Source organism: Pinus tabuliformis, chromosome 6, assembly GCF_031772625.1.
Source record: "Pinus tabuliformis cultivar Carrire ecotype Pingquan chromosome 6, CPIR1, whole genome shotgun sequence".
NCBI lineage: Eukaryota > Viridiplantae > Streptophyta > Pinopsida > Pinales > Pinaceae > Pinus > Pinus tabuliformis.
In genome coordinates, this window is record NC_142292.1 from 2,007,088,722 (window position 1) to 2,007,377,079 (window position 288,358).

General features: G+C 39.0%; 1 protein-coding gene across 1 annotated transcript; it reads left to right on the top strand.

The window, feature by feature from the left end:
• Positions 1-55,119: 55,119 nt before the first annotated feature.
• Positions 55,120-192,232, top strand: LOC149267303 (arginase 1, mitochondrial-like). Its single transcript, XM_089432097.1, has 7 exons — positions 55,120-55,405; positions 55,558-55,700; positions 58,417-58,576; positions 104,923-105,056; positions 181,430-181,639; positions 182,000-182,110; positions 191,731-192,232. Exons 2-7 carry the CDS (start codon positions 55,560-55,562, stop codon positions 191,998-192,000), a joined length of 1,026 nt encoding a protein of 341 aa, XP_089288223.1. The 5' UTR covers positions 55,120-55,405; positions 55,558-55,559; the 3' UTR covers positions 192,001-192,232.
• Positions 192,233-288,358: the final 96,126 nt, after the last annotated feature.

A 288,358-nucleotide genomic window follows, 5' to 3' on the forward strand; every position in this document is an offset into this window, starting at 1 on the left:
GACACGGAACGGAGTTAATGATTTTAGTGGAGGTGAAAACAATCTGTGAGATATGATTCAGGGTGGCGATCATGGGTGGATGAAGGATAATGTATGGCAGTGGATGGGACACGGTTGACTCTTTCTGAACACATCTCTTGAACATATAACGACACTGATGTGATGGATCGGTAGCATTACCCCAAATGTGGATGGTTTGGCGAAGACCATGGTGATGAGACCGGTGAATGAAACAACCCAACCCGATGTGATACGGAGGACAAAATGTCATGTTCAAGAGCGACTTGCTACCATTAAAGCTTTGAGGTTCTCCCAATTTTTCCCCAGTCATTTCTGACCAGTACCTCTTTATTTTTGTCAAGCTTGAGGAGGATAACATATGCTTGTTCTATAACCTGCCCTTCGGGCAAGCCCATCGCTATGTTTTAACGAGCCTAGCGATAGGGAAACTTGTTCTCGTCTAAAGACAAGTTTGTCGCTATTTAATCATTTTAACGAGTCTAACGACAAGGAAAACTCGGTCCTTTTCATTTTTAGAGAGTCTGAAAAGGTACAGAAAGTTAACTCCAAAATTCCTTTTTCGTCATCTAATCCCTTAAGTCCGAAAAAGTATAAAACAATATAGAAGGGATGAGTTTTCGATAACTTTAACGAGCCGAATAAAACAAGCGCTCGACCTTTTTGTGCAATAATCCCTCAGGTCCAAAAAGATTAAAATCTAGGGGAGGGATAGCTCTTCTGGTCATTTTAACGAGCTGGAAGGCCAAAACTCGGCAAACTTTTCATATTTTATGAGTCAGGTGAAAAGAGCTCAAAGAAAACTCGTCTTTTGAGGAACGAGTGATAAACAGGGATAGCAGCAGATTCCAGGTACAGGTTGGAATTTTCCAATCACGGCAGTGTCACAAGGATGGCTAAGTGAAATCACTCTTCGCAGCTGTTCCTCAAAAAGGGGTAAACAATCATATGGGGGTGAACGATCGGCCAAATGGAATGGAGGTGGCAGGTGCAAACACGACCAAGGCTTTTTATGGCTAATAAATTTATGATCACAATGGTTATTTACCGGAATAGGTTCATTTTTTATTTAAAAATGAGCTTGAACTCTGGGGGAAACATTGCTCACTGCTTTTATTTATTTTTTAACGAGCATGAAGACCGCGTTAAAACTGCTCGGATCTTGCGTTTATTTTTTAACGAGCATGAACTTTATGCTAAAACTGCTCGATAATACCAGTCATAAGATAAGAATGTCTCCTGTGAGATCTCTATTTTTTATAGAGCTTCATCTTCACTAAGCTTTGCTCCCTCTCATCCTTTCTTTATGCAAGTTCGGAAACGGCTAATCCCAAAAATAGATAAATAACCGCTCTTAGCTTGCACTCCAAAAGGTTTGCATGCCCCCAGGTATAAAGTACAATTTCAAGGCTGCCCCTACTTATCCGATAAAACATTTGTTTTAAAGGGTGAGGCTTGCCTCTTCCTGGTTACCCAAAGATTGTTTTGTTAACACCATCAAACGAAAACACTTCCTCGGCACTGTCTACCGAAGTAGACAATGGTGAATGACTTTTGTCAGACAAGTAACCTTATCAAAAGAATTCTATTCTAGAACAACCCCTCTTCCATTCACGGACAGGGTACGGACTAGTCACATTCTTTCGCGGAAATTCTACCTTATACCCAAGGTTTCCTCTGCCCAAAGCAGACCAGGATGCATGCCCCCTGGGTTCCAGTCCCATCTTTCCGAATCACTCGCACTCATCGGGAAGGAGGACTGGGGGTGGAGACATTTCTTGGGTGAATAGACCATTCAGGGTTGGTATTTGACTATTTGCGATGCGTGATCCTGGAAATGAAAGTTGGTCTACGAGCTTGACCATTCTTCCTTCGTGTGGAAAACACATTACTCTAAAGAGTGAGGAGACTATAGCTCCCATGCAATATATATAGTCTCGTCCAAGGAGTAGGTTATAACCCAAGGGTCCTTGAACGACCATCACGTTCATTTGAACGGTCTTCCCTTTCAATGTAATGGGCACATTGGGGAGGATCCCTAATGGTCGACTGGTTCCTTTATCAAAACCCGAGAGATTTCTTATCTCAGGTAAAAGCTCCGGGGAACCCAGTGCTTTCCAAGCAATAGAGGAAAGGATACTCACAGATGCCCCTTCATCAATGATAGTTCCAGCCATTACCATTCTGTAGATTTGGACTATGATTCTGAATGGTATACTGGCTGGTAACCGGGGTCTGCCTAGTTGGTTCCAATCAAAGGACACAACCAGGTTGCTTGGTGGTGGGACCGAATACACGGCCGGATATGACCTTGACGATGTTCCTTCCTGCGATAAAGGAATGGGCGCATTGCCCTGATGCTCATCAGAGTCGGTGTTGATGAAAAGAATCTGGATGGTGTCATCCTTATTCTCTTCAGTGAGGGTGCCATTTGAAGATGAATCTTCAGTGACGGTGTCATTTGAGATGAAACCTCTGAAGGAAGAACCGGGTCAACTGCCGTATCGACCTTTAGACTTTCGTCTGGTCTGGATTCAGTAGGTTCATTTTCAATGACTGACGCTTCAGCTGACCACTTGAGCGGGCCAGCTGTATTTTCAACCAACGAAGGACTTGGCACGAGTTTTTTGTATCCAGGAGGAAGTCTCAACGGTGAAACCGGGCAATCTTCCAAAACTCTCTTCGCTTCATCTAAGAAGGGACAACGGTGGATGGCGTGATCGCCTTTACACAGTTTGCAGGGGGATCTTGCTCCCCCTCTTTGTCTTGAACCTTCACTTTCGCTGGTTGACGGTAAGCATTCAACATGGCTATCAGAGGTTGACGCTCCCGAATTGTGCAACCGAGGGGACCAGTCCTTTAGTATCCGGGGAATACAGGGACAATCTCTATGGAAGTGGTCTCCTTTACATATGACACATGGCGATTTAGGCCCGGTCTGTGCTGTGTGTGGATTTTTGTTAGATGTCTTTTGCTTGCCCCCAGTCGCCTTAGACTCCTTCTTCTTCTTCTCTTTCTTCTTCTTCTCCTCCTTCTCCATGGGAGCTTGGCTTTTGCCGGCTCTACCTTGCGAAGATGAAGGATTGGAGGAAGAGTTATAGGAAGTTGAAGGCTGGTGGGCAGCTCTAGACTCATCTAACTGCTGATTCGACTGTTCAGGAAACATGGTGTTCTGAACTACATTGGTTGAGAATAGCCAAATAGGCAGGCCAATTGTCAGTCCTGGAAGCGACAATGTGGCCATGTGGGGCGCACCAACTTCTCCCCAAGAGGAGAAAGGACTAGGATTTCCATCTTGTGGAATTCCTTGGTTGGGGCGTTCCATGTTCTCAACCTAAAGATCAACGCAGGAATAGGAGGTGATTATGTTCCGTTTAAAATAAATTTTATAACGACGCTTTAGACACAACTTGCTTTTTCACTTTTTAAGAGTCGAGAAAAAGCTAAAGATGACTCTAGTCTCCTTCGATGTTTTAACGAGCCCGAAGTGACAAATGCTCGGATGGACTTTTTCAGTTATAGAGTTTGAAAAAAGCCAAAAGAAACTGCTCTGGAGTTGTAGGCAGAGGGTGTGCCAAACTTTTCGCAAAACCACAGAATACATTTTATGGTACGAGTGGTCAATCTTCGTGAATGTTGTGTTCACTGCATTGCGATCAGTAGGGCGGCCGACACGGTTTCCTATTGGATAAAGGCTTTGTTCCTATAGGGGTCTCCCAATATATACGCGACGGTACGTGGGAGCACAAGTCCGTATTGATACTTATCGCTTCACCGTGGAGGAATCACCCAACCACTCAACGCTAAGATATCACGTTTAACGACGCCGGAACACGTCTCTAGCTTAGACCTCTATGTGTTTGCGTTATGTTTCAATGTGTTGTTATGTAAATTCAATTTATTTTAAGGTTGATCTTGTTTAGCAGTTTGCCTTTATGGATCACCACGAGATGTATGATAACACTCCTAAATGCAGCCTAAGATGATAAGCAAGCTTTTCAATCTTTCAACTTTGAAAATCTTAACTACTGAGGGAAAAGAAAGACAACATCTTTTCACACAGATCATAGAGCACACACTAATGCACTTTTTCCTAAATCATCATGCAAGCTGTCATAATGCACATGCACAATGCAAGTATTTCTTTTCTCTTTCTTAATGTTTGTGCGACACAAAAAGAAAGCTGTTGTATAATTTTGAATTCAATTTCAAGTGAAAGCAAACAAGCTTGTCCAAAATCAAAAGACACCTTAAGATTTACTTGTTTCGACACTGGAAATATGTAAATTCAAACCATATGACGAAAGCAAAAACTCAATCAGCTATGAACAGCAAACAAACTAACTCTTAAGATCAAAACGACACTTTATCACAGGTCTAGATCTAAGAGGCCACAGCAAGACTAGTTCACTTTCGTTATGGGAAACTGTAAATGATACAAGAAATACACAAAGAACAAACACAGTTTCTTTATACAACCGAGGCGGAATAGTGGCAAGGAAAGTTGGTTTCAAATAGGCACATTGACTGGTAACAGGCAGCAAAAACAAGAGTGAAAACAGGGCAAGAAACAGCAGGAAACCCCAGTAGCACAAGGCAAGACTGGTCCAGCGCAGGTGGTACACAGGCAGTTTGACCTTCAGCGCAGGTAGCCCCTTCGGGAACTGCGCTGAAATGCAGACAGCCTTCACACAGCCTGCACTGAAGAACGAAACTTTCGTTTCTCTTGGTTTCCGGGTCACAGATTGCTCAAAAATTCACAGTTTTTGGCCAAATCAGAAGCTATCAGTCAAGGACACACTAAGGGATGACAAGGAGGATGAAAAGCTATCACTAAGAGCTTATTAGAGTCCTTGTGGATCAGCTCTTCAAATCATAAACTTGCCCAGAAACTGAGCTAGAGTAGCTACCCTCTACTTTGCATTTGAAAGATCCAAATGCAGTTCGATTCGGTACTCCCTTCGTTTATGAAATGAATAGCAAAAACACAAACAACCAACAAGATATGATCCCCAGCGGAGTCGCCAATTTGTTGTTGGGAAAAGTATCCAATACGGAATGACCCTATCCCACTCTAAGGGTGATAGTACCTCAGCAACAACCGAATGCAAAGCTATTCAAGATTACTTCTTTATGAGATGTAAGAGAGGGGAGAAAGAGATCCACTAACCATTGTCTTCCGCTAATGTTTGACCCAATCTTCTCTCCTTGCTGCTTGCTCCTAGCTCCTTGCTCTTTCACTGGCCCAGCTACACAAAGATCCTGCAAAAGCACAAGAAAGGGAAACTACAAGAAGCATACATCCATAATTGATTCAAGGATTAGAATAAATCAAATATATAAGCATCAATACGCCACAAAGACACATGCATATAGAAGAACCTCAAATGCTTTATTAATGGAAGAAGTAAAGTTCTGAGAGTGTTACAACCATAATAGGCCCAATCCAGCAACACCTCCCAGCAGAAAGAAATCTCCTCTTCACCTCCTTCAAAGCAATCACCCAATAGTTCTATACTCAAACCAACAGCACTTCCTTACATTCACAAGATTCCAGCCTCCTCAGACCTCATGAGAGAGCTCTATATATAGGAGTTTTGGAGAAAGGATGAGTCAGCTTGAGTTTGGCATGAAGCTGACTAGTGTCCTCTCCCACTTTAGTTATACTTCAGTTCTTGAGTCCACTTGGAGTTTCTTGCTTCCACTTGGAGATCTAGATCCTCTTACTCATCACAAGGCGAATTCCCTGATCCAAGTGTCATTTTGGAAGCTTCCTGGGCATTTGACACCTTGCAGAATGACTGTGCCACTTGGCCAATCTCGCCCAACGCAGGTAGCCTTCATTAGATTTGACATTCAGCGCAGGTAGCCTTCATTATATTTGACATTCAGCGCAGGTACAGAGTGGAGCAGTTGACATTCAGCGCAGATGCTCAGTGGAGCAGTTGACATGATCCAGAATTAGCTTGTTTTTGAGTGTTTTCAGGTGGAGAACTGATTTTCAATGCTGTGGTTTGCTGACCTTGTTCCTCTAGGGGTAGGAACAACATGTTTAGGGACTTTGGATCCCTTAGATTATCGACATTTCATGCTTCATGCTGTAAGGCACAAAAATGTCTATAACACTTTTATTAAAGTTGCCTCATTCTTCCTCTAAATCGATCACTAGGGGTTTTATTGGCTGTGTAGAGGTGGAATGGATTTCAGCCTGTTTGCTAGCTGAAGTTTGAATAACTGTCTTTTCTGTAGATTGGGTTGTATGTTTTTCCGACTCCCTACTTCTGCTTTTCCCATTTTCTGATGACTTCTCTGATTCCCTGGTAGATTTCTCTTAGGATTCTGCTCCAGAATCATTCTAAGAATTTCCTTTGGAATCTCCTTCTAGAGTTACACTAGGAGTAGGCTCCCATATTGGTTCAATCAATAATTGGTCCAATGGGACCTTTGTTAGCCTCCTTTCTCTGTACTCGTAAAAGGTTTCAAGATCTTCACGGTCAAAAAGTAATTGTTCCATATGCTTCACATCTATGAAGGTGTTTTTCTACAAAAAAAATGTCATCAAATGCATCTTCCTCATTACTAAATACTTTTATTTTCACAATGGTGGTAAAGTCTTTGACAGTGTCGAATGGGTCATATTGCCTTCTAGGGAATTTAGGTAATTACAGAGATAACATAATCTATGCTTCTTTAAATGCATGGCCCAGGTTGTGCAATGCAAATTCTCCACACTGTAAAGGGAATGTAAGCCAAACGGCCTTCTTTGCTTCCTTTAATGTTTTGCTCATCCCTCCCTCACTAGCTGTTTGATAGGCTATCTCTCTAGCCATCAATTTGTTCAGAACATAGTATGGGAGGAAATGGGGGGAGGTAATGCTGCCAAATAAATTGATATATGTAAATGTCTCCTCCCCAAACCATCTGGCCACTGAGAGGACATCTACCTCAGTTTCTTTGGAAAACCTAGGGGCATCTTGGTTATAAAGCCTTTTGTGGATAGGGAGCATAACTCCATGACAAATTTTGAAAAAATGTGGTTGAAAGTGAGATTCCCACATGTCTTTATGGTATATGTGAATGGGAAGTGGATTTTGGATAGTCCACTTCCATCCCATGACAGGAAATTTCGAACCAAAACAAATTGCATCCATTACATAAGCGCTCATAAAAAATGGAGGGTAAACCATCGAAGCAACACTTCTTTTCCTTCTATACTCCATTATTGTTTCTGTTAAATTATCAGACAAAATTTGTGCCCAATTCATTATAGTTGCGTTACGGCTACAACTATTAATGGTAGCCATTCTGGGGAGAATTTAGTACTATCAGGTTTTCAAAATAGTCTACATAGCATGGCCGCTGCAAAACTATGAGGGGGACAAATAGACGCAGTAGAGTACATATTGTTCTTGTCTTTCTTGATTTTGCCCTCATTATTTGACCTAGTCTGGGTGCAATCTGTTGGGTCCTTGTTTTCTTTGGCAAACTTCTCGACGAATTGCTTGTTGTAGATGACTTGTAACTCTGGTAGGTGGTACATGAGCCACAGGTTATCTGGCGTGAAATATCCCATAACCTCTTGGCTTCTTGTCTTGAATTCTCTATCCGAGATGTCGGCTTCATCAATAACCCATTTAACCATGTTTGTATAAGGGATTATCTTCGAATGCATTGCTATGCGATGCAAAATGAGCATGCTGTCTCAAACATGGAGGCGTCTGAGGAATGATGTCCGTCAACTGTAACCTTTGTTTCCAGAATCCTTGGTTGCTCCTCCTCCAGTATATTATACATGGCCTCCCACGTAGAGGTTCCCCCCTCTCTGTTGCATGTAGTATCCGTAAATAGAGGAGTCATTTTTGACTTCTCAAAGATGACTACCTTTCCTTTCTTCACCATTGCTCCCAATGATTTTCTCTGTGGATTTTCCCTGAAAGTGAAGAACAACAGCTATCGGATACACAAAGATGACAATGAACGTGAAATGAAATAATGCAGATAACTTGTAAAGGTGATAAAAGGAGTTTTATTCGAACACACGTAAGAAGATATCATATCACATTAAATGGATTTTCACACATAAATGCAGTTAACTCTTACTAAATGCCCACTAATGCTTCATTATCCCTTAGCTTTAATGCTCATAAATGTCTGCATCGTAAATTGGGAAGAAATCTTCTAGGGTGGCGAGCCTTTGAATTGTGATAATGGCAATTTTGCGATTTGCGAAGCAATATCGCAGATCGCAATATCACATTATACCTTTTCTCTTTTCTTACCCTCCCTTGCATTTCTGTGAGATGTGAGATGCGAGCCGCTCGTTTATTGTCTCAAAACATAGCTACTTGTCAGGTTTTTCTATGTAAAGACCATTTTTAATAAGCGGTGGACCTAAACATTTGTTCGTAATGTATTGAAGGAGTGGGTCCGGGTCTTGATCACATTTCGCAATATCAACCGATGATAGGTTTGCGGTGTTCTTTTGAATGCTCGAAATGCGATGCAATAAAGGTTATGATGCCATCGCAATTTCACATTTCGCTTGTTTTGAGATAACCTTTTAAGGTGGGCTCTTCATAAATAGCGATATGCGATGCGAGACTTGGTTTTGAAGAGAAAAGCTTTAGGACCTAGTTTATGTCAAAAATATGATAGTTTCGAGGTATAAAGCATAGAGTCCTCTTTTAATCGTTTTTTACTAGATTTGGTGGGTTAGCAAGGTTTTTTGATGATGCTTAATCATGCGATATGTGGGAAGGCAAGCATTTAGTAGTTCTTTTGAAAAGGGGGTTTGATTGATATCTTGCTTTATTCCAAAAATAAAAGAAATGCCTAAATGCTAAGTTTATTTTTGGAGGGATTTTTTAAAGGGTCCCCATTTATTAATGTAATATTAATTACTACTATTAATAAATGGGGGGTTGTTAAATAGCACAACAATTGGCAATTCACTTAGAAGAACTAGTTATCTCTGAGAGTTTTTTGTAATTTCTAAAACTTTCAAAATAAAGATAGTTTTGAAAATAAAAATAAAAATTACATGGAATATAAGGTAAGTAATACTAATTAATAATAAAACAACATCTACTTAACTATCATTCTTTTCTCATAAGAAAGTCACTTTGTCTATATCAGTCATTACTTGGTTTTAAAGATAAAAACAAGGAGACTCTCCTCAAATCAGTTTTTGGTATACTCAGTTGTCATAGGTAGAGCCTCTACTGCGAGCAGGATTTCATAGCCTCGACATGGTTTCCTTTTAACCAGTAATGATTCAGTATCCCACCTAGATCAGAATGCAATTTTAAAGATAAGCTCGATCGTATACTTATTGCTTTCTTTATTTTTTGAAGTAATTCATTCTTCCTTCAAATTTTCATCTTTTATCTCTTAAAGGACAATGTCTTGGTTTGGTGACCAAAATTGACAATGCCATTCACTTGATTTGTAACTTAACTGAACAAGTTGGCTCTTGATGAGACCCCTTGTCTTTTGATTAATATAATCTTAAGCCATTACCCTGTTTTGATATGCAGTATTGGTAATGTCAGTTAGTTATAATCTTATGATCATGGTAAGTCGGTTCTTAATGAGACCTCTTATCCTTTAAGTTTAAGTATATTTTAGAATTACACTCTAAAAATGAAAGTTGATTAGGTGGGGAGAATCATTGGCTCCTTAAGAGCTTCCGGATGATAATTGTAGAGTTTTAAAGATGCTTTTCTGAAGAGAGACTTTGCTTTATTATTGATACTTTTCTTGACTGATGTAAAGGAAAGATTTCTTTCTAAAGCTAAGTTTCATCAAAGATCAGATAATTTTGGCAGAAAACAGGCAATTTTGAAGCAATAGAACTTAACTATATATTTCATATTTGAAGATTACTTTCATAACAATCTTTACTTACAGAAGCGAAAAGTCAAAAATAAAAAGAAACTATCTTTTGTAAAGCCAAAAGTAAATGTTTTTCAACTCGTATTATTCTTTCTAAAAAAAAACCTAAAGGTGATAATATACACTGAACATAAGAGATCATCTTCTATGGAAAGTATTTCTTTAAAATCTGCCCATTAACAAGTAGAAATTCTCTTTTACCTGATAAATCTTGTAATATGAAAGTTGATGGGCCTATTTGTTCCACAATCTAAAATGGGCGAAGCCACATTTGTTTGAACTTGGTATGCTTACCTTTCTCTTCGTGGGCTTTATCCCATTTCAAAACTAGGTCTCCAAGTTGAAAAGATTTTAAACTTATAGAATTTGAATCAAAGGAGGTTTTGACTAACTGCTGATGATTTGCATGTGTGATCCTGGCGTTTTCTCTTTCCTCTTCAAGCTTAAGGATTTTTAACTGTCTAACTTGCATGGATGAGGAAGGAGTTTCTTCAATGAATTGAACTAAGGCTAAAGAGGGAATAGCTACATTTGTTGGTAAGACGGCTTCTTTCCCATAGACCAAATTAAAAGGAGAAGTGCCAATGGAGGCTTTCTGAGTTATTCGATATGTCCATAGAGCAAACATTAAAGACTTATGCCAGTTCTTCTGTCTTTGGTCAACAATTCATTTAATAATCCTTATGAGATTCTTGTTTGTGGATTCAGCTAACCCTTTTCCTTGCGGATAATAATTAGCAGAGTACTTAAGCTTAAAACCTCTTTTAAGAGCAAATTCTGTCATAGCATTGCCTGAAAAATAAGATGCATTATCAAACATCAAGGCAGATGGCAGGCCAAATCTGGTAATGATAAATTGATTTATGAATTCAATAATGTTTTCAGAATTGGCTACCTTGAGTGGAATTGCTTCCACCCATTTGATGAAATAATCAATGGCTGTAAGGATATAAATATGATTCTTAGAAGAATGAGGAAAGATCTCACCTATTATGTCCAATCGCCATTACTCAAATGGTTGGTCAATGTTGACTGGCTGTAATGGTAATTCGGGTTTCCTCCGTCTTCCAGCAGTTGTCTGATAAATTTTACATTTCCCTACATAATTGCATTCATATTTGAACAATGTTGGCCAGTAATAGTCAGCATGTAGGACTTTATGTGTTGTAGTGTCTCCTCCAAAGTGACCACCAACTGGTCCATCATGAAGTTCTTGCAACACCTTCTCTACCTCAAATTTTTCAAGACATCTAAGTAAAACAAAATCATAATTTATTCTAAACAGCACATCATTGACAATTTGATATTGTCTAGCTTTTAATCTCAATGCCCTTCTCTTTGTGTAATTTAATTGGGTTGGGGCATATCCATTTCTCAAGTAAAATATGATATCAGCATATCTTGACTCAGTGTCGTTAAGGCTTACCTCGTAGACTTGTACATCATCACCTGAATGTTGTAATGCTGATAGATTTGATGCTCCTGCCAACATCCTGCAAAAACCTTGACCTTTTACAATTTTTGTTGGTCTGATTTCGATGTCATATTCTTGCAGAGCTGTAACCCAATTTGCTCTCTTATCACCTACATCCCTTTGTATTAACATATTTCTTACTGTTGAGAATGGTACTATTACTGTGGTGTAGGTTTTGAGGAGAAAAGGTCTGAAGTGTTTTATTGATTTGAAAACAACAAAGGCTTGTGTTTCAACGTTTGAGTAATTCAGTTCAACGCCCTACAAATTGGAGCTAAAGAAAGAGATTGGGGTTTCAGCTTTTTCTTGATTTACTTATGTCAATATGGCTACATATTATTTCTCGGAAGCAAAAGTATATAGAATGAAATGATTTGAAAAATTCGGTGTTGCTAAAGATGGGACGTTTATGATTGCTTGTTTTATCAAGTTAAAAGCTTCATGTCCTGAGTGTCCCCATTTAAACAGAGAATTTTTCTTTATCATGGATTGAAGAGGTAAAATAATTCTTGAGAAGTAAGGGACAAATCTTTTAACAAAATTTATCTAACCTAGGAAAGATTGCATTGATTTTTTGCTATGCGGTAAAGGTATTTCAGAGATTTCTTTAATTCTGTCAGGGTCAATATGAATCCTTGCTTTGGACATAATGAATCCATGGAGCTTTCCTTCACTTAACACGAAAAAAGACTTCTTGGGATTAAGGGAAATCTCATACCTTTGGCAACGTTCAAAGGTTTGCTTTAAATCCCTTAGATGATTACTGCGCTTTCTGGAATATACAGTGATATCATCTAAGTAGATTACAATTGATTTGTTTACTAAAACTTTGAAGGCTATGTCCATGGCTCTCTAGAAAGTGGCATCGGCATTAATCAGTCCAAATGGCATCTTTTGATAAGCATAAGTGCCCCATTTTGTCGTCAATGTAGTTTTCAGCTGGTCATCTGGATGTACTAAGATCTGATTATAACCTGAGAATCCATCCAGGAAAGACATTGGTTCTGAGCCTGCAACTGATTGCAATATCTGTTTCATAGGGGGCAATGGGAAATTGTCCTTTTGGAAATCTTTATTGAGGTTGTGGAAGTCTATACATATCTGAATATCGTCGTTCTTTTTTCTAACTGGGACAAGATTGGAGACCCACCGGGAATGTTTGACAGGAAAAATAATCTTGGCTTTTAGCAGTTTATTCAATTTAGATTTAATCTGACTTTCTAAATTAGGATGGATCTTCCTTAATTTCTGCGGAATAGGTCTTTCATCAGATGTCATGGGAATAGTATGTTGAATAATGGAGGTGTCATATGTCTTAAGATCTTCATAGTTCCACGTGAAGACATTCTTGTACCTCTTCAACAAACCTATAAAGGTTGATTTTTCATCTGACATAAGTCCGAGACCTAGGTTAATATTTTGAGGCTTTAGGTCAGTCCCAAGATTAATCAATTCAAACCTCAGAATTGAAATCTAAAGTTTTGAATTGGTGGATCGTTTAAATCTGTCTTTGAGGTCATATAAATCTTCCAACTTAACTACAGATTTTGGTATAGCATTATTGATTGTTTCTTGTTTAAGTTGGTTATCATGCTGGTCTTCATCAACTATCTAGTCATCATAAGAGCCTTCTAAAGTCAGGAAGCTTATGATATCCAAATCGTTATTAAAGACTCTCCAGTTGGTGATATTATCAGGAATAGAAGGCCTAAAAATTAATTCAATGGAAAATCGATCAGGGCTATAATCCTTTGGTGGAATAAGCTTGGAAGCGACATTAGCTAGAAGATCGGCACTAGCATTTTGGAGTCTAGGAATAGGGGAAATATTAAACGTTGTAAAGTGAAAGGTCAGGTCTTGGACTAACGACTGATAGTGTTTCAAATGTCCTGACAAACAATGTATAGTATTTCTCACCTGTTTTATTACAATTTCTGAATCTCCAAATACTTGGAGGTGTTTGATATTAAGGCCAATTGCCTTATACAAACCTTGAACTAGTGCTTCATATTCAGCAGTGTTGTTTGTGCAATCAAATTCAAGTTTGCATGCTAACATAGTCTTTTCCCCCTCTGGGCTAACTAATATGCATCCTGCTCCTGCTCCATCATTGGATTTAGATCCATCAAAAAATAATTTCCAAAATAAAGATCTAACTACAGGTTTATCTACAAAGTTTACACATTTAGAAGTGTCTGTTTGGGAAAAAATTTTGAATTGAGATACAATAGATTTTTCTAAGAAAGGTGAAGTGTGAGCATTGAAATTCCCTAGAAATGATTCTACTGAGTAGTTTCCGATGATATTGTTACTATACGCGACTGGTTCATTTTCTCCTTCTAGCTCTGTTACTATGTACTTTTGATGTTTCTCGCGATCAACCCTTATTTGATTTGGCTTGCCATTATAGGGAAGCCACATGTGAGACCAATCAGTTGCAAAATAACCATGAAGTTTTTCTAACCAGTCTCTACTAAGGATTAAGCCATAGAACTCAGGAATATTAGCTACAAGTATGTCAATGACTTGACAAACTTTAGGATTTGATGAAAGTCTGATGGTTACTTGGTTAAGTTCCCCAACAACTTCGACTTGAGATTGATCTAATTGTACTATACATACAACATATTTCTGAGGCTGAACATTCAACTTTGCACAAACTGTTCTAGGTAAGATGTTAGATGAAGCTCCTAAATCAACTAAACAATTGTGTAAATTCTTATTAAAGACTTCAAAAGTAAGGAGAAATGGAGGAGTATGAGATTTAGATCTTCCTCCAATTAGAGCGATGTCGGTTGGATCAATCTTGTTTAAAGAGGTGCTAGGGGGTCTTCCCATTTCTTGGGCGGCTTGTGAGATCACGGCAGTGGGAAGCGGTGCAATAGGTACTGATTTGAGTTCTTTAAGGAGTAGCTTCTGCTAATGCTTCAATTTGCTAAGCTCATGAAAGGTGATGTTTGCCCTAGTTTTCTTCATATCATCAACAATATTATATTCCATTTCATTAGAAACTATCAGAGTTTTAGTTGAAGGTGAAGAATCTAATCGAGTAGGAGTAGTTTGAATGGATTTTGGTGAAGATTTCTTACCTGTTGTTTTGTCCCTGGGAGGTGGAATTAAAGCCTTATGCTTTGAATTTGTTTGTGACAAATCAACATGGTTTTTACTTCAGGTAGCGACAGGCAATGCTTCTTGAGTTTCTCATTGGAAAGGTTAAAATCCTACATTCCTTGTAACCGCCACTTCTTCATCGTCCATTTTTTCTTCGTTTGTTGAAACGTCATCCTCCTCTCCATCTGATTCGGCGTTTGATATAGCATTTGGAGGTTTAGGATCAGTAGGGGAATTCCTTTTAAATGATCTAAAATATTTCTTAGAGGAAGTCCCTGCTACCTGTTTTTTTATATCAACCATTTCGTTAGACATGGTCTTAAGGACTTTCTGTAATCGTTCAAGATCAAAAGGATCTTTTGGTGGTTTCTTCTTGGAGTCATCCCTAAAAGTCACTTTCTTAGATTTTCTTTCTTCTAGTGTGTTTTTCTTTTCTACAGCTAGAATGCGTTTTTCCACAGCTATTGTCTCTTTCATATTTCTGCTAAAATTGGTTTGGCAGCTCTATCAACGAAGATAGTTGTGTTTGAAGGTACAGCAGAAATATACCATTAATTTTGGACCTCATCGCTGGGCTTAGACACCATTGGTACCTTATTCAATAATTTATTGAAGTGAGAGTTGAAGTCCTTAATGGGTTGTTTCAGTTCTGCTTTCAAATTGGAGAGATCATTGATTAGGGTAGTTGTGGATCTATCATCCCCAAATTTAGTTAAAAATTACTCTTGGAAAGCATCCCAACTATTAATAGAACCTAGTGATTATGAAAAGTACCATGATCCTGCTACTCCCTGTAAAGTATATGGAAATAATCTTACAACTGTGTCTTCTTCCACTACTTCATTCAAGTTAATGGACAACATGAAATTGTTTATATGTTCCTCAGCTAGTAGGCCATTATCAAGAATGAATTTGGGTAACCATTTCTCTGGATGAGCTAGAAATTGATGTAAAGGCCCAGCGATCCTAACAGCTCCTGGGTTTGTCCATGGCCTTGGAGATTCTGTGTCATTGCTGGTATGTGAGTAGGAGAAGGTGTAGTAGTGGTTGAAGGTGATTGGGTAGAGGAAGATGTAGTTCCTGTACTTGTGTGAATCACAATCTGGAGTGGCGAGGCGGATGATTGACCTTGAGATGGTATATACGAAATGAATGAAGATGAAGATTGTGTCGATGAAAGAACCTCATTGTGAGATTTGGATGGTGTTTTCTTAGCTTTCTTATGGCTTGGAAGAGAGAATTTGAATAGAGGGATTCCAATCTTTTCACTTTGTGCTCTAGTTAACCGTTGAGACGCGGTAAACTGAGAGGTAACACTATCTTGGGATAACTCAGATTCTTCTTGAGATAACGAAATCCCCTGTAATTTATGAATGAAAGATTGGACTTCAGGGGCTTCGGTAGAAGAATAATGATCTGGCTTGTTTGGGATTTCAGCAGTGGGTTCTGTAATTTTCTTTGCAACTTCTCGATTAGGATTATGGGATTTGGAATGTTTTTGAGAAGTTGGAGGTGATGGTGAGGGAGTTTTACTCTTAGAATGGCCGATTAATTTGGATTTACTTGCCATTCACAGTCAGGCCCTCCTTCTAATGCCAAAATGTTGAAGCCTCAAAAATTGTTGCTTCAACATGGCGGAAAACCACTCGGTCCAGACCTTGGTTGGCAGCGCCTTTTCCGTTTGGAGTAGTGGCTTCGCCTAGAGATAATGGGACCAGATTCCTAATCTATTTTATGATTTTTTTGATGAGGTGATATGTGATATTTCGGATTAATGTTTAAGCTAAAAGTAATCTAATCTAAACTAATAATCACATGCATTTTATCCTAATTTAAACACTATCTAATTATGACTATACCCGGGAATAAATCAAAGTATGCAATCTACAATAATGTCTAAAAGCAATTGGTAGTAAATATCATTCAATTGCAATGAGAAATGAAATCATTTAATAATAATCATATCGTATAAAAAGTTAGCCGAAACAATTGTGAAAGATATATCGCATAAGAAATTATTCATGTATTCAGCATAAAATATAGGCCATCATCATACAAAAGTGAAAAATGCTAACCAAGATTCAAACTTTCATACATAAACAACTCGAAGAGAAATTATTGCTTGACACATAAGTATAAAGAATTACGAGATAAAAGTATCATTTATAATACGTCCTACTCATGTGATTCAACAATATTGATCTACTTTCAATCCATCCAACACCATCAAAGAGTACAAAAGTGAAATTTCAGTAGAAGATGCCAGATAAGGTAAAAATAAATCATGTTCCATTAAGTTCACCAGAACTTCCTCAAAGGGACAAAAGTGCATGTTTTGAAGATTGTTTCTGATAAAATTTCTAGACCCCTCTCTAAATGCATGAGATGGGTTTAAATACTAAACTATAAAACTAAAAATAGATTATTACAAAAATAGTTGAGGTTTAAAAGACCTTCCTCAAATTATGCAAAATAAAACCAAAATAGAAATTAGCATGGTGACTAACTATTCTGCATTTGATCCTTTAGATCGCAAAAGTCTGTCGCTTGAGCTGTGTCGGTTGGTCGATTTCAGCTTTCAACTACCCAGTGAACACAACGTCGGTCAGTGTTGGCACCATTTTCTCTGTAGAAGTGGTTAGGCATCGCAGGGTCATCCACTGGCTGTGAGGTTTCACTAAATGTCACCAATATGCTTCCCAGTTTAACCTGGTCGTTTGCCTAATTGCTTCTGCTTTTTCTTCTGTTGCCTATCTCCACTGTAGTTCAAGTTGTTTTACATTAGGAAGAAAACCTAGAATGGATTTTGCCACAAGGTTGGCGCTATGTAAATTTTCATTAATATTTTTGATAACATTGTTTTCTATTGTTTCTGTGTATGTTGTTGCTTTTCCTGCCTCTCTAAGCCGAGAATCCCAGTTTGCAACTAAGATTTCTTTGTGTGACTCCTCCACTTTAGGCAAGTCGGATTTTCTCCCATCTTCTGAATTCTGCCAGGTGATGAAATCGAAGACTTTTTTCAAGATTTCATCATATTCAAGTCTCATTTCCATGACTTGGCTTGTCAATTTGTCGCTTGTTTCGCAATAACAATTCCATTGCGAAATCTTCTGGCATAATAGTTCTTTTTGGTGCATCAGCTAGGAGTTAAGGCCGAGCACTTTAGTAATAAACTGATCAAATTTCGGATCATCTTTATGTAGATCAATTATTCCTTGTATTTTCACTTTCTTCTCCACTAAGCTAGTTTGATGTTTTATTTGCATCTACTCGAACTCTTTTTGAAGCTTAGCTAACTGTATCTCTACTTGCTGGTCAGATTTTGCTTGCTGTAATTTTTGTTCAAGCGGAAAAATTTTATCTTCTTTTTCTTTAAGCAACATTTGCACCTCTGTTGCTTTGTCGATGGTCATTGTAACATAGGCACCTACAAACTGTGACAGTCTAGTAAGGTTGGCGAATGGGTCGATGGGTGAGTCTTTCCAGACAACATCCATCGATTCATTTTAAGGGGTAGTAACAGCTGTAGAATCTAATTTCCTTTTCTTCCTTTGTCTTTTAACAACAACTTTGTGTTGTGGGCTATAAAGCACATCTAGAGGGGGGATTCCTCAATTCTCAAAACTATTTCAGAGGTGGGAGTAACAGGGATGTGCTCTACCTCTTGAGTATTTACAATCTCCTCTATTGTAATTTCTTGAGTTGTTTTCTGTTGTGGAGTTTGCAACTCTGTTGTTTGTTCCTCTGTATTGAACCTTTTATTAAATTTGTCCCATTCTTCCTCTAAATCGATCACCAAGGGTTTTATTGGTTGTGTGGAGGTGGAATGGATTTCAGCCTGTTTGCTAGCTGAAGTTTGCTCAGCTATCTTTTCTGTAGATTGGGCTGTATCTTTTTCTGACTCCCTACTTCTGCTTTTCCCATTTTGTGATGACTTCTCTGATTCCCTGGTAGATTTCTCTTGGGATTCTGCTCCAGAATCAGTTTTAGAATTTCCTTTGGAATCTCCTTCTAGACTTACACTAGGAGTAGGCTCCCTTATTGGTTCAATCAATAATTGGTTCAATGGGACCTTTGTTAGCCTCCTTTCTCTGTACTCGTAAAAGGTTTCAAGATCTTCACGGTCAAAAAGTAATTATGTCATATCCTACACCTCTGTGAAGGTGTTTTTCTGCAAAAAGATGTCATCAAATGCATCTTCCTCATTACTAAATACTTTTATTTTCACCATGGTGGTAAAGTCTTTAATAGTGCCGAATGGGTCATATTGTCTTCCAGGGAATTTAGGTAATTGCAGGGATAACATAATATATGCTTCTTTAAATGCATGGCCTACGTCATGCAATGCAAATGCTCCACATTGTAAATGGAATGTAGGCCAAATGACCTTCTTTGCTTCCTTTAATGTTTTTCTCATCTCTCCCTCACTAGTTGTTTGATAGGCTATCTCTCTAGCCATCAATTTGTTCAAAGCATAGTATGGGAGGACATGGGGGGAGGTAATGTTTCCAAATGCCCTGATATACTTAAATGTTTCCTCCCCAAACCATTTGGACACTGGGAGGATATCTACCTCGGCTTCTTTGGAAAACCTGGGGGCATCTTGGTTATAAAGCCTTTTGTGGATAGGGAGCTGTTGTGGTAAAAACACAACCCCCCCATTATTGATGTGTTCACTTCAAATAATGGGGACCCTTTCTATTAAAATTTTGGCTAAACACCTTTTTGGATTTTTATTTAGTTGATTGCCCTACGCTTTTGTTAATTTTTCGTTTTCTTTGGATTCTTGTTTTGATTGCTTTGTTAGAATCGATTTTTTATAAGCTTCCCATTGACGCTTGTTTCGTCTCATTTGGTCAACTGGTTTGAAAATGGCACTCCTTTGAAAGTCTGATTATTTATGTAGCCCGGGTTAAAAATGCTTAAAATGTACAATATTGCATTTTGTAAATAAATTAGTTCAATAACGCATTCATTTTAAATATTAACCCATAGCGAGTTGTTACTAACATTTTTCCATTTTTAGTTATGCGGCCAAATCATTAATTATCGGGATTTAAGAAATTTACTCCAATTTCCAAATCAATTATTAATTTCGAAAACCCAAAATTTTCAAAGTGGCTGTAGTTTATTTTTATATGTTTACTTTTATTAAGAGTGGCTATAGTTTATAAAATAATCCTCATTAAAAGAAATCAAAATAAAAAATGATATTAAATCTTAAACTAATTAAATTTAATTAATATATAATTAATTTAATTAAATTAAAATTTAATATATATAAAAAATATAATATATCAAATAAAACTTGATCGCTTCGGGGATCTATATCAGTGCATATTATTCCATACCCCCGATATATCCATATCCCCGATCGCTGAAAAGCTTAAGTCAAAAAGAAATAAACATATATTTCAATATATCGCATCGGAGACTTTTATATGACAAGTTAAAAAAAAAACACGATAACCATGATTCCCCTGATCCGATATCGGATCGGAGATTTTGCATTGTAATAAACCTCGATGACCACCCAGGGATTTTGCATTGTAATAAACCTCGATGACCACCCGATCCGATTCGCCGATACGAATGAGCTTAAAACCATTAACCAAAGTTCATGACCCATGTGTTTTTTTTTAAGTTTTAAAACTCATTCATACGAATGAGTTATAAGTAGAGTGGTATATATATATTTTTTTGTTTAAAATATATAATATATTAAAGTAGTTATATAATATTAATTAATATTTAATATTTAATTAATAAGTTTCAAATTAATCAAATTAATTAACCTTAATTAATTTGATTAAATTAAAATTTAAATATTATTTAGATTAATATTAATTAGTTTTTAATTAGATTAAATTTGTTTATAAATAGCTAATTATATATTAGTTAATTAGATTAATGTTAATTAATAATTCGTTTAGTTTATAATCATAATTAATTAAAGACTAATTTAGGATTAGTTTTTAATTCTAATTTTTAGCCCAGCAACAGAATTTCCAGATTCATGACAGATTTGATCCATCAACTTTGGAGGCTTACAGATTGAGTTATACTTGGCCAAATGAGGCCCAGGACGGCTCGTTGGAAAGATAAAATCAAGGAGAATATTTCTGAGGAGGTTTCACTAATAGATTTGGTCATTTATTGGATCAAAAATCAGGCAGAAAATCAAGCTCCGAATTTTGAAAACAAAATCAATTTTTTGAGTTTTATTTTTATTTGTCCAAGCCTCTTCTAAATTGCAGATTCACTCGTCAATGATATCCTTGGCCAATCAAAACATCACATGCATCAATAGAAAGCTTACATTTTATTTTCAATTATTTATTTAATTGAATTTGATTTAATTGCCCGAAATGATATTTTAATTGCATCTTAATTTATTTTGATTTCTTTTTGCAAGAAAACAGTGGAAGAAATATGGAGAAAAGGATTTCAATCAATGAGAATGCTCCAGCAATTGAAGGTCAGGATTTTTGAGCAAATAAAATTGGATTTGGCAGATTTCTCTTCACCAAACTTTCCTCTCAAGAATTCCTTCACAAATAGTATAAGTAATAAGATTGCAGAATGTAATAGGGGGCTGCTCTCCTCCGCAATTCTTGACTTCTAAAAGCACTACTGTAATAGGAATTTAGAGTTGTAGGAGAGAGGAGAGAAAATTTCAGATCTGGGGATTATTGAGGATTTTTTCTTTGTATCTTGAATTATGTATGAGGGGCAGAGTTTGGACTATTGTGGCTCTAGTTTTGAAGACAGAAATTCAAGCAATGTAAAGGACTGTTGGAGATCAAGATCAGAGAAATGGATGCAATAAATTGGTATTTCTAATACTATTGTTTCAAATATCAGTTTCATTTGATGGTAACATGAATGTCTCATTTTATTCATGTTTGTGCACTATTGTCAACATGGGTAATTTGTCTCAATATTGTTATTAGGTATCTCTGTTCTTATGAATTAAAATCTGATTTCTGAGTAACTATTTACTTAGAAATCTGTCTTATAAAACTGAGTTATTGAATGGTAATGTGTTGTGAACTATTTCCACATGTCATTATTCAATTATTGGATTTACTGATTTGCTAATTAATATCATTTTTGTGAACTACTTCTGGGGATGTTTTTGGTTTATTATTTCAGTTGATAGGTCTCAATAGGATGTGTTTTGGTAATCATAATATCAGTTAATTGAACTACTTCATTAACTTGATATTCATTATAAACGAGACATATTTAAATCTCAATACTTTAATTATCTTGCTCTTAGTTGGGTTAGATCTATATCTGCCTAATTAAGATAGGATTTAGATTAGTTTCTTTTGTTTGCATTATAGAATAAGCTTGCATTTAGAGTAATTTCTACATTCTTTTAAGTCCTCTCCTCAAAGAGGCAAAATTTTAGTTGTGGCTTGGCTGAACCCAAATCAGCTTAAGGGTCATTCTCTTGCCTGATCAGCAAGAAGAAGTGATCTGATATCCCTATCTATTGGTAGGTAAAGATATATCATAAACCAATAGCAATAGGGAGAAGGTAACTGGACCTAGTTAAACCAGTCGGAGCCACCACACCAAACGGAAAAGGAGCTGCTTTAAGGTCCGGACCGGGTGGTTATCCCCCATTGTTGTTACAGCGATTTTCGAGGCATCAACATTTTTGGCGCTAGAAAGAGGGCCTGAGAATTTTTTTTCTATTGGAGTCTTTTCCATTTAATATTTTATTTATTGTGATGACTCCTCTTAAGCTTCCAATTTGGAGTTGCATCCATGGACGTGCATCTTCCAACACTCCACCCGAAGTGGTAAGACTCTTGTCTCAGGTAAAATTCAATGGTAAGAGAAATTCTTCTGCTTTTAACCATGTCTTTCAATTTCTTCAAAATGTTTCAAATTACGATTTACAAGGAATTAATGAAGGCATTTTATGCAGAATTTTTACTCTTACATTTACGGCAAAAGCCAGAAGCTGGTGTAGAACTCTTCCAGTTGCTTCAATCCACAGCTGGGATCAATTTGTTACAATTTTCATTTGTAAATTTAACGGCTATAATTATGAACAGGTAAGTGAAGAAATTGAATATCTACGAAGGTTTGAAAATGAGTCTATTAATGATTTTAATATTCGATTTCATTTGAATTGCTTAAGATTTAAAGACGAAGATAAACCTACGGAAGAAGAATCATTAGATTGGTTTGAATATATTTGTTCTCTTCCAACCATTCCCAATCCATATGAAATTAATTCGAGCTTTGTTCCATCCCCTTCTAATATAAATGAGAATTCCAATATGGATGTGCAAATAAATGGTGATGAAGTGGTTTCACAAAGCTTGGAAAATATTTCCATTCAAATGCAAGAAGACAACAACAACAATTTTGGAGAAAAAGCCGCCTTGAAATCTGAAAGCTACTTTGAAGTAAATTCGGAAAATCAAATTGCAAATCAGCAAGTACAAGCAGCAATCAAAGTAAATGAAATGCAAACTGCTGTACAAATTTCTGAATTTCTCCATGATGAGCAAATGCCGAAATCACAACATCAAAGCAGCCTTCTTCAAGAAAGCATGAGTATGCAAATGAATGATCTGCAATCTGAAATTTACAATGAGCATAATGCACAAGAGCTCTCAAACAGAGACAGTGTTAAATGCATTGTTTCAGGTTCACATTTTTCCCTTTATCCTGATATTTTTAATGATAGTAATTTTTCCCCTCTTGGTATCAATGATATTTCAGAAATTAAAGAGGATGATTTAAATGAATTACCATTAAATTTTTATCAAAATAAAGAAACAATAATTGATCATTCTTTTGCCACTAATGAACATGAGATTTTTGTTCCTCCTTGTTTTGGTATATTGGATGAAATCGAAGGGAATTTCAGACAATCTTGTGAGGTCATTTATGATGATTACTCTGACATTGAGGATGTTGATTTCTATTTTTCTCAAGAGAATCCTCATGATAAAATTCAAATAACATCTGAGGATGAGGAACGTCTCAATTAGGAATTATCCCAACTAATCCTCATTTTAGAGCAGCAAATTATCTTCATGATTTCACCATTCAAGAAAACATTCCAATTTATGATTCATATGAGGATCAAACTCCCATTCCTATTCATAATCATAATTCATTTTCTATTTCACAAGTTGGAATTCGAAATTACTCAAATTTCATAATTCTAGCCAATCCTTGTGAAAGATAAATTATTTCAAAACAATCCCAATTGTGTTGTAACATTAGTTGTACAAATAGTGATTTCATTTTATTTTTTCTTTCACAGTTATTTTGTTTAAACTTAGATTTATTTTCTGATTTTATTTTGCAAAATTTTCACACTTTTCGCTAGCATATTAAAAGCCCTACTATCAAACACTCAATTGATGCATTGCCCGATTGGGAAATTGAAGTTTCATATTATAATCATGAGCATCAAAAGATATCAATATTTCAATTTCAATCAATGCTAATGTTTCATCAAGAGCTTCTATTTTTTAAAAGGCAATGTCAAAAAGAGAATGTATTTTTGCAATTTGGCTAGCAATTCAATTCAATTAATAATTTTCCATTTCATTTGAAAGATTTTCTTTCAAAGGAAATTGTTAATAGCTTAACATTTGTACATAACACTAACAATTTTTTCCAGGCCTTTGAATTTGAAAACTCATATCCACAATTCGGCCTGTCATCTCCTCTTTTGAACGTTTCCCAATCATTAATGGAAATCCATCCAGATTTTTGTGATCCAATTGGTATTGAATTATAAAGCAAATTTCAAGAGAATGAGATTTTAATCAATTTGCTAACACTAACTGTACATTCTGATTTCATATTTAATTTTCTTAGTATTAGATTTGTATTTTTATTACTAACATTTGAACTGTACATACATGCAGCAATTAAAATGAGAAAATGGCTACACTAGAAATATGACTATACCTAGTTTTTTTCATGTATATGGTTAGAATAGGAGTAGAATTAATTTAGTTAGTTTATTTTGTATAATTAATTTGTTTTTAACAGTTTTGTAGATTAAAAAAAATAAAACAAAGCAATCAGCCTTCTCATGCATGTTCACTAAAACATTTTCTCCTTATCAAAAAGTTTTAATTCTTGCTTGCCTTTTAAAATTTCTTGCAGCAATACCTCAACTCTACTTATTTTGAATAATGTATTGATTAAATTCAATTAAAGTTGCACTTGGCATCGATCGCCCCAAAGCCACTTTTCTTCATTTTAAGATTTCCTTGTAAAATTGTCTTTTGGAATTTATATGATAAAGGTTGAGGATATGAAAGCTTCATGATCTCATTATCCCATGAAATGATAAGCTTAATTCTAATTCCATCATTATTAGTCAGTATAACCTTTCATGGTAATCATATGAAGTTCATATTATCTTCCTCGGAATTTGCTAAAAGCTAACCTTAAGGATGTCCATTTTGCTAAGTGCACACATTCAAATCCGTTTTGATATTTTTCCACAATTAGTGGCTTAATCTCATTCTAATCTTTAGTTTATTATCTGATGCTGCAAAACGCATCATCTTTATTTACTAAAGACATTATTGAATAGTCGCTATAACAATACAGATTCTTCTCAAGTTATTCAGAATAAGCAGAGATAATAAATTGTTGTTTCAATTCAAAAGGGGAGCCTATTTTTATATTTATTTCTGGTAAATTTTATATTTCTTGAACATGAATAAACAGATTTTATTTAGGCTGATTGCACACTTAGATTTAGAATAAATGATGAGATGATTTTGAACAAAGTTGAAATTTTGATAAATCAAAGGAAAAATTTGAAGATTCATAAGGTAAAATTTGCAAACAATTTCCTTCCAGGTACGCATTTGCAAGCTCGTTCTCATCTCTTATTAGTTTCTCTTTTCCTTAGTTTATTTTATTTTATTTTTTATGTTTAGTTTTATTTACAGGTTTTCATTTTGTTTTCAAAACTTGAAGTAAGCAGTAAACCCATTTCAAATTTGCAACAGGTTCAGGGAAATTTTACTTTTGAATCATTAGAATTTAAGCATTTTTTTAACTTTGCTTTTATTCATTAGAAAACCCAAGTGAAATTTAAAACATTATCGCAAGATTCATGTCTGAAATGTTTCAACTTGATTTTCATATTGCTAATAAAAGATCCTCGATGCATTACCTCACTCATATGCCATATCGCATTTCGCATATCAGAGGTTTGCAAGTGAAGTATACTTCCATGATCATGAATCGCTGATCTCCGATAAATGACTTTACCGATATTGCGATGACCACATAATTCCGGACCCGATATGAAATTCAAATCAAATTCATGAAAATATCGTGTCTGTTCAATCGCAATAATGGTAGGAGCATAACTTTAAAAGGACCGATGTCTCGGATCCGATATGTTATCAAATTTTCATCATAAAATTATCGGGTCCACTCTTCATCGCATATCGGCATATTGAGAATTGTTACATCGTGCGCTTAAGATTGCCGATCGCAATCGCCGATTAGCCATGTCATTCATCGCATATCGACATCGCAAGAATCATATTGTGTTACATCGGGTTCTTAAGATTGTCGGTCGCCTATTAGTTATGTCATCCATCGCATCGCCGATATCACAATCGCTTCCTTGCATCTTTATTTATGGCCATAACACTATTCCAAATTTGCAATGCGCAATGTGCAATGTGCTAAATACAAATCGTGAGATGCGATGTGAGATATAAGAATTACAGCATGATTGTCCTCGATTTGCAATTATGACAGCTCTTCCATAGTATGATCACTATATCTCATCGCACATATTTTCTTCGCATGATCTCATATCTTCAATTTGATATTTCAGCCACCGATGAAATAGCTTCCAATGCATGTCTTTGAGCCATTAACATTTAATCAATATATGGCATAGCAACAAAGTGAAGTCTTGCAAATTAAAATTCAAGCATGGTGAAGAGACATGTGATGTGAATCATCCAATACAACGATGTGTTATTTTAAAAGCAACCTTGGGAAACCACTATGGGAAAAAAGCAATTGTTGACAAAATTGCAGCATATAAAAATCATTTCAATTTCTCATACATTTAGTTTTAAATATATAATTCCATAATTAAAAATGGAATTCAAGACCTGTCTATCTTCATATTTAAATTTATCTTGGATTTGGTCTTGATTCTGGACAATCTATAAAATCATGGAGTTTATATGAAACTTATAATATTTTGAGAAACATTCATTACTGCAAATTCTCATTCTCATTTCTGATGCATTTGTTTTAATTTCAACTCCCCTGAGCACCAAGCATTCCATTTTTACATTTTACTGCTTACTCTAGTGTAAGTAAAATAAATAATGATTTTGGGTTATATGATTTTGGTTAGTTTGACTTCTTCATGTTTTTAATGTTAATTAAAATAAGAAGTCAGCTAGTTTGGAGAAACTGATACCTTTCAGGTAAGATCAAAAGCAATTATCCAATGGTAAGATTCATGTACCCACTTTCATTAATTCGTTACTTTAGTTTCAGTTTTGTTTTTGCTGATATAAAAAATCTGTTTTGCAGTTCTCCATTTGAAGCTTTCAATCCTCCGCCAGATCATATTTTCAAAGTCCCATACTCTTCTCCTGGCTTTATTTCAAGAAGCAGCGATAATCCTCATTGAAACAGCCACACCAGGAAGTTTCTGAACCTTTAGTTTGTTTCTTTGAGTTTTCCTTTTTAGAAAATGATTAAGATGATGCTTGGAAACAAGAAGATTCATATCAGACAGAAAGTATTCATTGTGGCTGAATGTTACAATTAATGTTATCTAAAAGCCTAAAGCATTTACAAGTCTGCAAGGTATGTTTTTCTAAATCTCAACATAAGAAGGAATGATTACATGCTTATTTTCTTTTTCTTCATATTGTTGGAAACATTGATATAAACGTTCTTATTTGAGTTTATCTTGCGAAACTTGAATTTTCCTTTCCATTTTTAGAGATTTCTTTGTTTTTATTTTTGTTCGCTGATTTCTTTTCTCATTTTAGCATAAGAATACTTTTCCTTTGGATTTCAGTTTTGATTTTGGTGACTTTGCCATTATTTATATGGAAGGCCTATTTGTTACCTAACAATGGTCAGGATACGTGGAGAAAAATTGTTAATAGTCACCTATTAGCTTTTTCTTAAATCTCTTAGTAAAGTTTGATTTTCTTATTATAAAAGTAGACATACTTAAGGAAGAGATTACCAATTCAGAGAAGTTGACAAAGTATCATAAAATCTGAAAATTTCTTTCTCATCAAATTGTAATCATTTTGAGATTTTAAAATTTTATTAAGATCTTTCAAAGTTTTATTATCAGTCAAGAAAAGTTATTTATAACCAAGTAAAGACACTTTACAACAAAGCACCTTTAACTCTGAAATTGTCATTCTTAACTCTTAAGGAGTCAATGATTCTCCCTGTCCCAAAAAGTCTTATTTTTCTAGAGTATAATCCAGAAATATATTTAAACTTAAAAGATAAGAGGTCTCATCATGAGCCTGCTTACCATGATCATAGGGGAAAAATAGGTTGACATTACCAACACTACTAAACAAACCAGGGTAATGGCTTATGATTGCAAACAATTATAAGACAAGGGGTCTCATCACGAGCCAGCTTGTTCAGACCGATTATAACCAGTGAATGGCATTGTCAACTATCTGGCCACCAAACCAGGACAATGGCTTTTAAAGATTTATAACAAAAATAAAAAATAAAAAATAAACATATATATATGGATTTATTTCTAGATCAATAATTTTTAAAGAGATGGGATTCTGAATCATTGATGATTAAAAGGTAACCCTGTCAAGACTATAGATGTTTGCTGGCAGCAGTGGCTCTACCTGTGACAAATGAGTATATTTTAAAAGCTAAGCTGTAAAGTGACCCCTGCTTTATCTCTACAACTAATTAAGGACTGATATAGAATTTTGAAATATTTTAATTTATGGGAAATTTTGAGAAAATTACAGTTAGATGATTCTTGTTTTTATTAAGATTAATGAACCTAGTCAAGCATTCCAAAAAAATAATTCTCTCTTCTTTAATTATTTTTACTTTAATTTTAGGAAAATCTCATTCATATCAAAGAGAGATAACTGGTTCTTCTCCCGTGTGTCGCCATTGTTGTGGTAAAAACACAAACCCCCCATTATTGATGTGTTCACTTCAAATAATGGGGACCCTTTCTATTAAAATTTTGGCTAAACACCTTTTTGGATTTTTATTTAGTTGATTGCCCTACGCTTTTGTTAATTTTTCGTTTTCTTTGGATTCTTGTTTTGATTGCTTTGTTAGAATCGATTTTTTATAAGCTTCCCATTGACGCTTGTTTCGCCTCATTTGGTCAACTGGTTTGAAAATGGCACTCCTTTGAAAGTCTGGTTATTTATGTAGCCTGGGTTAAAAATGCTTAAAATGTACAATATTGCATTTTGTAAATAAATTAGTTCAATAACGCATTCATTTTAAATATTAACCCATAGCGAGTTTTTACTAACATTTTTCCATTTTTAGTTATGCGGCCAAATCATTAATTATTGGGATTTAAGAAATTTACTCCAATTTCCAAATCAATTATTAATCTCGAAAACCCAAAATTTTCAAAGTGGCTGTAGTTTATTTTTATATTTTTACTTTTATTAAGAGTGGTTGTAGTTTATAAAATAATCCTCATTAAAATAAATCAAAATAAAAAAATGATATTAAATCTTAAATTAATTAAATTTAATTAATATATAATTAAATTAATTAAATTAAAATTTAATATATATAAAATAAAACTTGATTGCATCGGGGATTTATATCGGCGCATGTCATTCCATACCCCTGATACATCCGTATCCCCGATCGCCGAAAAGCTTAAGTCAAAAAGGAATAAACATATATTTCAATACATCGCATCGGAGACTTTTATATGACAAGTTAAAAAAAAAAACCCCGATAACCATAATTCCCTCGATCCGATATCGGATCGGGGATTTTGCATTGTAATAAACCTCGATGACCACCCGATCCGATTCGCCGATACGAATGAGCTTAAAACCATTAACCAAAGTTCATGACCCATGTGTTTTTTTTTAGTTTTAAAACTCATTCATACGAATGAGTTATAAGTAGAGTGGTATATATATATTTTTTAGATTAATATTAATTAGTTTTAATTAGATTAAATTTGTTTATAAATAGCTAATTATATTAGTTAATTAGATTAATGTTAATTAATAATTAGTTTAGTTTATAATTATAATTAATTGGAGACTAATTTAGGATTAGTTTTTAATTCTAATTTTTAGCCCAGCAACAGAATTTCCAGATTCATGACAGATTTGATCCATCAACTTTGGAGGCTTATAGATTGAGTTATATTTGGCCAAATGAGGTCCAGGATGGCTCGTTGGAAAGATAAAATCAAGGAGAATATTTCCGAGGGGGTTTCACTAATAGATTTGGTCATTTATTGGATCAAAAATCAGGCAGAAAATCAAGCTCCGAATTTTGAAAACAAAATCAATTTTCTGAGTTTTATTTTTATTTGTCCAAGCCTCTTCTAAATTGCAGATTCACTCGTCAATGATATCCTTGGCCAATCAAAACATCACATGCATCAACAGAAAGCTTACATTTTATTTTCAATTATTTATTTAATTGAATTTGATTTAATTGCCCGAAATGATATTTTAATTGCATCTTAATTTATTTTGATTTCTTTTTGCAGGAAAACAGTGGAAGAAATATGGAGAAAAGGATTTCAATCAATGAGAATGCTCTAGCAATTGAAGATCGGGATTTTTGAGCAAATAAAATTGGATTTGGCAGATTTCTCTTCACCAAACTTTCCTCTCAAGAATTCATTCACAAATAGTATAAGTAACAAGATTGCAGAATGTAATAGGGGGCTGCTCTCCTCTGCAATTCTAGACTTCTAAAAGCACTACTGTAATAAGAATTTAGAGTTGTAGGAGAGAGGAGAGAAAATCTCAGATCTGGGGATTATTGAGGATTTTTTCTTTGTATCTTGAATTATGTATGAGGGGCAGAGTTTGCACTATTGTGGCTCTAGTTTTAAAGACAGAAATTCAAGCAATGTAAAGGATTGTTGGAGATCAAGATCAGAGAAATGGATGCAATAAATTGGTATTTCTAATACTATTGTTTCAAATATCAGTTTCATTTGATGGTAACATGAATGTCTCATTTTATTCATGTTTGTGCACTATTGTCAACATGGGTAATTTGTCTCAATATTGTTATTAGGTATCTCTGTTCTTATGAATTAAAATCTGATTTCTGAGTAACTATTTACTCAGAAATCTGTCTTATAAAACTGATTTATTGAATGGTAATGTGTTGTGAACTATTTCCACATGTCATTATTCAATTATTGGATTTACTGATTTGATAATTAATATCATTTTTGTGAACTACTTCCGGGAATGTTGTTGGTTTATTATTTCAGTTGATAGGTCTCAATAGGATGTGTTTTGGTAATCATAATATCAGTTAATTGAACTACTTCATTAACTTGATATTCATTATAAACGAGACATATTTAAATCTCAATACTTTAATTATCTTGCTCTTAGTTGGGTTAGATCTATATCTGCCTAATTAAGATAGGATTTAGATTAGTTTCTTTTGCTTGCATCATAGAATAAGTTTGCATTTAGAGTAATTTCTACATTCTTTTAAGTCCTCTCCTCAAAGAGGCAAAATTTTAGTTGTGGCTTGGTTGAACCAAATCAGCTTATGGGTCATTCTCTTGCCTGATCAGCAAGAAGAAGTGATCTGATATCCCTGTCTATTGGTAGGTAAAGATACATCATAAACCAATAGCAATAGGGAGAAGGTAACTGGACCTAGTTAAACTAGTCGGAGCCACCACACCAAATGGAAAAGGAGCTGTTTTAAGGTCCAGACCGAGTGGTTATCCCCCATTGTTGTTGCAGCGATTTTCAAGGCATCAACAGGAGCATAACTCCATGAATTTTTTTGAAAAAATGTGGTTGAAAGTGAGATTCCCGCATGTCTTTATGGTATATGTGAATGGGAAGTGGATTTTGGATAGTCCACTTCCATCCCATGATAGGAAATTTCGAACCAAAACAAATTGCATCCATTACATAGGCGCTCATAAAAAATGGAGGGTAACCCCTCAAAGCAACACTTATTTTCCTTCTATACTCCATTATTGTTTTTGCTAAATTATCATACAAAATTTGTGCCCAATTCATTATAGTTGTGTTTACGGCTGCATATATTAATGACAGTCATTCTGGGGAGAATTTAGTACTATCAAGTTTGCCAAATAGTCTACATAGCATGGCCGCTGCAAAACTATGAGGGGGACAAATAGACGCAGTAGATTACATACCATTCTTGTCTTTCTTGATTTTGCCCTCATTATTTGACCAGGTCCGGGTGCAGTCTGTTGGGTCCTCATTTTCTTTGGCAAACTTCTCGATGAACTACTTATTGTAGATGACTTGTGGCTCTGGTAGGTGGTACATGAACCGCAGGTTATCTGGCGTAAAAGATCCCATAACCTCTTGGCTTCTTGTCTTGAATTCTCTATCTGAGATGTTGGCTTCATCAATAACCCATTTAACCATGTATGTATAAGGGATTATCTTCATACGCGTAGTTATGCGATGCAAAAATGAGCATGATGTCTCAAACATTTAGGTGTATTAGAAATCATGTCTGACAAGTGTAACCTTTGTTTCCAGAATCCTTGGTTGTTCTTCCTCGAGTATATTATACATGGCCTCCCACGTAGAGGTTCCTCACTCTCTGTTGCATGTATTATCCATAAATAGAGGAGTCATTTCTGACTTCTCAAAGACGACTGCCTTGCCTTTCTTCACCATAACTCCCAATGATTTGCTATGTGGATTTTCCCTGAAAGTGAAGAACAACAGCTATCAGATACACAAAGATGACAATGAACGTGAAATGAAATAATGCGGATAACTTGTAAAGGTGATAAAAGGAGTTTTATTCGAACACACATAAGAAGATATCATATCACATTAAATGGATTTTCACACATAAATGTAGTTAACTCTAACTAAATGCCCACTAGTGCTTCGTTATCCCTTAGCTTTAATGCTCATAAATATATGCATCGTAAATTTGGAAGAAATCTTCTAGGGTGGCAAGCCTTTGAATTGCGATAATGGTGATTTGTGATTTGCGAAGAAATATCGCAAATCGCAATATCGCATTATACATTTTCGCTTTTCTTACCCTCCCTTGCGTTTCTGCGAGATGCGAGCCACTCGTTTATTGTCTCAAAACATGGCTACTTTTCAAGTTTTTCTATGTAAAGACCCTTTCTAATAAGCAGTGGACCTAAACATTTGTTTGTAATGTATTGAAGGAGTGGGGCCGGGTCTTGATCACATTTCGCAATATCAACCGATGATAGGGTTGTGGTGTTCTTTTGAACACTCGAAATGAGATGTGATAAAGGTTACGATGCCATCGCAATTTCACATTTTTCTTGTTTTGAGCTAACCTTTTAAGGTGGGCTCTTCATAAATAGCAATATGCGTTGTGAGACTTGGTTTTGAAGAGAAAAGCTTTAGGACCTAGTTTATGTCAAAAATATGATAGTTTTGAGGTATAAAGCAAAGAGTCCTCTTTTAATCGCTTTTTACTAGATTTGGTGGGTTAGCAAGGCTTTTTGATGATGCTAATCATGCGATATGTGGGAAGGCAAGCATTTAGTAGTTCTTTTGAAAATGCGATTTGATTGATATCTTGCTTTATTCCAAAAATAAAAGAAATGCCTAAATGCTAAGTTTATTTTTGGAGGGATTTTTTAAAGGGCCCCCATTTATTAATGTAATATTAACTACTACTATTAATAGATGGGGGGTCGTTGAATAGCACAACAAGTTCCTAATTTTCGTCTGCATGATGTACTATAGCTTCCAAAATTGCAAGGAAATATGTTGTTCCTTGTTCACATTTTCCAGCAAGGACACTCCATTCATACATTTGACGCTAGAATAGAAATAAGGAGAGCATTTGACAACACAATTTTAATGACTGGAGTATAGGAGAAAAAACTATTGAATATACAAGGAACATTTTCTCGTGCATAGAACTATGCATGGCTTTCTCAGTGTAATGAAGGTACATTTCCATCTAGTCTTCAATGACACACAATATTTGGACATCTTTATTATGATAGTCTTCGTTTGTTGAAAAATAATGGGTGTTTTTGGTTTTCCAACTATTCCAAGGGAACTAAAGCAATGTGATGCTTGTATCCCAAGAAAACATAGCAAAAAATCATTTCATGGTTCTACTTCTAGAGCACATAAAAAACTTGTACTGATTCAATCTGATTTCTGTGAACATATTCCATTTCTTTTTGTAAATGGAAAAATATATATGATGAATTTTATTGATGATTACATTAGGATGTGTTGAGTATACTTATTGAAAATTAAATCAAAAGTTTTTGAATCTTTCAAAAAATTTCATGCTTGGGTTTAAAACGATGCACAGTCACATATTGGATCCCTTCACATTGATAATGGAAACACATATGCTTCTAATGAATTTTAATACTATATATGTCAACATGGAATTCAACATTAAACCACTTCTCCATACAATCCTCAACAAAATGGTGTAGCTGAAAGAATGAACAAGTATATTTTGAATATGGTTCGCTCCATGAGGTTTAAAAGAAATGTAAAGTTATTGTTTTGGGCTTATGCAATTCTATGTGAAATATATGTCAAAAACAAATGCCCATTTCATGCTCTTAGAAATAAGAATCCTTATGAAATGTGATATGGCCACATTCCTTTGGTAAGGCATCTCAAGATATTTGGTTCTACCTGTGATGTGTTGATTCCTAGGGAACAAAGAAGCAAGATTGATCAAAGGAGTTGGAAATGCATCTTCTGGGGTTATTTAGATACCACCAAAGCATATCGTGTTTACAACGATGTAAACAAGAAGTTTGTATTGTCTAGAGATGTGATTTCTCTTCACTCTTCTAAGATTGACAACATTGTTGAGCGACAACTTGATCATTTGGATAGATTCAATCATGCAAAAATTATCATGAATTTGGTAATGAGATTCCACATCTTGAAGGGGGGGGTCTCTATCTTGGATCAATCTATGGAATCTCCTTCTGAAGCATTGCCTCCCCCTCATGAAGTTTCAACCACTCCTTCAAATTAGGAAGACCCTTTGAGTGATGTGATTGAGAGGATTGGAAGGCTAAATCTTGATGTTTTCACATATCAATCAATAGAAAAACTTGGACCATCTCAAAAAGGTCCCCCAAAATGGCTCACCAAAACACTTAAAAGTGCTTATCTGGATGAGGTCAAAAAGACATGAACTAGAAGTTCCACCAAACAAAATGGAGGTAATGTAGATGATTACGGTTTAGTTGATGATATGGATGTTTCATATGGTTGTGAATTGAATTTATCTACTATTTTTGAACCAAATTCCTTTAAAGAAATTACTTCTCATGATGTATGGAAAGAAGTAATGCAGAGGGAGTACGACGCTCTCATGAATGGACCATGAAAGTTGGTGGACCCTCCATATGGAATCAAACCAATTGGCTACAAGTGGGTCTACAAAAACAAGTATAAGTTAGATAGCTCAGTTTAAAAGCACAAAACAAGGCTACAAGCAAACAAATTTACACAAAAAGAGGGTGTTGGTTATGAAGTGACATTCCCGCCCACAGTAAAATGGACCATCATTCGGACTTTCATTTCCTTGGATGCTTAGAATGGATGGAAAGTTCACCAAATGGATGTGAAGACTACTTTCTTGAATGGAGGCTTAGAAGAAAATGCTTTCATGTCTCAACTATAAGATTTTGTTGCAAAGGGATAAGAACATAAAGTATGCAAACTCATCAAAGCCTTGTATGGCCTAAAATGATGCGGCAAAGCCGCATCCTTCCCCACAGTATGAAAATAAAATTACATGTCACATTGTGTCCTAAGATTAATCACCTGATCCATGGTGACTATAACCAATGTTTAATGTTCTTAATTAAACTCTATGCGGAAACGTTTAATTAACCATCCAAAGTCTTAAACTTTAATAGACCTCTGATTAATTCTTAATCCTTATAACTTAACCCTTCGGTAATTACCCGCGCATATTAACCATACCATGGTCTTTAGACTTTGGTTAAACTCAACTTAACCCATAATACATTATTCCACTCATTTCTATTATAACTCTCCTATAATAGAAATATTCCATAAACCAACTTAAACCTTACCTTTCTACCATTCCATGGACTTTTTCACGTATACCGATGCTCCCTTTATCGCGTTCAATCCACACCGTTGATTTGTCTCCTCAATCCGACGGTTATCGCGTCGTCCGCTCACTTCTTCAGGCTGACTCCTTAGTGCATTAAATCTCCACCGTTTATTCCTCCTACCTCAATCCAACGGTGATCACGTACTCTCATGCAAATTACATGCACGATTGATATTATACCGAGAGCACACGAGAAAAGTGGTTTTCTCTTTCCTTCGGGCGCTACATGTAAACCCATAAGGTTAATCATGTGAACTCGTAGAAATATCGTTTTCCACTTTGAGGGCATGCAAGAAACTACTTACCGCCTATGAAAATCGCTCCGTCCTCTTGCTAACACATGGCTTAATCTGATCCCTTCCCTTCTTCACTTTAGTTTGCATGATAAGATCTCCGTTGCTCACCTTCCATTCGTTCTGTTCATTGATCTGACTGATCCAACGGTTCCTATGCACGGTTACGTTCATTACTTGTTCCTTCTTTTACTTCGTCTTTATGCGACTTCTCGGTGTTCTGGTCTATTTACTCGACTCGCCTATATCATCCTTATTGCGTTTATCCCTTCTAAACCATTCAATCACTTTCGATTGTTGTACTCCTCCTCTGTGCACTGTCATCTCTCTGTTCTTCTATGTATTAGGTGTTCTCCAGGGTTTCTGGTCTTTGGTTGTTCTGCAACACAACTTCCTCCTTAACTTACTTCTGCGTACTCTTAAACACTGTCACTCTTGAGCTTCAACTTTGAGCCTTCAAACGGATTCAAATGATCAGATCACGATCCTTCATCCTCCACTTCTTCTCTATGTTCTGCTTAATTCCACCTGCATACATATACTATACAGAATTACTCTAATTAACACAATCCATAATTCCATCAACCAACACACATCACACACTCAGGAATTGAAGTCTCTATGTATATATAAACAAAAAATTACATAATGAGTCTCTCTCTCTCTGGCCCGATTTTCTAATCAGTGGCATTTTCCCTTTCCTGCCCGTAGGCTTACAGTCAAACTCTCTAACTAACTAACTAGTAACTCTCTAACTAGCTAACTCTCTCTATGCCTTTTAGGCTTACATTTATACAAAAGGTTTTGTAACCCATTTTGGTTTAGATCCTTAATATTTTGAACTAAATCCTGAATATCCTCTAAGTCCACTTTTGACTCAACTAATCCCTAAGGATCCTCTCTAGTTCCACAAATCATGAAACCAATTCCTAATCTAAGATTTACAATTGATTTTCAAATCTCTCAATCCCTATGGAATATTAACTAGTCTAAATCTCTCATGTTCTCCAACATTCGAGAACATTTAAAAATATGCCTCACAATACTTTAATTAATCCCTATTCTAAATATCTCTTGTTAAAATCACTCAAAAACCTTAATAATTACATTAATTTAATACTCAAGAAACCAACTTCCTTAAAACAAAAGACCCCCTATGTCTACTAAAATACAATGTATTTCTGAGCCGAATGCTCTTGCATCAGACTCCCAAGGTTGAAAACATTCATAATCTCCTGATCATGTGTTCCCATACGTTGATAGAAAACCTCCAGGGTCCCAAACTTTAATTTGTAACTATCCAAACACTCTACGCCTTTGTTGCTGTTGTATGTCTACTATCTTCTATTTCATCTTCCTCTCCTTATCAATCAGGTTCAAATTCTAACTAATCATTCTTCCTGTTGCTGTCAATCTCCTCCATTTGGACTGCTTCATCATTAACTGCGATATTTCTTTAATCTCTATCTCCAGCATATCCTTGAGTTAGTACATACTCTGCCATTTTTTGTTGTACTCTGTCCACCCATCTTCAATCTGTTGTTCATTATCTTCTCTTTGAAGTTGTCGGATTCTTACTACCGCCCTTTCATCCTTACCCTCTTTCATGATTATCTAGCATTCTTTCCAGCAACATAATATCATTGTTCCATGGATTAAATACTTCCACAAAATCTTCCTCTTCCATCTTTACTTGGCTGCTCATCTGTGTCAAATTCCCTCCAGCATCTGCAACAAAACCTGCACTTACAAAACAATTATTAAAATAAAAAACATAAGGCCTCAATGCCTCTTCTTCTTTTGGCAACATTTCAGTATGTTGCTCTGATTTTTCCTCCTCTATTAGCACATCAGTATGCTGATTCAACCTCTTTAAAGAATTCTCCAAAGGACTCTTGAAACTGTCAACAAGTCTTTCTTCCACACCATTTGTTTCAATGATGTCTTTCTGCTCTTGTCCACTGTAATGAACTCCTTTTGCAATCACACTGTCATACTCTGAGTTTTCCAACAAATACTCCAGTAATTCAAGTTCTCTGTGACACTTCATAAGTATTTCATCATCACTTATAATTCCTGCATTTATACACAAATTATCAGTTTGAGAATTACAAGGTTCAACAATCTCAACTGTTGCTTCACATATCAGCTCTTCAAACTGATTCTCATCTCCTTCTTTCACAAGAAATTGTTCTTGTGTTGTAACAACTTTAAACACCAATGTTTTACTGAATTATTTTTGCTGCCATAATTCACTGCTTTTCTCATTCAAGAGACATTATCCATCATTCTTTACTTCAGAGTATTCATCTTCTGAAAGATACTCTTCCATACTTTTGACAGCTTCAAAAGACTGCTCATCCTTTGCAAAACCTATAATCACATCAAAATTATCAGATTCAAATATACAAGGTTTCATATCCTCCTACTGATCTGAATCTGTCCAATAGTTCAGAAAATCATCAATAATTCCTTCTTCAGCAAAATAAAATTCTTATTGTCTTGAATTCTCAAGATCTTTCACAGATCTCTAGTCTTCATCTTCACCTAGAACTTCACCTTGTTTTGCTTCACAAATGGAAACTTCCATTTTCAACTTAGCTTCTCTAAGTTCTTCAGACTTCAATTGAACATTCATTATATGTTCAAGCTTCTTCAACTCTTCTGCTAACTGCATATTCACCTGTTGATTTCTCTTCTCTTGTAGCCTCTGCCACTTTACTTTCTTCCTCATGACATAACCATGCTTCTGGTCATCCTTATTCATCTGCAACATCTCCATCAATAACTCAATATGGACTGCAATCTCAGCCTTCTCCCTCTCATATTCTTCTTCACTTAATTGTCTCTATATGCCATTTGCCTTGGCATCCTCTTTCTTCACCTTTCTTCTGTTGTGGTCTTCCTCATAACCTTTACTATGACTATTAGTATTCATCTTCTTCTCTATCTTCATGAGTTCCTCACTCACTTATTATGAGTTGTACTAAAGCCTCTGCAACAACAAGTCCTCCCTGCTGCCACTTACCTCACCAAGCTCTCCTCTGTACTTGGTCTTTTGGCAAGCACTTGGTTCTCTATCTCTGGAACCTCTTTGAGCACTTCTCTCTACTCCTTCTAGGCTTCAACTCATCTGCACCTTTTAAGAACACAATTTTCCTCTTTATCCAACCTCTGTTAGAATTCTTCAAGGTTCTGCCACATTCTGCTTTCATTCAGAAACTCTTACCAGCTTCCTTCATCCCTTAGCAATTCTACCCACATCCTTTGTGGAATTTCCTTTATGATCTTTCTGTGAGCTGCAACAATACCTCTGCAATAACAAGTTTCCTTCTTGCTACACATGCCTCACTAAGCTTCTCTCCTCTGAGCTTAGTCTTTCAGCATCTCTTTGGTTCTCTCTTCTTTGGAACCAATTGAGCACTCCATGCTCTAGGTTGCTACAATCTTCTCACCTTCTTATGTTGCTACCTGTGCAATAATATAAAGACCACAAACTGTCCAATCTTCAAACCAAATTCAAACAAAAACATATCATCTCACCTTCAAGACCTCTGCATGATCTTGTTCTACCATTCACCTGCACTTTGAATGGATTGTCCTCTGTTTCTTTGCATCTGCAAATTCTGCTACACTTTATCTCTGTGTGCCTACTGTTTGTCATATTTAAAATCTGATCTCCTCTTGCCTGCATACACACCTTCACAACATAACTCTATTCTAAGTTTCTCAAAGAACTTTTACACACAAAATCTCCTTGTTCAGCTCCAATATCAAAAATGACGAAGCAAAGCCGCATCCTTCCCCACAATATGCAAATAAAATTACATGTCACACTGTGTCCCAAGATTAATCACATGATCCATGGTGAAAACCCTCCATAACCACGGTTTAATGTTCTTAATTAAACTCTATGCGGAAACGTTTAATTAACTATCCAAAGTCTTAAACTTTAATCGACCTCTGATTAATTCTTAATCCTTATAACTTAACCCTTCAATAATTACCCGTGCATATTAACCATACCACGGTCTTTAGACTTTGGTTAAACTCAACTTAACCCATAATACATTATTCCACTCATTTCTATTATAACTCTCCTATAATAGAAATATTTCATAAACCAACTTAAACCTTACCTTTCCGCCATTCCATGGACCTTTGCACATATACCAATGCTCCCTTTATCGCATTCAATCCACACCATTGATCTGTGTCCTCAATCCGATGGTTATCGCGTCGTCTGCTCACTTCTTCAGACTGACTCCTTAGCACATTAAATCTCCATTGTTTATTCCTCCTACCTCAATCCAACGGTGATCACGTAATTTTGCGCATATTACATGCACAATCAATATTAGACCGAGAGCACGCGAGAAAAGTGGTTTTCTCTTTCCTCCGGGTGCTACGTGTCAACCCATAAGGTTAATCGCGTGAACTCATAGAAACACCGTTTTCTGCTTTGAGGGCACGCGAGAAACTACTTACCACCTATGAAGACCACACCGTCCTTCTGCTAACACGTGGATTAATCTGATCCCTTCACTTCTTCACTTTAGTTTGCGCGATAAGATCTTCGCTGCTCACTTTCCATTTGTTTTGTCCGTTGATCTGACTGATCCAACGGTTCCTATGCACGGTTACGTTCATTAGTTGTTCCTTCCTTTACTTCATCTTTATGTGACTTCTCAGTGTTTTGGTCTATTTACTCGACTCGCCTATATCATCCTTTGTGCGTTTATCCCTTCTAAACCATTCAATCACTTCCAATTGTTGTACTCCTCCTCTGTGCACTGTCTTCTCTCTGTTCTTCTGTGTATTAGGTTTTCTCCAGGGTTTCTGGTCTTTGGTTGTTTTGCAACACAACTTCCTTCTGAACTTACCTCCACGTAATCTTAAACACTGTCACTCCTGTGCTTCAACTTTGATCATTCAAACAGATTCAAACGATCAGATCACGATCCTTCATACTCCACTTATTCTCTACGTTCTGCTTAATTCCACCTGCATACATATATTATGCAGAATTACTCTAATTCACACACAATCCATAATTCCATCAATCAACACACATCACACACTCAGGAATCGAAGTCTCTATGTATATATAAACAAATAATTACATAATGAGTCTCTCTCTCTTTCTGGCCCGATTTTCTAATCACTGGCCTTTTCCCTTTCCTGCCCATAGGCTTACAGTTAAACTCTTTAACTAACTAACTAGTAACTCTCTAACTAGCTAACTCTCTCTATGCCTTTTAGGCTTACATTTATACAAAAGGTTCTGTAAACCATTTCGGTTCAAATCCTTAATCTTTTGAACTAAATACTGAATATCCTCTAAGTCCACTTTTGACTCAACCAATCCCTAAGGATCCTCTCTAATTCCACAAATCATGAAACCAATTCCTAATCTAAGATTTACAATTAATTTTCAAATCTCTCAATCCCTCTGGAATCTTAACTAGTCTAAATCTCTCATGTTCTCCAGCATTCGAGAACATTTACAAATGTGCCTCACAATACTTTAATTAATCCCTATTCTAAATATCTCTTATTAAAATCACTCAAAAACCTTAATAATTACATTAATTTAATACTCAGGAAACCAACTTCCTTAAAACATAAGACCCCCTATGTCTACTAAAATACAATGATATTTTTTAGCCGAATGCTCCTGCATCATAAAACAAGCACTAAAACCTGGTATAGAAAAGTGATTGGGCATCTTCTGAAATTAAATTTCAAACACTAATCTTGATGATGCAACTTTGTTTGTTAAGAAAATTGGCAAAAAAATTGTCTATACTATGGTATATGTAGATGATCTATTGATAACAAGGAACAACGAAAACTATATTGCATCCATAAAGAAAGAGTTGAAGAAAGGATTTGAGACACTATCACTACTACTCACGAATTGAAGTGACCCAACATCCAAGGAATATATTATTTTCTCAAAAGTACATTAAAGAATTGTTGAACAAGTTTGGCTTGGTTGAATGCAACCCTTTATCTACTTAGATGGAACAAACTTTGAAGCTCACATTTAAAAAAGGGAATGAATTTGAGGATGCAACTAAGTATAGACAACTTGTGGGAAGTCTTATCTACCTCACCACTACCAGATCGAATATTTCATTTCTTGTTTGAACCCTTTCTAGGTTTACACACAAGTCTTGTGAAGGAAAATGGTCTATCACAAACAGAGTTCTAAAGTACTTGAAAGGAACTCAAGACTTTGGACTCAAATACTCATAGGTGGATGACTTTAATTTTATTGGATATTTTGGTTCAAATTTTGATGGAGATAAGGAAATTGGAGTGTCTACTTCAAGATATATTACGAGTCTTGGATTAGGAATTGTCTCTTGGAGGTCACGAAAATAGTTGATCCGGGTCCGGGTGTGACAAACGATCCTTCCAAGACCTTTTACTTTCATGATGTGTTAAATTTCATTTTTAAAAGAACATAAATGAATACATCTGCATGTTGTAAAGAAGAGGAACATGACATTCATCAACACATGAAAATATAAGTCGTTGATAATGGAGTTCATCCAGGAGGGTCTACGTCTTTGGGCCCGATGTCAAGATGGTGTAGGCCGCTGCATTAACTGTTGTCAATAGTGATGATGTGCATAAGAGGTGATGTCGCTATCATACAAGGAAAATGCCCTCACGCAGGAGTGGCTCAAAGAGATGTTCCACTGCAGGAACTCTCATTCGAAAAAGGAATCCTATCAGTATGACCTAAACTCATGCATGATGATAATGAGCATCCCGCCAACATGGCATAAAAGGGATCTCAATCCAAACATACATGGCGACACATGAGTATCCCATCAACATAACAACAAAGGGATCTCAAACAAAACATGACAAATCATGACAACGAGTACATCTCACAAATGTTTCAGCGTCATATCAAGCAGGAACCATGAAACAAGTAATAAAACAAGATCCCACATCAAACAGAGATCTGTGCAGCACAATGCATCTCATAGCAAAAGAAGTACATGAACACGTTGCATATACCTCACATCCAGGAGCCATTTGAAGAAAAGGATGTCAAACTGTTGAAGCTGGTCGCACCATCAATCTCGCGATGTCGAGTCTCATGGAAATGGCTGCTTGCACATGAATGCTGACACCTGCACTCCACTTAGAAAAGTGGCCAAAAAATAGAATGATAAAATGGGAAATCTAAATGAACCATTAGATTTGTGGAGTCGAATAGTGCAAAATCGAGTGTCAAATTTCTGAATTCTGAGAAAGTGAAAATCTGGGGCTCAAGGAATCTTTTAGATTCCCCCTAGATTCCTTAAAGATTCCCTCCTCCGGGTCCTCTGCAAATCTGATAATCAGATCAGGAAACCGAATGCACCATCAAGTTCATGTCACCGAGAGGTGTAGGATTGACATAAATTTTGTCCAATTTGAGCATTGCAAAAATTTCACCCTCCTGAGACTTTTGCTCAATCATGGTTCCACCTGCATTAAAAATTAATTTAAAAAATTCATCTCGATTTCCGTGCGCGCTCCTGCTCCTCCATGCCTGGGTGCACTGACAAATGACGGGTTTATATAAGTTTTACTTGCAGATTAAACAAGGAGTAGGTCTTTGGCCTAATGGTAAAAAATAGGAATAAAAAGCATGGGGTCGGGGGATCAAATCTCACCCATGCCAAACCTGGCGCATTAACCATAACTCTCATTTTTAAATAGAGACGTGGTTATGTTTTGTTACAAATGGTTTGAGTTTTGAAAGCGACAGAGTTTGAAACATACATTACAGTTTTGGGTTGGTGTATATTTTATGGTTTGTTGGGTTGCCTGTGGTGCAGGCCGACCACGTGGCCGAGCAGGTTTGATTCCCGTCGTCCCAGATATATATGACATGTTGTTTAATGGGTTTTTGAGGTGTGGGCCGGGTCCACCAAAGGTGGCCTGTCCACCCCATGTATAAATGTTTAATATGGAGAGGCGTGGGGTGGTGGCCCACCACCTCTTTTATATATATATATATATATATATATTTTTTTTTTAATAATAATAAGGCCTTTTCGAAAATTTCAAAATTTGACTGAAGGAGTCAAATTAAACAGGCCACAAATTTGCCCGGAATCTGGCCCAAGTTGGCCGGAATCCGATGGCCGGATTTTGTCCAAAATGATGCCTCCTTAAGCCTGCCCAATCAGCAAAAGTCAACCAAAACTTTGACTGGCTCGTTCTCCCACATACGAGCTCGGATTGACGAAATTTTTGCATCATTGCGATCAGGATGACGAGATCTATGCTCTAGTCCTGGTTCGAAAGTATTCTGATCACTTTGATTTTCGACCATTTCTGAGTCCTCTAGGACTTCCGCTTGTTTCTGGAGCCACCTAGATCAATCCTCCCCACTAAGGAGATTTTGGTCCTCCAAAAGCATAAAAAAATAACCTGCAACTTCTTTGTACCTTGTCTGCATCACAAGCGTCCTGAAAGGCCTTGCTTTCATGTCCTTCACCTTTGTTCTTCGGAGACTTAAGTGATAAGCCGACACCTGCAACCTGTAGTACATTTTTTTGCAAATTACATGCTTGACATTCATGAAAAAATAATGACCCAAGCATCCCATACTTGCCACGAGTTTATAACACATACTCAGTGGTCAACTTTACATCAAGATGGACACAATACCCCAATGACAACAAGGCCGAAATATCATTGTTACTTCAACAAGTGATGGAAAACACATCATCACTGCAACGCATGATTTACAACAATAAGGCCAACACTATTTTTTTTTGAAAAGTGATGGAAACACGACATCACTTTCACAAGTTATCATGCAACACAAAATAAGACCAGAGATCATTGTTGCTTAACAAGTGATGGGAAACACATCATCACTTTTACATTTTAAAATGCAACAAATGATTTACAAAAGCACGACCATGACAAGCTAACATATCTAGAAACCATTGTTCACTTATTGTTGTGAATGAGTCATCCCCCTATGGTGATTTTGCTTGTCGAACAATTGTTTCACCTGGTTCATGCACCGACACTTTGTCTTTAAGGCATTGCTCTCGATGGAGCCTACAACATGTGACTCTTTGATGGCCACTTCTGTCGCAATGACTGCAATACATCTTCTTCCTCCAGATATGCTTAACATGTTTCTTTACTTGATGTTGAGAGGGTCTTTCATACCTCCTCCTTATTCGTGCTGCTATTCTTTTCCAACACTTAGAAAATGTATGGTTATGTAATCCACAAAAGGTACATGTTTTTTGATGCCATGTTTTACGTTCATCTTTAACAACATGATTATAATCGAAATGAGTATTCGAATATTAAAACTGGTTATAACTTTCCTTTTTGTCTTTGGGATAAGTATGGTGATGAGAGCTTGCCTCAGCTCTTTCCCTGTGATGGCCACTGCCATGGGATGATGGGGATGCGTTCCCATCATTCTCTTTCCTCAACGATTTCGACGATGTCTTGGAGGAATCTGACACCTTCGAGCATTCTCCCTCGGTGTATCTCAAGCCTGCAAATTGAGGTCTCTGCACAACCTCCAATGGTTGAGTTATGTCTTGGTTATTAACACTAAGTTATTTTCCTCCTCGTGCCTCGTTCTGGTAAGGAGCCTCATGTTTGTCCCTGTAATTGGGATCTCCAAATCTCCAACAGAAATCATACTATGTGAAGACGAAACCAAAAGGAAATCAACATCTTTTACCTCCTCCGTCGATTTGGAAAGAACTGGTGAGGGCTTCTCAACATCTGTTGTTGATGGTTCTCTAGCTGTCTCGGTGCATCCCCCAATTTCCTTCTGACATACCCAAGTCCTGCCTGACGGGGTAATTCTTCTACTTTGATGGGGTTGACAATGCCTTGGCCATTAATGCCCAAGACTTTTCCTTCATAACCCATTCTCTTCAATAGTTTGGAGCCAATTCTTGTGGTATGATTTTTAAAAACAGCGAAATCATCATCAGGAAACATACATGAAGATGGAGAACTACTTTTTACCTCACATGGGTCACGCTGCAGCTTTTCCAAGGCCTCATCCTTTGCTTGCAACTGTCGTAGCAAACTATGTTTTTCCTCTTTCTCTTCATGTAGATGCACCTTCAATTCAACATTCTCAGTTTGAAGATTATTTTTGTTGTGCTTCAGTTCTTCTAGGGCCTCTTCTGTGGCTTGCAACTGAAGTTGCAATCGCTCCTTTTCTTTGTCTCTTTCTGTAGAGTTTCATACATTATTTCCACTCTTGGGAAATTTTGAGCATGGTTTCGTACATTGCTTTTTCATCCTCTATCGCTGCACGTTTCATTGTTCACGCTTGCAATTCACATCCACGCAAAGACCACTTTGATACCACTTGATCCGGGTCCGGGTGTGACAAAGGAGCTTTCCAAGACCTTTTACTTTCGTTATGTGTTAAATTGAATTTTTAAAAGAACATAAATGAATACATCTGCATGTTGTAAAGAAGAGGAACATGACATTCATCAACACATGAAAACATAAGTCATTGATAACAGAGTTCGTCCAGGAGGGACTACGTCTCCGACCTCGATGTCAAGATGGTGTAGGTCGCTGCATTAAGTGTTGTCAATAGTGATGATGTGCATAAGAGGTGATGTTGCTATATACAAGGAAAATGTCGTCACGCAGGAGTGGCTCCAAGAGATGTTCCGCTGCAGGAACTCTCATTCGAAAAAGGACTCCTATCAGTATGACCTAAACTCATGCATGATGATAATGAGCATCGCACCAACATGGCATAAAAGGGATCTCAATGCAAACGTACATGGTGACACATGAGTATCCCATCAACATAACAACAAAGGGATCTCTAACAAAACATGACGAATCATGACAATGAGTACATCTCATAGATGATTCCACGTCATATCAAGCAGGAATCATGAAACAAGTAATAAAACAAGATCCCACATCAAACATCAAACAGGGATCTATGCAGCACAATGCATCTCATAGCAAAATAAGTACATGAACACATTACATATACCTCACATTCAGGGGCCATCTGAAGAAAAGGATGTCAAACTGCTGAAGACGGTCGCACCATCAATCTTGCGGCATTGAGTCTCATGGAAATGGTTGCTCGCATATAAACGCTAACACCTACACTCCACTTAGAAAAGTGGCCGAAAAATAGAATGAGAAAATTGGAAATCTGAATGCACCATCAGATTTGTGGCGTCGAATAGTGCAAAATCGACTGTCAAATTTCTAAATTCTGAGAAAGTGAAAATCTGGGGCTCAAGGAATCTTTTAGATTCCCCCTAGATTCCTTTAAGATTCCCTCCTCCGGGTTCTCTGCATATCGGCTGCTCAAATTAGGAAACTGACTGCGCCATCGGGTTCGTGTCGCCGAGAGGTGTAGGATCGACATAAATTTTGTCCAAGTTGGGCACTGCAAAAATTTCACCCTCTTGAGAATTTTGCTCAATCATGGTTCCACCTACATTAAAAATTAATTAAAAAAATTCGTCTCGATTTTCGTGCGTGCTCCTGCTCCTCCATGCTTGGGCGCACTAACAAATGACAGGTTTATATAAGTTTTACTGGCAAATTAAACAAGGAATAGGTCATTGGCCTAATGGTAAAAAATAGGAATGAAAAGCATGGGGTCGGGGGATCAAATCCCGCCCATGCCAAACCTGAAGCGTTAACCATAACTCTCCTTTTTAAATAGGGGTGTGGTTATGTTTTGTTACAAACGATTTGAGTTTTGAAAGCGGCGGAGTTTGAAACATACATTACAGTTTTGGGTTGGTGTATATTTAATGGTTTGTTGGGCCGCTCGTGGTGCGGGTCGACCACGTGGCTGGGTGGGTTCGATTCCCGTTGGCCCATATATATACGACATGTTTTTTAATGGGTTTTGGGGGTGTGGGTCAGGTTCACCGGAGGTGGCCCGCCCACCTCATGCATAAATGTTTAATATGGAGAGGCGTGGGGTGGTGGCCCACCACCTCTTTTATATATATATATATATATATATATATATTAATTTTTAATAATAATAAGGCCTTTTCGAAAATTTCAAAATTTGACTGAAGGAGTCAAATTAAACAGGCCACAAATTCGCTCGGAATCTGGCCTAGGTTGGTTGGAATCCGGTGGCCGGATTTTGTCCAAAATGTTGCCTCCTTAAGCCTGCCTAGTCAATAAAAGTCAACCAAAACTTTGACTGTCTTGTTCTCCTTCATACGAGCTCGGATTGACAAACTATTCACACTGTTGCGATCAGGACGACGAGATCTATGCTCTGGTCCTAGTTCGAAAGCATTCTGATCACTTTGATTTTCGACCCTTTCTGAGTCCTCTGGGACTTCTGCTTGTGTCTGGAGCCACCTAGATCAATCCTCCCCACTGAGGAGTTTTTTGTCCTCCAAAAGCATAAAAAAAAATAACTTGCAACTTCTTTATACCTTGTCTACATCACAAGCATCTTGAAAGGCCTCGCTTTCATCCCCTTCACTTTTGTTCTTCGAAGCCTTAAGCGATGAGCCAACACCTACAACCTTTGCAACATGTAGTACATTTTTTTGCAAATTACATGCTTGACTTTCATGACCAACTGATGACCCAAGCATCCCATACTTGCCACGAGTTTATAACACATACTCGGTGGTCAAGTTTACATCAAGATGGATACAATACCCCAACGACAACAAGGTCGAAATATCATTGTTGCTTCAACAAGTGATGGAAAACACATAATCACCGCAATGCATGATTTACAACAATAAGGCCAACACTATTTTTGTTTTGACAAGTGATGGAAACACGACATCACTTTCACAGTTTATCATGCAACACAAAATAAGACTAGACGTCATTGTTGCTTAACAAGTGATGGAAAACACATCATCACTTTTACATTTTAAAATGCAACAAATGATTTACAAAAGCATGACCATGACAAGCTAACATATCTAGAAACCATTTTTCACTTATCGCTATGAATGGGTCATCCCCCTGTGGTGGTTTTGCTTGTTGAACAATTGTTTCACCTGGTTCATGCACCGACACTTTGTCTTTAAGGCACTCCTCTGGATGGAGCCTCCAACATGTGGCTCTTTGATGGCCAGCCTTGTCGCAATGACTGCAATACATCTTCTTCCTCCAGATCTGCTTAACATGTTTCTTTACCTGATGTTGAGAGGGTCTTTCATGCCTCCTCCTTGTTCGTGCTGCTATTCTTTTCCAACACTTAGAAAAAGTATGGTTATGTAATCCACAAAAGGTACATGTTTTTCGATGTCATGTTTTTCGTTCATCTTTAGCAACATGATTATAATTGAAATGAATATTCGAATATCGAAACTGGTTATACCTTTCCTTGTTGTCTTTGGGATAAGTATGGCAATGAGAGCTTGCCTCAACTCTTTCCCTGTGATGGCCACTGCCATGGGATGATGGGGATGTGTTCCCATCATTCTCTTTCCTCGACGATTTCGACGATGTCTTGGAGGAATCTGACACCTTCAATCATTCTCCCTCGGTGCATCTCAAGCCTGCAAATTGAGGTCTCTGCACAACCTCCAATGGAGAGTTATGTCTTGGTTATTAACACCAAGTTCTTTTTCCTCCTTGTGCCTCGTTCTGTTAAGGAGCCTCATGTTTGTCCTTGTAATTGGGATCTCCAAATCTCCAACAAAAATCATACTATGTGAAGACGAAACCGAAAGGAAATCAACATCTTTTACCTCCTCTATCGATTTGGAAAGAAGTGATGAGGACTTCTCATCATCTATTGTTGGTGGTTTGCTAGCTGTCTTGGCGCATCCCCCAACTTCCTTTCTGACATACCTAAGTCCTGTCTAATGGGGTAATTCTTCTACTTTGATGGGGTTGACAATGCCTTGGCCATTAACGCCCAAGCCTTTTCCTTCATACCCCATTCTCTTCAATAGTTTGGAGCCAATTCCTGTGGTATGATTTTTAAAAATAGCGAAATCATCATCAGGAACATAAATGAAGATGGAGAACTACTTTTTACCTCACATGGGTCACGTTGTAACTTTTCCAAGGCCTCGTCCTTTGCTTGCAGCTATCGTAGCAAACTATGTTTTTCCTCTTTCTCTTCATGTAGACGCTCCTTCAATTCAACATTCTCTATTTGAAGATTATGTTTGTTGTGCTTCAGTTCTTCTAGGGCCTCTTCCATGGCTTGCAACTGAAGCTGCAATCGCTCCTTTTCCTCTATCTCTTTATGTAGAGCTTCATACATTATTTCCACTCTTTGGGAAATTTTGAGCATGGTCTTGTACATCGCTTTTTCATCCTCTTTCGTTGCACGTTCCATTGTTCATGCTTGCAATTCACATCCATGCAAAGACCACTTTGATACCACTTGATCCGGGCCTAGGTGTGACAAAGGACCCTTCCAAGACCTTTTACTTTCATTATGTGTTAAATTGCATTTTTAAAAGAACATAAATGAATACATCTGCATGTTGTAAAAAAGAGGAACATGACATTCATCAACACATGAAAACATAAGTCGTTGATAATGGAGTTCGTCTAGAAGGGACTACGTCTTTGGGCCCCGATGTCAAGATGGTGTAGGCCGCTGCATTAAGTGTTGTCAATAGTGATGATGTACATAAGAGGTGAGGTTGCTATCATACAAGGAAAATGTCATCACGCAGGAGTGGCTCCAAGAGATGTTCCACTGCAAGAACTCTCATTCGAAAAAGGACTCCTATCAGTATGACCTAAACTCATGCATGATGATAATGAGCATCGCGCCAACATGGCATAAAAGGGATCTCAATGCAAACATACATGGAGACACATGAGTATCCCATCAACATAACAACAAAGGGATCTCAAACAAAACACGACGAATCATGACAACAAGTACATCTCACAGATGATTCCGCGTCATATCAAGCAGGAATCATGAAACAAGTAATAAAACAAGATCCCACATCAAACGTCAAACAAGGATCTATGTAGCACAATGCATCTCATAGCAAAAGAAGTACATGAACAAATTGCATATACCTCATATCCAGGGGCCATCTGAAGAAAAGGATGTCAAACTGTTGAAGCTGGTTGCACCATCAATCTCGTGGTGTTGAGTCCCATGGAAATGGTTGTTCGCACATGAACGCTGACACCTGCACTCGACTTAGAAAAGTGGCCGAAAAATAGAATGAGCAAATGGGAAATCTGGATGCACCATTAGATTTGTGGCATCGAATAGTGCAAAATCAACTGTCAAATTTCTGAATTCTGATAAAGTGAAAATATGGGGCTGAAGGAATCTTTTAGATTCCCCCTAGATTCCTTAAAGATTCCCTCCTCTGGGTCTTCTGCAAATTCACTGCTCAGATCAGGAAATTGAATTCGCCATCAGGTTCGTGTCGCCAAAAGGTGTAGGATCGACATAAATTTTGTCCATTTTGGGCACTGCAAAAATTTCACCCTCTTTAGAATTTTGCTTAATCATGGTTCCACCTGCATTAAAAATTAATTAAAAAAGTTGTCTCGATTTCCGTGCGCGCTCCTGATCCTCCATGCCTGTGTGCACTGAAAAATGACGGGTTTATATAAGTTTTACTGGCAGATTAAACAAGGAAGAGGTCATTGGCCTAATGATAAAAATAGGAATGAAAAGCATGGGGTCGGGGGATCAAATCTTGCCCATGCCAAACCTGGCACGTTAACCATAACTCTCCTTTTTAAATAGAGGCGTGGTTACGTTTTGTTACAAATGGTTTGAGTTTTGAAAGCGACAAAGTTTGGAACATACATTACCGTTTTGGGTTGGTGTATATTTAATGGTTTGTTGGGCCGCTCGTGGTGTGGGCTGTCCATGTGGCCGGGCGGGTTCGATTCCCGTCGGCCCAGATATATATGGCATGTTGTTTAATGGGTTTTGGGGGTGTGGGCTGGGTCCACCGGAGGTGGCCCGCCCAGCCCCATGTATAAATGTTTAATATAGAGAGGCGTGGGGTGGTGGGGATGGTGGCCCACCACCTCTTATATATATATTTTTAATTTTTAATAATAATAAGGTCTTTTCGAAAATTTCAAAATTTGATTGAAGGAGTCAAATTAAACAGGCCACAAATTTGTCTCAAATCTGGCCCGGGTTGTTTGGAATTCGGTGGCCAGATTTTTTCCAAAATGCTGCCTCCTTAAGCCTGCCCAGTGAACAAAAGTCAACCAAAACTTTGACTAGCTCGTTCTCCCTCATGCGAGCTCAAATTGACGAACCATTCACACCATTGCGATTAGGACGACGAGATCTATGCTCTGGTCTTGGTTCGAAAGCATTTTGATCACTTTGATTTTCGACCCTTTCTGAGTCCTCTGGGGCTTCTGCCTGTGTTTGGAGCCACCTAGATCAACAGTCAATTCCAACATATTTCACAACAAAAGTAGAGTATGTGGTAGTTGCAAAAGCAACAAAGGAGATTGTGTGGTTTAGGAAAATTCTTGAATACTTGAGGGAGAAACAAGTGAACTCTACTCCCCTGCTAATTGACAATACTTCTTGCAATTAAGTTGGCCAAGAATCCAAAATTCCATGATCAAACTAAATATATCAACACAAAATATCATTTGATTCGATATCATGTAGAGGCCAAGATTATTCATCTAAAACATTGTTCTAGAAATGAGAAAATTACGAACATCTTCACCAAAGCACTTGGAAGAAAAAATTTTGAAAAATTCAAAATGATGCTTGAGTAAGGGGGGGAATGTTAGATACCTAATCCTTTGAGATTGGGTGAATTACTTGTAAATATGTAAATAGAAGGATTATGAATAGTTATAATAGGAACTGACCTTGGGAGTTGCAAACCAATTGTTTCCCTTGTATGTTATATAACTCAATTCTCCTCAATGCCAAAAAACAGATTTGAGAGTCATTCCTCGGCCTAACAAAAGGAAACCCAAAGCATTGTTGAAGGCCTTTGAAAGAATGTCTTTCAAAAGCTCCATATAGACTATCAAAAACATTCAAAATATGTAACTTCGAAAGAACCTCGATAGTTCATCGAGGATATTTGAAAGAAGAACTTCGAAAAAAGTCTTGATAAATTGCTACAAATATTCAAAAGGTTATCTTTGAAAAGGGCTTATTAGTGCATTGAACATTTTTGAAAACCATTTAGAAACAAAAAGGAACCTGATTATAAGTTAAAATTAACTTTCTAGAGATACCAATTTTCAAACATATAAGTTTTTTAATAAGTATTGAGTAACCAAGATGTTTCGAATACAAAACTTGGAATTCTACATTAGTATTCATAAAAAAAAAAAAATTGAGCCTAAAAAGCAAAGATGGGCAATATCATCAAAAACCAATTCCAACAAAGGTCTCTTTCCTTAGGAAAAAACCCCAAAAGAAAGATGTATGGGTAAAACCCCAAAAGGAAGTTGTATGGGTCACTAAGATCTATACAAAGGAATAAGCAAGTACTCATAAGTACTAAAAACCTTGAAACCCATTATCATTCAAAAGTCATTAATGAAGCTTCATCAAAAAGTGTAAAGCAAGAAGAAAACATTGAAAAGAAAAAAAGAAGTGGGATCCTAAGCCTAAGGATTTGGCATTAGCTAAGGTGTATTACGATGTTGGGAAAGGTACCAACATCAATAATATTTTATTTGTCATGTAGCCAAGCATCCTACTCTTTAAATCGTAGGCAAGGGTAGATATTCTTCAAGGCTCACAATAGCTAACAAACAATTAGATTACAAAGAGAAAAATATATCACAAATAAGTTTTAAAATTTGAGTGAGCACGATAACATTTCTCCTCCCTAACTATCTAAAGTAGACCCAACTAACTTTCAACACATTAATATTTATTTTAATTTTCATGTTTATAAAAAATGTAAATGAGATACAATATTACTCATTAAAATTGGTTTATGTGGACTTTAGATCCCATCAAGTCTTAGATTCAAACTTCATTAAGAGGCTAAGGGTGAGAGTCATGCTTGAGGAGAATAAATTAGGCCAAAAGGTGTTTAAGCTTGAGCGAGTTTCACAAATTTCGATGACAATATTTAGGTGGTGAATAAATCATTTTTCTATTCAACATTGAAAATTTTTTTAGATAAGTGTTTTAGAGATCTATCATATAATTGAAATAATTACCATTATGCCAAAAGATGTTTAACCCTGAGCGAGTTTCACAAAATTTCAATGACAATATTTCGGTGGTGAATAAATCATTTTTCCATTCAACATTGAATTTTTTTTAGGTAAGTGTTTTCCAGATTTATCATACAATTGAAATATTTACCGAGAAGTTTAGAACCAACTAATATAATTCATCATCAAAATATTTTTTTTAGGTAAGTGTTTTTCGGATCTATCATATAATTGAAATATTTACCGAAAAATTTAGAACCAACTAATATAATTCATCATCAAAATAATTTAGAACCACGTAAAAATATTAAAAATATTATTGACACATAATTTTAACTTAAATACATAGTTCATTAAAAAATGCTTTCAACTGAGAAGTTGGAATATATATCCTTACGCCTAATTTAGAAACATTCACACGTAATCTAACCCAACTTTAACGAGGATAAGACACTGATACCTCTCTTTCTCTAGGAACCAAATCCGATTAAGAAACGTTTACACCTAATTTAGAAACATTTACAGGTGATCTAACCCAACTTCAACGAGGATAAGAGACACTGACAGCTCGCTTTTTCGAGGAACCGAAATCCATTAAAAAAGGTTTAGAATTTGACCCGTCTCATTCAAGTAATTCAATTGTATTATTTAAACAATCTTCCTCGGGATGTGGGGCATCAACGCTGAATTTTCACCATCAGTATTCATTGCACACGTCATATTTCAACCCTACACGACATCAAACTCGATACACAACCCAATGAAAGGAATATGCCATCCCATGTACGGTGAGAGAGGCCAACAGTATTCTAATTGCTTAAAGCAGAATATTAAATAAGCGCGAATTGGTTGGTTGCCAGTCTGAAGAACATACTTCATTATCGCTGCACTGTCATAAATCCATACACATTCATATAAAACAAGAGAAGGTGGCTACCCAATGCCGTAAAGTGGAGTCTGCATCACTGCCATTGTGAATTGGCCAGCTGCATTCGTCCTTCATAATTTCCTGCACCTCAGAAAATATCATCGCTGCCTAAAAAATTGAACTCCTCGAACTGTCGAAAGCATTGGTGCATTTGAGGTATGATGGAACAATTTGCATATATGTTCTATTGTGCTAATTTGATTAAGGAACCATACTCGTAGGCAGTAGAGTTTCAGTGTATTTGCTAATAGCTTCAATGCGTTTTGAATATGTGAATTAATGATTTGTTGTGAAATTGGGTACTACAGCAATGGGGTCCATGGGAAAAATGGTGATGAGGTTTCTGCAGAAGCGTAGTTTGGCAACTTTACCATCACAAATGATAGAGAAGGGCCAAAACCGTGTTGTGGAAGCTTCCCTTACCCTGATCAGGGAGAGAGCAAAACTCAAGGTACAATCTATGCTATAATCTTATCGCCTTCTCTGAAAAATGCTTCATTATGTATTAATAGTTTAGTTTTTTTGAAAAGGGTTCTGGAGGGCAGCCTCTTCTAGCACTGCAAACCTTGATTGCCTGCCCATAACTGGTTTGAACCATCGGAATCGGAACCGTGAACGGGGGCAGGTTGGAACCACGATGGAACAATGAACGGGTAGTTGTTACTTCATGTGTTGTTTGTGTTGGCCATTATAGTATTATTAAATTTTGAAGTCATGGACTTTTCTGCTCAGGCCAGGCAGTGCTATGGTAATTTTGGTTTAGATTTAGTAGTTATAACTTATAAAAGTTTTAAGTTAGATTCTAAAGCTAGTAGTGTTAAGACGGAAAACCTTGAGCACCATGCAGACTCCTAATGATTGAATGCCCAGAATTGGGTGGAACCATCATAACAAGGACCATGAACCATGAAGGGGATCAAGGGAAACCTTAAGCACCATGCATACTCTTTAATAATGGCATGCCCTGAATTGAACGGCAACATCAGAACCAGAAGCACAAATTGGAACCGACCTTGCTCTGTTCACTGTTTTGATTTCTATAACTATAACTATTTCTGGACAGGCAATCAATAAGACTATGCATGGTGCTTAAGATTTGCCCTCTAGCACTACTAGCTTCAGAACCTAACTTAACACGGTTATACTACCAAATCCAGACCAAATATCAAAATTAACATAGTACTGTCTGGCCTGAACAGAAAATTCTATGCCTTAAAAACAATATACTGCCATAATGGGTAACACAAACACCATAGAAAGTAACAACAAGATCATTCAAACAGGATATTGTGCAGCTTCTAAGATCACTAAGGGTCATCCTTGTCATTATTGTACGACCTTCCTCATCCCTTTGTAGCCTCAGCTTTTGAGCATCAACATCCCACCCATGGTTCTCTTGTTGAGGTGGTTTCTCAACTTCTTGAGATTATCAGGCCCGGAGAGGAATCTTATCGTTCATAGCCGGCCAGGAAGGCTGTGAGGCTAATTGGGTCCATTGGGCCCACTTGGCTGCTCCCTCGTGGCCTAGCTAGTTCTGCGTCCGGCCATTCTCTACTCTGCAGGGACTATTGAGGTCTGGCCGGGGGAGCCGAGAAGTTGCAGGAAGCTTTCATGGGGCGACACCTCAATAATCCAGAAGCTGGTGGAGGTGGGCAATGGTTTGCTCGACTTTTTGGACCTGCACAGTGATCTACAAAGAAGGATTGACACGGCTAGTAATTCTATCAGCCCTAGAAAAAAGTGTTATATGCAGGGACTTCATTAAAAATTATGTTGTAACATGTTTCCTTTGCTGAGACGAGATTCCATTTTGACAAGCTCCGACACAGACCCTCTGCCATGTTTTTTTTTAAAAGTTAATCTTTAATTATCTTGAGAAATGTTTTTTCCCCGATAATGCTTCATGTATCACCTCAAAGAACAAATAAGTACAACAGAAGTCAAGATAGTTACATCATGCAGATAACATGGGAACCAGGACAATCCTGGTCCATGAAAGATAAAAGGCCATCATATGAGCGTAGGGCCCTACGTGGAGGGACTCAACATCATGTCAGTGAACTCGCAGGAGTAGAGCCAACTCCTGTCTGCAAATTCCCAAGAGAAAGGGAATGATGAACGTCATTGAAAGTAACTTTACAATGATGCTTCCACCAAAAACAATTTGCAACCAAACGTACTGAAAGTGAAAGTGATTTGTAGCTGTCACCGACCATCCAAGTGTCCCCCAGGAGGGGCCCATTACAAGATAGCGGAGCTTCAAAAATGGACTGAAATTCGGTGTGAAACCATGACCAAAAAATTCGCAGAGTTACTCTTATTGTTAACATTGCCAAATACTCTGATTGTTCTTACATAATTGACACAGACAATCCTTATAAATATCACTTGTGAATAATGTAAAATAGGTGCATATTTTGGTCCACGGCAATTCATATTTGTCAGTATGGATATCGAAAACAAGTTTCTAATGTGTAATGTGTAACTGAAGATGATATGATAGAGTGTTAAGGACGTTTTCCAAGGTATACATCTATTAGCAGCAACCAACAATATATGAAAAATAAGTGCAATGTGTAACAGAAGATGATACAAACTTCGAAGTCCGAGTGTTAAGGACATTGGCAAAGTATACACGTGTTTGGACGTATTAGCAGTAACCAACATTAGATAGCCGGCTTTCTATTTAGGTTATAGTGAACTGCTAAAATTTGGCATTGTGGCTGTGTTGTTTAATTTACTGATAGGTGCTATAAAGAAGATTTAAGGTTGTGTTTAATTCAATAATAGGTACTATAAAGAAGATTCAGGGTTATTTTTATCCACTATTAGGTACCCTAAATAAGATTCAATATACATCACACGTAGATTAAATAGATTTAGGACTGAGTTATTTGAATCTCTCTTTTGGAAAGCATTTCTCTTAAAGAAAGCTGAGGGTTGAAGTCGGTCAAGTTCTAAAAGTCATCATGTTTGGTAACTACTTAAAGTGGTTTATGATTTGATTTACCATACTGTAAAATGTTGTTTAGTTAAGTTACTCCAACTTATCAGAGAGAACAAGTCCTTAGTCTGTTTGCTCAACAGCTGGTTAATTAACTCATAAAACAATACCAGCCATGCAAAAGAATTTTGATTTAAAAAGTTTGGATGATTGTTTGTTTCAGGCAGAATTGGTGCAGGCATTGGGAGGCTCAATTGCAACGTCTTGCCTTCTAGGAGTTCCTTTGGGGCACAATTCATCTTTCCTTCAAGGCCCTGCATTTGCTCCTCCTCGCATTCGAGAAGCTATTTGGTGTGGTAGTACAAATTCTGCAACTGAGAAAGGTACATGGTAGTCTTGAAGTTAATGGATGACCTTTTGGAGGCATGTTTAGAATTTCCATCTCTAAGTTTAGGAGAGTTTCTTTCTGGATTTTATTTTATTTTATGGATGTGCTCGGATCTTCACCTTTTAAAAGCATTATAATGTAATTATTTAATGGCAATTTTTTTTTGAAATGGTTAAGCAGTTATATACTTTTTCAGAAATATGGATTAAAAGGGCTTTCTTAAGAAGTGTAAATTTAATTAGGAAGAGGAAGATTCTTGATCTATCGAAGACTAGCATACAGGATTTTGTAATGTCCAGTTTAGTTTAAAAGAACCAACGAACACGTGGACATATTATAAAAAAAATACTGGAAAATGCAATCATTAGATGATCAGTTCTATAGCTAACAGATATTGTCTTGCAATGTCTAGTTTATACAAAAGAACCAAAGAACACTTTCATATCAGAAAAATACCAGAAAATACAACATTAGATCATATAATCTATAGGCTGTAACTGCATGCCTGTAAAGGCACGTGTAATAAAGGTCTAAGAGAACATTTGGTAGGAACCTTGACAGGACAATAAATCTATTCATCCATTCTATATGTATTCTTTAAGATTAACTGGTTTGATACTTGATATTGTTGAAATATGTAACTACGTTTGGTCTTCATAATGACATATGTAATCATGATTTTGTTTGATGTAATGAGAAAAATAAATTTATTATTGTTGATCTTGAGGCATGGGTTTCATGCTCAAGAAGATTTTTTATTTAGGTTAAGCTCCCATTGTGAGCTTTTAGGATTTGTCATTGAGTCATCGAGTCATTAAAGTCATTGTCATACCCTTTTGGGCAAGTTACATATTGTATAAAGAAAATTATTTGAGTCAAATTCAAGTAAAAGAACCCTCCAAGACCTTGTCTGAGTGCTACAAAGAAGTCGGTCTTCTCAAAGGAGCAGCTAGCCTATCAAAAGGACATGTCAGCCTAAAGAAAAGGTCAAGTTGGCCTATTTGCATGGGAGAAAAGACTATATAAAAGAGGTCTCAGCCTCACTTGAAGTAGCATCTATCAAGCATCCTCGAAGACATGTCAGCCTAAAGAAAAGGTCAAGTTGGCCTATTTGCATAGGAGAAAAGACTATATAAAGGAGGTCTCAGCCTCACTTGAAGTAGCATCTATCAAGCATCCTCGAAGAAGAAAGAAGTGTGAGTCAGGAAGGAAGAAAATTTCTTGAAGCAGCGTAGAGAAAGAGAAGAAGATCGAAGTCTTCTAGCCTTGTTTTTGGGTCCCTCCTCTCACACGTGTGACTGAAGCTAGAGTTTCTGCAGTAGGGTTTCAACAGTCCTTGAAGAAGCCGAGATAAAGGTCACAAAAAAGAGCATTCTTGCTAGCCGAGGTCTCAAGAAGAAGTGTTCAGGTCAAGTGAAGGAAAGGAGCCTCACCAATCTGCCCCAATCAGCTCACACATGTGGAATTTCAGTGATTACAGGCAGGCCGAAAATTGCAGGCATGTAGTAAGAGACCGAAACTTGAAAAGAAGCTGAAATTTGTGGTATAACAGTCAGTTTGACCAGCGTTGACTTAGAAGGAAGAAAAGCTGTTCAAGGAAGAATTGTGACTTGGTCTTGGAGAGGTTCTTGGTCAAGGGTCTAGGTCTTGGAATTCGTCAATTGAAGATTCTATAAGAAGAAGAATTATGTGGGTTTTCCTCTCAAGATTGGAGAGGTTTTGGCCCTGACTGATCTCCTATATCTTGTGTTCTTTGTCTCATTGTTCATTATATTTTGGTAGCTGTTTGATGAAGAGAACACAATAATAATCAAGAAAAATAAAAAGTCTCCACAAGCAGTTATCAGAAGCAAGAGAAATCACCTATACTACTACCCCTAGATTTCTCAACATGGTATCAGAGCTAAGGTGACAAGTCAAGTAAGGGCAACTCAACAAAGGACATTCAAGGACCGAAGTTCTAGAAGATTATCAAAGGCATCAAATCATCAAGAAGATCCTCTCATCTCCAAGGCATTTCGAGGACAAAGATTACATCATCATCTTGAAGGAAGTCAATAAAAGAAGATCTCAAAAACCCTAGTTCCTACACTTGAAGCATTCTTGGGAACCTCGCTCCTTCATCATCTCAAGAAGAAGAGATCAGGATTAATTTTCTGGCTGTAATTCCTCTCATTCATGGAGAATCTAGGGTATCCACCACAGAAGTAGCACCAAATTTCAGTCAAGATCTAGAGCCAAAATCTGGAATAAAAATAAGTTAAGTTGCAAGCCAAGATTTTGAAGAAAAGAAGTCTGGATTATTTGCACCGTTGCATGAAGTCTAATCTACAAACAACCACAGATCCGATATTCTGAGGTAAATATAATTATCTTGAAGTCTCCATTCAAGAGTTGAGATTTTGCAAAATATTGATAAAAGAAACTCCAAAAAGAAGCATCAATCCAAATTCATTAAGGTATACGGTTGATCTTTGTCAAGAATTCTAAACTTGCTAAAAGTTTGAAGCATAGATCTTTCTATCTCTGTGATAGCATAGATCTCTTCTTCAAAGATGTGTCCTTGTGACACTGCTACTCTACTCTTCTTACAAAGTTCAAATCCTGTGGTGACTGAGTACATGTGGCAGTCACCAATCTCATATATATCTGATCACTGTACTGAAGTTTGAAAGATCCAAGGAAACAAACCTGAAGCAATCTAGTCATCAAACAAATGTTGAAGCTAGAAAGAAATAGTGACATGCTTATAGCTATCAGTTTTGCATAAGGACCTGTGAAGCTATAAGGACATCAATCCAAGGTTGGTGGCAATCATATACTTGGAAGAATCAGCAGATGAGTACAGTGAAGAATATCTCACACCCGAAAACAGATCAATGAAGATGGCATCTGGAAATGCAAGTCATCTCGACAAAGGTAAGTAACCATAAGGTATGTATGATATATTTAAAGATATTTTTGGGTTGAAGATAAGATTCTAGGGTTTGTTAGTATTCTAGGGAAAAAGATGAACCCTAGCATAACATAAAGAGGGGATAGAATCTGATCTAGGGTTTGAACTTTAGAAGCCCTAGAATGACCTCTTGATTGCATGTAAACCCTAAAAATATTGGCATCATGTTTTGGTATCGTATACTTTGCTTGGGGTGCTTGTCAATAAATATTGCAGGTACAAGAAGTAAAGATGGATGGGCTGAACCTTTGTTCTAAGAAACATGATGGAAGAAGGAATTTGTATAACTATGGATGTTTGGATCTCAGCAAGATGGAGAGTAGGGCAAAGAAGGCCTCCACCAGGGCAGTCAAGAAGAAAAGCATTATGACAGGATGCATCGTTTAAGGGATGGCATCATAAATGCATACGATAGAAACAAGAGCTCATGACATCATCATAAGAAGCTTGAAAGATAGCTGAAGTAAAAGTCTATGGCAGTCATCAATAGAAGGAAGTAGCTCTTGGTAACCTCATTTGAAGCATAAGTAGTACTTATGGGTAAAAGAGAGTCATCTAGTAGGAAGCTCATCATACATCATTGAAAAGGAGCATTTACAAGATGAGGATAATCAGGACTCTCTGTTGGAATCTTCATTAGAAGATTCATTTCTTGGAAGAAACAAATGTCTCGCTAAGAATTCCACTTTGGATGGAATTCGTTGTTTGAAAGAATGATGGTATGACAACAAAGGAATGCAGCATGTCGACATGGTTGAAATACTTTCAAATCAAGGAAAGGAAGTTGCTGAAGCAAATCTAGATTACCAAAAGAAGGAAAGAGGTATGTATGCATATGTTTAATAAGTCAAGTCCTGTCATTATAGTTGCAGATAGTAAGGATGCATGCTCTACCTCATGAGCATGATCTAGGGAAAAGGATCTCTTTCATTAAAAGGATGCATGAAGGCATGGTTCACATATTAACTAGATGAAATCAACATAATATGTCCTCATATGGAATATGAGGTGGTTGACAAAGATGAAGGAACTATGATTGGGAGTTCCTGGGAAGTAATATGTGAATAAAGAGAAAAGAAGAGATCGTGAAAGATGCAACTATAGAGAAGGAAAGCAACATTCAATGACTAGAAGAATTGACTATGATATCTCCATGTGAAAGGTTTGAAGACCTTGTAAAAGTCTGAAAAGAAAGAAGACCCTTGACAAATGAATATCTTGGAGATGTATATGAATGAAGGATGTTGATGTTGCTACAAACAGATATCATGATGAAGGGCCATCGCAAAAGGTAATTTCTTATGTAATGTTCATTTCTGATTTTTGAATAATATTTGGATGGGCTAATACACGACTACCTAAAGAGAAGTGTGGATGTCATCTACAACTAATACTCATGTGGAAGGATAGAAGATCCTGAAGGATACATGATATGGAAAAAGTAGCTGTATGAGGAAAAGCCAGATATGGTCCAATGGATCACTCTCCGATGAAAGAATGGATGACATGACTGCTTTGATTCAAGAAGGAAAGTGATGGATGGCTGATGCCCTACAAAGAAGTTCCAAAAATGAAAGCTCCATAATATTAAAAATGAAATTCATGACATCGAATGGAGGAGCACTACAAGCAGCTGAAGGTCCCATGATCTCTACCAATGAATAAAGAGTTGATGTTGGAAATAGGTCCCTAATTAAGAGGGAGCCTGGAAGCAAGTTTCCAATTTAGAAGAAACTTGGAAGCAAAGTCCCTAAGCTAAGAGGGAGCTTGGAAAAGTCCCTGGTTAAGAGGGAGTTTGGGTACATTCCTTTTATAGGAATGTGTATATTCCTTTAGTGGAATGGGTATATCCTCCCTAGTTGAGAGGATGAGATAGACACGTCATTCTTGTCTTCACTTGGGAAGAAAGAATGGAGAATTGGGTAAGCATTTGGCATCCAATACTCTTTGAGGATGTGGTAGGGCATCCAAGATAAGAGTAGTCATAGAGGACTAATATTCTTTGAGGATTGGGAAGCCAAGATAAGGATAGTCCTGGAAGGACATAACCTGTGAACACCTGGGTGGGGAATGTTCCTTGAGAGACAGTGATGAAGGTGTCTATAAATCATTGGTCTTGCCAACATTGTGCTCTGTTCTTGTGGAGAGATAAAGCAGGTAGTCAAGGCCTTGCTATATGACAATGCTAGATGATATGATGCTATATAAATGGATTACCAATCTGCCTCTTCTTATGATAATTCTTCATATTGAGAATGTCCAAGTACCATGTATGGATTATGAATACCTCCCTAGTTAAGAGGGAGTGTTGAAATATGTAATTAGGTTCGGTCTTCATAATGACATATGTAATTATGATTTTATTTGATGTAATGAGAAAAATAAATTTATTATTGTTGATCTTGAGGCATGGTTTTCATGCTCACAAAGATTTATTTTTAGGTTACATTGTGAGCTCTTAAGACTTTTCATTGAGCCATCAAGTCATTAAAGTCATTGTCATACCCTTTTGGGCAAGTTACATTGTATCAAGAAAATTATTTGAGTCAATTTCAAGTAAAAGAACCCTCCAAGACCTTGTCCAATTGCTATAAAGAAGTTGGCCTTCTCAAAGGAGCAACTAGCTTATCAAAAGGGCATGTCGACCTAAAGAAAAGGTCAAGTCGGCCTATTTGCATCAGAGAAAAGACTATATAAAGGAGATCTCGGCCTCACTTGAAGTAGCATCTATCAAGCATCCTCGAAGAAGAAAGAAGTGCGAGTAGGGAAGGAAGAAAGTCTCTTGAAGCAACGTAGAGAAAGAGAAGAAGATCGAAGTGTTTTAGCCTTGTTTTTGGGTCCCTCCTCTCACACGTGTGACTACAACTAGGGTTTCTGCAGTAGGGTTTCAACAGTATTTGAAGAAGCCGAAATAAAGGTCATAAAAAAGAACATTCTTGCTAGCCGAGGTCTTAAGAAGAAGTGTTAAGGTCAAGTGAAGGAAAGGAGCCTCACCAATCTATCCTGATCAACTCACGTGTGGAATTTTAATGACTACAGGCAGGCCGAAAATTGCAGGCTTGTAGTAAGAGACCGAAACTTGAAAAGAAGCCAAAATCTGTGGTATAACAGTTAGTTTGACCAGCGTTGACTTAGAAGGAAGAAGAGTTGTTCAAGGAAGAATTGTGACTTGGTCTTGGAGAGGTTCTTGGTCAAGGGTCTAGGTCTTAGAATTTGTCAATTGAAGATTCTATAAGAAGAATAATTCTGTGGGTTTTCCTCTCAAGATTGGAGAGGTTTTGGCCCTGGTTGATCGCCTATATCTTGTGTCCTTTGTCTCATTGTTCATTATGTTTTGGTAGTTGTTTGATGAAGAGAACATAATAATAATCAAGCTAAAGAAGAATAATCAAGAAAAATAAAAAGTCTCCTCAAACAGTTATCATAAGCAAGAGAAATCACCTATACTTCTGCCCCTAGATTTCTCAACGAATATCACCCAAAAATACTGCAGGAAAAATTGAGCATGTTGTCGAATTTCCACGATCTTTTGGGTCTAAGATAGAATCTTAGAATCTCTGATGCTACCAAACTAAGAATCTCAACAAAATTACTTTGCACAATGGACAATATAAAGCAGTAAATCACACATGCCCAAGTATAGACAACTTTTTACAAAATATTGTACAAATATGTGCAACAACCCAATCTTCGTTATATTAAACCAACTAAGTAATACAACAGTCTAGGGCTCCCATATAAGGGATACAAGATACAATGAAAATATCGCTACAGTCTCTATGTCATATCTCGTCTTGCCGGTCCTTCGCTCTCGTTCTACTCTCTAGCTGCCGCTTAGTCCATAGAGAGACAACACATAGAGTCTTTAGGAGCGCTGCCACCTATCACTGCCTCACGTTGCTTTTTCTTTAATGAACATCGGCTGATCCAATTTGCTCTTCTAGGCTGGCCAACACCTGAGCTCCAATCTGCCTTCTAGTAGCTTCTTTCGTCCATCAAAGAGCTACACACAGGCTCAATCCTTCACCCAACCTTCAACTGTCAAGCTCTCATTATGACTGCTTGTCAAGGGCTACTTTGGTCACTTTCTGGTTGCCCTCCACCAACCACTAAGTGCCCAATACCTCCACTGTGAAATCTGCTCATAGTTAAGGTTTCTTAACATCTAAGACAACCTTAACACATGGCTCCCACAGGTTGCAACAAATCTATCCACACTAGGACCATCCAATTAGCAACAAATCCAACATAAAATCAGCATCACCATACCTCAAATTTGTTGTCAAATTGCGGCCCCTTCCTACAGAAACTCGGCCTATACCCAACCTGCGGAAACTGTTAATTTTAGGCAACCATGGTATGTTTTATGCTTTAGAGCAATTTTACTTCAATTTCTTTATTAGCCCAATATCAATATTCATATTAGCAATCACATCAACATGATACTAAAATGTAGATAGAACATAAACATAAACAGTAAAAGACAAGCCAAGAAAAGAGGCCACAAGACGCGGCACTGGCCAAGGACAAACCCCAATGTGGGAAACCCTTCAAATCTTCTTTTAGTCTTCCATAGTTCAATAGAGAGAGATAGTACAATTTACAAATTTGATAATTTATAACAGTAGCAAAAGAGCCCTAACCAGAAAAGTCAATGTTGGTCAACAGGGCATATTTGACCCTTAGCGAATCAGTCAACTTTAGTCAACTTCAGCCTCCAAACAACGAGATAAAACAACCCTCAAAATAGTGAAATTCAGCCCAGTCAAAGTCTAGTCAAACAACCCACCTACGGTCAGCCCTAGTTGCAGTCAACGTTGGTCAACAGTCAATGTTTAGCCTCTATTTCTGTGCCCAGAAATGCGGCCTGCCAAAACAAAGATAGCCCTCACAAAAACTCAGTCAAAGGAGGTCAACACATGTTGGTTAATGCTTGGTCAAACTGTCCAGAAATTCGGTCTCCTGAAATTTTGGCCTCCTGAAATTTCGCTCTCCTGAAATTTTGGACGTGTGGGGAGAGAGAGGCCCAAAAATCTGTACCCAATCAATGAGGAGAGAGATAGAGAAGTGTGAAGATGAGTGTGTCCAAATGAGGCTAAGTCACCTTCTATTTATATGCAACGTTGAGGATGAATAAACGTGACTGCTGGGCTTCTGAGCCTACATAAGTTTGTTGGCCGACCTTGACAATTGACCATAATCAAAATAAATTCATAACTACTTTTATACATGTTAGAATCGGATGATCTTTAGATCAATCCTACACCTCTCGGAGGGAGGAATCCAAGAAAAATATCAGCTTTCATAAATAAGATGACCCATGTGGAGTTTGGCCCTAGTTGCCAATTTTAACACTCCCTCTCAACTAGGAAGAACTCCATTCGCTAATCCATCTACCAATTTGTACTATCTTTGCCATCAATGCCCCGCTCTGCTCTACTGAACTATGAAGAAGAAGAAGTGATCGAGAATGTATCATACCATTCTCTACTGATCCGAAGTCAGTCCCAATCAAAGGAGAGTGTGTCATGCCACTCTTATTGACCCGAAGTCAGTTCTAATCAAAAGAGAGTGTCTCATACCACTTTTACTGACCCAGAGACAGTTCCAATCAATCCCAGATCAATATCGGTCATCCTAGCATAGGGAGTACGGTAGTACACGATATGTCCATCTGCAGTACTATGGTCCCTATCCTCATTTCCCTACTCATTGGCTAGATGAGAGGTACTTCCCATGAGTTCCAGACTGCATGGGTAGGATGTCTCAGTAGGAGAAGGATGAACCACTCATCTTGCCTACATGTCGCCAAGGGGTATCGCAGGGGAAGGCTGAAGCACTCACCTTGTACACAACAAACCACTATGGGAAGGCTGAACCACTCACCCTGTACACAACAAACCACTAGGGGAATGCTGAACCACTCACCCTATGGTTTCTCATCTCTCCAAGAAGTACCCCAAACGCCCCGGAGCTCCCAGAGCTCAATGTCCATCTCATACAGGACCCTCATAAGAGGGTCTCTCCACGACTCCAAGTCGTTCTCAGAAGGTCAAGAACATGACCTTCCCCAGGGGCTTTGTTAGAATATCGGCGACCTGCTCATCAGTCCCAATGTGATGGAGCCTTATTGCTCCTCGTTGTACTATATCCCAGATAAAGTGGTACCTGATATCTATATGCTTGGAGCGATCATTAAACATGGGATTCTCTAATAATCAGATCCCACTCTAGTTGTCGCAGAGGATCACAGTGGAATCCAACACATGTCCAGATAGCTCACTGAAGAGCTTCCTCAACTAGACAGCTTCATAGGAGGTCATACTAGCAGCTATGTATTCGGCCTCGACGATTCTCAAGGCAACCGATTTTTGCTTCCTGCTCATCCAGGATATCGAAGCAGAACCCAAAGAAAAACAACATCCAGAAGTGCTCTTGCGATCCACCACACTGCTAGCCCAATCAGCATCAGAATAACCATGCAGCCTCACATCTTCGACAGTGTATCTTAGTCCATGAGTGATTGCGCCCCAAAGATATTTCAGAAGATTCTTGGCACCAATCCAATGTATATAATGAGACTCAACCATATATTGGCTCATTGTGTTAATTGCAAAACATATGTCTGGATGGGAGTTCACCAAGAACATCAGTGCTCCTATGAGTTGATGATACTTAGAAGCATTTCCCAATTCAGGTCCAGCAACACTACCACATAACTTCTTAAAGTTAAGTTCCATCGGTGTAGTCACAGGCTTGCAGTGCACCATCCCAAATCTTTCCAATATCTTCACAACATATTTTCCTTGCAAGAGGAAAATATCACCTAGCTTTTGCCAGACCTCCAACCCTAGGAAATAGTGCATCGGTTCTAGGACCTTCATCTCAAATTCAAAAGCCAACTCCCTCTTACATTTGTAAATGAGAGGGTCTGCATTTCCATAAGCTCCATGCTTGATTTTGTAGAGCCACTTAGAGGTGACAACCGATTTGTCCTGCGGTCTAGGGACCACATCCCAAACATCATTCTTCATAATTGACTCGTATTCTTCATTCATAGCATCCTTCTATACTTGGTGCTTCACGGCTTCTTCGAATCATGAAGGTTCATTTTGAATGATAGTGCCCGTGGTGGTCAAATATCCTTGATATATGTTTGGCTTCTTGCTTTTGCGGAAAGTCCCCCTTGGTGCAATGTGTCTCTCGGCATCTTCAAGAGTCTCCCTAAGCCATGATGGTCTCCTTTTAGAGGAGGAGGGCTCATGAGGAGGAGGATCAATAGGATCCATAGGTTCATCAACATCATGCATTGTTTCGTCTTCTTTTGCACCCTGATTTCTGGTGTCAGCATCTTTGTCCTTCCTTAGGATAGGAAGATTGTTGATCTTCCTGAGGGCCATATCTTCGTCAAAGGTGACATCATGACTTATCTCAACTTCCTTTTGACCAACCACATAAATTCTATATCCTTTAGAATTTTCACTATAGCCCACAAAGATTCCTTTCTTCCCAGATGCACCCAATTTTCTTCTTTTCTATTTCCGCACATGAAAATATATGGGACTTCAAAAAATTCTAAAATGAGAGACATCGGGTTTCTTACCAGTGAACATTTCTTCGGGAGTCTTGGAGTTCAATGCTTGATGAGGGCATCGGTTTTGAACATACACGATGGTATTTACAGTTTCAGCCCATAGGAACTTCGGAAGGCCTTGATCATGAAGCATGGTACGAACTGCTTCTACAATAGAGCGGTTTTTCCTTTCAGCCACACCATTCTGCTCAGGAGTGTACGACGTTGTAGTCTCCCTCTTAATGCCAGCTTCTCTGCAATAATTTTGGTATTCATTGGATTCGTACTCGGTCCCATTATCAGTCCTCAATATCTTGATTTTCTTCTCGGATTGGTTTTCGATCAAGGCTTTGAAGTGTCAGGAACCAGGTGAACACTTCATCCTTCTTCTTCAAGAAGTAGATCTAGGTCTTGCGAGAATAATCATCTGTAAAGGTGAGATAATATAAGTATCCTCCCAAAGAGTTTACGGGCATCATACCAGATATGTTGGAGTGGATCAATTGCAATATATCTGTGGTCTTGCTATTACTTGAGGGGAATGGTCCCCTTGAAAGTTTTCCTTCAGCACATCCCGAACATACACTTTCATGCTCTACTTTGAACTGAGGCATGCCTGTCACCATCTGTTTGTAATATTCCTAATTAGCTATGGCTAATTGGAATATTCAATTTTATTCGATTTTTGCCTTCTATAGTTATTTGTAAATAAAAAGTGAGGAAGGGGGAACATAACTCACTTTAGAATAAAAAGTCACTGCTTAAGTAGCACAACGTTGTGACTTGAGGGGGAACCAAGGGGGCCAAAGTGGGATGCAGAAATGGGGCCCACGCAGACACATGGAGGGACTGCGCAGGAGGGAAGGAACACATGGCAAGAAGGGGATCACGCAGGAGAAAGTGAGCCTAGGGATTGTGAGAGGCAGAGGTTATAAAATAGAGAGGAATCCCCTCATTTGGGATCATTCTGGTTATGAGCATTTGTGATAGTCATTTCGACTTAGAGCACGCTGGCTGTTTAGCTAGTCTGCAACATTGTTTAGTGCATTGAGTGTCTCCGTTTGGAGATCTCACCCTTAGCCCCGGGGGACTTCGAGTGCCTGCGCGGGCAAGGTATTTCCATTGGCATTCCAACAATAGATTCATCAACAATTCAGCAGCAGTTTCATCAGCATTTCAGTAGCAGTTTCATCAGCGTTTCAGCAGCAGTTTCATTAGCGTCTTTGAGGAACTGCGCAGAACCCCAAGGGGGTGATTTTTGGGGGTTGGCCATTTCAGAAAAGCTTTCTGGGTTTTTTTGGGTTTTTTGTGTAGATTCCGATTCCAGAGTTTCAGTCTTTTCTGAGGAGGGGAGCAGCCCCAAATCCTCATTCGATTTCCAAAAGCAGTAGTAGCACGACAGTTTTCTAGCAGCTGGGACGTAGATCAGTGTGAGGCCATTCCAGGAAAGCTTTCTGGGTTTTTCTGGGTTTCTTGAGTAGAGCCCGAATCCAGAGTTTCAGCTTTTTCCGAGGAGGGGAGCAACCCCAAATCATCATTTGTTTTCTAGCAGCAACAGCACAACAACAACATCCACGTAGAGAGGCCATTCTTGTCATTCTGAGAGTATTTCTTCACTTGCCTTGTGCAAGTCGAGGTGCCATCTGTCTAATCACCTCTTGTACTCATTTATTGCTCAGTATAATAAAATGGCTTAGCATTTCTCGCTGCATTTCTTGTGTATCTGTTTATGGTTTATTTGATATATATAGTATCATTGTTACTTGTATCTCTGTGAGCATTCTCGGCTATTATACCACTTGTGTGTTTCTATTATACTCTTAGACAAAGTCTGGAAAGGGCCAGGTAGCCTCCGGATCTCGTCCTCTTTTTAGAGGCGACATATCTGGTAAATGCCCTCCCAGTCCATCTCTGGTTGGAGTTTGCTTGTGTTTGGGGTATATTCCTGATATGGGATATTATAGTGGTATCAGAGCATAGATCTGGCTCAGCCTGTGGAGCTATCAATCTATGACACCGGGGGAAAAACCCTATATTTGTTACAGAGGTCAGAGATATAGAGACACTAGGCGTAGGTTGGAGAATACCTACGGAGAGGGAGATTGTGTTTCTGTGGCTGACGCAGAACAGAGAGAGCCAGTAGTGGACGCAGAGCAGATGGCAGATGAGGACGGGAAGAGATTTGCGGATATGCTCCTCAAATCAGTGCAGGATCTGTCGAGGCAGATTGAGGTGATGGGGCAAAGATTCACGGCAGTAGAGGCCAGACAGCGGGAGAGCCCACGAGTTTTTCAGTTCGGTGAGGGATCAGGTGCATCCCATTACTTGCTAGAGCAGCGTGATATTGCGCAGCAGGGGGCCTTACATGCCCCTACACGCTCTACCATGCCCACCTTCTTAGGAGCAGACACGGAGGCCGCAACCCAGCAGGAGGCAGAGCCCGGGCATATGGGAGATTATTTTGCAGAGTATCAGGCCTATGGGCAGGAGTTCAGGGAAGCCCTCTCATTCAGAGATTTTGTTCAGCTCCAGCGGGATAGCAGACCCCGCGATCATCACAGAGGGTACCGGCATTACCATGATGGCGACACCCACTGTGCAGCGAGTAGATTCTACTTGCCTACATTTGATGGCTCATCAAACAGTTCGGCAAAGTCTTGGGTGGAGAAGCTGGACATTTATTTCCATCTTAACCAGATGTCGGAGGCAGAGGCCATCAAGGTGGCAACGTTGCATTTGGATGGCGAGGTCCAGGATTGGTGGTTTCATGGGATGGTTACATTGGGGCACTCCACAGTGACGTCATATGCCGAGTTTACCAGGAGACTGATGGAGCGATTTGATCGGAGGAATCTAGAGCAGAATTTCGTTGAGCTGACAAGGCTCAAACAGAGAAGGAGCCCAGAGACCTACATTGCAGATTTCTTGAGGATCTTTGTGATGGTGCCAGACCTCTCCACGGCACGGAGGGTCTATATGTATGTTGAGGGGTTAGCAGAGCCACTTCGGGGTCTAGTCCGATCCACTAGACCAGCTACCCTCCAAGACGCTATCAACAGGACCCGAAACTTATAGGATGTCTTACCCAGGACCCGGACACCTTACCCCCAGAGATAGACTTTCCAGTCTAAGGGGAATGATGTGAGGATTCCACCTCCAAAGGGGAATCCACGACGAGTACAACTTGACGATGATGCCAGGAGGGAGCTGAAGCAGAAGCGGTTGTGCTTCACTTGTCAGGAGCCACGGGCACCAGGACATAGATGTGCTGCTGGTAAAGCACATTTTATTGAGGTCTTCTCCGAGAGCAGTGGAGAAGAGGATGATGACGAGGAGGATGTGGAGGCAGGAGATAGCCATGCCATATTGGGACCTTTGCCACCTCCACCACCAGCAGCAGGTGGTGCATCTTTTGCACCCACTGGAGGGGCCCTTGCAGTGTTGCGGGGAGTTCCCAAGTATCCGACGCTACGCTTACGAGGGACAGTACGTGGCCAGCGCGTATCAGTTTTGGTTGACAGTGGGGCAACCCACAACTTCATCGATGCCCAAATGGTTGAGCGGAGAGGTATACCGACAGAGAGCTTCGATGGGTTTTCAGTCTTGGTCCTAGGAGATCAAACCATGATGTGTGCTCGTTATGTTCCAGAGCTTTCAGTGACGATGGGCACCTACACATTAACTGACCACTTTTTCGTGGTCGATATTCCGGACACCAACATGATACTGGGTGTTCAGTGGCTTATCACTCTAGGGAAGGCCATGACAGATTGGAAGACCTTGGAGATGGAGTGGGGTGATGAGAAGACAGGGAGGCATGAGAAGATACGGGGACAGCACACATATCCGCCTCAGACTGACGTGGCTCATCGGATGGAAGCAGTCTTCCGAAAGGGAGACATAGAGTGGGCAGTGGAGCTGCGTGCATCAAAAGCAGGAACTACAGGGCAGATGGTACACCTAGAGATACAGTCTATCCTTGATCGGTATGCCATAGTGTTTGGGGAGATTCCACCGGGACAGCCACCAGATCGGGGGTTTGAGCACACCATTGAGCTTGAGCAAGGCATATAGGCCGTGATTACCACCCCCTATAGGCACCCCCATGGCCTATCGGGATGAGATTGAGCGGGCTATCCAGGAGTTGCTTGCATTTCCAGATTTCACGCAACCATTTGTTTTGGAGTGTGATGTGTCGGGAGAGGGGATCAACACAGTATTGATGCAGGGTGGTCACCCTATAGCATTTGAGAGCCGGAAGCTCCTTCCGCACGAGAGGTTGTATTCCATATACGACAAGGAGATGCTGGCCATCATGCATGCATTGGCTAAGTACCGACAGTATTTGGTAGGCAACAGGTTCAAGGTGAGGACTAATCACAACAACCTCAAGTTCTTTTTGGAGCAGAAGCAGTGACAGGAGAGGCAGCAGAAGTGGATCAGTAAGATCCAAGCATATGACTTTGACATTGAGTATGTCAAAGGTAAGAACAACGTGGTAGCAGATGCCATTTCACGTGGACCAGCCACGTTGTCTCTTATGAGCTTGGAAACAGATTGGAGGGCTCGACTCTTAGTAGAGTACTCCAAGGACAGATTTGCATGTGAGGTTCTAGATGGGCAGGTGGCAGATGACAGGGACAGGGTGGTCGATGAGATCATCTACTACAGGGATCAGATCTTCTTGACTGAGGGGTCTTAGCGCAAGAAGAAGATACTCCAGGCATCACATGATTCCCCATTGGTAGGACATCAGGGTTTTACCAAAACCTACAGGGCCATTAGGGAGAGGTTCTCATGGAAGGGCCTCAAGGAGGATGTACTCCAGCACATCCGGGAGTGCGATGTTTGCCAGAGGAACAAGGGAGAGATGAGCCATCCCGCGGGTTTATTGCAGCCTCTTCCCATTCCGGAGGGGAAATGGGAGAATATTTCGATGGACTTCATCACAGGGTTGCCCATGGTACAGGGCAAGGATTGTATCTTTGTCGTTGTTGATCAACTGACAAAGTACGCACATTTTTTTGCCATATCCGCACACTATACAGCAGCACAGGTGGCCGAGCTGTTCTTTAGAGAGATCTTCAGGCTACATGGTCTTCCTAAGAGCATCGTCAGTGACAGGGACAACCGTTTCATGGGCAGGTTTTGGCAGGAGCTTTTCCAATTGGTGGGGACAGAGTTGACTCCGAGTACTAGCTATCACCCACAGACGGACGGATAGACGGAGATAGTTAACAAGTGGTTGGAGGGCTACTTGCGTAACTATGTCAGTGGGCAGTAGTGAGCATGGCTGAAGTGGCTGCATCTGGGGGAGTACTGCTACAATATTTCACATCACATGTCCATTGGTATGTCACCTTTCTATGCCTTATATGGGTATCATCCTTTATCTTTTGCTGACGTGATATTTGGTGATAGCAAGGCTCCTAGAGCCAAGATTTGGATCCAAGAGAGTCAGGATATCCTTCGAGCTCTCAAGGATAACATGGCTACAACGCAGAACCAACAGAAGCTGTATGCCGACAGGGGTCGGGTGGAGAGACAGTTCAAGGTAGGGGACATGGTCTACCTACGATTACAGCCATATCGACAGTCATTGTTGAAGTAGAAGGGGGCTGAGAAGCTCAAGCCCCGTTTTTATGGGCCATACAGGGTGATATGCAGGATTGGACAGGTTGCATATGAGTTGGCGCTGCCCTAAGGCAGCAAGATTTATAACATTTTTCATGTATCATGCCTGAAGAAGGCATTGGGGCAGCAGGTGACTGTGACGGATGAGCTACCACCCATGGATGATGAGGGGCATTTGGTATTGCAGCCGAAGGCTATCATTGACTCTAGGGAGAGACGGTTGCGGAGCAGGACGGTCCGGGAATTCTTGGTGAGGTGGAAGAATTTGTCGGATGAGGATGCCACTTGGGAGAGTGAGGAGATCTTACAGCATCCATCACTTCAGTTGCTTGAGGACAAGCAACATTTTGCCGGGGGAGACTGTAATATTCCTAATTAGCTATGGCTAATTGGAATATTCGATTTTGTTCGATTTTTGCCTTCTATAGTTATTTGTAAATAAAAAGTGAGGAAGGGGGAACATAACTCACTTTAGAATAAAAAGTCACTTCCTAGGTAGCACAACGTTGTGACTTGAGGGGGAACCAAGGGGGCCAAAGTGGGATGTAGAAATGGGGCCCACACAGACACATGGAGGGACTGCGTAGGAAGGCAGGAACACATGGCAAGAAGGGGATCATGCAGGAGAAAGTGAGCCTAGGGATTGTGAGAGGCAGAGGCTATAAAATAGAGAGGAACCCCCTCATTTGGGATCATTCTGGTTATGAGCATTTGTGATAGTCATTTCGACTTAGAGCACGCTGGCTATTTAGCTAGTTTGCAACACTGTTTAGTGCATTGAGTGTCTCTGTTCTGAGATCTCACCCTTAGCCCCGGGGGACTTCGAGTGCCTGCTCGGGCAAGGTATTTCCATTGGCATTCCAACAATAGATTCATCAGCATTTCAGCAGCAGTTTCATCAGCGTCTTTGAGGAACTGCGCAGAACCCCAAGGGGGTGATTTTCGGGGGTCAGCCATTTTAGAAAAGCTTTTTGGGTTTTTTTGGGTTTTTTGAGTAGAGTCCAATTCCCGAGTTTCAGCCTTTTCTAAGGAGGGGAGCAGCCCCAAATCCTCATTCGATTTCCAGTAGCAGCAGTAGCACGACAGTTTTCTAGCAGCTGGGACAGATCAGTGTGAGGCCATTCTAGGAAAGCTTTCTGGGTTTCTTGAGTAGAGCCCGAATCCAGAGTTTCAACTTTTTTCGAGGAGGGGAGCAGCCCCAAATCATCATTTGTTTTCTAGTAGCAGCATCCACGTAGAGAGACCATTCTTGTCATTCTGAGAGTATTTCTTCACTTGCCTTGTGCAAGTCGAGGTGCCATCTGTCTAATCACCTCTTGTACTCATTTATTGCTAAGTATAATAAAATGGCTTAGCATTTCTCGCCGCATTTCTTGTGTATCTGTTTATGGTTTATTTGATATATATAGTATCATTGTTACTTGTATCTCTGTGAGCATTCTCGGCTATTATACCACTTGTGTGTTTCTATTATACTCTTAGATAGAGTCTAGAAAGGGCCAGGTAGCCTCCAAATCTCGTCCTCTTTTTAGAGGCGACATATTTGGTAAATGCCCTCCCAGTCCATCTCTGGTTGGAGTTTGCTTGTGTTTGGGGTATATTCCTGATATGGGATATTACACTGTCTCACATTGGGTAGGGCCTTATAATGAAGATGGGCAAACCTCTAGTGCCATAGTTCAGATTGTAGAGATGTGTTGCAAGACATGGCTACCAATGGACTTCCTCCAACTTGATACGAAGTGTCAAACTTGAACCCAAGAGTAAAAGCATCTTTAAAATTTCTTTTCCAAACATGTATCTTTCCATCGATCAATGCCACCTTGAATCCGTTGTCCTCCATGGTTGAAATGGACACCAGGTTCTTCTTGAGATTAGGTACATATAATACTTTTTGCAAATGAATAGTGTTACCTTGATTCAATTGAAGGGTGATAGGTGGCATCGTCTCCAAGGATGATCTCCAAGTTTGTCTCCTTTTCTATCAAATTAGAGAGGGCTTCTTTGTATCCGGTGAAGTGCCTTGAGGCACCACTATCAATCAGCCAATTTCCCAAAGTGTCTGGAGGAGAGGGAGTGGAGAGGGCCGATATAAGATAGTACTCTTTTTGCTTATTGTTAACAACATTTGATTCTTCATACTTGGAGTTTCTTGATTTCTTGGAGGGTCGACCATTTCCTTGATGTCCCACATTCCTTTTTCCATTGCCATTGGACCTGCCATTCCTTTGATCATTGTTGTTGAAGTTGACCCTGGAATGATTTTGATCATCATCATGTGATGTTTGGACACTCCCTTGCATAGTGGCCAAACTTATTGCAAACAAAGCGCCTGCCCTTCCTTCCTCCCATAGATCCAGGCTTTCCATGGAAATGAACTTTAGACCCTGCATTATTTCTCCTTTTGGCATGAGCGAAGAATGCAGTGGGTTTGCTTCTATTAGAAGGCATTTCTTGCTCCACCATTCTTGTTTTTTCTTGAATGCATCTCGACATCAATTCTTCAAACCTTGGAATTCGATCATTGTTGAGGACGATGGTTCTAAATACATACCACTCAGGTGGGAGTCCTCTAAGGGTGGTGAGAGTAAGTTCCCTGTCAGGAATGACTTCTCCAATTGAGAGTAGATCATTCTTGATCTCAGTAATCCTCAAGAAATAGGATTGAATATCCTCGTCCTTGCCCTTCTTAATATTCTTCAACTTATTCTTGAGAAATAGAATTTGATTAGCATTAGTAACCTTGAACATGCCGACCAACCTGTCGTAGATCTCCTTGGAGGTCTTCAATTCGGAGATGTAGGCCACTAGATGCTTGTCAATGGAATCCCTAATAATCTTATTTGCTTTGACTTCAGCCCTATTGTACTTGGTCTTCGCAGCAACTGGTGCATTTAAAGGAGGTTCAGGGATTTTACCCTGCACATAGTCCATCACTTCTTTTTCTTCCAAGTTCAAATCAAGAGACATCTTCCATCCATGATAGTCAGATTTATCATGGAGCTTGTCTTCAGCCGGGAAGTAGGATGAGGAACCCATTGAACCTTTTGTCATTGTCCAATTGTCTTTGGTGATTGCTCTTGCACTCTTGCTTGGGCTTTGTCTTCACCTCAACTCTGATGCCATATTAATTTTAGGCAATAATGGTATGTTCTATGCTTTAGAGCAATTTTACTTCAATTTCTTTATTAGCCCAGTATCAATATTTAGATTAGCAATCACATCAACATGATAGTAAAATGCAGATAGAACATAAACATAAACAGTAGAAGACAAGCTAAGACAAGAGGACATAAGATGTGGCACCAACCAGGGATAAACCCCAATATGGGGGAAACCCTTGATCAAATCTTCTTTTAGTCTTCAATAGTTCAGCAGAGAGAGATAGTACAATTTACAAATTTGATAATCTATAACAACAACAAAAGAGCCCTAACCAGAAAAGTCAACGCTGGTCAATAGGGAAAATTTGACCCTCAGCGAATCAGTGAACTTTAGTAAACTTCGACTTCCAAACAGTAAGATAAAACAACCCTCAAAACAGTCAAATTTAGCCCAGTCAAGGTCTAGTCAAACAGCCTACCTGCGGTCAGCCCTAGCTACAGTGAACGCTCATCAACTGTGAACATTTAGCCTCGATTTATGTGCCTAGAAATGTGGCCTTCCCAAACAGAGATAGTCCTCACGAAAACGTAGTCAAAGGAGGTCAACGCATGCTGGTTAACGCTTGGTCAAATTGTCCAAAAATTCAGTGTCCTGAAATTTCGGATGTGTGGAGAGAGAGAGAGGCCCAGAAATCTGTACCTAATCAATGAGAGAGAGAGAGAAGTGTGAAGATGAGTGTGTCCAAATGAGGCTCAGTCACCTTCTATTTATATGCAACGTTGAGGATGAATAGGTGTGACTGTTGGGCTTCTGAGCCTACATAAGTTTGCTGGCCGACCTTGACAATTTGAGCATAATCAAAATAAATTCATAACTTCATTTGTACATATCAGAATCAGATGACCTCTAGATCAATCCTACACCTCTCGGAGAGGGGAATCCAAGAAAAATATTAGCAGTCATAAATAAGATGACCCATGTGGAGTTTGGCCCTAGTTGCCAATTTTAAGTTTTAACACTGCTTGTGGAAACCTAGTCTATGGAAATGCACTGCCTGCGGAAACCCAGTCTACGAAAATGCTGCCTACGGAAATGCACTGCTTGCGGAAACCCAGTCTGCAGAAACTTGCTGCCTGCGGAAACCCAGTTTGTGTAAACTTGTTGCCTAGGGAACCCCAGTCTGCGGAAACCTAGTCTGCGGAAACTTACTGTTTGCGGAAACCCAGTCTGTGGAAACTCGGTCTACCTTCTTCTAGAGCTGCGACTACCTCTGAAATTGATCTTCTATGTTTGTTGCACATTTGGATGCTTAAATGAGCCTCACACACCTTCTATTTATACACTTTAGAAGGGTCAATGAATAGACATGTCTCTTGGCACATTCACACCAAGCCTACATGACTTATGTGCCAAAAATACATTTGTCAACTTCAAAAATTCATAACTCATCAAGGACATCTCAGAATTTGACGATTCTCGAAGCGTTGGATTCTCCTCATTGTCCTCTATCATCTCCATCCATCTCATGTCCAAAATGCTCCATGGTTTTGGCCCAAACATCGATGGGTGCAAAACCCCAACCTTGGGTTCCAAGCCCACAAGTGACTCTTGTGGTGCTCCACTCTCCAAACCCCGAACCCTAGGGCTTGGAGTACCTCCCAAGCTACTCAAAAAACAACACATGTTGGAATCAGAAATTATAGGGCACGAACTCATCTTGGAGTGCACAACCATATAGACGCTAAATATGTAGACCCTTTTACATAAAGTCTGAAATCCATTTATTTATTTGAGTTGTAATCAGAATTGATGTAATTAAAGGACACGAGTTCTTAAATTCTTGGTGATGCTCCTTTAATTTTCTAAAAAACTATAGGAGATTGGCCAAAGTCATTATAGTGCTTCAATTTGGATTAAAGTTAGTGGGCTGGCAAGATTACTTTTCTAATCATGAAATATACGACACATTGAACCTTATCAAATTCATCATGTTCTATGCTATTCTTGTTAATTTCTTTAAACCTAGTTACAAATTTACTGTCTCAACAAATAATCACAGATCTGAAATAAACAATGTTTTCTAATTTGATTTGTAACAATAAATATTGCGGGTTTTTAACCAAATAAACAATAGAAGAAAAAATACTTTAAACCAATCACATGCAACAAAGAATAACACAAATATACCTTGGAAACCCCAGTGTGGGGAAAACTTGTAAACCTTGGGCTTCTTATGCAACTTTAGGAAAAATCTTGTTACAACGGTTACACAAGAATTTGCTTTGGCAAATACCCAACAAAAGATCTCAACTTTCTCTCTCCCATTCGGCTCATGTACAACCGATTGTGGAAAAAGTTGACCTCGGGATTAAATTGGCAAGGGTCCAAAAATTGAAAAAGTCGTTAAAGTCGGGAGGATTTTGAAAAAATCGGGAAAAAGTCAGCAAAATTAAAAAAATACAAAAATATTAATTTTTTTTTTTTTTTTTGAAGAATCTAAAGTATCCACACCATCAAATAAATGCTTTTCCACATAAACATGGAAAGAAAGCTAATATATAATATGTATATGAAGTCTAGTGTTGCATCACATATCAAAATTGTGAATCAAGTCCTGAATCTTGAGTCCTGACTCAATCTCAACTCTCAAGAGTCAAAATATCAACAAAAAATATAATAAATGTATATCATGAGTCATCTACATGTCATAAAGTAATCATTCACTGAGTTCCTTTGCCACTTTTACAAGAATAGGGAATGGCTTTGCCTTTTCCTATGCCCTATTGTCTTTGGCATCCTCTTTATCATGCAATGATTTAATGGCCCTTTGGATGATTTATGGAGTTACTTTTTGGCAAAGTTCTATATTTTGCCCCGAAATTTTGCCCAGATGGAATTTTAATCTATTGACACCCCCTGACATATGCTTGCCACACAACTTGCAAGACAAATATTGGCTATTGATCCCCCCACCATCAGGTATAGGATCAAGTTCACCATATTCTCACATTGGGTCCAAATTCCTTGACATTTTGTTTGAAACTTTGAACTTGAATTTGAACCTAAGGTACAAAAAAATTTGAAAAAAAAAAAATTTGCCCATCACATAAGAAGCAAACACAAATTTAATTGTTGATTTTAAATTTTAAATGCCTCTTCTCACTCACTTGAACACACTGAGATTCACTAAACAAGAGTTTGATTTTTTATTCTTGAAAGTTGAAAGTTGAAACATGTAAACAATCTAAACATTTTGAAGTTTTGATTCAAATTTCTAAACAAAAATAAGCTAAAAACAAACTAATAGAAAGATTTAAAAAGCCATTTGTGTAACAAACATTGAGAGAGAAATTAAAATACATACCTAGGAGCAGCAAATCGGCACCTTGAGTCTCTCATGTTGAGCAGTGGACAAATCTCCAAATCCACACCACAAAACCAGTAAATCTCCTCCTTTCTCCATGGGGATGAATGACAAAAAGAAGAGTGAAAAATGAGTGATTTTTCTGCCTTTTCCCTCAGTTATCTATGGCCTGGGCGGGCTTTGTGATTTTTTCGATCGACTCCCAATTAAATTGTGACTTTTTTGATTAAATCACAATTTTTTCGTTTTAGAAAAAATCGGTCGATAAAATCACCTAGCCCAAAAAATCGCATTTTGCCTATTTTATCGTGAATTTTTCCACACTGGTACAAACCACATGCATGGCCCAACAACAAATTTCTACTTACAAAGAAACTCAACCTCTCTACTGATCTCACGTTGCCATGATTTCGCTCTAGCTAGCTCGACTAGCCTTTTCTTGCTCTTGCTGCCAAATACTACGCTCCACTGAATCCCAACTTGTGCCAAATCGAATGTGCACTCCTTTGGCTCGAACCTCCTATTAAAAAGATCAAACCCTAATATCAAGCAAAATCCCTAATCTCAACAGTTGATATTAGATCTTGACTGATTGAGATCAACGACTATGAATTAGTCTGTCATTGACTTATTTTCCCTTTTATAAAAAGGTACCCAACAATTAAATCAAATTTCCATCTAAAATATTGACTTAGGAAATTCATTAATTACTACCGTAGGAGATAATTAAGGTGATTCGCTGCATGTCATGGCACCTAATCCGTGCAGATTCACCTTCCAAGCTACAATCTCAACAACTCTTTCAAAATGTTACTCTATGTTTAGAATCAGTTATTCTATTGCAATGTTCCTTTATGTTTAGATTGAGTATCATGAGACCCTAAATTGGGAAGGTATACACTTGTGCCAACTTTTTATATAAATTTTGTAGTCAATATTTGGTGCTCAGATAAACTTAAGTAGATTGCCAAGGTATAGAAGCATCACAACTATTGAGAGCAATGTCTAGAAAAGTGATAAAGGTCCTAGAACCTTAAAGCCATTCTCGAGAGAGAGAGTTATCCACATGAAAGGAATTCCACTAAATAGAAAACAACATAGATATTGAGTCTCACTAAAATAATGAACTTTAACAGGATCTTAAAGTCATGCTTGAAGGCAAATTATACACATTAAAGAACTACATTGAACATAATTGTGAACGTTGCAGTAGATTCTCATGAACATAATGCAAATCTGCAGTTCCTATCCAAGTCCAACTGTAAAGAGTGTACAAAAGGCTCCACAGTTCCACTAGACATTACTACATATATGTATATTGACAAAAAAATTTGAAATTTGGTCACTGAATCCTCTTAACACACCTAAAATATCATCAAAACAAAGATTGGATCAAAGTTCTTGTTGTAGCAACATTTTTAATATGATATTTATTAGTATTTGAAAAATGCCACTTATATCATCAACAAATATGGTACAACAAAAATAGAAAGATACAAGCAAGCACAATTACCTAAAGGCTAAAAGAAAAAGGCTTATCCATCTCTTAGAAGGAGAGCAATTTTATCTATGAAATGCAAGGATAGATCTTTCTACAATAGATTTAAGGTTCCTTTCTAGTGTTATTATTAGTCATTATCATTACTTCACTTTATTTTACATTCTACATTTTGCTTAATTTAGGAGTTGCTTTCCACACTCCCGTTATGTATTACCACTAAGTACTTGCTACCCATCATATTTTATGAGAGGTGAATGTGTAATTTTCATCATACGATATGATAATTTTCAAGATAATATACAAGGATGTTGATGGCTTGAGGTATATACCTTCCATTTTGTTTGAGATAATTAATGATAATGGATTTCCCTATACCTCATCATGGTGTTGCATGGGATGTTACACATTTGTTGAAATCCTAGGTTTACACCAAAAAGGAATTTTGATTGGAGTTGTTCTTGTGTCCAAGACACCATACGAGATGAGCACACCAAAGCTTAAAGAATTACAAATGCAACTTGAATAACTTTTAAAGAAGGGACACATACACTCAAGTGTGTCACCTGAGGGTGTCCCAATGCTTTTTGTCAAAAAGAAGGAATGTATACTAAGATTTTGCAGACTATATGCAGTTAAATAAGGTGGCAATAAAGAACAAGTATCCTTTTCCAAGTATAGATGACTTGTTCGATCAGCTAAAATGAGCCAAAGTTTTCTCCAAGATTGCCATGAGATCAGGATATCATCATGCGAGAATTAAAAAGGAGGACATCAACAAGACAGTCTTCAGAACCAGATATGGAAATTATGAATTTGTGGTGGTGTCATTGGGGTTATATAATGCACCAGTTGCTTTCATGTGTCTAATGAATAACATTTTTAGGAATTATCAGGACAAATTTTTCTTACTTTTGATGACATACTTCTTTATTCAAAATTTGAAGAGGAACATGAGCAACATTTGATGAGGATGTTCCAGGTACCTAGAGAGCATTAACTCCATGCCAATATGAATAAGTATTCCTTGTATGAAAAGCAATTTCATTTTTTGGGTCATATCATCTTAGAGGAAAGTGTGGTAGTGGACCCAGAGAAAATCAAGGCAATCAGGGAATGAATAGCACCAAGAAATGTCATAGAGGTCAGATTAGCCCAATGACAATATTATCCCAATGAAAATATTAAGATTAGCAACCACATTAGCATGATACTAAAGTGCAGATAGAACATAAACATAAATAGTAGAAGACAAGCCAAGACAAGAGGACACAAGATGTGGCACCAACCAGGGACAAACCCTAATGTGGGGAAACCCTTGATCAATTCTTCTTATATTCTTCAATAGTTTAGCAGAGAGAGAGAGAGTACAAATATACAAAACTGATAGTTATGACAACAGTAGAAAGACCAGACAGTCTTCAACCAATAAGAATGCTGTAGTAGATCATCAATCTAGTAGCCTTCCATACTGCTGCAACATTCCACAGATAACATGCAGCACCTGCAATTCTGTTTAGGGCACAAAATGCAGCCCTTAACCTTTCACGCTATTAGCCAACTCAGCCCCTTTTGGGCTGTGGTTCACCAAGGAGAGTCTCCTCTTTATCCACGCTGCCTCCAGCAAGCAGTGACACCTCAAGGCTGCCTTGGAACAACCTTAGCTGCTTGCTATGGCTTGCAACCTAGCAAAGCAGCTAGCTGTAGCTATAGTCTCCTTCAACAGGCCCAAACAAGTTCCTAAATAGCAGCGTTGCCCTATGTCTTTAACCTTGTGACTGCGGCTGCCATAATACCTAAACCATGCCTTAGAACAACAGAAATAAACACGTTGTCAGAGGGATTCCTTCACGCTGATATATGGCTCCTTTATGCTGCGGCTAGGGCTTCCTTTGCAGCGTATTGAAGCTCCCTTAGACCGCTGATAGATCTCACATCAAACTGCGGCTAGATACCTCCTTTCTCTGCGGCTAGATATCTTTATTGACAACGCATTAGGTGACTCCTCTAGACAGCGGATTTGGGCTCTTGAGGCCGTGGATAGGAGCCTCTCAAGACAGCAGATCAAGGTCTCCTTTAGCTATGTTTGAGGGTCTCTTTTGACAGTGGATTAAGGTCCCTTCTTGACCTGCAGCTAGGGCACATATGACCGCGTATGAGGGCCTCTACTTCAGCTGTGTATAGGCCTCCTTCAGTGTGGCTAGATATCCCTCTTTGGACAACGGCTAGGCTTCCTCCTTGAGCTGCGAATATGAATTCCTCTTGACAGTGTATAGAGACCTCTTTGAGCTGCATATAGGTCTCCTCTTACCTGCGAAAATATCTCCTCATAAGATTGTGGCTAGGGATCTTTAGTTGACTGCGTCTAGGGCTCTCTTAGAAGACCCTTTCCACTACATCCTCCTTGAGAGAGGACAACCCAAACGAGTGGAGAGGAGAGATCAAGAGAGATGAGTGTGTGAAATGACTTGAAGACCTATTTATAATGCAAAGTTGAGGATAAGTTAGGGTAATTTGGTCACTGGATGACCTTGACAAACTATCAAATAACATAAATAAATTCATATCTCCATGAATACATGTCGGAATCGGATGATATTTAGATCAATCCTACACCTCTCGAAGAGAGGAATCCAAGAAAAATATCATCTGCCATAAATAAGATGATCCACATGGAGTTTGGCCCTAGTTGCTAATTTTAACACTCCCTCTCAGCTAGGGAGAACTCCATCTGCTAATCCATTTGCCAGTCTGTACTATCTCTGCCATCAATGCAGTGCCCTGCACTAGCTGAACTATGAAGAAGAAGAAGTGATCGAGAATGTATCATACCATTCTCTACTGACCCGAAGTCAGTCCCAAATAGTGAGTGTCTCATACCACTCTTACTGATCCGAAATCAGTTCCAAGTAAAGAGAGTGTCTCATACCACTCTTACTGATCCAAAATCAGTTCCAAATAAAGAGAGTGTCTCATACCACTCTTACTGATCTGAAATCAGTTCCATAAAGAGTGTCTCATACCACTCTTACTGATCCGAAATCAGTTCCAAAGAAAGAGAGTGTCTCATACCACTCTTACTAACCCGAAGTCAGCTCCAATTGATCCCAGATCAATATCATCCTAGCATAGGGAGTACAGTAGTACATGATGCGTCCATCGGTAGTACTATGGTCCCTATTCTCATTTCCCTGCTCATTGGCTAGATGAGAGGTACTTCCCATGAGTCCCAGACTGCATGGGTAGGATGTCTCAGTCGGAGAAGGATGAGCCACTTATCCTGCCTACATGTCACCATGGGGTATCCTAGGGGAACACTGAACCACTCACCTTGTACACAACAAATCATTAGGGGAAGGCTCGACCACTCACCCTATGGTTGTGTCTCAGCAGGAGAAGGATAAACCACTCATCCTGTCTACATAGCAGACCACTAGGGTAAGTCTGAACCGCTCACCCTATGGTTGCTCATCGCTCCAAGAAGTACCCCAAGCCCCCTGGATCTCCCAGAGCTCAATACCCATATCATATAGGACCCTCAGGAGAGGGTCTCTTCATGACTCCTAGTCGTTCTCCGAAAGTCAAGAATTTGACCTTTCCTAGGGGCTTCATCTGACTATCGGCGACCTGCACATCAGTCCAAATGTGATGGAGCCTTATTGCTCCTTGTTGTACCATATCCAGGATAAAGTGGTACTTGATGTCTATGTGCTGGGAGCGGACATGAAATATGGGATTCTTTGACAATCGAATCCCACTCTGGTTGTCATAGAGGATCACGGTGGTTTCTAGCACGTGTCCAAATAGCTCACTGAAGAGCTTCCTCAACCAGACAGCTTCACAGGAGGCCATACTTGCAGCTATGCATTCGGCCTCAACGGTGCTCAAAGCAACTGACTTTTGCTTCCTACTCATCCAGGATATCAAAGCAGAACTCAAAGAGAAACAACACCCAAAAGTGATCTTGCGATTCACCACACTGCCTGCCCAATCAGCATCAAAATAACCATGCAACGTCACAGCTCTGGCAGTGAATCTCAGTCCATGAGTGATTGTGCCCCGAAGATATCTCAAAAGATTCTTGGCACCAATGCATTGTGAGTGATGAGGCTCAGCTATATGTTGGCTCAACATGCTAACTGCAAAACATATATCCGGACGAAAGTTCATCAAGAACATCAATGCTACTATGAGTTGACGAAACTCAGAGGCATTTCCCAATTCAGGTCCGACAACACTACTGCATAACTTCTTAAAGTTAAGCTCCATTGGGGTAGTCACAGGTTTGCAATCCACCATTCCAAATTCAGAATCCAATTCCCTCTTACTTTTGTAAATGAGAGGGTTTGTACCTGTCAGAAAGAGGTTGTCCACATAAAGTACCAGTATGAGAGGTCTATCATCCACAACCTTAAAGCAATGGTTTGGATCGGCTTCACTCCTAGTGAATCTCAGCTTCATCAGATAACTATCAATCCTCTCATACCAAGCCCGGGGTGCTTGCTTCAAACTATAGAGAGCTTTCTTCAACCTACATGCATGAGATTCCTGATCATGAATCTCAAACCCCTCGGGTTGATCCACATCTGTGATCTTTCTATTACATGAAGGGAATGGTCCCCTTGTAAGTTTTCCTTCGGTACATCTCGGACATGTACCTTCATGCTCTTCTTTGAATTCAGGCATCCCTGTCATCATCTGTCTCATATCGGATAGGGCCTTACAATGAATATGGGTAGACCTCCGGTGCCATTGAAGAGATGTGTCACACGACATCGTCCCTAATGGACTTCTTGCAACTTGATACAAAGTGCCAACCTTGAACCCAAGAGTAAAAGCATCTTTAAAATTCCTTTTCCAAACATGTACCTTTCCATCGATGAATGCCACGTTGTAACCTTTGTCTTCCATTACCGAAATGGATACCAGGTTTTTCTTGAGATCAGGTACATAAAGAACTTCTTGTAAATGAATTGTGTTACCCTCATTCAATTGAAGGGTAACATTCCCTACACCCTTTACGGGATAGGTGGCATCGTCTCCAAGAAAAATCTCCAAGTTTGTCTCCTTCTCTATCAAATTAGAGAGAGCATCCTTGTATCCGGTAAAGTGCCTTGAAACACCACTATCAATAAGCCAATTTCCCAAAGAGTTCGGAGGAGAGGTAGTGGAGAGGGCTGATATAAGATAATACTCCTTTTGCTTATCAAAAACAACATTTGATTCTTCATACCTGGAGTTCTTGACTTTCTTGGAGGGTCGACCATTTCCTGCATTCCTTTTTCCTTTTCCATTGTACCGGTCATTCCTTCGATCATTTTTGTTGAATTTTCCCCTGGAATGATTGTGATCATCATCATGTGATGTGTCCCTTCTATTTGGACATTCCCTTTCATAGTGGCCAAACTTATTGCAAGCAAAGCATCTACTTTTCCTTCCTCCCTTAGATCCAGGATTTCCATGGAAATGGCCTTTAGACCCTGCATTGTTTTTCCTTTTGGCATGAGCATAGAAAGCAGTAGAGTTACTTCTATTAGAGGGCATCTCTTGCTCCACCATCTTGGTTTCTTCTTGAATGCATCTTGACATCAATTCTTCAAACCCTGGAATTCGATCATTATTGAGAATAGTGGTTCTAAATATATACCACTTGGGTGGGAGTCCTCCAAGGGTAGTGATAGTTAGTTCCCGGTCAGATATGATTTCTCCAATCGATAGAAGATCATTCTTGATCTTGGTGATCCTTAAGACGTAGGATTGAATATCCTCATCCTTGCCCTTCTTAATATCCTTCAACTTATTTTTGAGGAACAATATTTGATTTGCATCACTAACCTTGAACATGCTTACCAATCTATAGTAGATCTCCTTGGAGGTGTTTAGATCGGAGATGTAAGCCACCAGACGCTTGTCAATGGAATCTTTGATAATCTTCTTCGCTTTGACTTCACCTTTGGTGTACTTGTTCTTTGTAGCAGCCGATGCATTTGATGGAGGCTCAAGGATTTTACCCTTCACATAATCCAACACTTCTTGTTCTTCCAATGTCAGATCAAGAGACATCTTCCATCCATGATAGTCAGACTTTTCACAGAGCTTGTCTTCAGCCAGGAAGTGGGATGAGGAACCCATTGAGCCTTTTGTCCTTTCCAACCATCTTCGGTGATTGCTCTTTCACTCCTGCTTGGGCTTTGTCTTCACCTCAGCTTTGATACCATGTTAATTTTAGGTATGTTCTATGCTTAGAGCAATTTACTTCAATTTTTCATATTAGCCCAATGACAATATTCAGATTAGCAATCACATCAGCATGATAGTAAAGTGCAGATAGAACATAAACATAAACAATAGAAGACAAGCCAAGACAAGAGGACACAAGATGTGGCACCAGCTAGGGACAAACCCCAATGTGGGGAAACCCTTGATCAATTCTTCTTATATTCTTCAATAGTTCAGCAGAGAGAGAGATAGTACAAATATACAACACTGATAGTTATGACAACAATAGAAAGACCATCATTCTACTAATGATGACAATTCAGATATGCAGTTCTGAATTCTCATGACAGTCTTCAACCAATAAGATTGTTGTAGTAGATCATCAATCTAGTAGCCTTCCATACTGCTGCAACATTCCATAGATAGCATGCAACACCTGCAATTCTGGTTAGGGCACAAAATGCAGCCCTTAACCTTTCACGCTATTAGCCAACTCAGCCCCTTTTGTGCTATGGTTCACTAAGGAGAGTCTCCTCTTTATCCACGCTGCCTCCAGCAAGCAGTGACACCTCAAGGCTGCCTTGGAACAACCTTAGCTTCTTTCTATGGCTTGCAGCCTTAGCTGCTTGCTATGGCTTACAGCCTAGCAAAGCAGCTCGTTGTAGCTATAGTCTCCTTCAACAGGCCCAAACAAGTTCCTAAATAGCAGTGTTACCCTATGTCTTTAACCTTGTGACTGCGGTTGCCAAACATACCTAAACCATGCCTTAGAACAACAGAAATAAACACGCTGTCACAGGGATTCCTTCATGCTGATATATGGCTCCTTTATGCTACGGCTAGGGCTCTTTAGGGCTTCCTTTGCAGCGTAGTGAAGCTCCCTTAGACAGCTGATAGATCTCACATCAAACTACAGCAAGATACCTCCTTTCTCTGCGGCTAGATATCTTTATTGACAATGCATTAGTTGACTCCTCTAGACAGCGGATTAGGGCTCTTGAGGCTGCGGATAGGATCCTCTCAAGACAGCGGATCAAGGTCTCCTTTAGCTGCGTTTGAGGGTCTCTTTTGATAATGGATTAAGGTCCCTTCTTGACCTGCGGCTAGGGCACATATGATTGCGTATGAGGGCTTTTGCTTCAGCTGTGTATTGGCCTCCTTCACTGTGGCTAAATCTCCCTCTTTGGACAGCGGCTAGGCTTCCTCCTTGAGCTGCGAATATGACTTCCTCTTGACAGCGTATAGAGGCTTCTTTGAGCTGCATAGAGGTCTCCTCTTACCTGCGAAAAGATCTCCTCATATGACTGCGACTAGGGCTCTTAGTTGACTGCGTTTAGGGCTCTCTTAGAAGACCCTTTCCACTACGTCCTCCTTGAGGGAGGACAACCCAAACGAGTGGAGAGGAGAGATCAAGAGAGATGAGTGTGTTAAATGACTTGAAGACCTCTCCTATTTATAATGCAATGTTGAGGATAAGTTGGGGTCATTTGGTTGCTGGCCGACCTTGACAAATTGTCAAATAACATAAATAAATTCATATCTCCATGAATACATGTTGGAATCGGATGATATTTAAATCAATCCTACACCTCTCGAAGAGAGGAATCTAAGAAAAATATCATCTGCCATAAATACGATGATCCACATGGAGTTTGACCCTAGTTGCCAATTTTAACATATCATCTTAGAGGAAAGTGTGGTAGTGGACCCAGAGAAAATCAAGGCAATCAGAGAATGCCTAGCACCAAGAAATGTCACAGAGGTCAGATCCTTCATCAGACTATGAGGCTATTACAAAAGGTTCATAGAAGGGTTTTCTAAGATAGCACACCCTATGACTTATTTGCAAAAGAAGGGTGCTAGATTTGAATGGACTAATGATTGTGAAGAAGCCTTCCAACATTTGCAGAAGTTGTTAACAAGTGCATCTATTTTAAAGATAGCTTATCCAAATGAAGAGTTTATTGTGTTCATTGATGCATGTAAGGAAGGGTTTAGAGTAGTCCTCATGCAAAATGGACACGTAATATGCTTTGAGTCCAGAACATTAAAATATCATGAGAGGAACTACGCCGCTCATGATTTGGAATTGGCAACAATAATTCATGCCCTTGAATTGTGGAGGCATTACCTCATGGGGAAGAGGTTTGAATTGAGAATAGACTATAGTGGTCTGAAGCATTTATTTTGACACCCAACCTTGAATGTCAGGCAAATTAGGTGGTTGAAATTCTTGGTTGAGTATGACTTTGGAATTAAGCACATAAAAAGGAAGGAGAAAAAAGTGGTTAAAGCACTCAATAGAAGGGTGAATGAAGTGCATGCTACAACATAAGTGTATGCAAATCTGATTTAAAAATTAGAATTTTAGAGGTTGAAATTTCAGATTAGCTATACATGCAAATAAAAGAGAACTACAACAAGGTAAGCTACAACCAAAATAAAAAAACTTTGATCTCTAAGAGGATGGAATCCTCATGTACATGGGAAGAATTTATGTGTTGAATTCTCAAGGGTTGAAAAACATAGTGTTGAGTGAGATGCATAATGTACCCTATGCTGGACATGTTGGGTATCAAAAGACAATTTTAGCTATCAAGAATCAATAATTTTGGTTAGGTATAAAAAGGAAGTGGCTAATTATATGGTTGAGAATTTGGAGTGCCAAAAAGTAAACGCTGGACATAGGCATCCCTCTAGATGGTTATGTTAAATTTTGAGCCTAGCACTTCGTAATTAGTTCATAGAGATTTATCACTAATCTATTGAATAAAACCACAACTAGGTTCTTAACACAATTATTTAGTGGAAGCAAAAGATATTAACCAATCTCAATCACATGTGAGACACAGATTTTTCCCAATCAAAAAAGTTCCTTATTAAATCTTAATCAGAAATTACTTGGGCTCCCCTCCTGGGATAATGGTCGAATTAAGAAATTTACAATTACGACATGCCTTGGATCTGATCCAGCTGGTTAGAGGCCCTAGATCTGTCCTTGATTTGCTTGGCTGATTCGGATCTCCAATGTTATGCCCTGCATCTTTCTTGGACCTGACACACTTGAGTATCTCACTCCTTAGTGGAGAAAATCCCTCTCTCAGTAGCTTGTGCCGATGTATGGTATATCTTTCTCCTCTCCTTAGCGTTGCTTTTATAACTTTTCATTGAGCTAAATCCCCAACCCTAATCCCCAAAGTGATGGATGGCCAATATTATATATTGCCTCACCTGAGATTTGCAGTTGAGATTAAAACATAATCACTAAAGTAAATCAATCAATCAAAGGCAAAAGGCATATGAAGAAGGGTCGAAAAACAAACGTCGAGGTAACTCATGTACCACGATTTGCTCCCTCCTACACACATATACCCAATTGTGGGCTTGCCTCATCATAGCTACCCTTGTACCATGACATGTGGCTTGGTGCCTTCCCTTGATCCCCACTCCGTTCCATCACTATATCACATGCCACCTACCCATTGATGGATGTACCATGGATATGTCACCCCATTTAAAGGTTGAAACCACCTAATAGGGTCCTTGGTTAGCCCCCTTATTGATCTTGGAGACACCTGTACATGCCAAAGCCCACTATGGAATGACATGCCAGCATGAATTGCCCACTTGATTCCATGATTTGTAAACTCTTTTACTTGATTACTCTAATGGTTTGTTGTATTGGAGGGCAAAGGGATGCATTGGATCTTATGCAGGATTGCAGGTGGGTCTCCATTTTGGGGTTTGGTCTCCCTACATAAGGTCCAAACCCTTCAGAGGGCCACATTGGCACTTGTAGGGTGAGCGTTGAGAGCCATGGGCCTCCACCATAGCAAAGAGTACTTCATGGATCCCCAACACCATTCAGGGATTGCTCGTGTTCCACCTTTTGGATAAGGATGATGCACTTGGATCACCATGCCCAACCGGCTCCACACATGTACCACACACTTGGCAGATGTTCTAGGGTCCAAATGAGGACGTGTCTCACTGCAAGAGACAAAGGGAGGGTTTATGTCATCATCCTAGCCCTTCCAGATGGTTTACAGGCAGTATCAGTCCACTTGGAGACCCATGAGGATGTCATATTGCCCCCACCCACTTAGGGCACCACATATGACATGCTTGGATATCAAGGGGCCAACCCCTTGTCCACTATGTTTGGAGTCCATTCTCTCACCTTGGCACGTTTGGACTCCATTAGGCCTCCTCAATGGCCCAACTACTCATCATATTCATTATTTTTCCCTCTCGAGAGGCTATTCTTTGTATTATTGAGCTATCTTGGTGGGCTTATCACCAAGTCATGTCATTATTATGTATTATTTTATTATTTGGGGCTAAATTAGTCCAATTAGGCAAATCAAATCCCCTTTGGAGTTGTATAAATAGGAGAGAGACTCATTCTAACCTCTCATCATCACTTGGATTGGGTTGGTATCTCTTGAGAGATTTTCACACTTTTTGTTGGGATAAACTTTTTGGAGTTTCTTGATGCACTATGATGTTTGGATTTTCGCTATTGCCTTTGGACCTTATTTCTAATGCAAAGTGGATGAACGAATATACTCTCTCTCTCATGTAAGTCGAATTTTTTATGCTATTCTTGTTATCTTACTTGTCAAATGCATGTATATTGTTATCATTATTCTTCTATGGGTAATGTAATGTGAAATTCTTCTGGGACCTTGAATAAGTGATTTAATGCATGCATTGCTCTTTGAGGGATTGGGTGAATGTTCCTAGAGGCACCTCTTAGGTTGAAAGACCTCGAAACTTCATCTCTTTGGCAAATTTGAAGTATAAATCCCTATTGACCTAGTTGCTGCCCTTGGAGAGGCTAGCAAAGATCAATTAGGGCTCCTTAGCTCATGAAAATTCTCGATCTATGTGTATCTTGACTCCATTAAGCCCAAGCAATAAGGCACCGATGCTCGTATCCCTTTGGTGGTCAAATTTACCTCTCTTTTCTTCACTTTTCCAAATTCTAGGCCTAACCCTAGAGGGTCACCTAGGGCATCAAGCGAAATCTTTTGTAGCCATCCAAACACCTTGAAAATTGGTCCACAATTGTGTTGGGGTCTTCTCAAGGGGTCCTCCAAATTTGAGCACAATCCAACGGTGGAATCCTAAGATATTGCAAGCCCTAGCTCGAGGATCATTTCTCTCCCTAGGTTGATTTGGGTTAGTGTCCTCATTTGGATCATTGCATTCAAATTTCAAAAGAAAATTAGTCCTTTGATCCTATTCTCTTTCCTAATTAGGTCAAGCCCCTCTTTGGTCGATCAACTCCATACCCTTGACCTAGTTTGGGTCCACTTGGGTTCTCTGTGGTCCCACAACTTTATAACTCAAATTCCACAAGGATTACATAAAATCCATTTCTCCATAAGGATCCTTAAGTCTAGGAAGCCCCTTGTCAAGGTATATCCTCTAAACCTAGGCTCAAGTGTCCTCTTAGCCCTTCCTAGAGAGCCTATCACCTTGTTTCTCAAGCAAGTAAACTATTTAATTGAGTCTCTCTTGTGAATAGGCTTTAGGAATCACTCCTTATCCGATCATTGATCTATTCATTATTCTGATCCCTCTTCTATTGGGTCTCCTCCCATCGGTTAAAGTCCATAAAGAGCAGGGAGCCTTAGCTGAGGTGACAGTGGGCTATCGCTCCATTGTTGCCCCTTGAGCTAGTAGTTTCTCTATAGGATCCCTTCCTAGGACGCTTGCTAGTTTGAGCAGTAGCAGTCCTATTTTCCCATTCCATATTTATCACCCCCTCCGCACATTACGAGCCCTATATTCCATCTCCCTTCTTTGGGTCCACATGATCGCGGGTCCACTGGGTTTAGCACACCCCCTCCCCCTTGTCCACATATCTAGGTCAGGCCCGAAAACGTTTCCCCAAAGGTTGATGCAGTTAAAAGAAAGTTAAAAGCATATCATGGTCACAAGCAAGAAACAAAAGAAAGAAAATCATAAAATGCAAAAGATGGTCGGGACATTAATATTAGCACATGGGAAAAATCCAAGCATGATCTCTACCTCTTATCATTATGGCCATCACCCTAGTTCCTAGGGCCATGATTGCCCCATTACATCATAAAGGAACATATGCATGTCCCAACCCCCGGTGGGCGATGAACTATCCCACCTTTAAAGGGGTAATAACTGATAGACATCATTCACAACATGCTCTCATTTCCTGGAGTTTTGAGCAGTATTACAAAAAAAATCAAGAAAAGGTAATTGTTGCTTCTATATTATGCTTGATTGTGCCCTAATTTGTTGAAAATATTTTTTAAAGGCTATCTAGTTGAGAATTGCATATGTTACTCATTGTATAACATGTAATGAATGCTCCTAGTGGAGGAATTCTTATAACTCTCCATCAAACTCCATTTATCATTGAGTGAGTAAATGTTGGAATTTCGATACCTAGGGCATCAAATTTCAACCTCAACAATAAATTTGACTTATCTATCACATCCTTGACTCCATATCCCTAAAGGACAAAGCACTAGTCCAAGTCATTGGTGATCAATCCAAACTTTTCTCCATAATTTTCTCTTCTTAAAATCGGTCCATTTAAGGGTAGGGAAAAAATGTAGGGCTTGGAGCGAAATTTTAGGGAAGAATAATTTTGGTAATCTAAGAGCCTAAATATCAAAAGATAGGTCAGGGCTACCAAACCTATAAATTTGGTGGGCATCCACGTAGATTTCATCCATAAAATATCTTTCCCTAGGTGTTGCTCTAAGAGGGAAACCCTAGTCTCTTTTCCCCTCAACTTGAGGACTTTCTTGAGGGTTTCATGAGCCTTGGCTTAGTTGAATATCATTGTAAGAAACCTTTTCCCTTAGGCCCTAACCTTGTGAATACCTATCACCATCAAAAAATCTCAAAACCCTAGGTCTTGAAACTTCTTTTCTAGGGATTTTCTTTGAGAGCCTTTTACTTCTTTGAAGCCTTGAATCATGATTGGGTCTCTCTTTTAAATGAGCTCTAGCTTATCACTTTGTGCCTTATACCTAGCATATCTATTTTAATTGATCTCCTTCCTACCAAGAGTCTTCCCATCGGTGAAAGTCCGTAAAGAGCAAGGGGTTTTGGCTGAGTGACATTGTGCCTCTACCCCATTGTTAGCACTTTATCTAGCTTTTGTCTTGTAGGGTTTCCCTCTCCAAGGCCTTCTAGATTTTGTGGTAACAATTCCAATGTAAACAATCCAACTAGTGGCACATGTCGGAGTTAATTTCAAAGTAGGGTTGAGTTCACAGGTGGAGATCATCACTAGCTAAGTGTGCCATCGAATTGTTGTTAGATCCCCCTGTTGGCATGCATGCCAGTGCCTCTTGATGTACGTATCTCATCATTGTAGTGGTTCTACTGCCAAGTAGGAATAGATTGGAGTGAGGGATAGACAACCTCCCACATACTTAGAGTCAATCTCCAACCAAAATGCCAGCATATCATATTAACTGCTATGTATTTGCTATAGGTGGCAACCCCTGAGATCAACGTATATATCCTTTGACTGTTGTGTGTAGATTTGCTAGCTGCTACGTGTGGGGAAGTGGTAGTAAAGAGGATGTATTTCCCACTTAATTCGTGGTTGGATGCCAACGATTTACCATGTGCCAATTGTTTTCTAAACAAGCTGCGTATGATCTTATTTTGAGCGATTGCGTATTACATTAGACTTGCTAACATACAATAGTCAACCATGTGTGCCAACATGTGGGGACAAGTTGGGGACAAGATCTGGCTTAAGTGGCAGACTGGCAGTGTTGCACCCCACTCAACTCATAGCAAGCCTGTGAGCGAACAAGAGAGGAACTCAACCTGTTGAGTGGGTACTTAATGGGCCCCTTTTCTGACACTTAACTCGTCTTGTTGACTGGCTTATTTGGCAACCCCATCTCTTCCTTGTCTTGTGGGCCTCTGTCATGCCAAATCAGCTTTGAACTAGCACATGAATATCCATGTCATTTTTTTGTCCCCTTCAACTTGAATATTTTTTATTTTGTCTCCACTTATTTATTTTTTGTACTTTCTCGTCTTTTTTTTGCACTTACATTAGAGAAAGTGGGTTTTCATGGGGAATTAATCATTTTTTTGACCCCCAAAGTGGGTCTTAGGATGATTTTGGGGTTGTGAGCACAAATTTCAAGCATCCACATGCTACCAACATATCCTAGTGCAACTTATTTACAACATTACATAGGAAATTAACTAAAATCCCGCACTGCGGGAAATTTTAACTAATTAAAAAATCATAGAAAAACTTAGTCAAATTCCACGAGGCTTTGGATATGACCTAGCATGGTAATATACATTGACCCCAAAGATTAGGATGGACCCAAGGCCTAGTTATTAAGCTGCACTCCAACTTTGGAGATATTGAGTGAAAAAACTCAACTAATTATTTATCGTTGAAGAATGTAAATAATTGGTTGAGTGAAAAAAACACTCTAGAGTGGATTCACTTATTAATCAGGTGCCAGGTCACCTAAGCTTGTTACACAAGTTCATCCTACTAGTGACACTTATTACAATACCCCCATAGGGGTTGTAGAATTTGAGAGAAGAAATTATAGAAAGAGGAGAGAGAAAACAGGGCAGAAATTATAGAGAGAGGAGAGAGAAAAAAACAGGGCATAGATGCCCTGTTGACTTCTGATCTTTAATTTTTTTTTTAAGGAGTTCCTACTCCATTGGATAATGAAGTCTTTGTTCCCTGTCATGTGCATATGAGTAGGTAAGAGTGTAGACTAGTGCATCTCACTCGGGGGGATTTGAATTGGGCACTTGTTGGCATGGAACTAGCCAAATGCCCAACAATATTGGCAACGAGCAGTTGAACTAGCCCCTTCGGCATAAATGTTTGGAAACATGTCATCCCACTCTCTAGCACTTCAGCAAGAGTGAATTTATTGGTACCTTTCTAGCCATAGTGGGTCCACAATGGGAAAACATGTTAGAAGCGAGATTTGAACTTGGTTGGGGGAGGATAACAACTTCTCCTTTTAACAACTCAAGCTAGAAAAATATTGTGTATGCAATAAATGGTGGATTGTGACTCTCAAGTAGCTAACACAAGGTTGGTTTTCCGAGACAGCACTCAGATTTTGACAAGAGCACCATGGATGAAGCCATATTCTTTGTTATATTTTTTGATATACCCTTCACCAATTTCTCTCAGGAAAATTTTTGTTTTGAAATTTTAGCATTTTACTCACTATGAAATATTTTGGGAGTTGAATTGATAGGGATTTGATTGGTATAAACTGTGGAGTTTAATGATATGCCTTGTCAATTTTTATTCGATATTAAAAGAGGTTGTAGCAGTGGAACATTAAACATTCAATCTATCTCATTTTATCAGAATAGTTGATAACTCTGCACACCATGTTGAATGGATGTTTTCTTGCAAAGCCTGTAACATGACAATTTCATAAGTAGTTTTGTTTTAACTTGTGTAGTACCTGTTGTAGTTTGTTGCATTGAAATTTATTTGTGGTTATTTATTTGCACAAAAATATTATAGAAAACAATGTGGTATTTTTTTATTAAAAACTTTGGGTGTGCCATAGATGGTGGAATGTGACTACGAGCGAGATTGTTTAGAGGGATGAGCACATGACCATTGACAATAGAATGTCTAAACCTCTTATGTTAATGACTTAGACAAAGTCATTTTCCTTGGTCCAGGGCTGGCAATATTAGAATATTTCTATTTAGTATTTAATGCTCATTCTTTTAGCTGTTGCTATTTTTATTCTTTTAGCAGTTTCTTAAGATGAAACTGATTGTTTCCATATTCTACATAGAAACCTGATGTTTCTATTATTGTAAATATCTCTGTATTATCATTGAGCTGTTTGCTCATTCCTAATCAATTCATTCAATATTCTTTCATGGTATCAGAGCTCAGGGATTTTTTCGAAATAATTTTTCATAGTTTGAAAAATTCAGTAGTTCATTTCGAAACTGCTCTCAGGGTCTGTAGATTTCTTGATCAGCTATCCTCTTCGTATCCTAATCTCTTGAGTTCCTTCATTCCTTTCTAAGGTCGAGCCCTCTGTAAGCCAGGTAGCCTTCACTGAGTCTTAGCCTCGGCTTTGCTCACTGTGATAAAAGCTTACAGTCGTCAATCTCGATACAGAAAGGGATTCTTCTCCTGCATTGTCATTTTATGAGGAATTAACTTTGTGGCGGAATCGTGAAATTGCCTTGAAATTAAAATCCGGCATTTCGAATCCGGGGGCAACAGTCTATTTGTCGGTTGACCAGTTTATTTGTTTGAAGTCTTGTTGTCTCATCGTGGCACTTGAAGGAATAACAGTGTTTGCTGCTCAGCTGAGGATTTGCTTTTCCACACGGGAACGTGGCAACACAGTGTACACGCCCGACGCCCACACAGTCTTCGCTACACAGGAATCGCACGCCCGAATCATATCAAGTTACAGTAATATCATTCCATTGGCTGCCCCCCGTGGTATCAATCTATTGACTGTCTCCTCCACCAGATCGAGGGCCTGAACCGGAAGCGGTAGCGGAAACCGAAGTTGAAGCGTTTGCGTCCAAAGCTGAAGCTACAGTTAAACCATTTTTTTCCCCACGTATTTTGGCTAACGTATTCAACAGATCGAGATCCTCCAGAGATTTAAGCCCCGCTTGCATCACGTGACGGCATTTTCCAGATCATAGTGACGGCATTAAAAATATCACGCATTTTCCCGGCATTTTCCAGTGACGGTATTTTCAAGTAACGACATTTTCCAGATTCACGTGTTTGCTTAGCGATTTGATTAAAATTTATTGTGATTTTCCTTTGAAGCGGTGGGACCAGAACAGCGTATATATAATCGTGGACAGCTTCAGTCTACGAATTTTTTTTCTCTCTCTTCAAATCAGATTTAATTTTATGAAGATACAGATCTGAGTTAGTTTTTTTTGGTCTGGTGTTTTGATCTGGTGCACTGATACAGATCTGAGTTATTTTTGTGCAAGACTATTTCTTTCAAAGCAGAATTTGTCAAAGTTTGGTACAGTCATCTTGAAAGAGGAATTTTAAGCAGGCAGCTACATTTTTTTTGAGTGTCAGACTTCTGTATTGTCTTTGGGAAAATGGCCACGCTCACCAATCTGATGTTAGAAGGAAATCAACGCTTTAATGGCAGCAACTATAACATTTGGAAACAAAGAATGCTGACCATTTTTGAATACAGGCGTCTTGATCAGCTCATTTTGGGCAAAGAGCCTCGTCCCAGTACAGCTAGTACCGATCAAGATAAATTTGATGATCGAAATCGAGACGCTGTTATGCTTCTCAAGCTCTCTGTCGCTGATGATCAGTTACCACAGATTCCTTCTGGCAAGACCGCTGCCGAAATCTGGCAACAGTTGAAAGAACTGCACGAGACATCTGACAAAAGCAGAGCATTTTTTCTCAAAAATCAGTTGTTCTCCATCATGATGGATGAACATATGTCTTTACATGAACATCTCAACAAAATTAAAGACATTCGAGATCAGCTCGAAGCCATTGGTCGGACCATGGAGGAAGAAGATATGGTAGTCATTACTCTGAAAAGTCTACCGAAATCTTATGAACACTTCATAGAAACACTCAACATTACAACCACAAATGTTGATCTGAAGTTTCCAGATTTATGTACCAAACTTCTGCAGCAGGATCGGTGGAAACAACAGTTTGGTATTGGTGCGTCATCAGTGCCCTCGGAAAATGCATTTGCTGCAAAATACCAGTCCTCTCAGTTCTTTCAGCAGAAAGGCTCTTCTCAGCCTTTTGATCCTGCTAGGAAGAAAAGTGTGCAGTGTAATTACTGTCACAGGTTCGGTCACATGAAGAAAGATTGCCGACAGAGGATTGCTTCTGAACAGAAGAAACAGGGAGGGCCACATCAGACAGCAAATGTTGCAGAACATTCCGAGCAGACAGATTCTGCCTTTTACGCCTTTATGGCTAAAAGGTCTTCAGAACATGTTCCTTCCTCTGCATGGTACATTGATTCTGGTGCATCACGCCACTTCTCTCACAGGCGTGACTGGTTTATTGACTTCTCACCTTTCAGTGATTCCGTGGTATTTGGTGGAGGTGAAAAGTACAATGTAGCTGGCAGGGGTACAGTTCAAATTCAGTCTGGTGGACGCACGCTCATATTTCTGAATGTATACTATGTTCCTGGTATGGAGATTAATCTGCTATCTGTCAGCCAGATTATGAGGAATTCTCCTCAGCTCGATGTTGTGTTCAGTGCACACAAGTGCTCCATCATTGACAGGGAGACCAGTCCAACAGTTGCTGTTGGCCTAGAGGACCATGGTCTATACAGGCTACTTGACACCGGTGACTCTCCAGAAGTAGCTCTAGCAGCACGTGTCTCTCCCATCAGCACTCTATGGCATCAGCGATATGGGCATCTAAATATGCAGTATCTCTCTCAGCTCTCTCGGGAGGGACTTGTGTCAGGATTACCTGATATTCAGACTCAGCAGTTGGGGGTATGCAGCGCCTGTCAAGCGGGAAAGCAACATCGGTCTTCATTCAAAAGTGGAGAATCTTGGCGCGCATCTAAGGTACTTCAGTTACTTCATGCTGACATTTGTGGTCCTATGAATACAGCTTCTATCACTGCTTGCAAATATTTTTTACTTATTGTAGATGACTTCAGTAGAAAGATGTGGGTGTATTTTTTAAAAAATAAATCTGATACTCTTAGTACCTTTCAGAAGTTTAAAACCTTAGTTGAGAAAGAATCTGGGTGTAATTTCATGACCCTTAGAACCGACAATGGGGGGGAATTTTGTTCCTCAGCTTTTGCCAACTTCTGTGATATTCATGGCATCAAACGTCAATTAACCACACCTTACACTCCCCAGCAGAATAGTGTTGTCGAGCGTCGCAACCGCACGGTTGTTGAAATGGCTCGTTCCATGTTACAACACAGGAGTGTTCCAAACAAATTCTGGGTTGAAGCAGTGTTTACTGCTGTTTACCTTCTTAACCGATCACCTACTCAGGCTGTTAAAGGGAAGACTCCTGAAGAAGTTTGGTCTGGTCGTAAGCCTAAGATCAGTCACCTCAAAGTATTTGGCTCAGTTGCATATGTTTGGATTCCACCTGCTAAGCGCTCTAAGTTGGATTCCAAAAGCCAGAAACTCATGATGACAGGTTACAGTGATCATCACAAGGCCTATAGGCTGATAGATATAGCCACTGGTCGTCTTAGCTTCAGTCGAGATGTAGTATTTGATGAAGACTGAGGATTCTTTCAGTCTTCTTCTTCTGAGCAGCGTTCTGAGGATCAGCCTCACAGTGTTCTTCTTTCGGTCGGTCCACCTGATGGGAGGGATGAGGTAGCATCAGTATTTGATAATACTCTATCTGAGTTTCCTCCAGAAAATAACCCTCCCCTTGCTGCCCCTATTGCTCTTGAGTCTTCTCCACCTCCTCCTGATATTGGTTCCTCTACTCCTGATATTGGTTCTTTTACTCTTCGGCCTAAATGGTGGGCTAAAACCATTGGTGATCTCCGGGATGATGAGCTCCTTGAAGGTAGAACTTCTAGACATAAGAACAGACAACAGTCTACAGTCAATTTCGCTCTTATGGCTAACTTACACAGTATTTTTGAGCCTCAAACCTATTCAGAGGCTAAGGGTACATCTGAGTGGGAACAGGCTATGGAAGCCGAATTCCAGAGTCTTCAGAAGAATCACACCTGGACACTTTCTGATCTTCCTGCCGAAAAAAAGCCCATAGGCTGCAAATGGGTGTATAAAGTGAAATACAAAGCTGATGGAACCATAGACAAGTATAAAGCTCGTCTTGTGGCTCGAGGGTTCTCACAGAAGGAAGGCATCGACTATGAGGAGACTTTTGCTCCTACAGCCAAGATGAGTACCATAAGGCTTGTCCTTGCTCTAGCAGCTCAGTTCAATTGGAAAGTTCATCAGATGGATGTAAAGAGTGCTTTCCTAAATGGTGATCTCCAAGAAGAAGTCTACATGGCGCAGCCAAGATGAGTACCATAAGGCTTGTCCTTGCTCTAGCAGCTCAGTTCAATTGGAAAGTTCATCAGATGGATGTAAAGAGTGCTTTCCTAAATGGTGATCTCCAAGAAGAAGTCTACATGACGCAGCCTCCAGGATTCAAGGTTGCTGGTCAAGAACAGAAAGTGTGTCGGTTAGCTAAAGCAATCTATGGATTGAAACAAGCTCCTCGGGCTTGGTACATGAAAATTGATCAGTACCTGACAGATCAGGGTTTTCACCGGAGTCCATCTGATGCAAACCTGTATATCAAGCATACTGGTGGTGATATCTTGTTTGTGGTTGTCTATGTGGATGACCTTATCATTACTGGCAGCTCTGCACATTTGATCCATGGGATCAAACAAGATCTATGCAGAACTTTTGAGATGACAGACTTGGGACTTCTTCATTACTGCCTGGGGGTTGAAGTTTGGCAGACTGAAAATCAGATCTTTCTCTCTCAGTCCAAGTATGCCAAAAATCTTGTTGAAAGGTTCAGAATGCAGGATTGCAAACCAGCCACGACTCCTATGGAACCAGGGCTCAAACTTTCAGCACAGTCACCCTCTCCTCTTGTGGATGAAACTTTATTCAGGCAATTAGTGGGCAGTCTCATCTATCTTACTGCTACCAGACCTGACATTAGTTTTGCAGTAAGCTACATTTCCCGCTTCATGTCCGCTCCTAAAGCTGATCATTGGATAGCAGCAAAGCGGGTGCTACGATATGTGCGTGGTACTTCTGATTATGGCCTCTTATATACTCGCAGTTCAAATCCTATTCTCAGTGGCTACACTGACTCTGACTGTGCCGGTTCGGTTGATGACCGTAAATCTACAGCTGGGTATGTGTTTAGTCTAGGATCTGGTGCTGTTACTTGGACTAGTAAGAAGCAACAGGCAGTGGCTCTCTCCTCAACAGAAGCTGAGTATCGGGGAGCAGTTAAGGCATCCTGTGAGGCAGTTTGGCTTCGACGTATGCTTGCAGATATGCATGTTTTCCAGACAGGGCCTACTCCTTTGTTCTGTGATAATCAGGGAGTGCTCAAACTTGCCAAGAATCCTGTCTTTCATGAACGAACAAAGCATGTGGAAACTCATTGCCACTACATTCGCCAGCTGGTTGAAGACGGCTTAGTTCAGTTGCAATATGTTCCCACAACAGAGCAGCCCGCCGACATTTTCACCAAGCCTCTTGGTCCTGATAAATTTGTAAAATTCCGAGGGTCTATTGGTGTTGTAAATAGATTGAGCATTAAGGGAGGGTATTAGAATATTTCTATTTAGTATTTAATGCTCATTCTTTTAGCTGTTGCTATTTTTATTCTTTTAGCAGTTTCTTAAGATGAAACTGATTGTTTCCATATTCTACATAGAAACCTGATGTTTCTATTATTGTAAATATCTCTGTATTATCTTTGAGCTGTTTGCTCATTCCTAATCAATTCATTCAATATTCTTTCAGGCAGAAGCTTTCACAAACAATAAGAAATATATTTTTACATTTGTGAAATTACTTACTTTTTTTCAGTGTTTAGTTGATTTTTTGCAGATATCTGTTTGGATTCCAGAACAAAGTTTCATTGCTCATTTGTTTAATCGATTATGTGTATAAAATGCTAGATCAAATCTTTGCTTCTGTAGGTGTACGTGAAAGTGTTGTCTGTAAATTTTGTTTTCATGTCCAAGGAACTTGCTTTAATCTTGATTTTCATCAAGGGACTTGTCCTGCCTTAAGAGATGTTGTTTTGTTAAATTCATTACTTCAATGTTTCGAAAAATGATTCCTCATACTTGATTTAAATATATTCACCGTGCAGTTCAAAATTCAAATCTATGCTTAGAACTTTCCGAATTTCTATGCTTAACGTCTTTCAAGAATAATATGTTGTTAGAACAGTTGGCCTGACAAATATGTTATTATTGGTAGTGCAGGGAAAGAATTGAAAGACTCTAGAGTGCTGTCAGATGCTGGAGACGTTCCAATTCAAGAAATGCGAGATTGTGGGATTGAAGATGAGAGGTTAATGAAAACTGTCAGTGACTCTGTAAAAATTGTAATGGAGGAGGTGAGACGAAGTATTTCTATTATAATATCTATTTATAACAAAGAAGTCAATTTCTGTCCTAGAACATTTACATTTTTCCTCCTTCTTGGAAGGAAACCTATGTTATATCTTTTTAAGTTTTCAGGAAGCTTACATCAAGGGTTACAGAAGGGACTGAAGAATTACTAAGGGGGTGCCCTCTCCCTAGATGACTACTAATGGGTCACCTCCTTTCTACATAATTAAGAAGGGCCATCATGTCAACCTCAGCGCCAAACTTTAGAGAGTCAACATCTATCCGAAGAACACAACCTACCAATGATCTTGCAGACTAACTCATCATTGAAGGTTGCCATTTCCCCCAAGAGGAAATCAATGAAGTCCTCAGTAAAGGTGGCATTAGATCATCTTTACCACAAGACGGAAAGGCTGACAAGGAAAATGGTTTCTGAAAGATCTCTTCTACATTGTTTGATCACCCTAACATCTCTTGAACTATCTTCCTATCATAGTGGTCCAACAAAGGGCTACAGTGAAATCAATCAGTAGAAACATTGGCCCACCCAACATCCTTGGAAAACATGCTTGATTATCTCCTCTTTCCAACATCCTTATAATTGCTTGTCAAACTTGATCAATGAAGTTCTGCTTTAATTGTTAGGCTATGATTAAGTACTATACACCCCAAGTTGCAAGATTTGAAGGAAACCATAACTTTTTGGATGGTGTTGAAATTCTATAGCATGTGCAGTAGAATACAATTTTCTGAACTAATAATTACTTCATAATGATTTTTAAACAATATATCTCATGCCACTGATATCATTGAATACTTACACACATAAAATCTCAACTATAAATGCAGCGGAAAACAACAAAGATCATAGAAAGACAACCGTGCACAGTAGACAATATTTTTCACTTGGGAAATACAATTTGGGAGAAAACCCAGCAATCTTTTCTTGAGGAGAAATTGTCTTTTCAACAAGGTTTACAAATCAGAAATTTGTCTAGAAATCTGTGCCAACTTTACAAGTCAAAACACCAGCCAAATCTGGTCAAACTACTGCTAGTCAATGCTGGTCAAACCAGTCAAAAGTCAACTCAGAATCTATGGTCAACTGTAGTCAATGATCTGCAGTCAATTGTGGGTCTGTGGTCAAACTTGCACGTGCGGGCTGCGGTCAACTCTGCATTCAAAACTCTGTCAAACCCTGCGATCAAACTCGGTCAATTTCTCTTACACGTGCCACTAGTCAAGCTGCTGGTCAAACTCGGTCAAGCTCAGTCACATGTGCAGCCTCCAAGAGAGGGAGAATGATGAAAAAAAGATGAAAGATGAACCAAGACAATAGATTTCTCCTTAGCTGAATTTCTCCTCCACTAGAAAAGATTGAATGAGCTTGCTTTGTTGATGACTGTCTCCTCATATGCACGTCTATCTATTTAGAGCTATAATGTTGGGTGGAGACCCATTAAGGGGCACCTTATAACCTAAGTCACATTACACAAGGGCACGAGACATGAAGGACACGTAAAAGCGGGTATTCAACACGAGACATAGCGACCCCGGAAACATGACACGAGGGACATGTTATATATATATATATATTAAAAATACTGAGATATAGTGCCGGATCCATATTTTTTAGAAATTAGAACATCTATAGATATGAATCATGATGATATATATTTAGTATTTAGTAATTTACTAGTTAGTTTATTAATTTACTACATCAATGATGTTCACAGTTCAATGTTCATTGTTCATGTTATTAACAATTGTTCAAGCACATAGGAAACTATTAACTAGAAATTTAGAAATATCATGATTGATAAAATAAAACTAGAAAGTTAGAATGTGTGAACTGCGCTTTCAATGTGAAGTTGTGAGCATTCCGCTCGAATTTGGCGGAATTCCTCACACTGCACAACAAATTTGATTTTGGTGGAAAGCAAACTTGACTTCGGTGGCGAACAATGACAAAAAAACCCAAAAATAAACCATGTCGTTGGTTTTAAATGTCACTTTTCTTGGGACATGTGTCCTAAGAGCCAAAAATGTTAGTTCACATTTTCGCCACACCCAAAACACATGTCTTGATTGGAGGACATGAAAAAAAAGTTTTCAACACATTTTAGGGCATGTTTCAACTTTCATGTCTAACACGTGAAATAAGGGACACGAGACCTTGAGGGATGTGTCCTGTGACTTAGCTCATAACAAGAAACCCCTTCACTAATGGAGCCTACATCACAACTCAACATGTGACTAGAATTGTTTATTCCACTGTTGGGTGAAAACCCCCATTAAATAACCAATTCAAACTTGCTCTATAAAAATTAGATCACTCCATCCCAAAGCAGGCAATGTGAGTACTGTGGGTCAATCTCCCCGAGCGAGACACCAAGGCTAATGAGGGAAACATTGCCCCGGGCCATTCACCGGCCAAATCAGCATGGGCCCATGGAATGTATCATTCCCCCCTGGTCAATCTGCATGACCCCGTAGGAGAAAGCTCACTGCTGCAGACTATAAAAACATCAACTGATGGATCAAGAATTTGTATTACATCCATATTTTATATTTTGTAGCCCCTATTGATTTAGAACAATTTTGCATCGTCCAATAAAGTGTGCTTGCTGTAAGTTGAAACATGATTGACTCAATTGAGTCCTCAATCTTACCATCAATTTTATGAAACATGGAATCTAACAAAGTGAAAGTCACTCTTAGAAATGTGCTTTCAAGCATGTCTTAGGGACCAAACCAACCTATCCTCTTAGTGAGGGAAAGGTCCAAATTGGTTTGGTTGAAAGATCCATCATTTCCTTATACCTTCAAACTCCCTTCATAACTCCTAGGTCACTCTTCCCAAGCCTGTTAGAGCCCTTAAAAGGAAATATACCTATGTGTTGAGCTCATAGATTTGTGGTGACAACTTTAGCAAATCCTAATCCAGCCAAGGAACACATAAGCTTTATCATAACACTACTCAAGAGAAGATCATATCCATAGGATCGCTCGCGCACGAGAGAGAGAGAGAGAGAGAAACCATGAACAAAACAGATATGGTGCATGTTATCGCATGTTTAGGTGCTAAGTGGTAAGCACACAAAAGATATGCCCATTGTCTATTCAGCATGATTTCCTCTCACTCTAGGCCAACTCATTGTTGGAATTTCTAAGTCTAACCCGTTAGAAACCCTTCATGTACTTTGTGATTTATTTCTGCATACTTGTTCTGATTAATTAACAAGTTATTTACCATGTAAACACTGAAAATAAATACAAATACATGCTCAATGCATTACCGATCATCAACTGAAAGAAACAAAAACAAGCACACAAGTGACACCATTGTTTTTGGACCAATGTCCCCAGAAAACCAGTGAACTATCCGAGGGTTTAATAATTATGTAGTTTCTGAATACAATCTTGGTGCCAAAACCAGCTCACCCAACAGAGAATAATCTCAGCAGTAGTACCTCTCTACTCAGAAGCAGATATTCTGGTTGAAACCCCGGATAAACACTTCGACAGCGCCCAACTCCAATTTGCCCCACGAAAACCCTAGTGTTAGCCTCTAGGGACTGTGTCAACCCTTTCTGGCTCAGCGTCTGCCCAGCGTCACCCTGGCTTGCCCTGCGTTAGCCTCTGGAGGCCCTGTGTCAGCCCTTAGAGTCTCTGCGTCACCCACGCTGGCTCTCTGAGGCACTGCGCAGCTCCTGACTGCTTCTGCGTGAGCCCTGGTTGGCTCTGCATCCCTCTCTCCCTGCTTCTGCACTGATCCTCCTAGTACTATCTCTGCCTCTCTGCTTCTGTATTCACTGCCCCTCAGCTGCAATCTCTGATCACTATTTTGACTTCCTTAGCAAACCTTGCCCCAAAAAATCGAAATCTTGATCAACTTGGTGTGTTCTCCAAGTGATCCTCAAGCCTCCTCTTATATTTCTCTCGTTGACAATTCAACGGCCGAGATTAAGTCCTTAATCAACGGCTAAGATTAACTCTGGCTTGATCCATGACTTTTGGACCCTTCTAACATAATTTTATATTAATCCACATTAATATTTTATTTTCCCTAAGTTTAGACTTAGGGACTCCATTAAAAATATTAATTATTTTAATATCTCCCAAACTGTTTAGAATTTGCTCAAACCATTTCTGGGCATTGGAGATCTCATGTGCTTTAGCCTCTCCACCAATTTTTGTGGCTAGAGCACATTCGATGCTATCCCAAATCAACAGTCATACAAAACCATGCGGGGTATCCCAATATATGATCCCTTTCACCAAGTTAGTAGATTAGTGCCTAGAAACTCTAAGTATGATAAAGGTTAGGAGTTAATTAGATGCAAGTGCTAAATTTGGTATATGAATAAATAATGCAAAAAATACAAACCGACACTTGAAAATGAATGAAATGCTTCACCAAAATGTTGCATTTAATGCTCAAGAGTGAGGTAGAGGTGCATATACCAAGTGAGATGATCTTCCTTTGATTATATGACCTAAATATGGATTAGCTTGCGGCTTTTCTGCACTTCCAGCACCTGTAAAATTATAAAAACACAAAAACAACAAGTTTCGAGTGCTTTTCAAGCAACTTGGGAGTGTGGAAACACTTTAGGATCAAGTATTCACTGGTGCTTAAGCTTAGACAATGAAATATAAGTGAAATAATAGCCCATAACCAGATTTATGCCATTAAAAGTGATGCTACATCAATCTAAATTGTATTTGCATAAATAAGAAGACAAATCCCCCTAGGGTGGAGCTCAGATTATCTCCAATAAGAAATGAACACTTTCCAGCACTTTGGTAGGCTGAAATCACGTTTGAATAAAATAAATAAGCACTTAAAACAAATTATAGGGGAAGGTGGGTTAGATTTCACCTTTTTCTTCAAACCCTAGGCTTAGGGCCGTTGAGAAATGTAGGGCAACTAGATTGGGGGTGATTTATTTCTACTTTGATAAGTGCTTGTGATATTCTTTTACTTAATTTGTAGTTCTTATTATTATTAACTTCTTCTTATATTTTTATTATAGTGTTCTAATCATCAAACACCTACCAAACACATGAAGATGAATAGAGCAAAGTGGACACAAGATATAGGCTGCTAGCGAGGGCCAAAACCTCTCCTAGAGAGAAAAACCCACAAGAAATTCTTCTCTTCTTATAGAATCTTCAAATGACGAATTCCAAGACCTTTTGGATTCAAACTCAAGACCCCTCCAAGACCACGTCAACTTTCCTTTCAATGGACTTCAGCTCAGCAAAGTCAACTATAATCAATCTTAGTCAATCTTTTGCAAATTCTCAATGTCGACCCCTGCAAAACTTTTTCATCCTCTTCTTTAGTCTTGCAATTTTTCAGCCTTCCTGCAGTAGCTACAACTTCACATGTGTGGGAGAAATATGGTGAAAGAGGTCTCCTTCTTCCTTCGCTTAGGGTGCTTCTTTCTCCTTAGTAATGAAACTTTCAAACTTGATCTTTTGACAACAAATTTTGGCTCCTTCATATGACTACAATTTTGACCTTTGCTGCAACAAGAATGATGCCCTAGTTTTTTGCATGTGTGAGGGAAAGTGTTACAAAATTCAGACTATCAATGTTGGCTCTTCTTCCTTGAGTTCTTCTTTCCTTCGCTTGTCTTTTTGGTCTCTTTCTTGTGCTTGTGATCGAGTTGTTTGTTGTGTTCTCTCAAATGAGGTCAAGTGTCATGTATATATAGTTGTCCTTGGAGTATGAATTGCCCTAATGAGGTTGACTTGATCTTGGCGCAGTACTTTGACACATTTAACTCAAAAATAATTTCTTTGACTTGTTACAAGATGCCCAATGGGGTTTTTCACATATGATAATGACTCTTTTGACTTCTTGACTATATGACAAAATCTAGAAGCACACAATGGGTGCTTTGACCTAAAATAAAATTGACTTTGAGCATGAAACCCATACTATAAAATAACAATAAATATATTTTTTTTTTTACAAAATATACAAAAATAAGAGTACATGACATATTATGAAGACCAAACCTAGTTACATATTTCAACACTCCCTCTTAACTAGGGAGGTATTCATAATATCAATGGTACAAACACATTCTCATACTGAAGAATTCTCATAAGAGCAGTTGGATTGGTAAGCCATCTTCTCAGCGTATGTTAGTGCATCTCATCATATCAACCAACATTGTCATATAGCAAGGCCTTGACTAGTAGCTCTATCCCTCCACTAGATTAGAGACAATGTGTTATGAATAAAAATATACATAAAATAATACAAATAATGTAAAAATATAATAATAATAAATAATGATTAATTAGTCACTAGTTAATGAAAAGGTATGTCCCTAAGGACATCACTGTTGTTGAAGAGGTACTTGCCCAGGGTATATAAGTAGACGCTCACCCTCATTGCAATCATCTCATCAATTCTTTTATATAATAATTAATGTAGAATTATTTGTCCTCCAATGGATGTTTTTGTCTTTGAAGTATTTTGAAGATTATTTCGCTCCGTATACAAACTTTGTTCGTTATATTGGTATCATAACCACGTCTAATCCCGACTTTTGGCCATCAACTCGATCATAACCGAAATGTTTTGCTACAAAAGTAATTGGAGGTTCTCGATTTTAGGCCTTTGCCCATAAAATTATCATATATATATATATATAGACAAAAAAAAGATTTAAAAAAATCATATAAAAAAATTATTTACTAAAAAAAATTATAAAAAAAAGAATATATATAGAGTGAAAAGAAAGGAAACAAAAAAGAAAAAAGTGCCCAAAAAGAAAGTTAAAAAAATATATTTAAAAAAAACTATATAAAAAAATACATATATATAAAAAAAATAAAAAAAATAAATGAATTGTCATAGTACCTACATGCGTTGTTCGTATCTGGACATGTTGAATAATGTGTTATGAATAAAAATATACATAAAATAATACAAATAATGTAAAAATATAATAATAATATATAATGATTAATTAGTCACTAGTTAATGAAAAGGTATGTCCCTAAGGACATCACTGTTGTTGAAGAGGTACCTGCCCAGGGTATATAAGTAGACGCTCACCCTCATTGGAATCATCTCATCAATTCTTTTATATAATAATTAATATAGAATTATTTGTCCTCCAATGGATGTTTTTGTCTTCGAAGTATTTTGAAGATTATTTCGCTCCGTATACAAACTTTGTTCGTTATATTGGTATCATAACCACATCTAATCCCGACTTTTGGCCATCAACTCGATCATAACCGAAATGTTTTGCTACAAAAGTAATTGGAGGTTCTCGATTTTAGGCCTTTGCCCATAAAATTATCATATATATATATATATATAGACAAAAAAAAGATTTAAAAAAACATCATATAAAAAAGATTATTTACTAAAAAAAATTATAAAAAAAAGAATATATATAGAGTGAAAAGAAAGGAAACAAAAAAGAAAAAAGTGCCCAAAAAGAAAGTTAAAAAAATATATTTAAAAAAAACTATATAACAAAAATACATATGTATAAAAAAAATAAAAATAAAAAATAAAAATTGTCATAGTACCTACATGCGTTGTTCGTATCTGGACATGTTGTTGACGGTCGCAACCTCACCACCATTGTCATCGACCATCGCCTGTCCAAACCACACTCCATTGTATGCTCAAGACCATCTGTCTCTGCCACCAGCCTCGAGTTGTTTTCCATTCCTCAAGCCGCCTTTCGCCCTCGAGCTAGCCGCAACCTCATTCCATGTTGTTGCATGCAGGTTTTCCACCTCTACTACAAGTAGCTTACCGCCACCGCCAAATTGAAACTGCCTTCGGGCCTTCTCCTTATACCGACCCGACCACCGTTCACATCCTTTCGAGCCATCGCCATCTAAACATCGCAGCCACAGCCACGGTTTCGTCCTTTGAACCACGCTACAGCCGTCGACCCCCATCGCGATTTCCTGTGTGACGTCCCTACATCCACCACTGACTGTCCACTTTCGAAAGACGGCATCCTTCCACCTTCTCCGTTGCAGTTCCCTTCTTTCGCTTCCTATCACCAACACCTGTGACTACTACTATTGGAAATTCAAAAGGGTACACGTGACGTGCTTAACTAACATGGAATTTTTGTACAAACACGACCTTCCAAAGGGTTGATCCAAAATTTATTGGAGAATCTTAACACAAATTTTAATGTTATAAATATTATAAATTTATAATAACCAAGCTTGCCTATTGCGGATTAAGGAATATAAGATAAAAACTATACATTTGATTAAAAAGGATAAACGAGTTTGGAGTATTATTTTAAGTTAAAACAAAAAGAAAATGGTTGTAGTTCTAAGTTATTAAAAAAAAATTAAGTTCTAAGTTATTAAAAATAAATAAATTAAGTTATCAAGAAAAGTTATTAAAAAAAGGGATTTTTAATAAAAAAGCCTTAAAAGAAGTAAAGAGAGGTACTATTTTTAATGTTCAAGATTAACTTAAAAATCCAAGTTTTAATTCAAAATTTAAAAAAAGGGATTATTTCAGATTCAAAAGGGATTAAGAGAATAATAAGAAGTATATTTTGGAAAAGGATTTTTTATTTTAATAATAAGGTATTTATTTAAAAAAAAATCCCACTTCAACTCGAAAGTAAAGAAATATATACTTCAACAATACTCGCGAGTAAAGAGTTTAAAGGAAATATACTTCAAAGAAGTCAAGGAAGGATTATAATTTTGACAAAAGGCAAAATTGGAGTCAACCTTTGAGGAGAAAGAAACAAAGTTTAATTCGAAAATGAACAAAGAAACTGTTGGACACCTAATCCTCAATGGGCTAGTGTGGAAGCCGAATGGACAAAAGGAGTCCAAGAGACCTTGGGATGTGAATCCCAACGATCACAACAATGTACTATAAATGTATATTTCCTGTTAATAAAATATGTACTTGCATGATTTATCATTCATATTGTTCTTGCTACCATGTGTGTTTAACATGGTATCAGAGTAGGCGTATTTCTGCCCTGCATAATTATTTTTGAGCCATTTGTTTTATGGCCCTTATCTGTATGTGCAAATCATTTTATGAATATTTCTTCAGCTCAATTTTTGCTGCAACCTGATTATACTGCTGCTGGTGTCTGTTGTCCATAAAATTTGCTGCCCCTCTGTCTGACTGTTCAGATCTCCGACTGTCATAAACGTTTCAAAAAGGGCGTTTTTTGCACCTGCGCCTCCATTGATTATTCTGTGCTCAGATCTGAAATAATCTGCCTCTGCCTTATTCCAGCACTGCCTCATAACGCATCTGTCCATTCTCAGAAGCGCTGTACGTTAAATTTCTTCATGAATAGCGCTGGTTCATGACTGACAATGCTGAGTGGTGTATGATGAATCTGCGTTGAAATGGTACTTGAAACGCTGACATGTTGAATGATGAGCCGTTTTGATGAACGCCCAGAATCCGCTCCTGTTGAATGCGTTATGAAGTTGAATGCTCCTGTTGAATGCGTTATGGATCGATATTGAATGGTATGCGTAACGCTGTCCAATGGTATCAATGTTTGATTTATTGAATGGATTTTTGAATATTAACAATGTTGAATGCGTTTGAGTATTAACGCTGTGGGTTTACTCACTGAAAAACCATGGATTCCACGACTCTCTTAATCTGGAATCGAGTTTTCTCCACCTAAATATGTGCAAATCCATTCGGTAGAATTGTCTCATGAGGAGCGTGAACTCTACAATAACGTAGAAACAAAAGGCAGAAAAGTGGTTCAAAACTTCATTAATTCAGGCACCGTGCTAAATAATTATTCTTCTATCCTTCAGATAATTCTACGGCTACGTCAAATTTGTGATGATGCATAGTTGTGCCCATTTGATGTGGAGTCATTGTTCTCGTCTTTCAAATTAGAAGATGCTTCAGGCGATCCCAATTTGCTGAAGAAATTACTTTTAGTTTTGCAAGCTGGAGATGACTTTGACTGTCCAGTATGTTTATCACCACATTAGAGGCTATCATAACCATCTGTTCACATGTGTTTAGTAAGAAGTGCATTGAGAAGATATTGAAACATCTAAAGCCACAGTGTCCATTGTGCCGTAAGCAGCTTACAGCATCTGATCTTTTTAGTTCACCAAAGGTTGCTGACCGCTGAAACAAAGCCCTTGGTATGCGGAAGGAGCAAATTGCGTGGCACTGGAAGGCCTGTAGATCTAGCATACTCTTGAGCTGCAAGTAACTTTGTTGTCGTAAATCGTGTCCCCTCTACAAAGAGACCCAACCAAAAAGGTCGTGGAAAATCTTTCAACCTCTGGAAGGCTGACTTCAATGTAGCTTCATCTATGGCCCAATTTCTGGTTATGTTATCGTCTTTTTGATACTTCTGCATGAGGTATCTTCCAGACGCCTTAGAAGGGCTACACGAAGTTCTTAAATGATACACTCCTTTTTTTAAAACGCTTAAACATCTGTTTTTTTGGATTTGCGTTCGTGGTATCAAACTGCATTTAAACTGCTTTTGAAGTGATATATATATATATATATATATATATATATATACGGTGATATATATCATGGTTATATACAGTGATATATGAAACGATTCAATAATATTGAATGCGCTGTTTTAAATATTGAATGCGCTGTCCAGTGGTATTTGAAACTATCATATGATCCTGCCATTAGTTTTTCTTCTCGACTTTTGCACATTTGCCAAGCACTTGGGTGTGTATAGACTATACATATCATTGTCAGCGTTAGTAGAGGAGGAAAAGCGATATCTACCCATGCCTTCCACAAGGATTCTGGAGAGACTACTTTACTTATAAATGGCGTTTGAAATGAATAATATGCAGTGCGGCACACAGGCAGGTTTTCGAGGACCCACAGAGTTTTTTGGATGCGTGGATCTATAATATCCTTGGAGGAGTATGCCGATTGTATTGTTTGATGCAAGGAGTGTTGTTGACTGTTTGCATTAAACAGAGATTAGATTTAGAGATTTGATATGACAGTATTGACACATTATTCTTTGTAAATGCCTATGATAAAGCAACTATTGAGTTGGTACTGCTGACATTGTTGATCTCTAGACATGTATTGATGAAGTGGAGTATGATTTCACATTCTAGGGTTTCAGAGATAAGTCTTGCATTACCAAGTATTATTGACTGAATACGCTGATGGATAGACTCTGATGATGATGTTGAATTGACGGGCTAAGTGTTATGTCACAGAGCTTGACATTCCTTGATTCCACTGCTGCATAAAGAGTTTGGTGAGCTGATTTTAATCTTTTATGTTGCATGCTCCTCATTTGCTCACATTTATAAAGGATATTGCAATGACATTGAATTGTGAGTGATTGTTGCTGGTTGATAGTCGTGATCAATTTCTTTAATGTATAAGATGATGAAGGAACATGACCAGAGATATGTGCTCCACAATTTGAGTTTGAATTGGAATTATTCTCCATGTATGTGAACCGAGAAGGGCAAGAGGCATCCTGTACTGCTGTAGTAGATGAAAGTTCTTCTGGTTTGTTGATCATAAAGATCCTCCTTTTGACTTAGTTGTAAGCTTTTTTTTGACATCAAGCTCACCAGTTTTATTTCCAACAATTCTCTTTGCTACCAGTGGTTTTTTAACTGTACTTGCAATAGCTGGAGGTGGAAGACCTACTTCAGCGTTAGAAGGAACTGCTTGAGAGACATTGCTGCAGTTTTTTGATACTCTATAAAACTTATATTCAAGAGACATTGTTGATGAGCTAACAAAATTGGGTGTCAGAACTTGGTCTATTGTAGATGTTATTACTGAGATTATATGTCTATATCAAGTGTTGAGATATAAAAGTTTTCAATAAGAACGAATCTGCATTATCTAGTTTGTTGACTCCTTGCAAATTTTGAGAAAGAAAGAATTATAGTGTTGAATGAATACTTAAGTTGCTTTTTGGTATACTTCAAGACTTTCTTGGCCTACTGTAAAGCAATTCAAGTTGATCCGGTTTCAGCATCTTCGAATTCTACCTGTTGCTTCTTGTTGCACACTGATCATTTGCTGCACACTTATAAGGATATTGCTGTGTACTGTGAGTGGGTATTACTTTTCTGCATTAAGTAGTAGTTTTGATCAGTTTTTAACGCATAAATGGCCAGAATCAGTGAAGTATTAGAGTTCATGAAAACTCTTATACAATCTACTGTTGATGACACATTACAAATCAGCAAAGGATCTCTCTCAGAAATTCAGACATGCTTATATAATGCACAGGAAAAGATTGATTTTTTGCAGCTTGAATCACAGCTACAGCAAGAAGAGCTACATCAAAATAGACATCATTTTGAACCTGTTTCTGTTCAGAATGTTGAGACTGCAACCCATCAACAGCAAGACAATAATGTTACTGTTCATTCCAATAAAGCAGTAGTTGTACATGCAGATGCAGAAACTCAGTGTGCACTTCCCAAGCCCATCATCAGACCTTGGGAACAGCTTGTCCACAACAAGCATAGAACTGGTCTTGGATATGATAAGGACTTGTCCTTTCATATTCCTGACTACTCAAAGCCCATTTAGTTTCAGAGTGCTGGATTCATTCATGACAGTTCACCTTCAGCTATTCCAGACTTTGCCCTTCTTCCACAGCAACAATAACAACAAAAACACATTGTGAAATGCCAACACTGTGACCGAGTTGGCCATCTAAAAGATCACTGTTTTGATCTTCATCCATGTGAGCACTGTCATAAAACCAGCGATTCTTCACATAGATGCTTCAAAAACAAACGTCCTGCAAGAACAAAGATTCATCTTGGATGGATCGCTTCTTGGCAATGGGCATCAACAGCCAAGAAGATATTCCAAACACATGTCAGAACTTGTTCCAGAGTATTGAAAAGTCTTGCAGCTGAGTTTTCTCCATTTTCTCACCTTGTATCTGACAGGGGGGGAAATGATGGTCATCCACAAGCTTCAAAGTCACATCAAGCGAGCCTGAGCCACAACCTGCCACACCAGTTTCAGAGTTGTAGCCAGAGACAAAGATGCCTGAACATGCCTTCAGTTGGCAATCTGGGACACTTCGTCTAGCAGAAGACTTCAACTTCTTGCCAGTTTTGGAAGAATTCCAGGAACAAAATTGAGAACACTTCCTCTAGCAGAAGACTCCAGCTTCTTGCCAGTTTTGGAGGAGTTCCAGGAATTGCATTAAGCATTCCAGAGTTGTTGGTCATCCTTAAACCATCACAGGTTGAGACTTCCCTTTTCAGGTTGAAGTTTTACCTTTTATGCGGGGTGAGACCTCCCTTTTATGGTTGAAGGTTTCCCTCTTTAAAACAATAGGATCACTTCCTCTAGCAGAAAACTTCAGTTTCTTGCCAGTTTGGAAGAGTTCCGGGAACTGCACTAAGCGTTCTAGTGTTGGTGGTCATCCTTAAACCACCGCCCTTTATACCAACATTTCATAGAGCACATTTAGCCTAGTGCTGCCATGCATTTTTTGCACATTTTGTATTACAACTCTCTTCTTGGACTCATACATAACCCTTCGGATTAAGGGGGGGAATGTTGGACACCTAATCCTCAATGGGTTAGTGTGGAAGCCGAATGGACAAAAGGAGTCCAAGAGACCTTGGGATGTGAATCCCAACGATCACAACAATGTACTATAAATGTATATTTCCTGTTAATAAAATATGTACTTGCATGATTTATCATTCATATTGTTCTTGCTACCATGTGTGTTTAATAGAAACTAAGGATTCCATACATAATTCTACATTTTGGACCAGATGTCCATTTTGTTGAACAAAAGATCAATATTTATCAATTTTTAAAAATCACAAAATACTTTGTCCAAAATGTTGAAGATTGTTTACTTTGGAAGAATATCAAGGTAATACCCAAACACAAATTAAAGGATTAAAAGAAGAATTCGCAGAACTACAACAAAGAACAATGCATCGAAAAAGAAATATAAAGATCTCGAAGACATGTTTTGAACAATGCATCGAAAAAGAAATATAAAGATCTCGAAGACATGTTTTACAATAAGTAAAAAGAAAAAGACGAGGAAATTTTGCGCCTAAGGGACCACAATAAAAAATTACTTGAATAGATCAAGAAATCTAAGGTTAAGAAATAGAAACTAAAACAAGAAAAAGAAAGTTTCGCCCAGAAGCTCAATGCAAGTCTATCAGAGAAGGAACATGAAAATTTACACTTAAAGAACCTTAATAAAAAATTATTAGAACAAATCAAAAGTATTAAAGATAAAGAGAAGGATACTAAGGACAAAGTCAATAATTTAGAAAACGAAGAGCTTTTACGTCTAACGAATCATAGCCAAAACCTTCTTACGCAAATAAAAAATCTTAAAAGTAACAAGAAGTCACTAAATTACAAGTTAGAACAAATTCAAAAAGAACCATTGAAGTCTCCAGTTGTTTCGACCCAAGCTGAAGATAAAGGAATAAATATCGACTCAGTCAATATCACAACTCAAGAAGAAGAGAAACCTCTAGAAGTTAAAACCAATTCAGATATTGCAGTTCAAACAATGGAAGTTCCAAGTGATGATTCAGTAACCGACTCAACAACAACGGTACCTAAAGTAAATAAGGAAATCACCACAAACAGATTAGGGCAAGATCAAACTGAAATAGCTCCTTATCGACATCTGAATCACAAGAACAGACAACTAAGTCAGTCTACATATTTGAACTATTCAGAACAAAAACAAGAGATTTATGTTCTAGGGAATATTGAAGTTTGTAGAATCCAGTCCTATGATAGCAATCCATTACAAAATTCCAGTGATCAAATGTTATGAATATAATTCATATAAAAATAATAATAATAATTAATAATTAATTAACTAATGGTTAGTTAGTTAGTAATGAAGAGGCATGTCTCAGAGACATGACCATTCATGAAAGGGCACCTGCCTAGGGTATACAAGCAAACCCTCATTCTCATTTGTAATCATCTCATATCTCATATCAATTCTTATACAATATTCAATATACAGTTACATGTCTTACAATGGACATTTACGTCTTTGAAGTATTTTCAATATTTCTGCTGCATATACGACTTGTGGTCGTTACATTGGTATCAGAGCATTCCTCTGAGTATACAAAACTTGTTCGTTACATTGGTATCAGAGCCATGTTGGCAAATCCCGGCCTTTGGCCATCAACTTGTCATCGCAACTAAACCGTTTCGCTGCAGGAGTTGGAGTTTCTCCATTTTCATTCAGGCCCTTGGCCACTTCAAAAAAAAAAGAGTTCAAAAAAAAAGGAATTGGAAAAAAGATTATAAAAGAAAAGAGTTACAAAATACATATATATTTTTAAGTAAATAATAATAATAAGGCCTTTGTCCATTGACATTTCAATGATTCTAGTTAAAAAAAAATAGTCTGATGTAAATTTTGAAGGAGAACATTTATATATATTAAAAAGTTCTACATTATTGATAAAAAGTGCATGATAAAGTCAAAAGGGAATATTTCCAAATATCTTTAAAACTATACGTAAGAGAAGGAAGAGTCGATAAGATTATCTTGATTCTTCATTAAGTGGTTTACAAGCTCGTGGTTTTAGCAACATATGGTAATTGTCCATGGTATTTTCAAGGTAAAAGAAAAACAAAAAGAGTACAAAATCTCTTTATGTGAATGGTAGGTTTTACTTTTTACGTGAAGAAAATTAATCGAGTCAAAGACACACAAGTGGACATATATTTTATATTATACCCCAAAGAGGTGAATAGCCACATTTCACTAGGGTTGTAACTTTTCAAAAAGAAAAAAGAAAATATTATAAATATATATTGAAAAAAAAAGTTTATAAAAGAAAAAATAAAACAAAATAAAGTAAAAAAAAAGAAAAAAATTATAAAAAAGAGAGTTTAAGAAAAAACAATTGTTGGGAATATATATATATATATTAAATTACCAAGGAAGGTTATCAAGTCAAGAAAAATGGAGTGTAATTCGAAAATAATGAAGGAAGTAGTCAAGATGAGTCTCATACAACAATCACTATTGTGGACTAAATGTCCAAGTTGTCTAGACGAAATTGGATATACATATATTAAAAAAAGTGCCATTTATGTTGTGCAAGGTGTGGAAGATTATTTAGTACAGAAGAACATCAAGATAATAAGCAGACAAAAATAAAACGATTAAAGAAAGAAATCACAAAGCTTCAACAAAAGAACGAAGCATCAAAGACGAAATATAAATATCTCGGAGATTGGTTTCATAAAAATTCAACAGAAAGAAACGAAGAAATTTGGCGTCTAAGGGACCACAATGAGAAATTAATTTCACATATAAAAAAGTCCAAGGTTAAGAAACAAAGACTAAAACAAGAAAATGAAACTTTTGATAAGGAACTAAATGAGAATCTATCAGAAAAAGAAAAAGAAAATTTGTGCCTAAAAACCCTTGATAAAAAATTATTAGAGCACATAAAAAATTTAAAAGATAAAGAGAAAGATACTAAGGACAAAGTCAATGATTCAGAAAATGGTGAACTTTCATGTCTAAGGAATCATAACCAAGCCTTACTTATGCAAATAAAGAAGCTTAAAAGTGACAAGAAATCACTAAATGACAAGTTAGAGCAACTTCAAGAAGTAGTATCAAAGCCTTTAGTCGTTCAGTCCAAGTTGAAGATAAAGAAACAAATACCGATCCAGTGAAAATTTTAACTCAAGTAGAGGACAAACCTACTGAAGTGAAGACACATGCAGAAGTTGCAGTTCAAACGATGGACATTCCAAATGATGATTCAGTAGCCAACTCAACAACAACAATGCTTGAAGGAAATTAGGAAACAACGACTAACATGATAAGGGAAATTCCAACAAGAAGAACTATTTACCGACATCTGAATCACAAGAGCAGACTTTCCAATTGATGTTTTTCCACAATCTTGGGTCTATGATAGAATCTTAGAATCTTTGACGCTACCAAACCAAGAATCACACTGATACTACTTTGCACAGTAGAGTATAAACAACAATAAATCTATTAGTGCACAAAATATGGAGCACTTTTTACCATTTTCAACCCAACTTCGTTATATTAATCAACATATAATACAACATTCTAGGGTTCCTGTACTAGGTATAATGGCCCTCAAATATCCACTAGTACAAGAATACAAAACTGGGGCTTGGTGTCAGTCCATTGACAACCAATCTACCCTCAACAAGATACTATGACCATCTGGTTGATGCAGTCGAATCTCTCAGATCCTTTTGGTCGTACCTTGTGCCTGCGCGTTCCTTCAGCTCCCGATCTGCAGCACTGCCTCTATCAACGATTGAAGTCCATCTGACCACTGAACCTCGGCTATCCAACCTGCTCACTAGTTGTGCCTTAGTCCATCAAGGGCACAACACATCGAGACTCCCGTCGAGTTGTTCACAACTCCACTCGTGAACAACTCTCCACTGACCACTACTGCTCCTCAGCTACTCAGGGACTTTAGCCCACTATGGTCTTCCTGCGTTGCTCCAATGAAGACCAACATATGGCACGGAGGGCTGCCACCTATCACTGCAAGATGTCCATCTCCCACAATGAACACGGGCTAGGAGGACCACCCATCATTTGCTATAGATGTCCTTCTCCACACATAAGTCTAGCACTGCACAAACTGCTCCTGGTTAATCAAACCCATGAGCTCAAGAACTGTCGCTTTAGCAACCACCTAAGTCCATGAATATGGTGCACACCGGGCTCCAATTTCGACACTATCATGCTGCCCTCCAATAGATCATAAATGCCCAATCCACTATCCACACTTGGTCCACTCTCATGTTGCCCTCCAACAGACCACAAGTGACTAATCCTTGTTGTAGCATCTACTCCTGGTTAGGGCATCCAGTCGCCTAGGAAACCCTTCCTTTTGGCTGCTAACAGACTTCCAAACTGTCCTCTCCTAAGTAACTATCCACTAGCATCAATTCAACCTTAACACATCAATACAATACATATTGAGCCTTGCTCAGCTTCCGCGTCACCCTGGTGCAGTCTGCTACATGCTGAGCCCTCACTCGCACTGCCTGCTCTCGTACGTTCCTGCACTTGTGCATTCCTGTAATCACGTTCCTGCACTCGCGTTGCCTTTCTTGATGTGTATACTATGAAGGATGCTTCTTGGATGTGTCTAAATACCTCAAACTTGACCTATATTTATAGGCATTAAGTGGCTCCAACGAAATTGTCTTTGGGCACTACTTTAACCTCAAGCCGACCTGCCCAACTAGACAAATTTACCCATGTTAACTTCAAAAATTAATTTCTCTTCAACCATAACTCGGAATTGGATGATTTTCGTTGCGTCGGATTCGTGTCGACGAGTACTATCATCCTCATCCATTACATGTCGAAATCTCTCCATAGTTTTGTCCCCAACATCGATGGGTGAAAAACCCCAAGCTTGGTTTTCAAGCCCACAAGGCCATTTGTGGAGCTTCTTCCTCCAAACCCTCGATTCTCAAGGCTTGGAGTGCCTCCCAAGCTACAAAAATCAATACTGCCTCTTAGCAAAGGAGGTACTTCCAAGACTAGGAAGTAACCATCTGTTGGAATTTTCAAGTCAACTGTTAGAAACCCTTCATGTACTTTTCTAATTTATTTCCGCTTACTTGTTTTGATTAATTAACAAGTTATTTACCATGTAAATACTGAAAATAAATACAAGTACATGCTCAACACATTACAGATCATCAACTGAAAGAAACAAAACAAGCACACAAGTAACACCTTGTTTTTGGACCAATGTCCCCGGAAAAACCCAATGCGGGAAAACTAATGCAGCTATCTGAGGGTTTTAATTATTAAGCAGTTTCAGAATACAATTTGGGTGCCAAAACCTGCTCACCCAACAGAGAATAATCTCGGCAGTAGTACCTTTCATTCGGAGGTAGATGTTCCGGCTGAAACCTCAGATAAACACTCCGACAGCTCCCAGCTCCAATCTGCCCCACGAAAAACCCTAGCGTCAACCTTTAGGGATTGCATTAGCCCTTGCTGGCCCAATGTCTGCCCAACGTCACCCTAGCTCGCCATGCGTCAGCCTCTGGAGGCACTGCGTCAGCCCTTAGAGCCTCTTCGTCACCGACACTGGCTCTCTAAGGCACTGTGCAGCTCTTGGCTGGCTCTGTGTGAGCCTTGGTTGGCTCTGCGTGAACCTCTGACTAGCTATGCATCCCTCTCTCCCGGCTTCTGCATTGATCCTCCTGGTACTAATTTTGCGTCTGTACTTTTGTATTCACTGCCCCTCAGCTGCAACTCTGATCACTCTTTCGACTTCCTCAACAAACCCTGCCCCAGAAAATTGGAATCTTGATCAACTCGGTTTGTTCTCTAAGTGACCTTCAAGCCTTCTCTTATACTTTTCTTGTTGACAATTCAACGGCCAAGATTAAGTCCCTTATCAACGGCTAAGATTAAATGTGGCTTGATCCATGACTTTTGGACCCTTCTAACACAGTTTTATATTAATTCACATTAATATTTTATTTTTCATAAGTTTAAACTTAGGGACTCCATTAAAAATATTAATTATTTTAATATCTCCCAAACTGTTTAGAATCTGCCCAACCATTTTTGGGTATTGGAGATCTCATGTGCTTTAGCCTCTCCACCAATTTTTGTGGCTAGAGCACATCCGATGCTACCCCAAATCAACACGCCCTCTTAGGGAGAACCGTGTTCTAGTAATAGTCCTCACTGAGCATCACCCTGATCATTCGGCATTGGTCCTTGTGCTGATGCTAGGCCTGCTGCTCAACATTCTCTGCATTGCTGCATCATGTACTGCTACCCATGGCCCTGCCACTGCCATTGCTGCATCTATACGACACCCCCTCTCATCATGCTGCAGCGTGCTGCCCATAGCACTGCCACTGCTGCACTGCAACTCAGTTATTGAGAAGTAAGTAATTGATCTCCCAACTTTGACATCTCTGTCAGGCTAGAGACACCCTCGATGCTGAAACTCCCTCTGTCGCTGACAAGTGTCCCTTCTCTGACTTCTGCACTACTGCAACAACTCCATGCATCTTGCACTGTTGCCTCACGCTATCCTGGGAATCCTGCACTGTAGTTCCCTTTGTCGCTCCATCCGCATCTATCTCTACTAACATCCGCCAATACTGCTACTCTTCTTCGAGGCTCCTGTAGCAACGCATAATCCAAGAGGCTAGGTACCTCGAGGATCCTGTCCCTCATCGCCTGTAATCCGTCTGACCACAGCTCGATGTCTCCCCACTTCCGCTCAAGTGGCATGTGAGCACTCATGGCACAGTCATCATCTGTCTCCACTGCCTTCTTCGCCCTTACTGGAGCAACCCTGGTCTCGAAAGCCTCTCCCTTGCTTTTCTTCCTTGGACACTAGGTCGCATAATGACCCAGTGCCCCACAATGGAGGCATTTGACTTTGGAGAGGTCCTTCTTCTTTCGTTTCTCCGGCTTTCCCTCAGATGCTAGGGCAACATCCATCTCCTCCTCCTTCTTCATTCTGACCCCCTTGCCGCTGCTTCCTGCTTTGGTAGCCTTTTGATCTCTTCTTGGCGAAGAGCCGCCCACATTTCCTCCCAATCTGGAAGGGTCGCCCTGCCTAGTATGCTCTAGACAAACACCTCCCAGTCTTCAGAGACTGCGTTCAAGGTTGTTCTCACCATCAATTCTTGATCCGACGTGGCCCCTATGGAAGTCAGCTGATCCCAGATCTCCTTCAATCGACCGAGGAAGGTGTCGATATGTTCTCCCTTCTGCATCTGGTATGACCGCAGTTGATTTTCTAGTAGCATCTTCCTTTGCATGGAAGTATGCTGATACAACATTGTTAGGGCCTCCCACATCTCATTTGTCATATTTTTCTTGGCAATATGTGGTACTACATGGTCCTTGACCCCGTCAAGGATGATGCTCTTGGCCCTAGCCATTGCATCCTCGTACCCATCGTTATCAGTCGGGTCAACTGGGATCGCTATTGTCCTCAAGGCAAATTGCTTGAGACGGTTCTTGTCTAGAACGGATAATATTCTGGCCTTCCAAACTACGAAGTTTGAGGCTTCGTCCAGTTTGTCCTGGTCTCTTGCCCTGTTCACTGCCATCTTGCTGTCGCTCTACTTCCCTCCTGGAAGTTCTTGGTGTGACTCCCTTTGAGCCTCGATTTCCCTCCTGGAAACCCTTCTGCCAATGTCGAGATGCCCCCACTCCAATCGTTAGTGCAGTTGCACCACTGATCTAGATTTCTTGGCTAGAAATCCTCGGTAGCAACTCCCTCCTCCTTGGTCTTGCCTTGTTAGGTACTGTTCTGACTACAGTACCCCACGAGCTTCACTCTGCAACTTACCCACAGCCTCCTAAGCTCCTGTTGGAAATAATACTGAGAGAGGGGGGGGGGGGGGGGGGTGAATCAGTGTTAGCAAATCAATAATATTTCATTTCCATATTCTGATTCATATACGCTACTTCAGTTAATGAAACTTGCGTGGATATGCAACTGTATATAAGACAACTAGCGTATACCCTGTAAACTTATAATTTAGTTGATTCTTCATAAGTTGATCTTTAATCTGTGCATCAGAACCATATAAACAGTAACCAGGAGCAGTAAAAACAGAACAGATAGTCACACACATGAACACAAGATATAAGGTGGAAACCCAATGTGGGTGAAAACCACCTGCTGCAATCGTCTCTTTCTTTTAATAAGAAACTTCTTTTTACAATATTTTGTCCTGGTGCAGTCTTATACCAGTACGCAGGCTTCTACCTGTAGAAGGCTACAACCTTCTCTGATTCTCCACTTCTCCTAGAAGGGAGCTACAACCCCCTAGCTCTTGTACTAGCTGATGTACTAGTACATAGGTGCTGACCTACAGAAGGCTACAACCTTCTCTTTTCTTCCAGGGACCACGTTTCATAAATTTTCAGACTGGATCCATCAATAACATCAATCAAACGTCAAATATATCTGCATCAACCAATTTCCTTTGCACCAACCAAAAACTGAATCAAAAAATCACTTCTCTGAATTCTGTAACCAGAATACAGTAATAGTGTCTAGAACCCAAGCCAGAACCCAGAACACTGCAACAACAATCAGAAGTAGCTAAAGCATATTTTATGAGGTGTACGCTAATTCAATGTGATGACCCTGCATGCATACGCACTTGGCAAACCTACGTATACTCACTTTTGAAATTCCGAACCGGCATGTATACGCGCCTTTGCTATAAGGAACCCACGTACAAATTTGTAAATGATGATTTAACCTTTACAATTATTTAGACATCAGATATACGAAGATCATCATATTTACAGATTACGACATGCGCCAATTATTAAGATAACAGATCAAAACCACACAAAGATACTTCTCTTCAAGCCTCAAGATCTTGACCCATCAATAGAACTTATCCTTCATTAAGCGCTCAGGTTCATCCTTGATTTAGATCCAGTTGTGCCCAATAACCTGTAATCTAGATCTTTCTCTTCATTAGATATGCAATTCGTAAGTGCCTTTGCCTAATGATCTTCTCCTCCTTTTATAGTCCTAGGCCTTACTCAATACCATGGTCCAAAACCACTTAGAATCAATACCTTGGTCCAAATACCTGGGGTCAACACTTCGGACAAGATACCTTGGACCAATACCATGGGTCACAATACCATGGACCAAATACCACGGACCAAAACCAAGTTTTCCAACATGTACGCGCCTTTCCTTCTCGTGAAAGTGCGTGTGTATGCATACGCGCCTTTTAGTCTGCGAACCCGCGTGTACACGCGGCTTGGTCAATGGGAACCTGCATATACCTTTCTTTCTTCATTTTGCGAGCCTGAACTGTGATCTGTCATCTGTGAGAGTTGCCATCAAGGACAACACCTGTGTCATAGCGCCAAATCTGTGTCATAATGCCAACAGCTCTAACAAACTAAAGGTTAGAGCTTCTAGGCTCCACGCAATCCCGACACTAGCAAAATCGACACCTCCTGGCCACAGGCATCAATCCTTCCTAACTGAGAAAGATGACTGGGCACTGCGTAGGTCGAGTCTGCTACCCTCTGCCACTGCGCTGATCCTCTTTCCGGCTCAAACTTGATGACGCAGCACTGTGTCACCCCTTCCTTGCTGCTTCTCTGCTAGGAACAACTTCTGTCACTCGGGACAACTGTTTTCTGCTGTTGTTGCTCTGCTCGGCTGATGTACTCAGTTCTCCTGTGATCCACAACCATACTCTGATACCATGTTGGAATTTCTATGTCTAACTGTTAGAAACCCTTCATGTACTTTTCTGATTTATTTCTGCCTACTTGTTTTGATTAATTAACAAGTTATTTACCATGTAAATATTGAAAATAAATACAAGTACATGCTTAGCACATTACAGATCATCAACTGAAGCAAACAAAACAAGCACACAATTGACACCGTTGTTTTTGGACCAATGTCCGCGGAAAAACCCAATGTGGGAAAATCGATGCAACTATCTGAGGGTTTTAATTATTAAGCAGTTTCAGAATACAATCTGGGTGCCAAAACCGGCTCACCCAACAGAGAATAATCTTAGCAGTAGTACCTCTTAGTCGAAGATAGATGTTCCCGCTGAAACCCTGGATAAACCCTCCGACAGCTCCCAGCTCCAAGCTCCAATCTACCCCACGAAAAACCCCAGTGTCACCCTAGCTCGCCCTGCGTTAGCCTCTGGAGGCACTGCGTCAGCCCTTAGAGCCTCTTCGTCACCCACGCTGGCTCTCTGAGGCACTGCGCAGTGCCTGGCTGCCTCTGCATGAGCCCTGGCTGGCTCTGCGTGAACCTCTAGCCGGCTCTGCGTCCCTCTCTTCCGGCTTCTGCGCTGATCCTCCTGGTACTAACTCTGCCTTTGTGTTTCTGTATTCACTGCCCCTCAGCTGCAACTCTGATCACTCTTTCGACTTCCTCAGCAAACCTTGCCCCAGAAAATCGAAATCTTGATCAACTCGGTGTGTTCTTCAAGTGACCCTCAAGTCTCCTCTTATACTTTTCTCGTTGACAATTCAGCAGCCGAGATTAAGTCCCTAATCAATGGCTAAGATTAACTCTGGCTTGATCCATGACTTTTGGATCCTTCTAACATAGTTTTATATTAATTCACATTAATATTTTATTTTCCCTAAGTTTAGACATAGGGACTCCATTAAAAATATTAATTATTTTAATATCTCCCAAACTGTTTAGAATTTGCCCAAACCATTTCTGGGTATTGGAGATCTAATGTGCTTTAGCCTCTCCACCAATTTTCGTGGCTAGAGCACATCCGATGCTACCCCAAATTATTAGAATAATGCTATTTAGTGTTTAATGCTCATTCTTATTAGCTGTTTCTATTTTTATCTTTTTAGCAGTTTCTTAGAAGAAACTGGTTGTTTCTATTTCCTAATAGAAACTTGATGTTTCTATTTCTATAAATACCTCTGTATTACTTATTGAGCTTCATTTTGCTCATGCAAATCAATTCAATTTATTCATTGATTATGGTATTGGAGCACGGGTAGTTTTTTTTCGAAATAATTTTTCATAGTTTGAAAAATTTAGTACTTCATTTCGAAGTGGAGAAGTTTTTCTTAAGTTTCCATTTAGGGTCACTATTAGTAAATTGAAAGGTTTTCTGTGTTTGTAGGCTTTTGTAATCTTTTGCAGTTGCATATCAGAAGAATGCTTGCTTGGCAGCTTCGTGGATGTCTTGCGTCCATTTGATGACGAAACCTACTCACTGGTAGATCTGCAGGAAAACCACCTGCTTTGCCACGAATTCCTTGACTTCCTGCTCGCTGATTTCCGACAACTTCACCACAAATGTCACCTGTGTGAAGCCACCCTTTTTTCATTGATTGTTACGGCTGTGGTTCTGGAACTTGTCAAGCGACCTCTTCTCATCTCGCTGCCGATATCTCGGGCTGGGCGAGACCACGATTTATTCCACGCCATTCCAGCCGGTGGCGGGACGTCGCGTCTTATTTCTACGTAGATCGCTGGTCAGTTAAATCAAATTTACACTGACGAGCACTCAGCAATAGTTTCGTTTCCTCCAATTTTTTTAGATTGTGCGAAAACAAAAATTGGCTTGAATTCTAGTTTAACAGCAGCAACAGGATAGGGCAATATTTTGTGAGTACAGTTTTTGAGTGCAGCATTCAGACAAATTTTTGTCTGCACGGGTTCGAGGAATCTCAAAACTTTCACAAGTTGTTTTGAGTTTCTGGGCAATTTTTAAGTACCTGTCAGATTTTTTCCTGTATCTTGGGAAACATGCAAATGGCCTCCCTTACCAACTAGATGTTGGAAGGTAGTCAGCGTTTTAATGGGACCAATTATAACATCTGGAAATAGAGAATGTTGACCATTTTTGAATATAGGTGTCTTGAGCACCTCGTTTTGAACAAAGAACTTTGTCCTGGTACAACTGGTACTGATCAAGATAAGTTTGATGATCGAAATCGAGAGACTGTTATGCTTCTCAAACTTTCTGTGACTGATGATCAGTTACCGAAGATTCCTTTTGGCAAAAAGCTATTGCAATTTGGCAACATCTGAAGGAATTGCACGAGACATCCGACAAGAGCAGAGCTTTCTTTCTCAAGAATCAATAGTTCTCCATCATGATGGACGAACATATGTCTTTACAGGAACATCTTAACAAGATTAAAGACATTCGAGTTCATCTTGAAGCCATTGGTCGGACCATGGAGGAAGAAGATATGGTAGTCATCACTCTGAAAAGTCTACCAAAATCTTATGAGCACTTCATAGGAACACTCAACATTACCTCCACTAATGTTGATCTGAAGTTTCCAGAGCTATGCAACAAACTCATGCAGCAGGATTGTTGGAAACAACAGTTTGGTGGTGGTGCCTCATCAGCGTCCTCAGAAAATGCTTTTGCTGCCAAATATCAGTCCTCTTAGTCCTTTCAGCTTTTTGATCCTGTTAGGAAGAAAAATGTGCAGTGTAATTATTGTCACAAATTCGGCCACATGAAGAAAGATTGCCAACAAAGGATTGTTTCTGAACAGAAGAAACAGGGAGGGCCCCATCAGACAGCGAATGTTGCAGAATATTTCGAGTAGATAAAATTTGCCTTTTACGCCTTTATGGCTAAAAGGTCTTCAGATCATGTCCCGTCTTCGGTTTGGTACATTGACTCTGGAGCATCACACCATTTCTCTCACAGGCGTGACTGGTTTATTGAATTATCACCTTTCAGTGATTCCGTGGTATTCAGCAGAGGTGAAGAGTACACAGTGGTTGGCAGAGGTACAGTTCAGATCCAGTGTGGTGGGCGCACACTCATCTTCTTGAATGTGTACTATGTTCCTGTTATGGAAATTAATCTGCTGTCTGTCAGCCAGATTATGAGGAACTCTCCTCAGCTTGATGTAGTGTTCAGTGCGCACAAGTGCTCCATTATCGACAGGGAGACTAGTCCTTACAGTTGCTGCTGGCCTAGAGGATCATGGCCTATACAGGGTTCTTAACACTGGTGATTCTCCAGAAGTGGCTCTAGCAGCTCGTGTTTCTCCCATCAGCACTCTATGGCATCAACGATATGGGCATCTAAACATGCAGTATCTCTCTCAGCTCTCTCGGGAGGGACTTGTGTTAGGGTTACCTGATATTCAGACTCAGCAGTTGGGAGTATGCGGCGCTTGTCAAGCTGGCAAGCAACATCGGTCTTCATTCAAGGATGGAGAATCTTGGCGCGCATCTAAGATACTCCAGTTAATTCATGCTGATATTTGTGGTCCTATGCGTACATCTTCTATTACTAGTTGCAAATATTTTTTGCTTATTGTAGATGATTTCAGTAGAAAGATGTGGGTGTATTTTCTAAAATATAAATCTGATGTATTTAGTATCTTTCGGAAGTTTAAATCCTTAGTTGAAAAAGAGTCTGGTTGTAATATCATAACTCTTAGGACGGATAACGGGGGGGGGGGATTTTGTTCTTCTGCGTTCTCCAACTTCTGTGATACTCATGGCATCAAACGCCAGTTAACTACACCCTACACTCCTCAGCAGAACAGTGTTTTCGAATGTTGCAACCGTACGGTTGTTGAAATGGCTCATTCCATGTTACAACACAGGAATGTTCTGAACAAATTCTGGCATGAAGCAATATTTACTGTTGTCTATCTTCTTAACTGATCACCTACTCAGGTTGTTAAGGGGAAGACTCCCGAAGAGGTTTGGTCTGGTCGTAAGCCTAAGATCAGTCACCTCAAAGTATTTGGCTCAGTTGCATATGTTTGGATTCCAGCTGCTAAGCGCTTTAAGTTGGATTCCAAAAGCCAAAAACTCATGATGACAGGGTACAATGATCATCACAAGGCCTATAGCTTGATAGATATAGCCACTGGTCGTCTTAGCTTCAGTCGTGATGTAGTATTTGATGAAGACCGAGGATTCTTTCAGTGTCCTCCTTTTGAGCAGTGTTTTGAGGATCAACCTCACAATGTTTTTCTTCCGGTAGGTCCACTTGATGGGAGGGATGATGCAGCATCAGTATTTGATGATGCACTACCTAAGCTTCCTCCAGAAAATAACCCTCCTCTTGTTGCTCCTATTGTTCCTGAGCCTTCTCCATCTCCTCCTGATATTGGTTCCTCTACTCTTCGACCTAAATGGTGGGATAAAACCATTGGTGATCTCCGGGATAATGAGCTCCTTGAAGGTAGAACTTCTAGACATAAGAGCAAACAACAGTCTACAGTAAATTTTGCTCTTATGGCTAACCTGCACAGTATTTTTGAGCCTCAAACCTATTCAGAGGCTAAGGGTATACCTGAGTGGGAACACGCTATGGAAGCTGAATTCCAGAGTCTTCAGAAGAATCACACTTGGACCCTTTCTAATCTTCTTGCAGGGAAAAAGCCCATTAGCTGCAAATGGGTGTATAAAGTGAAATACAAAACAGACGGAACCCTAGACAAGTATAAAGCTCGCCTTGTTGCTCGAGGGTTCTCACAAAAGGCATTGACTACGAGGAGACCTTTGCTCCTACAGCCAAGATGAGTACCATACGGCTTGTCCTTGCCTTAGCAGCTCAGTTCAATTGGAAAGTCCATTAGATGGATGTAAAAAGTGCTTTTCTGAATGGTGACTTAAAGGAAGAAGTCTACATGACGCAGCCTCTAGGATTCAAGGTTGCTGGTCAAGAACAGAAAGTCTGTAGATTAGTCAAAGCACTCTATGGTCTGAAACAAGCTCCTTGGTCTTGGTACATGAAAATTGATCAGTATCTCACAAATCATGGTTTTCAGCGGAGTCCATCTGATGCAAACCTGTATATCAAGCATACTGGTGATGATATTCTGTTGTCTATGTGGATGACCTTATCATTACTGGCAGCTCAACACATTTGATCCATGGGATCAAACAGGATTTGTGTAGCACTTTTGATATGACAGATTTAGGACTTCTTCATCATTGTTTGGTGGTTGAAGTCTGGCAGACTGAGAACAACATCTTTCTCTCTCAGTCCAAATATGTCAGAAATCTTGTGGACAGATTCAGAATGCAGGATTGCAAACTTGCCACCACTGTTATGGAACTAGGGCTCAAACTTTCAGCTCAGTCATCCTCACCCCTTGTGGATGAAACTTTATTCAGGCAATTAGTGGGTAGCCTCATCTACCTTACTGCCACTAGACCTGACATCAGTTTTGCAGTGAGTTACATTTCCCGCTTCATGTCAGCTCCTAACGCTGATCATTGGATAGCAGCAAAGCGTGTGCTGCGTTTTGTGCGTGGCACTCCTGATTATGGACTTCTGTACACTCGAAGTTTCGATCCTATACTCAGTGGTTACACAGATTCTGACTGGGCCGGTTCGGTTGATGACCGTAAATCTACAGCTAGGTATGTGTTTAGTCTAGGATCCGATGCTGTCACCTGGACTAGTAAGAAGCAGCAGGCAGTGGCTCTCTCCTCAACAGAAGCAGAGTATCGGGGAGGAGTTAAGGCATCTTGTGAGGCAGTTTGGCTTCGACGTATGCTTGCGGATATGCATGTTTTCCAGACAAGTCCTAATCCCTTGTTCTATGATAATCAGGGAGTGCTCAAACTTGCCAAGAATCCAGTCTTTCATGAACGAACAAAGCATGTAGAAACCCATTGTCACTACATTCGTTAGCTTGTTGAAGACAAATCTGTTCAGTTGCAATATGTTCCCACAACGGAGCAGCCCGCCGACATCTTCACTAAGCCTCTTTGTCCTGATAAGTTTGTAAAATTCAGAGGGTCTATCAGTGTTGTAAATAGATTGAGCAATAAGGGAGGGTATTAGAGTAATGCTATTTAGTGTTTAATGCTCATTCTTATTAGCTGTTTCTATTTTTATCTTTTTAGCAGTTTCTTAGAAGAAACTGGTTGTTTCTATTTCCTAATAGAAACTTGATGTTTCTATTTCTGTAAATATCTCTGTATTACTTATTGAGCTTCATTTTGCTCATGCAAATCAATTCAATTTATTCATTAATTACAAATCAACACCATCATCATCGACGACACTAGCCCATCTAGCGTCCATCACTGCAGCATACCCTGTAGAATGAACCCGACAACCTCAGTAGTGCCTCTGCCTCATCGTATCTGAACCTGAAGATACCAAACTTCCATAGGGTTGCTCCCTCTGAGGCTAGGATCCCTCTGAGCCTACACGATCTCCACTAGCTCAGTCCTGCAAGTACTCATCTTCCTGGATCAAATACCTCTTGTGCAAATCCTGCAAATCTCGAATATGCAACATCACGATTCGGTGAAGGCTCGAGCCTGCCAATCTGTAGTTCATTACATGAAGCCATCTCGATCATCCTGATCTCATCCATGCCAAAGAAATCCTCGAGCTGGCGCAACCATCCATGACAAATCAACGAAAGTCCATGATCAACAATCTGCCCTACAACAAACTGTTGTTCATCGGGCTCTCCACCAATCCACCAGAACTCCCAGCCAATCTCACTGCCAAGCCAGTCAAGACCACAACTCCATGTCTTCAGCTGAACCCTCTGCTCCATGATCTAGACACCTAAAACTCTCTTTGAGTTGCTTCGCTGTGCACACTTTGATTCACTGTCCCTCAAAGTAGCCCAAATACGCTCTGATACCATGTTTTTCCGAGATCTTGGGTCTAGGATAGAATCTTAGAATCTCTGACGCTACCAAACCAAGAATCACAACGATACTACTATGCATATTGGAATATAAACAACGATAAATCTACTAGTGACCAAAATATGGAGCACTATTTACAATTTTCAACTGAACTTCATTATATTAATCAACATATAATACAACAGTCTAGGGCTCCTGTACCAGAGATAATGGCCCTCGAATATCCACTAATACAAGAATACAAAATTGGGGCTTGGTGTTAGTCCATCGACAACCAATCTACCCTCAACAAGATACTCTGACCATCTGGCTGATGCAGTCGACTCTCTCAGCTCCTCTCAGTTGTGCCCTGTACCTGCCTGGTCCTTCGGCTCACTGCCTCTATCAACAATCGAAGTCCATCTGACCATTGAACCTCGACTATCCAATCTGCTCACTAGTTGTGCCTTAGACCATCAAGGGCACAACACATCGAGACTCTTGTTGAGTTGTTCACAACTCCACTTGTGAACAACTCTCAACTGCCCACTGTTGCTCCTCAGCTACTCAGGGACTTTAGCCCACTATGGTCTTCCTGTGATGCTCCAATGAAGACCAAGATAGGGCACGGAGTGCTACCACCTGTTGAAATTTGGTACCGGAGGACAGGTGGTTCTCTTAGGCTTTGATCTTTGGCCTAGGGAAAAGTGTCCAAAAGAATTTAATTTTTCTCCTAAAGTGACTTTATAATTTTATAAAGTTAAATCTAATTTAAAAGTGACTTTAAGTGATAAAGTTACTAAGTCTAATTTTAAAGTAACTTTTATAAAGTCAATGAAAAATTAGAAAGGAAAAGTGACTTTGGAAATAAATGACTAAGAGGGTCTTTATTAAAGTGGGGTGAATTAAAAATAGAAAGTGAGATTTAAATGAGCATTTAATCTCAGCCATTGATCTAAATCTATTTCAGCCATTGAATTTAGAGATCACCCAAAAGTCACTTGGATCACCCAAAAGTCACTTGGAGTTATATTAAAGGAGGAAAATGAGGAAAAAGTCATTCATTCTTTCATGAGCAGATTGGGAGAAGGAGAGCAAGAGAGCAAGAGAGATTTCTGAGCAGGGAGGAGAAGGAGACAGCAGCTTGGCACACATTCCAAGGCAGCAGTTGAGCAGATTTGTACAGCTGATTCAGCACATAGTGAAAGGCAGATTTTTGCACAAAAATCGAGGAGCAGTTTGCTGATTTTTCTGCACACAAAACGGAGGCCGTACAACATTTATTGCTGTCCTGTTTGCTGTAATTTCCAGATTGCTGTGAGGCACGGGAAAGGAGATAAGTTGTAAATTTGCTTGCTGATTTTTTGCTGAATAATTCTCACTGTAAAAAGGCAATTTTCAGAAATAAAGAAGAGCTCTCAAACTGGTTTTCCCCAAGAGTTGTAGGGAGTTTTTCCAGGGTCAAGTTGACCAAAAATATCAGTGTTTTAATGTATTTTAATGGTTGTTTTTGATTGCTGATTTTTAATTCTGCAATTTCTAGCATTCTGAAAATTTTCCAGAATTTGTGTTTTCAGCGATTTTTTTTATTTATTTATTTTTTTTTTTTTTTTTTTCAGTCTGTTAAATGTATGGTTATGGGAATGGGCATTTAACTACATGGGAGAAATAAGGAGAAACTGAAAACCGGGGTGGGAAAACAGAAATTTCTACATGGTATCAGAGGTTGAGTGCTGAAGGGCAGTTTGGGACAGCAAAAGGAAAAATTACAGTTGCTGATTTTTCACTCAGAAAATTCCAGCAAACTGATTTTTTCATAAACAACAGTTTTATCTTTACTACAGCAGTGCTATTCTTTCAGTTTTAGGGCAGCAGGATGTCATTGGGATTGAGGGTGGAGGATAGGTTGGATGGGCATACAAATTACAGTGTTTGGAAGGAGAGAATGCAGAGTATCTTGAGGAGGCAGAAGTCTGGGATATCATGGTGCATACTGCACAAAACCCTGTTGTTGTGCCCATTGATGTGACTCAGTTGGCTGAGTATAAAAAGAAGAACAATAAGGGTAAGAGGCTGATTCTAGACGGAATCAAAGACCATTGCATTCCTCATGTGAGAGGAAAGAGCATTGCCCATGAGATGTGGACAACATTGTCCAATCTCTACCAGAGTACCAATAAGAATCGGAAGATGGTCCTGAAGGAGAAGCTGAAGAACATTAAGATGGGAATGATAGTGCAGCTGGATATCTCACAAAGATTACCAATGTGAGAGATGAGTTGGCAGCGATTGGAGAGGCCATTCCACCCACTGAGTTGGTGCGGATTGCAGTGAATGGCCTCCCCCGTTCATGGTTGAACTTTGCTGATGGGGTTTGTGCACGTGAGACCCTTCCCACATGGGAGAGGTTTTGGAATGATTGCATTCAGACAGAGATCAGGAAAGGTCAGCTTGGGGCAGCCAAGCCAGTTGAGCAGGATGAGGATGTAGCACTGGTCGCAGGAGGCAAGAAAGGCAAAGGGAAGAAGCAGGCTTCCACAAGCAGTGGTGGGGGCAAAGACAAAGGTAAAGGTAAACAGGGGAACACACAGAAGGACTATTCCAAAGTGAAGTGTTGGAATTGTCAAAAGATGGGACACTATGCAGTTGTGTGTCCGGAGAAGAAGAAGAAGAAGGGGAAGAACCAGGACGTGGCAGCTTCAGCAGAGATTGAGGACTTTGCTGGTCGTTTTGACCGAGAGTTTGCGTTCACTACGTGTGAGTCCTCTAGTGCAGGATCACCTGCCACACAGGTTCAGAGGGAGCATGCTTTTCCCTCGATTAGCGAAGCATCTACAGGTATCTGGTATGTGGACAATGGGGCTTCACGTCACATGACAGGAGTCTGGGAGTACTTCTCAGAGCTTTCAGAGAGTGGCACTGATATTGAGGTAGTACTCGGTGATGACAGAGTTGTTAGAGCAGTCGGGGTGGGTACACTGACATTTCAGAGGGAGTCCAGACCTCCCTTGAAAGTGTCAGATGTTCTTTATGTGCCAGGGATGAGGAAGAACCTCATATCCGTCTCAGCTTTGGAGGACAGAGGATATGAGGTACTGTTCAGGGGAGGACAGGTGTTGATGTATCCGAGGGGCACTCCAGCTGATTCAGCTAGAGTGATAGGTGTACGCCATGCAAAGGTGTACAAGTTTGCATTTCAGCCCCTTTTGGCATTGAGCAGTAGTACCGACAGCAGAGCTAGCAGTTCTGAGCTGTGTGAGATTTGGCACCGCAGGATGGGACATATGTATCATGGAGCCTTGAGGACATTGCGGGAGATCACTACAAGTGTGCCAGATTTCAGTACTGATCACTTTGATACTTGCAGAGGTTGTGCGATGGGCAAATTTGCCAAATCCCCTTTTCCCAACAGTGACAACAGAGCGACGGGGATACTTGATTTGATTCATTCCGATGTGAGCGGTCGGATGTCTCATGTTTCCTTGAGTGGATATGAGTACTATGTTTTATTCATTGATGATCACTCCAGGAGGACCTGGATTTATTTTTTGAAGACCAAGAGTGAGGTCTTCAAGCGGTTTCAGGAGTTCAGAGCTCTTGTGGAGACTCAGACAGGTCGAAAGATCAAGTCCTTGAGGTCGGACAATGGAGGAGAGTACACCCTTGGAGAGTTTGTTGACTATTGTGCGGAGGCATGCATTAGGAGGGAGTTCACTGTTCCTTACAACCCCCAGCAGAACGGGGTTGCAGAGAGGAAGAACAGATCCATCATAGGGGGTGCCAAAGCCATGTTACATGATTAGGGGTTGCCATTGTTCTTGTGGGCAGAGGCCTGCAACACAACTGTTTACTTGTAGAACAGGAGTCCGCATCGTGCCTTGGGGCACATGACTCCGGAGGAGGCTTTCTCTGGGAAGAAGCCTGATATTGGTCATCTTCATATCTTTGGATGCATTACATACTCCTATATACCCAAGGAGAAGAGGACCAAACTAGAGCCCACCGCAGAGAAGGGTATCTTTGTGGGCTACAGTGAGACCTCAAAGGCCTTTCGGATTTACATCCCTTCACAGAGGAGAGTTGTTGTTAGACGGGATGTGAAGTTCGAGGAGGACAGGGCCTTTAGGAGGTCACGGGAGTTAGAGTATCTGGATCAGCCAGACCCTCAGCAGCAGTTGAGTCAGTCGCAGGGATCCAGTGGGCAGGGATCAGAAGGATCAGGAGGTACATCTATGAGGATGTCAGGTCCGTCAGTGAGCAGTGGCTCATCGAGCCAGAGGGGTGGTGCTCCGGGCAGCATGCAGAGCAGTTCACAGAGCAGTTCACTAGGGAGTCCACTGATGGACAGTTCACACGGTACCTCAACTTCTACAGGTTCAGGTGCAGGCAGGAGGACAGCAGACAGACAGTCAGGAGTTCAGGCTACTGATGATGATGAGGAGGAGGAGTTTCATTCTCCGGTGGGAGAAGTGTGCTCAGGGAAGAGGAAGCCCAAGTGGCTTCAGGACACCTTGAGAGATGCCACATCTGTTGCTGAGCCGAAGAGGCCGGTCAGAGAGAGTAGACCACCTGAGAGGTTTTGTAGCTATATGGCGATGGTTACCAGCATCCTTGACTCTGAGCCTTCTAGCTATGAGGAGGCAGCTAGCCAGCAGGTCTGGAGAGAGGCCATGCAGGAGGAGTATTCTTCTATCATGAAGAATGATGTTTGGGAGGTGGTACCGAGGCCTGAGGGCAAATCCGTGGTTACTTCCAGATGGCTTTACAAGGTAAAGCATGCTGCAGATGGCAGCATTGAGAAATTCAAAGCGAGGTTTGTGGCTAGAGGGTTCTCCCAGGTAGAGGGAGTTGATTATGAGGAGACCTTTGCTCCCGTGGCTCGATATACTTCGATCCGCTCCATTATATCGATAGCAGCAGAGATGGGTTGGAAGATCCACCAGATGGATGTGAAGACCGCATTTCTCAATGGCTTCATACAGGAGGAGGTGTACATTGAGCAGCCACAGGGCTTTGAGGTGCATGGGAAGGAGTCCCATGTGTGCAGACTGAAGAAGACCCTTTATGGCCTGAAGCAAGCTCCCAGAGCTTGGTACTCCAGGATAGATACATATTTGCAGGGGATGGGTTTCACAAAGAGTGAGGCAGATCCGAACCTTTACTTTATTGTGATTGGTGAGGAGCCTCTCATTCTGGTGCTGTATGTGGATGACTTGATCATTACAGGTGCAGAGAGACTCATAGAGCACTGCAAGAGAGATCTTGCGACGGAGTTTGAGATGAAGGACATCGGTTTGATGCATTACTTTTTGGGTTTGGAAGTGTGGCAGGAGGAGGGGCATTTCTTCCTGGGGCAGGGGAAGTATATTGTGGACATCCTTAGCAGATTCCACATGGAGGATTGTAGACCCATGTCGACACCGATGATCACCAACTGGAAGAAGCTTCATGCTTCGGATTCCGAGTTGGTGGATCCCACATTGTACAGGCAGCTGATTGGTTCCTTGATGTATTTGGTCAACACTAGACCAGATATCTGTTTTGCAGTCAACACGATGAGTTAGTTTATGTGTGAGCCTAGGAAGGTTCACTGGGTGGCTGCAAAACACATTTTGCGGTACTTGTAGGGGACAGTGGATTATGGTCTGGACTACAGGCAGGGAGATGGAGTGAGATTGGCAGGATACACTGATTCTGATTGGGCAGGTTGTGCTTCTGATAGGAAGAGCACTTCAGGGTGCTGTTTTGGGTTGGGTTCAGCAGTAGTGTCATGGTTCAGTCGGAAGCAGCAGTCAGTAGGACTGAGTTCAGCGGAAGCAGAGTATATGGCAGCCAGTCTAGCTAGTTGTGAGGCTATCTGGCTTCGCAAGATGTTGTTTGGCTTATTTGGTCAGCCGTTGAGACCTTCAGTGATTTACTGTGATAATCAGAGTTGCATTAAACTCACGGAGAATCCAGTATTTCATGACAGGTCAAAGCATATCGGGATCAGATATCATTTCATCAGAGACCTGTTCAGAAGGGAGTTGTGAAGCTTGAGTATATTTCCACTGATGAGCAGGTTGCAGATATCCTTACCAAAGCATTACCACGGGGCAAGCATGTCTACTTCAGGGACAAGATGGGTGTGGTGAGGAACACCTTCCTCGGTAAGAGGGAGTGTTGAAATTTGGTACCGGAGGACAGGTGGTTTCCTTAGGCTTTGATCTTTGGCCTAGGGAAAAGTGTCCAAAAGAATTTAATTTTTCTCCTAAAGTGACTTTATAATTTTATAAAGTTAAATCTAATTTAAAAGTGACTTTAAGTGATAAAGTTACTAAGTCTAATTTTAAAGTAACTTTTATAAAGTCAATGAAAAATTAGAAAGGAAAAGTGACTTTGGAAATAAATGACTAAGAGGGTCTTTATTAAAGTGGGGTGAATTAAAAAATAGAAAGTGAGATTTAAATGAGCATTTAATCTCAGCCATTGATCTAAATCTATTTCAGCCATTGGATTTAGAGATCACCCAAAAGTCACTTGGATCACCCAAAAGTCACTTGGAGTTATATTAAAGGAGGAAAAGGAGGAAAAGGTCATTCATTTTTTCATGAGCAGATTGGGAGAAGGGGAGCAAGAGAGCAAGAGAGATTTCTGAGCAGGGAGGAGAAAGAGACAGCAGCTTGGCACACATTCCAAGGCAGCAGTTGAGCAGATTTGTACAGCTGATTCAGCACATAGTGAAAGGCAGATTTTTGCACAAAAATCGACGAGCAGTTTGCTGATTTTTCTGCACACAAAACGGAGGCCGTACAACATTTATTGCTGTCCTGTTTGCTGTAATTTCCAGATTGCTGTGAGGCACGGGAAAGGAGATAAGTTGTAAATTTGCTTGCTGATTTTTTGCTGAATAATTCTCACTGTAAAAAGACAATTTTCAGAAATAAAGAAGAGCTCTCAAACTGGTTTTCCCCAAGAGTTGTAGGGGGTTTTTCCAGGGTCAAGTTGACCAAAAATATCAGTGTTTTAATGTGTTTTAATGGCTGTTTTTGATTGCTGATTTTTAATTCTGCAATTTCCAGCATTCTGAAAATTTTCCAGAATGTGTTTTCAGCAATATTTTTTTTTTTATTTTTTTTTTTTTTCAGTCTGTTAAATGTATGGTTATGGGAATGGACATTTAACTACATGGGAGAAATAAGGAGAAACTGAAAACCGGGGTGGGAAAACAGAAATTTCTACACCACCTATCACTAGAAGATGTCCATCTCCCACAATGAAGACGGGCTAGGAGGACTACCCATCATCTGCTGTAGATATCCTTCTCCACACACAAGTCTAGGGCTGCACAAACTACTGATTGATCAAACCCATGAGCTCAAGAACTGCCACTCTAGCAACCACTTAAGTCCATGAAGATGGTGCACAACGGGCTCCAATTTGGACACTATCACGTTGCCCTCCAACATACCATAAATGCCCAATCCACTATCTACACTTGGTCCACTCTGTCGTTGCCCTCCAACAGACCACGAGTGACCAATCCTTATTGTAGCATCTGCTCTGGTTAGGGCATCCAACCACCTAGGAAACCCTTCCTCTTGGTTGCTAACATACTTCCAAACTATCCTCTCGTAGGACACCATCCACTAGCATCAATTCAACCTTAACACATCAATACAATACATACCGAGCCTTGCTCAGCTTCTGTGTCACCCTGGTGCAGTCTGCTACATGCTCACCCCTCATTCGCACTGCTTGCAGTCGCTCATTCTTGCGCTAATGCGTTCCTACACTTGCGCATTCATGCACTAACGTGTTCCTGCACTCGCACATTCCTGCACTTGCGTTGCCTTTCTTGATGTGTAGACTATGAAAGATGCTTCTTGGATGTGTCTAAATGTCTCACAATTGACCTATATTTATAGGTATAAAGTGGCTCCAACGGATTTGTCTTTGGGCACTACTTTAACCTCAAGTCGGCCTGCCCAACTAGACAAATTTAGCCATCTTAACTTCAAAAAATCATTTCTCTTCAACCACAACTCGGAATCAGATGATTTTCGATGCGTCGGATTCATCTCAACAAGTACTATCATCCTCATCTATCACATGTCGAAATATCTCCATAGTTTTGTCCCCAACATCGATGGGTGAAAAACCCCAAGCTTGGGTTTCAAGCCCACAAGGCCATTTGTGGAGCTCCTTCCTCCAAACCCTTGATCCTCAAGGCTTGGAGTACCTCCCAAGCTACAACAATCAACACTAATCAATCTACGTACCAATCACTCAGAAGATAAACGACAAATTTATGTTCCTAAAAACACTGAAGTTTGCAGAATCTAGTCTTACGATAACTATTCATCACAAATTTCCAGAGATCAGAAGGTTCCACAAAATATTAATCTAGTATGGTTTAATCCGTTCTCAGTACAATAATTTTGTCTATCACTCAGAGCATCATATCATCTTGTATCAACAAAGATGAAAGTTCAGAGATGAGAAGATATTCTCATTAAGCTTTGAGGACAAAGCTTTTTTAAGAGAGACAATGTTAATAATATAATTCATATAAATATAATAATAATTAATTAACTAGTGGTTAGTAAGTAAGTAATTAAGAAGCATGTCCTAGAGACATGACCATTCATGAAAGGGCACCTGCCTAGGGTATATAAGCAGACTCTCATTCTCATTTGTAATCATCTCATATCTCATATCAATTCTTATACAATATTCAATATACAGTTACATGTCTTACAATTGACATTTATGTCTTTGAAGTATTTTAAAAAATTTTGCCGCGTATACAACTTTTATATACAATTATTATCCTATTATGGATGTTTACGTCTTCCAAGTCTTTTGAAGATTGAGCATATGGACCTTGTTCGTTACATCGAAAGATTCCACAAAAGGTTAATCTAGGATGGTTCGATCCATTCTCAGTGCGACAATTTTGTTCATCACTCAGAGCATCATATTTTCTTGTATGAACGAAGATGAAAGTTCAGAAACGAGAAGATATTCAAAACGGAAAAAGAGATCAACCCCTTTCATCAATAAACTTTGAGGACAAAGCTTTTTGAAGAGGAAGACAATGTTATGAATAAAAACATATATAAAATAATACAAATAATATAATACTATAATAATAATAAATAATAATTAATTAGTAACTAGTTAATGAAAAGGTATGTCCCCAAAGACGTAACCGTTGGTGAAGAGGTACTTGCATAGGGTATATAAGCAAGCCCTCACCCTCATTGTAATCATTTCATCAATTCTTTTATATAATATTTAATATACAATTACTTGTTCTACAGTGGATGTTTTTGTCTTCGAAGTATTTTGAAGATTATTTTGCTGCGTATACGAACTTTGTTCGTTACACAATGCTGGAGAGACAATGATTTATAGACACCTTCATCATTGTATTTCAAGGAACATAACCCATCTAAATGTTGACAAGGTATGTCTTTTGAGGATCATTCCTTTCTTGGATTTACACATCCTCAAGGAATCTCCTCTTCGACTACTCTTGCCTATTGGATGCCCTACCTCATACTCAAAGAGTATCGGTTCCCAAGACTACTTCTAATCTCAAGAAGTATCGGTCTCATACGCTTACCCAATCCTCCATTCTTTCTTCATGATGTGAAGACAAGAATGATGTGTCTATCTCTCCCTCTCAGCTAGGGAGGATCTACTCATTCCTTTATATGAAAAGAATATACCCGAGCTCCCTCTTAACTAGAGACTTGTTTCCAACAACAACAACTATCTATTCTTTCGTGGAGATCATGGTACTATCAGCTGCTTGTAGGGCTCCTCTTTCTACATCATCAGGTTATGAATAAACTTCAACTTTTACATCATGGAGCCATCTTCTTCTATAACTTCTTTGTAGGGCTTCGATCATCTTCTATATCACTTTCCCTTTTTCTCTTCAACGAAACATAGTGTTGAACCGAGTAATTCTAGTCATGTCATCCCACTTTTCATCGGAAAGTGACCTTCTTTGTCATAATTCTATTTTTGAAGATAATTTTAGAAGATTCTAATGGAGGATCTTAATGATCCTTTTCTGCAAATGCTTCTTTCTGATGATGATGAGGTGTGCTGAGTTTTGATCTTCTTATCTTGCTAGATGACTGCTTCAAATTTGCAAACTTGCTATTTTTGTTATCCCTTTATGCTTCTAATGATGATGTCATCTCAAAACTGCTACAATCATCCTACCATAACTGTGATGCTTCCTATCATGATTGTTGTCTTAAAAATGAACTTAATGTATGAGAGACTTTAATAGTAGAGGTCTTTCACTTCTTCCCTCTTTGTTTTCTTCTCTTTTGGTTCTTCTACTTCTTCGGTCACGTGTGCTTCACTTCTTTCCTTTTCTTGTTGCCCTTCTTGAGTTTAGGACAATTCCTCTTGTAATGTCCATATTCATTACATTCATAACACTGAATCTTAGACATGTCAATTTTCTTTTGGAATTTCTTTCGAGTCTCAAATTTTCCAAACCTTCCTTTCTTCCTCGACATAGATGCAAATGCTTGAGTTGGCTCATTTGATTCAACGTCATCTTTTGCTTTTAATCTTGTTTCCTCAATCTTGCATAGAGCCCATAGGTTACTGAATGGTGTAGCTTCCTTCTTTGCATAGATGCTAGATACAAAGTTGCTCCATTTATTTGGTAGTGCCTTGAGTACACAAGTGGTCATCTCTAGATTTGACATTGTTTCTCCTGGTTCTTGTAGTTGATCTTTAATTTGTGATATCTTCAAGAGATATGAAGCTACTCCTTCTTCTTTTTCCACTTTCATTTTGTATAATTCGGTTCTTAAAGATATTATTTATCCAGTTGTACTTACAGAGTACAAATTTACCAACTTGTCATAGATATCTTTTGATGACTTCATTTTTTCTACAAAGGGAATGAGAGAATCCTTGATAGGTTCAGTGATGATTCTTTGAGCACTTATTTTTCCTTTCATATATTTTGATAATGCTTGATCCTGATCTTGAGGAGCCTTGGTGATGGAGCCCATAACATAATCAAAAACTTCATTTTCTGTGAGAATCAAATCTATTCTCTTCTTCTATGCAAGGTAGTCTGATGTCCCAACAAGTTTATTGTTCTCCTTGTAGAAAGAAGTCATTTGATTTGTAGATTGAGACATGAATATAAAATACTTACTTTTCAAATGAGGATGCCTCTTGATGATGGTGCTTTTCACTAGAGTAGATATTTTTCAAGATGAGGGAGAGATGTTCTTCTTCTTTCAAAATGCTTGAGGTGTGATCTTTTCTTCAATATGAGGGAGATCACTTTGATTCCTTTGATGATGATGAAGTGCTTTTCTTGCTTCCTTTGGATGATGATGTAGAATGTGGGAGGCTTCCAAGATGCTTCAAATGTGTAAAGTCCTTCTTTCTTTGAGGTGGAGGTAGGGTCTTGGAGGTCTCTTTTTCTTCTTCCAAGAGTTCTTCTTTCAAGATGATAAGGTCTTTGTGATGTGATGACTAGATCTCCTTGATGCTCGTCCTCTTATATTGGGCCTTTATGTATCTTTTTTCAATTGAGTGATCTTCAAGCAACCTTTCCTTGTCACCTTAGCTCTGAAACCATGTTGAGAATGTCATGAATATAATTCATATAAAAATAATAATAATTAGTTAACTAATAATTAGTTAGTTAGTAATAAAGAAGCATGTCTTAGAGACATGACCATTCATGAAAGGGCACCTACCTAGATAGTATATAAGCAAGCCCTTATTGTAATCATTTCACACACCTTTTATACATTTAACAATTCTTATATACAATTACTACTTGTCCTACAATGGGTACTTGCATATTTCAGTTCTTCTTAATTATTCTGCTGCGTATACGAACTTTGTTCGTTACATTGGTATCAGAGCCACATTCTCTGATCACCAGCCTTTGGCCATTTAAAAAAAAAGATGCTTAATTGAAAAAAAAAACTATTAGAAAAAAATCAAAATTATATATATATATATATATATATATATATATATAATAATAATATAATAAAAACAAAAATATTATTGCAAATAAAATTGTATATTAAAAAAATTGTATTGAAAAAAATTTAAAAAAATAATAATAACAATATAAAAATAATATATTAAAAATAAAAATCCTTAGCCAGCTCCCCGACGATTGACGGCAACCTCCAGTCGCTTGTTTGACCGCTCCCCCGATAACTTTTCGCATTGTTGTTCCAACGTCACCATACACCAACGTCGGGACCAAGGTTACTTGGGAGCGAGAACGACATTTTCAGAAGCTCCTGGTTTGGGAGCGATTTTTTATATAATATATATTTTTTTATATTTTGCTGCGTATATGTCAACAAAGGCATGTAGAATGATGAATTAGATATAAAAAAACATAAAAAACATAGATTGAACCATATAACAACAATCATCTAGAAGTTATAATCTTCATCAACCATGTCCACAAGTTAGTAACATAGTAACATACAACATATTGAGTCTCATGATTCATCAATCTTAATGTTTCAAGCTTTCAAAATTCAATATATAACATTTATCATCATTGATCACCAAAATTGTATTTGTAAGCTAAGTGTAACCATTACAACAAATAATATCTAACATGAAATGAAATGTTATAAAATGAAACAACTCTCAATTTTCACGAAGCATCATATTCATAATTCATTACCAATGAGTTATAATTGCCAACTTCAAATTTCAAACTTAAAATGTCATATATTGTTTACAAAAAATATCATAATAATATGAAAGAGTCAACATTTATAAAAACTACTAGAAACTAGAAAAGATAAGTAAATCTATTATCTATTGCTAATGCTTGGGCCTCTTGCCGCCATGAGAAATGTCTAATTTTTTAGTCTTGTTGGAAAATCATGATCTTTGCCATTAATATCACCCTCGAAGCATTAATATCCAGAGGTATCTTTGTCATTACCTCTGGATCTGTATAGGGATTTTTGTCATTAATATCACCCTCTAAGCATTAAAATAAGATAGAAAAAACATAGCATTTCAAGTCAAGATTTTGTTTGAGTGATGGGTACATTTTTAGTAGGGTCATGATAGAGGAGTTAGACAACCAATGTCACCAACATCAAGGTACATAGAGGGATTGGTGCTCTTGATTAAATACGAGTTCAATACCCTAATACATGACAAAATCCAATGGAAACATTGCAATCTTGAAATCCTGAAAAACTGACAAGTCTGCTGGATTTTGAATGAGATCTAAATTCTACTTTCTCCATATGAAATCTAATGAGGTCGGAACCACTCTCAAACATCCTAAGTCATTTCATGGTAATGTTAAAAATTTAAGTAAAAGGATGAAAATGTTGATTAAGGAGAATGTCACTTTTACTTTAAGAATTTAACATTACCATGAATCGCATATCAATACTAGGGCCATAGGCTTGATAATTAGGCTGCCCCACTCAAAAATTATTTGTTTCTTTGAAAAAAATTGCATTTGGAATGTTAGCACAATTTGTTTTTTTGCAAAAAAGACTAGGGAGGTCCCCTAATCGCTCCCTAAAAACCAGGTAGCATTTTTTTTAAAGGGAACGCGCTCTCGACTAGCTCCCGCATGGAGTGCGAATTGGGAGTGGGTTCGTGGGGGGTGCGAGGTGTTCCCCCACAACCCTTGCTGGGACCACAGTCGCCCATCGTACCTACGTCATTGCCCCTGTACAACATAGTTGTCGCAGCCCACTGCATTACAGCACCAAGCCACCATAGTTGAATAATGTTGCAGCTGTCCAATTGCACCAACGTTGACGGTTTCCAAGCCACCTGTAGCCATAGTCCTCGACTGGAGCGCCACAAATCAACCCTGAGTGGACACTGAAACACTCACTTCGCAATCACTGTAACCCAATCTCTGTAGCAACCCGAACGCACAACACGCCGTGACTTGGCTATTGCAAAACCCAATTTCCTATCGACGTTGTTCCGACCATCTCCACCGTCTTCTACCACTTGACCCTGCTCAACCTCTGCTTCCTTCCGCTAATCTGCGTCACGCCACATCTGCCTCAGTGTCCACCATTGTTTCCCACCCTTTCACATTGTATATTCTCAGTCTGCCATCGGCCACAACTCTACAAGCTTCCACCCATCGCCCTCGCAACCACCCCCGACACTCCTAAACACTTCGTCGCTTGCTCATTCCGTTGTTCATGCCCACGCCATTGTTTTCGTGCTTGGTCAACCTCTGTTAATTCCCGATATCATTTTCCTTCGTCTTGTAAAGTCGCACCTATTGACCATATCGATTGGTCTATGGGTTGTATTAAGTTATTAAATTGTAAAGAGGATGTGTTTAGTTATCACGAACTGAAGTGTTAAAGCCCAATTAAAGTTGTCAGATTAATAAGTGGATTTAAAAAACTAAAAGAAATAATAAAATAAGATTATTTTATAAAAGGTTTGAGAAGTTACAAAGGATAGTTATTAAAATAAAATAAAAAATAGAGGATACATTATTAATTGAAGGGGTATAAGTTGATATTCAATATAAATATCATATAGTAAAAAGTGTATTTAGCCCAAAAAACAAAATACATTGACGAAAAAGGTTAACACAAAGTTAAAGGACAAAAAAGGGGATTAAATTATATTAAAGGAAAAAAAAATATTTGAGTTTTGAAGGGTTATAAACAAAAAAAAGGGTTACTTCAAAAACCCTAAAGCTCATAAAAAAAGGAGTCTAATTCGAAAATGATGAAGAAAGAAAAGATGATTCCTACACAACAATCACTATTTTGGACTAAATGTCCATTCTGTTTAAACGAAATAGGATGCTTATATTAAAAAAAATGCAATTTAAGATGTTCAAGGCGTGGAAGATTATTTAGTATAGAAGAACATCAAGACAATGAGTAGATGCAAATAAAACAATTAAAGGAAGAAATCGCAAAACTTCAACAAAAGAACGAAGCATCAGAGAAGAAATATAAAGATCTCGAAGATTGGTTTCATGAAAAATCAACAGAAAGTAATGAGGAGATTTTGCGCCTAAGAGACCATAATAAAAAATTACTTGAACAAATCAAGAATTCCAAGATTAAGAAGCAAAAATTAAAGCAAGAGAATGAAAGTTCTAAGGAGAAATTCAATGAGAATTTGTCGATGAAGGAAGAGGAAAATTTGCGTTTAAAAACTTTGAATCAAAGGTTATTAGAACAAATCAAAAACTTAAAAGATAAAGAGAGGGATACTAAGGACAAAGTCAACAATTCAAAAAACGAAGAGCTTTTACTCTTAAGGAATCATAACCAAAGCCTACTTTGGCAAATAAAGAAGCTTAAAAGTGACAAGAAGTCACTAAATGACAAGTTAGAACAACTTCAAGAAGAAGTATTGAAGTTGTCGGTAGTTTTAGTTAAAATTGAAAATAAAAGAATAAATACCGATCTAGTCGATATCACAACTAAAGAAGAAGAGAAATCTAGAGAGGTCAAAACATATTCAGAAGTTGCAGTTCAAAGGATGGACATTCCAAATGGTGATTTAGTAGCCAACTCCACAACAACAACGCTTAAAGGAAATCAAGAAACAACCACTAACATGATAAGGGAAAGTCCAACTAGAGGAAATATTTATCGACATCCGAACCATAAGAGCAGAGTTTTCAATCAATCTACGTACCAGTATTGTTAGAAAATCAGAAAGGCAGAAATATTTTCTTGTTCTTGATAATTACTTATGATGTTCTTGATTTGTTATTACGATTCTTTATTTTTTCTTTCTTTTAGTTCATCAAGCAATTACCAAAGAAATAGCACATAAAACAATGGACACCAGATGTAGGCACTATGCCAGGGCAAAACCCCCCTCGAGGGGAAAACCTAGTCAAAATTCTCTTCTTTTCAATAGTATTCTTTGAGACTCTTCACCCTAGACAAAGACCAAACCTTCCCTCCACACCAAGTCAGCCTCCCAGATCTTCGACCTCCTTTCTAGCAATTTCGACTATGTAGTAGCTTCCGGCATCAGTGAAACTTGGAAGACTTGGATCTCCCAAACTAGGGCACGAAACAGAGAGAGAGGCACCAAAATTTCATTTTTCTTGTTCTCTTTAGACTCCACCCAACTTGCACTTTCTTTGGCCTGCTTAGACACACTTCGCACTTCTCCGGCTTCCTTAGAGATATCGAACTTGCTTGAGATGAGACGCTCCAAATGAATTTGACTTGCTTCTATTTATAGGCTTCAAGGGAGGTCGAATTGATGTCCTTAGGCCGACTTGATGTGGAGGATACATAAATTATATTTGACTCAATACTAAACCTTTTTACATGATTCAAAAGCCCAAGAAGGGTCTCTTTAAAAGTACAATGACTCTATTGACTCAGAATAAAACCTAGAAGTCCTCAATGGAGACTTTTCCCTAAAACATGGTGACCCAAGCATGAAATCCATGCTTTAATAAGTCACAATAATAATAATAATTATTATTTTCTTTATTCTTTTGACAAGTACATTACAAGATGACTCAAATACATTTAATGAAGACCGAACCTAGTTACATTTTCCAACACTCCTTCTTAAATAGGGAGGTATTCATCATATACAACTTTACAAGTACAAGGAAGATCTCAACTATATGAACCATGAAGAACTTTAGGCACCACAATGCCATGGACTAGATTCCTTACCAGGGCAATCTATCCATTGTTCTCTCAACAATTTAGGAACCACAATTCCACAAACTATGTTCTTAACTAGGGAAATCTATCTGGGTGGGACTAAGATGGACTCAAGCTTTCAGCCTCTCCAAATGGGCTTACTTGTTAACCACGAACCCAAAGATCCAGGTGTGTATCAAAAAACAGATCTCTATAATCAAGACCACCTTTTCCAACTTCGGGACCTAGACATTAACACGAGGTGCTGACCAGATGTCCTCCCAGGCAATGCTTCACTCACAAAACCTCAACACTCCTTGAACCAATAGATCAAGGATAACCATTCTCTCTCTATCAAACTTATTGGTAACCAACATGCTATCTAAAACCTTTGAGAGATTTACCTATACAAACACAACCCCAATCAATAATATACTTTCATAATCAAATACAAACCTATGTTGCAGGAAACGTGGGGTAGGAGGGCGTTTCCGTACGGAAACGGGTACGAAATGCTGAAACGCATTTGGTACGGCCCTGAAACACGTTTCAGGCCGTACTGCCACGTTTCACGAAACTGAAACGTGGCCAGTATGGCCTGAAACGCGTTTCAGGGCCATACGACCCATGTTTCAGCGTTTACTTGTGTTTTTTTTAAATTTAAATTTTTTATTTGTTCTGTAATCTATTGTTACGTTAGCCTAGTGACTTCTAGTTGCTTCCAGATGCCTGTCTAAAGTTATAAAAGTGAACTTTTGCCCTGGTGTTGATATGTAGTTCATGGTAATGTTAAATTCTTAAAGTAAAAGTGATATTCTCCTTTATTTTTCATTTTCATCTTTTTACTCAAATTTTTAACATTACCATGAAATGACTCAGGATGTTTGATAGTGGTTTCGCCCTCATTGGATTTCATATGGAGAAAGTAGAATTTTAGATCTCACTCAAAATCCAGCAGACTTATCTGTTTTTTAGGTTTTCATGATTGGGGTGATTGCAATGTTTCCATTGGATTTTATCATGTACTAGGGTATGGAACTTGTATTTAATCGAGAGAACAAAGCCCTCTATGCAGGGGAGACTCCCAATAATCAAGAGAATGTAGGGTACTAGGGTATGAAACTTGTATTTAATCAAGAGCACTAAGGTCATTCGACTATGTAGGAGGAGACTCCCAATCAGGCACGAGACACAAAATTAGAAATTTCTCGTGGCTGATTTTGGATATTTCTATTTTCATTATGTGATTATTCATGAGTAAATGTGATGTAAATTTAGATACTTATAGTTTATGCATTGACAATTGACAACTTATCATAATGTAATAAATTAAAATGTATCATATATGCTTTATGATTGCACATATTTCTTAAATGTCCTAATATATATATATTTGCATTTCCCCGTTTCCAAAATTTGGGGAGGTCGCGTTTCGTATCGCTTCCCGTTTCGGAAACTCGTACCCGTTTCCCCGTTTCGTGCAACCTTGATACAAACCTTTGAGGTCTTCAAGACAACTTGATGTTGCTTCTCAACTTTTCATAGCAGGATTATCAACTGAATCTCTGACAGAAGATTCCTCAATCATACACTTTCCTTTCCTACTTCCCATGCAGCAACATATCCTTCGAAATTCATTCTTCAATCAAAACTATGCTATGCCCTCCCTCTCAACCAAGGAGCATCTCTTTATCTAGGCTCCCTCTTAATCTAAAGGAGATCTCTTCTATTTTAGTCGTCGGAGAATCTTTCGTGGCTTCCAACCATTTCATCAGAGTTATCGTCATCCCCATCATGCTTATCACATCAACAAACATCTTCACCATATTGAAGATTGTGTATCTGCACAACTTAGATAGCAAGTACAACCAAAACTATAGAAGCATGAAGTTAGCCACATCAAAATCACTGAAGAATTTCAACTTAATATATATCAGAGACCCAAACTTAAACAAGAGAAACATACTCTTCAACTTCTTGCTAGGGACTTTGTCATAAACCCTAGACTACTTCATAACAACTTTCATTCCATCTAAGGTTTCAATGTTTCTTTCAAAGGTGTGACATACCCTACTACAACATATAGCAAACCATAGAAACAATTCAAACAAATATAGATCTACAAGGCATCTAACAACTTTCAAAATTCATATGTTAGACTTTCCACTAGGGATTCATACAAATCCTAGATTTCATACAAAAGAATCAATCAAAACCAATCACAGCTTAGTCATTAACATGACCAACTTCCACTAGGGTTAGTTGCAAACCCTATATTTTCAATCAAACATCAATCCCAACTAAAACTCAGATTTCAACAATCTCAAATCATCATATTGTCATCATACATCAGAGATTTTTACTTCTACTAAGGTTCAACTCCAAAACCCTAGAATTTCACAAATACTATCATCCTAGAAAGACAAACTTTGACTAGGGCTTAGTTCCAAACCCCGATATTCATGACCACTGACAAATAGGTCAACTCATACATCTAGGAGTTCATCATCATGCATAGGCATTTCATATCATGTGTTAGTCAAACCCAACTTCACAAATATCAATAAGAGTTAGATATACAACAAACTTGATTAGACTAGGGTTTGATCAGACAAACACACACATACCAAGGAAATCATTTCTAAGAAATTATAAGAGTCTTGCTTACACATTCCACCAAATTCTGATGAGTTAGGGTTTCAATATAGGAACATAGCAAACCCAAGATTACCAATATTCCAAAGGTTCGGGATTTTAGACTTTATCATTCAACCCTAACTAGTTAGGTTTTCTTGGTCATACCAAAATCCTAAACATGACATCATCAATAAAAACTTCAAATAGCATTTCTTAATATCCCTAAGCAGTTTAGAGTTTCAGACATTCACATTACCATACCCTTAGGTTAGGGTTTTCTAGAGAACCTGTCTAGGGTTCTGTTATTGCCTAAATCTACCTCAGGCTGAGAAAGGCAGGTCTAGGGTAACATCAAACCACGCTTAACCTGGTAGCTAGCCCTACCAGGTCGGGAGAGGGCTCTCTCCTTGTCAATCTCAGGAAAATATAGCGAGGCTTGAGATGGCTGATGTAAAAACTAATTTTAGGCTAGGTAAATGCTCAGAGGAGTTTGATTGAGCTTTATGTTGGTTTGCTGGATCAAATGTGAAAGGCAGTTTTGGGTCCGAGGAATGGACTCAGTCTTGCAGAGGTTTCTGTGGGGCGAGGTAGGCAAATGCTTTAGTACTTTGAATTAAGTGAAATGGAGAGTCTTAAGACTGGTGAAGAGTTGGAGAGGACATGAAGTATCAGGAATCCTCTTCAAACAGTGAAAAACATGTAAAACCAAATAAACCCTAAGGTAGAGCATTGCAACATCAATGATTTCCACCTTTATACTTGATTCATTTAGTTAAGCTGAAAAGAGAGAGATGATGGCACACATAAACACATGATAACTTGAATCAAAGAAGGAAAAACAATACTAAATCACCTTGCCATAAGAATCCCACAAAATGCTGCAAACCCTGGTCTATTTCCTTGCGAAACTACAAAATGAATGTACAATAATTCTCAAAGCATTCACAAGAGTCCAACCTTCTGCCAAAGTCCAACCCCTACACTATGAAATTCATAAAATATATACATTTGCTCATCCTTGTACTAAGGGAATTGAGCTCAACCATTTTCTTCAAAATAGAATCAGTTACATTAAACTTGGACCGAATTTTTGAAAATAGGTGTTGAAGATGAACTCGTATCTCCTAAACCATAGCACCTGTTACAAAATTGAAATAGGTTTTTGTAGATAAGGTCATGTTGGAGAAAAACCTCTCTCAAATTTTGGAAATTCATTTCTAGTTTCTTGTAATATGTGCCACAAAATCATCTCTAAAACAGAAAATCATTAAAAATTTAAATCTGTGAAAATGAGCTGTAAAGATCTAGTCACATATCCCAATTCATGACACCTGTGAATAAACTGAAAGAGGTTTTTGTTATATGGCTCGTGATTAACAAAAGCCTCCTTGGGTTTTGCAAAATTACTTTCCATTTGTTGTAAAATAGTACCGCACTAAAATGAGTAAAATGGTAAAAAATATGAAAAATTTGCTTTGTTTTAATGTAGGCTCCAAATATCACTGTATATCTCCCACATAGTAGCACCTGTGCATAAATTGAATGAGGTTTTTGTTATTTGGTATGTGATGAACAAAAACCTCTTTCACTTTTGAAAAATTCCTTACCATTATTTCAAAAATTGATTTTGTATTAAACTTGTCATTGTGTGCAGCAACTGACCTCAAAACATGCATAACCAAGAATCACTCATTCATTTCGATCTTATCTTCTAATCCGGGAGCCAGTTACGGGAGTGTGATATACCGTTGGAAAGATTTTTCTGAGCTTCTTCTGATGGACACACTTGTGACATGTTTTGTGTTGAACACCATGTGCAAAACATCTAACAAAACCAGACATAGTAAGAGCTCATGTTGATCACTGGTGACAAGTTGCGAAGACTGGAACTAACAGGTTCTATAAAATCAGTGACAAATAAGAGTGGGGCAAAGTTATCAAGTGATGAATCACCCAAAATAATAATCAATATGATTCATTATAGCTAGACACAACAATGTTAATAATAGATTGTCAAATGAATAAACATTTATTATAAAGAAATCAATGTTTTAAAGCATACCTTTGTTCCTTGACAAACCTTGTCTTGAGAGGTCCTCTTTCATACTCCTTGAGAATATAGCAGATGTTTTCCTAATCAAGACAATAGAGGGAGAATGGTGATTAGTATTAATATAATCAAAATTAAATGAGTACATGAAACCAAAAACTGAAAGGAAATGAGATACTTATCTTTGGGAGTTGTTGGGGGCTCCCTCCAAAGCTTGAGGGATACCTATAAACTTATAAAACAAATGAAAAAGTCTCTTCCACAAACATGTTAAAACCTATAAATTCTAAACATAAAATAAGATATCTAAGGCTACAAGAAAAGGACTTCTTTGGGTTTGGCTTTCTTTAGGTCTTCCTCTTCAGCAACATTGGCTTGATCTCTTTCTCTCTTCTTGTTACTTGGATTGTCGGGACAGTCACTTCTATAGTGACCCTTCTTATGACAATGATAGCATTCTACCTTGGACATGTCAACTTTCTTCCTTGGTCCTTTCGATTTCTTTGCTTTATGTTGAGCAATGTAGGCATTTGAAACATCTTCAAAATTGATAACTAGTGAGATCCTCAATTCTTCCCGACTGCAGACAGTCCATAGTTTATCAAAAGTGGGAGCTTCCTTCCAATTGTTAAGACCTGCAGCAAATGCACCCCAAGTATGTGGCAATTCTAATAGAGCAGTCATCATGAGTTCTTTGTTTGGAACAATTTCATCAATGGCCAAAAGACCATCTTTGATTCTTGCTATCTTCACAAAGAAGGAGGCCACTGTATCTTCTTTAGTCATCTTTGTGGTCCTTAGTTCATTCTTCAAGCTTGCCACTTGACCAATGTTCTTAATAGTGAATAACTTTGACAAGGCTTCATACATTTCCTGAGCATGATTGATGTTGGCTATAAATGGAACAAGATTGTCCTTTATTCCTTCTACCATTAGATTCATGGCCACCAATTCTAATTCTCTGAATTTTATTTTGTTGGCATCACTGGAGTCATCTGTAGGCTTCTTAACTTTTCCTTTGACTAAGTCAAGTACTTTGTTCTTTTCAAGGATGAGGTCAATCCTTTTCTTCCAAGATCTATAATTTGAGGCTCCTTCAAGTTTGTTCTCTCCCTTGATTGTGTTAGACATCTTCCTTGAATATAGTAGACTCCTTCCTTGAGATAATCCTCTTGAATGGTTTCTTGATCAAGTGCTTGAGATTTCATTTTTCTTCTTTTTTCACCAAAGCTTTGATACCATGTTAGAAAATAAAAAAGGCATAAATGTTTTCTTATTCTTGATAATTACTTGTGATGTTCTTGATTTGTTATTACAATTCTTTATATCTTCTTTCTTTTAGTTCATCAAGCAATTACCAAAGTAATAGCACATAAAACAATGGATTCTAGATGTAAGCACTATGCTAGGTAAAAATCCCCCTTGAGGGGAAAACCTAGTCAAAATTCTCTTCTTTTCAATAGTATTCTTTGAGACTCTTCACCCTAGACAAAGACCAAACCTTTCCTCCACACCAAGTCAACCTCCCAAATCTTCAACCACCTTTCCAACAACTTCGACTACGTAGCATCTTATGGCATCAGGCAGCGTCCGACATCAACGAAACTTGGAAGACTTCGATCTCCCAAACTAGGGCACGAAACAGAGAGAGACACTAAAATTTCGGTTTTCTTCTTCTCCTTAGACTCCACCCAACCTGCACTTCTTTTGGCCTCCTTAGATACACTTCGCAATTCTTCGACTTCCTTAGAGATATCGAACTTTCTTGAGATGAGATGCTCCAAATGAATTCGACTTGCTTCTATTTATAGGCTTCAAGGGAGGTCGAATTGATGTCCTTAGGCCGACTTGATCTCTTCTAGGCCGACTTGATGTGGAGGATACATAAATTATATTTGACTCAATACTAAACCTTTTTACATGATTCAAAAGCCCAAGAAGGGTCTCTTTAAAAGTACAATGACTCTATTGACTCAGAATAAATCCTAGAAGTCCTCAATGGGGACTTTGACCTAAAACATGGTGACCCAAGCATGAAACCCATGCTTTAATAAGTCACAATAATAATAATAATAATTATTTTCTTTATTCTTTTGACAAGTACATTACAAGATGACTCAAATACACTTAATGAAGATCGAACGTAGTTACATTTTCCAACAAGTATCATTCAAAACATAAACAACAAATTTATGTTCCAAGGAATACTGAAGTTTGCAGAATCCAGTCCTATGATAACAATTCACTACAAATTTCCAGCCGCTGAAAGGTTTCACAGGAGATTAATCTAGGATGGTCAGATCCATTCTCAGTCCAACAATTTTGTTTATCACTCAGAGGATCATATTGTCTTGTATCAACGAAGATGAAGGTTCTGAGACGAGAAGATATTCGAAATGGGAAAAGAGATTCGACGCTTTCATCAGTAAGCTTTAAGGACAAAGCTTTTTGAAGAGGGGCAATATTATGAATATAGTTCATATAAAAATAACAAATGTAAATATAAATATAATAATAATTAATTAACTAATAGTTAGTTAGTTAGTAATGAAGAGACATGTCTTAGAGACATGACCATTCATGAAAGGTCACCACTTGTCTAGGTCTATAAGCAGGCCCTCATTGTAATCACTTCACACATATTTTATACATGCAACAATTCTTATATACAATTACTACTTGTCTTGCGATGGATACTTACATATTTCAGTGCTTCTGAATTATTTTGCTGCATATACAAACTTTGTTCGTTATAGAGAAATCTAAGGTAGCTAGATTAGGGGTGATTTCTGTCTACTTTGATAATTGTTTATGATATTCTTTTACTTAACTTGTAGTTGTTGTTTTTATTAGCTTCTTGTTCTGTTGTTATTATAGTGTTCTAATCATCAAACAACTACTAAACACATGAATATCAATAGAACAAAGTGGACATAAGATATAGGTTGCTAGCCAGGGCCAAAACCTGTCTAGAGAGGAAAACCCACAAGAAATTCTTCTCTTCTTATAGAATCTTCAAATGATGAATTCCAAGACCTTTTGGATTCAAAATCAAGACCCCTCCAAGACCAAGTCAACCTTCCTTTCAATGTACTTCAACTCAACAAAGTCAACTATAGTCAATCTTCTCCAAATCCTCAACTTCGGCCCTTGCAACACTTTTTCATCATCTTCTTTAGTCCTGCAATTTTTCAGCCTTCCTGCAGTAGCTGCAAGTTTGCACGTGTGAGATAAATATGGTGAAAGAGGTCTCCTCCTTCCTTCACTTAGGGTGCTTCTTTCTCCTTAGTAATGAAACTTTTTTTTTTTGTATATCAATATTCTATTTAGCTGGCATAAAAGATATACATTCGAAGTTTCAAAAAACAGGTGGTCTCACCCCAACCAGGTTTGTTGATCATCGTATGCAAGAGGTTACAGAAATACAAAAAGGATGCTAGAGACATATTCCCAGCCCGAGAGGGCCAGTGACTCCAAAAACTAAGTAATACAAGAGGGCACCTGCAATCATGCTATTCATCAGAAGTGATGGAAGTTGGGTTATCCGGGGTTGTTCTTGGAGGAGGCGGTGGGCGGAAGGTGCATTGGACATGCCCTTCGAAGTGAGCCATCCATGACTCCAGCTTTTCCACCTTTTCGGAGAGCTAGTTCTGGCCACGCCAAACCACCACCACTCGCTCACGAACTTGGCACTAGTAGTGCATTCTCTCCAAGGTGGCTACCAACTCTGCATGTTCCTTCCTTCTGATTCTCTCAGTTGTTTCCATCCAATCTAGTACAGATTGGATTAATTCTCAGTAATTCTCCATGCAGCAGTGCTAAATTTCCTACGGGTTGGTTTCCAAGCAGCTGCCAGACCCACGACTCCTCTTCCTACCACACGTCGTTCCTCCTCGCCTCTGAGCCTGCGAGGTCGCTCGCCTTTCCTCGTCGCTTGCCTGCCACCTCCGCGTCCCCCTTGCTTACCAACAACCGACTGCTTAGAACGTCCCACAACCTTGCCTCCTCGACTCGAGCCAACACCCTCTTGCCCCGAATTCACTGGTGGGATGGCCAATTCCGGGTCTTCACGTCTCGCCGGGCTATGCTTCACAGGGAGCGAAGACCGACCACGCCGTGGGGATGGCCTCATCCTGAAGGGGCCTGCGATACCACAACAATCATTACAAACAGGGAAGTTGGAGCAGCCACCCATTGACCAGGCGAACTCGTCTCCAAACCACCACCGTCTCCTCTCCGAAATCCAAACCCTCTTGTCACCTGAGCAAGAATGTGAACCGCCAATACCTCTCCCGAAGCAACACCTTGCTTCCCACCACCCTTCACCACTCCACCGATCGATTCCACCGCGGAAGTGGTTGGACAAAGCGCCAAGGTGGTCGAATTCCAGGCTCAGAGTGGTCTAGATGAACCCCACTTCGACCAAAGCACACCAACACCCTTCTCGCTAAATACTTCGACACTCAAACCTAGTGAATTGCAGGAGAGTAGCTCTCCTTCCCCTAGTATGTACCGAAAACCACAAGAGCCACACATTGTGGCTCCACTCAGCCCACCAGAGACTTCGCCTGCGCACCCACCAGAGAACTAGAATCCCACACCTTCCAAATTCGAATTGAACCAAAAAATCTGGGTGGTTATTATTATCTCAATCTGCGCTGCACGAGACCAGAAAAGCCCGGGGAACCCTTCTAGGGACAGGCGCAGGACCAAACAATCTCGCTCGAACTCGGAGAGAAAACACTTCCAATGCCTCTAAAACCAAAAGGTTCAACTCCTTTTCCTTCATTGTTGTGCTTAAAACCACTTAAATTCATGAAGTTGAACCACCACCTCAACACGAATTTTTGTCGGCTTAGGGCTTTGTTGTCGCTTAAATTGTACACAGGATTGTGACAATGCTTAGGACGGGGGTGAACCCTCCCCTCCCCGTTTAAGTTGTCTCTTAAATGCAGGCTAAGGGAGGTAGTCCCTATGGATGAGATGATGAACAACTTGTTGGGAACCAATAAGTCAAGGGGACACAACTCAATGCCCTAGCAACTTGGTTGAAATTAAGAGGCAACTATGATTATTAAGCACAGTTTGATTAGATTCCTTAAGATTATTCGTTAGAGACCAGTGCCTTGGGAGATTAATTACTTACTCAATATGAATTAGAATTCAAATTTATCGGATGAAGTTATGAATGCCTCCCTAGTTAAGAGGGAGTGTTGAAGAATGTAACTAGGGTCGGTCTTCATAAAGTGTATTTGAGTCATGATATAATTGTCAAAAGAAAGAAAAAGAGAAATTTGTATTGTAAAAGAAAATTGACTTATTAAAGCATGGGTTTCATGCTTGGGTCATTGGTCAAATAGGTCAAAAGCACCCATTGAGTGCTCTAGGGATTATGTCTTGGGTCAAAGTCTAAGTCAATATATTCTAGACCCTTCTTGGGCTATTTAAGTCAAGAAAGAATTATTATTTTGGTCATGTAAACCCCTTCTCCATCAAGTCAGCCTCAAGCACATCATCCACATCACGTCGGCCTCACTAATGAAACTACAACCACTATAAATAGGAGGTGCTACTCGACCTATTTGACATCACTTGGATCTGCAACTAGAAGAAAGGAGGAAATGCGAATATCATAATAAGAGCCTATCTCAAAGGAAGAAGTAAAGAAAAAACCAACGAAAAAGAAGGAAGCCTAATGTCTATATTTCTATCACACATATGAAAGGATTGAAGCACTGTAGGATGAAGGATTGCAGTGCAAATTATAGTATGACCGAATCTCTAATCAATTAGTTTGATGGACCAAAGATTTTGCATTGTCTTGAAGGAAAATTCTTGAGGGCTGGCTTGATGGATGGAGGTAAAGTCGTTGTGAAAGGTCCTAGTTGTCTCAATTTGATTGGAATCTACTAGTGGAAGAGTTTGACTAGGTTTTCCTATTCATAGGGGTTTTGCCCTGGTTGAGTGCCTACATCTGGTATCCATTCGTCTTTAATGATCTTCCTGTTTTGGTAGTTGTTTGATGATCAAGAATATAATAATAACAAGAAGAAAAAGAATCTTATAAGAATGTCACAAGCAACTATCAAAGTTAAAGAGGAATCAAATTAAATAAGCCCTGACTAAGTTGCCCCAAATTTCTCAACAGAATTGATCAAAGGTTGCTGCAAGAAAATAGATTTGTGTGTGAATAAGTCTGTTCAACATAGATCTAGTTAGATCTAGTGTGGATTTATAGTTGAAATTGAGGTTTGAAGTTGCCTATAGGTGCGAAAAAGCCATTGATCATGGATTGTTGTTGTGCATAGTTGGATCTTGGATTGGAGCATGGTTGGCTTGGTCTTAGTGAGAATGACCAGGGTACCCTTACCTCTAGGGGTTTTAGATCCATAGCAATTCCCTAGTCAAGTTTAAGGCGGGGGGGGGGGGGGGGGGGGGTGTTAGGATTAACCTTGACTCGGGAATGATAGTCTACATCTAGTGGTTTTGGGCACATGGTTTTGTGGCCCATGGTTTTATGCTAGTTGTATTTGGTTGGAAAGAGTTGAGCAAGTGTGGGCTCCCAGGCCAGCTTGGCCAAGGTTTTGGCCAAAGACTAATCAAATTTCATTAGCTGGGTTTTTCCTTGGAGTTGGGATTTTCCCAAGGTATTTCTTGGTGTTATTCGTGCTGTGTGTGATTGTGTTCATGATTATGTATATTTACCTTGCCCTTTAAACATGACAAATTGTTGCAGCAAAATCAGTGTTCAAATTAGCTAGCTCCTTCTCCTTCAATAAGAAACCAAATGATCCAGGACGATCGAATGCCCTGAGATAATAAAGCAAAGCACTATTAGCATTAGCCTCACACATTTTGGAATTCTGTAATAAGTTTTAGAAAATTTATTATTAAATTCAGATATTGTTTCATTCTCATCTCTTCAAAGGGAAACAAATGCATAAAGTCGAGAAGAAGAATCTTGTTTTTGAGCCCATTTTTTAGTGAACAGTTTCTGAAAAGATTCCCATCCATCAATGGAATGGGCTAGAAGGGCCTTATACCAAGTCTGTGCATCTCCTTCTAGAGTTTGCACAAACATTTTAGTAACATCTTCGTGGTCTATTTCTAAATCATCAATTTATTCGTGGAATGTGTTGAGATGATCCTCGATAGTCACAACATTGCTTCCTGTAAACTTGGGCAACTTTTCCTTGTAATCTGATGTAGGAAATGTGCGTGGTTGCCCTTGAATCTGGACAAAATCTAAAGGAGCATAAATTGTTAATGTGATACAAACAACCTAATCAGTAGCTGCCATATTATTACTAGGATTAGAAATTAATGTAACTGAAAATGGCAAAAAGTGAGAGGAATTTACTGACTTAGATGAATCAATGGAGTGTGGACTAACCACAATATTGTTTGTGGAAATAGGGAATACCACCTGTGAACTGGATACTGCAACAGTACCAACAGTGAATGGTGATGGAATCCCAAGCATGGGTTTTGGTCCATCTTTGATTAAAATCTATAGCTTATTGAGACCTTCAAATGTATTTTGTGATGGATCAAACCAAGGAGACCTTTGAAGATCCAAAATGAAATGATACCTATTATCATAGTGGAGTCACCAGGTAAGTTTTAAAATAGAATCAAATGAAAATTCTAACAAATTTTTTCATTTAGATTTCCGAGGATTGATGACGAAATTCCCCAGCAACGGCACCTAATTTGTTTGCTCCTGAAATTACACCCTGAAAATGATACAAATTTAATTCAAGTGATGAAATTTAGCATGGAGACTTTAGAAGAAATCTGCCTTTACTAGTCACTACAAATTCTCCTCTCCTTTTGCACTGGTGTACACCAGTCACTAGTGGGTGTCGCTGATTTTTTGTACATTGTCCTTGCAAGTCTGCACATTTATAACACTGTGAACAGCAAAATAAAACTGGTATTTTTGTCAGCCACTAAACTGCCAAAAGAAAGTGGAATTGCAAAAGATCTATTGTTAGAATTTTCCTTTAAAACAAAACTGCTAGAAGTGGAAATGACGATGAAGAAGAGGTGCTTGTAGATGATTAAATATTAGTCGAAATACAAGGAAAAAAAGTGCTGCAGGCTTGCAATTTAAAACTAGAGATTAACAAGATATAAAATTTGAGAATCAAGCATAAGACATCAAGTTGCACTACAGAGACCAAATACAAAAACAATCTGCTGATCAAATCCTTTGCTGGACAAGAAACCTCTTAGAAATGAGAGAGAGAGAAAGAAAATGAAGAATGATAACATGCTGCTTCTCTGTTTTGTTCAAATGAATTCCGTCTTTTAGAATGAGCCTTCCTTTCCCTTTTATCATTGCTTTGGTGATACGTTTTAGGTAAGTCGAGCCATAGGAAAAGACAAGTGTCCTCACCCGTGCAAATTCTTGGAGGATCCAAGTTGCATTCAAGAAAAAGTCGTGATGCGTGGATACAAGTGGCCAGGTGATATTATCACATGTTCCCATATCCCTCATGCGACTCTTAGAAAGGTGGGGAGTATGGTTTAATTGGTTGTTACAATGTTAAGTGGAGTGTTATGTATATAAATTATATAAAAATAATAAAAAAGTAAACAATAATAAACATAAATAATGATTAATTAACTAGTACTTAATAATGAAGAGGCATGTCCCTAAGGACATGACCTTCCTTGAAAGGGCACCTGCCTAGGTATGTAAGTAGAACCTCATTGTAATCAATCATCATCTCACATCTTTTGTACATTTCTATATAAATATATTTGTTCTATAATGGATATTTACATATACTAGATCTTTTGAGGATTCCTCCGAGTATATGAACTTTGTTCGTTACATTAGTATCAGAATTGTTCGATCCTTTGGTCAACCACTGCACAGAGTCAGTCTGATCCGGCCTTTGGCCATCAATTTTCATCAACCTTGTTGCCATCACAATTCAAGTGTTTCGCTACATAGTTGGAGGTTCTCCATTCTGCTATCAAGCCTTTGGCCGTTAAAAATAAATTAATTAATTAAGTTAAAAAAAATGAATTTAATAATAAAAAAAGGAAAAAAAAGAAGGTTAAAAAAAAAATAAAGATATAAAAGGATCAAGAAAATGAAGAAAAAAAAATAATTAAAAAAATATATATATATTATAAAAAAAGAGAAAAAAAGTCTGAAATTCAAAGAAAAAATCAAATTTAAAAGAAAAAATGCTATTAAAAAAAAAAAGAGAAAAAAATACATCATACAGGAAAAAAAAAGAGAGAAAAAAATATAAGGTTCAAGAAGAATTATAAAAAAAACAATTAAAAAAAGTATATAAAAATAATTAAAAAAAATAAGAACAAAAGATCGCAGACAGTGGACCAGCCACTGCCCCCAGGCGCATGTAGCTTCCACCGCCACAGCAAAGAAAACAACCTGAAAGCGATCAATCGTGGTTGCCAGATAGCAACCAGCCTCGGTCGTCCCTCGCTTAGCCCACAACATAGTCGCAACTACAATCCACAATGTCGTGCCCACTTCCGCACACAGTGCTTCAACCATATAACCATTGTGTCTGAATTTTACAGAGTTGACATTTTCAATCTGGTATTGTTGTAAGTGTCGTTGTAAAACTACGAAAAGAAATCACGTCTCATCATGCCATACCTCCATGTTGTTGATTAGTTGAATAAATTAAGTGGAGAAATTAATCATTTTATTTGAAAACAGTGACGAGCATTATTTCAATTCTCCAGTTCATGTTAAAAGTTATATTGGATATAATCAATACATATTAAATTTAATTCAGAGACCACTGAGAGATCACCAAAGGATAGTGCACTTTTTGTGATATTCGAACTGCATAAATTATTTGTAGACGCACAACATTTCATTAGTGAAGGTTGATAAAAGGAAAATACTTTTTAGTATCCAAAGTTAAATGAGTGGGAGTTTTGAAGTAAGAAGGAAAAAGTTAATAAAAGTTTAAATGTTTATATACTAATAATAATAATAAAGGGGATAATATTATAGAAGAAAAAGTATTATTATAAGGATTAAAAATGTTACTTTTAAAATTTTTAAGCCCATCCCAAATATATATATATATATATATGGATTCTAATCTATAAATAAAGGAAGGAAGATTCTCTTATAAAGGTATTCCGATTGTAGATTATAGATTATTTACATTAAAGGGGTGTATTCAAAGGAAAGAGATTAGTATCGCTAATAGTACAAGCTCCAAGAATAATTACATCAATATTAATTTGGTAAATCAACTATTAGTTTTGGAGCCAAATTTAGGAATAAGAAAAGGTATTTTTGGCCAAAAAGAGTATGAAATTAATGATTTACAAGTGATAGTTGATCATTATGAGTACATATCTCAATTCTGTATCATAACTATGTTTGACAGAGAGGTTGACATAATTCTCGGTCAACCTTGGTTCAAGGAATTAGGTACGTTCATGTTAAACATAGAAAATAAATTCTTGATGTTCCCTTACAAGAAGAAGATGGTCACATTCCAAAACATGACAACGAAATCAGATCTAATAATGTCTTCATCAAAAGACCTTAAGGATATTTCGAAACCAATGTTTCAAGAGAATCCAGAAACAATATCAAAGAAGCAAAAAGAGCTTGAAGAAGTCGCATCCAACAAAAACAAGGCAAATTCATGTTTGAAGGAACACAATCAGAAACTACGTACACAAGTCATAAAATGTAAAGCTAAGAAGCACAAGTTAGAACAAGAAAAATAAATTTTTGAAAAGAAACTCAACAAAAGTCTATCAAAAAAAGAAGAGGAAAATTTATGCTTAAAAAACCTTAACCAAAGGTTATTAGAACAAATCAAGTGTTTAAAATATGAGAAGCTTGATACCAAAATAAAGTTTGATTCAGGAAATGACGAACTCTTACGTCTCAGAAACCATAATCAAAGTCTATTCACTCAAATTAAGAAACTTAAGGATGATAAGAAATCATTGAAAAACAAATAAGAAGAGTTTATCACGAAATAAGTGTCGAAGTCTTCAGTCCAAGTTGAAGAAAGAGGAACGAATACCGATCCATTCAACATCACAACTCAAGAAGTTAACCAATCAATGGAAGTAAAAACATATTCAAATGTTGCAGTTGAAATGATGAAAATTCCAAGTGAAGATTTTATAACCAACTCAACTACATCAGTGCCTAAAGTAAGTCAAGAAATTACCACACACATGTTAAAGGAAGGTTGAACATAAACAACAAACTTATGTTCCGAAGAACTTTGAAGTTTGCACAATTCAATTCGGTGATAACAATTCATCACAAGTTTCTAGTAACTGCAAGATTCCACATAAGATTAATCTAGGATGGTCAGACAGTTCGACAATTTTACTTATCGCTCAAAGGATCCTATCATCATGTATCAACGAAGATGACACCTAAAAGAACTATGAAGGATACAAATAGATTACAAGAAAAAAGAAGCAAATGACACACCCAATGTTGCACGAAGCGGGAGCGCGAAGCGGAAGCGCGGAGCGCGGAAGCGTCATTTTCCAAAAATCTAGGAAGCGAAGCGTCTGCTATATATATATATATTTTTATATTTTTTTGCATTTATACTCAAAACAAACATCCCAAATACCAAATTAATTGTAGAAGACATGAAAACATGCATATTTTTGCATAAATCAAGATAGATATGGCATCCATGATTCCATTGTAGTTACTAGTATGTACAACAATCATCTATATTCTAGCTATTACAAACATACATCAAATTTTTAAGCATATTATAAAACATAAAACATTTAAGCATATTATAAAACATAAAACATAGAGCATATTATGATTTATCTAGCAAGTGAGCAACTGTCAACATTTGTCATGTCCAAAATTCAAATAATAATGTTTACAAAATATGTCACTTGGTCACCGCCAAGCCAAAAAGGTTCAAAATTCAAATTCACAAGTCTACAAGTCTCAGTCTAACTCAATGATGTATATGTTCTGTTCAAAATGATGATGGTAACAATTAATACAGTGCGTCCCTCCAGCTCAGTCTTTGTAATCAAAACTTCAGATTTCAGATTATCCTTGAATAATTATGCAAGTGTTGTGTGTGTGGACTCCATTCTTGTTAGATGTTGTCAAAAGAAGCTATGTCAACAGGACTTCAAAGTCCAGTCCACAAAATACTGATTTCAACTAGGTTGTTGTTTCAAGGTTACTTTGGCATTTTGTCATCATCATGTTACTGCTTGCAAGAGTAAAGTAAGGTTGCAATACTATAGATGTCTTTGTATCATCATTTAATTTGCCAGCAAGATTATTACAGATGTATACTGAATTAGGTATCTCTATCACTGTTCTATGCTTTTCACTGTTCATGGATGTGGAAACCCCAGAACTGTATCCATATATATATATATATATATATATATATATATATATATATTTCACGTGCTCTGCTCAATCTTTGCTACAGACTTTGTGCAAAGAAATAATGACAGTAATGAAGACTGAATACCATACAAACTGCTTGGATTCACTACTTTGCAACAATGATTGTGACTGGTAATACTGTCAAGAATAATTCACTGAAGGTGATGGAAGTCCTTACTCACAAAACCAAGACTTGATATACAGTAGGCTTTTGCAAATATTATGAACCTTCCTAACTTCTGTTGTTGTCCATAGAAGGTTTATTCTCAGGATTATACCATAGTCTAATTCAACCAAGTTTGATTCTGTCTTCAGTTCCAGCACTCAATGAAACATACTTCTTTAGGGCTTCTACAAAGGTCAACTCAAACACCTTATGAAGGCCCCACTCCCAGGCATATAAATTTACATTTTGTTCTGTACCAACCGGAATATAAATTTACATTTAGTAAGCTTTTGCAAATATTATGAACCTTCCTAACTTCTGTTGTTGTCCATAGAAGGTTTATTCTCAGGATTATACCATAGTCTAATTCAACCAAGTTTGATTTTGTCTTCAGTTCCAGCACTCAATGAACTGTTGCGCCCGGGTTGCGTGCGGGTTGCGCCCGGGTGGCGTGCGCTTCCGGGCAGGTTGCGTGGCGCCACCTCTTGCCCGAATCGCCTTCCGAAGCGCGATTCCGGGGGCAACGCAACCTATATGGCAGGAATCGTTTTTAAAACCAGGAATCGCGCCACCTCAAATTCGGAATCGCGCTTCTTTTGGAGATTCCGGAACGATTCCGCACGGGTCGCGGTTCCGGGTTAGGATCCGGGGGGGGGGGGGGGGGGGCGATTCCTGCAACCCTGGACACACCTTGTCAGCAATAAGATTTGAGGACAAAGCTTTTTAAAGAGGAAGGAAATGTTATGAATATAATTTATATAAAAATAATAAAAATGTAAACAATGTATGAATTTATAGGGTAAGTTCCTCAGACAGAACACCAAAGGACACTGCTCACAAACAGATCACAGATCAATACACCAGTATTTTGACGTGGTTAAAACCCTCAAAGAGGGAAACAGTCCACGGCCTGAGCCAACGCGGCCACTTCAAGCAATTTATTAATAAAAGAATGAAAATTTACATATGCTTCTCTCATAGACGGATTACCCTACAAATGACCCTCCATGCTCTTTAAATAGAGATCATGGACCAATCGGGTGTTAAGCCATGGATCAAGTGTCGGTAATACCGAGGAGAGAATGAACCGTCGGATCACTACATATCGTGACCGTCGGATTGTAAGCTACAAAATGTACATAGTAAAGAAACACACTTTACCTAACTCTATACCTAACTCTATACTAGACCAAGTTGTACTTAACTATTTCCTATGTGTCGGAATATCCTAACATCCCCCCTTAAGAACAACTTGGGATAGGATTGAAGGATTTACAAATATGACACAATAGGAGAAGGAAGGAGGCACTAGAGCCTATCCCCCCTTAGTGACAACTTTCTGAACTCCAACCATAAATCGAAGTTTAGTGAACTTCGCCTCTGTGAGAGCCTTTGTAAAGATGTCTGCAACTTGATCATCTGTTGAACACTATTGCACTTCAAGAACGTGGTCGTGAATGAGCTTTCTGATGAAGTGCATGTGCAGTTCAATGTGTTTGCTGCGCTGATGTTGGATTGGATCTTTGCATAGCTGAATGGCACTTTGATTATCACACCAAAGTGTAGTCGGATGCTGCTGCTGAAAGCCAAACTCTGACAGGATTTGACGAAGCCACAAGGCTTCCTTACTAGCTTCTACGGCACCATGATATTCTACTTCTGCTGAAGAAAGAGAAATGGCACCTTGTTTCTTGCAAGCCCATGTAATAGGTCCTGAACCAAGAGTGAACACATAACCTGCAGTAGACTTCCGATCATCAGGGTCACCAGCCCAATCGGAATCAGTGAAACCAACCAATAGAGGAGATGCTTCGGCACTATAATGAATCCCGAACTGAACTGTACCTCGAACATAACGAAGTATTCTTTTAGCTGCTTTCCAATGACTTTCACGTGGGTTTTGCATAAACCGAGCAACAAGGCCAACAACAAAGGAAAGGTCAGGACGAGTATGGGTTAGATACAAAAGTTTTCCTACAAGTTGACGGTATAAGGTAGCATCAACTTCAGGAGAAGTACAAGTGACTGAAAGTTTGACTCCAGACTGAAAGGGAGAAGGGGCTGGCTTACAGTCTTCCATGTGAAAGTGGCGTAGAATATCACAGGCATACTTGGACTGAGAAAGGGAAATACCTTCCTTGGATTGCAAGACTTGAAGACCGAGAAAATAATGTAAGTGTCCTAAGTCTGTCATTTCAAACTTCCTTTTAAGGCTAGACTTCACATGGTTTATAAGGTTGGGATCACTACCAGTCAGGATAAGATCATCAACATAAAGAACAAGAATGATAAGAGACTTGCCCACTTTCTTGGTGTAGACAGTATTGCCAGAATGACACCTAGAGAAGCCAGATTCTAAAAGAAAGTTATCCATTTTGGCATACCAAGCTCGAGGAGCTTGCTTGAGACCATAAAGGGATTTTTTAAGCCAACATACAAGGCTGGAGTCTGTTTGTATAAAGCCAATAGGTTGTTCCATATAGATTTCTTCATGCAAGTCCCCATGTAAGAAGGCGGATTTAACATCCATCTGATGGACTTCCCATTTGAAAGAGGCAGCAAGGGAAAGAACAAGGCGGATAGAGTTCATTTTGGCAACAGGGGAGAAGGTTTCAGTATAGTCAATGCCTTCAACTTGTGAGAAACCCTTAGCAACAAGACGAGCTTTATGTTTATCAACTTTCCCATCTGGTCCATACTTGGTTCTGTAAACTCATTTGCATCTAACAAGTTTTCGTCCCTTTGGTAGAGGAACAAGATCCCATGTATCATTTGCCAATACTGAATGATATTCTTCATTCATAGCTGCTTCCCAATACTGAATGATATTCTTCATTCATAGCTGCTTCCCAATCTGGATGGCTTGAAGCTTCTGCAAAGGTGTCAGGATCATAATTCACTGAAGCTTGAGCCAGTAAAGAAGAGGCTCTCTCGAACTGAGAACGTGTACGTCGTTGATCTGTAGGATCACCGGCAAGATCACTTGCTGCATCCCGAGTAGCACGGACCCATTTTGGAAGCTGAGGAGCTGAAGGAGGATCCTGAGAAGGTGGGGGAGGATTTTCATCCTCGCTTTCATCATCTGAAGAAAAAATATTTTTAAAAGTAGAAGAGATAGGGAGAGGTGGCACATCCGCCAAACTAGGCTCGCAAGCCAATATAGTTTCATCAAACTTTACATCTCTTCTAATGATAACATTTTTGGACTTAAGTGGAATAAGTCTATATCTTTTGACATCTTCAGAATATCCAACAAAAATACATTTTTCACTCTTGGTTCTAAAGCTTTATGTTTCTCATCTGGAATATGGGCCCATGCTTCACTTTCAAAAACACGAAAGTGACTTACATCTGGTTTGTTTGAGCTCCATGCTTCTTCTGGAGTGATATTCTTTAAAACCTTAGTAGGAGTGCGATTTATTATGTAATTTGCACAGTTAATTGCTTCTGCCCAATAATTAAGACTAAGTCCTTTAGATTGAAGCATACAATTAGCCATTTCCTTTAAGGTGCGATTCTTCCTTTCAGCTACACCATTTTGTTGTGGAGTATATGGAACAGTATGTTGCATTTGAATTCCATTCTCAGTGCAAAAGTTGATGAATGTGTTTTTAACATATTCTCCGCCATTATTAGATCTTAGCTTAAGAATTTGATGTCCAGATTGTTTTTCAACAAAGGCCTTAAAGGCCAAGAACATGTTAAATACTTCACTTTTGAGTTTTAAGAAGTATACCCAAGTGCGTCTGGAGAAATCATCAATGAAAGTTAAGAAATACTTGTAGCCAGAGAATGAAGCAACTGGAAGTGGACCACATAAATGACTATGCACGAGCTATAAAGGGGTTGAGGCGTGCTAAGAGACACGTTTTTCAAAACTGTCCCGATGATGTTTTCCGAGTACACATCCGGAACAAACACCATCTCTGCAAGATACCACTGGAAGACCTGTCACCATATTTTCTTTACATAGATTCTGAAGAGAGCGATAGTTTAAGTGACCAAATCGCTCATGCCAAAGTTTGCTCACTTCATCATTATGAGCAACAAATACTGAGGGAAGATTTAATGACCCAAAGTTGTGAAACTTATACAACCTTGTAGAATCATCAGCAATGCCAGTAGCTAAAATCTGTCTAGGATCTCTTAGGTCCTTAATTACAACATCGTGAGGTGAAAATTCAAAGGTTTTACCTTCACCTGAATGGGTTATCTGATATACAGATAGAAGGTTGCAGGATAATGTTGGAACACATAATACATCATTAAACTGACCATTGTCTAGATGAACAGTTCCAGTCCCTACAACACTAAGAGATCTATCATCACCAACATATATATTTTTGGTGTTACAATCATTTAAAGAAGAAAACATGGCTTTGTTTTTGGCCATGTGATAAGAAGCTCCAGAATCAATGAGTCACTCATGAGAATGAGAAGAAGAAGATACATTTAGTGCATAGCCGGACCGAGATGCTTGACAACCACATGCAGAAAGTGCCATTCCTGAAGATAAAGTTGAAGTTGAAGATTGCTCCAAATGGATGTTATGCTTCTTCATTGCTGCTTCCAAGGCTTCCATCTTCTTAAAGCATTTGGATTCTAAGTGGCCATCTCGATTACAAAAGTTGCAATGCCTATTATTCTTCTTCCCTTTGTTTTTATTTGTCTTATCATTTTGTTGAAATGATTTTTCATTTTGAGGCTGAAATTGCTTAGGACCCTTGTTTGGTTTAGGACCATTCTTTTTAGGATACAACTTCTTAGGATTCTTTGGATTTGGTTGTTGTTGGGCGGCTAACGCTTTCTTAGAAGAGTTTCCAAGATGAAGAAGACCAAGGTGTAAGAGTTTTTCTTGTTCTCTTATTAAAGAATCACAAAAGGAATCAAAGGAAGGGGACTTGTAGGTTTGTCCTTGAGAAATGAAGGCTTCTCTTGTAGAATGGAAGGTGGAAACAAACACAGAATAGGCTGGTCCCAACTTAGTAAGAATGGAGTAGATAAGGCTACTATCTTATTTCTTAACCTTAACACCTTCCAAGAGAAGTCTAAGGGTCTTGAACTTGGACAAAAAATCTTCAATGCAAGAAAAATTATTGGGGTCCAATGTAAGCAATTCATTTTCAAGTTGATGGGCTTTAAGTTCATTTTTAATTCCAAAGACTTTAGTAATTTGTTGCAGTGCTTCGTCAGGAGTATCAAGTTCTGCAATATGGAATCTAAGATCTGGAGAAATAGACATCCCTATCAACCCACGTGCTTGGTCTTGCCTATTTTCCCATTTAGCTGCCTTATCTTCATCTTTCGGTTTGGTCTCTTGGCCTGTGGCTATTCTGTAAAGACCTTTACTTCTAAGCTAAGATACCGGATTTGTCCAAAAGCCCTGTCGAATTGCGAATCCAGCGAATCCGACACGATTCTCTGCGGATTCGTGTCCAAACTTCATAACACGTCGTGTCCTATAACGTGTCCCGAATTTGCAGTGCGTGTCGCGATTTTTGGGACGTGTCCTGTTTTTGGGACTCGTTTCCAGCTGCTAGGTTAAAGGGGCGTGTCTGCTCAGTTGACGGCTCATTTTGCAAGTCAGTTGGCAAGGGATTGTGCTGTTGCAGTGAGGAGCGGACTCTTAGCAAGGAGAATCGACCACCAAACATCCACAGTCCACCAGGTCTGAGGTAAGTGGTCCACCAGATAACGCAGTGAGTTTATAAATTATAACACAGTCCTTTGAATGAACCCAAATCTCTGAGTTTTACCAGCAATGAAGGCTCCAGTGTCCTATCTCTTTGTATCAGCGGTTATACTGGCTCTTCAGAACCCACGCAGATCAAAAAATAGTGAGACAATGGACTGACATTATGCACAGAAATGTGTCTCCTTGTTCTGCGTCCAAATACACTAGGCAACTCTTCAACTCAGTCCCATACTGAAGTGCGTTCACCCAGCGATACACAGGAAGAATGTGGCCCTCCTTATGGTCACAAACTCAACCTCTTTATGGTGTGAACTCGGCCAGAGGAAGGGAAAAAACTCGGCCTTCTATTTTGTATGCAACTCGTCCCTTTGTAAGAGGAACTTCAATCCTCTGACACCACTGAGTGTATATTATATGGCATAATTTCCATTAAGGTTCCTCTTCCTGCACTGTGGGCTTGCACACTAATTTTTAGATTTTCTTAGTCTAGTTTGCATCTAAAGTCTCGACTCTCTATGCATACATTGGGGTGATTTTCAAGCGTGGTAAGGTTTTACAGTTTATTGTTCTGGTCATTGCACAATTTGACAAGATAGAATCATTTTGGATGGTGTTTCATGAAATTCAGAAATGAGAACATGTGTTCCCTCATAGCAGTTCACACCCTTCAAAACTTCTGTTCTAGACTTGTTATCGTTTTGTTCTCTAAACGTGTTATCTGGATTCTGCACTTAATCTGCCTCATTAACAAAATGGAGTTACACCTAATGTACTTTTTCATTAGGCCTTGAGACACCTGTTATCATCAAGATCATGGTTGCAACTTTCTAGCTAAGTAATGAAGTCTGTGAGTGATATCTTTGAATTCAACATCTATGGTGAAGCTGCCCTTCTTGTCTATAAATAACAGGGCTGCAGTTACCAGCTTAAGACATGTAATTATGTGCTTGCAATTTTTTTCTATGTTTTCATTAAGTGTTGTCAGTGTAATACATTGAAATTTGAAATAAATACAAGAAGAGCACCTACAGTAGTGTGTTTATAAACTGTTTGATGAAATGTGCCACTGAAAACTCAGTTGCACATCATCTATGCAATAAATTGGTAATGGTAACAAATTACAATTCAAATTAGTGTTGATTCTTGTTCATTTTTTTGCATTTTTAAATTTTTACAACAGTTTGTTCATTTTTTTTACAGGTTGAGGTAACAGTGCTCATGGCTCAATCAAAGGCAGCAGTTAGGGGGCAAAGGAAGGGTAAGAATGTCATGGGTAGAGATGCCCTTCCTCCCCCAATATCATCAGAGTCTGCTGCAAGTAATGTTGAGGGAAGAGGACTTAAAGACTGATAAATATCCATTGTGGAAATATGTCACAAGAGAGGATGGGCCAAACAACAAGGGAAAGGGAGGAGGCAATGTGCAATGGAAATGCAACTTTTGTAAAATTTCTTTCAAAAGCACATATTACCGTGTGAAATCAAATTTGTTGGCTATACCGGGTTGTGGGATTGGATCTTGTAGAGCTATTACTTCACAAAAGAGAAAAGAATTGGAAAAGGAGGCCAATGTTGGCATGGAACATGTGGCACTGGCTTCAAAATCAAAAACACCCAAGGGCAAGAATGAAGACCCCCTTCCATTTTTGAGGAAAGCCACCACCAAATTTCCATTTGAGAGTTCTACTTCTACTGGGGGACAAGCATTAAAAAGAAGATCACTTGGTCCAATGGACAGGATTTTCCAAAAAGAGAGACGAGAAGAGCTTGATCTCACCATTGCCTTCTTCTTCTATCAAAACTTCATATCATCTAATGTTGCACGTTCACCTTTATTTGTTGAGATGTGCCGAGCTCTAACTCAAGGGGCTCCAGCAGGGTATGTGCCTCTTGGGTCAGAGAAGCTGAGAACCACATTGTTGATGAAGGCAAAAAAAGAGGTGCAAAAAATGCTTGAGCCTATTATGGCATCATGGCCAACATCTGGGGTTAGCATTGTTTCTGATGGATGGATAGATCCAGCATGACACCCAATCATCAACTTCATGGTGTCTTCCTTGAATGGTCCAGTTTTCCTGAAAGCAGTGGATACACTTGGCGAATACAAGGATGCACAATTTATGGGTGAGTTATTTATTAAAGTTGTTGAAGATGTAGGTGTTGAATCTTGTGTGCAAATCATTACAGATAATGCACATGTTTGCAAGGCGGCTGGCATGATTGTGGAAGCTAAATATCCACAAGTGTTTTGGACACCTTGCATTGTCCATTCATTGAACTTAGCATTGAAATCCATTGCTTCTGATGTGCTTTGGATTGGAAGCATTATTGAGGATGCAAGACATATCCGTAACTTTGTGCAAAATCATACAAATGCCCTCACTATCTACAAGGAGTACAACAATCTATCATTGTTGAAGATTGCTGATACACGGTTTGCATCTTCATTCATGATGTTGAAGAGGTTGAGGGAGGTCAAGACTGCTCTTGGGTCCATGGTTATTTCTGAGTTTTGGTCTTTTTGGAGAAAGACAGATCAGACAGCCTCTAAAAGAGTGAAGGACACGGTACTAGATGATGCTTGGTGGGAGAGGGTAGATCTAATTATTCAGATCATGGACCCTATCATCTCTTTGCTTCGAGTTGCAGATATAGACAAACCCATCCTAGGAGAGGCTTATGAGGGATGGGATTCCATGATTGAGTCTGTGAGGAGCATTATTCTACAGAGTGAGTGCCCCCAGTATGAGACATCATTAGAGGCCTTCTGCGATACCATACATGATATTCTTGTACACCTTTACATTGTTTGGCTCACTCATTGAACCCCAAATACTACCGCCATGAGTGGCTGAATGGTGGACCTTCCCGCAGATTCCCTCCTCACATGGATGGTGAAATCTCATAGGGGAGGAAAGAGGCATTGAGGCAGATTTATCAGGATAGTGCATTGCTTGCTGAGGTGGAGGATGCCTTTGCAGAGTTTTCCACTGGCACTGGTCGATTTGGAGGTTATGATGTGATTAGAGACAGGGGGCTTAAGAAGCCCTATTCTTGGTGGGCAAATCATGGGGCAACAAGCCCTCCTCTTCAGCAGTTAGCCACGAGGCTCCTCTCTCAGGTGACTTCATCCTCTTGTTGCGAGAGGAATTGGAGCACATATGGGAATTTGCATAATGTGAAGAAGAGCAGGCTTGAGCAGTCTAGGGCAGAGACAATGGTGTATGTGCACACCAACCTTCGTCTTATTTACAGGCAGAGGGAAGAGTGGTTGAGGGGAAAGACAAAGATGTGGGATGTCTTTCCTGATGATATGGGTCTGGATACCACTGTTGAGTTGGCATTGGCCAACATGGATCTCAGTGATCCAGTGCTTGAGCCTGTTAGATTTGATGACTTAGAGGGGTCAACCTCCATACCAGCAGATGCAGAGGCGACTATGGATACAGGGGAGGAGGAGGATGCAGAGGAGAGCAGTGGGGACCATGATGATGGGGACAGTGATGCTGATTCTGATGCTGATTGATGCCTTGAGGCTTGTATACCTATAGTTTTATATTTTCTATTTCTATTTGCCATTGGCATTGCACCAACACTACCTATGTAACAGATTTTGATTTGATGACTTAATGAGAAAACTACAGTTGTCAGTGTGTTTATCTTACTATCTTGTAGTTGTAAGTTGTCTTTCAGTTATGAATTATGAATCATGATTTAAATTTTTAATAAATTTATCATTTATGTGACCAGTACCACTGACATTTATTTGAATTTTGTATGTACTATGCATGCTAATTAGTAATAGGCATAGCTATAGATGAAGAATCAAGATCTATGTTTGAAATCAATAAATTTGTATCATTAATTAAAATTTGTGTAAGAAATATGATAATATCTAATTTTTAATATATATATATATATATATATTTTTTTTTTAAATATATATTATATATATATATATATATATATTTTTTAATAAAATAATATATAACGTGTCCTAACGTGTCGTATTCCGGGGGGTTAGCGTGTCCCAAATCCTACGTGTCCCGAATCCCCGTGTTAGGTGACTTAGCTTCTAAGTAAATCCACAATGTAGGACCACCATTGGAAGTAGTTAGTGCTATCAAGAATGACTTGGCATGGACTTTCCATTTTTAACAGAAACTGAAGTTGTAGATGCTGAAACTAAGTGTACCAATGGAAAGATATCGAAAAATTAGGCCGTTTAAAAAAAAACGGTTCTGAAAACGGCTTCCGGATGAAGAAGTTATGGCTTTTTGAAAAAAAAATGACGAAGTCGCCAACGAAGTGCGGGAATGTGCGGAAATGAAAAAATCCGCCCCCACAAAATGGAGACTTGAACCCAAGACCTCTACTCTCATAAATTAGCTTTGCACCAAGTGAGCTATACAAAAAGTTTGAGAGAGAGAGAGAGAGGGGTTGATGCTTTGGGTTGCGTGCTTGCTTTGAGAAAGCTCTTTTTCCCTACAAAACAAAAAACACAAAACCCAACACGGACATACAAAAAATGAACCTTGCAGCTCGAAGTTAGCTTTAGCCCGAAACTAAATATTTTCCTCAATGTTTCTGATTTTCCGAGATCACACTAAGGCGCAGCGGAAAAGAGCATACGCATGAGAAAAATCCTTCCTTTCTGTTTCTGATTTGCCCAGATCGCATAAAGTCGCAGGGCAAAGAGCATACGCAGAAATGAAAGGTATAGATCCGGTAATAAAAAAAAGCTAAATAAACTGAAACCGAAATAAACAGAGAGAAAATCACTGTAAACTGCAAATAAACACTGTATACCTCCAGATCTTAAAAATGACGCAGCTAGGGCTACCAGAAACCTTTTCGCGTGAAACGAAAGGGGTTCCTCACTGGAACAGATGCTCCCAACACAACAGAGCAGTCCTCTCGGCCCGAAAGTAGTCAGAAACAGTAGATCTAGGAAACGGTTGTTGGATGCAGTTCTACCGGCTTCAAATTTGGATCACCAACGGACGCGGCCCTCAAATAGCTCTGATACCATGTAGGAATTTACAGAGTAAGTTCCTCAGACAGAACACCAAAGGACACTGCTCACAAATAGATCACAGATCAATACACTAGCATTTTGACGTGGTTAAAACCCTCAAAGAGGGAAACAGTCCACGGCCTGAGCCAACGCGGCCACTTCAGGCAATTTATTAATAAAAGAATGAAAATTTACATATGCTTCTCTCATAGACGGATTACCCTACAAATGACCCTCCATGCTCTTTAAATAGAGATCATGGACCAATCGGGTGTTAAGCCACGGATCAAGTGTCGGTAATACCGAGGAGAGAATAAAGCGTCGGATCACTACATATCGTGACCGTCGGATTGTAAGTTACAAAATGTACATAGTAAAGAAACACACTTTACCTAACTCTATACCTAACTCTATACTAGACCAAGTTGTACTTAACTATTTCCTATGTGTCGGAATATCCTAACAAACAATAATAAACTTACATAATGATTAATTAACTAGTAGTTAATAATGAAGAAGCATGTCTCTAAGGACATGACCATTCTTGAAAGGGCACTTGCCTAGATATATAAGCAGGCCCCCATTGTAATCAATCATCATCTCACATCTTTTGTACATTTCTACATAAATATATTTGTCCTATAATGGATATTCACATATACCAGATCGTCCGAGTATTCTGCTGCATATACTAACTTTGTTCGTTGCATTGGTATCAGAGCATTTCTCTAAGTATATGAACTTTTTCGTTACATGGAGTGAAAACAAATAGGAGTGAGAGTGAGTTTAAGTGGAACAAGTGAGATCAAACTCAAAAGAGAAGTGAGGTTGAACTTAGTTAAGAGGAGTTGTCATGAGTGAGGTGGCGAGAAGTGGAGTGATAAGGTGAGTTCTGAGAGAGAGAAACTCGCATAAGAGAGAAAGACAAGGTAACACAGAAAAGGTGGGCGAGTTAAGTGCACATGCTTCAGTCAAATGGGCATGAGACTCAATTAACTAAGAGAAATTTCCTTGGAATTATCACCAACTGCCATCTCTTCTAACTAAGGAATGCCCTCTGATTATCTCACTTTAACAGATTTGATCTTGAAACCTCTGTGGACTTGGCACAAAATCATCTACCAATCAAGCTAACCCTCGGGCCTTCCATGTCTAATAGGTTGTTCATGGGGAAGAAGAGAATTACAGCCCATGTTGCAATTTCTAAGAAGCATAGTTGAATTCTGAATCATATTGGAGGTCAGCATAAAATATCCTCATATCAATGCTGCTTTCTGCCTGGAGAGTTATCCCTCTTTGTCAAATACATAACACAACAATTTTACATGGACACATGCATCAGTTTTAAATGCAGGAAACTAAGATCTAAATTTTTTAAGGGGCAAGGAATTAACAGTCAGCACGAAGATGTGGTTCTAACTTCTAGGAGCTGTTCATGAAAACCTATGTCTTAATGTGCTGAGGAAAATATGTCTTTCTTGGATTTGTGTTTGGTCTTTGCTTATAATATTATATATTTTATATATCCAAACTGCTGTTGTAACATCTCTTTTTATTGTTTCAGCCTCCACTTCGTCCATTGGTTTTAGGTGGCGATCATTCAATATCCTACCCAGTTGTGCGGGCTGTTACAGAGCACCTTGGAGGGCCTGTGGATATTCTTCATTTAGATGCTCATCCTGATATTTATGATGCTTTTGAAGGAAATAAGTATTCACATGCTTCTTCATTTGCGCGAATTATGGAGGGCGGTCATGCAAGGCGACTTTTGCAAGTGAGCTTAACAAACTTAATCTGTAGAATGTATATCTTTTACCTTTCTGGTGTTTGTATGTGTGTGTACTATGTACTATGAATCAGCTGTGAGTATGCCTATTCTTGAGGTTTCTGCACCTGTATGGTGTCCAAACCTTGCAAAAGTCAAATTGAATCCAAACGGGTGGAAGATAGTGATTGTAATAGTTTCATAAACTAGCTCAGTATGTATGTATGCAGGGAACTATTTTAATGTAGTTTAGAGGTTTGCCAATGGAACAGACCAGAGAAAAATAAGCAAAATTCCTGCTAGAATCAGATGGATGTTTTTAGTTCATTGAAGAGATAATCATGATATGGAGTTTACTGTTTTTTGCAGGTGGGCATCAGGTCTATAACAAAGGAAGGTCGGGAGCAAGGGCAAAGATTTGGAGTAGAACAATATGAAATGCACAGTTTCAGTAAAGATCGTGATTTCTTGGAGAATCTGGTTAACCTTCTCTCTCTCTCTCTCTCTCTAGACACAGATATGCATGTGCTGAAACACGTGCCTGCACATGTTGTGGAGGCAAACAAGTACTTCAACGTCTGTTCTGGTAGCCTGCTAGTCATAATGTCTAAGGGCTTTTTCTTATTTCTCTGTGTTTCTTATGGTTTCTTCATACAATTTTTCAAGATGACTAGATTCCTCATTCTATTTTGAGCGAAATACAGAAAGTTGATTACTGACCAAGCTACTAATCACAAATTTGAATTGTGTTTTATAGTTGCAGCAGGCGACATCATTACACAGATGTGAACCTAAATTGTTCATGTTGGAACAAGCTTAGTATGCACAGTAGTTTGCATGACATTTATGATTTTGTGCTGCACGATTTGAGTTTTCCATTTTCACCATCTTGAAATTAAATAAAATATAAATAGGATGAAGTTGACTGTACATCAAGCGTAACATTCTATACAGAACCAAATCTCTGTGAAGATTAAGTTGAACATGCTATAGAAGTTAAATGGTGAGCAAGATAGCTGGAGTGGTTTGTCCACAGTCCACTAATTGACCAGTTACTGGGGATGGACTGGAAGAGTGTCTTTCCATTTTGGACAGAATTTCATGAGTGGTGAGCTTGGCTTAGAGATATCAAACTAGACTATTGTTCTATGTTACACCGAGTTTCTGGGATGTGGGGACCTGGGTACATTGGTACACGTACTCTGTACATTTAGAAAACCCCCCAAACATTTCAAGGAATGATAGGATATGTTGGGGGTAGGACATATGGGACCCTGTTCCAAATGTATAAATATTTAAATTATATAAATGTTAAAAAATAATAATTTTTAATACATTATTCTTTCATGGATAATGATACTCTATTAACCTGAAATTTGTTCGTTGCTGTGAAATCTAGCGGGCCTTGTAGAGGGAAACCCTACAAGGCATAAACTAGACCAAGAGACAACAATGGGGTAGTGGCCCATTGTCACCACAGCCAAAACCCCCTGCTCTTCATGGATTTTCACTGATGGGAGGAGTCCCAATATGTGATAAAGGTCACCTATGTATGATATTCTAGGTATAAAGTGTTAGGTGACTTGGCTAGACCTTCTACAAGAAAGACACAACAAAGGCTCCAATAGGAGGTAATTCGCTTTTTATGTAGAGACCTAGGGCTACAAGCACAAGACCTAGGGTTTGAGAAATTTGTTTGAGTGTTGGAGTATTCAAAGGTCAAGGCTAAGAGAAAAGGTTTCCAACAATGTAAATTAGCAAGGTCAAGGCTCATGAAACCTTCAAGAAGCCCCCAAGTTGAAGGAAGATAAAACTAGGGTTTCCCTCTTAGGGCAAACCACTAGGGCAAGAGAATTTATGGATGAAATTGAAGTGGATGCCCACCAAAAGGATATATTTTGTTGAAAATACTATCCTCTTGATGTTTGGGCTCTTCAATCCCCAAAACTCACCTTGCCTAGGGATTCATGCCATGCCCTAGTTTGCTACCTTAGGCTTGAAGGGGCCAAAATAAAAAGGAGAGAGAAAATGGATAAGAAAAATAAATGATCACCAACCAATTAGACCTGTCCCTTACCCCTTGGGAGTATGGAGTCAATGATGCTTCAAATTAGCCAAATAGCTCCTAAGGAGACCGAACTTTCGATGCCCTAGCTACCAAAATTCCAACAGTTACCTATCTAATGGAAGGATTTTTCATGGGAGATTTACCAAGATTTTACCACTAATGACATTCATTCACATGTTATGTATGAGTAATGCATGCAATAGATCATCTAGATTTAACATTCAATAGGTGTTCAACAAATTAGGGCATAAGTACAATTACTAGAATCAACAAATTTCCATGCATTACATGCAAGAGATAAATATTTAAAATTTAAGTCCACTTACACGATAACATGCAAAGAATCCATTCCATTCATCCAAATAATAGCTCCAAATATCAAAATGTATCAGAGATCCAAATATCTCCACAAGTTCAAGAGGTTGAAAATTCTCGAGTAGGTCAAAATAATCCAAGAGTTATGTGATGATGAGAAGCTACAATGAGGCCTCCTCTATTTATATGAGGAGGCCGAGTTCCCTTTTTGCCTACATGCCCCTCTAAAAATTATAAAATAATGTGCTAAAACAAGTAGGTCACAAGTTGACTTAGTAGCTAATGTGAAAACATAAAAATCCTTCACACGTGTGAGCATAGAGTAAAGTATTGATGTCATGCAAGCATAGGCCCTTCTAGGGCTAGCAGTGAGGGAAAATGGTGCCAAAACAAGTGTAGAAGCCCTCTAAAATCACTATCTAGGGGTTGACCCCTAGATCTCTGTCATAATCATCCTGTGGAAAGGAGGGTCGAAATGTTGATGTCATGCATGTGTAGGCCTCTAAAGGGAAGGCATTGAGGCCAAATGGTGCCATGTGTGGTGTAGAGAGCCTCTAAAATCATGATGGAGGGGTTGGCCTCTTTGTCTCGGATCAAATTGTCCTATATGTAAAAATTCGGAAACCCCAAATCCGACTGGAACAACTGATAATATTTCTTGTATTTGTTAAATTAACCGAACAAATTATTTGTAGTTTTCTACGGCAAATATCAAAACATATACATTGCAGCCTTCACAAAATAAATACTGCAGAAGAAATAAAAACACTGGAAGAATAGATGCACACACAATAATACACCGTTATTTTTGGATTAATGTCCTTGGAAAAACCCAACTTGGGAAAATCGGTGCAACAGCTGAGGGTTTTATTATTATGCAGTAGTAAGTCTGAGTACAAATCTATGGAAGCTCAAATCGAGCTTTCCATACAGAGAAATAACTGGCAGGAGATCTAGTGAGAAAATTCTCACTCCCACTAGTGATCTGACACTGACCGTGGCTCAAGATGCGCTACCCCTTGCTGTCTGTGCGTCAGCCTACCCAGATCTGCGTCCCACAACTCAGACGAGCGTCTCTCTCGCTAACTGATGAGCTGCTATTTGGAAATCGATCCTCTTGGTCTCTGGGCTCCCACTCTGGCTTCTGGCACTGAATTTTGACTTCTCCTCAGCAAAATACTGATCTCCCTCTGAAGCTTTGCGCTACCTCTCTTCTTTGTGTTGCTTCTCTGTGGCACTCATTGCCTCTTTGCTATGCACTCACCGGACTGGAGAAACTTCCTTCCGGCCTTACTATCCCTGCCCCTTTCTCATTGCTTCGACTTCACTGAATCACCTCCGACAATTGATTGTTGTTACTCTAGAGTTCAATTTCCCAGCAAAATCGAATTCCTTGTCTCACAAGTGTGTTCTCCAACCCCCATCGAATTTCTTCTAATAATGTCTCGTTGAGACTTCAACAACCAAGATTAAAACATAATCGATGGCTAAGATTAACTAGAAATCGATCCATGTCTTCTTCTAGAAGATTCTAACCATGACTTAATTAATACCCTTTAATTAATCAGTGTTCCTAAGTTTAGACATAGGTACCATTAAAAAAAAATATTAATTATTTTAATTAAGTCGTCTCTAGGTGGAATTTCCAGAAAGGATTTTGGGTTTTGGAGAATACATGTATACTGGCCTCTTCACAAAGTTTCGTGGCTAGAACACATCCGATGCTACAAAAACCAACACTATGGCCCCCAAATGTGGGTTTGGGACACAAAATTGGGTCTCATGGGTCTCCAAGTGGGTAAATCTCTGTCTCTGCTCCAATGTTGAGGGCACTAAAGATGGTGCTAGCCCTTCCATGTCCTAATGAATGAGACAAAACCTCATCCGAGCCCTGGATCAACTGCCACACCATATAGATATTCTAAGTCGGCTGGCAGAAAACTGGTCGAAGTGCATCATCCCATGAATAGGTCAAAGTGCAGAAGTTGTGGGTATTGAAGGTGCCCATGAATGCAAATGATGGTCTATGAATGTACAGGGACCCATGGCTCTCAATGCGTGTCAATATGATACTCTGGTCAACTTGGGCCCCAGTTAAGTTTCCCAACCCATAATGAAACCACTTGCCAATCACACACAATATCCAGTGTTGCAACTTATGACATTAGGTACATTTAATCATTTTTGAATCTAAGTGAACCAAGCATGCAAGTAATGGCCAATATGACACTTCATACAAAGTTCCTCTTCCAAAATTTGGGCCTTAGTCACGTAATGGTGTTACCTCCATAGGTAGGAGTGGTTAATAGACGATCCTATTAAGCGTTTCCAACCCCCAAAGGGAAGTGAATGTCCTCAGTCCTCCCTTCAATCGATAGATGTCATGTGAATAATGATGGAATGGAAGGTGAGAAGGGGTCTCGAGGCTAAATGCCATGATCAAGGGGGCAGCGATGATGAGGAATTCCACATTTGGGTGTACAAATAGGAGGAGGGAGCAATCGTGGATGCATGAGTTACCCCGATCTTTGTTTTTCCACCCCTCTTTTTGCCTTTTGCTTTTTCTTTTTCTTTATTTTTCTTTGTATTACTGCTCGAAGCTCTATGAAATGAGAGCATGCTTTGAATGACGTGTAGCAGAGGTTACCCCCTTAATGGTGCCGCTGTTCATCGCCCACCAAGGGTTGGGACATGCAAGGATTCCTTTTTAATGATGTGATAGGGTAACATTGTCCCCAAGAACCAAGTGATTTTCATAATGACGAGGGGTAGAGCTCATGCTTGGCTTTTGCTCATGTGCTAATGTTAATGTCTCGACCATCTTTTGCATTTTATAATTTTTATTTCTTTTGTTTCTTGCGTGTGGCCATGATATGGTTTTTTGTTCTTTTAGTTGCATCAACTTCCCGGGGCAACATTTCTAGGCCCGACCCAAATATGTGGGAAAGGAGAGGGGGTGTGCTAAATCCCAGTGGACCGATGGTCATGTGGACCCAGAGAAGGGAGGTGGAATAAGGGATCATAATGTATGGAGGGGAGTGATGAGTATGGAAAAGGGATAGATGGGACACACTATCTCAATCATGGATTCCCAAGTAGTGCCCCTTTCTAAAGCAATAAGCCACCAGAGGTGCTCTCGTTGAACTAGGATAGAAAATTAACCCCTAATCTAAGGTGAGGGAACAAGATTACGACCAAGATCCTTCTTTCTTCCAAGTCACCTCATAATTCATGCCAAATGCCCAAAATACAAACAAGCATAAGCACCCAAATGTAAAATGATTAAAGTACCTTTTGACCATAAGCCCACCTTCCAACATGTGATCCTGATAAATGGGCGAAGGGACATATGACTGATGTAGGTGGTAGAGATATGAATGACATGTCACATCGGATACAAGGTGGCTCTCAGGGGTTGCCAGTTGCCGACTGGAAGAGATGAATAGCGGAAAAACTTTTCCTAGGGGTCATCAACTTTTGGTGGGTAACAAGGCCAAGGTTGAAATAGGTTTGAGGCTGCAAATCTAGGCTAACCAACAATGAACAATAGGTCTACAAAGAGGGATAACAACTAGGTGATCAATGGTTGCTATGATCAGCGGGCTGAGGAGTTTTTGGAGTCCTTATACTTGTTGAAATTCCTAGGGTTTGTGGAATTAAACCCTAGAGCAAGACTTGGAGTGCTGATGCAAGTAGAGTTTGTGTGATGCACATTTGGTTCATCTCCTTGATAGCATATGGAATGACTTGGTATTGATGCTAGCTTGTTGTTGAGCCTTTGGTGTGGCTAGATAGCTCAATGAATCTGCAAGATGAAGAAACTCTAGCCCTTACAGTTCATGCAAAGGAAAAGGAAAAGAAAGAAGCATGCATCAACAACCGATGTTGAGGATGAAGATGAGCATCCACCTCAAAAGAAGACAAAGGATCCTAAGCTTGATAAGATTGAAGATGGACTTCATTGATTTTTGCAAGGAAGCAAAGATCAAAAGTGAGTTGACAATTCCCTACAGCCATCAGTAGTTTCCTTCTTAATCAAGAGATGAGTACTTCTTTTTATCCCTTAATTATTATTATTATTATTTTAATTCCTTGGTCAACCTCTTGTCTATGTATTTTTTGTTGGGCTATGATTATGTGTTCCATGGCCTCCTAAATGAGGCTTGCAGGTACATCATGAAGGATGCCAAGACAATGATAAAGGCAACAGGTGGTACCATTGGGAAGAACAAAGCAAGGCTTTAGACAAGAGGGTTCCCCCAGTAAGAGGGAGTGGACTACAAGGATAGTTTTGCTCCAATCACTAGATTATCAATGTTTTGTATGACCTAAGGGCTCAAGCACAAACTCAACAAAGTGATTGGTGTTCAAAAGGAATAAATTGTACATATCGTTAGCAAATCCAGGATCATGCCATATGAAAGGAAGAGCTTCCAGTTTCGAGGGGGTAGACCGTCAGGCAAGGTGGAAGGAGCAATTTTCCTAGGATGTCATGGGTTGAGATTGTCAAGATGCTCAGAGACAGAAGGTGTCTAGGAGTAGTATACCTTATTTGAGGAGACCATGTCGAATAGCAGAAGGAGTTGCTTACATGACTAAGGGAGAAGCAACAACAAAAGGACCTGCTTATGTGACAGAGGGAGCAACAATGGTAGAAGGAATTGCTTACATGATAGAGGGAGCAATAGTGGCAAAAGGACTTGCTTATGTGACAGAGGGAGCAGTAGTGGCAGGGCGATTTACCTTCGTGACAAAGGGAGCAATAAGGACTACCACAAGAAGACTTGCTTCAGGGTTAGAGGGAGTTGGCCTCAAAGATTGAAATGAAGAATTCTCACTAGATACACTATTTCTTGGGACTGGAGACTCAGATTTGGTGGATCTCACGATGTACATGTAGTTGATTGGATCCCTGATCTACCTAGTTAACCCCAGGTCTGATATTTTCTTTGCATTGAACACGCTGAGCCAATATATGGTCGAGTTGAGGCAGATACATTGGGTTGTAGCAAAGCATGGTTGAAATACTGACGTGGTACAGTAGATATGGTTTGAGATGTCTCAGGTGGTGAAGTGAGGTTACAGGATATACAGATTCAGATTAGGTCGGGAGTAAAAGGACAAAAGGAGCACACCAGGGTGTTGCTTCAGCTTGGGACCAATTATGATATCTTGATTTAGCCAGAAGCAGATTTCTGTCGCACTCAGGACAACAAAAGTAGAGTATATCACAACCAGTGTCGCAAAATGTGAAGCAGTGTAGCTTCAAAACCTTCTTACATGACTATTTGATCAAATATCACTTCATCTGAGACATGGTGCTGAGAGGAGCAGTGGAGCTCTAGTACATATCTAAAAATGAGCAGATTGCTGACATTCTCACCAAGCCTCTGTCTAGTGCGAAGTTTTGTGTACTTTAGAGACAAGCTTGGCATGATACAAAATGTATCCCTCGTTGAAAGAGTGATGATGTATTTACAGGATTAGGAAGACCATCTCCTAAAGCCATAAAGGATTTTGGCTGGGTTATAAAGGACTTTGAGCAAGGGAGATGGATACATTCACCTGAGAAGCCAAAAGGACTTGGTTGGGTCATAAAGGACTTTGACTAGAGGTGAATAGCCCAGGGCAATTACAAGATTGGACAAATCTTCTCATAAGAAGCCAGAAGGACTTAGTTGGGTCATAAAGGACTTTGACCAGAGGAGATAGATGTAATTCACCTGAGAAGTCATAGAAGATTTTGGTTGAGGGTGAATGGCCCAAAGGCAGATGCTCTCCTGAGAAGCCAGAAGCAATTGACTGCCATAAGGACATGGTTGGGTCATAAAGGACTTTGACCAGATGAGATTGATATGTTTACCTAAAAAGCCATAAAGGACTTTGGCTAGAGGTAAAAGGCCCTGGATACTCACATTGCCTACTCCAGGATGGAGTGATCTATAGACACTGCCCACTTCAGGATGGAGTTATCTATAGATATGCATCAACGTGGTAAGCTCATGAACTTATCTTATGGAGAAATTTCAGCTAAGGGGAAATATGTTGCAGCCTAGGAGAATACCTCCCTCTCTAAGAGGGAGTGTTGATTTTTTGTGCAGCATTGGGAGGTATTCCCGCATGCCAAGAGATCTCCTAAGTCAGCGTAGGAAAATTGTGAAGATTAAAATAAAATAAATTTTATTTTGGGCATCATGTAGGCTCAAGAAGTTTGTCCCCACCATGAAAGGGTGTGTCCCTTGGTCAAATTCAAACTCATTTGACTTGCATAAATACATGATGTGCTGCTGCACTTAGACCAATTCAGGTTCATCATATAATCTCTCCTCTATTCCAGCCACATGTGCAAAGTCAAAGAAGATTTGGAAGTCTGACCGAGCTAGTCTCTTGACTATTTCAACAAGACCGAGTTTACAGAGTTTTCATTTGACTGAATTTGACTGAGCAACAGGAGGCTGCACGTGCGAACTTTGACCGCAGATTTCTGACCAGAATTGACCACAATACGGATTTGACCACAGGCAGAGTTGACTGAGGTTTGACTGTAGGAATCAACCACAGGTCCGAGTTGACCACAAAGCCTAAGTTGACCAAATCAAAAGTTTGACCAGATTTGATTTATTGGCTTGTTTGACCAGTGTTGACTGGCTGGAATTTGACCAGATTTGACTGGTATTTGGACTTGGATTTTGGCACAGATTTCTAGACAATTTGGAATTGTAAACCTAGCTGAAGAATAATTTTTCCTAGAAGAAAAGTTGCTGGTTTTTTTCCCAAGTTTGGGTTTCCTAGGGTAAATTTGTTGTTTCTATTGTGCATGGCTGTCTCTTTATGATGTTACTGTTTTCACTGCATTACTGTTGAAATCTTATGTGTATAATTGCTCAATAATATCAGTGGCACAAGATAAACTGTATGAAGATTATTATGTGCTAATTATGAGATCAGAAGATTGGTTTCTACTGTACATCTTGTAGAAAATTCAACAGATTTTTGATGCTGTTATAATTCACTCGGTTTGAGGTCAACCATTAGTTAATGGCACTGCTGTCCATTGTAGTTTATCTACAGAAACAAGAAGCTGATCTAAAGGGACTTCTAGTAGAATAATGAATTAGCTATGAGAGATGCTCCAATTTCTATGGCTGGTATGGTAACACTTTTGCGTCTGCATTTGATTTCAGGCATGCTTCTCATAACCATATTGGGTTCAAATTAGAATTTAGAATTGTTGGTGAACAGGGGATTGGGCGTGTTAACCTTGGATCTTAAAATTGATACGTCACTTTTTGTATTTTCGGCATTTTGGCTTATAGATATATTGATAGTATTGTGTATGGACTTTTAGGTTATTAACTACAAATCAGTGAAGCATGATATTACCTTTTGTATCTTTTGACATTTTGGCTTTATGGATACATTGATGGTATTATGTATGAACTAAGTTCATAACTCTAAAACAGTTCATAGATCTCATTTTTACTTTCTTTGCTGCCATTTTATATATGTATATTATATATTAATTATAAATCTTCTAGGAAAAATATTTGTCTATTGCAGTGCCATAAGAACTGCAGACTGATTTTAAAATAATTCTATAAGTACTTGATCCACATCTCTTTATTGGGGCTATGAGTGTTGACATTTTAATGGCTTTGATTGCTTAACTCTTATCCAAAGCTTCTGTTGTATGATGTATCTTCCATTTCTTTTGCAGAAACTTGGGGAAGGTGTGAAAGGCGTTTATATCTCAATTGATGTGGATTGCCTTGATCCGGCTTTTGCACCTGGAGTCTCGCACCTGGAACCGGGTGGTCTCTCTTTTCGTGATGTCATGAACATTGTACAAAATTTGCAAGGAGACATTGTGGCAGCTGATGTTGTGGAATTTAATCCACAACGTGACACAGTTGATGGAATGACAGCAATGGTTGCTGCAAAGCTTGTAAGAGAACTGACGTCAAAGATGTCTAAGTTGGCTCATTGAAAGCAGCCATGATTTATTCTGTTTCATGATACATGAGATCTGTAACAGGAGGAAGTTTTACAATTTTGTGTGTACTTGAGAGAATAAAGGCCTCCTTTGTTAGGGTTCTTCTTTGTAGAAGTGACTGAAGAATATCAAAAGACTCAGTCCATGGATAGCATCAATTTTGAACTATCCTGTGAATGCTTGACATAAATAAATGAATGATCAAGCTCTTCTTGGATAGTTTCAACATATTTCGTTTGTCTATTCTTTTGTTCAAATTTATTTAATGAGTCAATGCTTCAATCAATTGGTTTCTGGTGATTACTATGAATTTTATTAAATTTTTCAAGAGCTCTGGGGGATTGTTGAAGAATCTGAATGGGTTTAGTATCTAAATGTACGAACATTGAGTGAATCTTTATAGTTCCCAAATCTGGATTGTAATGGACTGGCAAAGGTGGAGGTGAATGGATGCATGCTTTAGTTTTAAGAATGATAAGTATAGGCAAACTTGGCCTAGAGTCTCGAACGCTAGGTATATTGCTTATATTGTTTTGCTTTATCACAATTTCCCCTTTTCAGAACTTTCAAAAGGCAACCCATCTAAGAATCCCGGTGCGTCTTAATGCTTGAAATGCTTCTCTTTAATTTTCAAAGATCCAAAAAGATTGTTGACAAACTAGAAATGATGCATTATCCGAATTAATTATATTATATATAAATTTCACATTTATATATATATATAAATATTTTTATTTTAAATTTTATTAAAACCCTAATAATATTTATAACTGAATATGCTCATAGTATTTTTTTAATATGTTCTATAATTTTTTTATTTAATTTTTAATATGATATGTGTAAAATATGTTATATAGAGATATTATTGCAAGTATTAAGTTTTTAGATGTTTATAAACTATAATTTAAACATAAAATTATGAACTATTATTGTTATGAATATGAATTATTATCATTTTAATTTATATGGGAATATGATTTATAATTTATAGTTATTTGTTGTTTTTGTTTGTTTTGTTTTGATTTTTTTTTTTTTTAATATGGTCCATGGACTTTGGAGATTGGTGACAGCTATTTCTACGAAATATTTGTACCAAGCATATCCACCGAAGGGATCACTTTGTGTCAGCGTAATCATGGAGCCCAACCCCTAGGTCGTCGAGAGAATTAAACTTGTGACCTCTCAATAGCAAAGGTGTTTTAACGAGAGGGACTCGGCCAATTAAGCTAACCCTTGGGGTTATACTTTATAGTTACTATTGATATTTTATATATATTTCATATTTTTATAGATAGAAATATTCATATTTTTAATTCTATTAAAACCCCCATAATACATGTAGTTACTGGTGCATATAGAATTTTTCTTTGACCTATTTTATAACTATTTTATTTTAAATTTTTAATGTAATATGCAATGTATAGATTTTATATATATATATATTATGAGGAAATAGGATCAAATAAGTTCAATAACACAAACAAGATAGTATTATTCTAAGATATATATATATATATATATATATATATATAAAAAAGAGCAATTTTGTTTTTGATCTTCAAGATTACTATGAGGTGAAAGATCATACACCGATTGCAGACATTTAGAAAGGATAGAGCATATGGAATGTAGAGACTTTTTATAATGAACAGTTTTTTTTGGATCTCTAAGATCATACTGAGGTGCGAGAAGAGAGCATACACAAACTGCAGAAACTAAGGACTTTGACTATTAACTCTAAAATTTGAATTTATAATAATTACAATTGAATTTATAGTAATTACAATTGAAGGGCAGAAACTAAGGACTTTGACTATTAACTCTAAAATTTGAATTTATAGTAATTACAATTGAAGGGCCTAATTTATAGTAATTGGGTTGAGTCATTTTTAACTCATAACAACAAATAAACTTTGGCATGCAAGCGATCGCTCTATGAGGAATTCAATAAACCGACGAACAGAGGCATGTAAGCTCAGACTCACTTATTTCTACATATCTATGAGAGTGGTTACAATTGTTGATTATCTTATCCCTTAGAGGCTCGGCCCTATGGGAACTAGATCCTGAAAAATACTTTATGGTACAACAATTCCTATAGATCTAGGCTAGTGGGGACAACCACTAGTTATTTCATCTCTTAGAGGCTCGGCTATATGGAGGCCAAATATTAACAACTACTTTATAATAGTGGTTACAATTGTTAATTATCTTATCCCTCAGAGGCTCGGCCCTATGGGAACTAGATCCTGAAAAATACTTTATGGTACAACAATTCCTATAGATCTAGGCTAGTGGGGACAACCACAAGTTATTTCATCTCTTAGAGGCTCGGCTATATGGAGGCCAAATATTAACAACTATATAGTACAATTATCTTTATGTAGAAAGCAAAATATTAATCCACCAAACTTTAATCAGAGTATGTTCTTGATATCTTTTGAGATCTAAGTAAGAAAGATGAAGATTTCTAGTACTCTGCATATCTTTAAAATTGGACTCATAAGCAAAAATCTAGCCGTCTGAAGAAGCTGACAAACTCCTCTACGAAAAGGTGAAGCCATTGTTCCCCTGAGCCATAGTCTTACATGAACTTGAATTTAAAACATGATGATGCATACAATCATTTTTCTCCAGTTTGTAGGTCTTTAGCAACCAGCTCCATGCCTGATGAAGTCTACAAGGAAATAATACAAGGAACAAGGATGGAATTTGACGGGTATTTTTCCGGTCGACACTTACAATTTTTAGATGCTTGTCTTTCCAAATGTGCTTGGAACAGTTGAAAACGTATTTTGATGGGCAACCATTTTTTGAAAACATCATTAATGCCTATTTATTTTCACAAGATTTTCTAGCTACCAGTACCTTGGCATTGGGCAACTTGGCGTCTACTTGGAGTTGGCATAAATGCTCAAGTTCCTCACTGAATGGTGCGTCGCGCGAGGACAATCGGCACTGAGCGTCTATAAGAGACGTTCATTGTTCACTGTTGTGATACAAGTACAGCCAATAGGTATTCCTTTACTAGGGGGTTGGGGATGTCACCTTCACGACTCACGAGTATGACGCGTTCACGTAGCAACCTATGTCTATTTTTGGCGGCACCAGTAACTTGTTTATCTTGCCTTCAAGAGGTGGTAGTTTATCCTCGAATGCCTTGCACACTACTTAGTAAGCCAACATGGCAATTTAATGAGACTCATTATTTTAGTAATTTTAAAACCAAGTGCTTCATCTTCCTTGCATCTTGTTTGCTCCAACAATAAATGAAGTTGGACATAGTGGATCATGGGCCGTAACGGGTGAATGAAAAATGTCTACATGGGGCAGTTCGACCACAAATTTTGAACAAAAACATCGTCTTCTAAGTGCCGAGTATGCTGAAGATATATATTTTCATCCTCTTCTTCTCATGACAACTTACTGTCTTTCTTGGTTTGCTCTGTTGGCATGAACGGTTATCTTTATCTTCTTAAATATTGCATGAACGGTTATCCTTATCTTCTTAAATATTGCAAATTTTTGGAAAATTTGACAGTTATAAAGTTAACTGTTTTGTTTTGTTTTGTTTTGTTTTTTTTTTTAATTTTCAAAATAAAACAAATGATCATCCATGTTTTTCATGATGGGCAACTTATTTAAAATTGCATGTGTTGGCATTTAAAGCAACTTACATCTATTTTTGGCAGCACCACCTTAAGGTCACCTACTAGAAATCATCATCATCGCCCAAAACCAGTGGCACTAAATTTTAATGATATTTATCGTAAAAAAATTATTCCGATCCTTAATATGGATTAAAATTATAATATTTTTCATTACAATCTAACAACGTATGCAAGGGAATTCATGTTACAATCTTGATTGTTTGAAGTGGGTGAATATTGATAATGAATTACGACATCTACAAGAGGAAATGCATCTGCAGACCAAAGATTTGGTTGATTGTGTGGATCTCTTGATGTTTACAACAATAAATTTCAATAACTATTAAATATCTCACACCTGCAAGTTTTGATGAATATGGGGTTTTAGGGCCTTCCATATGGTAGAGAGTCAAGATGGATTCGCCTCCCTCTAGCATCAATTTATCGCTAGAAAACTACCATTCTGTCAAACGTTTTCAACCACTTGGTCCATCTCGTTGTTTCCACCATGGATCGAGCTAACTCCCAATAACGAATGTGAAGGACGCTCCTGCTTTGAGCCATGGAGCATTAGAGAGAATAACAGTGAAACTTGCGTAATAATCTGCGTCCACACCACTTTATGAAAACCTCTACGTGGAAAGCGGTAATCCCAGGTTAGCATTCCACTTCAACTTCATTAATTGAATTTTTACATATGTTTCACAAAATGAAACCCTGAAACTCATTAATAAAGCACGAATTTGCATAATATATTTGCATATTATGAGTTTTTCTCACTTATTGTTTTAACGTTTTGGCCTGATATAATTTTCTTCTCCGTTATCCCATATTCATCGATAGCAACTTTTTATCAAACACATCTACATTGATGCTCTATGACAAATTGTAAACGTAATTGCTCGTGTCGTAAGGTGGAAACTCCAAGTGGCATTGTTCTCTTGAATCTTGAGTGTTTAGATGGAAATTGGAATCTCTGACAGAATCCTAGACAAAACATCGGTGCAAATCATATTTTTTTGGAAGACTCAACCGCATAGAACTAGACTTAGATTTCTAAAGAACATTGACCAACTATTGATAAACTCTCATGCAAAACACAATGTAACTGTGAGTTAATTAAATGCATCGTAGTGGTTATCCTGGAAAGCTTGAAAAAAAAGAAATGGAAGACATAAAAATCCATCTCAATCTTGAAAACAAATCACACTCCAAGAATGATTAAAAATTACACTCCAAGAATGATTAAAGTAAAAGATGGAAAGAATTCAATTCAAGAATGAGAAAATCCATTTGGGTGTTGGATGGTTTTGAATTTGGGTTCCAATAGAATTGAATGTTCACGTGACATTGAAATCGATATTTGTTGGAACTTAGATTGGAGGTTAGTGTTTACACTTTTTAACCTACTTTAATTTTATTTTTATTTTTAGGAAATACCAATTAGGTTTGGAAGCATATCATAAAACCATTGAGAAATTTTATAATTACCATACATTTTTAGAGAAGTCATACAAAATAGTTGTAATCTATGGTTGCAAATTCTATAATAATGAAAATAAAGTATACATGGCTCTACAAGAGGTGAAAAATAATTCAAACTAGGACTTAATAATCTATTTGTTGAGGGGAAGGAGGATTGTTTTTTGCATCCTTATATTTTTTTATAATGGAATTTATGACAATAATTGTTGCCTTAAGATTCAATTAATCTTAAGCATCCACAGAGTCGATCTCAATTGCATATGTAGTAAAATGATGGTAAGAATTGAACAACCACTGAATGCTTACTCTTTTCTTCCAAGAATAGAATATTTCATTATTCACTGGAAGACAAACCTCTCCTTATCATGACTAATAGGTCCATTCACTTTGGTTATCTTAATCAATCCATTCAAAAATCATAGGGAATTTTGCCTTGGCATTTTCAACTTTACTATTTTTAACCATTCCATCCTTCTTGTTAAAATATGTAAAATTAGTAAAGTTGAAATTAAAATTGATAAAAAAAAATGGAAGAACATAAAACATTACATTGTTAGATCATATAAAGAATTTTTTAATAATAATTGTAAAAAAATAATAAAATAACTATATAGAATTAATGAAGAACAAGTTAAAATAAAATAAAATAATAATAAAATTAAAATTAAAATAATAATGATAGAAAAAATATTATGAAAATTTGTAAAATAAAAAATGAATGAGGAGAGATAGAAAAATAATCCATTTTCCCTTATTATTTAATGCAATGCAACCAGATGTAATGAGGAGTACCACTTTAAATTTGAATAATGGGAAACTTAAAATAAATTGCATCTATGGATGGATTATTAACTCTAAAAGGGATTAATATATAAATGATCGTAGAGAACAAGGAGAAAGCATACACAACAACATTGAGGGAGTATTGTGATTGAGTGTCATTTTAGGGATCTAAGGTTTTTTAAATTTTCCCAAAGGAGATATACATTATTTAAATAATAAGTGAAATTTTTAAAGATTGTGATAAAAATAACTAAATTTTTAAAGATTATTGTAGAAAGAAGAAAATTGATATCTCAATTTATATTTAAATATAAAATATTTATATTAAAAGTAATTAAATGCTTTATAATTTAGTATAAAAAAGGTAGTTTGATGAATAAATTAATAAATATAATTATTGTTTGATGCATGGATTCAACTTTAACTTAGATTCAATGCATGAAACATTGTTACATGAATAGACCCAACATTGTCCCATAGACTATTTGTAGTCTCGTGGACGTTAAAATATCATTCATTCATTCATAGGGGTATGTAACTACATATAACACCTAAATGTCTATCCATGTCATTTTTTATGATTATGATTATTGTTTGAAAAAATTAACGAAGTCTTTGTTTTATTGTTGCAAAATGTGTGTGTGTGTGTGTGTATATTTCATAACTTAGTTGTTAATCAATGGTGTTAATAGTGACATTAGTCATCATTGCCTTTTATTTGGAATGTAGGTTTACTCATCATCCTTGACTAAGTAAAACCATGTTACTTGAAATGACCCACTAGTGAGGGGGTAGAGTTTCCTTGTGTCCTAGACAAACAAGCTCTTATCCAGTTAAAAGTAGTTGTAGGTTTTACTCCAATACCAGAAGAGAGTTTTATCCTAAATAGTATTTGTGGAAAGGTTAGTATCCCTCGTAGTTTTAGTGAAGATTACTTTTCTTAGAGTCATGTAATTTTTAGTAATATATAACCTTAATCCCATAAGTAATGGTCTACTCTCCTAAAACTAAAATTACTTATTACCTATCTATTAAATGTTGTTAAAAAAATTATTATAAAGTTTAATGTGACAAAGGCTTCTTTGTTGTAACACCCTAGAGCTCGAGGCCAATGCACGCCCAAGAGACCCATGACATCATGTGACATTCCTCTAGTTGAAACAAGCACCCACTTTGCTTAGTCCACATAGTAGATGATTTTGGGGCACCATGATGAGTTGCAACGTAATGGGCATGGTCACACCACATGGGTTTGCCCAACTTTTGGTCAATTGGGACCTCATGTTGATTTTTGGGTAGCTTGGGAGGTACTCCAAGCCCTAGTGTTTGGGGTTTGGAGGGAAAAGTGCCACAAGTAGGCTTGTGGGCTTGAAACCCAAGCTTGGGGTTTCGCACCCATCGGGATTTGGGCCAAAACCATGAGCACATTTCAACATGTGATGGATGAGGATGATAGCTCTCGGAGAGACGATTATAGTGCAATGAGAATCATCCAATTCCGAGTTGTAGAAATGGAGTTATTATTTTTTGAAGTCAAAATATGGGTTTTGCACATGTATGTCTAGGTCGGCTTGGAGTTAATAAGCCATGAGACTATTGTAAAAGCCCTAGAATGACATTGGAGGAAGCCCTCTTATTTAGTATAAATAAGAGGTGTTGTGGAGGATTATTTCTCATCCAATTTGGCAACACAAGAGCTCATTTGATAACTAAAGGAACTTGGCATACCTACCCTAGCTCGAGTCGTAGATGGGAGAGAAATTCTACAAGAAAAGAGGCTACGTATAAGTCTTTTGAGGGTTGTTTGAAGGGTTGTTCCAACGTGGAGGGAGGCCAAGTATGAGAGGCTTGGAAGCAGGTTTGTTGGGCAATAAAAGAGGAGAGGGGTACTTCTATTGAGGGTCGCAGGAAGAAGAGGCAAACCAATGAAGAAGGAGGATTTGAACTACTGGAGGGAGGCCAAGGTATCTTGCTGGAGGGCCACAATAATTAGGGATTGTTCTGGGGTTGAAAATGCAAGTATATCTTCCTGAAATAGGATGAGTAAGGGAACTTTCTGTTATGAATAGGTCACATGCCTGTAGATTCTATTTTGAGGATCAAACAACCCTATACAAGAAGTTGTAGGTGCTTTCTCAAATAAGAAGGTCACCTAGCTTGGAGAGGAGAGCAGGCCGCATAAATTAAGGTGTGTTTTGGGCATGATTGTTGAGCCGATGTAGGTTACAGTGGGAGCCCTAACTCGTGACTAGAATACTGTCCATGAACAACAGTGCAGAAATATGTATTTTTCTCCATTAGTGAAGTCTTGTGTTAGGTCATTGCTTTGACCGGATTTGGATCAGTCTACATTGCAGTTTGTTGGGAGCCATTTGTTGGAGTTGCCTTGGGCATGAAGGAACTCCAACTAGGAGCAGATCCTGCTATGAAGTGATGTAGGTGTCCTAGTGTGGACAGAGTTGTTGCAACCTGTGGAAGCCAAGGAGGTAGGATTGGCATGGCATATTAAAAGCCCTAACCAGTGGGATGTTTCATAGTGAAGTTTGGAACCTAGATTTTTGCAATAGCTCCTCTATTGTAGAGCAAAGGGAAGAGTTGGAGAAGTTTGTGGGAAGCTATGTGTAAAGGTCTCCTAGGGTCTTGTAGGTCTTTAACAACCAACTCCATGCCTATTTTGATGAAGTCCACAAGGAAATAATCCCAAGGATCAACGATGGAATTTGACGGGCATTTTTCCCGTATTCGACACCTAGAATTTTTAGATGCTTGTCTTTCCGGATGTGCTTGGAACAGTTGAAAACGTATTTTTGATGGGAAACCATTTTTTTAAAGTGTCATTAATGCCTATTTATTTTCACAAGATTTTCTAGCTACCAGTACCTTGGCATTGGGCAATTTGGCATCTACTTGGAGTTGGCATAAATGCTCAAGTTCCTCACTAAATGGTGCGTCACGAAAGGACAATCGGCACTGAGCATCTATAAGACATATTCATTGTTCACTGTTGTGATACAAGTACAGCCGATAGGTATTCCTTTACTAGGGGGTTGGGGATGTCACCTTCGCGACTGACGAGGATGACGCAGTCACGTAGCAACCTACGTCTATTTTTGGCGACACCAGTAACTTGTTTATCTTTCCTTCAAGAGTTCGTAGTTTATCCTCGAATAATGCCTTGCACACTACTTAGTAAGCCAACATGGCAACTTAATGAGACTCTCATTATTTTAGTAATTTTAAAACCAAATGCTTCATCTTCCTTGCATCATGTTTGGTCCAACAATAAACGAAATTGGACAGAGTGGATCATGGGACGTAAAGGGTGAATGAAAAATATCTACATGGGGTAGTTCAACCACAAATTTTGAACAAAAACATCGTCTTCTAAGTGCCGAGTATGCTGAAGATATATATTTTCATCCTCTTCTTCTCATGACAACTTACTGTCTTTCTTGGTTTGCAGTGTTGGCATGAACGGTTATCCTTATCTTCTTAAATATTGCAAATTTTTGGAAAATTTGGCAGTTATAGTAAAGTTAACTGTTTATTTTTTTGTGTTTTTATTAAATTTTCAAAATAAAACAAATGATCATCCATCTTTTTCATGATGGGTCAACTTATTTAAAATTTCATGTGTTGGCATTTAAAGCAACTTACATCTGTTTTTGGCAGCACCACCTTAAGGTCACCTACTAGAAATCATCATCATCCCCCAAAACCAGTGGCACTAAATTTTAATGATATTTATCGTAAAAAAATTATTCCAATCCTTAATATGCATTAAAATTATAATATTTTTCATTACAATCCTACAACGTATGCAAGGGAATTCATGTTACAATCTTGATTGTTTGAAGGGGGTGAATATTGATAATGAATTACGACCTCTACAAGAGGAAATGCATCTGCAGACCAAAGATTTGGTTGATTGTGTGGATCTCTTGATGTTTACAACAATAAATTTCAATAACTATTGAATATCTCACACCTGCAGGTTTTGATGAATATGGGGTTTTAGGGCCCTCCATATGGTAGAGAGTCAAGATGGATTCGCCTCCCTCTAGCATCAATTTATCGCTAGAAAACTACCATTTTGTCAAACGCTTTCAACCACTTGGTCCCTCTCGTTGTTTCCACCATGGATCGAGCTAACTCCCCAATAACGAATGTGAAGGACGCTCCTGCTTTGAGCCATGGAGCATTGGAGAGAATAACAGTGAGACTCGCCTAATAAATTGCGTCCACAACACCTCACAAAACTATGGCCATCCTCAAGTCGATTGCAGATTCCCCGAATATTCGGGAATCCGACTGTCGGATTCCCGAATATTCGGGGAATCTACAATCGACTTAAGCTCACCGCAAAACTATAAGTATTTTGCCTCAATCACAGCTTATAAGAACCTCCATGTGGGAAGCGGTAATCCCAGGTTAGCATTCCACTTCAACTTCATTAATTGAATTTTTACATGTGTTTCTCAAAATGAAACCTTGAAACTCATTAACAAAGCACGAATTTGCATAATATATTTGCATATTATGAGTTTTTTTCACTTATTGTTTTAACGTTTTGGCATGATATAACTTTCTTCTCACTTACAGTATCCCATATTGATCGATAGCAACTTTTTATCAAACACATCTACATTGATGCTCTATGACAAATTGTAAAGGTAATTGCTTGTGTCGTAAGGTGGAAACTCCATGTGGCATTGTTCTCTTGAATCTTGAGTGTTTAGATGGAAATTGGAATCTCTGATAGAACCCTAGATAAAACATCGGTGCAAATCATATTCTTGGAAGACTCAACCGCATAGAACTAAACTTCGATTGCTAAAGAACATTGACCAACTATTGATAAACTCTCATGCAAAACACAATGTAACTGTGAGTTAATTAAATGCATCGTAGTGGTTATCCTAGAAAGATTGAAAAAAAAGAAACGCAAGACATGAAAATCCATCTCAATCTTGAAAACAAATCACACTCCAAGAATGATTAAAGTAGAAGATGGAAAGAATTCAATTCAAGAATGAGAAAATCCATTTGGGTGTTGGATGGTTTTGAATTTGGGTTCCAATAGAATTGAATGTTCACGTGACATTGAAATCGATATTTGTTGGAACTTAGATTGGAGGTTAGTGTTTACATTTTTAGGAAATACCAATTAGGTTTGGAAGCATACCATAAAACCATTCAGAAATTTTATAATTACCATAAATTTTTAGAGAAGTCATACAAAAGTAATTGTAATCTATGGTTGCAAATTCTATAATAATGAAAATAAAGTATACATGGCTCTACAAGAGGTGAAAAATAATTCAAACTGGGACTTAATAATCTATTTGTTGAGGGGAAAGAGGATTGCTTTTTGCATCCTTATATTTTTTTATAACGGAATTGATGACAATAATTGTTGCCTTAAGATTCAATTAATCTTAAGCATCCATAGAGTTGATCTCAATTGCATATGTAGTAAAATGATGGTAAGAATTGAACAACTACTGAATGGTTACTCTTTTCTTCCTAGAATAGAATATTTCATTATTCACTAGAAGACAAACCTCTCCTTATCATGACTAATAGGTCCATTCACTTTGGTTATCTTAATCAATCCATTCAACAATCATAAGGAATTTTGCCTTGGCATTTTCAACTTTACTATTTTTAACCATTCCATGTTGTTAAAATATGTAAAATTAGTAAAGTTGAAATTAAAATTGATAATAAAAAGAAATGGAAGAACATAAAACATTACATTGTTAGATCATATAAAGAATTTTTTTAACAATAATTAAAAGAAATAATAATAAAAAAACTATATAGAATTAATGAAGAACAAGTTAAAATAAAATAAATTAATAATAAAATTAAAATTAAAATACTAATGATAGAAAAAATATTATGAAAATTTGTAAAATGAAAAATGAATGAGGAGAGATAGAAAAATAATCCATTTTCCCTTCATATTATTTAATGCAATGCAACAAGATGTAATGAGGAGTACCACTTTAAATTTGAGTAATGGGAAACTTAAAATAAATTGCATGTGTGGATGGATTATTAACTCTAAAATGGATTAATATATAAATGATCGTAGAGAACAAGGAGAAAGCATACACAACAACATTGAGGGAGTATTGTGATTGAGTGTCATTTTAGGGATCTAAGGTTTTTTAAATTTTCCGAAAGGAGATATACATTATTTAAATAATAAGTGAAATTTTTAAAGATTGTGATAAAAATAACGAAATTTTTAAAGATTATTGTAGAAAGAAGAAAATTGATATCTCAATTTATATTTAAATATAAAATATTTATATTAAAAGTAATTAAATGCTTTATAATTTAGTATAAAAAAGGTAGTTTGATAAATAAATTAATAAATATAATTATTGTTTGATGCAGATTCAACTTTAACTTAGATTCAATGCATGAAACATTGTTACATGAATAGACCCAACATTGTCCCATAGACTATTTGTAGTCTCATGGACGTTCAAATATCATTCATTCATTCATTCATAGGGGTATGTAACTACATATAACACCTAAATGTCTATCCATGTCATTTTTTATGATTATGATTATTGTTTGAAAAAATTAACGAAGTCTTTGTTTTATTGTTGCAAAATGTGTGTGTGTGTGTATATATATCATAACTTAGTTGTGAATCAATAGTGTTAATAGTGACATTAGTCATCATTGCATTTTATTTGGAATGTAGGTTTACTCATCATCCTTGACTAAGTAAAACCATGTTACTTGAAATGACCCACTAGTGAGGGGGTAGAGTTTCCTTGTGTTCTAGACAAACAAGCTCTTATCCAGTTAAAAGTAGTTGTAGGTTTTATTCCAATACCAGAAGAGAGTTTTATCCTAAATAGTATTTGTGGAAAGGTTAGTATCCCTGGTAGTTTTAGTGAAGGTTACTTTTCTTAGAGTCATGTACTTTTTAGTAATATATAACATTAATCCCATAAGTAATGGTCTACTCTCCTAAAACTAAAATTACTTATTACCTATCTATTAAATGTTGTTAAAAAAATTATTATAAAGTTTAATGTGACAAAGGCTTCTTTGTTGTAACGCCCTTGATCTCGAGGCCAATGCACGCCCAAGAGACCCATGACATCGTGTGACATTCCTCTAGTTGAAACAAGCACCCACTTTGCTTAGTCCACATAGTAGATGATTTTGGGGCACCATGATGAGTTGTAATGTAATGGGCATGGTCACACCACATGGGTTTGCCTAACTTTTGGTCAATTGGGACCTCATGTTGATTTTTGGGTAGCTTGGGAGGTACTCCAAGCCCTAGTGTTTGGGGTTTGGAGGGAAAAGTGCCACAAGTAGGCTCGTGGGCTTGAAACCCAAGCTTGGGGTTTCGCACCCATCGGGATTTGGGCCAAAACCATGAGCACATTTCAACATGTGATGGATGAGGATGATAGCTCTCGAAGAGAGGATTATAATGCAATGAGAATCATCCAATTCTGAGTTGTAGAAATGGAGTTCTTATTTTTTGAAGTCAAAATATGGGTTTTGCACATGTATGTCTAGGTCGTCTTAGAGTTAATAAGCCACGAGACTATTGTAAAAGCCCTAGAATGACATTGGAGGAAGCGCTCTTATTTAGTATAAATAAGAGGTGTTGTGGAGGATTATTTCTCATCCAATTTGGCAACACAAGAGCTCATTTGAGGACTAAAGGAAATTGGCATACCTACCCTAGCTTGGGTCGCAGATGGGAGAGAAATTCTGCAAGAAAAGAGGCTACGTAGGAGTCTTTTAAGGGTTGTTTGAAGGGTTGTTCCAATGTGGAGGGAGGCCAAGTATGAGAGACTTGGACGTAGGCCTGTTGGGCAGTAAAAGAGGAGAGTGGTACTTCTATTGAGGGTCGCAGGAAGAAGAGGCAAACCAATGAAGAAGGAGGATCTGAACTACTGGAGGGAGGCCAAGGTATCTTGCTGGAGGGCCACAATAATTAGTGATTGTTCTGGGGTTGAAAAAGCAAGTATATCCTCCTGAAATAGGACAAGTAAGGGACCTTTCTATTATGAATTGGTCGCAGGCCTGTAGGTTCTGTTTTGAGGATCAAACAACCCTATACAAGGAGTTGTAGGTGCTTTCTCAAATAAGAAGGTCACCTAGCTTGGAGAGGAGAGGAGGCCGCATAAATTAAGGTGTGTTTTGGGCATGATTGTTGAGCCGATGTAGGTTACAGTGGGAGCCCTAACTCGTGACTAGAATACTGTCCATGAACAGCAGCACAGAAATATGTATTTTTCTCCATTAGTGAAGTCTTGTGTTGGGTCATTGCTTTGACCGGATTTGGATCAATATACATTGCAGTTTTTTGGGAGCCATTTGTTGGAGTTGCCTTGGGCATGAAGGAACTCCAACTAGGAGTAGACCTTGCTATGAAGTGATGTAGGTGTCCTAGTGTGGACAAAGTTGTTGCAACTTGTGGAATCCAAGGAGGTAGGACTAACATGGCATATTAGAAGCCCTAACCAGTGGGAAGTTTCACAGTGAAGTTTGGAACCTAGATTTTTGCAATAGCATCTCTATTGTAGAGCAAAGGGAAGAGTTGGAGAACTCTGTGGGAAGTTATGTGTAATGGTCTCTTAGGTGTGAGGATGCCCTAGCTAGGTGTAGATGATACAACGTGGACTTGGTCACTTGTGGAGTGTTGTAGGGTAGCGTGAGATTGGACCAAGTGTGAACATGGATTGGGCACTTATGGTCTACTGGAGGACAACGTGATAGTGTCCAAGTTGGATCCCGATGAGATACACCTTGATGGACAAAGGTTGTTGCGAGAGAGGTAGTTATTGAGCTCAAGGGTCTGATCAACTAGGAGCGATTTGTGGAGCCCGAGACTTGTGTGTGGAGGACTTCTACAACAAATGATGGGTAGTCCTCCTAGCCCATGTTCATTGTGGGAGATGGATATATTGCAGTGATAGGTGGTAGCCCTCCATGCCCTATGTTGGTCTTCATCGGAGCAGTGTAGGATGACCATAGTGGGATGAATTCCCTAAGTAGTTGAGGAGCAACAGTGGGCAGTTGAGAGTTGTTCACAAGTGGAGTTGTGAACAACTCGACAGAAGTCTCGATGTGTTGTGCCCTTAATGGACTAAGACACAACTAATGAGCAGATTGACAGCCGAGGTTCAGTGGCCAGATGGACTTGGAGCATTGATAGAGACAGGAGCTACATATCGGAAGCCGAAGGACCGGGCAGGTACAGGGGAGTTGAGAGAGTCGAATTCATCAGCCAAATGGTTAGAGTATCTTGTTGAGGGAAGAATTGGTTGTCGATGTATCGACACCAAGCCCCAGTTTGTATCTTGTACTAGTGGATGTATGAGGGCCATTGTCTGTGGTACGTGAACCCTAGACCATTGTATTATATGTTGTTTAATATAACAAAATTATAAAAAGTCAGAGATTTTAAGATTCTATCCTAGACCCAAGATCATGGAAATTCAAGATGGTATCAGAACGTGTCTGAGCTACTTTGAGGGACAGTGAATCTGAGTTTGCACAGCAAAGAAACTCAGAGGGAGTTGTCGGTGTCTAGATCATGGAGCAGAGGGTTCAATTAGTGACATGGAGATGTGGTATTGACTAGCTTGGCAGTCAGATTGGTTGGGAGTTCTGGTGTATTGGTGGTGAGCCTGGTGAATAACAGCTTGTTGTAGGACAGATTGATGATCATGGACTTCTGTTGATTTTCCATGGATGGTTGGGACAACTTGAGGGTTACTTTGGCATGGACGAGATGAGGTTGATTGAGATTGCTTCATGTGATGTACTACAGGCTGGCAGGCTAGATTCTTCATCGGATCGTGATGTTGCATATCCAAGATTGGTGGATTTGCACGAGTTTTATTTGATCCAGGAGGATGATTTCTTGTAGGACTGAGCCAGTGGATATCGTGTACACTCAGAGGGAGTCTAGCCTCATAGGGAGCAGCCCTATGGAAGTTCGGGATCTTCAGGTTTGGATGTGATGAGGCAGAGGCACTATCGATATTGCCAGATTCACTCTATAGGGTATGCTGCAGTGATGGATGTTAGATGGGCTAGTGTCGCCGGATGATGATGGTTACTTCCTAGTCTTGGAAGAACCTCCCTCGCTAGAGGGAGTGTTGATTTTTGTGTATCTTGGGAGGTACTCCAAGCCCTAGTGTTCAGGGTATGGAGAGCAAAGAGCCACAAGTAGGCTTGTGGGGTTGAAACCCAAGCTTGGGTTTTTTCACCCATCGGGATTTGGGCCAAAACCATGAGAACATTTCAACATGTGATGGATGAGGATGATAGATATTAGCGAGATGAATCTAACACAATGAGAATCATTCGATTCTGAGTTATAGAAATGGAGTTATGAATTTTTGAAGTTAAAATATGGGTTTTGCACATGTATGTCTAGGTCAGCTTGGAGTTAATAAGCCATGAGATAGTTGTAAAAACCCTAGAATGACGTTGGAGGAAGCCCTCTTGTTTAGTATAAATAAGAGATGTTGAGGAGGATTATTTCTCATCCAATTTGGCAACACAAAATCTCATTTGAGGACTAAAGGAACTCGGCATACCTACCCTAGCTTGGGCCACAGATGGGAGAGAACTTCAGCAAGAAAATAATATGCGTAGGAGTCTTTTGAGGGATGTTTTAAGGGTTGTTCCAGTGTGGAGGGAGGTTTAGTATGAGAGGCTTGGACGCAGGTTTGTTGGGCAGTAAAATAGGAGAGGGATACCTATGTTGAGGGTCGCAGCAGGAAGAGGCAGACCAGCAAAGGAGCATCTGAACTACTGGAGGGAGGCCAAGGTATCTTTATGGAGGTATGCAATAGTTAGGGACTATTTTGGGCTAGAAAATGCAAGTATATCCTCCTAAAACAGGCCGAGTAAGGGACCTTTCTATTATGATTAGGCCGTAGGCCTGTAGGTATGTTTTGAGGATCAAACAACCCTATACAAGGAGTTTTAGGTGCTTTCTCAAACAACAAGGTCACCTAGCTTGGAGAGGAGAGGAGGCCACATAAATTAAGGTGTGTTTTGGGCATGATTGTTGGGATGTTGTAGGTTACAATGGGAGCCCTAACTAATGGCTAGAATATTGTCCATGAACAACAAAGCAGAAATATGTATTCTTCTCCATTAGTGACTTGTGTTGGGTCATTTATTTGACCGGATTTGTATCAGTCTACATTGTAGTTTGTTGGGAGCCATTTGTTGGAGTTGCCTTGGGTGTGAAGGAACTACAACTAGGAGCAGATCCCGTTATGAAGTGATGTAGGTCTCCTAGTGTGGACAAAGTTGTTGAAGCCTGTGGAAGCCAAGGAGGTAGGGCTAACATGGCATGTTAGAAGCCCTAACCAGTGGGTAGTTTCACAATGAAGTTTGGAGCCTAGATTTGTGCAATGGCTCCTCTATTTCAGAGCAAATGGCAGAGCTGGAGAAGTCTATGGGCAGTCCTGTGTAAGGGTCTCCTAGGTGTGAGGATGCCCTAGCTAGGTGTAGATGCTACAACATGGACTTGGTCACTTGTGGACTGTTGGAGGGCAATGTGAGAGTGGACCAAGTGTGAACATGGATTGGGAACTTATGGTCTACTAGAGGACAGTGTGATAGTGTCCAAGTTGGAGCCTGATGAGCAACACCTTGATGGACAAAGGTATTTGTGAGAGAGGCAGTTGTTGTGCTCAAGGGTTTGTTCAACCAGGAGAAGTTTGTGGAGCTCGAGACTTATGTGTGGAGAAGGACTTCTACAACAGATGATGAGTAGTCCTCCTAGCCCGTGTTCATTGTGGGAGATGTACATCTTGCAGCGATGGTGGTAGACCTTTGTGCCCTATGTTCGTCTTCATCGGAGCAGCACAGGAAGACCATAGTGGATTGAAGTCCCTGAGTAGTTGAGCAGCACCAGTGGGCAGTTTAGAGTTGTTCACGGGTGGAGCTGTCAACAACTTGAGAGGAGTCTCGATGTGTTTTTCCCTTGATGGACTAAGACAACTAGTGAGCATATTGATAGCCAAGGTTCAGTGGACAGATGGACTTGGATCATTAATAGAGGCATGAGTTGCATATCAGGAGCCAAAGGACTAGGCAGGTACAGGGTACGGTCGAGGGGAGTTGAGAGACTCTACTTCATCAGCAAGATGGTCAAATTATCTTGTTGAGGGAAAAATTGGTCTTTGATGTACTAACACCAAGCCCCAGTTTGTATCTTGTATTAGTTGATGTATGAGGTCCATTGTCCGTGGTACAGGAGCCCTAGACTGTTGAATTATATGTTGTTTAATACAACGATTGTTTATATTTCGCCATGCAAAGTAGTATCTATGAGATTCTTGGTTTGGTAGCATCAGAGATTTTAAGATTCTATCCTAGACCCGAGATCATGGAAATTCAACACCTCATACAAGAGAGCGTGGGGAAAGCAATCCAAATTTAGAGTTTCCACTTTTGTTCAAGAATGGGCATAGTCAACAACTTGGGGGCACATCATCATCCCCTCTTTTAGAACTAGTCTCTCCTAGTGGTAAGCTATACAACATGACATAAAAATACATAAGCTATTGTAAATACATTGCTCAAGAAATTGTGTATTTCAGAGAAAAATAAAGATAACAGTAAAGCACTAAAAGGTACTACTTAAATGTAAATCTATGTGTTTAGGGAAATAGGACTGATGTGTTTTATCTTACTTTTTCCTATAACCTTACAATTTCCTATAACCTTACAAGTTTTTAGGGTTCATATGTGAGTGTAGTTGCAAGGTGTTGATGGAAAGGTGTTTTGTGGCCTTGTTTCTTCCATATTTATCCTAAGGTTTTGTTTGTATGGGGTCATGGATATTTTTTGAAACAACTAGGAAGTTGGTTCTCTCCCATATTTTGACTTTGTGCTTGTTCTATCAAGTGACTAGGATTCTCAGTCTTATTCTTTTCAACATTGCAATGTGTGATTGTTTCTTTTGGCCATGGTCATATTTTTTGAGGTTCAAACTTCTTGGTTGAGAAGATTACCTTTCAAATTAGGATAAGGAGTTAGTGATACCACCCTCCTTAACATCAATATCAGTAACACCTGCATGCAGGTAACAATAACAAAAATCATATAACCGCATATGAACTTGTATTTATGATTTAATATTGTCTTAACTAAGTTTGCACATCAAATACTCATAATCATTTTGTGTCCAAATGATTCGAAATTATGCATAAATGTAACAAAATACATATATAAATATAAACATAGAGATGCATTAGAAATAAATTTTCATTTCATATAATATCAAAGAACTGAAAGATGCTTACAAGCAGAATTTAAATAAACTAGCTCAACATGGTAGCTTATCTCTGAGAGGAGATGCAGTGGCTACATGCCTCTGAACTGTGTTACAATGAGGCTCAAGGGACTTTTTATTATTGAACAACAAAAGGAAACCCTAAACAACCAAAACCCTAACCCAGGAGATGGAATGCCAAGAGTTTGTGGGCCTTGTTAGGGTTCGTTGGGCAGCCAACTTCCCAGGGCCGTAACTTGGTCATATAATCTTTGTTTTGCGCGTACGATACCTCGTTGGAAAGATATATCTGAGTACTACATGATTTATGGAAATCCCCTACCTAAGATTATGGGTGTTGGGAGGTGTTATATTCTTTCCACGACTAACATACGTAGTGAACTGGGGGGTTAGAGGGGGGGTGGAGCCCCCCCTTCATTGCGCCGATTGCGTAGCGGGGGGGTCACAGGGGGGATGGCAGCCCCCCTGTTCGGGGGGTTTGAGGGGGGCGAGTAGCCCCCATCTACAGGGTCCAGAGCAGTGCCCCGGGAAAAAAAATTGGACCCTATATTAGGTTGGGCGAACCTACCTATGGTTTTCGGTCCATGGTATTGGATGCTTTAGCATGTATAAATATGTATTGTAACATTGAAAGGAATATAATGAAAAATCAAGCTGGTAGTCCCAGTTTTGGGATCCAGTGGGAAAATCTCTGTGTATATGTGTTTTATGTGTTATGCTCTCGCATTGTTTATTTTTATATGTTTTAGAATTCGTATGCAGGTAATTTCTGTATGGGATTAAAACCTACAATGGGTCTGCTATCGACCTCAAAAAAATGTCGTTTAGGGGGTCAAAATAGCTCTGAAAGTTCAGGACCAAAAAAACTGCTAAAAATAGTAAATGTTGTTATAATCAAGGAAATTGATGAAACCGACTAAAGCTCTAGGTGGAATAGGTGAGTGGCCACCAATATCCATCTGGATCAGTCACTCCCCCTTAGGAATCAATGGTCCCTATTGCATGTAGAGCCTCCATGAGGTAAGAAAATTTATGTTGAACATGGTCCCTAGTGAACCACTTGTCCTCGTGAAGGAATTGGCCTGCTTTGACAACTCAATATAGTTGGATTCTCTGCTAGCGAGTATTCTTGATCTATGTGTCCATGATCATATCGGTTGTGGCTTTTTTAATGCAGCTTGGGTTGAGGTCTGTTGGTTTCAGCCTCTCAGCAACGTCGGATGTGTCCAACAATGGGGGAAAGTATGGTTGCACTCAGTCCACATTAAATATTCGGTGCAGGCCAAGGAATGGTGGAATTCTGAGCTTGAAGGCATTGTCAATTACAACCTTGGTGATGGTGTAAGTCCCATATCGGAGCGGGTGAAGCTTGTAGTGGGGCCCAGCGAGGCGCTCCTTCTGCAAATGTAACCAAACTTTGTCACCCACTTGGAACTTGTATGGCACTCGATGTTGATCATGATGTTGCTCGTACTTAACATTGCTCTATCCAATATGTCATGGACCTAAGCCTGAAAATTGTGTTGAATGTGCTCAATGAAGTTGTTAGCCTGTTAGCGTCAAACTAGACATGAGCTGAATCTGCCTGAGTAGCTGCAAATGGTATGGCCACATCAATGGGACATAATGGCTAGAATCCTAATCCCACCTAAAAGTGGTTGTGGTCAGTTGTGGACTTAGTGAGACTGGTATCTAGCATCGACCAAAGGCTTGAACACAATGTACTCATGAACCTGTTATCCCGATCTGAGATAATGGACTGTGGGATCCCAAAGTGTACCCACACTCGTTCAAAGAAGAGTTTAGCAGTGGCTTTTGTTGTGATACTCTTCTTGCAGGCCACCAGAATGGCCATCTTAGAGAATCTATCGATGAACATGAAAACACAGTCATTTATGCTTAATAGAAGGAAGGGCTGAAATGTAATCCATGGAGATGGGTTCCCAAGGCTGACTAGGAGTAGGCAGAGGAGTATATAGGCCTTGCTTCTTGATTTTCGGTTCGGAAATGACGAAAGCAGTGTAGGATCTTGTGTGCTTCCTAACATCCTGTCAAAGGTTCACCCAATAGAAATACGTTTGCATCACTGCCATTGTTTTCTCTGTTCTGAAATGTCCAACAATCCAACTATAATGTGCCTCCCAAATAAACTTAGCATGCTTGCTTGAAGGAATACAAAGGTGTCCTAGGTGGAATAACAATGTGCCTTGGAGGTGAAAATATGGAGATTTCTTGCCTTCCAGGAGCATCTGGTATGTGTTGTCCAATTCTGGACGCTCTTGTAAAGATGCGGCGACCCCGAAGTCTCGTGTCCACAAGAGTCGAGCACAATGGTCAGCGTCATAACTGGTGGTCGACTGAGACAATCTGCAACATTAGTGGTGTTTCCCTTCTTATACTTGATGTTCAAATGGAACTATTGTATATATGTGGAGCACTTTTTATGGTGATCATTCTGCAAATTTCCTTGTTTCTATATGAATTGCAGGGGTCGGTGGTTTTTGTGGATGACCATTTCATTCCCAAAAATGTAATGCTTCCATTTTCGGCAAGTCTGCACAATGGAATACATCTATTTCTCATAGGCGTGTTACTTTCGGATTGTATCTAAAAGTGTCTCACTGTGATATGCCACTAGATGCCCCTGTTGAGTAAGAACTGTCTTGATGGCATAATCAGAGGCATTTGTCTCAATTTCAAATGGTTGTTGTGGGTCTGGTAATGTGAGCATTATTGCAGCGTAGAGGTGATGCTTCAACTCGGCAAATGCCTTATGTTGGGATTCAGACCATAAGAACTTTTCTTTCACTCCACCCTCGGTGACTTGACTCAAAGGCCAAGTGATATGAGAGAAACCCAACACAAACCTGCGATAGAAATTGGTAAGACCCAGAAAGTTGCGTAGCTCTGTTAGAGTGGTTGGGGCTGGCCAATCTTAAATAACTTGTATCTTGGCTAGGTCCACATGCACACCCTTCTCATAAATGATGGACCCTAGATATTGAACCTTGTTCATAACAAAAGTGCATTTCTCCAAATTGGCACACAACTTGTGTTATCCAAGGGTTTGGAGGACCAGTCAAATATGGTGTAGGTGATCTTCCCAACTTTGGATGAAGATCAAGATATTGTCAAAATACACTACCACGAATGAGTTTGTGAAGGGTTGCAAGATGTCGTCCATCAGCCTTATGAAGGTTTCGGGGGCATTCGTCAACTTGAAGGGCCTGACCAGCCATTCGAAAAGACCCTCCTTGGCTTTGAAGGTAGTCTTCCACACATTGGAGGGTTTGATTAGCACCTAGTGATAAATAGACTTCAAATCAATCTCGCTGAAATATTCGGGCCCCTTGAGCTAGTCCAAAAGTTCATCAATCAGTGGGATTGGATACCTATTCTGGACAATGATCTTATTCAGTGCTCAACAGTTAATACAGAGTTTCCAGGTGTCGTCTTTCTTCTGTACCAACACGATCAAGCTCCCACAAGGTGATGAACTTGTCCTTATGTGCCCTTTCTGCAACATCTCCTGAATCTGCCTCTTAATTTTATCATTCTCGATAATAGAGAATCGGTAGATCGGTTTGTTGGGTAGCGGTGCACCTGGGGTCATATTGATGGAGTGCTTGACTTGACAGTGTAGGGGTACCCTTGTGGGTGAGGTGAAGATGTCCTTGTACTCCTCCATTACCTTGTCCATTTCCATGCAGAGGAGCCCTATTTGGAATTTGTGGATGTGGCCACAGTATTCTTCTTTCCGTAAGGGTGAATCATAAGGAATATAAATTTCTCGGTCTGGGAAATGATGTTACTGCATTGCTTCGCAAAGATCAAAGACATGGTGGTAGGCAGTGCTACCTCTAGTATCATGTATAACTTATTTTCCAAAGAAATAATAATAGTGCAAGGCTTAGACTCATACACAGCATGACACTTACACAAGTATGGTTGGCCTAATATAACATCACAAACATCAAGAGGAGAAACATCAAACAGTACCTGATCTGTGAAGGGTTTGATGCTGCAGGAAACGTGACACTACTGGTTGACGTGGAGATCTCTTCCTTGGTGAAGCCACACAATGGTGTACGGTTGCAGGTGTTGCGTGGTCGGTAGGCCCAACTGCTTCATGACCTTTGTTGAAATGAGGTTCTTTTGGGTTCCACTGTCAACAACGAACTGCAGCAGAGAGCCCTTCACCCACATTTGTGAGTGGAAGAGTTGCTCCCCCTCGTATGGATCTTCGGGCTCAATATTTTGGATCTTGGTGGTGGAAACAGTGGCACTGTGCTCTGCATCAATAATCTGCTTCCCTTTTTCATTCCCCTTGTTGGGTTCTGACCCAGGGTCAGAACACGCATCTGATTTAGAAGCCTTCATCTCAGCCATTAGTGACTAATTGGCTCGACACTGACTTGTGTTGTGAGTGGGGCTCTTATGTAACTCACACCATTTCCCTGTGTCCTTCTTTGTCTTCATGGTGTTTTTCATTTCTTGCGGATTTGACTGGTTGTCCTGGGTCACCCCGCCTTGGATTTGTCCTTTGTTCTACAGTTTGGGGGTGTCTTTCCCTTGCTTCGTATTCGCAGATCCAAAGTCTCGCTTCTTTTGTTTAAATTTATGCTCGATATTGACAGTGCATCGATAGGCGGTGCCAAGCGAGGATATGTCCAGGAACTCCATCTTGTCCTGGATGTACTTGTGTAAACAACCATGGTATTTGAGTACCAAATTTCGCTCAAAACCCTTAATACCCAACTTCATGCGAAGTGTATGAAAAATATTTGTGAACTTTGGCACGTCTTGGTCCCTTCGCTGCCACAGCATGGTCTAGTTTATGTATTTATCTTCATAGCTCACGAGAGCATAATAGTGTTCCTTGATTGCATCTTGGAAAGAATTCCAAGTGTATGTGGCTGAAAACAATGAGGGTTCCCTCTTGTCCTTATGTTCACAATAGATTTCCTACCATCCCTTGACATGGGGGGTGGATTTGAGAAGTGTAAAAGTAATATTTTCCTGATTGGAAAAGTCATGAACCGAAAAATATCCTTCCAACAGATTTAACCATCTATCTATGACATTTGCATCTATCTGGCCTTCAAATATCGAGATGTCAAAGTTGACTTGTACCTTAAAGGGAGTGGCACCTATAGAGTAGTTGTTGGATGAAGATGTGCTGCTTGTTGGTAGCCACCGAAGGATCTGGGAAAAGTTATCCATCATTGCATTCCTCTATCATTCGAAGGCTTCCTCGAGCAATATTTTGAAAGGATCTCCAGCTCCCTTGTCTTTCTTTTCTTTCGCCATGGGTGGTCGTCAGGGTTTGAGAGGTTGGTCTTAAAAAGGTTCAACCAGTCTGAGCCCTAACTCCTTATACCCTGACCTCGTTGGGGACATGAAAGAAAAATAGAGAAAGAGCATACCACTCTGATACCACTGATACGGACTTATGCAGGAATGTAATAGAGTACAGTTATAAACATAAACACAAAGATGCAGCAGAAATAAATCTTCATTTCATTAATATCAAAGAACTGAAAGATGCTTACGAGCAGAATGGAAATAAACTAGCTCAGTGATGGTAGCTTATCTCTAAGAAGAGATGTGGCGACTACATGCCTCTGCACTATGTTACAATGAGGCTCAAGGGCCTTTTTATTATTTAACAACAAAGGGAAACCATAAACAACCAAAACCCTAACACTAGGAGATGGAACGCCAAGAGTTTTTGGGCCCCATTGGGGTTAGTTGGGCAACCAACTTCTCAGGGTTGCAACTTGGTCATATGATCTTCGTTTGGGGTGTACGATACCTAGTTGGAAATTTATCTCCAAGTACTATAAGATTTGGGGTAGGCCCCTTCTTATGGCTATCTGCCTAATGCAGACCTCAAAAAAATGTCGTTTAGGGGATCAAAATAGCTCTGGAAGTTCAGGACCCGAAAAAATTCTAAAAATAGTAAATGCTGCTATAATCAAGGAAACTAATAAAACCAACTGGAGGTCTAGGTGGAATAGGTGGGTGGCCACAAATATCCACCTGGATTACCAAAACAAAAATATGATGGTAGTGACGCATCAACATTAAGGTTGATGGGCAGTGACACCTGTTGTAGCACTACAACCACCCTCCAAAATTTTGGCCTGCACCAATTTCAGAGCCTCCCTTGAAGAGTTTCACTTGATGATTGCACACACTCGGGTTCACTCCATAAGCTCGTGTGAGTCTTTACATACGCCTTGCTTGTTTATTGCATTCAAGTCTCTGCATCTTGATGTCTAGTTCATGCTTGCGATCGTGTTATGGTTATGCTCAAAGTCTTTGCTTCGTATGTGTTTGTTGTGTTCGCCATGAAATCATCTGTCGCACTCACACACAGAGTCACATTCACTGTCGCGCAAGCGTCGTCTTGATCATGAACGATCAAACACGAGTGTCACGCTTGTCGCTTGCAATATTGGTCAGTCATGTTGAACATGTGTGTCTGAATGGTTTGGTTGTTTCGTCGTCAAGTCATGCGAATGTGTGTTCATATGATCACCTATGCATCTTTCGACTGTTCACACACTTAGTCATTTTTGTTGAAGTTCTGATGACCATACTCCTCACTGACAGCTGGACCATCACCCTACTTTCAACTCGATTGACTGTCAACCAGAACAGCGCAGAAGCACCAAGCTAGTTATTTCAAGCTATGCATCCCGCAAGCAACTCAATCAGCACTCATGTTGGCCACCCGGACAGTCGAACCCGACAGTCACCCCGTGACTAACTCCTCTCAAAAGTGTAGAGGCCTTTGACTTTACCCTCTCAACTGACTAAGGAAATTATGCAGACAGGCCGGACAGACACCAAGTGCCCGTCCCTCTCTCCTTCCGAAAATTGTGCAGTTTTCCTAGTTAGTGATCTGGACAGTCGACCGACTGTTCATCTCAGAAATTACGCAGTGCTCATGAGCAGGCCTTCTGATGCCCATCAATCATCTTAGCTCAGAAATTGCGCAGAGATTATCAATAGGATGGCCTCCCGACCTCGGTGCGTTTTTCCCATCCAGCAGCTCCTAGCAGCAGACTGCCTGTTCCCTTCGGGAATTGTGCATTTTCTGCTGCCAGTGACTGAGCAACCAAATGCCAGTTCCCTCTGGGAATTGCGTAGTTTTTGCTACCAGTGACCCCAGCAGCCAACTGATAGTTCCCTTTGGGAATTGCGTAGTTTTGGCTTCCATTGACCCCAGCATCCAACTGGCAGTTCCCTCTGGGAATTGCGCAGTTCTGGCTGCCAGTCTCCTGGGCAGTTCCCCAGAAAAATAGTGCAATCCCTGCCTGTTGACCCTTCATGCAGCCTGGCCTGTTCCTTTGGAAAATTTCCCAAATCTGGCTGTCCAGCCCCTGCTGGATGTTCATTCCAGAAAATGCACATAGCATGACTGCCTTGCCCTCCGAAAGCCTGAACTGTCCTTCCCAAAATTAGCGCAATTTTGCCTCCCAGCCAAGCCAGACCTTGCAGACAGTCACTGCCGACTTAGATCGTTTGTCCCCATCTTCCAGTGACTCTTGCACAGTTTTCATCAGCAGTTGCCTGGAGCCATCATCCCGCATCATAGCCCTGCTGCCTCTCCCGGTCACCTGCATCTGAATGATCATGTGTCATGGTAGACTAGGAGGTTTTGGATTTGATTCCATCTCATCATGAGTGACTGCAGGTACAGGTACATCAACAAACATGTCAAGACGACGAACAGGATGAAAGAAGGGAGCACATGTAGATGGACAGGTTCACCAACGAACAAACAAACGAAGCATGTGAAGTGGACGAACGCAACGAACATGCACCTTTGCGAACAAGTGAGCCTGTCAAGCCTTCCAACATGAAAGCAAGGAAGAACATGCTAAAGCTTCATCAAGCGAACCAAAGACCATCAAAGGCTCCACGCACTTCACCATGTGGAGGTGAAGCTATGATACACCATGAAGACATCCATCACTCAGTAGCACTATAGCTTGACATGCACTCCAGCAGTAGCATGAATGTACCAGCATTGTCTTGTCAAGTCATGTCGAGTCAAGTCATGAGTCATGTTTCCCACATCTCCACTATGGACTTGTTGTCAATCAATGTGATGTAACGTGAAAGTCCAAGAGACCCACTTGTTGAAACATAGAGTCATGTAAGTCGGAAAGTCATGGAAGTCGAACGGTCATGAGGGTAGTCGAATAGCCACAAGGGTCAGTTTCACCCTTGGCTATAAATACCCCCCTCATTTGTACATGGACATATTTTTCACCTCAGATCCTCCCACATAGCCAAGAGAGTCTGTAATATTTTCTTTGAGGAGTAAGTATTGGCTCCAACGCCCTGCTAACGGGGTTAGTGATGTATGGTGTAACGACGTGTCTTGGAACTTTCTCTTAATTTAGAAGCCTATCAACAAGCCAGCACATTTTCACACATGTAATGTATTTGTTTTAAGACTGATCTTTAACACTTGTAATGCATGTTGCTTTAACCTGTGTTCTACATCTGAATTGAATCATTTGTTGAAATGCATAATCTATTAATGGAAATGTGTTGTCTATGTTGTTAATGTTGTCCCGTCCATGTTGACTGCTTTGCCGGACATCAGACAGACCTTTCACATGAACCTTGTTGTAAAAAACGTTGCACTCGTTTGGATTGATCCATGAGTGTTGTACGTGTTATCTTACCTTGTATGTTGTGACTGTCGCATCCAAGTGGACTGCTCCGGCGGAAGCTGTGTATGTCCTTTTGTGTTGTGTGTTCCTAGCTGAGTTGGGGTTGATCCCTTTCAACCTGGAACTCACCTTCACTCTCTTACCCTCACAGTGAAAGAACACTTGACACAAGTACACTTACATTCACCAGGAATGCGAACCTCACTTCTCGAAGACAAAGCATACCACTCTCCTGTGCTGACAAGCAAGAGTTGAGGCAAATCCTTAAGACAATGGCAATCGGGCCATCATACCGGATGGGACTCCCACACCAAACGGTGTGAGGTCTAGTTGGGACTTCATACCGGGGTGATCCCCTGAATGTTGGCGGGTCCAGCACCGTCAACATTTCTGGCGCTAGAAGGAGGGAAGCCAGTTGTACATGGCTGAAATTCCCCTCACACTCACTCATCAACCATCTGGTCAAGGCAGTAACTCGCACTCCCTCTCTCATGACTCAGTAGTTGGTTACTCCTCACCTCCCAGAATTGAACATGAGATTTCATATCAACACCTTCGCTCTGTCCATCCCATCACTCGCCAGTTCGCGAAAGCAGTCAGACTGATCCTAGGCGTACAATATCTTCCACACACATCTAAGAAGCCAAAATCCACTCCCACAGGAGTTGTTGTATCATCGGTAGAAGAAGCAATCCTTACTACTCTTGAAGGTTTGGAAGAAGCTATTGAAGACGGAGAGGAACCTCCAATCTTATTTGAGGATGAACAAGGCACCCTTGTGGTCTTGGGATCGAACTTTGGTATAGGAGGCGGAGGGGAAGACAGTGGAGGAGGTGGAGGTGGAGACGAACCGACAGACTCAAATCTAGAACCATCAGATTCTGAAGGAGAGGAAGAAGACAAAGAGGATGAAGAAGACGAAGAGATGGCTGATCCAAATCTTGAATGGATGACTCGGGGACCATTGGCTCTCCCGGATGTTCTGCACAAGATGCCGAAGTGAGCAGAGAGAATGAACATCAAGTTTAACCCTGACAGTGCGGTGAAGGAAGAAGACCACTTAGACAACTTCTACCTACAGCTACAAACCCTTGAGGTACGTTATGGCGACGTAGCATGTAGATTGTTTCCATGTACCTTGGACAGTCGCGCAGCTTCTTGGTATCACAACCTTCCACCCAACTCCATAGAGAACTGGGGTTATTTCAAACGTATGTTCCTTGAAAAGTTTGTTGATGACAAAACCCTAGCCATTCTACTAAAATAATTGGGAAGCCTCAAGATGGAGGGAAAAGAGAAAGTGAAAGATTTCAATTAGAGGTTTATGCTTATTTTGAACAAGTTTGCAGCAGACACCAAACCTCATGACTCCATCATTGTCAATTATTACATGTTTTCACTGCCAACCACCATTGCGCAGTTCGTTGAAGCCAACACTTTTAGAAAGCTGTGAAGAGGCTATTGTTGTTGAAAAGGACTTGCGTGCCATTGGAGTCATCAAGGATGAGAAATCAACAAAAGACTCCAAGGATGCGAGAAGAAATCCCCAAGAAATGGCGAGCAAGGGCAGAGACAAGGAAGCAACTGATATTGAGACCCTCACTCACCTTGTCACGAACTTGACCACCGAAATGTCCGAACTCAAGCAAATGAAGACGGACACATTCGTGAGTAGCCTTCCGCCCAAACAGAGACAGGCAAGTAGTTCATCAACCGGCTCATAAAGCAACAACCAGTTCGGTTCCAAATTTGCGTAGAAGCAAATGTTCCAACTCGATCAATGCATTGATCCTAACTTCTGTTCCTTCCATGAAGAATTTCATCCTAAGAACTCTTGTTCAGATTGGAAGCGAGTTGTTACCTTTGTCTATACTCATACACTCGATGCTGATGGCGACATATAGGAGCAGCCGGAAGTCACTGATGATAATGAAGAGGTTGCACCTGATGAAGTGATGAGCCCCAAAAATGGGTAACTTATTAGGCTCATTTTTCCTATTATTCTCGATTAATCCACCATTCTTCATAGTTTTATGCATGCTTTTGAATATATTTACGTTAATTGAATGAATGAGGATAGTAACTTGACCACAAAGTCTAATACGTGCTTATTGCATATTTTTGGACATCTTTTGGACCAAGGTCAAGCATTTATGAGCAAGTTGACAGCCAAATACGAAGGAACAAGGCTAAGGATTTGTAGGAAGGGTGTCTCCTACACTAAATTACCCCTTCCTCGAGTTCTCCACCATCAGCTCAGAGTTCAACAACCCACCAAAGATGATTTCAAGGGGCAGCCGAGTAGATTTTGTGAAGTGGTTGATTAACTACAGCTTTGAAGTGCCAAGCTCCTAAAGTTAAGGAGGATTCTTGGGAGTCCTCGTGTTGCATAAGTAGGAAGGCTTCAAGCCTTGGTAGTTTAGCTATTGAACAGTTGTTTTTTGCACCTTAGTGCAGCTCTGCCTTTCAGCTCATTTTTGAGCTCTTGCTGTAAACAATTTTGTGACATGATTATTTTTTGAGAAATGGAGATAAAATTCACTTTGCACCAGCTCTGAGCTTTCTTAGGAGGCTGTATCTCTTGGGGTTGGGCCCAACCCAAGTGCCAGTACCTCCTTTGTGTAATTTTATGTGTTTTCCTTGCATTCATAGAATAATTTCTGCTATTTAGGTTAAGATCTTGCTTTGTTACTTAGGTTGTTTTTGATGATTAAAATAGCTTTTCATGCTTCAGGTTGATTTGACAGTTTGGTAACAGAAAAGTTCTGCAAAAAGGCCATCAAGAAATCCTTGATCTCACCTCTCCCTCCTTAGGACCTGTTGTGGCCACCAACAACCCCCCTCTTTGTTTAGTATTAGCAATAACACTAAGCAAATGGGGACCCTTAATAAAAAATTCAAAAAACATTTTATAAAACTTTCTTTATTCTACTCCTTGAAATTATGTCACATCGCGTGGAGAAGATAAAACATCCCCTTATGAACATAATAAAAACTGCGAAGAAGCGACGCGAAATTCATCGCATCGCACACATTAAGAAGCGCTCTTAAATGAAAATCTTAAGAAATCTCCGACGGCCGATGTGCGACGTCGCATATCGCAATATCGCATAAGCAGCACACAATGATTTAATGACTCATGCGATCTTCGATGCTGCGATCTGGCGATATCTGCGATCTGCGATAATTCGATCTGAAAAAGCTTGCGATGACACATCTAGGTAATGCAATGACGCGATGCTGCTATCGCACAACACAAATGTCCTCGGCTCAACATTCAAGAAAAGCTGTCCGTAAACCAAAAAAATTAGGCGCGCGCCTTAAAAGAAATTAATGAACATATGCCAAAGTGTTAATGAAGGACAGTTTTATGTTTTTCGAAGAGTCAGTTCACGATGGGTGTCATGATTTTATACATTCATAGAGGTTAGAGCTTTTGTATCAGTATTTATTATCATTACTCTTTTCCTTTGTGTGAACTGCAGGAATGAAAAACAGGAAACAATACGAAGCAATGAGCAGGAAACAGCTAAGGAAAAGGGGAAAGCGTCAATGCTCGGAGAATAGAGAAGAGATGCCTTCATGAACAGATGTCGCATGCAACGGAACCATAGATTCCAGAGTATCACTCAACAGATGCTGAGGTCGATAGGTGATTCAACATTCAGGGTCAGAAAGCTCACAAAAGCAGCATGTTTACGAAAAATCCTGAAACTTCTACCCGGTAAAGGAAAAAGGCGCTAAAGAAGGAAAACGCACCAGAAAAGCCCAGATCAAAGAACAGAGGCAGTTTTTGATGCGCGATTAGCGCCTAGCACTATCGGGCATCGCTAAGAAAATTGTTCAGAAAGCAAAGTCTCTAACTTGCTTAGTCATTCGCAAGTCCGGAAACTGAAATAGCAAAAGCAGAAGCAGTTTGAGGGAAATTTGGGTTGTTGCCAAGTATATACGCAGTAAATTCGCCCAACCAGAAGATAATTCTCAAAAATATCTTCTAGTGTACTAAAAAGTGGTGCCAGCATTTTCCATTTCTGTTTGCGTAACTCAAACAAAAGCAGAAGGCAACCAGCCGACTCTTCCCAGGCGAATGTTGAATGCTCGCAACATTTAAGGAGAAAATGCAGAAAAAGTTAGGAATTAGATTCAGTTTTTAGAAATAGTTTTGCTTTAGAAAAGGGCGGTCATTTAAACCGTATCCTAAATTTATGTAATTAAGTTAATTAGTTAGCAGTATTTAAACCCTTCTCATGCATTTGGAGAAGGGTCCATAAATTTGTCAAAAACTTGTCCTCATAACATGCACTTTTGCACCCTCGGAGGGGGTTTTGATGAATGGATGGATCAAGGTTTATTAATGTTTGCATTTGATATATGCTACTGATGTTGCACTTCTGTACTCTTAGTAGATGTTAGAGCAAGGAGAGATAAATCATTGTTGCTTGAAGCTTATGAGTAGAATCAGTCATAAATGGTACTTTTATCTCTTGACCATTTCTGCTTATATTCTGAAAGTGATATACAGTTTTAGTTGTTTATATGTTATTGCATGAATGTGTGAGTTACCATTTGGCACTTTTGTATGGTGGAGCCATTTATTTATGTCTGATATATGAATAACTTATTATGCAATATGTTGTTCACAACTGTTTTGCCTAACTTTTTATGCAAAGTAGTTCATCTTAATTGATTTCTATTCTTATGATAGTTGAATGATCTTTATTACCAGTTATTGTCTGAAATCTTTTTTAGATCGCATAATAGAATAAATACACCCCGGGTTAGCATAGATTAGATGTTTTCATTAGATTACAATAGCATAGATTTAGTTTAAAAGTTTGAATTAGATTAGCTTTAAAGTATTCTTAGATCAACAACATCCAACTCTACACACACACACACCCTTAGATTGGGAAACTGGTCCCATTATCCCCAGTCGGACCCGCTATACCAAACGGATAAGGAGCTGCCAACCAAGGTCCGGACCGGGTGGGTATCCCCCTTGTTGTCAACCCGATTTTGCGGGGCTTCAACATATTTGGCGCTAGAAGGAGGGCCCGAACTATGAATGGCACCTAAATCAAAATCTAAATACCATTCTGAGAGTAAATCGCCCTCATCAACTCCCCTGACTTCCCCAGTATGCCTAAATCTAGAGTCAGAAGTCGCTCGAGTATCAACCGCTGCTACACAACCTAATATTCCAGACCAATCTACCATTGAACCCCCTGAAGTTCAAACTCTGATTCACAAACTCCAGGGATTTTCCATTTCTACTCAAAGGTCTGATAAATCTCAAAGTAGCGTGACTTCGCAGTACAATCCTGCTCATCCCCTGACCAGATTAAAGAGTGAAAAATTTGGCATCCAGCCAACTGAATTGCCTCTCCCCACCAGGAAAAGAGCGAGGAAAACACCACAAGAGTCTGACAGTGAGACTCTTTCATCTACATCCTCCATTTCAACTCCCTCACCGCGAAGTCAGCCACCCACATCTTCATTCCAAACCATCATCCATCCGCTTACTGGAACTCCCACAACCCCTCTTCAATCATCTACGATCATAGTGTCCTCATCTTCCCAGCCACAGGGATCATCTTCTGCACTTTCATTCACTAGCAACTAAACGATGGCCCAGTCTCCATGGAATAATCTTGGGGCAGTTTTAATGCCTCCACCCTTGAGTCAAATACCGGCCCATCCTGAGAAATGGCTACCCAAATTCAATCCAGAAGCAGGCATGCTAGCTGAAGAACACATTAACAATTTCATGCTTTTTGTCAATCTCAATGGAGTTACTAACGAAGATGCTATTGTTCGGCTTTTTCCCTACACAATGCAAGGAACAGCCAGGTCATGGTACTTTTCATTACCCTCCGGGTCTATCACAAGTTGGGACATTTTCCAAAGTCAATTCCTTACCAAGTTTGGTGATGACAGATCAACGGCAACGTTAATCAATGACCTATCCAATCTTAAAGCCGAGGCTAGAGAACCCATCAAAGATTTCAATTTACGATTCAATAAGATCCTCAACAAAATTCCCACTGCTTCCCAACCCAGCGAAGAAGTACGCTATGAATGGTATATTACGGCCTTACCATCAAAATTAGCAATCTTCGTGGATAGGGCAAATAAAACAACCTTAGTTGAAAACTTGACAGAGGCGATAGCAGTAGAGAAACTCGTAATAGCCCTGGAAAAGAGATCTACGATAGAGGAACGCAAGTCTAAAAAAGTCACCTTCAAGGAAGACTCCAAGAAGAAACAAACGAAAGACCCTTTCGATTTGGAAGGATTGCAAAAAGTATTAAAAACCATGTCCAATGAGATGATTGACATAAAAAAACAAGTAGCAGAAACTTCTTCGAAAAAGCCCTACAGAGCTTTTAAAAGAGGTCCTTCAATGGATGTGAAACCACCCAACGCTATTTCAAATGTCGAATCCGAAGAAGAGGAAGAAGAAGAAAGTACCACCGAAGGGCAGACTAATGACGAAGAAGTTGTGGAATTACAAGGAATGTGGGATTTCATCCTCCCACAAGAAGAAGATCAAGAAGCATTTCCGGTTAGCACTCGAAGCAAAAATCAACTTGATCCTCCCCAAACTACCCCTAAGCAGAAGAGCACAAGCTCTGCAGCAAAAGATAAAGTTGCAACAACAAAAAACGACCACTAAAGCGACTCAACCTAGCCCGGTCCAATCAGATCAGACAACTCCATCAAAAACACTAATAGTGTCAGATGAAATGGAATACAATATTATTGACGACATGAAAAAGACTAGGGCTAATATTACCCTTTACGAATTGAGCAAATTGAAACATCAATAAAAGATAATGATGAAAGAATTACATGTTGTGCCTATCACATCTTTGCCTGCAGCTGTAGCTTCCCACAACATGGGAAGACCTCCAACCAACACGATCAATAAGATTGATCCAAATGACATCGCCTTGATTGGAGGGAGATCAAGGTCTCACACTCCCCCTTTCCTTCTCACTTATGAAATTTTCAATAAAAACGTGCACAATTGTTTGGTATATTCTAATGCTTCAACGAATATTTTACCCAGATCAATATGTGCCAAGTTAAATGTTCAACCACAAAAATCCGCAGTGCGCATAGTTCAGCTTGATCGATCTCAAGTCGAAGTGATTGGTGAACTTAATCAAGTAACCATAAGATTGTCATCCAACCCAAAGGTATGTCAGGTTATTGACATTCTAGTGGCTGATATCCCAGAATTCTATGGCTTGATTCTTAGCAGGGATTGGTTCGAGAAACTCCATGGATACTTTTCAACCGACTGGTCACACATGTGGTTACCCTACAATGGTAAACCGAATCAAATAAAGGTTGAACGAGAATTACACCAGAAGTACATAGTAACGGAATTGGAGGGAGAAAATGAAGCAATAGCGTATAACAGCAGTATCATAGGCAATTACTCGGTAGATTCTTTTCTCGGCAATTTCAATGCTCATACATCACCTTACTTAGAAAATTCAGTTTTGTCCCAAGTCGAAAATTTTTCCCAAACTGATAATTCAAAGTGTGTTAATTTTGTAGATAAACCTATAAATACATCTTTGTTTTGGAAATTATATTTTGATGGCTCTAAATCTAACGAAGGAGCAGGAGCAGGATGCGTTCTGATTAGTCCAGAAGGAAATAAGACCATGCTTACGTGCAGACTCGAATTCGATTGCACAAACAATACAACAGAATATGAAGCCTTGGTGCAAGGCCTATACAAAGCAATCGGGTTGAATGTCAAGTATCTTCAAGTCTTCGGAGACTCTGAGATCGTCGTCAAACTGGTACGTAATACTATTCATTGCCTATCAAGTCATTTAAAACACTATCAATCTTTAGTACAAGATCTGACTGAGCATTTCATAGAATTCAATATTTCGTCAATCTTGAGACTCCAAAACGCAAGCGCAGACCTTTTGGCTAACGTAGCCTCTAGACTTATTCCCTCCGAAGAGTTTAGTCCAGATAGATTCTCAATAGAATTAATCTTTAGACCATCCATCCCTGACAACATTACAAATTGGAGAGTATTCAATGACGATCCCGATATTGTAAATTTCCTCACTTCCGAAGGATCCTACTCCAATCAAATAATTGACGAAGACCATCACGATCGAAAAATACAACAAAATGGCATAGATACTGCTATACCTAAATCGGTGGTTAAGTTAGAAGACTTATACGATTTGAAAAATCGGTTTAAAAGGTCTACCAATTCAAAGCTCTACAGTTCAACTCTGAACTACGAATTAGTAAACCTAGGAACTGATGATAAAACACAAAACATTAATCTAGGCATCGGCTTAGCCCCTGAAGAAAAACTAGCGTATATTCGTCTTTTGAGACAATATAAAAATGTCTTTGCCTGGAATTATGATGAACTGAAGACATACGACACTTCTATCATTCAGCACACTATTCCTATGATTGACAACGAAAAGCCTGTCCAACAGAAACTGAGAAAGATCCACCCCAATTTAGAAAATCAGATAAAAACTGAGCTAAATAAGTTGTTAAAAGCCAGAATAATTTTCCCCATCAGACATTCCAAATGGGTCTCCAATATGGTACCTGTTAGAAAGAAAAACGGAGATATTAGAATCTGTATCGATTTTCAGAATCTTAACAAAGCCTGTCAAAAAGACAATTTTCCTCTCCCACCTATGGAGCAAATATTACAGGCAGTAGCAGGCTCAGAACTGATGTCTTTCTTGGATGGATTTTCAGGATATAATCAAGTGTTGGTACATCCCGATGATCAGTTGAAGACCACATTCAGAACTAAATGGGGCACATACGCATATCGGAAGATGCCATTTGGTTTTATCAATGCCGGTGCTACATTTCAAAGAGCCATGGACATCGCATTCAAGGGTTTAGTCAATAAATCTGTAGTAATTTATTTGGATGATATAACAGTGTACTCCAAGAAGCGAAGCGACCATCTCAGAGACTTAAAACAAATCTTTCAACGATGTTTAAGGTATGGGATTTCACTTAACCCAAAGAAATCTTTTTTCGCACTAAGTGAAGGGAAACTTCTAGGATTCATAGTGTCAAAATCTGGTATTCACATCGAGCCTGACAGAATCAAAGAAATTTCTGAAATATCCCTACCTTATAATAAAAAAGCCATGCAATCTTTCCTTGGTCAAATCAATTTTGTAAAGAGATTTGTCCCAGATTTTTCACGAATTGTGTCTCCTTTGCAAACCATGATTAAAAAGAATTCAAATTTCAAATGGGGTCAAGATGAACATGAAGCATTCAACCTGATCAAACAAGCTATCATTAATGCTCCATCTTTAGCAACCCCGAATTTTTCATAATCTTTTATCTTATACACATTTTCCTCAGAGAAATCATATGTTGCGATCCTAACTCAAGCAAATCAAGAAAAAGCGGAAGCTCCAATCGCATTTTTTAGCTTGAATTCACAAGGTGTTGAACTCAACTATTCAGACGTGGAGAAACATGCATATGCTGTTTTCAAAGCGGTCAAATATTTCAGACCTTTCCTACTTAAAACCCATACTAAGATCATAGTACCGTTTCCAGCGGTAAGAAATCTTCTAGTACAGAAGGATGTGGGTGAGAAAAGAGCAAATTGGATCACTTCTTTACAGGAATACGACCTTGAGATCAAGCCAGCAAACATTGTAAGAGGTCAAGGTTTCTGCAAAATGTTGGCCGGAGCATCGCAGATTTCTGAAAATTCATCTGAATAGGTACAACTGTATGAGGTAAGCCTAAACGATGCAGAATCATTATATGCTGACATCATTTATTATCTTAAGAACAGATATGCTCCATCACACCTAGATCACACTAAGAAAAGAGCTCTGAGATTGAAAGCTAAACAATATCAACTCATAAATGATGTTCTTTTTAGAAAGAATTATGATTCTGTTCTTCTTAGATGTCTTGAGAAAACTGAAGCTGAAAAAGTTTTGCAGGAACTCCACGACGGACCAGCAGGCGGGCACTATGCTGGAGATGCTACTGCACATAAGATCTTACGTGCAGGATATTACTGGCCTACGCTGTTCAAAGACTCACACAGTTACGTAAGGAAATGTCAAGTCTGCCAAACAACTGCTGGAAGACAAAAGAAGTCGTCCCTACCACTACAGCCGGTAAACATCGAGCAACCATTCAGTCAGTGGGGCTTGGACATAATAGGTGAGATCGTTCCTCACTCCTCTAAGCAGCATAGGTACATCCTCACGGCAACAGATTATTTTACTAAATGGGTAGAAGCAGTTCCTCTCAAGACAGCTAATTCTGAAAATATTATTGAATTCATAGATCAATTTATAATCACTAGGTTTGGATTGCCAACGGCTTTAATGTTTGATAATGCATCATACTTTTCTGGAAATGCAATGACTGAGTTTGCACTTAAAAGAGGGTTCAAACTGAAATATTCGGCCAACTACTATCCGCAAGGTAATGGGTTAGCTGAGTCAACAAATAAAAACCTAATCAGGATTATTAAAAGAACAGTTGACCAGAACCAAAAGAATTGGCACAAAGCTTTGGTAAATGCTTTATGGGCAGATAGAATAACGAAGAAAGCTTCAATCGGCACTTCTCCCTTTAATTTATTTTATGGGAAAGAAGTGGTTCTTCCAACTCACTTAGTCATCCCCTCTTTGTCTTTAGTACAATACATCGATGAAGTATCTACTTCCTCCATACAACTAAGACAAATGGAAATAATTAAATTAGAAGAACAACGAGAACAAGCTAAGAAAACCCATGCTCATCACCAAGCATTAATAAAATCCTCTTTTGATTCAAGCATAATGACCAAAAAAAAAAAAAATTCAGATGGGAGATTTAGTTTTGAAATGGGATAAGGCTCATGAAGAAAAGGGGAAACATACGAAATTTCAAAAGATGTGGCTTGGTCCTTTTCAAATTGTTGAAGTCATAGGTCCATCAACGTTTGTGTTGCAGGATTTAGCAAGTAGAAGGGATTCTTTGCCTGTTAATGGACAAATCCTTAAAATATATTTTCCATAGAAGATTATTCTTCTATTTTGTAGAATAGTTTTTCTTTTTTTTTTCATAATAAAACCAGTTGTGAGTGGTTACTACAGGTATTCGCGGAAAAGACACCAATTATCTTTCAGATTTTGAGCTTTCGCTTGTATAAGTAGCAAAATTTTTTGAAAATCTGATTTTTATTATTGACAGATACAGTTAAAAACTTTAACCTAGATATGATACTAGTTTCAACTTCAAAATTTGATGAAAGCAACCTTTAGCGAAGGAATTGTTTTATATCAGCACAATGAAAGGTATCAATAGCAAAATAAGGCTTCTCTGTAAGACTGTTGTTTTCAAACTCTATTATTGTCGTCCAGAGCTTTCTTAAGGAAAAACAATGACTTCCTCCCCGCTAAAGAAAATCGCAGCATTCAGAGGAACAATCCGAGAAACACTATATCTCAAAGAATAAGAGGTCTCATCACGAGCTGGCTTATCATGATCACAGATATTATAACTTGCTGACTTTGCCAACACTGTCCACCAAAACAGGGCAACGAATCAAGATTGTTGCAATCAAAAGACAAGGGGTCTCATCACGAGCCAGCTTGTTCAGCAAAAGTGTAAATCAAGTGAATGACTGTGTCATAATTTTGGCTACCAAACCAAGACATTATTCTTTGAGAATAAAAAAGGGAAAAAGTGTAAAAATGGGTTTTTCTTTGAAAAGTTGTAGATAGCCTTAAGCAGGATAAAGGATCATTGCTGGGTAACAGGTAACCCTGTCGAGGCTATGGACGCCTGCTGGTAGCAGAGGCTCTACCTACGACAAATGAGCATATTTTAAAGCCAGCACACAGAGAAGATTTTATTTTATCTTTAAAAAGACCAAGTAGTGGCTGATATAAGTACAAGAACAAGCCTGAGGAAGCAAACAATTAGAATAGAAAAAGGTTGAAACAAAATAACATTAATAGGATAAGGCATAATGTACTCTATCTGTCCATAACAAAATTTAGACTTATGAAAATTTTTCTGTTTTGGAAGTTAAGATTCAATAGAAAAGCAGAGATAACGAATTCTTCCCAGTGAATCGCCATTGTTGTGGCCACCAACAACCCCCCTCTTTGTTTAGTATTAACAATAACACTAAGCAAATGGGGATCCTTAATAAAAAATTCAAAAAACATTTTATAAAACTTTTTGTATTCTACTCCTTGAAATTATGTCGCATCGCGTGGAGAAGATAAAACATCCCCTTATGAACATAATAAAAACTGCGAAGAAGCGACGCGAAATTCATCACATCGCACACATTAAGAAGCGCTCTTAAATGAAAATCTTAAGAAATCTCCGACGGCCGATGTGCAACGTCGCATATCGCAATATCGCATAAGCAGCACACAATGATTTAATGACTCATGCGATCTGCGATGCTGCGATCTGGCGATATCTGCGATCTGCGATAATCCGATCTGAAAAAGCTTGCGATGACACATCTAGGTAATGCGATGACGCGATGCTGCTATCGCCCATCGCAAATTTCCTCGGCTCAACATTCAAGAAAAGTTGTCCGTAAACCAAAAATTAGGCGCGCGCCTTAAAAGAAATTAATGAACATATGCCAAAGTGTTAATGAAGGACGGTTTTGTGTTTTTCGAAGAGTCAGTTCACGATGGGTGTCATGATTTTATACATTCATAGAGGTTAGAGCTTTCGTATCAGTATTTATTATCATTACTCTTTTCCTTTGCGTGAACTGCAGGAATGAAAAACAGGAAACAATACGAAGCAATGAGCAGGAAACAGCTAAGGAAAAGGGGAAAGCGTCAATGCTCGGAGAATAGAGAAGAGATGCCTTCATGAACAGATGCCGCATGCAACAGAACCATAGATTCCAGAGTATCACTCAACAGATGCTGAGGTCGATAGGTGATTCAACATTCAAGGTCAGAAAGCTCACAAAAGCAGCATGTTTACGAAAAATCCTGAAACTTCTACCCGGTAAAGGAAAAAGGCGCTAAAGAAGGAAAACGCACCAGAAAAGCCCGGATCAAAGAACAGAGGCAGTTTTCGATGCGCGATTAGCGCCTAGCGCTAATCGCGCATCGCTAAGAAAATTGTTCAGAAAGCAAAGTCTCTAACTTGCTTAGTCATTCGCAAGTCCGGAAACTGAAATAGCAAAAGCAGAAGTAGTTTGAGGGAAATTTGGGTTGTTGCCAAGTATATACGTAGTAAATTTGCCCAACCAGAAGATAATTCTCAAAAATATCTTCTAGTGTACTAAAAAGTGGTGCCAGCACTTGCCATTTCTGTTTGCGTAACTCAAACAAAAGCAGAAGGCAACCAGCCGACTCTTCCCGGGCAAATGTTGAATGCTCACAACATTTAAGGAGCAAATGCAGAAAAAGTTAGGAATTAGATTCAGTTTTTAGAAATAGTTTTTCTTTAGAAAAAGGGCGGTCATTTAAACCGTATCCTAAATTTATGTAATTAAGTTAATTAGTTAGCAGTATTTAAACCCTTCTCATGCATTTGGAGAAGGGTCCAGAAATTTGTCAAAAACTTGTCCTCAGAACATGCACTTTTGCACCCTCAGAGGGGGTTTTGATGAATGGATGGATCAAGGTTTATTAATGTTTGCATTTGATATCTGCTACTGATGTTGCACTTCTGTACTCTTAGTAGATGTTAGAGCAAGGAGAGATAAATCATTGTTACTTGAAGCTTATGAGTAGAATCAGTCATAAATGGTACTTTTATCTCTTGACCATTTCTGCTTATATTCTGAAAGTGATATACAGTTTTAGTTGTTTATATGTTATTGCATGAATGTGTGAGTTACCATTTGGCACTTTTGTACGGTGGAGCCATTTATTTATGTCTGATATATGAATAACTTATTATGCGATATGTTGTTCACAACTGTTTTGCCTAACTTTTTATGCAAAGTAGTTCATCTTAATTGATTTCTATTCTTGTGATAGCTGAATGATCTTTATTACCAGTTATTGTCTGAAATCTTTTTTAGATCGCATAATAGAAGAAATACACCCCGGGTTAGCATAGATTAGATGTGTTGTTTTTCATTAGATTACAATAGCATAGATTTAGTTTAAAAGTCTGAATTAGATTAGCTTTAAAGTATTCTTAGATCAGCAACATCCAACTCTGCACACACACACACCCTTAGATTGGGAAACTGGTCCCATTATCCCCAGTCGGACCCGCTACACCAAACGGATAAGGAGCTGCCAACCAAGGTCCGGACCGGGTGGGTATCCCCCTTGTTGTCGACCCGATTTTCGGGGCTTCAACAGGACCATGAGCTGAGACCAAGGCATACTTGCTACCACAAAAACACTGTTTTTGCCTTTCCATGCAATTGCTAGTGTTAGATTTTTAGTTGGAAAAGTTGATACCAATTGTACTTGCATGTTTAGATCTGTTCTTGCTTAGTTTCCATAGTTATCTTGCATGATTTCTTGTCTATAAACTTATGTTCATCATGTTTCTGGTTTTTAGGTCAAAGTAGATAGATCTCTGGTTTTTCTAGTCTTTGTTCGATCAGTTTTGGAAAATAGTGTGCAGAGCACCTGTAATACATCCCTACCTATCCTTCCTCCATCATACATTCTGCTCCAACCCCTAATCCAAGATTCCTTCCCTTCATTTGCCACACTTTCCCAACTAACCCTAATTTCTATATTTTTGTGTAACATTGCTCCCCCCATCCTTGAACAAATCCAACCATCTTCATCACTCCTTAGCTTCATTTACCAGGTCCTGCACCTCTTAACAACATTATCCATCCTTCATTTCCACTTTCCCACCGTTTTCCACCATCAACCCTCCAAAATCCTCTTTCGGCTCTTTTTGTAGAACCCCTGCAGACTTCCTGTAGAAGTTCACGTGAGCAGTTTTTCGAGATCTGATTGCTGTGAAGCTCTCTAGAAGGGCGCTAGGGACCCCTTAGGCCCTCTTCTCACCTTCCCAACCTCCTGCAAGTTCCCACTCCATTTCCTTTCGCCAATCAACCGTTGCACAGTCAAAAATAGTTAACACACATGCATAATAATTTTGCAAAATTACTCAAAAGGACAAAAAGATGTTTGTTTCAGATTTTACTTCAGAATTAACTTAGTCACATGCATTTTACCTTTCCAATAATCAATGGTATCCATTTCTGCAGCTTTCATCTCTTCTCTTGCACCAGTAGGGTTAGTCAGTAAAACTAGGGTTTGCTAGGGTTTGTATTTCCTTTCAGCTTTCAGCGTCTTTCTACAAGTAGATTAGCCTCTCTTGAGTTAGCTTTCATCCATCACAGTTAAAAGCTTATTCTAAGAGCTCATAGAAGTTGGCTTAAGCTCCTAGCGGACTTGTGCCAGCTGATCAACTGACAGCTTGCGGCAAGAGCTAGTACTTGTGCATACAGCACCGTCACTTCCAAGTTTGTTACGAACTACTGGGTTGATAAAAGTAAAGAAGGGAGTCCCAGGAGTTGCAGCATCATTGCTGCAATACTGGAGCCCACCATATTTTTGGCGCCGTTGCCGGGGAAGCATCAGAGTATTTGTGATTGCTGCTTTTCTTCTATTTTCTACTACAACCTTCTGCTAAGTAGTTTATTTCAGCAAGCATAGATTAGACATTTCCCGCTTTCATAGATTAGCATTTCATTTCTGCAATTTCAATTCTGCAAGTGTAGCCTAGCATTTCATTTCTGCAATTTCAATTCTGCAAGCGTAGCCTAGCCTTTCATTTCTGCAATTTCATTTCAGCAACATAGATTAGTCCTTTCCTGCTTTCATTTCATTTTTGCAATTTCATTTCAGCAACATAGATTAGTCCTTTCCTGCTTTCATTTCATTTCTGCAATTTCATTTCAGCAACATAGATTAGTCATTTCATGCTTTCATTTCAATTCTGCATTTTCATTTCAGCAAGATAGATTTTAGTTAGTTGTAGTTCAATCTATTTTAGTTTTTGCAGGTATAAGCAGAAAAAGAAACAAAAAAGCAACCAAAAAGATTTCCTTTCATGCCTCGTAGGAACAGAGACAATTCAGGAAAATTCTTACCCAACACCCCCACCACATCACTGAGCCCACCTTCTCTCTTCTTCGATGGCAGTGACCCAGAAGATCTTATAGGTGAACCTCTAGAGATATACGAAGATCCTATAACAGAAGAAGAGCAAGAAAACATTCCTCCTGAGACCATGGCTGAAAACAGAAACAGTAGAGGAAATGGGGAGAGAATAGAAGGCACCTTTCCCATCCGAGAGACCAATGGGGACACAAAAATGAAAAACATCAGTCCCTCAGCCTTACCTCACTTCCATGGATTGACCACTGAAGACCCTGATACCTTCTTGTTTGAGTTTGTTGTCCTTTGTCGAACTTATGACTATGCAAAAGACAAGCAAAAGTTGAAACTCTTTCCCTCTACCCTCAAGGATGCAGCACTAGGCTGGTTCATGGGGTTACCTAGAAACAGTGTCACAACTTGGGCTCAGATGCAGCAAGCCTTTAACAACAAATATCGGGATTACTGTAGGTCAAAGGAAACAAAGGAAGAAATCTTTTGGATGACCATGGGAAGTGACGAATCTTTAGAAGACTATGAAGAAAGGTTCTAACTCAGTTATAAAAGGGTCAGGTGCACACTTGACCCCAAATCTCTGAAGCTGGTTCTGCTCCAAGGAGTCCCTGAAGACCTTCTAGATACCCTCCATTTGCTGGCTGGAGGAGACATCTACTAGCTACCTTATGATGACATAAAGACTATGTTTAGAAACCATTCTAGGGCAGCCCGGAAAAGAGGTAGGGGGAGTCAACTTTCAGCCAGTGCCACCTTCTCCAAACATGAGTTTACAAATCAGATGGAAGACCTTAAAAGTGAGATGAGACAGACCATTGCCATGCAGTTGGACACCTTCCGGATCCAACAGAAGAAAGAGGAAGCTGAGAGGGCTTTGGCCATCTTTTGTCCCAGATGTACAAGGAAGCATCCTAGGAATGAGTGTCCATTACACTCCGTAGAGGTATGTGTCATTTGTGAGGAAGACCACCCTACAAGTCAGTGCACAACCTTACCCAGACTTAAAGCTATGTACCAAGGGGCTAAAGGAGCCACTGAACCACTCTACTTCCTGAACCAAAGGAGGCCACATGGATCCAGACCTTACCAGCAGGGGATGCAAGGGAAATCTTAGACTTATTACAACCCCAACCAATCCACTCACATACCTTCTTGGGGTCCCCCTGCTCATCCTTCTTGGTCTGCACCCCCTCCTTGGTTATATCCATCTCAATACCATACTCAACCTGCTGCTCATTCGTTTCATTCTCATGTTCAGACACAACCTCAGTGGAATGCACCTCAACAGGGGTGGAGGCCCCAGTACAACTCTCCTCCCGCCATTTTGCCTCCACCACCTGCTCAACCACAACCATTACCTCCTGCTCCTCCGAGACAACCCCAGATGCCTATTCGAACCCGAACCCCAATAACAGACAGGCCCAATAGGTATATACTGGAGAGACGACATGCCCTACCTATGCTGTGGAGATTCAGGAGATCAACCTACGATCTGGGAAGGTCCTCCGAGATAGCCAACCTCCTCCTAAGGAGGATGAGGAAGAGAAACATGAAAGTGAACCCAAAGCCATTCCACCCTTTCCAGAGAGACTAACTGGAACCACGCAACCAAGCCCAGAAGAGACTGAACTCCTAGGATAACTTAAACAGTTATGTGTAAAAATACCACTTCTCCAGGCCATAAAAGATATACCAATCTACAACAAATTGGTCAAAGAGAAGTGTTTTAGGCACCCAAGCAGGCGCAAGAGAGATGCCCCAACTATCAATGTCATAGGACAACTGTCCGACCTGATGTTGGGACAAGTAATCTGTCCAAAATATCTGGACTCTGGGAGTCCTGTAGTCAATGTCCACATCAATGGAACCATAATCCCCCACACCCTGATTGATCTAGGGGCTTCCATTAATGTGATGACCAGGGACACTATGCTCATACTCAACCTTCAAAGTTCCCTAAGAAAGACCTCGACAGTATTGCAGCTAGCAAACCGCTCCACCATGACCCCCGAGGGGATTGTGGAAGATGTCATGGTCTCTGTTGATTCTTGGGAGTACCCTGCAGACTTCTTGGTCCTTCAGCCAAAGGCAAAACTCACTAGATACCCCCTCATTTTGGGAAGGCCTTGGTTGGCTACTGCAGATGCTTACATCAGTTGTCGAGCCGAGAGCAAGACCATCGAGAATGGGCCTATGTCCAAGCAGCTAGTCCTATATCCTCCTGCCCAACCTCTGTTAGAACATGACTTACCTCTCTGGTTGGAGGAGGAAGATGAGGATGAAATCTACTCTGCACCATTGTGCACAATGGAAGCCACCAGGGGAGGTCCTCAAACCGAGGATGATCTTATTGAAAATTTGATTCAAAATCCACCTCCCAGTGTGCTGCCACTAGAAGAGTTGGTAGAAGACACCCAAGCCAGTGCTTTAGTGGATCTCTGTGTGGTTGATCCAACCTCTCCCTGAGTTAAGAATGTGGAATTTGGCCCTGAAAGAACCTTGAAGATCAACTCATCCCTATCTCCCTCTCAGGAGAAGGAGCTGTGTAGCTTATTGAACAACCATTTGGATGCTTTTGCTTGGAGCTATAAGGAGATGAAAGGAGTCCACCCTTCAATCTGTACCCATCACATTTACATTAAAGAGGATTGTAAACCAGTCAGGTAGCCTCAGAGGAGAATGAATCCAGCCCTTAAGGACATTGTCAAAGAAGAACTGCAAAAGTTGCTGGATGCAGGATTCATCTACCCCATCTCTGACAGCGAGTGGGTTTCTCCTCTGGTGCTTGTGCCCAAGAAAAACGGGAAGTGGAGAATCTGTGTAGATTATCAAGAACTTAACAAAGCCACCAAGAAGGACCATTTCCTTTTGCCTTTCATAGATCAAGTATTAGATGGACTGGCAGGGAAGTTCTTTTCTTTCCTAGATGGGTTTAGCGGGTATAATCAGATCCAAATCAGCCCGGAAGACCAAGATAAGACCACTTTCACTTGTCCATGGGTACCTTTGCCTACTGGGTCCTTCCCTTCAGGTTATGCAATGCTCCTGCCACTTTCCAGAGAGCAGTACTATTCATATTTGTTGAGATGGTTCATGATTCGGTGGAAATCTATATGGATGAATTTACTCCTTATGGGTCCAACTTCCAAGAAGCATTGACTAACCTGGGAAAAGTTTTAACCAAGTGTATTGAAATGAACTTGTCCCTCGGTCCTGAGAAATGTGAATTCCTGATGACTGAAGGGACCGTGCTAGGTCATACAATTTCTCAACAAGGATTACAGGTGGATCCCAACAAGATTGTTATCATCCAAAGGGTTCCACCTCCTCAAAAGGTAAGAGATGTTCAGAGTTTTCTAGGCTTAGCAGGATATTATAGAAGATTCATTAAAGATTTCAGTAAGCTAGCCTCTCCATTGTTTGGTATTTTGGGGAAAGATGTTGAGTTTATATGGACTGATGACTGTCAAGAGGCTCTGGATGTGTTGAAAGATAAGCTGGTAACTGCCCCAATCTTGAGAGGTCCAAACTGGGCCCTACCTTTCCACATTCACACAGATGCCTCGAACAGAGCCATAGGAGTAGCCTTAGGACAAGTTGAAGAGAAGCTACCGTATGCCACATATTTTGTCAGCAAAAACTTGTCCAAGGCAGAGTTAAACTATACTATAACCGAGAAAGAGCTCCTAGCTGTAGTCCATTCCCTAAACAAGTTCAAACACCACAATACTGGTTATCAAACATTCGTACACACTGATCATGCTGCAATTAGGTACTTGATGAATAAAAATGATGTAAATGCTCGTATCATTAGATGGTTACTTTTATTGCAGCAATTTGATTTGACCATTGTTGATAAACCAGGTAAGGAAAATGTTGTTGTTGATTTTCTATCTAGACTAGATTTGCCTGCAGGTGAAGAAGGGATGGTGGATGATCAAATGCCAGATGAACACCTATTTGCTATTTCAGTACTCTCTCCATGGTTTGCTGATATAGAAAATTACTTGGTTTCAGCACAATTCCTGCCACACCTATCCTCAAAAGAGAAGAGCAAGATCATGAGGAAAAGCGCCCCATTCACTTGGATTGGGGGCAACCTGTTCAAACTTGGTCCAGATCAGATTTTGAGGCGTTGTGTCAGGGAGGAGGAAGTTTTTGACATCCTCCTAACCTGTCATGATGGGCCCTGTGGAGGCCACTTTGCAGCAAAAAGAACCGCCTTCAAAATTCTACAGGCAGGCTACTATTGGCCCACTCTTCATCAAGATGTCAAGAGATACATCAACCAATGTGACTGATGTCAAAGGATGGGGAAACCGACTCCAAGGGATGAAATGCCCCTCCAACCTCAAGTGACTTTCGAGCCATTTGAGAAGTGGGGCATGGACTTTGTGGGTCCTATCAACCCTCCTTCAAAACAAAAGTCTTACATCATCGTGTGCACGGACTACCTGACAAAGTGGGCAGAAACAAAGGAAATCAAGGCAGCAACAGAAGAAAGAGTGGCTAAGTTTTTGAGGGAAAATATCTTCTACAAGTTTGGCTACCCAAGAGAGTTAGTCACGGATCAAGGAAGTCAGTTTACCTCTAGCCTGATTGAAGACCTGCTCGCTCATCAACGGATTAAGCATAGAACTTCCACCCCTTATCATCCACAACAAAATGGACAGGTGGAAGTCACCAACCGAGCTTTGGAAGAGATTTTGACTAAAGTGGTGAGCAGCAACAGAAAAGATTGGGCAGATCGCTTGGTTGAGGCCACTTGGGCCTATAACACTACTTGGAAAACTACAACAGGTTTCACACCTTATGAGCTGGTCTACGGGAAGAAGGCTTTGTTGTCCATAGAATTTGAATATAACACATTGAGGTTGGCAGCTCAGATGGACCTAGATCTCAGCCATGCATAGCAGGAAAGACTACTTCAGCTGAATGGACTAGATGAACAGAGAATGTAGGCCCTTCTCCACTCAGAGGTGGTCCAACTCCAAGGGAAGATATGGCATGACCAGCACCTTAAAGAAAAGCAATTTCAGCCAGGAGATTGGGCGCTGTTATATGATTCAAGATACAAGGATTTCAAAGGGAATTTGAGGACAAGATGGCGGGGACCATATACAGTGGAGAAATGCAACGATAATGGTTCAGTCCTTATCAGGACCATTGATGAAGAAGCCATCCCCATGCTTGTCAATCGGCAGCGATTGAAAATCTACAGGAAGCCCCTTCTTAAGCAGGAGTTCATTGAAACTCTGGATAAATCAGTATTGGTAGTGGAGCAGGCCCCTATCTCCACTCCACCCACACCTTGAAAAAAAAAAAAAAAAAAAGATCCTTGGGTGAAAACCTCTTGGAGGCACCCAGGGCAGACAGTGAGGGTGAAAACCTCCTGGAGGCGCCCCAGCTATCTCAAACAAAAAAAAAAAGAGAAAAAAATAAATAAAACCTAATTTCTATTGAATCATTGCAGGTTGCAGGAAGGACATTGCAGGTTAGGAGGATCACACAAGACAAAGATAGAGGTCAGCACCAGGCTACAAGCATCCCTCACAATCCATTCCTCCATGACCACTACCCTTTCCTAAGATTTGATCTCATTCGGGCTAAGATTTCACCTTCTACAAGAAGTTCTGTGTCTTCTACAGGAAGTTCTGTGTCTTCTACAGGAAGATCATGTAGAACCTATAGACGAGCCAAAATTGATCTCAGAAGAGAATCCGAAGGTTGGGAATCCGCCTATGAGGCCTATCAACATCCTTGTTTCCACCTATCGCCATATGTCACCCTTTTTCCATCTCTGTACACCTCCATTGCACTCATTTTTTTATGTTCCTGCACAGTCACACACAGAAATCCTGTTTTCTTCATACTGCCAGCAAAAACTTTTTAATGACAAATCAAGCAGCAGTTTTTCACTCACCATACCTGTTTCCCTCCATCTGGACTCCTCATCAGCCGAGACCCTCGTCAGCAGTATAGCCCTGCTCATTCTAGCTTGCATTCTAGGAGGAGAAGCAGCTACAGGACTTCCTACAGGAATCCTGTAGCAGCTGATCCCTCTGAAAGACATACTTCAGAGACAGGGACAGCAAAGTATGGCAGAAGAAGCATGCATGGAGCTCTACCTGAATGTATGAACATCAACAATAGCTGAGGCCAAGCATGCAGTATGCATGCAGCAATAGCAAACGAAGGAATGGGTTCCAAAACCCAAAATCTGCATAACACGGCTGCGACCACGCAGGTAAGTGCCTAAACTTGTTCTTCAATTGCATAAATTATATTTTAAAGTTGCATGACTATGGAATGGTTCGGATTGAGTGGAATCGGTGGCCAGTCAACTGGCCACCCTCGGCCAGTTACATATCCTCGTGGAATCCAAACGAGCCCCATTACATTCAAAATTTCCGATTAGATGTGCAGCCAGCACGTGTGGAGTGTCCATTCAGGGAGAAATCGTCGGGACTGGTAGTGGTGGCGGCAGATAATGGGAGAGAGGAGGTGATGGCGGTCAGAAACACACAGAAACATTATGGCTGTGACGTCGGATCAACAATCTGGTTTGGCCACCTCATCCCCTCACCACAAATCACGCGGCAATTAAAAGATGCTCAGTTGAAACATGCACCACCCTCTGTTCATTCTGCACTCACGACATTCCCGACTGGAGTACGCATCCACCGCCTCCAGAAATAGTTAACCAGTCATCCTCCATCAGTTTTTCTGCCTGTTTTCGAAAATCTCCCGCCTATCGGGCTCGGTCGGAAGCACAATTTCATTCTACAGGCACCGGGAGCCTTCTACAGGAAGGGTTCTACAGGAAAGGCAGAATAGCTCTGCGGAGAAGGAAAACCCAGAATTTTCGTTGAATTTCAAGCTCCAAACGAGGTAGGCTCGAAAAAAACTTCTCTGTGCATGATTTGGTTGTAAAAGGTGGTGAATTATACGGCATCAGTTTGAGAAACGAGAGTAAAAGTCCGCCTGTACATATTGAAAACAAATGTAAAAGTTTGCCTGCACATTTCACCAAGTTTACCCAGTTCTTCCTCTACATTTTGAAATCTCCTCATCATTTTTAAATTCTCCTGTAAGGAAGATATATGCAGCAGTAGGGGCCAGCCGTGTGTGTGAGAAAAAAAAACTGAATTTACATACCTATCTATGTGCTGAAAAGAGAACCTGTGTCCTTATGCTCTGTTCTGTAAAAACAAAATTCTTCTTTTCATAAACAGACAGTCGAATTCTGGGTGTCAATAGTCTTAAAACAAGGGAATTATTGCTAGTTGATATTGAACACACGAGAAATTCCTTCTTGGGTTCAGAAGAAACTGAATTCAGCTATCCCTTGTTTCAGTGATTGACTGTTGTTTTCCTGAGCATTTTCTTTTCTGGTTGAAACATAGAAGAGCACTCAACACCATGCCAGGAGGATTCATAAGGAAAGAACCCTCGAACTCTAGCAAGTTACACAAGCACCCTGAGGTGGTGGACCTTTTCACCCGAGCAAATTGGATACCCTTCTTTGACAAAATTCAAGGTTATGATGAGGAAATAATTGAAGAGTTTTTAATGTCCCTGAGACCACATTCAAAGACACATGCCACAGTTAGTTTTAGGGGTTTGACCCTAGAACTTACCCCTAAGCTCATCAGTGGAGTTACTGGTCTACCATTGGGGCTCCCTTGGAGAAAAGAGGAGAGGTCATTGGGCCAAATTGCTAAGAAAACATTTTTTTTGCCCGAGGAGCATCCTGTAGAAGACAAAAATAGGGTTAGAAGAACCAACTTGCCTCCTCTCTGGAGTGAAGTTAGTTATCAAATTATGAAGTACATCACATGTGAAGGGAGGTTTAGCATCATCTATGGATATCATTTCAGGTTGTTGTGTGAATTAAGGCATGGGATTGACTTGCCTCCAGCCAAGAAACTGAGCATCCCATATTTCCTTCTTCAGTCCTTAATTGAATGTGGTACAAAGCTAAATGAAGGGATCCCAGATCAGTTGGCCCATCATGGGCTCATCAAACTATTAGTGGAGGATGCTTTACACACCTATACTGTCCCCATATCCTGGGAAACCTTCAGAAATATGTCCAAGGAGGATGAAATTAGAACTTTGGTTGAGAACATCACCCCATCTAGCAGTGAGGAGGGGGAGAAAACTGAAGAAATTGAGAAGGATAAGGATGAGGGAGAGTAGGACATTCAAGTAGAAGGAAAAGCAGAGGAAAAGTAGAAAGAAAAAGAAGAATTTGGCAAGACTGCTGGGCCTAAAACAGAGGAAGAAACAACAGCAAAAACACCAAGGGAAAAGAGGATACAGAGTAGAAAGGAAAAGGCCAAGAAATCCCAAATGAAGGCTACCACAGCCAAAGCAGGCACACAGAAAGAAAAGAGAAAGACACACCCTGAGATATCAGTCATGCAAACAGAAACAGTGGACACAGAGATTTCTACAGGAAGCAAAGAAAAAGAACAGCCAGAAGAGAAATCCCTTGAGACGTTGTCAAGGGAGGCAGCAGTTGTGCTTGCTACATTAAGCACACCTATAAAACAAAAAGGGAAAAGAAAGAGGCAAACCTCCATGTACTTCAAAGCCAGAAAAAGCACAAGGATAAAAGTAGGGAAACCTTAGCCACCGTCCATGGAACCGATTGTCATTGAGGACTCACCCACTAAACAAAAGGAAGAGTCTCCTTCCAAGATATCCATCACCTATGAAAGAGGAAGCCCAAAAACCTCTACATGGAAAGAGAAAATTAAGTCGATGGACTCAAAGGCAGTTCTACAAGAAGTTGCAACATCTCTACAGGAAACTCTAGCCAAGTTAAAAGAGACTGAGAAATTGGAGGAGAAAGTAGCTAAACAATCACAAGGGGAGAGAAAAACTGAAGAAATACATGAACCTACCCCTCAACCTGATTTGGGCTCATATTACAATCTGTTAGAGGGTGGAAAATCATCCCACAGAAATTTGTTGTACCATTATTTTTCGAATTGGAGAAAGAGAGGATCAGAACACACACATGGATGAAAATCGCCAAATCTAAGGGAATTGAGGACATAGGCCACATGGAGGAGAAGTTAAAAGAATTAAGAGGAGAACTAGCCATGGTAAGGCATGTAGAAAGCTGCAAAAGAGCCCAGCTGCAGGAGGAGAATGAGCTGCTAAAAAAACAGTTGCAGCTACAGGAAGTCCACAAGGAAGGTAGGCTGTCCATTTTGGGAGGGCAACAGCAACAAGAAGGACCTCCAGCAAACAAGGACACAACTGAGAAACAGCAGAAGGAGGAAGAGCTACAAGCTAATGTGGAGATGCTCACAAAACTACTGCAAGAACAGGAGTCTCAGGCAGCAGAAAAGATACAGGGTTTAAAACAACAGTTGCAAGAAAAAGACGCCCAGATGGCCTGCATGGCCAGCTGGGCAGTAGAAGCCTTACAATGTAGGGAACCTGCTAAGTCATGTGCCTTATATCTTAAAGATCAATGGTTGCAATTTCAAATTAACACATTGCAGGCCATCTGGGCAGTAGAAGCCTTACAATGTAGGGAACCTGCTAAGTCATGTGCCTTATATCTTAAAGATCAATGGTTGCAATTTCAAATTAACACATTGGCCCAAAGGGGCACCATTCCATTCCAGAGTTACAACCAGTTCATGAATTTGTGTGACAGTAGCTCAGCTGAAGATAAGGCCAAGTTAGCAGAATTCTATTTACACAACTTGGCACTTCCAAACATGAACCTATGGGACACCAATGCTACATTGGGAGATTTGCAACTCATGGCCATGGCCTCTTGGTTAAACCATGAGGAAAAGAGGGCAGCAGAAATTTGGAAAGTTATGGACAGAGAGCTAAGTGAGCCACTCATGATCAGGGCAGAACCAAAAGATCCCTCAGCTTTAATCTATGCCCATCAGCACCTTGTCAACAACCCCCAGGTTCTCCCAGACTACATTGAAAGGAAAGCTCAAGCCATTGCTCACTTTGAGGACATGGAAAGACTGTTGGGTGATAACTGCATTCATGCTTGCACAAGGAGATGGAACACATTGTCCCACAGTCTGAAGATAAGAGAGTACCACTCCCCAACAAGGATGAGGGAGGCCTTGGCAAGAGTACCACTTTATAAACAGTCAATGCAAAATCTGCAGGCCAACTGGATTGGCCTAAAGTTCAGTCCTCCATTGCTTTTGGGACTGTTGGAAGGGGTCAAAGAAGAAGAAGACCACAGGAAATGGGAGGAAGTAGAGAGAAAAGCAGGGTTTCATGACCGAGAAGAGGACATCACCTCGGAAGCCTGGGATGTCAGAGAGGCAGTCAAAGCAATCAAAGATGATGAGCTGGATTAGTTGCTCAGAGGATGAGCAACACATTCAGCAGGGGGGTGATGATGAGCCCCAAAAATGGGTAACTTATTGGGCTCATTTTGCCTATTATTCTCGATTAATCCACCATTCTTCATAGTTTTATGCATTCTTTTGAATATATTTATGTTAATTGAATGAATGAGAATAGTCACTTGACCACAAAGTCTAATACGTGCTTATTGCAGATTTTTGGACATCTTTTGGACCAAGGTCAAGAATTTATGAGCAAGTTGACAGCCAAATACGAAGGAACAAGGCTGAGGATTTGTAGGAAGGGTGTCTCCTGCACTAAATGACCCCTTCCTCGAGTTCTCCACCATCAGCTCGGAGTTCAACAGCCCACCAAAGATGATTTCAAGGGGCAGCCGAGCAGATTTTGTGAAGTGGCTGATTAACTGCAGTTTTGAACAGCCAAGCTCCTAAATTTAAGGAGGACTGTTGGGAGTCCTCATGTTGCATAAGTAGGAAGGCTTCAAGCCTTGGTAGTTTAGCTATTGAACAGTTGTTTTTCGCACCTTAGTGCAGCTCTTCCTTTTATCTCATTTTCGAGCTCTTGCTGTAAACAATTTTGTGACATGATTATTTTTTGAGTAATGGAGATAAAATTCACTTTGCACCAGCTCTGAGCTTTCTTAGGAGGCTATAGCTCTTGGGGTTGGGCCCAACCCAAGTCCCAGTACCTCCTTTGTGTACTTTTATGTGTTTTCCTTGCATTCATAGAATAATTTATGCTATTTAGGTTAAGATCTTGCTTTGTTACTTAGGTTTTTTTTTATGATTAAAATAGCTTTTCATGCTTCAGGTTGATTTGTCAGTTTGGTAATAGAAAAGTTCTGCAAAAATGCCATCAAGCAATCCTTGATCTCACCTCTCCCTCCTTGGGACCATGAGCTGATACCAAGGCATACTTGCTGCCACAAAAACATTTTTTTGCCTTTCCATGCAATTGCTAGTGTTAGATTTTTAGTTGGAAAAGTTGATACCAGTTGTACTTGCATGTTTAGATATGTTCTTGCTTAGTTTCCATAGTTATCTTGCATGATTTCTTGTCTATAAACTTTTGTTCATCTTTTTAGGTCAGATTAGGTCAAAGTAGATAGATCTATGGTTTTTCTAGTCTTTGTTCGATCAGTTTTGGAAAATAGTGTGCAGAGCACCTCTAATACATCCCTACCTATCCTTCCTCCATCATACATTCTGCTCCAACCCCTAATCCAAGATTCCTTCCTTTCATTTGCCACACTTTCCCAACTAACCCTAATTTCTATATTTTTGTGCAACATTGCTCCCCCCATCCTTGAACAAATCCAACCATCTTCATCACTCCTTAGCTTCATTTACTAGGTCCCGCACCTCTTAACAACCTTATCCATCCTTCATTTCCACTTTCCCACCATTTTTCCACCATCAACCCTCCAAAATCCTCTTTCGGCTCTTCCTGTAGAACTTCTTGTAGAACATCCTGTAGAACCCCTGCAGACTTCTTGTAGAAGTTCACGTGAGAATTTTTTCGAGATCTGATCGCTGTGAAACTCTCTGGAAGGGTGTTAGGGACCTCTTAGGCCCTCTTCTCACCTTCCCAACCTCCTGCAAGCGCCCACTCCATTTCCTTTCGCCATTCAATCGCTACACAGTCAAAAATAGTTAACACACATGCATAATAATTCTGCAAAATTACTCAAAAGGACAAAAAGATGTTTCTTTCATATTTTACTTCAGAAGTAGCTTAGTCACATGCATTTTACCTTTCCAAGAATCAATGGCATCCATTTCTGCAGCTTTCATCTCTTCTCTTGCACCAATAGGGTTAGTCGGTAAAACTAGGGTTTTCTAGGGTTTGCATTTCCTTTCAGCTTTCAACGTCTTTCTGCAAGTAGATTAGCCTCTCTTGAGTTAGCTTTCATCCATCACAGTTAAAAGATTCTTCTAAGAGCTCATAGAAGTTGTCTTAAGCTCCTAGCGGACTTGTGCCAACTGATCAAGTGACAGCCTGCGGCAAGAGCTAGTACTTGTGCATACAGCCCCGTCGCTTCCAAGTATGTTACGAACTACCGGGTTGATAAAAGTAAAGAAGGGAGTCCTAGGAGTTGCAACATCATTGCTGCAATACTGGAGCCCACCATGAAGCACCAAGTTCTGGGCATGTGATGAACACATATCAGTGCTCGCAAGTAATCTCGAAGACAAACACCGAGAAGCAACCCTAAAAGCAAAATGATCATTACAATCTTAGGAGTAAAGGGGCTCCCCCTACACTTGATGAGATGTAAGAGAAAATGAGACAGCTGATAAAGAAGGCTGATCCACTGGCTACCTCAAAGCAACAAACACAAAGCAAGTCCGGGAAAACAACGGCGGATAAGAGTACGTCCATAGGCAGCAAGTTGCAGAACACTCCACCGGACAGCACAAACATCTGTTCCATCCCGGACACCTCAGTGAGTCTACCACCTCTGGATTACAACATAGTCAATGACATGAAGAAAACTCGAGCGAACATCAGTTTGTTCGAGTTAGCCAAAGTCTAGAGTCAGCGAGATATCCTGCTGTGCGCATTGGGACAAACAGCAGCAGACAGCGCAGCCTCTACTAGCAAGGGAGCATGCACACCTCCCAGATCACTATCCACTATGCTCAATACACTTCAGATGGAAGAAGAAAACTCAGGTTGCCCCCCATTCCTTCTTTCATTCGAATTTTTCAACTACAATATCCACAATTGCTTGATTGATTTTGGCGTGGTAGCCAATGTCATGCTACTCTCCATTGCTAAGAAGATCAATGCATGATGGAGCGAAACATCCGCGAGAATCATCCAACTTGATAGAACATCAGTACCATCCATTGGTGAACTACGAGACATGCTCATCTAACTATCCCATGACATTCAAGTCCACCAGTGCATCAACATAGTTGTTTTGGATATACCGAGAGCATATGGTTTGTTGCTCAGCAGAGACTGGTCCAGCAGCTAGATGGATACTTTGCTACAGACTGGTCTCACATGTGGCTTCCTTACATGGGAAGATGCAACCAAATCTGGGTGTTATCCGAGAGGTATATGAAACACAATGTCACTCCCCTTAACAGCGAGAACAAACCGTTGGCCTTCGCAGAACTTATGTTTGGCAATTGCCTCCTGGAAAATATGTTGGAGTCTTATCCTGCACGGCCTACTCAAACCTCATCAGATAAGCATTTGGGACTCCTTCCTCGCCCAACTGATGATAATGAAACTTATATAGTTTGTTTTTCTTATAGTAGCAGTAGTAGCAACGCGGTAGTAGCAGCAGTACCAACACGCCAAACGGTCCATGTATAGACAAGTTGTGGGCCATGAGTTTTGACAAATCAGGAACACATGATGGCTCAAGGACTGTGTGTATCTCAGTCATCCAAAAAAATGGACAATGCATGCTTTCAAGTTTTTTGAAGTTCAAAGTCATAAACAATGATACTGAAGCACTCAGGCTGAACACACAAAGGACCAACACTATGAACGAAGAAAGAAACCTAGGAATCTACCATGATCCAAAGATGACCAATCTCGGTACAAGTTATATATTGTCGCAGCAACCAATCAGTGACCACTTGATCGAACAGTGCCGAGATGGGTCTCCACAAGTAAATGATGACCTGAGTACCCACTACATGCGAACAATCCAACATGAGATTCCAAGTAAAGGAGAAGACAAGCCATTACAGCAAAGAACAGGTAACACATACATCTTGTTTGTACTCCTTTCATCGAAAAGATTGACTAAAATTTTAAGTGTTTGGATTACTTGCAAAGTTCTCCATCACACTTGGTTTGAAATCTGGGAAGATCCTCTTACACATTGACTTCAGAAACTTAAATCCTTCCCAAAATAAAAAAAACTACCTCGTGCCATCATCCGATCCCATGTTGCACACATTACCTGAAACTGTGGTGTTGTCTTCACTTGAAGGTCTTCTGGAATGCCACCAAGTTCCAGTAGTGGAGCCTGGTGGACCGGCACTGGTCCACAAGAAACTTGGCTCACACACGTATCATTTGCAATCACTTGACGAGAGGATTGATAATCTTCCTGTCAAAAGCCAAGTCCTCAAACATTAGTTTCAATAGGTCGAGCCACGCCCGTGCCATGTACATAGTATGCTTACTGCTTGTTGTTTCATTTGGTTTGTTTTTCTTATTATCTTTGCTTTCGCTTTGTTTGATTCTACTTACTATTTTTGTTCATGTTCATTTTGTTTGTTTGATATATTACTATTTTTGTTTCCAGAAATAAGTGCTGCCAACTACTACGTTCTGGCTTTTGAATAGAGTATGTGGCTGAAATTTGAAGAGACTTGTGACACTGCAGCACTTGGCTAGTCTTGTGTCCATTTTCTCTGTGCTTGGTTACAACCTTCGGCCAATGAAGTCCTAACGGAAAATACAAACCATCTGTAAGGGAAGCTTTGGTCCAACCGTGAACTTGTGTCCACACTAGGAAGCCCCATGCCTGTACTCAGCCTTCTGCTTTGTGTGTTTAAGCTAATCCAACTAGTAGAAACGAAGAAGGCGAAAAATCTAAACGAGCAAACCTATGTCAGAGGTCTTACATGCTTCTCTAAAGGAACAACCACTTCTACTCTCAATAAGTCTGGGTCCCTCTTCCGCCCCAAAAATAAATAAGTTCTTATGCATAGTTCCTTAAAAAATACAAAAGTGAAAGAAGAGAAAGGCTTCATGCACATAGAGGTGAAGCATGCAACTCCACCGAGGTACTGACCAAGCTCGCTGGCAGTGGAGCAATGTGTGTGTTCCTACATGACTCCGTCGGGATACTTTCCAGGCCTGCTGGCAACAGAGCAACACCAGAGATGAAAAATTATACTCTAAAAATCTTCAATTCGCGAACTAAACTACCCTTCCCAGATTCGAAACACTAAGATCTAAGCTGAACTTTTGATTGTGTTTGACTGAGTTGGAAAAGGGTGAACCATGTATGTCCATGGGGTAAGTGGGGGAATTGAAGTAACCTGCACAACGATTCAATACTCCTTGAAAGACCAAGGCCCTATACTAGCAATGAACCGAAACAGAGAAGTTGGAGTTCTACCAGTGTGTCGCCAAGTGCTGTAGCGGCTACAACCACCCTCCAAAATTTTGGCCTGCACCAATTTTAGAGCCTTTACATTCTCCTTGCTTTTTTATTGCATTCAAGTCTCTTCATGTTGATGCCTAAGTCATGCTTGCAACCGTGTTCTGGTTATGCTCAAAGTCTTTGCTTTGTATGTGTTTGTTGTGTTCGCCATGAAAGCATCTGTCGCACTCACAGACAGAGTCACATTCACTATCGCACAAGCGTTGTCTCGATCATGAACAATCAATCACGAGTGTCGCACTTGTCGCTTGCACCGTTGGTCAGTCATGTTGAACATGTGTGTCTGGAAGGTTTGGTCATTTCGTTGTCAAGTCATGCGAACATGTGTTCATATGATCACCTATGCATCTTTCGACTATTCACACACTTAGTCATTTTTGCTGAGGTTCTGACGACCAAACTCCTCACTGACAGCCAGACCATCACCCTGATTTCGACTCGACCGACTGTCAACTAGAACAGTGCAAAAGCACCAAGCTAGTTCTTTCAATTTGGGCTTCCCGCAAGCAACTCAATCAGCACTCATGCTGGCCACCCGGACAGTCGGACCCGACAGTCACCCCGGGACTGACTCCCCTCAAAAATTGTGTAGAGGCCTTTGACCTTACCCACTCAACTCATTGAGGAAATTGCGCAGACAGGTCGGACAGACACCAAGTGCCCGTCCCTATCTCCTTCAGAAAATTGCGCAGTTTTCCCAATCAATCATCTCGACAGTCGACCGACCTGTTCATATCAGAAATTGCGTAGTGCTCATGAGCAGGCCTTCCGATGCCCATCAATTAGATCAGCTCAGAAATTGTGCAGATATTATCAGCGGGATGGCCTCTCGACCTCAGTGCAGTTTTCCCAGCCAGCAGCTCCTAGCAGGAGACTGCCTGTTCCCTCCAGGAATTGGCCAGTTTCTGCTGCCAATTCCCTCTAGGAATTGCACAGTTTTGGCTGCCATTGACCCCAGCAGCCAACTGGCAGTTCCCTCTGGGAATTGCGCAGTTTTGGCTACCTGTGACCCCAGCAGCCAACTGGCAGTTCCCTCTGGGAATTGTATAGTTCTGGCTGCCAGTCTCCCGAGCAGTTCCCTAGAAAAACTACGTAATCCCTGCCTGCTGACCCTTCATGTAGCCCGGCCCATTCATCTGGAAAATTGTGCAAATCTGGTTGTCTAGCCCCCGCTAACTGTTTGTTCCGTAAAGTGCACAGAGCACGACTGCCTTTCCCTCCTGCAGCCCGGATTGTCCTTCCCAAAATTTGCGCAATTTTGCCTCCCAGCCGAGCCAGACCTTACAAACAATCACTGTTGACTCAGATTGTCTGTCCCCATCTTCCAGTGACTCTTGCGCAGTTTTCCTCAACAGTTGCCTGGAGCCATCATCCCACATCACAGCCCTGCTGCTTCTCCCGGTCACCTACATCTAAATGATCATGTGTCATGGTAGACTAGGAGGTTTTAGATTTGATGTCATCTCGTCATGAGTGACTGCAAGTACAGGTACACCAACAAACATGTCAAGATGACGAACGGGATGAACGAAGGGAGCACATGCAGATGGACAAGTTCACCAACGGACGAACAAACGAAGCATGCGAAGTGGACGAACGCGATGAACATGCACCTTCGCGAACAAGTGAGCCTATCAAGCCTTCCAACATGAAAGAAAGGAACAACATGCTAAAGCTTCATCAAGCGAACCAAGGACCATTGAAGACTCCGCGCACTTCGCCATGCGGAGTTGAACTTATGATACACCATGAAGACATCCATCACTAAACAACACTGTAGCTCGACATGCACTCTAGTAGCAGCACGAATGTACCAGCATTGTCTTGTTAAGTCATGTCGAGTCAATTCATGAATCATGTTGCCCACATCTCCATTATGGGCTTGTTGTCAATCAATGCGATGTAACGTGGAAGTCCAAGAGACCCACTTGTTGAAACATAGAGTCATGTAAATCGGAAAGTCATGGAAGTCGAACGGTCATGAGGGTAGTCGAATAGCCACAAGGGTCAGTTTCACCCTTGGCTATAAATACCCCCCTCATTTGTACATAGACAGACTTTTCCCCTCAGCTCCTCCCACATAGGCAAGAGAGTTTGTAATATTTTCTTTGAGGAGTAAGTAGTGGCTCCAACGCCCTGCTGACGGGGTTAGTGATGTATGGTGTAACGCACGTTTTCACACTGATCTTTAACACTTGTAATGCATGTTGCTTTAACCTATGTTCTGCATCTGAACTGATTCATTTGTTGAAATGCATAATCTATTAATGGAAATTTGTTGTATATGTTGTTAATGTTGTCCTGTCCATGTCGACTGCTCTGTCGGACATCAGACAGACCTTTCACATGAACCTTGTTGTAATAACCGTTCCACTCATTTGGACTGATCCGTGAGTCATCTACGTGTTATCTTACCTTGTATGTTGTGACTGCCGCATCCGAGTGGATTGCTCCGCCGGAAGCTGTATATGTACTTTTATGTTGTGTGTTCCTAGCCAAGTTGGTACTGATCCCTTTCAACCTGGAACTCACCTTCACTCTCTTCCCCTCACAGTGAAAGAACCATTGACACAAGCACACTTACATTCACCAGGCACATGAACCTCACTTCCCGAAGACAAAGCGGACCACTCTCCTGTGCTGACAAGAAAGAGTTGGGGCAAATCCTTAAGACAATGGCAACCGGGCCATCATACCGAATGGGACTCCCACACCAAACGGTGTGAGGTCTAGTTGGGACTTCTTATCGGGGTGATCCCTGAATGTTGGTGGGTCCAGCACCGTCAACAACACCATTTCCATTGTCACCGTCATCGTTGTCACCACCTCCAATGCCATTATCATTTCTATAGTTTTCTAAGTTGACTTTGGGCGGTTAATTAATTTCCATGGAAACCTTTAATGTACTTTAATTAATGACATTTTCTAGTGATCATTGATGCATATGAGGGTTCTATTTTTCAGTAATAACACCTTATTACATTGACAACTTTGCTTATGTGATGACTACCAATCCTCCACTTTTTATTCCATTGTTGTGATTTAATTATGGGTTAAGCTTAGATAACGCAAGTCTATATTTTTGTTTTTATATCTATTGTTGAAATCTTAAAGTTAATTTAAAATTCAAACTATTATTTTAGAGTTCAATGAAAGGTTAAATTAGTTTTTTATTTATCGAGAATTATGATTTATTTCTTAAATCCAAACTAACTTTTTCCTATATTTATTTTTTATTTATAGATAATATATTTTAAGCTAACCGTGTTAAGTGTTTTTTAAGTTTTATAAATTATTAATTTATTGTAATCGTGTTGCATGTAAGTAAATTATTTAAATAGAAATGCATCCAAAAAGGAATGGTCAATCAACTATAGACAAATTTTATGGATATTCTAAAACATCAACAACTTATAATGTTAAAGACATTCCATATATGCCTGATTTGAATGATGAGGCTAATGAAGATATGGATGAAGAGGTGATGTTGACCTAGAAATTCTTAGCCATGAAAAGGAAGGACAAGATGGTGGATCTAGTAGTTCGAGGAGCAAGACCTTCTCAAAACGTGAATTTTGAGAAGAGTCGATGATAAACATCCTTGGGTGTATAGTATTAAGGTTGAAGGTGGAAAGACTCGTATAAAGTGCAAAAAATGTGAGAAATACAGAGCTCAAGATCCATGGGGTATTGGAAATGGTTGTAATACCATTCAATATGATGTTGTGATAACTCATGAAAAATATGGTATTCATCAAACGTCATCTCAGAGAAATTTGTATGAAACTGAAAGGTTGGAAAATCCCATTACATAACACATAGCGGCTATAAGTGAGGCTAATAAGGAAAGGGTCATAACCACCATGAAGTTAGCATATTTTATTGCACGGAAGGATATTTCAATGTCTAATTATGAAGATCTTTGTCATCTGCAAATGCATCTACATACGCCTAATAGGCCTTCTCGAGTGGAGTATTCTTCCTACATAAATAGAAAAGGATCCACTAAAGTTATTCACTCTATATCAGATTACCTTGAAGAGGTGCAAACTAGAAAAATGTTAGAAAATCCATTTTTATCTATAATGTTAGATGAAAGTATAAACAATGGTTTGGAACAACACCTTGTTGTGTATTCTACATATCTAGATTTAAAATATTTGGGCCCTCCAGTCTCACAATTTATGAAAAAGATTATTGTTCCTTATGGAAAAGGAAAGACTATATATGATACCATCATTAATTTAAAGGACACGAGGGCAGTTGAAAAATGAGAAACTAATAGCAGTTTCCACTAATGGTGCTTCATCTACGATTGGATGTGAAAATGGATTTGTCACATTGTAAATAATCATATACCAAATATTATTGGTACTCATTGCATTGCACATCATGAAACACTTGCAACATCAGATGCTTCAAAAAAGATACTAAAGTTTTTTTATGTTGTGAAAATAGCAAACAAGGTATACTGATGGGTTGGAAATTCGACAAAGAGAAACAATTAACTCATTGCTTTATTAGAGATAATGGAATTAGAATCCTTGCAGGTTCTTCAAATCCATGGGATTTGATGCCTCTCTAGGGGTCAACTAGTTGAAAGACTAGTTACTTGACGCCTGCTATTTTGATCTTGTGAAAGAGAGAAAGAAACAATTCATGGTATCATAAGGCAAGGATTTTTTCAGTTTAATTTTGTTTGAAAATGCTTGTTGATGTTTTGGAGTTGAATAATCTAAAAAAAAAAAATCAAGAATATAATGTGGATGTCACATCACTTGGAACGGTTATTGACCATGCATTAAATACTCTTAAAAATAATTTTGTAGATCAGATTCTCTCGAGAAGGTGTTGTACATCTTACTAAATTTTTGAAAGACTTTAAAGATTGTTTTCTTGAAAATGTTGACAAATAGGGGACTACCCATAGACATGATTTGTTGTATATTCCAATCCATTAAGAACAATTGGCACATCCAATGGCAGCTTACATTGATGGCCCCCTTGAGAGTTGCATACAACTGACAAGAAATTTTGTCCAAGCATTGATTGAGAGTTTCAATTCAAGATTTCCAGATCTTCATCTTTTTAATGAAGCAACGTTGTTTAGTTCTTGTCATTATCTGTCATATATTTATGTCAGAGAAAATAATGTAAAACATTGGCTTAAAATACTTTTTTCACATTTGCAGCATAAAACATGTAATGAAGGTGAAAATGTACCAATGTTTGATATTACAACTTGTAAAAGATAATTATATCAATTTATTGATGTGGTTTATTTGAATGGAGAAATATTCTCAACGAAAGATGCATGGAAAGTATTTTCTCAAACAGAAGATTGGCACTCTAGGTATCCAAATATGCTAAAATTATGGCAAGCAGTTCTTGTCATACCAACGAGCATCGTTACATCTGAATGAGAGTTCTCCAAGCAAAATATTTTCAAAGATATAAGGAGAACAAGGCTATCAATTAACACACTTGATGCATTGGCGTGTCTATCATTAATAGGTCCTGACACATGAACAAAGGTGGAAATGGAACGAGTTTATGAGATTTGGAAAGATGCAAAGGAAAGAAGACTTTTTGACATGTGAGAATTATTAAGTTATATGTTTTTTTACTTTGCACAAAGTTTATTTATATATATTATTTTTTTGAATTTTGTTGTCCTCTACTATATTTATATTTTTTATATGGAATTTTAATGTTCTTTGTATATTGATGGAATGTGGAATACAGGCATTAATAGTTACATGGATGATGGTTTCCATAAGAAGAAATTGAAGATATCATTTGAAAGATTTTTCATGTGTTGTTGTTATAGGTTGATGGCACATGAAAAATGCCATCAAGGTTGAAAAATGCCCACATCTTACCAACCTTTTGAAAATGCAATAAAAGATGTGATGCATTTAGATTGGATCATTTTGCTACTATGGCATAACGTCTCTCCCTTTATGCTTCTCAAGATGCATTTAAATATGAGATTATTTTGCACATATATCCAATCCCCCTCTTTCTTTGGCTTTAATGCATAAATTCCATGCAACTTGAGGCATTTTGTTGCTTTCATTATCTTTGGAGCAATGGAATTTAGAAACTTGTAAGTTGTGACATTAGTTTGGTGTAACTGGATTTTGGAGTAAACCACCATTTGGAGTAGTATGTATATGTATCAATTAATAATTCGTTGTCAATGCATTTCTCTTATTGGATGGATTTGAAATTTGGACGTTGGTGGTATATTCTTGTGCCATTTTAGGGTGCCATATATTTATGTTTTGTATCAAACCTTGTATCAAACATTATTATTTAATTTAATGTCTTTTTAGGAATAATTTATTCATAACAACCAGATTGCAAGCATGTGCCCACTGATGATGGAATTTGATGGACATTTTTCTCGTCATAGGGCACTTTTCCCGTATTTGACGCCTAGAGTTTTTAGATGCCTGTCTTTCCGGACTCGCTTGGAACGATTGAAAATGTATTTTTGATGGGCAACCATTTTTTGAAAACATCATTAATGCATATTTATTTTCACGATATTTTCTAGCTATTAATACCTTGGCATTGAACAACATGGCATCAAGGTTGGAATTTGGATTTCTCTTTACCTATCATACCAATTTTTTTTTACGCTTTGAGTCCTTATGCTTCCCATCAAGAAACATTATGTTTAAAATTTTTCCCCTTCAAGAGTGATGTTCCCATAATAAATTAACCCTTCACCAATAAAGTCTTGATTAAAAAATTACCCTTCAATAACATAATTATGTTAAAATTTTTCACATATTTATCATAAGGAAAAAAACAAAATGACCATAACACACAAATGACTTATTAAATCTTGAATTTTGGTTTGAAATTGCATGGAACACTCACAATAAAATCTTTGGAACCTGAAATCAAATGTCGTTGACTCATACATGCCATAGAATTTGTATATATGAGATATGACTAAAATAATCTTATGGGACATATAAGATGACCAACATAGTGAACCTATTGAATGCTATCAATAAAAACTTAAAAGTAGATTAATTAATATGCTTTATCTTATGATTTACATAATCTAATATATATTATTGGATCTAAAGATAAAATATACATTTTCATATTGTTTTGGAACATGGATATACACTTATGATGACTTACATACCATGGTCCATCGCCTTCCCTACCGATAGCACCTAACAGCACCCACTCTGTTGGTACCATGGTTCCCAACAAGCTCCATTCTTGACCAGTTGTTATCAGCCCTCCACCATGTAGCATTTTCACTGACACTCCAACCAATGTTAGTCCCAACCAAACTATCATGTTTCACGTTGGTCAAGCATTATGATGATGATGATGATGATGATGGTGGTTAACGTCCACTCAGACCAAATTGGTCTATCGGACCTATAATATTCTTAGTCTTTAATTATCTGGCTCCTCGTCTTTCTTGGCGAGATTGGTGCTGTAGCTTTCTTTTTTTTCTCTACGGTCTTCCAACTTCCTTTATCTTGGATCTCCTGCATCTCTTTTGGTTCTAGGGACATTGGCATCTTAGCTTCGCGATCTATTATGTTCGTCCTTTTGAAGATAGTCGAAGAAGAAGTTTGGTGTAGGAGATCTGCTTTGCTGTTAAATGAAGATTTATTTTGTGCAGTGTTCGAATCCTCATAACTGTTGATTTGTTGGGCGGGGCTTTCTCCCTGCTTGTCTTGAGAGTTGTTTCTTTCTTGCCCACTTTCTTGTGATTCAGAGTTTTCTGTAGAGTATTCTTCTTTGATGACAGTGTAGTGTTCTTTTTGAGCTCCTTCTTTATGTCTATCTATCGTAACCTCCCAATATATCATTTGTAAATATATTAGTCATAGAATAATTCGTTATTATATAATTTAGTATAAAGTTTATATAATAGATTATGTAATAAGTGTTATATAGTTAATAATTATAGAAATATATATATTATTATTTATATAATATAATTAGCTATATATATATATATATTAATTAGGGAAAAAAATGGTTCCGCTAAGAAAAAAAAGAAACAAAATGGGGAATAGTAATAACAAAGAAGACACCAAAAAATATCAAGAAGGTCTCGATAATGTTGAAAAGAAGCAGACAGAGTTAAGAGAAGGTCAAATTAGGATAATTGTAACTCAAGAGGAATTGGCAAGCGATATTAACAAAATAGATAACATTGAGAGAATGTTGCAAAGAATGAAAAACATGTTAATAGGAAGGGTTTATTTATTTTTTAATCCTTTAATTGCTCAAAAACCAACACAAATTCCCAAGACTCCAGAAAGCGAAGATTTCCCAAATCATGAAATTCCACAAATGCATCATGAAATTCTGCAAATGCCTCAAATTCACTTCTGAGGTAGTCAGTGCTACACAAACTTCCCAGGAAAAGACTATCAACAAATTAAGAAGGAGCTCCCAATGAAATTTTCTTTATTTCTTGATGTAAACCTATAAGAGAGTAATCTTCAGATATTTTCCCTTTCTCTTCAAATCTCTTTCTTACAAGTTTGGGGATACACCCTAGCCTTGATGCAACATAGTAACTTCTGAATATAATATTTTCCCCATCTCCAAATCTGTATAGCAATTATTGCATCACGCATTTGTATTCATTTATTAAAGAGAGATCACACAATATTTAGGAAAGAAGAATATGGAAAATGTTCAATGCTACGAATGTCAATAATATGGGCACTACAAGAGAGATTGTCCTAAACTCAAGAAGGACAACAACGACCAAAAAACAGGAAGAGAAAAGCCCATATCACTGAAGAAGTGGAGGAAGCTGGAAAGAAGAAATCTAAGAAGGAGGAAGTAAAATATTTCAACTATGATTGAGATAGTCTTCGTGACCTAGTTCTTTTCAAGTTTCTATTTTCAAGTTTTCTGTTGTATAACTATCATGATAGGAATCACTAAGAAGCATAACAGGATGCATCATGGCATCATAGAATCATACGATTGAAAGAAATAGCTCGTGAAATCATCATAGAGAATCATGAAAGACGGCTGAAATAGAAGTCTATGGCGGTCACCTATAGAAGGATGTAGCTCTTGCTAACCTCATTAGAATCATAAAGTAGTACTTATGAGAAGAAGAAATTCATCTAGTATAAAACTCATCATACATCATTCAAGAGGAGCATTTGTTGGATAAGGGTTATCAAGATCCTTTGTTGCAATATTCATTGGAAGGTTCGCCTATTAAAAGAAGCAAGTGTCTCGCCAAGAATTCCACCTTGTATGGATTCATGGAATGATGGTATGATGTCATAAGAAGTGAAGTAGGTCAAGGTGATTGAAGTTCTATCAATCAAGGAATTTGTTGAAGGAAGTCTAGATGATCAAAAGGAATAAAATGAGGTATGTCTGCATGTATTTGCTAAAATTAAGTCATGTCATATAGTTGGAGATAACATGGATGAATGATATACCTCAAAAGCATGATCAAAATAAAGGATATCCTCCTTTGAAAGGATACATGAAGGCATGGTTCACTCATTAACTAGATGAAATCAACATAATATGTCCTCATATGAAATATGAGGTGATTGACAAAGTTGAAGGAACTATGATTGAAGTCCATGGCAAGAAATCTGTGAATAAATAAAGGAAGAGATTATAAAAAATAACTATGGAGAAGGCAATAAACATCCAAGGACTAAAATATTTGACTATGATATCTTTATGGGAAAGATATGAAGATCCTGATCCAATATGAAAAAGAAAGAGACCCTTGACATTGTATATATTTTTGGAGATGTATATACAGGATGTTGATGCAAACAAGGAGATGTCATGATGAAAAGACCGTTACAAAGTTAATTTTGATTTAATGTTCATTTTCTATTTTAAACAATATCTGGATGGGCTAATGCAAGGCTACCAAAGGGAAGAGTTTTAGATTTCATCTACAACTGATATTCATGTGGTAGGATGAAACACCCTTAACAAAAACATTACATGAAGAAGGTAGAAAGGTATGAAGAAAGGCAAAATATGGACTAATGGATCATTTTCCGATGGAAGAAGGATGACATGACTGGCATAGTTCATGAATGAAAGTGAGGGATGGTGTGTTCCATAAAAATAAGTCCCAAAATATTTAGGCTCCATATCAAAGAAGAAATTCATGACATCGAAGGAGGAAGTACTACAAGCAATTGGTTGTCCCATGATATCCACAGAGAGAGTTGCTGGAAACAAGTCCTTGGTCAAGAGGGAGCTTGACAAGTCCTTGGTTAAGAGGGAGCTTGGGTAAATTCCTTCATTGGAATAGGTACATCCTCCCTGGTTGAGAGGGAGAGATAGACACATCATTCCTATCTTCACTTGGGAAGATAGAATGGAGGATTGGGTAAGCATCTGGCATCTGATACTCTTTGAGGATGTGATCGGGCATCCAAGATAAGAGTAGTTGTATAGGACCGATATTCTTCGAGGACTACGAATACAAGATAAGAATATTCTTGGTGGAACATACTCTGAGAGAATCCGGGTAGGGTATGTTCTCAGAGATACAATGATGAGGGTGTCTATAAATCATTGGTCTCGCCAGCATTGTGCCCTAATTTTGTGGAGAGATGGAGCTGTGGATGAGTTACCAATCCAACTCTTCTTATGAGAATTGTTCGGATTGAGAATGTCCAAAACCTTGTATGGATTATGAATACCTCCTTAGTTAAGAGAGAGTGTTGAAATATGTAACTAGGTTCGGTCTTCATAATGACATGTGTAATCATGATTTTGTTAGGATATTCCGACACATAAGAAATAGTTAAGTACAACTTGGTCTAGTATAGAGTTAGGTATAGAGTTAGGTAAAGTGTGTTTCTTTACCTTGTACATTTTGTAACTTACAATCCGACGGTCACGATATGTAGTGATCCGACGGTTCATTCTCTCCTCGGTATTACCGACACTTGATCCGTGGCTTGACACCCGATTGGTCCATGATTTCTATTTAAAGCGCATGGAGGGTCATTTGTAGGGTAATCCGTCTATGAGAGAAGCTTATGTAAATTTTCATTCTTTTATTAATAAATTGCCTGAAGTGGCTGCGTTGGCTCAGGCCGTGGACTGTTTCCCTCTTTGAGGGTTTTAACCACGTCAAAAATACTGGTGTATTGATCTGCGATCTGGTTGTGAGCGGTGTCCTTTGGTGTTCTGTCTGAGGAACTTACCCTGTAAATTCCTACATGGTATCAGAGCTATTTCGTGGTCGCGTTGGCTCAGGCCGTGGACTGTTTCCCTCTTTGAGGGTTTTAACCACGTCAAAAATACTGGTGTATTGATCTGCGATCTGGTTGTGAGCGGTGTCCTTTGGTGTTCTGTCTGAGGAACTTACCCTGTAAATTCCTACATGGTATCAGAGCTATTTGAGGGCCGCGTCCGTTGGTGATCCAAATCTGAAGCCGGTAGAACTGCATCCGACTGCCGTTTCCTAGATCTATTGTTTCTGACTGCTTTCGGGCCGAGAGGACTGCTCTGTTGTGTTGGGAGCATCTGTTCCAGTGAGGAACCCCTTTCGTTTCACGCGAAAAGGTTTCCGGTAGCCCTAGCTGCGTCATTTTTAAGATCTGGAGGTATACATTGTTTATTTGCAGTTTACAGTTATTTTCTCTCTGTTTATTTCGGTTTCGGTTTATTTAGCCTTTTTTATTACCGGATCTATACCTTTCATTTCTGTGTATTCTCTTTGCCCTGCGACTCTATGCGATCTGGGCAAATCAGAAACAGAACAGAAGGATTTTTCTCATGCATATGCTCTTTTCCCTGCGCCTTAGTGTGATCTCGGAAAATCAGAAACATTGAGGAAAATATTTAGTTTCTGGCTAAAACTAACTTTGAGCCGCAAGGTTCATTTTTGAAAATATTTAGTTTTTCGGCTAAAGCTAACTTCGAGCCGCAAGGTTCTTTTTTTTTTGTATGTCCGTGTTGGGTTTTGTGTTTTTTGTTTTGTAGGGAAAAAGAGCCTTCTCAAAGCAAGCACGCAACCCAAAGCATCAAACCCCCCCCCCCCCTCTCTCTCTCTCTCAAAATTTTTTGTATAGCTCAATTGGTTCAAAGCTATTTTAAGAGAGTAGAGGTCTTGGATTCAAATCTCCTTTTTGTGATGGCGGATTTTTTATTTCCGCACATTCCTGCACTTCGTCGGCATCTTCAACAACTTTTTTTCAAAAAGCCATAACTTCTTCATCCGGAAGCCGTTTTCAGAGCCATTTTTTTTAAACCAGCCTAATTTTTTGAGATCTATCCATTGGAGCACTTAGTTTCAGCATCCTTAGCTTCAGTTTCCGTTGAAATGGAAAGTCAATACCAAGTTACCCTTGACAGCACCAACTACTTCCAATGGTTGTCCTACATTGAAGATTTACTTAGAAGTAAAGGTCTCTACAGAATAGCCTCAGGCCAAGAAAAGAAACCGAAGGATGAAGATAAGGCCGCTAAATGGGAAAATAGGCAAGATCAAGCACGTGGATTGATAGGGATGTCTATTTCTCCAGATCTTAGATTCCATATTGCAGAACTTGATACTCCTGATGAAGCAATGAAACAAATCAATAAAGTTTTTGGGATTAAAAATGAACTTAGAGCCCATCAACTTGAAAACGAGTTGCTTACATTGGACCCTAATATTTTTTCTTGCATTGAATATTTCTTGTCCAAGTTCAAGACCCTTAGATATCTCTTGGAAGGTGTTAAGGTTAAGAAAGAAGATAGTAACCTTATCTATTCCATTCTTACTAAGTTGGGACCAGCCTACTCTGTGTTTGTTTCCACCTTCCATTCTACAAGAGAAGCCTTCATTTCTCAAGGAACAGACTACAAGTCCCCTTCCTTTGACTCTTTTTGTGATTCTTTAATAAGAGAACAAGAAAAACTCTTACACCTTGGTCTTCTTAATCTTGGAAACTCTTCCAAGAAAGCGTTAGCCGCCCAGCAGCAACCAAATTCAAAGAATCCTAAGAAGTCATATCCTAAAAAGAATGGTCTTAAACCAAACAAGGGTCCTAAGCAATCTCAGCCTCAAAATGAAAAATCATTTCAACAAAATGATAAGACAAATAAAAACAAATGGAAGAAGACTGATAGACATTGCAACTTTTGTAATCGAGATGGCCACTTAGAATCCAAATGCTTTAAGAAGATGGAAGCCTTGGAAGCAGCGATGAAGAAACATAACATCCATTTGGAGCAATCTTCAACTTCAACTTCATCTTCAGGAATGGCACTTTCTGCATGTGGTTGTCAAGCATATCGGTCTGGCTATGCACTAAATGTATCTTCTTCTTCTCATTCTCATGAGTGGCTCATTGATTCTGGAGCTTCTTATCACAGGGCCAAAAACAAAGCCATGTTTTCTTCTTTAAATGATTGTAACACCAAAAATATATATGTTGGTGATGATAGATCTCTTAGTGTTGTAGGGACTGGAACTGTTCATCTAGACAATGGTCAATTTAATGATGTATTATGTGTTCCAACCTTATCCTGCAACCTTCTTTCTATATATCAGATAACTCATTCAGGTGAAGGTAAAATCGTTGAATTTTCACCTCATGATGTTGTAATCAAGGACCTAAGAGATCCTAAACAGATTTTAGCTACTGGCATTGCTGATGATTCTACAAGGTTGAATAAGTTTCACAACTTTGGGTCATCAAATCTTCCCTCAGTATTTGTTTCTCATAACGATGAAGTGAGCAAACTTTGGCATGAGCGATTTGGTCACTTAAACTATCACTCCCTTCAGCATCTATGTAAAGAAAATATGGTGACAGGTCTTCCTATGGTATCTTGCAGAGATGGTGTTTGTTCCGGATGTGTACTCGAAAAACATCATCGGGACAGTTTTGAAAAACGTGCCTCTTGGCACGCCTCAGCCCCTTTACAGCTTGTGCATAGTGATTTATGTGGTCCACTTCCAGTTGTTTCATTCTCTGGCTGCAAGTATTTCTTAACTTTCATTGATGATTTCTCCAGACGCACTTGGGTATACTTCTTAAAACTCAAGACTGAAGTATTTAACACATTTTTGGCCTTCAAGGCCTTTGTTGAAAAACAATCTGGACATCAAATTCTTAAGCTAAGATCTGATAATGGCGGAGAATATGTTAAAAACACATTCATCAACTTTTGCACTGAGAATGGAATTCAAATGCAACATACTGTTCCATATACTCCAAAACAAAATGGTGTAGCTGAAAGGAAGAATCACACCTTAAAGGAAATGGCTAATTGTATGCTACAATCTAAAGGACTTGGTCTTAGTTTTTGGGCAGAAGCAATTAACTGTGCAAATTACATAATAAATCACACTCTTACTAAGGCTTTAAAGAATATCACTCCAGAAGAAGCATGGAGCTCAATCAAACCAGATGTAAGTCACTTTCGTGTTTTTGGAAGTGAAGCGTGGGCCCATATTCCAGATGAAAAGCATAAAGCTTTAGAACCTAAGAGTGAAAAATGTACTTTTGTTGGATATTTTGAAGATGTCAAAGGCTATAGACTTATTCCATTTAAGTCCAAAAATTTTATCATTAGAAGAGATGTAAAATTTGATGAAAATATATCGGCCTGCGAGCCTAGTCCGGCGGATGTGCCACCTCTCCCTATCTCTTATACTTTTGAAAACATTTCTTCTTCAGATGATGAAAGTGAGGATGACAATCCTCCCCCACCATCTCAAGATCCTCCTTCAGCTCCTCAGCTTCCAAAATGGGTTCGTGCTACTCGAGATGCAGCAGGTGATCTTGCCGGTGATCCTACAGATCAGCGACGCACACGTTCTCAGTTTGACAGAGCCTCTTCTTTACTGGGTCACGCTCCAGTAAATTATGATCATGACACCTTTGTGAAAGCTTCAGGCCATCCAGATTGGGAAGCAGCTATGAATGAAGAATATCATTCATTATTGGCAAATGATACATGGGATCTTGTTCCTCTACCAAAGGGACGAAAACTTGTTAGATGCAAATGGGTTTACAGAACCAAGTATGGACCAGATGGGAAAGTTGATAAATATAAAGCTCGTCTTGTTGCTAAAGGTTTCTCACAGGTTGAAGGCATTAACTACACTGAAACCTTCTCCCCCGTTGCCAAAATGAACTCTATCCGCCTTGTTCTTTCCCTTGCTGCCTCGTTCAAATGGGAAGTCCATCAGATGGATGTTAAATCCGCCTTCTTGCATGGGGACTTGCATGAAGAAATCTACATGGAACAACCCATTGGCTTCATAAAAACAGACTCCAGCCTTGTATGTCGGCTTAATAAATCCCTTTATGGTCTCAAGCAAGCTCCTCGAGCTTGGTATGCCAAAATGGATAGCTTTCTTTTAGAATCTGGCTTTTCTAGGTGTCATTCTGACAATACTATCTACACCAAGAAAGTGGGCAAGTCTCTTATCATTCTTGTTCTTTATGTTGATGATCTTATCCTTACTCGTAGTGATCCCAACCTTATAAACCATGTGAATTCCAGCCTTAAAAAGAAATTTGAAATGACAGACTTAGGACACTTACATTATTTTCTCGGTCTTCAAGTCTTGCAATCCAAGGAAGGTATTTCCCTTTCTCAGTCCAAGTATGCCTATGATATTCTACGCCACTTTCACATGGAAGACTGTAAGCCAGCCCCTTCTCCCTTTCAGTCTGGAGTCAAACTTTCAGTCACTTGTACTTCTCCTGAAGTTGATGCTACCTTATACCGTCAACTTGCAGGAAAACTTTTGTATCTAACCCATACTCGTCCTGACCTTTCCTTTGCTATTGGCCTTGTTGCTCGGTTTATGCAAAACCCACGTGAAAGTCATTGGAAAGCAGCTAAAAGAATACATCGTTATGTTTGAGGTACAGTTCAGTTTGGGATTCATTACAGTGTCGAAGCAGCTCCTCTATTGGTTGGTTTCACTGATTCTGATTGGGCTGGTGACCCTGATGATCGGAAGTCTACTGCAGGTTATGTGTTCACTCTTGGTTCAGGACCTATTACATGGGCTTGCAAGAAACAAGGTGCCATTTCGCTTTCTTCAGCAGAAGCAGAATATCGTGGTGCCGTAGAAGCTAGCAAGGAAGCCTTGTGGCTTCGTCAGATCCTGTCAGAGTTTGGCTTTCAGCAACAGCATCCGACTACACTTTGGTGTGATAATCAAAGTGCTATTCAGCTATGCAAAGATCCAGTCCAACATCAGCGCAGCAAACACATTGAACTGCACATGCACTTCATCAGAAAGCTCATCCATGACCATGTTCTTGAAGTGCAATATTGTTCAACAGATGATCAAGTTGCAGACATCTTTACAAAGGCTCTCACAGAGGCGAAGTTCACTAAACTTCGATTTATGGTTGGAGTTCAGGAAGTTGTCACTAAGGGGGGATAGGCTTTAGTGCCTCCTTCCTTCTCCTATTGTGTCATATTTGTAAATCCTTCAGTCCTATCCCAAGTTGTTCTTAAGGGGGGATGTTAGGATATTCCGACACATAGGAAATAGTTAAGTACAACTTGGTCTAGTATAGAGTTAGGTATAGAGTTAGGTAAAGTGAGTTTCTTTACCTTGTACATTTTGTAACTTACAATCCGACGGTCACGATATGTAGTGATCCGACGGTTCATTCTCTCCTCGGTATTACCGACACTTGATCCGTGGCTTGACACCCGATTGGTCCATGATTTCTATTTAAAGCGCATGGAGGGTCATTTTTAGGGTAATCCGTCTATGAGAGAAGCTTATGTAAATTTTCATTCTTTTGTTAATAAATTGCCTAAAGTGGCCGCATTGGCTCAGGCCGTGGACTGTTTCCCTCTTTGAGGGTTTTAACCACGTCAAAAATACTGGTGTATTGATCTGCGATCTGGTTGTGAGCGGTGTCCTTTGGTGTTCTGTCTGAGGAACTTACCCTGTAAATTCCTACAGATTTTATGTAATTAATGTAAAGAAGAAAAATAAAATTATTTTATGCTTGATTCATGGGTTTCATGCTCAAGGAATTTTATTTTTATGTAGATCAAGCTCTCGTTGTGAGATCTCAGGATTGGTGTGAGCTCTTAGGATTGGTCATCAAGTAATAAATTCAATTGAGTCTTTGTCATGTATGAAAGACCCTTCTTGGGCATGTTACATATTTATTTGAGTCATTGTAAGAGTCAAAAAGACCCTCCAAGACCAAGCCCAAGCTCTTCTAGCATGTCGCCCTTCAAATTAAGAAACAATCCCATACCAAGATGTCATGTCAACCTAGGATCAAGTCAAGTCTTCCTACAAGCATGGGGAGGAAGCCTATATATAGGGAACTCGGCCTCATTCAAGGAATATCATATCACACGCAAGAATTTCGTGTATAAGGTCGAAGAAAAAGCCACACATCCAAGCGAAGAAGAGAATATCAAGGTCGAAGGAAGAAAGAAATAATTACAAGTCTGTTTTGGGTAATTTTGTTCACACGTGCGAGGGAAACTAGGGTTTCCTACCTGTTGCAAGTCCAAATCACAGTCATCTCAAGAGGGTTGAAACAAGGCAAGAAGGAGAGCTATATTGAAGGTTGAAGTCACAAAGAAGCCAACCCTAGTCAAGCGAAGGAGAAGGAGGGCTTAAGTATGACTAATTCAATCTCAAGTGGGAAATCGCAGTCATCCACAGGTAGCCAAAAATTGTAGAGATAGAGATTGAGAACTTCAGACTTGATTTACAGGATCAAGGGTGAAGAAAGAAGGAGAAGTTGCAGCATCTTCAAGCAAGGGTTGACTTGGTCTTGGAGGGGTTTTTAGTCAAGGGTCTTGGTCTTGGAATTCATCAATTGAAGATTCTATAAGAAGAAGAATTTGGTGGGTTTTCCTCTCAAGCTTGGAGAGGTTTTGGCCTCGGATGATAGCCTACATCTTGTTTCATTTGTCTCATTGTTATTTATGTTTTGGTATTTGTTTGATGAATAAGAACACATAATAATAATCAAGTAAAGAAGATCCTAATTAATAAAAGTAAATCATTGTCAACTATTAGGATTGGTATTGAGTCATAAAGTTAACTGAGTCATTGTCATGTATTGAAGACCCATTTGGGCATGTTACATATTGTAAGAAAATTATTTGAGTGAAAAGGATTTTCAAAGAAACCCCTCCAAGACCATATGTTCAATCTCCAAGTCAAGTCGGCCCATATGCATCATCAAGTCGGCATATTTTGAAGCCTAGCAACACCTACATAAAGAAGGACTCAGCCTCTCTCAAAGGCACTCACAGAAGCAATATAGAAGTTTGATCTAGAGAAAAAGAAGAGCCTAATATCTAACGAAGAAGGAAGGAGGAAGAGCGAAGACCTTTCTGATCTGTTTTAGGGAAAAAATCCTTCACACGTGTGAAGTCAAGGGCATCTCTCTGCAGCAAGAAGACCAAAAATTACAGTCACTCTAAGAGGACTGAATTTGGGTGACAAAGAGTTAATATTGCAGGCCGAATTGCTGAAGAAGAAGTATCTTTCCAAGTGAAGAAGAAAAGAGGACAAATTCTCCATATTCTCTCTCACACGTGTGGCCTAGGGTTTCTGCAGTAAGGTTGAGTTATAGTCAAGAATTTGCAGGTCCGAAAGGAAGGTTGAAGGAGCAGTTGTTGCCATTAGAAAGAAAGTTTGACAAAAGTTGACATTGTGGAAAGGAAGCACATCTTGGAGAAGGCTTTGACTTGGTCTTGGAGGGGTTGTTGGTCAAGGGTCTAGGTCTTGGATTTTGTCAATTGAATATTCTATAACAAGAAGAATTTGTTTGGGTTTTCCTCCCAAGTTTGGAGAGGTTTGGCCCTGGCTGATAGCCTACATCTTGTGTCCTTTGTCTCATTGTTATTTATGATTTGGTAGTTGTTTGTTGAAGAAGAACACATCATAATAATGAAGTCAAAAAGAACCTAATTAAGAAAAGCAAAATGTATTCACAAGCAGTTATAATTGCTAGAGAAATCATCTCATCTCTATGTCGGAGATTTCTCAACAAGGTATCGGAGCTAAGGTAAAAATTCAAGGAAGGGTAGCTCAATAAGGGACACTCAAGCTCTCAAAGATCAAGGTTCTATAAGGATATCAAGGGCATCAAAGAATCAAGAATATTCTCTCATCTCCTAGGCATTTTGAAGACAAAGGTTACATCTTCATCTTGAAGGAAGTATCAGAACCCTAGATCGATCGAAGAAAAGTCCAAAGTTAAAGAATCATTGGGATCTTAGCTCAAAGGAGATCTCAAAAGACCCTAACTCTACTTCAATCGAATAAATCGTCAAATAAAAGCATCTTGAAATATAATCATCCAAGGAAAGCAAGAAGAAAGGAGTTGTTGGCATCATCAAAGGATTCAAGGTGAACTCCCTCTCTTTCGATTCAAGGATCACTTTTGAAGAAAACCATCTTCCTCAAGAAGAAGTTTTCTATTATCTATATCATCATCAAATTCAAGAAGGTAGCAGGTTGAGGGAGCTTCTTCACAAGTATATTTATGTCTACACCTCAATCTGTCAAAATGTGTTTTTGTAAGGAAAGCAACAAACTGGTTGGGGCTTCAAACTTTCTTGCATGGAAGAAAAGGACAAATCTAAACCTCATAGAAAATGAGGTCATGGAACATGTTAAGGGCTCAATCACCAAACCTCTAAAGGAATATTCTCAAGCACTTGCAGGGTATATGAAAGGGGATGTTGGGTCCCTATAATACTAGTGATTACCCCATTACTATTGTAGTTATACCCCTTATTTATATTGTTGTGCCCCTATTACCCACATATTGTTATTTCTGTGCCCCATAGAATCCCTCTATTATTATTTTTGTGGCTTTATATTATTATTGTTAGGTCGGCTGGATTATATTGTGACTCCTTAGACTCCTATATATAGAAAGGAGGTTTTGTCATTTGTATCATCCAAGAATTGTTCATTTATGTAATGTAAAGGAGGTTTCCCCCTCGAAGAGGCTGAATTCTAAGGCGTTGATCTTTCTTTTCTATCTTTTCTTGAGCTGGTTTCATAACATTTGGTATCAGAGCTTTGGATTCTAGGGTTTCGCTGCTCCAAACAGGTCATAGTGGCATTTTCGCTATAACTTGTTTTCTGTGACGTTTCAGAAGTCGCAAAAAAAACCCATTTGAGAAGAAATCATGCTGAACCTTGGGTCCGAATTTCAGAGTTTTTTGCGCGATATTTTCGGAGATATGATCTGAGGAATTTGGTCTTTTTGCAGACTCCTGAATTACACTCAAAACAGGTGACCTGGGGAAAATCGTCATAACTTTCTTTCTGAGCATCGGATTGAAATTTCGTAAGAAGTTACAGAAAGAGGACCGACTGTAGTTTTCTTTTATATATCTTTCAGAGTCAAAGGTTGAAACAGTGACACGTGGCATGTCGTACAAGTTCACTCTACTGAACTAGTCTATAATCAAGTCATTGTGGGAGATTTCGCATAACTCTTCCTTGGAGAATCCAATTTGGGTCAGACTTGTGGCATTGGAAAGAGGACACAGAGGGCTACTACAGGTCACAAATTCAGAACTAGATAATCAGAAAGTACAGAGATACATCGGAGGCAATATCGAGCTCCTACAAAGTGAAAAAAGGTGTGTAGATTTTCTTTAATTTTTGCTTAAGCTTGGTTTGAAAATTTATTTTGAAGGAATTCAAAGGGCATATTAGAAAATTATTATCGGTAACTGATGCCCCGAGGAAAGAAAATGCAAACACCTAGTAAGGAGCCTGAAAGCTTTAGCATGACTCATGAAGAAGAAGAAGAAATGCTATATGATATATCAAAATTACAAGAACAAGTGCAACAAGTGTCACTTGCACAAAAAGCAACAGAATCTAAAATGGATGGTTTAAGGAAAGATGTAGAAGCTAAGATGGACGGTTTAAAGAAAGGTGTAGAAGCTAAGATGGATGGCATGGAAGCTAAGGTGAATGGCATGGACGCTAAAATTGATGGCATGGATGATAAGATGGATAAGTTGCTACAAGAAATGGTCACTAAGGGTGAAAGAGTACTAAAGGAAACTCATGATGAGAACAAAAGAAATGTTAATCATGATTCCATAGACTCTAATGTTGGATCGAAGACTCACCATGTTCCAAAAATCGATATGAGGAAGTTTGATGGCAAGGATCCCGCCACATGGATATTACAGATGGAGCAATTCTTCGATCTCAATAATGTGCAAAACACACAAAAGGTACGTATGGCAACTTTATATTTGGAACCAAATCAGTTTGTATGGTATCAATGGCTTTGTTCTCGTAAACAATTTATCACTTGGGAAATTTTTACGGAAGAATTGATAGCACATTATGAGGATACAAAAAGCAACACTTTTTTTAGCCAATTGATAAGTCTCAAACAAAAGGGTTCAATAATGGAGCACATTGAGGAGTTCCAAAAATTGAACATAAGGGTAAAAGATATTCCAGAGGAGCATAGGATTGATGTGTTCATAGGGTCTTTAAAGGATAATATCCAACATGATGTGCGCCTTTGGGAACCTGATTCATTAGAGAAGGCATTCAGGTTAGCAAGAAAAATGGAAAGCAAAATTATGGCAACTAGGAAGCATACCATTCACAACTATAAAGACGGAAGTGTTGTTGCCCATAGTCTTCCACAACCTACAAGGTTGACACCACAACAATTGGAAGAAAAAAGAGCAAAAGGGCTTTGTTACAATTGTGATAGAAAATACACAAAAGGTCATAAGTGTGCTGAGAAGAAATTATTCTACATAGATTGTGAAGAGGAAGAAGAAAAGGAGCAAGAAAGGTCAAAAGAAGAGGATATATTCCAGGAACAAAGCCTAGATGAAGAACAAATAAATCAACCATATCTTGTAATGCATTGGCGGGAATTACCACTCCTCAAACCATCAAGATAGAAGGACAAATCAAGAAGAAAAAGGTAATAGTGTTGATTGATTCAGGAAGCACCCACAATTTTATTCATTGTAGGGTAGCAAAAGAATTGAATTGCTTCCTATATCCAGCACCAGAGTGTCAAGTGATGATTGCAAATGGAGGAACAATAAATTGTTCTGGAAAGTGCCATAATATCAAGCTATCCATGGGAGAATATGTATTGACTAGCCCAATGCTTTCCATTCCAATGGGAGGTGCTGATGTTGTACTAGGAGTCCAATGGCTACAATCCTTGGGTACAATAGCTTTTAATTTTCAAGAACTTTTCATGAAATTTTCTGTGGAAGGAAAGGAAGTTGAATTAAGGGGTATTGCAGGGAAACCAGGAAAGATAATCAGCTCTAATGGCATGACAAAGCTTCTAAAAAAGGAGCAAAGAGGTGTAATTGCACAATTATGTTCGCTAGATGTTTCCACATTGGAATCATCTATTTCTCCAGATCTCCAAAAAGTCCTGGACAATCATTCCAAGGTATTTGAGACTCCCAAAGGTCTCCCACCTATGCGTGATCATGATCATGCTATTCATCTGATTCCAGGAAGTGTTCCTCCAAACATCAGGCCGTACAGATATCCATATGTCCAAAAAAGTGAAATTGAACGTATGGTTGCAGAAATGCTAGAGGCTGGTATAATTCAACCGAGTCAAAGTTCTTTCTCAGCTCCAGTAGTATTGGTGCACAAGAAGGATGGATCATGGCGCATGTGTCCAGATTATAGGGAGCTCAACAAGCTCACTATTAAAGATAAGTTCCCCATTCCTGTCATTGATGAATTACTGGATGAATTGCATGGATCAATTTACTTCACCAAGTTGGATCTTCGTTCGGGATATCATCAAATCAGAATGAAGATTGAAGACATTCCGAAAACGGCATTTAGAACTCATGAGGGTCATTATGAATTTTTGGTCATGCCTTTTGGCCTTACCAATGCACCTTCAACATTTCAAGGTTTGATGAATTCAATTTTCAAACCATTCCTTAGAAAATTTGTGTTAGTATTTTTTGATGATATACTAATCTACAGCAAGTCTTGGAAGGATCATGTTGAACATGTTGACAAGGTGCTACAACTATTGGAGGAGAAACAATTATATGCAAAAAGATCCAAATGTTTCTTTGGAGTCCAGGAGGTGGAATATTTGGGTCATATTGTATCTCATGAAGGAGTTAAGGTAGACCCTAGCAAAATTAAAGCCATTAAGGAATGGAAAATCCCCACATCCATAAAGCATCTGCGAGGATTTCTTGGGTTGACAGGGTATTATCGCAAGTTTGTTAAGAATTATGGGAGAATAGCAGCACCTCTAACAACATTATTGAAGAAAGATTCATTTTCATGGACTCCGGAAGCAACAAAGGCCTTTAAACATCTTAAAGAGGCAATGTGCCAAGCACCGGTCTTAGCTACACCGGACTTCACAAAAACCTTTATTGTGGAATGTGATGCTTCAGGAAATGGAATTGGTGCTGTTCTAATGCAAGATGAAAGACCCATTGCTTTTGAAAGTCGTCCAATCAAGGGAAAGTTTTTAAGCAAAGCTATTTATGAGAAGGAAATGTTGGCAATACTCCATGCACTTAAGAAATGGCGACCCTACCTAATGGGAAGACACTTCAAGGTAAAAACGGATCATGATAGCCTTAAATACTTTTTAGAACAAAGATTATCCTCTGAAGAGCAACAAAAGTGGGTCACAAAGATGTTGGGTTATGACTTTGAAATCATCTACAAAAAAGGGAAGCAAAATGTGGTGGCAGATGCACTCTCAAGAAAGGATGAGGATGTGGAAGCATTGTTGTGTGCCATTTCTATTATCCAACCAGATTGGATAAACGAAGCAAAGGAGGAATGGAAGAATGACGAAGAAGTGTGGGCACTTATTCGAAAGCTACAACAAGATTCAAGTACTTCTGATACATTTAGCTGGAAAAATGATTCGTTATGGTACAAAGATCGCTTATACCTCTGTAAGAATTCCCAGCTAAAACAAAAGATTCTTATGGAATTGCACACTTCTCCCTTAGGAGGGCACTCAGGATTTTTAAAAACTTACCACAGGGTTAAGAAGGAATTTTTTTGGGATGGCCTTAAATCAGATATTCAAAAGTTTGTGGCGGAATGTTTGGTTTGCCAACAAAATAAAGTTGAAACAATTAAGACACCGGGTCTATTACAACCTTTATCCATTCCAAGCCAACGTTGGGAGGAGGTTTCAATGGATTTTATCACAGGTTTACCCAAGTCTGAGGGAAAGAGTGTCATCATGGTGGTAGTTGACAGACTTACCAAGTATGCACACTTTTGTGCATTATCACATCCATTTAAAGCCAGTACAGTTTCTACTGCATTTATGGAAACAGTTCAAAAGCTACATGGAAACCCAAAGATTATTGTAAGTGACAGAGATCCCATTTTCACTGGAAATTTTTGGACAGAATTATTTTCTTGTCTTGGTACTCAGTTAGCTCATAGCTCATCTTATCATCCTCAATCTGATGGGCAAACTGAGATAGTAAACAAATGTTTGGAAGGATATCTTCGTTGCTTTGTATCTGATAAACAGACACAATGGGTCAAATGGTTGCCTCTGGCTGAATGGTGGTATAACACTTCCTTCCATACAGCAACAAAAATGACCCCATTTATGGCACTTTATGGGTACCAACCACCATCAATCACATCATATTTAAGAGAAAATTCTAAGGTTCAAGCAGTGGAACATCACATCGAACATCAACAACAAGTCCTCCAACTCTTAAAGGATAACCTCGTGTTGGCACAAAATAGAATGAAACAACAGGCAGATCAACATCGCAGTGAAAGAAGTTTTGATGTAGGTGATTGGGTATTCCTACGGCTACAACCATATAAGCAAATGTCCCTAAAGCAAGCTAAGAAGGATAATAAATTATCACCAAAGTATTATGGTCCGTACAAGGTGTTGGAAAAGATTGGTACTATGGCATACAAATTGGAGCTTCCTGCAGCTTCTCGATTGCACCCAGTTTTCCATGTTTCATGTTTAAAGAAGGTTATAGGCGACAAGCTCCCAGTTCAAACAATATTGCCAGAACTTGACGAGGAAGGAAAAATTATATTGGAACCGGAAGCAGTCACAGAAACAAGAACTCGACAGCTACGAAATCGATCAATTTCAGAGTATCCTATCAAGTGGAAGAACTTATCCGCTGAAGATTCCACATGGGAGGATGAGAATTTTATGCAGAAGTATCCAGAACTGCTCAAGCGTTGAGGACAACACTTTTTTGAAGGAGAGGGGCATGTTGGGTCCCTATAATACTAGTGATTACCCCATTACTATTGTAGTTATACCCCTTATTTATATTGTTGTGCCCCTATTACCCACATATTGTTATTTCTGTGCCCCATAGAATCCCTCTATTATTATTTTTGTGGCTTTATATTATTATTGTTAGGTCGGCTGGATTATATTGTGACTCCTTAGACTCCTATATATAGAAAGGAGGTTTTGTCATTTGTATCATCCAAGAATTGTTCATTTATGTAATGTAAAGGAGGTTGCCCCCTCGAAGAGGCTGAATTCTAAGGCGTTGATCTTTCTTTTCTATCTTTTCTTGAGCTGGTTTCATAACAGGGGAAGTAAGGGCTCAAAGGATTCTCATAGAATCCATCAAGGATCCCCTCATTCCTTATGTATCTAAACTAGAAACATCAAAAGAAATATATGACAAACTTGTAGAATTATTCTCTATAAGCACTATAGGAGAAGTAATCTCGTTAAGAAAATAACTCTACAAGATGAAGATATCAAAAGAAGAAGGAATAACCTCATACTTTATGAGGGTGTCTGAAATAAGGGACCAACTACAAGATTTAGGAGAAATAATGTCTGACAAGGAGATGACTACCATAGTACTAAATGCACTACCAGAGGAATGGGGTAACTTTACATCAAGAATTTATGGGAAGAAGGAAGCTACTCCATTCAAAGATCTATGGTCACTATGAAAAATTGAAGAAACCAGGTTGAAGGAAAAATATGATGTAGGATCAAATGAGAAAATTCATGCATGTGCTATTGTGGCAAAAAGAAAAGGGAAGCTTGGGAAATTTGGTCCTCATGAAAGAAAGAAGAATATGGTAAAGGTTCAATGCTACAGATGTTAAGAATATTGGCACTACAAGAGAGATTGTCCTAAACTCAAGAAGGAAAACAAAAAAAGAGGAAGGGAAGAAGCCCATATCACTGAAGAAGTGTAGGAAGCCGAAAAGAATAAATCCAAGAAGGATGAAGTAAAAGATATCTACTATGATTGAGATAGTCTCATCACCTAGTTCTTTTCAAGTTTGTATTTTCAAGTTTTTTGTTGTATAGCTATCATGATAGGAATCACTAAGAAGCATGATAGGATCCATCATGGCATCATAGAAACATGTGATTGGAAACAAGAGCTCGTGACATCATCAGAGAGAAGCATGAAAGATAGTTGAAATAGAAGTATATTCCAATCACCTATAGAAGGATGTAGCTCTTGGTAACCTCATTAGAATCATAAGTAGTACTTATGAGAAAAAGGAAGTCATCTAGTATAAATCTCTTCATACATCGTTCAAGAGGAGCATATGCTAGATAAGGATGATCAAGATCCTCCATTGGAATATTCATTAGAAGGTTCACCTATTGAAAGAAACAAGTGTCTCACCGAGAATTCCACCTTGTATGGGATTCATGGAATAATGGTATGATGTCATAAGAAGCAAAGAAGGTCAAGGTGGTTGAAGCCCTTTTAATCAAGGAAGCTACTGAAGGAAGTCTAGATGGCCTAAAGGAATAAAAGATGTATGTATGCTTGTGTTTGATAAATTTAAGTAATGTCATATAGTTGCAAGTAACATGGAAGAATGCTCCACCTCAAGAGCATGATCAAAAGAAAGGATCTCCTCCTTTGGAAGGATGCATGAAGGTATGGTTCACACATTTTCTAGATGAAATCATCATAATATGTCCTCATATGGAATATGAGGTGGTTGAGAATAAATGGAAATAAATATGTGAATAAAGAAAGGAAACAAATCATGAAAAATGCAACTATGGAGAAGGTAATCAAAATCCAAGGACTAAAATTTTTGACTATGATATCTCCATGGGAAAGACATGAAGATCCTGATGAAGTTTGAAAATGAAAGAGACCCTTGACATTATATATATTTTTGGAGATGTGTCAATATATATATGCAGGATGTTGATTCAAACAAGGAGATGTCATAATGAAATACCATCACAAAGGTAATTTTGATTTAATGTGCACTTTCTATTTTTGAACAATATCTGGATGGGCTATTATAGGGCTACCAAGGGAAGGGTCGTAGATGTCATCTACAATTGATATTCATGTGGTAGGATGAAAGATCCTAAAGGAAACATGACATGAAGAAGGTATCTAGGCATGAAGGAAGGCCAGATATGAACCAATGGATCACTTTACGATGAAAAGAAGGATGACATGACTAACATGATTCATGAATAAAAGTGATGGATGGTTTGTGCCCTAAAAAAAGTCCTGAGAGATGTAGACTTCATAGCAAAGAAGAAACTCATAACATCAAAGGAGGGAGTCCTACAAGCAGTTGTTGGTCCCATGATATCCACCTAAAGAGTTGTTGGAAATAAGTCCCTGGTTAAGAGGGAGATTGGTCAAGTCCTTGATTAAGAGGGAGCTTGGGTACACTCCTTTTATAGGAATGGGTACATTCCTTCATTGGAATGGGTGCATCCTCCCTAGTTGAAAGGGAGAGAGAGACAAATCATTATTTTCTTCACTTGGGAAGATAGAATGGAGGATTGGGTAAGCATTTGGAATCTAATACTCTTTGAGGATGTGGTAGGGCATCCAAGATATAAGTAGTCGTAGAGGATTGATATTCTTTGAGTACTTGGAATCTAAGATAAAAATAGTCCTAGTGGAAGATACTCTGATAAAACTCAGGTGGGGTATGTTCCAAGAGAGACAATTATGAGGGTGTCTATAAATCAGTAGTCTCACCAACATTGTGCTCTAATCTTGTCGAGAGATAGAGAGGTTAGTTAAGGCCTTGCTATGTGACAATGTTGGATGATATGATGTTAAACAGATGGGTTACCAATCCAACTCTTCATATGGGAATTCTTCATATTGAGAATGTCCAAGTACCTTGTATGGATTATGAATACCTCCCTAGTTAAGAGGGAGTGTTGAAATATGTAACTACGTTCGGTCTTCATAATGACACGTAATCATGATTTTATGTAATTAATGTAAAGAATAAAAATAAAATTATTTTATGCTTGATACATGGGTTCCAAGCTCAAGGAATTATACTTTTATAGATCAAGCTCCCATTGTGAGCTATTAGGATTGGTCATTGAGTCATAAAGTCAATTGAGTCATTGTCATGTATTGAAGACCCATTTGGGCATGTTACATATTGTAAGAAATTTATTTGAGTTGAAATGATTGCAAAGAAACCCCTCCATGACCATATGTTCAAGCTCCAAGTCAAGTCAGCCCATATGCAACATCGAGTCGGCCTATTTTGAAGCCTAGCAACGCCTATATAAAGGACTCGACCTCTCTAAAAGGCACTCACAAAAGCAATATAGAAGTTCGATCTAGAGAAAAAGAAGAGCCTAATATCTAATGAAGAAGGAAGGAGGAAGAGCGAAGACCTTTCTGATCTGTTTTAGGGAAAAAAATCCTTCACAACTGTGAAGTCAATGGCATCTCTCTGTAGCAAGAAGACCGAAAATTACAGTCACTCTAAGAGGACCAAAATGGGGTGACAAATATTTAATATTGCAGGCCGAATTGCTGAAGAAGAAGTATATTTCTAAGCGAAGAAGAAAATAGGAAAATTTATCCATATTCTCTCTCACACATGTCGCCTAGGGTTTCCGCAGTAAGGTTGAGTTATAGTCAAGAAGTTGCAGGTCCGAAAGGAAGGTTGAAGGAGCAGTTGTTTCCATTAGAAAGAAAGTTTGACAAAAGTTAACATTGTGGAAAGGAAGAACATCTTGGAGAAGGCTTTAACTTGGTCTTGGAGGGGTTGTTGGCCAAGGGTCTAGGTCTTGGAATTTTTCAATTGAAGATTCTACAAGAAGAAGAAATCATTTGGGTTTTCCTCTCAAGTTCAGAGAGCATTTGGCCCTGGATGATAGCCTACATCTTGTGTCCTTTGTCTTATTTGTCAGACCAGGCAGTAACTCCTCAACCAAAAATTGATTCGTGTTTATTCCTTCAGGTAGGTCTTCATTAAATACATGAGGGAGAGACTGTTCACTTCATCTCCCGATGACTGTTCATATTACTTATTTATCTATTTACATTATATTCACCCAATCATGAGGATTAGGTGTCAACATTCCCCCCCTTAATCTGAAGGGATGTTGGTGAGTCCAAGCATCATTCTGAATCGTTCAAGCTTTTCTCTTCCAAGCGCTTTGGTGAAGATGTCTGGAATTTGTTCATTTGTGGAACAATGACGGAGATGGATTGTTTTGGCCTCAACATTATGTCGAATCAGATGATATTTAGTATTGATGTGCTTCGTTCGATCATGGAACTTTGGGTTCTTGGCCAACTTTATTGCAGAGGTATTGTCAATCATGAGTGGAGTTGATTGTACTTGTTTTACCTGCAAATCTTCAAGAATTTTCCTGAGCCACACAATTTCTTTTGTTGCTTCAGTTGCTACCACGTATTCTGCTTCTGTTATGGAATCTGCTGGAACTGATTGTTTGTGTGATCTCCAGGAGACAGCTCCTGATCCAAGACTCATAGCATATCCTGAAGTAGATACCCCAATTTCTTTGTCTTCATCGAATTCTGAATCAGAGTATCCAATCAAGCTGAAGTCGTCCACCTATGTCTACTTGATTCCAAAGTCTTGAGTTCCCTTCAAGTACCTTAGAACTCTTTTTGCAGCAGACCAATGTCCCTCACAAGGCTTTTGCATAAACCTAGAGAGGATTCCAACAGTAAACGAAATGTCTGGTCTCGTAGTAGTTAGGTAGTTGAGACTTCCTACAAGCTGTCTATACTTTGTTGCATCCTCAAATTCTTTTCCTTCAATAGATGTGAGCTTTAAGTTTTGTTCCATTGGAGTAGTAAGAGGATTGCATTCTGTCATGCCAAACCTATTCAACAGATCTCCAATGTATTTCTTTTGAGAAAGAAATATGGACTTCGGATGTTGGGTTACTTCAATGCCAAGATAGTAATGAACATAGCCCAAATCAGTCATTTCAAAACTTTTCCCCAATTCCTTCTTTATGGATGCAGTGTAGCTTTAATTGTTCCCTGTCATCAAAAGATCATCTACATATACCACAAGATATACAACGGTTTTGCCAACTTTCTTGACAAATAAAGTTGCATCATCAAGATCATAATGTTTGAAATTGAGTTTTAGAAGATGCTCAGTTAGTTTTTCATACCAGGCTCGCAGTGCTTGTTTGAGGCCATACAAGGACTTCACAAGTTTGCATACTTTATGTTCATGTCCTTTCACAGCAAATCCTTCAGGCTGAGACATAAAAACATTCTCTTTTATATCTCCATTTAAGAAAGCGGTTTTTACATCCATTTGATGGACTTTCCAACCGTTCTGAGCTACTAGTGCAAAGAGTGTCCGGATGGTAGCCCATTTTGCTATGGGGGAAAAAGTCTCCTCATAATCGACCCCTTCCTTCTGTGCAAAACCTTTTGCCACAAGCCTAGCTTTGTGCTTGTCAAGTGAGCCATCAGCTTTATACTTGTCCTTGTAGACCCACTTGCAGCCAATTGGTTTGGTTCCTAATGGAGGATCAACCAGCTTCCAAGTGTCGTTCTTTATGAGGGCATCATACTCCTTTTGCATTGCTTCTTTCCATTCATCATGAGAAGCAGCTTCTTTGAAGGAAGTTGGTTCAAAATCTGTAGACAAGTTCAATTCACAATCATAAGAAACATCCATATCAACAGGTGAATTAAAGTCATCCACATCACCTCCATTTTGTCGGTTTGAATTTCTAGTTCCTATCTTTCCAACCTCATCAAGATGAACACTTTCAAGTGTCTTTGTCAGCCACTTTGGGGGACCTTTCTCAGATGGTCCAAGCTGCTCCGTTGATTGAGTTGGGACTGAATCAAGATTGAGTCTCCCAATTCTATCAATCACATCACTTAAAGCATCATCTGTTGTTGGAGTTTCATGCGGGGGAGAGTGTTCTTCAGAAGAAGATTCCACATGTTGATCTAGTATAGGAATCCCCCCTTCAAGATGTGGAATCTGATTATCAAATTCTTGAAATGATTTTGCTTTTGTGAATCTATCCAAGTGATCAAGTTGCCACTCAACAACATTGTCAGTTTTGGATGATTCAAGAAAAATTACATCTCTAGATACAACAAACTTTTTATTTACTTCATCATAGAGACGGTATGCTTTGGAGGTGTTTGAATACCCCAGGAAGATACACTTACGACTTCTAGCACCAAGTTTGTTTCTATGTACCTTTGGTATCAAGGCATAACAGGTGGAACCAAAGACCCTGAGATGCTTTACCAAAGGAACATGTCCATACCACATTTCATAAGGAGTCTTGTTTCTAATAGCATTAGATGGACATCTATTCTTTATATATGCAGCACATAGAACAACATCAGCCCAAAACATTATCTTTACATTTTTGAAGAAGAGCATGGATCGTACCATATTTAAGATTGTCCTATTCATTCTTTCAGCTACACCATTACGTTGGGGATTATAAGTTACAGTTGTTTGATGTTTGATCCCATGTTGGCGAAGATAGTTGTAAAATTCATTTGATGTGTATTCTTTTCCATTATCAGTGCGAATAGACCCAATATGAGATTGTGCATCATTTTCAATCCATTTATGAAAATTCTTGAATGTTTGAAAAGCATCAGATTTGTTCTTCAATAAATAAACCCAACACATTCTGGTGTAGTCATCAATAAATGTCATCATATATTTATTTCCATTTGCAGAAGGAACAGGCATTGGACCACATAAATCTGAATGAATGAGTTCAAGTTTTCTATGTGCTCTTGTATGTGAATCATGAAAACACTGTTTGCTATGCTTTCCTACTATACAAGCATCACATTGCTTAAATTTCTTAGGAATTGTAGGCAAAACATCAACACCATTTTTCTTCAACAAGCGGAGGTTGTCATAGTTCAAATGTCCAAATCTAGCATGCCATAATAAACTTGATGGAAGTGTACCTTCTTCATGATGAGAATTGTATGATAAATGTTGTGCATGAGCAGAGGTTCCTTGCAGCTTGAGAAGCCTTTCTTCTTCTATTCCCCTCATGACAAGTGAGTGGTCAGATGCTTTTCTCACCTCAAGCTTGCCATCAAACATATGAATGGAGTGACCTTGCTGGCGGATGTGAACCAAGGACAGCAAGTTTCTCTTCAGTTGTGGGAGATATAGAACATGGTGTAGAAGAAAGTCTGGCAGACCAGGCAATTTAAGTCTAACTGTGCCAAGCCCTGATGGCTTGATTTTTTGATTGATCTGCAAAGTATACTGCTCCATCAACATTGTCAGTAAATTCTTCAAAAAAATCTTTTCTATGAGTCATGTGGCAGGTTGCTCCTGAATCAAGCAACCAATCATTTTTCCAAGAAGCAAGTGAAGCATTAAATAAATTTTCATTTACTCCAATATTACATTGTGCCACAACATAGTGAGCGGATTCAGGTGCTTTACCTTTGTCTGTATCATCAATTTTACCTTTCTGTTGGTTTCTTTTCTGCTCAATTTTGTCCCATGGTAGCTTTCATGTAGAGGCATCATGTGATCCATTTCTTTTGCAGCGAATGCAGTGCAAATCTGCCTTTTCTCCTTGAGAATGTCTGCCCCCCCCTGCCTCTGAAATATCTTCCTCTTCCTCTTCGACCACCTCTTCCTCTTGAAGAATCTTGAGCAGGATGCTTTTCTTTATGAGCAAGGCACACAACCTCTTCAGAAGATTCAGGGGTTGTCTTCTTTCCAAAAGCTTTCTCTCTTTCAGCAAACTTTTTCACAAGAGAGTCAAAGGTGATATCTTTGAGATTTCCATTTGCTTGCAATGACTCAAGATAATTGGAGTAAGTAGGATAAGGTGCCTTGAGAAAAGCTATAAGAGGAATATCCAATTCAACCTTAGTGGATTTGATATCATGCATTATAGACTTTACTTCAGATGCAAGAGCAAGAGGATCATTATTTTGCAGTTCAAGAGTGAAGAGTTTAATCATGAGTTGAACAACTTCAAGTGCAGAATGTGAGTCATAGAGTTCTTTTAGCTTTTGTAAGGCTTCAAAGGGAATTGAATATGACGAAATATGGCGACTCACCTCTTCATTTACAAATGTTGTGATTAATGCATAAGCTTTGTTGTTCTTGTTTTCCCAAATGACGAGCTCTTTGTCTGAGGTAGGTTGTACTGGTTCATTGTCTCTATCTCCGACACACACTCCTTTCCACAACTCATTGAAAATGAGGGTGTGTTTTATCATCTGGGACCATTCAGGATAGTTCTCCTTGCCAGTGAGAACTATTCCCACCATGGATATGATTGAATGCATTCTGTAAAAAAAATTACTTCTACTGATAGAAAAATACTTCTGCCAATATACTGTAAAATTGTAATTCTAGTGGTAATTTTTTTTTTTTTTTTTACAAAAAAAAATTAAAAAAATTACAATTTAAAAACTTTTGACTCTTAGTGCAGATTGTTAAACAATAATGCAAAGCCAATCAACACCCTGTTTTACATTCATCAGTGTCAAAACTCTGTTCTAAATCTCTGTCCCACACCCTATTCTCCACTGTACAGGAAGCAAGAAAACGCCAAATTTTTTTGTCTGCTTGCCCAGTATGGGCACTGACATTTCATCCTATAGCTCCTCACAGCAGTCGCTGCTGCAAAAACTACATTAACAAGCCAATGTAAATCAACTACATCGTGTTTATCTTTCACTCTGGCAAAAATATATTAGTGCACACATTCATTATCGTACCTAACACATGTTTCATTCAGGTTGCAGCAGATTCTACGTTTTACAAAGACCTTCCTCCTCCCAACGGACTGATTACTTTATCTGGCTTTGAATAAAGTGTTTAAAGTCCCAAAACAGCCTTTGTACAGTGCTTATTCCAAGGAGCAGCGTTAAAAAAAATACCAAGAGCAGCATATACATTCAACAGCGTATATATGGAGCAGCGTATACATTCAACACAAAGAGATAGTGTTAACTAGCCCAACAGTTCACCATTTTTCTTCAAGACAGGTCGGACCAGCGCATCATAAGAAGAAATCCACACTTCATGAGAAGAATTCAGGGCAGAAATTATGAATCCAACATTAATTCATACCGTGGATGGAACACGCGACCTCCAGGTTGCCATCAAAGTGTATTCACCATAAAATTAGCCAGCAAGCAATACTCCAGTTACATGAAATTCGCCAAAAACTTAAATACAACAGACTAATATATATGGGCAGCGTTCAACATATGGTATTAATCGTATCAGCATTCCCAAACAGCATTAATACAATCAGCGTATATATCAGCGTTTACCAAGATTTTCATAAATGGATTGAACCTGGAGCGTTGTTATACCAGCGTGGAGGGAGGCCGGCTAGCATAAACTGCTTCTCTGTCCGTCGGCTTGTTGTCTCTAGGCTTAAACTCTCTGTCGGCCTGTTGTCTCTAGGCTTAAACTGTCCGTCGGCCTGCTGTCTCTAGGAAGCAGTACCATACACCGAAGCACCTATGGCTTCAGTGCATTTGATGCAACAATCAGCTCCAATGCAACGAATCGACTCCTTCAAGAGGTAACGCACTTCAACGAATACATTAAACAATAAATGAGATTTCACAAGGATTTGACAGAGATGTTAGCCTGCAGAACATGGGCAGAATATAAGCAGAATACGCAGGAGGGAGTTACAAAGCAGAGGGAAACTAAAAAAGGTGTTGGCTCTGATACCATGTGAGACCAGGCAGTAACTCCTCAACCAAAAATTGATTCGTGTTTATTTCTTTAGGTAGGTCTTCATTAAATACATGAGGGAGAGATTGTTCACTTCATCTCCTGATGACTGTTCATATTACTTATTTATCTATTTACATTATATTCACCCAATCATGAGGATTAGGTGTCAGCATTATTGTTCTTTACGATTTGTTAGTTTTTTGTTGAATAAGAACACATAATAATAATAAAGTCAAGAAGGACTTAATTAAGAAAAGTAAAAAAGTCTTCACAAGTAGTTATCATTCCTAGAGAAATCAACTCATCTTTCTACCCTAGATTTCTCAACAGGTATCACCATAAAATTTTGTAATGATGGCCTTAACCACGTTTGTTAGGGGCAATGGGTCTCCTAGTCCTAAGCCTTCTCTGATGATGTTATCTCTATGCTCCTAGGGAATTTGTGTCCACCAATGTGCCAAGTAATCTATAAATCCCCAAGTTAGTCTTATAGCTAACCTGTCAAATGATAATTTATTATTAGATAGGGCTCTCGATATTCTTGCACATCCTTCCCAATGTGCATATTGTGCCTTCATGATTTATAAATGAAGTTATAGATAGGGAATGAGTCACTAAGTTGAAATGGTGATATTTTCTATAGTACTAACACGCTCTAGAGGTGGCATTTGTCTTTTGTTAGAGGTTGATAGAGTGAGAGGATCAATGAACTAGTATCTCATATATTTTTTTTATTATCATTTTTATTATAATGCTCCTTTTTATGACCCGGGTTCTATTTGGGATTTTTTCTTTTATTTCCATCCACTTATGTTGTAATGCAAAGATAACCTTTTGTTCCTTGACTACTTGGATTTGTTTATGAATTCTAAGTTGTCCACTTCATATTCCATACCCTCTTCAACATTTACAACCTTAATGACTAAGTCAATAGAACCTAATAGTGGAGATCTGTTCTTTTATTGTTATTATATTTCTAACTAAATCATCAACATTTTGGTGCAAACAAGATAGTTGGTAATTGTAATAATCCAATTGTTTTTTCTCCATTGAGATATGGTCCTCCCATATATTTTTATAGGAAAAGAATTGCATCTCATTTATCATGTTGTGGTCAGACATTGTGAGTTGGCTATTATTAGGAGGAAATCATATTTCTGAAAGCTTCCTAGGACTAATAGTAGACTCCTTTTAACTAGGGAGTTATGGGAAAATCATTTTGCTTATTAGGCCAAAAGACTATACAATATTTACAATCATAAAGGGGTTTTCTAGTTGATTCAAAGCTAGCAAATTTCCTTCCTCATTTGTGGAATAATAATGGTGGTGTCTCCCTTGGTATAATAAGGGATCCCTTATTCATCCAATCCATGAGGATGGTTACTTTTGAGTACAACACAATAGTCCAAAATCACACTAATAGGTTAACTGAGTTTCAAATACCAGTATAGATCCATCTTAAGCACAAATCTAACATGATTCGAGAGGATCAAAGTTCTTATAGTGCAAAAAAAAATTAGAGTATAAAATTTAAGAAAGAAAGAAAAAAATTTGCATCTCTCTCATCCCATGATAGATCCCAATGAATCTTTAGTGGTTCTATCTCTCTATATATATACAATGTGTAGTTTTTCATTGTTTAAATTGTATTTTTGAAAGCTTTATAGAGTACATAAAAAAGACCAAATTGTAAAACATTGAGACTAATTCAAACATTTTAACCATAAAAACTTATTCTTTTCAATAGCTTCATATGCTATACGTATACTTTTTTTAAAGCAATATATAA

What these genes read in the sequence shown, in the direction of transcription:
- LOC149267303 (XM_089432097.1), top strand. Translation starts at nt 55,560, where the DNA reads ATGGGGTCCATGGGAAAAATGGTGATGAGGTTTCTGCAGAAGCGTAGT. An exon ending in AAATTCTGCAACTGAGAAAG is followed by an intron (nt 58,577 to 104,922) that starts GTACATGGTAGT and finishes TTGGTAGTGCAG; the next exon opens with GGAAAGAATTGAAAGACTCT. An exon ending in ATGCAAGGCGACTTTTGCAA is followed by an intron (nt 181,640 to 181,999) that starts GTGAGCTTAACA and finishes TGTTTTTTGCAG; the next exon opens with GTGGGCATCAGGTCTATAAC.